The sequence below is a fragment of the Bubalus bubalis genome, chromosome 14 (genome assembly GCF_019923935.1).
Source record: "Bubalus bubalis isolate 160015118507 breed Murrah chromosome 14, NDDB_SH_1, whole genome shotgun sequence".
NCBI lineage: Eukaryota > Metazoa > Chordata > Mammalia > Artiodactyla > Bovidae > Bubalus > Bubalus bubalis.
The window spans coordinates 18,916,988-19,202,749 of NC_059170.1; the positions used below are offsets into that span (position 1 = coordinate 18,916,988).

Genomic DNA, 285,762 nt, shown 5'->3' on the forward strand with positions numbered 1-285,762 from the left:
TTATGACCTGTTGCATGTGACAAGGGAAAGGGACCTCTGGCCTGATGCCCTGCAGCAAGCTGGGGTGCTGCCCCAAAGACCCATACTCTTTCCTCCATGTTTCTCCAGATCGGGTCTCTGAGTTTGGAGCTGATAAGAAGAGCAATTGGCTCCATGACTGGTAGGACTGTCCAAACAGATGACCCTACTGTTGGTTAAACAAAGTGTATTATAGGGTCTTCCCCAGTGTTCCAGTGGTAAAGAAACCACCTTCCGGAGCAGGAGATGCAGATATGATCTTTGGTTGGGGAATCAAGATCCCACATGCCCTTGGGCAACTAAGCCCATAGTCTACAACTACTGAGCTTGAGCTCTGGAGCTGCAACTAGAGAGGAAAATCCCATGTGTTGCAACTAAGACCCAACACAGTCAAATAAATAGATATTAAAAATAAAAATGTGTTCTAGGAAGTTGGAGCAGAAAAGCATACACAAGCTAAGAAGGTGAAAGCAAGATGACAGTTAATAATTGAACAGAGGACTAAGCCTGATGGAATTATCTGCTGGAGAGGGGAGCCCCAGGCCTGACATCCAGAGTGGGGTGAGGGGCTACTGAGGATTGGATGGGGAGGCAGAAACAGGTATAGATTAGCTATTTACTGGATGAAGACTTAGCTTGGCTGCCTCCAAAATGCCTTTAATCTGCTGGAAACTCTCTTCCTGGTCCCAGAAAGTCCCTGGGGCTTAAGGCCTCAGCTTACGACCTACAGATAATGGAACTGAGAAGAAACTCCAAGGCAGACAACAGGGTCCCTCTGTGAGCCTCTAAGCTAGAGAACCAGAGTTGGGGACCAAACAAAGTTAAGGAACCTAGAAAAATCAAGCTTGTCCCTGAGAACTCCTAGAGCAGAAAAGGCCAGGTAAGGATCCTGAGCCACGGGGAATCTGACTAGATGTGGGGATCGGCCGGCATCTTGGGGGCTCCAGATTTAGCTCTGTGGGGGGGAGGGGGTGGTTAAACTGTAACTTTTTACTGAGCATCTGTGCTGAGTCCCATGCATGGGCTTTGAAACCAAGCTCCAGCAGTGGCAAACATCCTCCTTCCCACTCTGTGTGGTGCGATGGGATGTAATAGGGCCTGAGCCTTGGGGTAAATAGGTCTGGGGTACTGTGGTGCCGAACGCAAACCTCCCCGCTCTTAGCTGGCCTTAGCTCCATTCCCAGGCTTAGGTAAGAGGAACCCCAGATTATGGTTGGAGGGCCAGAGGAAGGTCATGCCTGCTTCTTTGAAGAAAACTTCTCTTAGGCTTTGATGAAGCTGCCAATATTAGACCTTAAGCCTACGCACTGCCTCCACCAAGGTCAGGCCACAAGTGATGAGTCCTGCCATTGTCCATTCTCCTTCCTGGTTTGACCCATGGCTGGACTACAGAGGACTGGAGTCGGTTGCATCTGATATGCCCCAAAAGGGACACCCTGAGGACACTCACCCAGCACAGAAGGGGAATGAGGCCAGATAGAACTTCTGAACATGAGACTGACTTTAGCCAAAAGCCCATTCAGTGTTTCTGAAGCCCAGAACAAGTTTTAAGTCAAGAACATATGACAGTTCCTCATTACCCCCGAGTTCAAATCTAGATCCCCAAGGCCCTCCCTCATCTCCCTCGCTGCCCATCCCACAGGGCAGACCAGTCTTCTCACCAGAATGCTTGGCCACCCACCCAAGTCCTCTCCAGCCTTCGAGGGCCAGTTCATACCTTCCTGCCTCAGGCCCAGGCATTTCTACAGCACTTCTAGGCAGCACACAGAACTGACTCTGACTCAGGGATGGGCATCTGCCTGGTCCTGTCAACTGGGCTCAAGCTTCCTGTGGACAGGGGCTCTGTCTTGTGTGCCTTCTGCAGCCCGTCTCTGTCAGAATGCAGGCAGATGACAAATTCATGCCGTCTTGACAGGAATCTTTAGTGAAGCCTTCCTTAACAGATGCTCTTGATGTACTGCTGTTTCCCAGCTATACTGTAAAGACAGCAGCAGAGGACAAATGCCAAGACCCAGGGTTTATTACTGAAAGGGGAGGTGACAGATGGTGAGGGGCTGGATAATGAGTTCTCGCGAGAGGCTGCAGATACCCACTTGGCCAGGGCAAGGCATTCTCGGGGTGACTGCAGGTTGGCAACAAGTGTTGTGTCCTCATTCCCCTGTGAGTCGGGGCCTGCCCCCAGCCTTGTGGGTTTCCTCCCCTCTTCCTGGGAATGTCCGCCGACCTGGGGCTCCCAGGTTGGGTCACAGAGCCAGAACTTGTTCTGGCCAACTGCAACTGCGTGGAGCGGCCACAACCCACTCTACCGCCGTCTTGTCTGTCTGCGTGCTCCCAGGCTGTGGCTGCTACCTGGAGGCGCCTTGAGCAGGGCTGGGGCTGGGACACAGCAGGATGGGCCCGGGCGATGTCAGGCTTTGAGTCAGGGACTCATCCAGCTTGCGGGTCTCGGCCTCCAGGACGGTGGCCTCGGGGGCCTGGGCCACGGCCAGGAGGGAGTGAGAGAGGCTGTGGTGCAGGCCCGCCAGCTCACGGCTCGTCTGCACCGAGCGGGCGATGTAGTCCTGCTTCTGTTTCCGCTCCAAGGCCAGCTGGGCTCGCAGGAGGGCCACCTGGGGGGCAGGAAAACCAAGAGGGCAAGAGCCATGGAGGACCGTGAAGCTGCCCACCCCCTCCTTGCTCGGCTCCTGCGGCTCTTGTCAGACCAGCCTTTGAATCAACTCCACACCCATGAATCTCAGGATTAGGCTTTACAGTATATAGGGGAAGGGCTGTTGGGAATCAGAGAATCCAGTGATTGTCAATCCTGGCTGCATAGGAGGCTCAAAGAGGGAGCTTGTAAAAAAACAAAACTATTCATGTGTTTACATGTAATAAAACGCCCAGATTTTAAGTACATTTTACCATATTTCCTAACATGCATATTCATGTATAACTACTATCTCAATCAAGATACAGAACGGTTTAATTGCTATAGAAAGCTCCATAATGCCCCTTTGGGAGATTTTAAGAAACATTCTGACTTAACTAGACAAGATGAGGCCTGAGCATCAGTAATTTTTTTCAAAGCTCCCCAGATTCTAATGTGTATAAGGGTTGAGAATCACTGACTGATCCATTTCTCAGATGGGTACACTGAGGTGGAGTTATTGGGAGCTCAGGGCACATTCAGGATGAGGGTGGGGCAAGAGAGGCTCCTCATCGAGCGCAAAACTTCAGGAGGTGCTCCAGGTCCAAAGGGAGGCCTGCCCTGCCTCACCCTAGTCTGGGCCTGTCTCAGCGATCACTTTATATGAGTCTAACAGAATTCAAAGTGAGAGTTTGAGGTATAGTCAGGGCCTTCCAGTAGTGACTACTGATTTCTGGCACAGGTTCTGAAATCAGAATTTCATAGTTTTAATTACTCCTGGGCCTTGCAAGACAGGGTGAATCTTCAGGTGAGGCCTCAGAGGCGAGAAGGCACTTGAAACAGGTTGCTGGAGCTTGACCTGAGCTCTGGGGTGTGGATCCTGGCGCCTGTGCCAGGCTGCTCTGCCTGGTGTGCTGATGACAGTCCTGCCTGCAAGCGTGCATGTGAGGGCGGAGGAGGCCCGGGTGCTTCTGCTTGGTTCAGGCTGTCCTCTGAGAATCTTCTGTCTGCTCCTTGGCCTTCTTCCCTTCCCTTTCTCGGTAGGCGGTCTGGGGCCTGGAGCGTACTTTCTTCCCTGCTCCCACCCTAACCATAGGAGAGGTTAAGTGCACTCCATGTAGTAGGTAGAGCTGGGATGGCTCTGCTTGCCTCCCATGGGGTCTGCAGTTCTTTGAGGCACGAACTATCTTCCCTCTCCCTGCTGGACATGCACAAGGGACCAAGCACATAACAGACACCAAAGCCTTGCTGTCCGAGTACCAGGGAGGGAAAAGAGCCTTAGAAGATGGAACCTTCTGGAACGTACCTCTTTCTGCAGCTCAGCCATGTGCGTGGCATCCAAGGAGACCTTCTGTCCTCCTCTTCCATCCTGGGGGAGACAAATATTGTTCCAGGGGAACAGGCCTTTCATCCGGGGTTTGTGCAGGCCTCCCACAATCCTGGGGCACCAGGGCCTGGGGGCAGGAGACGCCTCAGAGGGTCTAAACCAAACCAATGGACAACGCCCATGGAGACCTGATGCCAAATGTCCCAGAGGTTTGGATGGGACTGGCTTCTTTGAGGCACCTCATTTAAAGTACACCACACATCTGCCTCGTGCTGGTCCCGGGCAGCGCGTGAAGGATGCAGAGGGGAAGTGAGACAAGGGCCCTGCCCTTGGGAAGCTCTCCTTAAAGGAAGGGGGATGGAGGGCTGGGACGTGCTCAGCCACCAGAGACAGTCCCTGCCTGCCAGGCTCCAGGACTGTCGACTGATGGGCATAACTCAGTCAAAAGCGTGGTTTGCGGTGTCTTCCCCTAAATCCTTCTGGCCACAGAAAAGATTGAGGGCAGGAGGAGAAGGGGGTAACCGAAGATGAGATGGTTGGATGGCATCACTGACTCAATGGGGAAGCCTGGCGTGCTGCAGTCCTTGGGCTTGCAAAGAGTCAGACACGACTTAGTGACCGAACGACCACCAGGAAACACCTTGGACCCATATCTTGTTAATTCAGTATTGCAAAGGGCAAGGAAGTCTAAGAGGTCCACTAAGCTGCTATTGAGCCCCTAGGTACATCGGGGTGTGGCAAGCACCACACGCTGGGAGAGACCAGAAACCCATGAGCTCTGCTCCTAGGAGTCTGAAGCACTGGTCTCAGGGCAGATGGACTGAACATCAGCAAAGGCTGCTCAGAAGGCAGGGCTTCCAGCCTTGATTCAAGGCCCACTCACTGATGTTGGGCCTCTTTCCTGGATCAGGGACAGTGCTAGGTGGGGCAGAGCCTGGTCAGGAGGGGCCCTCGGGACTGGCTGAATCGGCTTCTTGCCTTGGATACACATTGCAGAAGACTGTTTCTGGTGGCGGGGCTTGGGCTCTCCGGAAGCTGCAGTCAATGAAAATGGACACACCTGGGGGGTGGGGGGCGGTGTTGTGGCTCCACTGCTCTCTAGGACCCCTGTCCTCGACGTGCGCATGGACTCCCTCTTCAGTTTCCGCCGCTCTCGCTCCACCTGCAGAGATTGGGTGTGAGTGAGAGCCTAGGGCTTGGGCTTGGCTCTGGGCTGCAGCTGAGCCGCCTTTTTGGGGAGCAGGCTGGTGTGAGGGGTGTGGTGTGAACACAGGGGTCGTGAGAAGCTGAACTGCGTGGAGGAGAGCCTGTGCTGGGACAGCCCTGAGTGCACAGTGCTGCCGCAACAGAGGACGTGGGGCCAGCCTCCCGGGCTTCCAAGCAGGGCCAGCGAGTCTTCTGTAGAACTTCAGGCACTGTGGGCCATTCAATCTTTGTCACAAATACTGGTGCATCCCTACTTAACTTTATTTTCAGAAATGGAGAGCAGGCCAAATCTGGTCCTGGGCTATCGTTTCCAAACCCCCCGCTCTGGGGGCTGCAGGAGAATGAAGATGTGTGCCTTTCCTCGGACAGGGGGCAGGAGCTGAGGACTGGAGTCACCCACCTGCTCCAGGGTGGTCCGCAGCTGGGCGTTGTGGTGCTGCAGCCGGCTCCGGTCAACCTCCAGCTGCGCCACCGCTCGCTGCAGGTGTTCAAGCCTCTGCTCCCAGCACTGCTTCTCCTCTGCCTCGGGACTTCGCTCCATCTTCACCTCTGAGACCTGAAGGAGAGAGACCTGTCAAGCTCACCAGGGCAGCCCCTGAGACAGGGGAAGGCGGGGGAGCTAGACAGAGGGCAAAGGATGAACCAGGCAGGTGTGCGCTTCAGGGACCCAACTCTCAGGGGAAGGGGACAAGCCCCTGGACAGGCACTCCCTCCCGGGCCATCTGTTCTCCAGGCCCCCAGCTCACCTCTCCCAGCCCGATGCCGGGCTCTCCTCCAGGCCCTCCTCCAGGCCCCTGTTCTGCTTGGCTGGTCAGGCCCAGGCTGTGGAGTCGCTCCTTCTCCAGAGCTTGTCTGGTGAGCTCTAGTTCGTCCTGGGACATCAAGGTGCAGAGCAAGTCACACCATGGTGACCGCACATACACAAAGTAACATCTGCACATCCATTCCACCCTCAACAATCTCATCAGGTTTATAGTCTTGTTTTTCTTGGCACCTCTCAGCTATTCTAGTGTAGAACCTTCATTTTACAGACGGATAAAACAAAGGAACAGAAGAGGATCTTCCCAAGGATACACGGTGGTCTAGGACTAAAATCTGTCTCACTTTATTTATTTTTATTTTTTGGCCATGTTGCATGGCTTGCAGGATCTTAGTTCCCCAACCAGGGGTTGAACCCGGGTCATGGAAGTGAAATCCCAACCACTAAACCACCAGGGAACTCCCTGGACCTGTCTCATTTTAGATCTTGCCTAAGCTAAGTGACAACTGGGAGCACTAGGTGTTGTGAAAAGAGCGTGGCCTCGGGAATCACGTAGAGGAAGGTACTGTGTCATCACTTACCGGCTACGTGACTTGGGTCAAGATAGGAGCTCTCTCCAGACCCCAACCACCTTTATAAAATACAAAGCACAGATCAAGCCTCTGGGGTTAAACCTCTTTGGATATATGGGAAGACTAGTGTTTAGATTATTTTCTAGACGCTTGAGGGTTCATAAATAGTGAAGGTCAAGAGGGGAGACAGAGAAGAGAAGCAGATGGTCTACTTGTGGGTGGTGGCCGTCTGGGAGGGAGGAGAAACTCAGGAGTACGAGGCCACGCTTGAAAGTCAGCCTGCTTAGGTCTAATCCGAGTTCTGCCCTTCATGAGCTGGATGATCACCAACAGGTTACTTAACCTCTTTTATGGGTTATTCCTCAACTATAAAATGAAGATATTAACTGTTCCTGAGTCTCAGGGTTGTTGTAGAAAAAGAAAGTGAGAGTAACAGTGCCTGGCATGTAAAATGCTTAAAATAAAAACTGATACTACTGTATAAATGTCCATGGACAGATGAATGGATGAAGAAGAGATGGTAAATATATACAATGGAATGTTTTTGAATGGATAAAGAAGATGCGGTAAATACATACAATGGAATGTTACTCAGCCATAAAAAGAATGAAACAATGTCATTTGCAGCAACAAGGACAGCCTTAGTAAGTAAAGCAAGTCAGACAGGTAAAAACAAATAACATGATATCACTTATACTTAGAATCTCAAAAAAATGATACAAATGAATTTATTTATAAAACAGAAGCAGACTTGCAGATACAGAAAGCAAATTTATGGTTACCAAAGAGGAAAGGGGGAAGAGGGATAAATTAGGAATTTGGGATTAACAGATATACACTACACTATTATATATAAAATAGATAAACAAGGATTTGCTTGTATTGCACAAGGAACTATATTCACTATCTTATAATTACCTATTAATACAAGGGAAAAGAATATGAAAAAGAATATAGGTATATTCAGTTATATATATATATATATATATACACACTCTGCTATGTACCTGAAACATTGTAAATCAACTATACCTCAATTTTAAATAATAATGCTACTGGGACTTCCCTGGTGGTCCAGTGGCTAAGACTCCTCACTCCCAATGCAGGGGACTCAGGTTCAATCCCACATGCCACAACTTACACCTGGCACAGCCAAATAAATACTGTGATGCTACTATGAAGAGGGCTACTTCTGAAAAATGTCCCTGAGTATTTTGGGAATGGGGGTACCAACCTGAACTCCATTAATGAGTAAATACAGCTCAGTAATTCACAAGTATAGAAAGTGCCTTCCCGCCCACATACGTATCTGACTTTTTTCTGTGCCGGTAAGAATAGGCCTAGAAATAGGAAAGGAGTCCCACTTGCTGAAAGCTTCTTTCTTGTGCACTTTATTTACATTATTGCTTTTTGGACTCAAAATGGCTGTATGGGGCTGATATTATCATTCCATATTTTATCAATGAGAAAAACGAGTCAGAGAAGAAAAAGCACTTACCCCAGGTCACACAGCTACTAAACTGCAGAACTGTATTTCAAGTCCAAGAACTTGACTCGACAGTTCATAAATGAAACCCTTTGAGTGCATATTGTATTTTAACCAGAACAGAGATCTGGGGGCTCCAGGAAGGCTAGTCCCTGCAGGGTTGTGTGTCTGAGGTCGGGGAGGGGGTTCTCCAGTGCTCACATCCAGTCAAGGGACCAGGATATAGAGTCGACTTCTCAGGAAAAATGGGCTGGGCTCCTCTTGGTAAAAGAGATAATACCTCTCTATGTCCAGCAGTAAACCCAGCTCTCCTGACGGCCCACTGTGTGCAGACCTTGTGCTCAGTGCAAACATGATTAAGACATGGCCCTGACCTGAGGATAAAGGTCATACCCTAAGGTCACTTCCTCTGCCGTTCAACATCCTACCTAGAGGAGCCCACTTTTTCTAACTGTTGATACCTCCGAAGTCTCCACCGCTGGCCTCAATCTCATCCTTTACCTTCAGCTTACTTTACAGACCCGCCCACTGGACCTGTCCCCGTGCAGGTCCCACAGGTACGTCACTTGTTTCCAAACTGACCGCACTATTTCCCTCCTGTCCCCCAAACCCACCTCTATCTCAGTGAGCAGAAACCTGGGCCCTGTCTTCACTTTGTCATTTCTTCGTGTCTCCATCCATACTTCCTATCTCAGGTCACCACCTCCCCGCTGACTCCCACTTACAGCCTCCTACTCAGTCTCCCCAGATCTCCAGCTGCTCCACAGGGCAGCCTGAGCCATCTTTATGAACTATTATATATCTGATTCTGTCATTCCCTGGGCCCAAACCCTTCATTCGCTTCCCACTGGTCATCCAGGTCCTCAACATGCTGACAAGCCCTAAACGATGGGCCCCTGCTGTCCTCTCTGCTCTTGCCAGCCCCCTGCTCTACATCCCAGGCAGCCTCAACTCCCTGACTGATATTCTACGTTCTCTCTCCCCTCCTTTTCTCCTCTCCCTCCCCTACCTGTGCTGGGCTACTTCCTTACTGGTCCCTTCAGATCTAATCTCAAACATCACTTTTACCAGGAAGTCTTTAGGGACCCAGGAAAGGCGGGGCATCCCTCTAGTTTGCTCAGAGCACACTAAACTAATCCTAATTAAGCACTAACCCCAAGAGCTGCACGCACTGCACAATAATCGCTCTTCCACTAGACTGTTAACTCTGGGAGGGCAGAGTCTGTGGGTGTCGCCTTGCCCCTCCCACACCACACCAGCACACTAACTGGGATTCCACTGCGTTGAGGTGTCCGTGACCTCACCTTTTCTTACACCCTGAGGTGCAGATGGCCCCGGAGTCTTACCCGCCATGACGTGACTCACCTGTAGCCTCTGCTGCTCCGAGTCCCGCTCCAGCACGGAGGCCTGTAGGAGCAGGGCCGCCTCCTGCAGACTGCTCACGCTGGCCTTGCTCTGGGCCAGGGACAGCGCCAGGTGCTGGGCCTTCTCCCTCCACTCGATCTCCCTGGCCTCCGTCTGCCTCAGGGCCCCCTGCAGTCGCTCCAGCTCCCGCTGCAGCCTGGGCCCTGAGGAGTCAAGTGGGGGAGACGGCTCCTCCCTGGGTGAGGTTTTGTGGCTGTGGGGCGCGTCCTCCAGATCCTTCCTTTGCTGGGCCTCCCGCAGCTCCAGGAGCTCGTCTTCCTTTTGAGCCAGGGTCCGCTGTAGCTCCCTGAGGCTCTCCCGGAGGCCCCTCACCTCTTCCCCTTCTCTCTCGTGCCTGCGCTCCTGCTTCTCTTGGGCCAGAGACTTCTCCAGCAGCTGCCCCTGCCTCCTCAGCTCTCTCAGCTCTCTGTCCCTCTGGGCAAGTGCCTGCTGGAGCTGCCGCACGGCCTCCTGGTGCCGGAGGTCCCCGTCTTGGATCTCACCTTCCCGCTTCCTCAGGGTCTCCTCGAGCTGCCGGGCTTGGGCCTGGCAGGAGTCCAGGGCAGCCTGCAAGGTGGCTGTGCTGGCCTCCAGGTTGCGGCTCAGTTCGGCCTGCCCGTGAAGATGCTGCTCTTTCTCCCGCAGGGCGGCCTGAGCCTGGCCAAGGGCCTTCTGCAGAGCTTCAGCCTGGCCCCGGGCAGCCTCCTCCTGCCGTTGGGAGGCCTGGCCCTCTGCCCGTAGGGCCTCCAGCTCCCTGTCGCGGGCGTCGAGCAGCGCCTCTGCCTGCAGCCAGCTGTCCCGCAGGGCCCGGGCCTCCGCCTCGTGCTCCTGGGCCTGCTCGGCACACTGCTGCTGGAGGGCCCGCAGCGCCTTCTCCTGCTCCTGAGCCTCTGCCCGAAGGTCACCCAGCACCTCCTCCAGGGCCTGGCTCCGCCGCCCCTCCACTGCCAGCTCTTCCTGGAGCCTCCGCGCATGTTCCTTGTGTTCCTCGAGCTCAGCCTGGCGCTCCTCCAGGGCAGCATGCGCCTGCTCCAGGGCGGTCTGCAGTGAGTCCGCCTGCTCCTTCACGTTCTTCTCCTGGCCCTGGGCCTCTTGCTGCTGCAGGGCCTGGAGCTCCTGGGTCCTCTGCACCAGGACCCTCTGGGTCTCTTCCAGCCGCCCCTGAAGCTCCTGCTCTTTCAGCTCCCCCTGGTCCCGGGCTTCCTGCAGGTGCTGCTGCAGAACCGCAATCTCCTGCTCCCGCTGGGTCAAAAGGAGGCTGGTCTCACTCACCTTCCTGTGGAGGCCCTGGAGCTCCTGTTCCAGCTGGTCCCTGTGCTCCCGAAGCTCCTGGATGTGCTCCTGCTGGCACTCCACCTCCTTCTCCTTATCTCTCAGGATCAGCTTCATGTGCTCCAGGCTTCCACGCTGAGCTTTGCTCTGGCCCTTCCCTTCCTCTGCCCACTCCTGCCTCAGCTGCCGCTGCGAGACCAGCTCCCGGCCCCGCTCTCTCAGGGCCAGCTTGATCTGCTCCAGGTCTTCCTCCAGGATCTTGGTCTGCCGGCTCCTCTGATCTTCCAGGGCTTGCGTCCTCTCCTTTAGCAGCACTAGCTCCTGCTCCCTCCTCTCCAGGTCTTGACTCAGACGCTCTTTCTGCCTCTGCAGATCCCGGATCTGGTCTTGCTGGGCCATGGCCTCCTGCTCCTTCTCCTGGAGCTCACTAGCCAGGAGAGTGCTGTGGCCCTCCAGCTCCTGGATCCGGCTGCCCTGTGCCAGCAGTTCCTGGCTCCTTTCCTCCAGGTCCAGCGTTAGGTGGGTCAGAGCCACCCTCTGTGCTTCCCTCTGGCCCTCCAGCTCCTCTATCGCCTTTCGCTGGCTCTCCGTTTTGTGACGCTTCTCCTCGAGCTCCAGGGCCAGGCATTCCGTCGTAACCAGCTGCTTCTTCAGGTCCTGAATTTGGCCTTTCTGGGACTCAATCACTTGGACCTTCTTCTCAAGTTCCAGGAGATGATGCTCTAGGATGCTCGTCTGCGTCTCCCGGTCCTTCTCAAGTTCCCGGATCCGCTCTCTCTGCAGGGCCAGCTGCTGCTCTTGCTCCTGAACAGCCACGGGGAGATGCTCTAGCACAGACCTACACTCCTCCAGCTCCTGGATCTGTCCCTGCTGTAGATCCACCTCTCGGTTCCTCTTCTTCAGGTCCAGAGACAGCACTTCCAACACAGCCTTCTGCATTTCCCGTTGCTTCTCCAGTTCCTCGATTTTCCCCTGCAGAGTCTCCACCTCCCCTTCTCTTTCCGAGAGGGCCTGGGCCAGGCGAGCCAGATTCTCCTGCAGAGCCTTCCCCTGGGCCACTTTCAGCTCACCCTGCTCCTGCAGGGCCTGGGCTCGCTGGCGCTCATTTGCCACCTCCTCATTTTTCAGTTTCAGGGCTGAGCGCGCCATCCGCAGATCTTCCTCCAGGGCCACAGCAGCACTTGCCTGAGCCCTGGCTTCTGTGACAGAGGCTTGGAGATGTTCCACCTGGGCAGTCAGGCTCTCCTTGGCTGCCTGCAGTAACTTGCGCTCATTCTGGAAAACGAGATACAAAACCACCTTAAAGCTGTGCTTCCCTCAAACTGTCACTCCAACAAGGGCCTTTTCTTTCTTTCCTCTGTGGTATCAGCCTTGTCAAGGATGTGAGCAAAAGGAACTGAGCATTCTACTTAGGCTGATGCTGTAAAAGAACATCCCGACCACACTTCTAGGCTCTGCTCTGCTCTGCTCAAAGAAAGTCTGGTGCGAATCAGCCATCCCAGACTCTAGTCCTTCAGGTCAAGGGATAAAGATCTCAACCTCAATTCAGAAAGAGTAATTAAAGGAGGATTCACTGAGGCCTTCACAATGGTCCTCAGGGCTGTGGGGACAGTCAGAGAAATGGAGCCACTGCTGAAGAAAGCTGGGCACTATATATGCATGGGGTTTGACCAGGGGCTAGGATGGGAGCCCGAGCCTTGGCCCCTCTCCAGTTCAGTACCACCTTACCTGGGCTTCCACTCCTTGCAGCTCTGCTTGCTGGAGGCGACTCTGTAAGGATGCCACAGTTTCACGCAGTTCCATCAGCTCAGATTCTAGGGAGTTCTGTTTGCCTTCCCACTTGGATTTCTCTTTGGGAAGAGATGGAGGAAGACCCATGATTGGGGTGGAGGAAAAGAGGGATGTACAGGTAGATGGGAGAAGGGGAGCAGAAACAAAGGAGGAAAAGGCCAAGAAGGAGAGAATTACATCCAGTTTCATAGAGACATGACCCTTCTGCCCACTGCTCTGTTTGTCTAGGCTCCCTGCTGCTTCCAGACCCCTGTCTGCATCTGCTGCCTGACAATTGTGCCAACACTTCTCATCCCAATCACACGGCTTCTCAGCCCTGGATTCCAGACAGGGTTGAGCTTCATGACATGGGATGTCCTTTTCAGCCAGTAATTCTAGGATTTTGCAGAGGTTCCTAGAGACCAGGGCGGCTCTGCTGGGGGCCCTCCATTTCTGCAAAAGGCACCAGAACTCAGCTCTGTGTATGGCTCTCACTGAGCCCTGTGGGACATTTTAAGACCCAGATCCACTCCCCACATTGTCTTCTTCTCTTCTGTAGTTGAGCTTTGGGCCTGAAGACCCTCCTCTTTCTTTTCCTGGTGGTCAACACCCTTCCCAGCCTTGGTTGTAGCACAGATACATTCTCCCCAGGTTCCCCGCTTTTCTATTTCCCAAATAAGCTCAGGATCCTGCTAATCACTTTGAGAATAGTTGAGGATGACAAAATAAGTAACACTGATAAATGATTAATGACAGAATTTTATGGTGTTCTTCGAGACTAGGCCTTAGGTAGCCAGTTTTTTAACCTGCAGACAGAAAAAATGGAAGCCTAGCCAGCAACTTCCCTCAGTTCACCAAATCTGTTCCTCCTAATCTCTTCTGCCAGGATGGCCCTCAAAGGCCAAGCAAAGCATGAAAAGTAATTCACGGGGTTCACCACTCCTTTGGAGATGCCTCTGGGTATCTTCTTGCAGTTGTGGGCAAGCAGTAAAGAGTGGTTCCCAGGCCGATCCCACCCCTCTGGGCCTTTCCTCACACTTTAGTCGTGTCTAACTCTGCAACATAGGGTTGCATAGCCCTGTAGCAACATAGGACCATAGCCCGCCAGGCTCCTCTGTCCATGGGATCCACCAGACAAGAATACCGGAGTGGGTTGCCCTTTCCTCCTCCAGGGGATCTTCCCAACCCAGAGATCAAACCCAGGTCTCCTGCATTGCAGGTGGATTCTTTACCACTAGCGCCACCCGTGAAGTCTGCCATTCCTCTTCCCCTCAAACTCCTCCTGCCTTGAGCTTCTCACCTTCCTTATTCTGGGAGAGCTGTCTCTGCAGAGCCTGCAACTCTGTGTGGACCTGGCTCTTCTCAGCTTCCATATCACTGAGACGCTGTTCCAGCTTCTGGGCTTGATCCCGCAGATCATCCTGGGAAAGGAAGTGTGTGGAACTTAAGCTCCACGTCTTCCATGATGTTGCCCCAGTCCAGGGCCTGAGCCCTCTAGTCTCTCAGGCTCTGTCAGGGTTTGCCATCGAGGACCTACTCTCAGATTGCTGGGTTATTTACCTCTGAACTCATGTGCATCTGGCTCCCAGAAGTGATGACAGGCTCTGCCCCAACTGGCTGGAGCCTGACTTCCCCTTCTGACCCGTCTGTCTTTGAAACAGAACTCCTACTGAAGTCTTAGCCCAGGATCCCTCTCCTCTCCCTGAACCACTTCACATTTTAGCTCAAAGGTCACTGCTTCCTTTCTTTCGACCCTCTCAAGTCAGATTGCACTGTCCCTGCCTCCTATTATCAGAATGTGCGCCTGTTACTGATCTAGTTAATTCTAGCAGCTCAGCTTTATCTCAGGACAAAGCTGGGTTGCTCAGCCCTGTCATGAGCCTTCCTGAGGGCAGAGAGCAGGTGTTTCTCCTTTCTGTATCCCTAGCTCAGAGTGCATGATGCTGCTGCTGCTAAGTCGCTTCAGTCGTGTCCGACTCTGTGCAACCCCATAGACGGCAGCCCATCAGGCTCCCCCATCCCTGGGATTCTCCAGGCAAGAACACTGGAGTGGGTTGCCATTTCCTTCTCCAATGCATTAAAGTGAAAAGTGGAAGTGAAGTCGCTCAGTCATATCCGACTCCCAGCGACCCCATGGACTGCAGCCCACCAGGCTCCTCCGTCCATGGGATTTTCCAGGCAAGTGTACTGGAGTGGGGTGCCATTGCCTTCTCCGTCAGAGTGCATATTGACACTCAATTTTCACTGATGATAGGTTCACCATAAGGTGGGATTTGGAGGACATTTCATATTGTCTTGGGCCTAGAATGTTCCTATAAACGGCAACCTCAAATCTCAGTGATCCCCATTTGTTGGTTTCTTCTTGGAGGTCTTGGCACCAAGAACAATTCGTGGCTGAGAGGAAAATGATGTAAAGCAATATCCCAGATCTACATAGAGTATCACGGTTTACAGGGCTCACCTGAGTCCCTCACTCATTTAATCCTCAAAACCTGGTGAAGCGGGCACAGTGTACCCTAATTTACTAAAGAAACCGAGGTCCAGGAAGCCGAATGCTTTATTCACGGCTGCCAGGTAGTAAGCAATAGAGGCAGAACTCATTCCAACTTGATGTCAGAAATAAAACAGGTCAGGGACTTCCCTGGTGGTCCAAGGAACCACCAGGGGGTTAGCATGGCTAAGTCTCCACGTTCCCAATTCAAGATGCCTAGGTTCAATCCCCAGTTAGGGAACTAGATCCCACATGCGGCAACTAGTAAGACCCAGCACCATCAAATAAATAATTTTTTTTTTTTTTTTTTTAAAGAAGGAATAACACAGGTCAAACAATGCCATGAGCCTTTTTCAGGGGAGGTGAAGAGCCTGAGGAAGGAGAACAGAGACACATACCCGGGCCTGCTGCGTCTTCCACAGGTCTTGGTGAAGCTTGTGGAGGGCGGCTGCCACTGCCTCAACTGAGAGAGCCGTCAGGAGGGGCCCTCTCTTAAAGAGGATCCTAGCGCCATTCTGGTCTGAAAAACGAGGAAATGCCTCCTGACCTGGCTGCACTCTGACATGAAATAGCCACACCACACCACCCAGACATGGCCCTGGCCTTCCTATCCACCCCTCCTCTCTTCAAAGAGTCCCCCTCAGCAGTTTGTTCATCGTGCCCTGGTCTGCATACCTAGGTGCCAGGCTCTTTGATGCGCACTAGAAAATGCCAGCTATCATTTGTTGGGCATTTAATAAGTGCCAGGACAGGGAAGCCTGGCGTGCCGCAGTCCATGGGGTCGCAAAGAGTCGGACACGACTGAGCGTGTGAACAAGTGCCAGGGACTGAGCGGGCGATTTTATTTCTGTCATTTCATTAACTCCTCAGAAAAATCCCGAGAGGTGGGTACTTATAACACCCTCATTTTATAGTTGAGAAGATCAAGCTCAGACAGGAGAGGTCACTTGCCCAAGGACACATGTCTAGCAAATGGCAGAGCTGGGGTTCACACTCTGACTGAATCCGTCCCAGAGGCTGGGCCTTGGTCTTGATGCAGTACTGCCTGGAGAACTGCACCCCTCTCCTCCACCCCGTAAGCTAGGCCTGGCTTTGCCCAAAGGCCTGAGCTCCTGGGTGGATCCCTCACCTGGCTCCGGGCCCCAGAGGGAGGGTGCTGAGTCTCCCCCGCCATTTAGCTCCAGCCTGCTCTCACAGGCAGACCCCAGGGCCTGCTGCAGGACAGAATAGAGGCTGGCCAGCTGGACCTGGGCCTGGTGCCCAGGCTGCTGCTCTGCCGCCAGCGCCTCCAGCCGGCTCTCTGCGCTGCGCAGGCGCAGCTGTAGTTGGGCCACCTTGGTCTCCTGGGCCCACAAGGAAGCTCGGAGCTGTTGTTCGGTGACTCGAGACGCCTCAAGCTCCTCCAGCAGCTGAGTCTCCTGGGCCAGGAAGTCAGCCTCCTTTTCCTTCACCTCCTGCTTCAGTAATTCCACCTGCCAGAGAACATGTATGGTCACTCCGAGCAGGGAGTGGACACTCTCTCCCTGGACCCTCCGGGGACCAATCCCACTCAATCCCCAGGGTTGTGGGGTTGTCTGAGGCTGGGAGGATTTCAGGAGGCTCAGCTCTCCAGCAGGAAGGGAGGGTCTGGAATGAGTGTCACCCCAGATCTGACCTACGCACCTACCTAAGGACTCCTAACATGTGGGCCTGGGCTGTATGCTCATGGGCTCTGGCCCTGGTCCCCTTGGCAACTATGCCAGCTTCCTGCTATGATTAGAAATCTGCCTGAGAGACCTCCCTGGTAGTCTAGTGTCTTAGACTCTGTGCTCCCAATGCAGGGGGCCTGGGTTCAATCCCTGGTCAGGGAACTAGATCCCACATGCTGCAACTAAAAATATTTTGCATGTCACAACAAAGGTGACACCCAACTAAGATCTGGGGTTAGCCGGAAAAAAAAGAGAATTCTTCTTGAAACCCTGACACTGAGCCAAAAGAAGACGAGTCACAATAATAATGGCTACCATTTACTGAATGCTTACTGTGCTCCTGACACTTTCTATATTCCTATAATGATTAAGAATTATCACCCTTGTTTTATGGATGAATAAAGCGTATTCACACAACCAAGAAGCAGTAGAGCAGGGATCACACCCAGGACCGTCTAACAAGCAGACCTGGGTCCTGCTCTACCACAGTCTACGTCTAGCTCTTACTCCCTTCATGCTTTTCCTCCCAGTTCCATCTTTCCTCCGTGCACAGGTCTGGGGTCCTGCGGTGAACAGACCAAGTCCATGGAAGGCCTCTTGCTGCCGCGGACCCGAGGGAAGTAATATTTGTTCCCCTTGCTGTGTCTTGCCGGGCAGACGAGGCACACTTGGCAGTGGCCAGGCTTGAACTGGCCTGCGTGAGCCCTATCCTCTGGGTACCGTGTTCCAGTCATCAGCGGCATGTTCTTGACTCTGGGTCAGGTTCCCATGCTCCACCCCACCCAGTCCTGGCTTCCCTCTCCCACTGGGGCTGCCAAGGCCCCAGCATGACTGAGCAAGCACCCGCCGACTCCAGAGGCTGGCTTCCACCAGGGAAGAGATTTCCTGCTGGGGTGGGAGATACCTGGGCGCTGAGCTCTTTCTGCCCGGCCAGGGCCTCCTGCATGTCCTGGCGCAAGGAGCTCAGCTCTTGCTGTTGAACAGAGTCAGCCTCTTGCAGAACAAGGAGTCTCTGTTCCTTTTCCACCAGCGACAGAGTCAGGCTAAAAAGAGAAGGGTCAAATGCAAGTTCGATGCATGAGGCAGGGCACTCAAAGCGGGTACTCTGGGACAACCCAGAGGAGTGGGGGTGGGGAGGGACATGGGAGGGGGGTTCAGGATGGGGGGATACATGTGCACCCGTGACTGATTCATGTCGATATATGGCAAACACCACCACAATAGTGTAAAGTAATTATCCTCCAATTAAAATTAATAAATTAATTTTTTAAAAAAGAGAGGGGGTCAGAGGGCCAGGCCATTCTCTCAGGCAATGAAGAACTACCTTCTCATCTGACTGTTCTAACATAGCATGGATAATAACAGTAATGATCATGATTACAGGCTAAGAATAAAAGCCTGTGTTTATTGAGTACCTACTGATTGCTCCTAGGTTCTTCAACTTCACAATTTACTCTCTGGCAAATTCCAGAAATACCTACACAGTACCTCAAATTCAACATGTCCAATTCTTCCTGTCTCCTCTGCACCTCCCCTCCCCCCAGTCACCCCTGCTACATTCCTCAGCTCAGTGAATGGCCTCTCCATCCACCCTTAGAAGTCCTGACCACATCACAGCATTGTTCCCTCACCCTGCCTGTGAACACTCCAAGACTACATATAAACTGATCCCAACTCCCCTAATGTCCCTTAAACCCCTTCCCTCCTCCTCTTCCTTACCACCCCACCAGGGTTCCAGCTTTGGTATCTCTTATCTGGACATCTGTACCAGCCTCCTACCTCTAGTTTCATCAACAAAAGGGTTTCTCCCCACTCAGACTCCAGGTGACATAATCTGCCAATACCTTCCCTTGGAGATGATTTGATTAATGTCTTCTCCACAAAACCTTCAATTCTATTGCGACAGAGACCATATTGTCTTATTTAAACTATATCCCCAACCTCTGGCATAGTGTCTGGTACATGAGGCATGTTCTCCACTAAATGAATGAATGAATGAAGTGTGAGCTGCAGAGACAGGGACCATGCCCTTTCAACACAGTTACCTGTAGAGCCCAGAGCTGGAGACATGAGTGGTTAGGGGACCTGAGCAAAGAACCGTCAACCTCACTGTGACCCCTGGATCCAGACAGGCCAAAGTCAACTCCATGGCCTGTCGAGCCTACCTGGCTTTTTCTCTCTCCAGCTCCTTCTGAATTCGGCTACACTCCTGGGCCTCTCTCAGCTTTTCCTGAACCTCCTGGTCCACGAACCTCTGGGAGGCTTCTTTGGAAAGCAGCTGAGACTTCAAGTCCTCCACCTGGAAAGTCAAGAGCATGAGGGCCGGGGATAGGCAGCCAGTGGAAGGATGCTTCTCATCTAGGACTTAGGGTCCTTCAAGGTTTACCACAGTCACCAGCCCATTCCCAATGCCCTGGAGGGCCTGCCACCCCTTAGGTGCTGGTCTTAACTACCTCCCTTCGCCAGCCATTCATAAGCCCCTCCCTACCTTTCAGCCTCATCACCTGTCTCCCCAGCCTCATATACAGTGTATAAAGGAGGCACAAGGAAAAACCTTGGCTGAATATAACTCTGTCCAAAGGCCAAGTGATTATATTTTTTAAAAATAAACAATCCGAATACCATCTGATACAGGATTCTGAGAAGGAAAAGCAACCTGGTATAAAAACACTGGCTCTGTGGGGGAGGTTGGATCAAGCAGGCTGCCAAAAAAATGTGAGGTTTGGGTTTCCCTGGTGGCTGAGACAGTAAAGAATCTGCCTGCCAAGGTAGGAGACGTGGGTTTGATCCCCAGGTTGGGAAGATCCCCTGGAGAAGGAAATGGCAACCCAATCCAGTATTCTTGTCTGGGAAATTCCAAGGACAGAGGAGCCTGGGGGGCTAAAGTTCATAGGATCACAAAGGATCGGACACCACTTAGTGACTAAACAATAATGACCATGGTCCCCACTGAGAGAGGTTACTAACTATCCCAGGGGCCTGGGAGGCACATGCTCAGTTCTGAGCACCCTTCACTTCTCACTTAATAGTGGGGCCTCCCCTCCCCACCCCAAGCTCAGGCAGCAGGGCTAAGGTTTCCCCGTCCTGCCAGGGGGAGTGGGAGGGCCTGGCTGTGCTGGGGAAGGGTTGTGGGGCTGGGAGAGAGGAGCAGGGACCTGCTTCTGCAGGTCTGTCTTATCCTGCAGCAGGACGCGGCCCTCCTCCTGGAGGGTCGCCAGACTGTCTCTGTGCTGCTGGGCTGCCTGCTCCAGCGCCTGCTGAGCCTCCTGGAGCTGGGTCTGCAGCATCCCAGTGGTCTCCTGCAAGGGGAGAAGAGAGCAGGGAGGGGAAGAAAGCTTCCTTGGTCACGAAATCTGTGTTGCAGAGATTGTCATATAAATACTGGTTTTTAGGTTGGGTTGGCAAAAGCCAAGGCGGGGCCCAGCTGAGTTGTGTTGCTTCCATGATACCTTGTCACCTCAAGTCCTCACCTCCTTCTCCTGCTCCTCCTTCACCAAGCGCACTGCTCGCCCAGGCCTTCTCGGCCAGGGCACCTTACTCAGATCACTGCAGCAGCTCCTGCCGGGTGGCCCGACTTCCACTTCATGCTGCCACGCCCACACGCACACGTGTACACACATACATACACACACACACACAATTCTCCCCTCAGCGGCTAAAGTATTTTAAAAATACATATAGTAAATCATGTCCCACTCTGCTTTTTAGATACCATCCAACACATTCCTACTGTCCTTAGAACAAAACTCAACCTCCTTCCATGGCTGACAAAGGGCTCCTGCCCCCAAGCTTATCAAGGGACTTGTCCCAGGTCCTTTCTGCCTGTCCCAGGTTCTTACGACAGCTATTTCTACTGCCTGAACTGTTCTTCAAATGGCTGGCTTCTTTTCTTAATGGTTTTATTGAGATTGAGTTCATATATCCTGCAACTGACCCATTTAAAGCAGACAATTCAGTGGTATTTAGCATATTCACAGGGTCGTGCCACGGTTACTGTGATCATTTTTTACTATTTTTATCAGCTGCAGAAACAAACTGCATACCCTCCCCATCCCCCAGCCCCCCTTCCAACCACTCATCTACTCTCTGTCTTCATAGATTTGCCTGTTTGGGCTACTGCCTACAAGCGGAACGATATCCCATGTGGTCTCTTGTAACTGGCTTCTTTCACTTGGCAAAATGCTTTCAAGGTTCACCCTTATTGTTCTAAGGGCCTGACTCTTTTCAGCCTCCGTGGCTCAGCTCAAATGTCACTTTCTCAGTGAGGGCTCCGCTGACCACCTTTGTTCAAAGAGGCCTCCTCTGAATCCCTCTCAGTTAGCTCGGCCTATTCATTTCCTTTATGGCCCTTATGGCGACCTACAATTATCTCACTTATTCTGTGTCCTCTCTGCCATTGTATAAAACACCACGACTGTCACGTTCACCATTGTGCCACATCTTTCTGTCGGTCGAGTGTCAGCAGCTAGCCTGGGGCCCGGTGCAAAGAAGTGCCAAACAGCAGGTCAAGGTGAAAGAGTGGGGACTTCCCTGGTGGCCCAGTGGCTAGGAATCCGCCTGCTAACGCAGGGGACATGGGTTCGATCCCTGGTCCAGGAAGACTGCTGGACATGCTGCAGGGCAAATAAGCCCCAGAACTACTGAGCCCGTGCTCTAGAGCCTGGGCTCTAGAGAGGCCACCCCAACGAGCAGCCCAAGGACTACAATGAAGAATAGCCCCCACTCACAACTACAGAAAGCCTGCACATAGAAACCAAGACCCAGTGCGGACAAAAATAAATAAATAAATATTAAAAAAAAAAAAAAAGAATCCACCTGCCTATGCAGGGGACAGGGGTTTGATCCCTGGTTGGGGAACTAAGATCCCATATAACAGGGCAGCTAAGCCCACCTGCTGCAACTAAGGAGCCTGCACGCCGCAACTAGAGAGAAGCCTGCACACTGCAACGAAAGATCCCGTGTGCCGCGGCTAAGACCTGACACAGCCCAATAAATAAATATTTAAAAAAGAAAAACAGAACAGTGTGAAGGAGTGAATCGCCACTCCCTTTCCTTCCTGCCCAGGACCACCCTCCATACCTGCTCCTTTAACTGCTGAACCTTCATGTCCTGCCTCAGCCGCTCCAGCTGTTGGCTGGCCTCTGCCAGCTCCTTCTGGGTCTGCAGCAGTGTCTCCAGGAGGGACACCCTCTCCTTCTCTGTCTCGAGCTGCATCTGTGAAGGGGCAGGAGGGCCAGGGTTTGTTGGGTCAGGGGTCACCATGCTCATCCATGAAGCCACAAGCGCACGCCAGCTGCTCTAGGTTCTTCTGGCAAACGGGGTTAGGGGGGCGGCGGTTGCTGAGGGCAGAGGAAGGTTGGGACCACTGACTGAGAACCAGGAAGTGTGAAGGTTGCCACTGGTTTGCAAGCTGACAGGATGTGGTAAACGGCGGCCCTCCCTCAGGAAGTAGGACACACGGCCAGCCCTGCAGCTAACGGTGCCTACCGCCTGCTCACGGGGGCTGAGTGGGAGGCCTGGAAGCCCCTGTAGCCCCACTCCTGGGGAGCTGGAAGGAAGTGGTCCGAGGCAGGGGGTCACAGGGAACACGCAGCCCTCCCAGCTGCCCACCTGGCACAGGGCGCTCTCGGCCTCGGCCCGCTCTTCCTCCCTCTGCGCCCGCATAGCCTCCATTTCTGCCTGTTGTTCCCTCAGCCTCGCTTCCAGCTCCATCTTCTCCCTCTCCAGGCTCTCCAGAACCTTCTCCAGTTCCTGCCGGTGCCGGGAGCGCTCTTCTTCCTGGTCATACAAAGGAAACACCGATCAAGCTGAGAGGGTGAGGCGTGGAGGCAGAGAAGCACCGGATGAGAGTAAGAAGTCTACCGCTCACCAGCTGCGTGACCTCGGTGTCTTCCTTACCAAGTCTGTTTTCTCATCTGTGAGGTGAGGCTAATTATCCTGCTTTGCCTATCTTGCCAAGTTTTATGAGAATCAAGTGAGATTTATTAAAAAAAAAAAAAAAAAAATCAGGGGTGTCCTTGGCAGTTCAGTGGTTAAGACTCTACACTCCCAATGCAGGGGGCATGGGTTCAATCCCTGGTCTGGGAAGATCCCACATGCCATGGGGCGACTAAGGCCATGCACCCCAACCACTGAGCCTGTGAGCCACAGCTACGGAGCCCACGTGCTACAATGACCGAAGCCTGTGCACCTAGAGCCTGTGCTCTGTAACAAGAGAAGCCACCGCAATGCAATGAAGAGTAGCCACTGCTTATTGCAAATAGAGAAGGCCTGCGCACAGCAATGAAGACCCAACACAACCAAAAATAAAATACATAAATTGAGATAAAAAAAACCCACAGACATCCCTGGTGGTCCAGTTGTTAAGACTCTGTGTTCCCAATGCAGGGTTTGACCCTTGGTCAGGGAACTAAGATCCTGCATGCCATACCATACCACCAAAAAAAAAAAAAAGATATAATACATGTAACAGTGTTTTCTAAAGTACAAATGTCCCTCACATAAGCTACAAATATCTTATTTTAAAGCAACCACATCATGCTTGGTGGTTGTAACAGCAAACTGAAGTGGTGGACTCATTCTCTGCTGCCCCTCTCCCCTGCTCAGAGTGACAGGGTCACCCTTCTGAAAAGCCAGACCAAGTCTAGCTATGATGTCTTCTACAGGATCCAAGACTGTCAGGATGGAGCATCCCAGTCCTCCCAGAGTCCACCAGTGACCAACGACTTTTCTGACTTCCTAGATGAATCCAGCCCCTCTGTCAGGATCTCAGGATGGTGGTGAGGGGCTGCCTGGGTTGGAGTCTTTACTCCAGCACAGCTAGTATGACCTCAGTTAATTTCTATCACATCTCTGTGCCTCCATTTCCTCATCTATAAAAATGAGGATAGGGAATTCCCCGGTGGTCCAGTGGTTTGGACTCTGTGTTTTCACTACCGAGGGCGCAGGTTCAATCCTTAGTCTGGGAACTAAGATCTTGCAAGCTGCACAGCATGGCCAAAATATAAATAAATAAATTCTGGGTCAAAAAATAAATGTTAGTCACTCAGTTGTGTCTGGACTCTTTGCGACCTCATGGACTGTAGTCTACCAGGCTCTTCTATCCATGGGATGCTGGAGTTGGTTGCCATTTCCTCCTCCGGGGATCTTCCAGAACTAAGGACTTCCCTGGTGGCTCAGACGGTAAAGAATCTGCCTGCAATGCAGGAGAGCAGGGTTTGATCCCTGGGTGAGGAACATCTCCTGGGAAGGAAATGGCAATCCACTGCAGTATTCTGGCCTGGGAAATCCCATGGACGGAGAAGCCTGGTGGGCTACAGTCCATGGCACTGCAAAAGAGTTGGATACGACTTAGTGACTAAACAACAACAAAAAGAATAAAAGTAAAACAGACATTTTCAGACAATTAAATACCAACATACCCTCACCAAAGGTTATCTTACTTCAAGAAGGAAAATAAATCCAAATAGAAGAAAACCCGACATGCAAGAAGGAATGGTGAACAAAAACAAACCTTGTAAAATTTTCAGGATATCCAAACAATGATTGACTGTATAAAATAATCAAAAGGCATAACATATGGTGTTAACAAACTAGTAATAACTAAACACGCTGACTAATACAATTGATAGGTGAGGAGGAGTGAAAGCAGGTAAAATGTTCTGTGATCCTGTGTCATTCAGGAAAAGAGTAAATATACCAATTGACTTGAGATTCTATTAAGTATGTATTTTAAAATATTAAAGAATAACTAAAAGAATAAAAACCACAGTACATATCATCCAAAGTAGCAGAGAGAGAAAAAAGATAAGAAAAGAATACAGCTTAATCATTCAATATAATCCTCTAAAAGAAGTTAAGGTGATCTCCCTGTCCCAAAAGGTAAAAGACAAGATGAATAGCAAAAGGTGACAGAAATAAATCCAAACATACCTATAATAAAAGCAAATGGACACAATAAAAGCAAATGGACTAAATTATATAATTAAAAAGCAAAGGAAACAGTTCTGAATTAGGCAAGAATTATCCAAGGTATTTCTCTGCTCCCTTTATACCCTGGAGACCAGGTCTGTCTCTCCCATCCCCTGGCCACATCCACCACCTACCCACTTCTCCTGGAGCCGATTCACCTCCTCCTCATGGGCCGACTTCAGCTGCTGCAGGGCAGCCTGCCCTTCTTGCTCAGCCTGAGCCAGCTGCCTGGCTGCTGTGTCCCGTGCCTGCTCAGCCCGGCTCCGTTCAGTGTCCAATTCCAGCTGCAGGCACTTCACTTCCCCTAGGATGCCAGGGACAGGATCTGTCTGGTCTCTGAGCCTCTGCCCTCCCATCTTGCACCCTCCTCTCCAGGCCTCATGAGGAATTCCCATCTCAGAGGCTGGGGGTGTGTGTATGTGTGTATGTTAGTCACTCAGTCATGTCAAACTCTTTGCAACTCCATGGACTGTAGGCCGCCAGACTCCTCTGTCCATGGGATTCTCCAGGCAAGAATACTGGAGTGGGTGGTCATTCCCTTCTCCAGGAGATCTGCCTGACCCAGGGATTGAACCTGGGTCTCATGCATTGCAGGCAGATTCGTTATCATCTGAGCCACCAGGGAAGCCCCCTCAGAGGCCCTGGGTCTGGCTCTAATAGCTTCCCACCGTCTTCCTGGCTTTTAACATCCCCATGGACTGAAGTGTGCCCATCCCAGCTGGGTTCTCACCTTGGATTACTTCCTTGGCTTGAGTGACAGTTTGAATCTGGACCTCCAGCTGCCCTTTGGTGACCTCTGTCAGAGAATTTTGTTGCTGGGCCTCAAACAGACTGCTCTCCAGTACCTCCTTGGCTGACCTGTCAGGGTCAGGAATCAGGAGAGTTCTTACCCATTAAGCCCCTTACCCTTCCTTAAGAAGAGTCGGGTTCTAACTCCTGGCCACCTAGAGAAGCTAGAGGGGCAATTACAAACTCATAACTCATTGAAACCCCCATACACTTTGGGCAAGGAACTCAGCTTGGCTACGCCTTGCTTTGCGAAGCTCTCTGCCCCTGGTAGAACTGGGGGTGGGCCCTACCTGAGCCCCAGCAGTTGTTCTGCAAGCTCCTGCCGGTCTTGCTCCACAGCCTGCAGCCGCACCTCGAGAGCTGCCTTCTCCCGTGCCAGAGCCTCCTTCTCCTGGACTTCTCGGGCGAGCATCTCTTCCTGGCACGTTGTCTCTTGCTTTAGCTGTTCTATCTGAGCTGAAGCCGCCTCCTGCTGGTGATATGTCTGGGGGGACAGAACTGATGAGACCTGCGCAGAGGCAGGACCCCCCACTCCAGGCTGCTATCACCAGATTAGGGTCACTGGACCCACCTCTGTGAGCTGCGCCCTCTCACTCCAAGGGCCATATATCTATTTCCCTGATCTACCCAGAGTGCCCAGACCAGGAAACATGCTCTCGTTTGAGTAAGACCTTGTGCTAGGGTGGCAAGAGATCTACCTCTAAGGAGCTTTTAGTCTTAAGAAGTAAGACACACACACATTACCACGAAGAAGGTGATCAATGCCCTGAGAAAGACTCTGAGAAGGGAAAAGTGAAAGTGAAAGTGTTAGTCACTCAGTTGTGTCAGACTCATTGTGACCCCATGGACTGTAGTCTGCCAGGCTCCTCTGTTCATGGGATTTTCCATCAAGAATACTGGAGTGGGTTGCCATGCCCTTCTCCAGAGGATCTTCCTGACCCAGGGATCGAACCCTGGTCTCCTGCATTGCAGACAGATACTTTACTGTCAGAGCCACCAAGGAAGCCCTCTGAGAGGGGAGATTACATATTAGATCAATGAGATGTTTGGTAGGGAAGAAAGTTCACTTTGAGTTGGGTCATTGGTTCAGAAAAAACTAATGGAGCCCTTTGCCATGTGTTAGACACTGTGCTAAAAGCTGTAGGGATTAAAAGCAAATAAGACATAGCCTTGCTTCAAGGAGCTTTTGGTGGAGATATATACAGATAATTATAATACAGTATGAAGGCTGTGGTGGTTGAATAAACGTGACATATTATCAGAGAACACAGGAGAGGCATCTAACTCAAATTGATGGATGTGAAGCAATGGGGCATAAGCGAAGGATTTCTTTAGGAATTCTTTTAAGAAACTGGAAGATGTACCCCAAACTATTAATAGCAACACTGGTCATTTCTAGGAAATGAGATTTTCCCTTCCTGAATCATTTCTGTAGTGTTTTCGTTTTTTTACAGTGTGGCAGTTTTGTCTTCTCACCTCGCTTAGCTTCTCTTGAATTTCTTCCTTCTCTTCTTGGATGCCCCTGAGGTCCGCTTGCAGCTCCGCCCTGGTCTCTTCTGTTTTCTGCAGCTGGGCCTCCAGGTGGCTGTTCTTTTCCCGCAGGGCTTCCCTGCTCCTCTCGGCCTCTGCCAGGTCCACCTGCAAAGTGCTTCTCGCCTGCTCTGCTGCCTCCATCCTCCTGCACACAGACTGGTTCTCCTGTTCTAACTACTGGCCAAAAAGGGACGGGCATCAGAGACAAAGGGTTATGGTTTAGAGATGAAGAGGTGAAGACAGAAGTCTACATGAAATACATGACTCTCTTCTCCACAGAAGGACACAGGAGTGCTTATGGGAGAGGAGGACTAACCACACATGTGGGGTCTAGAGCCTTGACTCCAGGTACTGATGCTGGGGACAGAGACAAAAAAGGCAAAATCCTGGACTTCCCTGGCGGCTCAGTGAAGAATCCACCTGCCAATGGGTTCGATCCCTGATCCAGGAAGATCCCACACGTCTTGGAGCAACTAAGCTCGTGTGCCACGACTATTGAACTTATGCTCTAGTGCCCATGAACTGCAACTACCGAAACTCACATGTCATGCTGCCACAGAAGCCACAGAAGCCCTGCAGAGCAACCAGAGAAAAGCCTGGGCAGCAACAAAGACCTAGCATAGCCAAAAAAATGAATAAACAAGATTAAAAAAAAAAAGCAAAATCCTGCTCTTGAAGAATTCAGAAAAGGGAACACAGAATATTTCTGGGGCTCAAGGGAACAAGAGTGATTCAACAGACAGTTAAATCTGTTCTGTTTATTTTTCTAGCTCCATGAAGCATGCAGGATCTTAGTACCTCCACCAGGGATCGAACCCATGCCCCCTGCAGTGGAAGCTCAGAGTCTTAACCACTGGACCACCAGGGAAGTCTGAGACATGTTAAATTTTTAACCTCTAGAGAAGATTCTGAGACTTGGGCTCTTCAGCAGATCCTTTTGTGGTGGTTGCTGTTATCTCAAACAACAGGATTAAAGCCTAGTCTTCCTTCTAGAGGGCATGGACTTCCTTCCTGGCCCTGGTGATTTCACTGTAAAGCCCAAAGGTGGTCCTGCTGTAGATGTGGGAGGGGTCTACTTTTAATGGTTGAGCCCAGGCCTTATAATCTTTGCTTTCCTCTGCACTGTAAGTGTTCCTTTTGCTCATTCCAGGACTACATGGGAGCTGATCTGTCTTGGGCTGATCGTTTGAGAACTCTTCCTTGTCACAGGCCATCAGCTGTGTCTGTCTCTTGCCCTCGGTTGGGGCCCAGTCCTACCCCGTGTGTCAGAGATCTTTGCTCACCTGGAGAAGCTGCTGGTTCAGCCCAACTTTATCTAAGGCCAAAGCCTCGTTTAAGGCGCTCAGTTTGACAGCTGCAGCCCGAAGATCAGCGACCTCAGCCTTCAAGCTGTTCTCAGAACTCGACAGTTCCACGATTGACTGTTCTGCCTAAAAACAGACCATTAAAGAGTTTCTTTTCCCAGTTTTCCTGCAGCAGTGAACAGCTCACATCCCCAGCACCTGCTGCTTCCTGTGTACAGACAGGAGTTAACACTTCATCCCCTCCCTCACATTCTAAATTTTCCCCTTCATTCATCCATTCACTCTCCCATGCATTCATTGAAGAGTGAAAGAGGAACTCACACGACAGAGGCACAGACATCAGGATATATAAACAACCACAAGTGTGATGACACCGCAGACAATGGAAACGCAAAGTGCTCTGGGACCTCAAAGGAAGCATTAGTTCAATTTCAAAGAGTCAAAAAATGCTTGGTTGAAGAGTTCACAGTGAAGCTGGACATTGAGAGATGAGGAATGGTTTGCAGTTAAAGGGGAAGGAAAGAAGCAGTTCAGGCAAAGGGAAGAGTTCATAAAGAGTGTTAGGGCACAAGGGAACGGGTACCATGGAGAACACACTTAGTAAAGGCATGGGAGAAGTGAGGACAGGGATCTCGGAGGAAAAGGAGGCTAGAAAAGGTGGCAGGGGGCAGAGGGCTGTGAGCGTGACACCAAGGAGCTGGGGAGCCACTGAATGGTTTTAGGAAACAGACTGCCACGACCAGATTTATACTTTAGAAAACCATTCTAATTCCAAGTCTGTTGGGAGGGACAGAAACTAGAATTGAGGCACAAAATAGGAAGGGCCATGGCTTATAAAGTGAAGAATGACGCAGGTTGCATACCCTTTTCCTAGAGACAATCAACTTTCCAAGCCGCCCGCCCCACCCTGCCAATGAGGGGGAGGCCCACGCACTCTGGCCAGCGCGGCGGTCACTTCTGTTTGCTCCTGCCTCAGCAGCTCCCCTTCCAGGCGACTGGACTCCAGGGCTTCCCGAAGGAAGATCAGTTCACTGAGGGACTCGGACTGTTTGGCTTCCAGGACCGCCAGTGTCTCCTGACTAAGATGAAAAAGAGAAGAGGGCTAGAGGAAATCTTAGGGAGTGGTCGTATCCTGAAAGATGTTGAAGCTGAAACTCCAATACTTTGGCCACCTGATGCGAAGAACTGACTCATTTGAAAAGACACTGATGCTGGGAAAGATTGAAGGCGAGAGGAGAAGGGTTGACAGAGGATGAGATGGTTGGATGGCATCACCGACTCAACAGACATGAGTTTGAGTAAACTCCAGGAGTTGGCGATAGAGAGGGAGGCCTGGCGTGCTGCAGTGCATGGGGTGGCAAAGAGTTGGACATGACTGAGGGACTGAACTGAACTGATTTGCCTTTGTGATACAAAAGAATGAAGGTGGTCTCTAAAAACTGATAAGGAGAGATCTCCAAGACATAATGTGAAAAAAAGCAAGGTGCAGAACAGTATATGTGGCGTGCTCTCTTTTATGCAAGAAACTGGGGGAAATACGAATATACGCACACATTTGCATAAGGCACCACTAGAAATATGAATAAGAAATTAATTTAAGTGATTACACACAAAAGGAAGGGATACGGGATGGATGAAGTAGAAAGGACAAATACTCTCTCTGTGCATATCTTTTTAAAATAGTTTTGACTTTTGAATTATACAAAATTTTCTTTTTAGCCACACTATGTGGCATACATGGTCGTAACCCCCCCAATCAGAGATAGAAGCTGTGCCCCTTGCAGTACAACTCTGGACTCTTAACCACTGGACCCACAGGGAAGCCCATTGAATCATAGAGATATTAATAAACATATTATAGAGTCAAACAATTTAAATTTAAAAACATAAAACTATCTTTGTGGATTGTTGGTTCTTTGCCTTGGTATGGGGAGACCCTTCCTTGCACCATCATGATCCTTAGAGTAGTCCTTCAGGATTCCATCGTTTATGACCATTAGGTGCAAGGAGCTGGGGAACAGGAAAGGAGAGGAGCTACCAAAGATGAAGAAGATCCAACCCGTTACCAGGTACTGAAGACCTACCACAGGCCACGCTCTGTGCTGGCATTTTGTAAAACACAGTGTTAATCCTCCCAATGACGCTTCAAGGGAACTATCACCACTCCTATTTTACAAATAAATTAATCCATCCAAGTGGCCAGAGCAATTATTTAAACCAAGCTTCTGCCCAGCTCTAAAGTCCTTGCTTTTTCTATGGTATAATATTGGGGAATTTACAGATAAGCTGGGTCCCTTTACTCTGGAATGTCCTTTTTTAAAAAAAATATTTATTTATTTGGGTGTACCAGGTCTTAGTTGCAGCATGCTGGATCTTTAGTTGCAGGCTGAGGGATCTAGTTCTCTGACCAGGGATCAAACGCGGCTCTCCTGCATTGGGAGCTTGGAGTCTTAGCCACTGGATCACCAGGAATGTCCTTGGAATCCCCTTTCTTGACCAGCTCATTTCCCATTACTTTCCAGCATCAGTTCTACTCTTTGGCCAGCCCAGCCTCCTCTAAACATTCATTGCACCTTCCCACCTCCTTTTCTTTGCTAATCTATTCCTTTAGGCCTTGTCCTGCTGTCTGCCAATCAAAATACATTAAGGCCCAGCTCAGCAGCGACCTACTTCTCTGAGCAGCTTTCAGTAACAAACTGTTACCCCTATTCTCCCAGAGGATATAGCTTGAAGCTCTTTTTAGCTCAAGCTTCACCTGGCCATGGTTTACTTGTCTGACTTCCCCATTATACTGCAAACTGCTGGAGGTCAGTGTCTTATTTATTTGTTTTCCCCCATGGGGCCTCAGCTCCTCTAGGTGCTCAGCAAAGCCTGGATGAAATCTGTGCATTCATCCTTCTGCCAAGGGTGGAGCGGTAAGCTAAACTGAACCCACCGCACACCAGGCTTCTATTAACTCTGCTTTCTCAGGGTGGGGAGGGACGGGGCCAGGGAGGGAGGGGACTGTCACACGCACAGACGCTCCCTCTCTCGGACAGCCAGGTGCAGCTCCTCCTGCTGTTCCTCCTTTTCGCCCTGAGCAGAGTCACCCTGCAGCTGGAGCTCCATGTTGGTCCTCCGCAGTCGCCACGCCTCCTGCTCCAGCACCTCCAGCTGCTGCTGCAGCTCCTCCCTGGTCTTCTGCAGGAGCTCTCGCTCCCTGGAAGGAGGCCAGACGTGAGCATAAACCCTGGAACCTAAAAACCCTCCTGGAAGCAGACAGCAGAGGGTCAAAGGAGAGGGGTATCTGCTTCCTTTAAATATCTCATCTTCCCTTTAGAGAAGGAAACTGGTTTATTTGTTTTAATATCTATTTATTTGGCTCCTACAGGTCTTAGTTGTGGCACACGGGATCTCTTTAGTGTCATGTGGATCTTTCGTTGCGGCACACGGACTCTCTGGTTGCCGCATGTGGGATGTCTAGTTTCGGCGCTTGGGCTTAGTTGCTCTGCGACATATGGGATATTAGTTCCCCAACCAGGGATCAAACTCTGGTCCCTTACACTGCAAGGTGGATTCTTAACCACTGGACCACCAGGGAGGTCTTGAAACTGTTTTTTTTTTTTCCCCTAAATCATCACAAAGACCCAAAACTGAGTGAGCAGGAGCCAGAAGAATGCAAGGCCAGGCGGTCCTGAATAGCCCTGGGTCTGCCAACCACACGATGGGAGTGGGAAAAGGCCAGGTGAGGATTGAGCCCGGGAGGAAGTAGGGGGACAAACAGCCCCCACTCACCTGCTGAGAGAGTCCACCTCTCCCTGCAGGTCCGCCGTCTGCCCCGCCAGGGTGTCCCGCTCCCCTGTGAGCTGCTGCAGCCGCTGTCTCAGGGCTTCACCCTCTTCCTCCCACTGGTGATGCTGCTGTTGCCAGGAGCTCACAGCTTCCTGGCAGCCTGACAGCTGCTGCCTTAGGTCCTGCGGAAGGAGAGGGACAGAAAGGAGGTGGTGAGCAAGAGGGCAGGGCAGAGAGGGATGTCAGCAGCCTGGAAGCAGGGCTGGGCAAGGGGCGGGGGGACTGGTGCGACGAAGGTAATTTGTGAATAAAGATGAGACCAGTCAAGGAGACAGAGCATCAGAGGTGACCGGGTTCTGTGGGTCTCAGCATCTCAGAGTTCATCATTTTCAAATGTATCATGTGGAAGGTGGGGTTAGTAGTGAGTAGGGCTGGGACCCCTAGAACTGGAGAACACTTACCCACACTCCCCAGGGCTCCACTTTGCAGGGTGCAGTGAAAAGTGCATCAAAGCAGAGCGCGCCAGTGGCGTGGGGAGCGTGCTGGCTCCCCATCAGCACAGCTGGGGAGACCCAGAGATTCCAAAGGGCACTTCGGGGTGTTGACAAAACTCCTCATGTCAGGTCAATGTAGAGAAAGGGACAGTCTGGGCTAGGAGGGTACCCAGGGCCCAGATCAGTTTAGATACCGGTCCCCACGGCTGAGGAAGAGTGTGGGGTTCTTACCTGCACAGCCTGGCGTCTCTGAGTCAGTACCGAACGCACCAGAGAGACAGCCTTGTCTGGCTGCTGGGAATCAAACTGGGAAGAGAAGCCACCAGGGTCCAACTGCAAGGAGCTCTCGTGACTAGAACCTTGGGCCATACTGTCCTCTTCTTCTACCATGGCCTGAAACCCAACACGGCAGCGTCACCATCCCACTGACCAAGGCCTCGAGTCCATGCAGAGGAGTCACACTCCAGCCTGGACAAACCTGATGTTTTCTCTCTCCCAGGTCCTCTCCCTGGAGGGTGGGAGGAGGGCATCTAAGAGCAAAAAAGGGTGGGTTCCTTCAATTCTTCAAATCAACTGTTTACCACTGGTCACCCAAACCCAGGATGAGCATCAGGGCTGGAGCACCCCTTGAACACTCCATGAATAAATGAAAGAAGAGGTTATTGAATCCCGCCACTGTCTGAGAACTGCAGCCGGCAGTAAGAACGAGGGCCTGTTTCAGCAGGCAGGGCCGGCCCACAGAAGCTTAGCTTAGGGTTCCAGTTTTCAAACATACCCAGAGAGCTCATCCGCACAAGACCCTCAGTCCAAACTCCCCTAGGCACACCTCAGAGGACAGGGAGGCCTGGGTAAGGGCAGGCTGGACATGTCACCATGATGGGAGGCTGACTGGTACCTGGGTTATATCCTGGATCACTTGCTGTAAAGACAACTTCTCCTCTTGGGCGTTCCTACTAAGAGATGCCTCGTGTTCCATTAATTCTGCATGATTTGCCTCCTGAACAAGGAACAAAATGGAGCCTCTGAGCCAAACTTTCAGAGGAGGATTTATCATGTCAGGCCCCCAAATCAACCAGGCTCCTTCTGTCTCTTGTCATCCACACTTTTCCCCTGACCATACTGGAATGCTAACGCTGTCCTAGGACTCTGCGGACAATGTGATGGGGTGATTAAGAGTTCAGATTAAGGGATTAAGGGCTCCGAAGTAGGCTGTCCAGATTAGCATTCTTTCTCTGTCACTTTCTAGCTTGGTAACCTTAGGCAACTCCTTCTTTGAGCTTCCTTCTCTTTAAAATGGGAATAATTAACAGCAACTGCTTCATAGATTTGTTCCCAGACTTGAATGAAAAAACTGCATATAAGTTACTCAACACAGCGCCTGTCACAAAACAAATGTTCATTAAATGTGAGCCATCATTGGATGAAGGATGGCTCCTGTCTCTGGACAGCAAATGGACGTGTGAGACCTAAGGCCAGAGGAATCTCTGGCCCCAAGGAAGGCCAGTAGTAAATCTGAACTCTCAAAATTTCGCTCCTTCTTCCTACTGTACTGTGCTAGTGAAGACCTAAAGACAAAGATTTGCAGCTATGGGCTTTTTTGAGTTTTTTTTTGGCCTATGCAAAATCTGAACCAACATTTGTAAATTGAGAGATTTTTATAAGCTGAGAAATTCATAAAAATCTACATTTCTGGTATCTCTCAAAAAGTTAACAAATGGGCCACACCAGCCCCACAGGCAGACGCTTTAACCTCTGAGCCACCAGGGAAGCCCATCACTGTTGTTATTATTGTTCAGTTGCTCAGTCGTGTCCAACTCTGTGACCCCATGGAGTGCAGCAGGCCAGCCTTCCCTGTCCTTCACTATCTCCTGGAGTTTGCTCAAACTCATGTCTATCGAGTCACTGATGACATCCAACCATCTCATCCTCTGTCGCTCTCTTCTCCTCCTGCCTTCAGTATTTCCCAGCATCAGGGTCTTTTCCAATGAGTTGGCTCTTCACATCAGGTGGCCAAAGTATTGGAGATTCAGCTTCAGCATCAATCCTTCCAATAAATATTCAGGACTGATTTCCTTTAGGATGGACTGGTTTGATCTCTTTGCAGTTCAAGGGACTCTCGGGAGTCTTCTCCAACATCACAGTTCAAAAGCATCAATTTTTCAGTGCTCAGCCTTCTTCATGGTCCAACTCTCACATCCATACATTGGAAAGACCATAGCTTTGACTAGACGGACCTAAGGCCTCATTCCTACATGGCAAGTATTTCTTAAAGTTGAACAGGGGATGCCTCCTCCAGACAGGACAAATGTGTCTCAGGGTCCTGCAGTCCCCACTTCTCCTCTTTTTTTCCCTGTGTACTGAGATCAAGTGTTCCCTGCTGTACTAAATATGACAATATCGGAAAAATCAGAAATCTTACAGCTGAACCGGCTTGACTCATTTATAGTATTTGGGCCACGAGGACATCTGAATTTGCAAATTCCTGAACACAATGGAAGCAAAAAGGCATAAGCAAGTTTGCTTCCCAGCTGATCTCAGTTTGGATGAGAAGACTAGGGATATGCATAGCGATGGGGGTTCAGAATTTGCCTAGAGTCAGAGATACAAAAACTAGAGATGGAAGAAAACATGGAACCAAGCCAGAGGTTCTGATGTCCAACCTAAGAGAATCCCTTTGATAACATCCTTGGCAGATGTTATCATGGACTTCACTCCTTCCCAAAGAGGACTGTTAAAGTATCGAGCAGCTCTAGCTGCAGCTGAGGTCTACCTCCTGGTAACTCCTAGTCACTGGCAGGGCTTGTGGCCCCCTGGCATACATTAAAACAAACCAACTCTCTTCCCTGGTATTAGTCCTTCAGTTACATGAAGGCAGTCATCATGTCTTCCTCAAGCCCTTCTCCGCCAGGCTACCCACTGCCATGCTCCTCAAGTGTTTCTTGTATGAGTAGGTTTTGAATCTCTCTACACATTTCCCTCCACCCTCTCCTACTTGGCCACTGTGCCTCTTCACGTGTGTCCCACTCTTTCAGAAGAGGACACACTGCAAAGCTCCCCTAAGAAAGTAAGAGGGATGATGCTGTTGCTGTTAAGTTCCTAGGTCGTGTCTGACTCTTTGTGACTTCATGGACAGTAGCCACCAGTCTCCTCTGTCCATGGAATTTTCCAAGCAAGGATATTGGAGTGGGTTGCCATTTTCTTCTCCAGGGGGCTCTTCCTGACCCAGGGATCAAACCCACATCTCCTGCTTGCATTGCCAGGAAGATTCTTTACCACTGAGCCACTTGGGAAGCCCATAGTAGAAAGAGTAGACAGCTAATGTTTATTAATAGGTAAATGAATGAGTTAATTAATTAATTTTCAGATGGAACCAAAATTAATTTTGTAGCTTCAGGGGATTTCATCAAGGAACATTTAACTGGTATCCTGCACTCTTCGTCCATAAAGGACAGGAACCCACAGGCCCACTCCCAACTCCTTCGCAGAACAAAGGATCACATACCAGGATCTCCATCGTCGCTCTCAGAGCCTTCACCATCTTTTCATAATCTTCATTTTGCTTCTGAGACTGGGTCAGCAGAGCAGAGAGCTCGGTCACCCTGATGAGAAGAGCACAGCACTGTCACCTGGGCACCCATGGATGTGGACAGAGCTATGCAGCACACCCTCAACCCAACACAGATGCCCCGCCTACAGGCTCCCCAGAGTCCCTTGGGTGCCCCCAGCCCCTGTACTCCCTGAACACATGATGCTATAGCCTTGAACTCAGCAGGGGAAGCCAAATGCCACTCAGACACATGCAGGGATTTACCACATCTCAAGGCTGGAACACGTGTTTGGGGGCCTGAGAGCTGAAGGAAAGCCCTGGCACAGGCCCCTCCAGGCCCCATTTGATCTTGAAGTCAAGCACCCTGAAGCCAATGAGAACATCAGAATTGCCATATGGGATAGTTCCAAGGTCCCTCCAGCCCAAGGTTCTAACTCTGATAGAGAAAAAGGAGGGGCAATTTGGGAGAGATTACAGTCAACCTCCCTGATCTTAACCTCAAAGTTCAGGGAAATCACCAGGCCTCTATCACCTTTATCCTGGAGTGCACAGTGCTTGGTATTATATGGGTAGCTTAACAAATATTTCTTGAATGAACTCATCCAGGAGTTTAATTTTTGTTTCAAAGTCTTCATAATTTGATTCTGCATCATCTTTAAGAGCCTGAACTCACTGTACAGTCACTCATTTAGTTATTGTATCACTAAATAAGCATTTACCAAGTCTCTACTATATGGCAGGTGAAGTGCAAAGCACTCGGTCACACAACTTGACTAAGACATTCTCTGTGCTTCCCAGTGCCTTCACAACCCAACAAAACAAACTGCAATTTACATACGCCACCGATAGGTGGCGACACTACCCTAGCCATGGGGTGTAAAGGGACCTCTGTCCTGAGATGACTCAAATAGAGCTCTTTGCTTGTCCCTGCTCTTCTCATTTTTTTTTTATATTTATTTTATTACAATCCAAAAAATAAAAGAGCCTAGCCAAAAAGAGAAAAGAAAAAACTAAATAATCAATGAAATTAAAAAACTATTAATAATAAATAATCAATGTTGTAACAAGCAGTTCTAAAGACCATGGTGGGGTACAGTAATGTAACAGGCTATTGAGGTCATCGAAGAGGTGACATTTGAACTATGCCTTAAAGGATAAGGCAGAGAGAGGAGGGAGGGAAGCATTCCAGGCCAAGGTCAGCATCTACAAAGGCAGGGAATGTGGAGGGACTTGGCTGTTCTGGGAATGGCAAGTAGTTTGGTATAGAGTCACTGCCAGTTCTGTGAGTCAACAGGAGGGAAACTGAGCTGTGAGATAGTCTGAGGGCAGAGGGTAGCGACATGGCCCCAGCTGTGGCCCTGGGTTTCACACTAGACCCTCCTCTGGCACATCTCCTTCCCCTCTTGTGGGAAGAGGGCTCTTCAGGTCTTCCCCACCTGCTTGACTCCCCAAAGGAGTCGACTTTCCCCAGGCGATCCCCTCCTAGGACCCAGCCCATCTCACCGATCCTGAAGCTCTGCCTTCTCCAGACCCCCTTGACTCTTCAGCTGTATTAACTCCTGGCTCCTTTCATGGGCTTCCCTCTCCAGTTCCTGGGTCTTGGCTAGTAGCAGCATCAACTGGGATGGCTCATTTCCATTCAGTCTCCCAGATCCATCAGACTCCCGAGACGGTGGTACTCCCACAGTCAGGCGCAGGCAAGAGGTCAACAGGGACCCCGAAAGCCTCGCGTGCTCAGCCTTGAGCTCCGTCAGGTCTCTGAGTCCAAGGAAGGAAAGAGCAGACTCCGGTAGGGACCAGGGATAGGAACGGGCATGTAGAGGTCAGGCCCCAGGAAGAGCGGGTCTGGGAAAAACCATCTGAATCCAACAATTCCATCCCTCCCCACCAACTCTCCACCCCTGCCCTCCCCCCACAACCTGACCCCTCCCTTCTAAAGCAGCCCACTGTCACAAATCTGGAGTCAGCAGGGGCAAACCTTCTCCCCTCTTATCCCCACACTGACCTGTCAGTGGCTGACTTCATTTCCAGGAAGTGGCGTCGGAAAGTCACCACCTCCCGCCATAGACCCAGAAGGCGACCGTGCTCCCCTTTCAGGTAGCCCTTGAAGAACTGTGTGTTCAGAAACCCAGGTCATATCAAAGGGAAGAGGACATCATTTGTCAACACAGGAGTCCTGGATCCCTCCCAACTATTGCAGGGAAGGGAAGGAGGGACTTACAGGAGACAGCTTACGAATGGGTGTCTATGTTCAGGTGATGCTGAAGTGTTTAATAAAATTAGCAGAGGGACTCAAGAGGTCAGAGGGTCTGGGATGCTATAAGGTCTTCCCTGAGCTAGATTAGAAGAGGATAAACAGTAGCTGCTCAACCAATGAGCTATTACCATCATCAGCACAGACTTACAATGAGGATTAAATGATACAACATATATAAATCACCCAATACAAAGCCTGGCACAGAGCAATGGCTCAAGCAACATTAGTTTCCTTTAACTGGGATCTGAAAATATCTTCCCATTCAATTTCAGTGGCTACCTCCTAGGCATCTAGCTTGCAGACTTCCAGACGAGGGGAGTCTAAACTTTGAGATCCATTTAAAATCTGAGCAAGTCACTAATGCAGGAACGGAGCTGCTCTGAGCATCATGCTACCTGCCAGCAAAACCTCGACTGGGCAGGTAAGGACAGAATGAAGATGACAGCCCTTCATTCAGCCCCTCAGCCCTGACAGCTCAGGGCTGAGCTGCCAGCATGAGTGCTAAGGACGGCCAGAGACTTAAACTAGGCTCAGTTCCCATCCAGGTCCTGAAGGTAGCCCATTCCTTCTGGCACCGACCAGGCAGTGCCCAACCTGCACTCCTCGTGCTGTTCCCGCCCCGTTTCTCTTACCTCCTGCTCCATCTGCCACTGGCTCTCCTTCCTCATTAGCTCATCCCGGGCCCGGCTCCAGTCGACTGTCAATTTTTCCACATCTTCCCGAAGCGCTTTATTCACCACGTCAGCTTTTTCCATGTGCAGCCGAAGCTGGGTGTTCACCTCCGCTAGACTCTCACACCTGCACTGGGGAGGGGTAGGAGCAAGTACTAAACAAAGGTCTGAGCCAACCCCCTGGACTTCTTGGAGTAAGACAACAACCACTGGAACTTTCCACTGCCGGGAGCTGGAGGGCTAAGGCTGAAGTCCTTGGTTCTAAACCATGTCAGCCCTCCAGACAGAGGTTTTCCATCAGCCTGCTCCGCCCGTCGGCCAACCACCCAGGCCAGAAAGTTGGGGCCCATCACCTCTGTTGTTCCTCTTCCAATCGGATTAGCAGCTGTTCCAGGTTTGGCTCTTCCATGCTTTCCCACCTTTGAGGGATCGGTCCCTTAGCCAGATAAAAGCAAGCCTTATTCACCTCCAAAGAGAACATCCTGCAGACCAAGTCTCTGATGCCCCCTTCTACAGCAGCCCACTTTTCTAAATTCACACTTTTATTTTTACTTTTGGCTGCGCCATGCAGCTTGCAAGATCTTAGTTCCCAGATTAGGGATCGAATCTGGGCCCTTAGTAGTGAAAGTGCAGAACTCTAGCCCCTGGACTGCCAGGGAATCCCCCTGCTTGCTTTTTATTCTTTCTCCCCTTTGTTAGCGATATGTCTCTTTTCTCAATCACTGCATCCTGCAAGTAAATCCACTGTATATCTCTCTCCAAATGTGAACCAGTGACTTCTCATGAAAGACAGCATTTGGTAGTGAAAAGAACTTTTGAGTTAAGAAGCATAAGATACAGCTTCCAGGGATTTCCCTGGCAGTCCGGTGATTAAGATTTTGCCTTCCACTGCTGGGGCTGTGGGTTCGATCTCTGGCTGGGGAGTTAAGATCCCATATACTTCACAGCCAAAAAACTAAAAATGGAAGCAATATTGTAACAACATCAATAAAGATTAAAAAAAATTTTTTTAATCTTTAAAAAAAAATAAACAAAACACATCTTTCATTAATGGCCTTGGCTTCTATTACACTAATCTTCAGACTTTGGGAAGTTATAACTTCTCTGATCCACAAGGTTTTCAACTCCAAAGTGAAGGTGATATCATTCCCCTGAGAAAACTGCTTTGCAGGTCAAGTGACATAATTCTATGACAATGCCTAAGGGTGCCTACACAATGCCTACAGATCGGGACATACTAAGTCTCGGTCCTTTCCCTCCTCAGAGAGAACTCTTCTGAGGGTAACATTAAGATGGTGCTGAGGGGAGCTAGAACAAAGGCAGATGGGTTTTTGAAAGGCAATTCAATCCTGCCCACAGCACAAATAAAACCATCTGCCACAAACACATCTTTTTTTTCCCCCCCAAGTCTGTGAGGCACACATCTCTCCACAACGGATAAACACTGACACCTTCTGGAGGAAAAATGCATCACTTCTCTTGGATTCCACACTGCTTCCAATCTGGTTCAGATGGTAAAGAATCCGCCTGCAGTGCAGGAGACCTGGGTTCAATCCCTGGGTCAGGAAGATCCCCTGGGAATGGCTACCTGCCCCAATATTCTTACCTGGAGAATTCAAAGAACAGAGAAGCCTGGCGGGCTACAGTCCATGGGGTCACAAAGAGTCAGAGACGACTGAGTGACTTTCACTTTATTTCACTTCCAATCTGAAACCTTAAGTTTTTTAAAGCTGCGTTTTGCCCTTAGAGAGCCCTGGGCTGGAGTCTGTCGGGGCAGGAATAGCCAGGTCCCATGAAGGTATCCGATAAAGCTCTCAGGGGACTTCCCTGGCGGTCCAGTGGCTAAGCCTCCATGCTCCCAATGCAAGGCGGCCTGAGTTCGATCCCTGGTCAGAGATCTAGATCCCACATGCCTCAACTAACAGTTCGCACACCACAATCGAAAGATCCTGCATGCTGTAACTAAAGATTCCCCATGCTGCAACTAAAAAACAAAAAGAAAAGAAAAAGATCCTGTGTGCCACAACTAAAACCCAGTGCAGCCAAATAAATACTAAAAAATATTTTTATTATTAAAATATTAAATATTTTAAAATTTTCCAAATATTAAAAAAAAGGCAAAAAAAGCTCTCAGGAGCTGAAAGAGCCGCTTCTACGAAACACCGCCTTACCTCTCCCCAGCCTCCCTCAGTCAGCAAACAGGGCCTAACCATACTCCCTGAGGGCCCGTGAGGAGCACAGAACAGCCTCACTCACCCCAGTGGCTTCCAGCCGCTTCTCCAGCTCCTGGCACCAGCTCCGGTACTGTAACACCTGAGGCAAACGGAGCAGGACGGGGCAATGGGCCTGGCTGGTACCCATGGCCCAAAGCAGAGGTCCCCCCAGGGTCGTGGGCAAACCCCTCGGTGAATAAGGGGCTTGGTGACAGGAGTGAGGTAAGGCCGTAACGCCTTACAGCTTCCGTTTGGTCATTTAATAATACATTCTCTGCAGCTCTTGTTATTGGAGAAGCAACAAGTTCGTGGGCTCGGGAACTGGCAAACCTAAGGTCAGGTCCTATTCTAGGAGAGCAAAGCTACATGACTGATGGAAGCCCCATGAAGGGCGTCTTTGAAAGGACGCGGTCGGCAGCCTGTGGAGAAGTTGGGAGCATCACAGGAGAGCTGTTTAGGTGTTGCCACTGTGTGGCTCTGGGGTCCGGCCAACCTCTTCCATCTCAGCCCCCAGCCCCAGGGGTCCTCCTCTTGCCTTTCCTAAGAGAGTGGCCGCCTCACCTTGGCCTGCAGCTTCCTCACGAGAGCTGCTTGCCTCTGCTGGGCCTCCTGGGAGCTCTTCAGCTTCCTCCATGAGGCTGCCTGGTTCTCGGCCATCTGCTGCTGCAGTGCCAGCACTTGCTCTTCCAGCACCAGCTGCAGGGACCGGGGCTTCATATTGTTCAACCCAGGGCCCCCTGTCTCCATGGGGGCCCCGGACAGCAAGCCCACCGGCCCCTAAGTAGCCAGAGGCTGTTCACTCCCAGAGCAGTCTCTGAGCATCACTGGGTCACTTGGACCTCCTCTTGAGCTGGGGACCAAAGCACACACTGGAGTTGAGAGAACTGTCTAGATGACTCACATGTATTCAGCAAATACTCATTAACTCTGGCAGACTTGGATTGGACGAAGTAAATAGGTTCTTTTACTACAGGACTCCTCAGAGCTTTTAAAATACTAAGATGGACCTAATCACTACAGGGGGAGCCATGATGAGTGGCCAATCCCCAAAGTTATTGGACCATGACACAGGGACCCGTGTTTCCTGGCATGCCTTCCGAAACTCTGCACCCGACCAAGAGCTCCTAGTTTATCAGTGCATCCCTCGTGCCTGACACAGTGCCTAATAAACATTTGCTGAATGAATCACCAAAGGTGCTTTTAGGCTGGCTGGGGGATGGGTATAATTCAATACAGTGTGGTCTGTGCAGTAATAATAGATCACAGGATAGTATGGGAAGACAACAGATGGGCATGTGACCCAACCTGGGGGACTGTGAAGGTGTGAATATCATCATCATTGTTTTGTACCTGCTAAGTCGCTTCAATCATGTCTGACTCCTTGCGACCCCATGGACTGTAGCCCGCCAGGCTCCTCTATCCATGGGATTCTCTAGGCAAGAATACTGTAGTGGGTTGCCATGCCCTCCTGCAGGGGATCTTCCTGATCATTGTTAATACTTGTTAAGTGCTTCTATGGGTCAGTCACTTTGTTAAGTGCCTTACACACACTATGTCAATTTGGCATCACAAGAATCTCAAAGCATTCCTATGACAGTTAAACATCGGTACTACTTTAACTCTTCATGCGTGGATGAGGACACTGAGGCTTATGACAGTAAAGTCTTAGTTAAAGAAACTAGAAAGATTAAACAATTTGTCCTATTTCATACAGTTGATGTTTGGTTGACTAGGGATTTGAACAAGAATTTTCACTCTCTGACACAGAATAGCAGGCATTTTGGGCAGGGGATCCAAAATAGAGAGGGAAGAAGGAACCAGCCTCAGGAGGATGGAGGAGGAGCAAACTCACCTCACCCGCCAGGAGCTGGGCCAGAACCAGGCAATGGGGGCCAGCGGGGGAGGCCAGCCTAACCAGTGACTTCAGAGAGAGCCAGGAGAGGGGAAGGCAAGATGGTCAAGAAGAGTTCGGGGTGCTCATCCAAGTTCTGTCTCTAAAGAGCTCTGTGACCTGGAGCAGGCCAGTGCCCTTTAAGGTTCCTCATCAAAAAAATGAGGGCAAAAAAAAATGAGGCACCCAGCTGCATGACCTCTGAGTTTCTTAGTCCTCTAAAACAGCTAGGGCTGGCGGGGAGGTTATAGAGTTCTCTCATTTTATCAGCCCTGAGATACCCATCAGCAGGGCTGAGGAATATCTGTATTTCTAACTACCTATCAAGAAAAAGGTCTACTAGAGCTGCCTTTTTGGCAGCATCAGTCTCCTAATCTGAAGAAAATGGCATATACAGCAAATGCAGATACAACATTTGCACATACAGTGGGAGTTTCAGGGCCCCAAGTCCCTTTAATGCACCAAACTGTTGATTTCCCACCAACGCTACCTTCTATTGGGTCCTTCCAGATTTATTCAGGAATAATTAATCACTTTTATATGTTTTTAAATTTATATTTAATACACAGAGAGAATGTCTATACCTTATTATCTGGCTATCTTTTCCACTAATTTGTGAGTTCCTGATAAGGCAAGAGCTGACTAATTCATTTTGGTCCTTAGCCACCAGGGCTTCCCAGGTGATGTTAGTGGTAAAAAACCTGCCTGCCAATGCAGGAGACAAAAGAGACGTGGGTTCAATCCCTGGGTCAAGGAAGATCCTTTGGAGGAGGGCATGGCAACCCAATCCAGTATTCTTGCCTGGAGAATCCCATGGACAGAGGAGCCTGGCGGGCTAGTCGACAGGGCCACACAGAGGCAGATACAACTGAAGTGACTTAGCACGAACATAGGTTGTCAACAATGCACAATGAAGAAATGCATGTGGGCCTCACTCCCGGCAGATCTAAACCCTTAGCTAGAGGTTACCAAGTGGACTGCTGGTCCTTTTCAATCACTGTGTGGCCTGTACAATGATTTTTAAGAATTCAAATTAGATGCCAACATTTACCCTTGGGAAAATACACACAAAAGTTCATATTTCTGGTTCCTTTGGAAAATCAGAGTATCCAGTGAACCCTGACTCTCATTCCTACAAGGCCACAACCAGCTGCAGTGAAACAGCATCTGTCCCCTTTTGAGAAGGCACACTCTTCAGTTCACCTCAGTCTTGGGCCCCTGCCTGGCTTTGCCTCCCTCTCATGTACTGATAGCAGATTTCAGTTGTCAGGTCATTCTACTTGTGCTATTGTTTTTCTTACAGCAGTGTTAGAGAGGAATACTCAGCTTCCTAATTTACATCACCTCCTGAGCAACTGCAGACAGCTGAGTTTATAGAGATTCTACTAGACAGCAAGGAAACAGCATAACGTAGGAAGAGCAGAGTGGTACCAATAACAGCTGAGGGGCACCAGCGCCCCAGGCTGCCTCTTCCTGGCTGACCAACTCGGTTGCTGTGCTGCGCTTAGTCTCTCAGTTGTGTCCAACTCTTAGCAACCCCCTGGACTGTAGCCTGCCAGGCTACATGGGGATTCTCCAGGCAAGAATACTGCAGTGGGTTGCCAAGCCCTCTTCCAGGGGATCCTCCCAACCCAGGGATTGAACCCAGGTCTCCTGCACTGCGGGCAGATTCTTTACTATCTGAGCCACCAGGGAAGCTGAGCCCTCCCTTTCTGCCCTTCCCTTCTGCCAACCCACCATAGCTGTGAAAATCTGACTCAACCTGTCTCTTCTGGTTGGAGGCATAAAGCTGCTGGGAAGAGCTCTTACTGCCAACATCACCAACAACAAGAGTAGCTCTCAGTTGCTTCAAGGGACCAGAAGAGCCTTTTCTCTCCTAACACTGTGGGGGCTGGGCCAGGCTTCTGCAGAGTCTCAGAGGCCCTCAAGACTCCCTTATCCTCCTCCTTTGAATCCTTTCCCTCAAAGCATTGGCTTTCCCTCATCCCTCAAAGCATAGGCTGATCCATACAAAATTGCCGATATTTGCCCTTTTTTAACCTATAAAAGGTAATTTCATGTAATTCAACCTAATAATATTATGTGTTGTATATATTTATAATCATATATTTATGTATATGCATGCATGCTAAGTCGCTTCAGTCATGTCCGACTCTGTGCGACCCTATGGACAGCAGCCCATCAGGCTCCTCTGTCCACGGGATTCTCTAGGCAAGAATACTGGACTGGGTTGCCATTTTATACAAGCCTAATCTATAAGCAGCCCTCCCACTGTTTCTGGAATTCTCCTATTAAATCTTCTTTTAGAATAAGGCTATTGTTAAAGTACATACACTATTTTAGAAAATGACAGTAACACTTCAATAAAGAAATGAAATTATATTAGAATTATATGATTATTTTACTTTAGCAGATAGTTTAAAAATTTACAGCTATTTAAAAATTTAGTCCCAACCTCTCCTTTTACAGATAAGGAAACTGAGGCTTATGGAGATGAAGTGATTTCATTTTGATCATACTTTATTTATATGCCCCAATTACCTCACAAAATGACTTGACATTGTAGCAAATATACCATACTCGTAACGTATAGACTCTGATGCTGGGAGGGATTGGGGGCAGGAGGAGAAGGGGACGACAGAGGATGAGATGGCTGGATGGCATCACTGACTCAATGGACTTGAGTCTGAGTGAACTCCGGGAGTTGGTGATGGACAGGGAGGCCTGGCATGCTGCGATTCATGGGATGGCGAAGAGTCGGACACGACTGAGCGACTGAACTGAACTGAACTGAACGTAAGATGTTACTAATAAAGGAAATTGGGTGCAAGGTATATAGGAACTTGCTGTACTATGCAATTTTTCTGTAAATCCAAAATTGTTTCCCCAAAATAAAGTTTATTTTAAAAATGATTTCAACAATTTTATGATTAACTCCACCACCACCAATTCCTCCCCCCCGCACCCCCCCCCACCCCACTAAAACAAGAGTAAAAAGATGGAGGCAACAGAGAAAAACTACATCAGGAATTTTTCTGAAGTTGAGATTTAGCTCGGAGCTTCCTCAAGACACAGTCCAGCACCTTTCATTAACACACTGTCAGATCAGCCAGTGAATAAGTAAACTAGCATAGCTCCAAAAGAAAGGTAGGTTTCAATGTCCCTCAGGAAAGGAAAAGGTCAGAAGTTGGCAACAGGGAACAGGCTGACTTGCATTCAATGAGACAATGGATGTTGGTGTGCTTTGTAAACCGTAAACCATTGGACAGATGTTATCATTTCTGCAGGTAAAGGAAAAAGATTCCCTTCTTTCATAAATTAAGTTATCCTATAAACACTCATGAATTCCAGCTTAGTATCAGATAACTGGCCACAGTGATACAGAAATAAATAAGGCTAACTTCCAACTTTTGCTAGGAACCAGACAGGGAAGGGCAGTGACCTCTGAACCTAGGCTGAAGAGTAACATAGGTTATATTTTGTCTTCTCTCATCTAGATTCTTTCAAAAAGTGATTTAAATAAACTTGAAATAGAAGCAATGCCACTTGAACTTGGAATACAGATGTAAATGTTAGGAGGACTAAGCTGAGGACGGGTATTATTAAACAGGATTTGTCACTTAGAGCAAAAAAAGTAAAAACACTCGAGGCATGGACATTTTATTTCCTGAGCAAAGAAACGATATATATTTGTCTGCACAGACAATTTGTTTCTTATCCCAGGAAAAAAAAAAAAAATTAGCATACAGCTCCTTATATAAATCGCATATGTAGGGGCTCTCTCTCTGTCCTCCTCCCACCTCTAAGGCTTTCCCTTTAGTCTCCTCTGCTGGTTCCTCCTCATCTCCCCACCATCTAAACGCTGGAGGCCACATGCCATATGGCATGGCCAAAAAAATAAAACAAAATAAATAAATAAATAAAAACTGAAATAGTGACTGATTAGGCCATTCAGAACCCTCCAGTGGCTAATCAAAGAGTAAAAACCACAATCACTATATTGGCTTACCCCGTCCTAAGTATTTGATCCCTGCCTCCAATTGTTTTAATTCCATTTCTTACTCCTCTCCCCTTTGCTCACATCCCTCCAGCCACACAGCCCTCCTTGATGTACCTGCTTGGAACACACCAGGCCACACACTCATCTAGGGCATCTTCTAGTTATTCTCATGATTGGCTCCCTTGCCACCTTCAGGTCTCTGTTCAAATGTCACCTTCCCAGTAAGGTATACCCTAGCCACCCAATATAAAATATCACCACTCCTACACACACACACAGGTATTTTTCTTTCTTTTTTTTAAATTGCCATACTATGTGCCATGTGGGAATCTCTTAGTACCCGGATCAGGTAAAGGAACCTGTGGCCCCTTCAGTGAAAACTTGGAGTCTTGAACACTGGACTATCAGGAAAGTCCCTGGTATTTTTCTACTTAGCTTACCATGCTTTACGTGTCCCTATCTGAGTATCATGTGTAATATAGCTAACACAATGCAAATTTCTCAAGAGCAAGAATATTATTTTATTGACTGCTATATTCTCAGCTCCTGGTATATAGCAGGTACTCTTGAGGCATTTGACCAAATAAATGAATACAGGAACTCTAGGCAACACGATTCATATCAAACGTCTTGCAAAATGCTGATAGCTCTATAACCTTCTAAAAGGAAAAAATGAACAACAAAAAAGAAAGAGATCATGTAGTCTGCATAGCACTTTACTCCCTCACAACAATTGTTTGCAATCTTCATAAAAAAAGAAACCCTTTGAGAAGAAATTAGTGCCTTCATTTTATGGACAAGAAAACTAGGCTCGAAACACAGAAGGAACATAACTGGTCAGCGGTAGAGGAGACACTGAACCCCAATCTGCTTCCAAGGGCTTCCCAGGTGGAGCAGTAAAGGATCCGCCTGCCAAGACAGGACACGGAAGAGACACAGGTTTGATCCCTGGGTCAGGAAGATCCCTTGGAGGAGGAAATGGCCACCCACTCCAGTATTCTTGCCTGGAGAATTCCATGGACAGAGGAGCCTGGCGGGCTATAGTACATGGGGTGGCAAGGAGTCAGACACAACTGAGCACGCACGCATGCAGGCAATCTGCTTCCACCTCTGTGCCCTTTCCTTACATCATGCTTCCCCTAAGTCATGAAATATGAAATCACAATTCTGTGAGGGGCACTTTCTAAAGGATGTGAAATAATGAGTCCCGGGTCTTCAGCTCTTTGATGGAAAAGGACCAACGAAAGGCAGAATGTCCAGCAGCAGTTTCTGGCATTGGTTTGGTCATGAACTCACTCAATTCTTCTTTCTAAGCCTTCTCATGTGCATGATAACTCTGGCCTCCATAATTCATGGGCCTAAAGTGAACACCAATTTGACAGACATTTACCAAACCCAAACACATTCTAGGAATTATCACATGCTCTGGGGAGGCATAGCCTAGAATTCATGGCCCAGCTTCATTCACTTTATTCTTTGTGGGACTCTAGGCAAATCGATGTAACAGAACCTTAGTTTCGTCATGCACAAGATGTGAAGCTATAGAACCCACCTTATGGAATTGCTCTGACGATTGAATGGGCCTTTACAGGTAATGGATTTAGTAGCACCTTTGTGACTATTCAGTAAATATTAGCTATTATTATGATCACCACGTGCTAGACCCTAGGATACAGCTGAAAAAGGCAAGGCAAAACGCCCCCAACAAGTGCACGGCTGTAAAAGAGGAGCAGGAAAAGCTAACTCGGTGCGATGTGTTCAAGAACACAGCAGTGAGCTTACTGCGACTGCAGAAAGCGGTTAGAAAGATTTCCAGGGAAGTAGTATTTAAGCTGGGTCGCGAAGAGTGAGAGTTCCAGAGTGGACCTGCCAGGTAGGACTGGACTGTCGGACAGATCACATGCAAAGCCCCAAGTGCAGAGGAAGCCGCAAAATTCTGGGATCCGGTGGCGGGACGCGCAGGAGAGCACAGCGCCGCGTCTGATCACTTCGGGCTCGGGAAGATCCCTTTCTGCGCGCACTGGAGCCCAAAGTGGTGGCGGCAACAGGACGCGGACGCACCCGCCTAGGACAGGTCCCAGCCCCTCTGTGGGCCCTCAGGTTCCTCCCGGGGAATCGGAGGCCGCTGGCCAAACGAGATTCCTTAAGGCGCCCTGGGCAGGCCGATCAGTGGGCGTCGGACCGTTAACCCGGTACCTCCCGCCTTCCCTTGGGGCCCCCACCTCACCACGCTCGGCTCCTGCAGATTCCCAAGGTGCTTCTCAGCGCCAGAGCCGCCGAAGCCTCAGCTAAGGCCGGGCCGGGGGCGGGGGCCCACCGAGGGGCTGGGGCGTAGGCCCCGCCCCCCAAACTCCCGCCCTTTCGGAGGGCCCCGCCCCGCCGGGAAGCTGGCCTGCGAGCGGACTGCGCCGCCTGGGGGCCTCCGCCATGTTGAGTACTGGCAGCCGATTTACAAGAGTGGCCCAAAAGGAAACAGGAGAGCCTATTAAGCGATGATGTTAAGATTCCCTCGCCCTAAATGGGGACAGCTAGGGTTTCTGGATTCCAGCAAGGAAAGTTTTGGTAACAGAAATAAACTTGCCCTCAATCATACCCCTTTTGGCTTCGGGGTTACACAGTGCGCATGTGTAAGATCGCCGGTTCTAGGTGCGCCTGCGTACTGCACCGCCCACGAACCCGAGTGCAACTAACAAATGCGTGAAGGATAAGCGAACTCGCTGCTGCGTCGCTATGAAACCTTAAGAACCCGAAGCGCCAAGCAGCTTCAGGCAACACAACATTCGCACCGTAGTTGCTCAATGTGGTTTGAACACGCATGGCATTGCACAGGGTTTCTTTTTGCCTGAATATCCTGCATCCGTTCGGAAAAATGCAGTTTGCTTGATTTTCTGCGTGAGCCTGACTTTGTAGAAGACTAGAAGCGTTATTCCCATAAGTTTTGTGCATAAATAATCAGTGCACTTTTCTAGCATTGTAAAATTCCATTTACCTGTCTCTCTTCTCCATTCAGTGGTTCTAAATTTCTGTGTGTGTGTGTGTTAGTAACTCAGTCGTGTCCTACTCTGAGTCGTGGTAGCCCACCAGGATCCTCTGATCATGGGATTCTCCAGGCAAGAATACTGGAGTGGGTTGCCATTCCCTTCTCCAGGGTATCTTCCCTACCCAGGGATCGAACCCAGTACTCCCGCATTGCAGGCAGATTATTTACCATCTCAGTCACCAGGACTTGGAAATTTTTAGTTGGAGTTAAAAAAAATAACTGGGGAACTTCTTCAAATGCAGACTCTCGGATTCTAACACTAGAGTCAGTGTTGTGAGGGAAGAAGAGATCCCAAACGTTTGACAGAGAAAAAGATGCAAAGACTCAGTTGTGTGGGAATCAACACTGGAGAGATATTCCCTTAACAGGTTGTGTGTAAGTGTTCACTACAATATTTGGAATGTTACACACATTAACTTAAGGGTTTTTGCACATACTTTTGCCATCTCCTGGATCAGTTTACCCCAAACTTTTGAATTAGCTGATAACGTCTCCTCCTTCAGGTCTCAAACGATAATTCTTTAGCTAGATCTTCCCTGATCATGCTATTTAAAGTAATACCCTATCATTTTCTATCGCAGTTCTCTTTTCACAGTACTTTTTACTTGTTTTGGTTTACCTATTATTTTTCTCTCTCGGGTGGCCCTAGTGGTAAAGAACCCGCCCACCAATGCAGGAGATGTTAAGAGACTAGGGTTCCATCCCTGGGTGGGGAAGATCCCCTGGAGGAGGGCATGGCAACCCACTCCAGTATTCTTGCCTGGAGAATCACCTGGACAGAGGAGCCTGTTGGGGTACAGTTCATAGGGTCGCAAAGAGTCCAACACGACTGAAGCGACTTAGCACACACGCTCTTGAAAGCTTAAGCTTCATAAGAGTAGGAGACTGACTTATTCCTAGCATTTAACAAAGAGCCTGACACATGGTAGGTGCTAAACAAGCATCCATGGAATGAATGAAGTCAGCTTCAGTGTTACAAAGGTAAATGACATAAAACCCATTAACGAACCACAGGATACACTTTAAGACCAAGAAGAATATAGGTTTCAGACTATCCAGACGTAACAATAAAGGACAAATGGAGTAGAGGAGTATTAAAACCAGGGCTTCCCAGGTGGCGCTAGTGGTAAAGAACCAGCCTGCCATTGCAGAAGACATAAGAGACGTGGGTTTGATCCCTGGGTTGGGAAAATCCCCTGGAGGAGGACATGGAAACCCACTCTAGTATTCTTGACTGGAGAATCCCATGGGGTGGTCCACATGGTCTCAAAGAGTCAGACACGACTGACACAAATTTAGCACACACACACAAGATTAAAACCAAACAGTAATCTTTGATCTTTGCAAAAGGAAATTCGTTATTCATTTACTCATTCACCCAGTAAACATTCTGAATATCTATTCTGTACTAGCATTGGATAATAATACAGTGTATTAACAGCAAGTTGGAAATTGTATTAAAACATAACAAGATAGTACAAGTGGGTATTTTGTCTGGGCCAGAACAGAAAGAGGAGTTAGCTGATATATGAGAGTGGACAACATGCCTGTTAGAGATTCTGTAGGCTTTGAGAGTACATCAGCCTTCAACTATCCTATGAAGTGCCAGGAACGTTTAGAACAGAAAAACAGGTGTTCAGGGAATTCCCTGGTAGTCCAGTGGTTGGTATTCCACAATTTCACTGCAGGGGGCCTGCGTTCGATCTCTGATCAAGGAACTAGGATCCCACAAGATGCATAGTAAGACTGAAAAAAACCCACAAAAACTGTTCATCTACAACACCTGAATCGCTTGGGATCCAAGAGCCCTGTAGAGGGCCAGCCACAATTAGAGCCTGGACATGTTCAAACCTGTCTGATGAACTACAGTGGGGGGAAGGCCTCAAAGGAGGGTGGATTGGACAGAGAGATAACAAACCAGTTGAAAGAAAAATAACTCTGGTCCCCTCCAAGTGAACTGGGGTTCTTCCTTTGTGCCAAAAATTCCATCTCTGGGGATATGCTTTATAATGTAACCCTTTTCCAGGGCTATAATGTGGATTCTGAACCCCAGACTTGATCATTATTTATTAGATATTCCCCCTACCCCATGCCAAGAGGCTGCCTGGACTGATTGACTTTCTTTCTTTTTAAAATTATATATGTGAACTTTCAAAGTGAGGGGTTAAAAGAACATATACATATATTTTTTTCTAATAGTCTAAAATCTATTTTAAAGTTCTTTAAAAAAAATATTTATTTGGCTGCGCCGGCTCTTGATTGGGGCACATTGGATCTTTGATTTTTGTTGTGGCATGTGGGATCAAGTTCCTTGACAAGGGATCAAACCCAGGACCTCTGCATTGGGAGCACAGAGTCTTAGCCACTGGACTACCAGAAAAATCCTTGTTTCAAAGTTCTTAAATCCTTTACCTAAGGTGTCAAGAGAATGGAGGATAGAGAGTTTGTGTGGAAACATTTCTGGCTGTGAGTCCTCACCCTTCTTGGGAAAGATGTAATGCTCAAAACAAGTGATTGAAAGAGAAGAGTTCTAGGAGGGTTTGAGGTACCACATCCAACCCATTGCAACTGGGGAGCATAATGACTGGATCCACCTCCTGCTCAGGAAATCTATCAACAAGAGACAAGCCTGTTAACTGCTTTGGTGGCAGACTTAGGAGAGTGCTGCTATATTGGGGTTATCCTACTCTCCCAGAATGCCAGATGTGGACTAAGTAAAAGAGAGCCTCCATAGGCCTATCCTGGGTCCTCTTCAGCAGAGACTCCTAGAGGAATAAAGGGACTCCAGACGTAAGAAGACAAATGACCACTGACAGAAAGAGATGCCTTTGCTAAGAGGAGTGCAGGAGATGGGTCCAGCAGGGAACCCCTGGAGGACCCATAAAAGTTCCCCGTGATGCTTTGTTGATGGACAGGAACAGCTATAAACATCTGCCAAATCCAGAAAGCACAAAGTCAGCTACGATACTAATTCAAAGAAGACTTTTCCCACCCCTTTCTCCATTTTCCTCTCCATGTCAACAGCCTGAGTGACTAAGGTGGGCTAAGGATAACAGAGGGGAAAAGTTGAAAAATAAAACAAAAGCTAACAAACTCCCCTCTTTCTCACTGCAACCTAACTGCCTGAAGCAGCGCTGGGGGCACCAAAAGAGTATAATATCTTGTGGGACTTCCCTGATGGTGCAGTGGGTTGGAATCCACCTGCCAATGCAGGGGACACAGGTTCAATCCCTGGTCCAGGAAGATCCCACATGCTGCAGAGCAGCTAAGCCTGTGCACCACAACTACTGAGCCTATGCGCCTAGAACCTGTGCTCTGCAACACGAGAAACCACCACAATGAGAAGCCTGAGCATCAAAACAAAGAGGAGCCCCTGCTCTCCCCAACAGAGAAAGCCTGGGCAAAGCAACGAAGACCCAGCACAACCAAAATAAATAAATAATTTTTAAAAAAGAATACTGCCTCTTGTGTAGATTGTGAACAACTTGCTGCTTTCCATCAGAGTCCATTCATTTATCATTAAACAAAATATTGATTAAGCACCCACAATGTGTCAAATCCTATGCTAGACTCTGGGAGAGACGGAAAGAATAATAACACATGGACTCTGCCTAAAGCCTCAGTCCACAGACTCACATGAAGGCTGGTGGGTAATGTATATTTCACAACCTACTGGGTGGTAAATTCTATAAAAAATGGAGTGGCTAACTTTGTAGAGGTGGTGACATTACAACCTGATTATGAAGGATAAAGTTGCAGAGCAGACAAAGATAGGAAGGGTGTTCCAGGTAATGTGCATGAAACGGTGACATGCAAGAGCATGGATTATTGGGGAATACTGGGGGTTTCCTCCGCGCACGCCTCTGGCTGATTCTGCCTCTAGGTTGGATCTTAAGAGTCTCCTTGGATTCATAATTAGATAATAATACAGTCCTCTTCATCAGGTGGGTCTCTTCCCCTCGATCCTGACCCTGACTCAGTGGGCAAGTCTCATTCCAGTCCTTTCCCTTTTCACTGACCAAGTCAAGCTCTATGTACCCACTCACTCAAGCTTGACATTTCTTTTTTTTTTTTTGGCTGCGCCAGGTCTTAATTGCAGCATGTGGGATCTTCAGTCTTCATTGCAGCATACAGGATTTTTTAGTTGCAGCATGTGGGATCTATTTCCCTGACCAGGGCTCGAACCAGGGCCCCCTGCATTATGAGTGCAGAGTCTTAGCCACTGGACCACCAAGGGAAGTCCCAAGCTTGACATTTCTTGATGTGAGTGCCATCTGCTCACCATCATTCAGAGCCTGAGCAGTAAAAGCATGTACAGGGACAGCTCCCATAGGTCCTTTGCAGGGGACATGGATTCAATCCCTGGTCTGAGAAGGTGCCACAAGTCACAGGGCAACCAAGCCCATGAGCCATATCTACTGAGCCCACATGCCACAACTAGAGAAAGCCTGCACACACCAGTGAAGACCCAGTGCAGCCAAAAATAAATAAATAAAAATTTAAATGAGCCCGTAATTATATTTTAACCTGAGACTCTATCTGCTGCTTCAGGTGATACAGCGATTAAAACTCCAAGGATCTGGACAGGAACCAAGAGGAACATGCCAGGAAGAATACTGGACTTGGAGGCAGACACACTCCCCTGGGTTTGAACTTCTGGGCTCTGCCTTGTGTCTGGAGCAACCCACCTTCCCTCTCTGAGTCTCAAATTCTTTTGCTGGCAATGGGGATAATAACACTTACCTATTAGAGTGAAAAGTGGGAGATATAAGTAGACAAAGGGAAGGAGGAGTGAGAAGAGTCTAGCAAGAATCCGAGGTTTCTGAGCTCAAGAATGGTAATGGGTTTCCAGGTCCCTAACTATTAATAGTGGTTACCTCTAGGGAGAGAGATTGGAGAGCGGACTCTTTTAATTTAACAAACTTTGGTGTTGTCTCAATTTTATTTTTTTACAAAGAGCATGATTCAAGTTTGTAATTAAATATATATTCAGTACAGGTGTTATTCTTCAATAAAAAGGTTTTTTCAAAACTTATTTTGCACAGAAAGTCATCCAGGAGGGACTTCCCTGGTGGTCCAGTGGTTAAGACTTTGCCTTCCAATGCATGGGATATGAATTTGATCTCTGCTAAGCCAATGGCACCCCACTCCAGTACTCTTGCCTGGAAAATCACATGGACGGAGGAGCCTGGGAGGCTGCAGTCCATGGGGCCGCTAAGAGTCGGACACGACTGAGCGACTTCACTTTCACTTTTCGCTTTCATGAACTGGAGAAGGAAATGGCAACCCACTCCAGTGTTCTTTCCTGGAGAATCCCAGGGACGGGGCAACCTGGTGGGCTGCCGTCTATGGGGTGACACAGAGTCGGACACGACTGAGGTGACTTAGCAGCAGCAGCAGCAGGGAGTTAAAATCCCATGTGCCTCACGTCCAAAAAACCAAAACATAAAACAGAAGCAATATTGTAACAAATTCAATAAAGATTTTTTTTTTTAATTTTTAAAAAGAAAGAAACAAAGTTATCCAAGAGACTAACAAAAGTGGTTGTTTCCGAGAAGGAATGAAAAAGTGGGGGTCTGAGGTGGGAGGGGGACTTCCTGTGTACTCCCTCATACTATTTGAATTTTTTTCATCATGAGTTTGTGTTACCTTTCTTTCTATTATGCATTAGTTTTTAAATTTCTAAAAATATTTTTAAATATTACAAAGTTTTAAAATAAAACATTTTAAATAAAGAATAAAATTGAAAATGTATGGTTATTTTGGGCACCACACCCATAACAGGTAAAAATACACATACACCCAGATTAACTACCCTGCAGGGAGTGGGATGAACTGACCTGTTTCCAGATTACAGTATCTGCAGGGAGTGGAATGAATTGATCTGGCTGAAGGGCCCACAATACTCTGACAAGGTGCAGTTCCTGAGCAGCTCAGCGGGGGGAGCCATTGAGAACTCAGTGGAGGAGAGCCCACAGGAGTGGCAGCTCCAGGGAAGTTGAACCAACACAAACCAGAATGATGATTGCAGGGAGGATTAAGTGGCTCTGCACCTGCTGGGGCTCTCTGGGCTCCCTGGATGGGGATGACCAGGTCCCACAGATTATAAGAAGCACAGAGGGACGGCCCGGGGCCCTTCTCTCAGCCAATCCTTTTCATGTAGAGTGATGCCAGGAAAAATCAATCCTTGTTTGCTGTAGGGAAGAGCACTGGATTCAGAGTCATGTGTTTGAGTTGAGTCCTACCCCGATCATTTTGGGCTGTGTGATCTTGTGTCAATTACTTAATTCCTCTGAGACTCAGTTTTCTTTTTTGTGAAGAAGGAAAATACTAACAACTCTTTTTTTTTTTTTTTTTAAACCATGATTTATGGAGCACCTACTATATGCAGGCCACTGAAAGAAAGGTGCTCTACATGCATAAATACATTTGGTTCTTATAAGCTGTCTGTGAAGCAGATTTTCTTTACTTTCTTTTTTTAAAAGTAAGAAGTGGATTTATTTAGAGAGAAATACACTCCACAAAGTGTGGGCCATCTCAGAAAGGCAAGACAGGCTGAAGCAGATATTTTTATACTAATTTTTACAGGCAAAGAAACAGATTTAGAGAAGTGATTTTTTTTAAAAGACTGTAATTATAGGTAACATTTATGTAGTGCTCACTAGGCACGAGACACTGTTCTAAGAACTTATAACAAAAATTTGTAATAACTCTGAGGAAGTACATTATCATTAGCCTCATTTATATATGAGGAAACTGAGGCACAGAAAGATTAAATAACTGGCTTGAGATTACACAGCTGGTAAATTAGGGAGCCAGGATTTGATTGTAGGTAGTCCAGCTCTTAATTGTTATGTTAGACAAATTTCCTGCTGAAAACTGTGCACCCAAATCCCCACTGCACTAAAAATAAAATCCACCCTCTTTTCTCTGGCTCGTGAGGCCATACTTATTGTGGTCCTGGCATGATCTGACCTCACCTCCTATCAGTACCTCTGCACTCTGTTTCAGCAGCACTGGCCTCTCCTGGTTCCTCTGACATGCCAAGCATATTCATGCCTCAGAGCCTTTGAATCTGCTGTTCCTTCCACCAGGAACGATCTTCTCCCAGAAGATCTCCCTTTGTACTGCTCATTTCCTCACTAAATCTCGATCTCTGCTCACATATCACCCCCTCAAAGAGACATTCCTATCTAAAATAGACCTCTCGGACTTCCCTGGTGGTCCAGTGGTTAAGAGTCCACCTGCCAATGCAGGGGACATGGGTTCAATCCCTGGTCCAGGAAGATCCCACCACAACTAAGCCCATGTGCCTGAAGCCTGTGCTCTGCAACAAGAGAAGCCACCTCAATGAGAAGCCCATGCACCAAAACTAGAGAGTAGCCCTCATTCACCACAATTAGAAGCTAGAGAAAGCCCACGCACAGCAACAAAGACCCAGTGCAGTCAAAAAAGTAATAATAATAAATAATACAATAAAATAGACATCTCTTTGACTCTGCCTAATTTTTCTTCACAGCACTAGAGTTTTCTGCAGCTATACATTTGTTTGCTTGTTTTTCTGTCTCTTCCACCAGAATGTGAGCACAGACTTGGTAGTCTTGTCCTTTGTTAGATATCCAGTGCTCAGGCCCAGGAATACATAAATGAATGAAAACCCAAGGTCATCCAATTGGTTCATGACAGAGCCAGGATGTAAACTGAGTTATCTGATCCGGTAACCCAAGATTTTAGCCACTGAGCTGTGCTGAATTGATTGACTCCAAGAAATAAGAGATTCAGATAGTTTAGTATAAAATAGATAACTAATGAGAACTGAGTGTATAGCACTGGGATCTCTACTCAAGGCTCTGCAGTGACCTAAGTGGGAAGGAAATCCAGGAAGAGGGGACATATGTATACATGTAGCTGATTCACTGCTGTACTGCAGAAACTAACAGAATGTTGTAAACCAACTATACTCCCTCCCCTCAAAAGAGACACATGGAGAGAGAGAGAGAGATTGCTTAAAGAATACAAAGCCACTTTGCAAATTGCTAAGTGCATGAAGAAAGGAAAAGATGATGATGGTAATGCTGATGATTCAGTTCACTATTGGCTCATCTGCGAAATGGGTATAAATAATGCTCTGGCTTGCCAACTTTAAGAGGATGTCTTGTGGAGTGCCCATGAGATGGATGGGGAAACAGGTATAAAAGTTAAAGGCTCTAGACAGTAGAAGGTCATTTCTATGCCAATGGCTTCCCAACATTCCTAGCCTCTACCTCGAGTTGGACATTAATATCACTGACAGGCAAGGGGGAGGTAGGGGGACATGGAGGACCGAGGGACTCTGTGTCCCTGTAATTAAACATGTTGGGACTGAAGCGCTGCCAGCAGCAGCATCTGGTTGTAATTACCAGAGGGGACCGAAGTAATTAGTCACCTTTATAGTGAGATCCAGATGGGTCCCCTGGGCTCCTCCTTGGAAAGGGCCTTATAAGCAAGCTCAGAATCCCCTTTCCCTACTCCCACCCCATTTCTGGAGTTCTCTGGTCCTCAAATAATAGGCCTGCTCTAACTCCTCCAATGTCCCCACTTGACTAAAAGCCAAGAAGAACACAATTGCCCCAACCACTCTTTCATTTATGTTTCTAGAATCCAGGTTAAGAGTCTTTGGTATGGGACTTCCCTAGTGGTTCAGTGGTTAAGAATCTGCCTTGTAATGCAGGGAACATGGGTTCCATGCCTGGTTGGGGAACTAAGATCCCACATGCCATGGAGCAGCAAAGCTAAGATTGGTGCAGTCAAATAAATAAATATTAAAAAAAAGATTCTTTGGTATAAAATGTATCAGAACAGGAATTAGATGATCAGTTCAGTTCAGTTCAGTTGCTCAGTCGTGTCCGACTCTTTGCAACCCCATGAACTGCAGCACGCCAGGCCTCCCTGTCCATCACCAACTCCTGGAGTTCACCCAAACCCATGTCCATCGAGTCAGTGATGCCATCCAACCATCTCATCTTCTGTCATGCCCTTCTCCTCTTGCCCTCAATCTTTCCCATCATCAGGGTCTTTTCAAATGAGTCAGCTGTCCACATCAGGTTGCCAAAGTATTGGAGTTTCAGCTTCAACATCAGTCCTTCCAATGAATACCCAAGACTGATCTCCTTTAGGATGGACTGGTTGGATCTCCTTGCAGTCCAAGGGACTCTCAAGAGTCTTCTCCAACACCACAGTTCACAAGCATCAATTCTTCGGTGCTCAGCTTTCTTTATAGTCCAACTCTCACATCCATACATGACCACTGGAAAAACCATAGCCTTGACTAGACGGACCTTTGTGGGCAAAGTAATGTCTCTGCTTTTGAATATGCTCTCTAGGTTGGTCATAACTTTCCTTCCAAGGAGTAAGCGTCTTTTAATTTCATGGCTGCAATCACCATCTGCAGTGATTTTGGAGCCCAAAAAAATAAAGTCTGACACTGTTTCCACTGTTTCCCCATCTATTTCCCATGAAGTGATGGGACCAGATGCCATGATCTTAGTTTTCTGAATGTTGAGCTTTAAGCCAACTTTTTCACTCTCCTCTTTCACTTTCATCAAGAGGCTCTTTAATTCTTCTTCACTTTCTGCCATACGGGTGGTGTCATCTGCATATGTGAGGTTATTGATATTTCTCCTGGCAATCTTGATTCCAACTTGTGCTTCTTCCAGCCCAATGTTTCTCATGATGTACTCTGCATATAAGTTAAATAAGCAGGGTGACAATATACAGCCTCGTCGTACTCCTTTTCCTATTTGGAACCAGTCTGTTGTTCCATGTCCAGTTCTAACTGTTACTTCCTGACCTGCATATAGGTTTCTCAAGAGGCAGGTCAAGTGGTCTGGTATTCCCATCTCTTTCAGAATTTTCCACAGTTTATTGTGATCCACACAGTCAAAGGCTTTGGCATAGCCAATAAAGCAGAAATAGATGTTTTTCTGGAACTCTCTTGCATTTTCGATGATCCAGCAGATGTTGGCAATTAGACATTAAAGGTAATTTAATGTTTCCAAACTTCAATTTCCTCATCTGCAAAATCAGGGTACTGAGAGTGCCTTCATCACAGGTTATTGTGAAGATAAATAAGATAAAAATACAGTGGGATACAAAGGCCAGAGTCTAGTTTACTTTAGTACATGCTCAACAAATAGCAGCTATTATGATTTGCCAGGTACCAGGCTAATCACTTTTTATAATTTATGTAATTGAATCCCCACAAACACCCTGTGAGGTAGGCACTGTCATGATCCCTGATCAGAGTTTCAGAGAGGTTTAGGGGCTTCCAGAGATCACATAGGCACCCCACTCCAGTACTCTTGCCTGGAAAATCCCATGGATGGAGAAGTCTGGCGGGCTGCAGTCCATGGAGTCGCTAGGAGTCGGACACGACTGAGCGACTTCCCTTTCACTTTCATGCATTGGAGAAGGAAATGGCAACCCACTCCAGTGTTCTTGCCTAGAGAATCCCAGGGACGGCGGAGCCTGGTGGGCTGCCGTCTCTGGGGTCACACAGAGTTGGACATAACTAAGCGACTTAGCAGCAGCAGAGATCACATAATGCACTAGACCATAAAGCAGAAGCAGAATTCAAAATCAGGCCTGTTTATCTCCAGAGCCCTGAGTCCTTATCAAGCCATATTTAGAGACATCTTTTTTTCCTGTTTTTTTTTTTTTTTTTTGCTGCACTGCATGGTATGTGGGTTTCCCTGACCAGGGATCAAACCTGCACCCCTTACATGGGAAACATGGAATTTTAACCACTGGACTGCCAAGGAAGTCCCAGGAACAGCTTGATGGTTTGTTTTATTCATCCCTTCATTTATTCACTCACTCAAGCTTACAAAGTACCTAATAAGTGTCAAGACAGAATCTTTCCCTATAGGGAACTCAGGAGTCTGGCAGGGAAAGCACAATATGTCTAAAAGTAACTATACCTGAAAGTAGAAAATTGTGACTTTGGTATATAAGGGCTGGTTAGAAATCCATCCATCCATATGACATGTTGAGAACCTACTATGTGCTGGGCCCTGTACCCAGGCCTGGGAATAATTGAAAGATAAATATGGTGTCATCTAGTCATAATCTAATGGGGTAGGCAGGTATGTAAATAAACTATTACTGCCCTAAGGAATTAGGCTATGATTTTTTAAATATGAGAAAAGGACACCGAGTAGAAGAAATGACCTGTGTCTGAGATGGGAGTGGTTTAGAGGCAGAACTGGATGATTTTGTGTGCCAAAGTGGAATGGGACACAAAATATGTGATGGCAATTCAGAAGTGTGTATTTTCTGGTGGAAGAGGGAAGGCTTCATGGAGGAGAGGGCAGACAAGTTGGCACTTTTTGATGGGCAGTTTTGGGGGAGGGAGGTGGGACAGAGCAGTCTGGAAGCCAGTTCTAAGGGAATTCTCTAAGGACGGGTTGTGAAGAGGACTGAGACTGCAAGGCTGTGGGGGTGGAAAGGAGAAAGGAATGCCAGAGATGATGGCTTAAGTGGGACAAGTCAAAAGGGAAGCCAAGTGTTGTGAACCTGGGTGACTGGAGGGATAGGAAGGGATTTAGCTCTTCTTCAGGTGAAAGTGTTAGTCCCTTAGTTGTGTCCAACTCTTTCCAATCTCCTGGACTGTAGCCTGCCAAGCTCTGTGCATGGAATTCTTCAGGTAAGAATACTGGAGTGGGTTGCCATTTCCTTCTCCAAGGGATCTTCCTGACCCAGGGACCGAACCTGGGTCTCCGGCATGGCAGGCAGATTCTTTACCATCTGAACCACCTGGGAAGCCCTCAGCTTTGCCTTTTTTAAAAAATTTTTTATCACTCAATTTTATCTGAATGGAATCATTACCCTTAATTCTTACTTTGTAAGATTTTAAGAAATACTCAATCATTTCCTATAGTATTTAACTTAGAACTTACGTGTGCATGCTCAGTCTTGTCTGACTCTTTGCAGCCCCATGGACTGTAGCCCACCAGTCTGCTCTGTCCATGGGATTTCCCAGGCAAGAATACTGGAGCGGGTTGCCACTTGCTTGACCACCTCAGCTCTTCCTTAAAGCTCCTGCAAAGGAGTGTCTGGCGGTGCGTTGATTCTTTGAGATGGGGAGGTGGAGCTCCTGGGGTTTCTGACCTAGGAGCACCAGATGAAGCTTCAAGAGGCCAAATTATGCAGCTGTGCTCTGAGGATCAGTGAGGATCTGGACATATCACCATGAAAAGGTTGGCTGGGCACCTGGACACCCCGGCCGTGAGTTTCATCTTCCTTCATTCATCGAATACTTACTGAGCTTCTACTCTGTGCCAGGTATGCTAGGAAACTAATCTGGTGACCTCAGAGTACAAACAGATCTCTATCAGGCAGGCTCAGAGAATCTGGGGTTAAGAAGGAAGCCTAAAAAATAAATAAAATAAAGGGACTTCTCTGGGAGTCCAATGGTTAAGACTCTGTGCCGCCACTGCTGGGGGCACGGGTTTGATTTCTGGTGGGGGAACAGAGATCCCACATGCCGTAAGGCAGGGCTAAAAATTAAAATTAAAGAAAGAAGGAAGCCTACCTGACAACTGCTTCTTCCACTTCTATTTCTCTCACAGTCTGTTGCAGTGAAATGTTCAAAAAAGGGGTAATTGGTTCTGTTTGGGGATCTGGGAAGGCTTCCTGGAGGAGGTGAATTTTCAGCTGAAGCTCTCAGGATGAGAGGAGCTTCCTCCTGTCGTGGGAGTAAAAGGAGGATGTTCTAGGTAAAGGGAACAGTTTCCCCTGCTGAGCCAGCTGGAGTTCAGACTTCTTCCAGAGCTACTAATACCAGAAAAGCACTGTGTGGGAAATCATTTTTTCTGCCTCCTGCAGGGGCCGCTGCTGCCCCAGGCTGGGGCTGCCACCTCTGGGACTCAGCCAGTCTCTCACAACAAAACTGAGCCTGTCTTTGCTGGGGTGGCGGTGAGGTATAGACACTCTGGACGTGTCTCCATCCAAGGATTGGGCTCGGGGGCGCCCCCCAAAGCCTGGAGAAACCATCTGAGCTCAGTCAATGGCATTTGGGGGAGGGGTGTAGTGGGTACCGATATTTTTCTGGCTCTGGGTCACCACAAGTTTATTAAAATAAAAGAAACTGTGGGTGAATTCTGCCATCTGTGCTGCCCTCCCCCACCCCTCACACACCAACAACAGAACAGGTCCCAGACGAGATGCGAAGGTTGCTTTAAAAACACCCCAAGGACTTAACTGAAAACCCACACTCTCATGCCTCTGGGGTTTAAGATCTTTGAATCCGTTCCTTAGCATCTCTCCTTGGGAAGGTGGGGTGGGCCGTGATGTGGAGGTGAAGACCCCAGAGTCTGCTCCATGGGACTGAAAGTCTCCCCCACCCACCCCGCTCCACTCTAGAATCCCCCCACGGGGCTCTGTGCCAAGAGCCCCCGTGAGCCATGGCCTCAGAGGGCAGCGGTGATTTTTTTCACATAAATATATCGCACTTAAATGAGTTTAGACAGCATGACATCAGAGAGTAATTAAATTGGTTTGGGTTGGAATTCCGTTTCCAATTCCTGAGTTCAGGTTTGTAAAAGATTTTTCTGAGCACCTGCAGGCTTGTGTGTGTGTGTGTGTGTGTGTGTATGTGTGTGTGTGTGCGCGCGCGCGAGTGTGTGTAAGTATTTTCACTGGAAAGGATTCAAAAGTTAGCAGCATTACGCCATTCTTCCTTCTTGGAAAAATCCCTGAGCCTTATACAAGCCTCCTTCAGGCCCTCAGTCAGTTGTGCAGGAGAAAGGGGGCGGTCGGCTTTCTCCTTTCAAGAACGAGTTATTTTCAGCTGCTGACTGGAGACGGTGCACGTCTGGATAGGAGAGCATTTCCACTATGGGACTGGATACAAACACACACCCGGCAGACTTCAAGAGTCTCAGACTGAGGAGAAAGCCCTTCCTTCTGCTGCTACTGCTGCTGCCGCTGCTTTTGAGGGTCCACTCCTTTCATGGTTTTTCCTGCCAAACCAGAGGCACCTTCGCTACTGCCGCTGTTCTCTTGGGCATCATTCAGCGGCTGGCCAGAGGATGAGACTCCCCAAACTCCTCACTCTCTTGCTTTGGCACCTGGCTTGGCTGGACCTGGAATTCATCTGCACTGTGTTGGGTGCCCCTGACTTGGGCCAGAGACCCCAGGGGGCCAGGCCAGGACTGGCCAAAGCAGAAGCCAAGGAGAGACCCCCTCTGGCCCAGAACATCTTCAGGCCAGGGGGTCACAGCTACGGTGGGGGGGCCACCAATGCCAGGGCCAAGGGGGGCACCGGGCAGACAGGAGGCCTGACACAGTCCAAGAAGGATGAACCCAAAAAGCTGCCCCCCAGATCGGGTGGCCCTGAACCCAAGCCAGGACACCCTCCCCAGACAAGGCAGGGGGCCACGCGGACGGTGACCCCAAAAGGACAGCTTCCTGGGGGGAAGGCACCCTCAAAGGCAGGCTCTGTCCCCAGTCCCTTCCTGCTGAAGAAGGCCAGGGAGCCTGGGTCCCCGCGTGAGCCCAAGGAGCCATTCCGCCCGCCCCCCATCACGCCCCACGAGTACATGCTCTCGCTGTACAGGACGCTGTCCGATGCTGACAGAAAGGGAGGCAACAGCAGCGTGAAGTTGGAGGCTGGCCTGGCCAACACCATCACCAGCTTTATTGACAAAGGGCAAGGTGAGGGGGCGGGGTGGCCGGGGCACGGCTCAGAGGGAGGGGCATCTGCATGCATGGAGGGGGCATTAGAGCCCAGACACTGCACTGGGGGGAGATGGTGTGTGTTTCTGGCCCGGGGTGGTATCTGGGATTAACCTCACCCACACCAGGTCCCAGGCTGCTGGCATGTCAGAGCCAGAGGGCACCTGGGGATCCCCAAGTGCACTTCCTGCAAGATGTGGAGAGGGTTCCTGAAGCTTGGAAAGGAGACAAGCCCTTCCGGTTGGTGGCAGAATTGAGGACCAGCCTCTTAAACTCTTAATTACCAGGCCACACTCTGTTCTTACTGAGTTGGTCAGACTTTCTAGGCTGCATGGGGTTGTAGGTTTTCTTGGATGACAGAGAGAGAAACGAATCTCAGATGCCCATGGTTTTGCCACTTTCCCTTCAGGCAAGGGGGCAGAGAAGGTAAGATAGGTGAAGGCAGGAAATGAGGCATCTTGGAGTCATGGAATGATCTTCAGATATATGGGGTGGGGTGGACAACAGACCTAGGGTCTAACTCACAGTGTGACCTTGGGAAAGCCCCCTCTCCCTCTGGGGTCTCAGTTTTCCCATCAGTACAACTCTATGGAGGTTGGATGTGGTGACTTCTGAGAGCCCTTCCAATATGAAAACCTTATGTCCTGTCCTAGACACAGATCATTTTTATAATGAACCCAGGAGACAATCTGCTCCCCTCACTTCACATTCTGCCCTCCTAGCATCACTGTCTTGGCTTGTCCCCTCAACTTGCCATGTGATTTCAGCAAGTCCTTTCCCCTCTCAGGGCCTGAGTTTATCCATAAAAGTGAAGAAGGAGGTTGACCTGATGGCTAGGGTTGCTGGAGGCTCATATGCTCTGGTTCTGGGAGTCTTGGGACTTTGGCTGGCAGGGTGGGGGAGGGGTCAGAGAGGGGAAGAGGCTCCTCATTAGAGCTGGCCGGTCGGGGAGTGACAGAGGGCGGGGGAGGCACAGAGGCAGCGGGTCTGCTGAGGTGGGGGAGGTGGTCTGGCTGCCTGCCCAGTCAGAGAAAGCTGTGACCCCTTGGGGAATCATAAAGTAAGTCCTTGTGCCCCCCAGCTCTAAGGGAGCTTGGAGGGGGAGAGATGGGGAGTTTAAAGGCCTAATTAGTCACCTTCTAGAGCAATATTATGAATGCTTCCCAATGGCAAATTGGTATTTAGGAAGGAGGGCGTGCTGATTCGGACATACCACTGAGCTTCTTGTATACACGCAGAGCCTTATGTTTGTAAATACATGGTGAATCACATACACTCACACACATACACAATGTGCACACGCACACCTGACGTATACACACAGAACTTTCTTACATATATACAGACACATATATTGGGTTGGCCAAAAAGTATTTTTAGAGTTTTCTGTACCATTTAAAAGAAGAAATCGAAAGAACTTTTTGGCCAACCCAATACATACATACCCTTCAAATAGTCACACAAGCCCAATCATACATGCATATAACCTGTCACTCAAATATGCGTTACTTTCCATACTCACATGTGGACCCAGTCATACATATACACACACAAACTGTCATTCACACACACACTCACACACCAAGCAGAGTAAGAAGCATACACTACAAATCATTAGACTAGCCAGGAACATTGGATCATAGACCAGTTTGGTCATTAACTCGCTGTGTGGCCTTAGGCAAGTCACTCTCCTTCTCTGTGCTTCATCTGTGAAACAAGAGCACTAAGATCTTCTTTAAGGCATAGTATAGTAGAAGCAGCTCAGGATCAGGCATAACAAGTTCTAGGCTGGAGTTCCAACCGTGCTTTTTGCCAGCTGGGTGACCTTGAGCAAGTTACCTAACTTCTCTGAGCCTCAGGTTCCTCCTCTGGAAAAACAGAGCAGGTCATTATAATGATCACCCTGCCTCTCTTACCAAAGAGATATCATATTGGATAGCAGATGGGAGAGAGACAGGCAGGAGGCAGTTCTAAGGCTGACGGACCTCTGCTATGCATGTCATTGACACAGACACCCAGAATCACTCAAATCCTCCACAGTCACATCTATAGGTGAACAGCCCTATTTGGTTGACTGTGTGGGAAGCTTCCTTATTTTGGAAAAGGCTCTCCATGATTTGGGTCTTGGCCTCTGTTGAAGTGGGGAAGAGGTTAAAGAGAGCTCTCTTGGGGGAGAAGAGCCGTGGCCCTCCCCTAGGCTGTGTGGTGACTGGCTCCCTTGGTGAGGCTGCGGGCAATGACTTCTGGGTGTTCTCTCTAGATGACCGAGGTCCCACGGTCAGGAAGCAGAGGTACGTGTTTGACATTAGTGCCCTGGAGAAGGATGGGCTACTAGGGGCCGAGCTGCGGATCTTGCGGAAGAAGCCCTTGGATGCGGCCAAGCCAGTGGCCCCCGGTAGCGGGCGGGCTGCCCAGCTGAAGCTGTCCAGTTGCCCCAGCGGCCGGCAGCCGGCAGCCTTGCTGGATGTGCGTTCCGTGCCAGGCCTGGACGGCTCTGGCTGGGAGGTGTTCGACATCTGGAAGCTCTTCCGAAACTTTAAGAACTCAGCCCAGCTGTGCTTGGAGCTGGAGGCCTGGGAACGGGGCCGGGCCATGGACCTCCGTGGCCTGGGCTTTGACCGCGCTGCCCGGCAGGTCCACGAGAAAGCCCTGTTCCTGGTGTTTGGCCGCACCAAGAAACGGGACCTGTTCTTCAATGAGATCAAGGCCCGCTCCGGCCAGGATGATAAGACCGTGTATGAGTACCTGTTCAGCCAGCGCCGAAAGCGGCGGGCCCCCCTGGCCACGCGCCAGGGCAAGCGACCTAGCAAGAACCCCAAGGCCCGCTGCAGTCGGAAGGCGCTGCACGTCAACTTCAAGGACATGGGCTGGGATGACTGGATTATCGCGCCCCTGGAGTACGAGGCTTTCCACTGCGAGGGGCTGTGTGAGTTCCCCTTGCGCTCCCACCTGGAGCCCACGAACCACGCGGTCATCCAGACCCTGATGAACTCCATGGACCCCGAGTCCACGCCGCCCACCTGCTGTGTGCCCACGAGGCTGAGTCCCATCAGTATCCTCTTCATTGACTCGGCCAACAACGTGGTCTATAAGCAGTATGAGGACATGGTCGTGGAGTCTTGTGGCTGCAGGTAGCAACACTGTCCTCTGTCTTCCCGGGCGGCACGTCCCCAGGATGCTGGTCACCAGAGCCCCTTCCCACACTCCTGGAATCACAGGGGGATCCAGAAGCTACAGCCAGGAGCATCTATGCAGCCCCCGTGAAAGGGGATGCCAACAGCCTTGCTCAGTTGCTAAAGATCCCTTTCTATCCACAAGTCCCCCTGCCTGGGGATTTTTGCCTTCTGCTTCTCTGATTGGCAGACACAGGCCCAGGGAGACAGACTCGGAATGGGACTGAGACCCAGGGGACCTTGTTTTCCAATGAGACTCAGCCCATGACCTCTCCTTTCCTGGGCCTTCTTGACCTTGGCACTCTCTAGGGAGGCCTCTCCTTGGGAGACCCACAGGTGCCATCTCCCTCTTGTACCTGGTGACTTTCTGCCCCTGGAGGCAGATGGATGCTAATTGGGCAGGGGTGGGAAAGAAGGGGAGTGGGCTTGGGCAGGGTGAGGAGTGGGAGGCTGTTAGACTGTTAGACTTAAATGTACATTGATGAGATAAAAAGCAAAACTGTGCCTAAAACTGTGGCAGATTTCTTGTCTACCCTTGGGGACCCAGCGACCCTTCAAAGAAGACTGACCCAGAGAGGGGACGTGGGCTGCCTGAAGCAGAATGGGACACAGAGCATAGGCTGAGCTGGGCCAGGGTTTCACCTCTCACCCTATTCCCGATTTTCGCCGAGAGCTCTGTCTACTCCGCTGGCAACAGAGGTCGGTTTCTGCCGGGTTTCCTTTTCGACATTCCTTAGTCAAGTTTGTTGTCTCCAAAATGAATCCCTAAGTGGGAGGGAACTTGAGGATTTAATTTCCACTAAAATCATCCCCATTTCATACTCACCCCCCAGCTCATACTCAGAATCCACTGGTCACCAGTTAAAGGGGCCCTCGACCTCCTCTTCACCTACTGGGGCATCTCCTTTGTCACTGATCACTATTCCTCACATGATCTTGCCTGGGCCCTGCTACCCTCCAGCTTGGCAGCCCTTCCACCCCTTTACCCCAGCTCTAGAAAAAACTGGAACCCCTCCCCTTTCCACTATACAGGATATAGATACATAATTATCCATTAGACAAGTAAGCTCCCCATTGACCTTACCGACCTTAGACAGACCAATGCCAGACACAGCCTGACAGTGTTTCCTTCTGGGGCCTGGCCCAGAGTCAAGACCCACTTCCCTCCTCCACTATAACCTTTGGGGAGGAGCAAGGCATGAACTCTTGGGAGGGGAGCAGGGCCCTCTGGTAGGGAAATGTGGGCACCTGAGTCCTCATTCTAAGGGCTTGGGACCAGGTTCTGCCTGGCTGAGGAGGGGGAGGACCAGAAGAGGAGAACCCAGGCTTCTGCTTCCTACCCAGGGGGCCTCAAAATTTTCCCCACCCCTCTCCAGCTGGGGCTTTGATTCCCAGGGCTCCTAGCCAAAGCTGTTTCAACAGTAAGGATGCTTGCCCAGCTCTGGGCAGATCCTGTGTCCCTTCCCTCAAGGCCTGAAACCTGGGTTGACAGATCCTGAAGCAAGAGCCCAGGGCGGGGGATGAGGGGGTGGGTAGTGTACCTTCGAGCTGCCTCCCTGGCTTGGAGGCCATTCCCTGTCCCTGAGAGGCCAGCCTGAGCCTGGAGTCTAGCCCTCCCTGGCTGGGTTTCGTTGTGTTTGGCTGGGGGGCAGGCCTGCAAGCTCTGGAAGTAAACAAAGGAGCTGCCACGGCAGACAGAGTTCTGGTGTATGTGAGAGGAGAGTGAGCCGGGAAAGGAGGTGCCGGGGAGGCCACGCGGTGGGCTGGGGACACAGAGAGAGCAGTGTAGAAGCAAGGTGGCTGGACACTCAAGGGCAGAGAGGCAGGGCCCTGATTTCCAGGACAGTACATCCCTAGTTTCTTGGAAAGTCTAAAAGATCAGAGGTCTTCCTGCCTTACCCCTATCAGAGAGGCTCATGGCATCTCAGCCATGGTGTTCTTCCTGCTGAAGGCCTGAGCATTGATTTGACTGTTGTGGCCCTAGCTTGATACCCTGGGAGCTTCCTCTCCCACCTCCACCTATCCTATAATTCTCTTCCACAAAAGAACCAATCAGCCTGTGTACATTTCCCAACTAGACTGCTGTTCAGTCGCTCAGTCGTGTCTGACTCTGCAACCCCGTGGACAGCAGCACATCAGGTTTCCCTGTCCTATATCATCTCTCAGAGTTTGTGCAAATTCATATCCATTGAGTCGATGATGCCATCCAACCATCTCATCCTCTGTTGCCCCCTTCTCCTCCTGCCTTCAATTTTTCCCAGCATCAGGGTCTTTTCCAATAAGTCAGGTCTTCGCATCAGGTGGCCAAAGTATTGGAGCTTCAGCTTCAGCATCAGTCCTTCCAATGAATATTCAGGATTGATTCCTTTACGATTGACTGATTTGATCTCCTTGCAGCCCAAGGGACTCTCAAGAGTCTTCAACACCAGAGTTCAAAAGCATCAATTCTTCGACGCTCAGCCTTCTTTATGGTCCAGCTCTCACATCCATACATGACTATTGGAAAAACCGTAATTTTGACTGTATGGACCTTTGTTGGCAAAGCAATGTCTCTGCTTTTTAATATGCTGTCTAGGTGTGTCATAGTTTTTCTTTCAAGAAGCAAGTGTCTTTTAATTTCATGGCTGCAGTCACCATCTGCCGTGATTTTGGAGCCTGAGAAAATAAAGTCTGTCACTGTTTCCATTGTTTCCCCATCTATTCGCCATGTAATGATGGGACTGAATGTTATGAGGAGCCAATCAGAGATAACTGTGGGTGGGAACAGCCCTTCCATCCTAATCTGATTTATTGAACTGCCTCCTCGGACGTTTATGGCCACCAGGCACCCACCTCCAGTCCCAATCATAACAGGCTGCATACTTGTATAGGATATTCTCGAGCCAAAGGGTACAAGAATTATATCATTCTTTAGAGTTCACAAATACTCTGAGTCATGCTGTGGCAGCACTGATGGGCTCAAAGGGCAGCCCAGTTTCAAATTTCAAGATTTTGTCACTTCAAGTTACAGGCCTTGGGCAAGTAGCCTAATTCCACCAACCTTGATTTCCTCTTTGGTGAAAAAGAAAAGAGAGGGGAAGGGTAAAACAATATACCTGTTTCATAGGGCTAACTGTTAGGATATGAAAGACACTCAACACAGCTGGCACTGAGGTGGGATGCCACAAATATCAGCTGTTATCATAAGTGTGCCTCAGACAGTCTTGTGAAGCAGGCAGGGCAAAGAATATTACTCCTTTGCTCAGTTGTTCAGTCGTGTCTGGCTCTTCGCAACCCCATAGACTGTAGCCTGCCAGGATCCTCTGTCCATAGGATTTTTCAGGCAAGAACACTGGAACAGGTTGCCATTTTCTACTCCAGAGGATCTTCCTGACCCAAGGATCAAACCTGCATCTCTTATGTCTCCTGCATTGGCAGGCGGATTCTTTACCATTGTGCCACCTGGGAAGCCCACGTACTACACTTGATCTTAGCCACCTCCATTTTTACAGAGAAGAAACTGACAAACCAGAGAAGTAACTGCAGGTCTCTGTATACTTTGCATCATTCTTGCTACTTTTCTGGACATCCAGTTCCACTAACCCTGGTCTTGGAAATTAATCAAATTATCTTCCTGGGATTTGGCTTCCTGGTCTTAAAAGTATCTCCTTAGGGACATAGCTTGCTGTTAGTTCCTAGGGAGAAATAGCTAAGCATATAGCTTAGGACAGGGAAAATGGAAAGCCCATAGGGGAGGAAAGAGATGAGACCCCCAGCCCTCCGATGCCATTTCTTGGCTCTTTCCACATCCCTGTGCCACAGGGCCACAACAAGCTGGAGAATCAGCTTTTCTAAGGCCTGGAACACACGACCTTGGGAAGTCTGAGACTTCACTCAGCCTCACAATTGGTTCTTCTGATCGGAATATGGATGTGAGGAAGCAGAGTAGTCATATACAGTAGGAGTCAGGCTGATCTGGGTTCCAGTTCTGGTTTTACCACTTTCCAGCTGGATGACTTTGAGCAAGCTATTCAACTTCTCTGAGCCTCAGTTTTTCTAACCGTAAAAGAAGGATAATAATATCAAATTTAGGGGGCTTCCCTAGTGGCTCAGTGGTAAAGAATCTGCCTGTCAATGCAGAAGACACTGGTTTGATCCCTGGTCCAGGAGGATCCCACATGCTGTGGAGCAACTAAGCCTGTACACCACAACTATTGAGTCTGCACTCTGGAGCCTGGGAGCTACAACTATTGAAGCCCTCGCTCTCTAAAGTCTGTACTCTGAAATAAGAGACGCCACCACAATGAGAAGCCCGGAGGCATCATAACTAGAGAGTAGCCTCCACTTGCTGCAACTAGAGAAAAGCCCGTGCAGCAATGAAGACCCAGGACAGCCAAAAATAAATAAAATTATTTTTTAAAATATCAAATTTTATGGGCCTTGGATTCAGGAAAGGGGCTATTCATTCATTCCATACATCTTTGATCCATCTATTCATTTATTAACCAATAAATATTTATTGAGGGTCTGCTGTGACCCAAAACTGTGCTCAGTGTTGGGATAATAATAACAACTACAGTGTTTATTGAGGGTTTATTATGTACCAAGTACTGTCCTTAGCAGTTTACATGAAATCTCTTATCTTACAATACTCAAGCCCTCAAGCTCCATGCATGAATGAAAGAGAAAATAAAGATCCCAAAGGATACTAGAATGGTAAGATAATATACTGAATCAAAGGAAATGAAATAGACAGAGGGAAAAGTCAAGTTATGCATCACAATGCATGAAACCAACCTTACATGTACAAGAACTGAAATGTGATCTCACAGTTTCTGATGGGAAAGAGACAGTGCGGTAGGTAGCCATGAATTCAGTAGAATCAGTTGAATACAATGTGGGTGCCTAAGTGCAAATACAAGTGTGGGCTTCATTAATAGACATGCACTGTACAAAACCCAAGGGAACTGTGGTTCTGCTCTGTTAGCAGGACTTGGGGAGTGTTGGGATGGTTAGTGTGAGGGAGAAGCAGAGTCAAGGATGAATCCTGTGGTTTTTAGCTTGGGAAACTGAGGGGACGGTGTGCCACTCAACAGCAATGAAAAGAAAGAATACGGAAGGAGGAACAGATTTTGAGAGGAGGATAGTGGGGTCAGTTTTGAACATGTCAAATTTGAAGAAATTTTACGAGGTTGGCTTTAAAATAGCCATTGGTACAAGAGCAATTCTTCCATGAAACGATACGTAGAAGAAAGGACATATGTATGTGATACACGCAGGTTTGTGAGCTGGGTGGTGGGATGCTGAGTTTCTTTCTGTTGGCTTCTAATTTTTATTTCCTCTGTGAAGCAGGAGGTGAGGCCAATTGTTTACAGACAATAGGAAGGGGTCAGAGTCAAGGAATGTGAAACAAGTTCCTGGTATGGGTTAAATGGTGTCCCTCAAAAAAATATGTTAAGTGGGACTTCCCAGTGGTCCAGTGGTTAAGACTGCACACCTCCAAGGCAGGGAGCTCGGGTCTGATCCCTGGTTGGGGAACTAAGATTCCATGTGTCACGCGTCAAGACTGAAAAAAAATTTAAATATATGTTAAAGTCCAACCTCCCTGCTCCTAATATGTGAATATAACCTTATCTGGAAAAAGGATCTTCACAGATGTAATCAAGTTAAGATCATCAGGGTGGGCTCTAATTGGAGTACTTATAAGATGTGGGGCTTCCCTGGTGGCTCAGTGATAAAAGAATCCTCCTGAAATGCAGGAGATGTGGATTCTATCCCTGGGTCAGGAAGATCCCCTGGAGAAGGAAATGGCAACCCCCTCCAGTATTCTTGCCTGGAAAATCCCGTGGACAATGGAGCCTGGAGGGCTACAGTCCATATGGGTCACAAGAGTTGGACACAACTGAGCAGGCACGCATGCATTTACAAGATGAGAAGAGTCACAGAGACAGGAACAGAAGAAAGCCAAGTGATGACAGAGGCAAAGATTGGAGTTTTGCAAGCTGTAAACCAAGAAACACCAAGGATCGAGAGTTCCCTGATGGCCTGGTGGTTAGGATTTGGTGCTTTCACTGCAGAGGATTAGGTTCATTGGATCCCTGGTTGGAGACCGTCGGGCATGCAGTGCAGTGCAGCCAAAATATAAAAACAAACACCTGCCCCCACCCCCTCCAAAAAAAAAACCCACCAAGGATTTATAGCAATGACCAGCAGCTAGGAATAGGCAAGGTAAGATCCCCTAGAGCTTTCAGATAGAATGTGGTCCTGCCAACACCTTGATTTTGGACTCCTAGGCTCCAGAACTGGGAGACAATTCATTTCCATTGTTTTAAGCCACCTGGTGTGTGTGTTGTTTGCTATGGCAGCCTTAGGAATCTAATACAGTGTTATTAATAAACAGTAGTTTTGGAGAAGAGAGCAGAGTTAAGCATAAAAAAGGTTGATATCCATATTTGGTGGTATCAATAGGCTCTTTGCATGGTTTTCTCCAGTAGAACTTAATAATCTAGATGCAGGCATGGAACAAATGGACAATTACAGGCAGGAAGTCTCTCTAGATGGGGTGGGGAGAAAGACTTTTGAGCAAGGGAGTTACACTGACAAGAGACAATTAGGCAATTAAAGTGACAAGACTGTATGATGTAAGCTAGATAGGAGGAAAGGGGAGAAAGTTGACAGACAACTGTGTAAAGAGGAGAGATAAAAAGCCTGGAGGTCTCAGTGGGGTAGAATGACAAATGTACTAGGAATGAATGGATGCTTTAAGAATAGGATGATGAGAGAATTCCTAGGTGGTACAATGGTTAGAACTCTGTACTTCTACTGCAGGGGGCATAGGTTCAATATCTGGTCAGGGAACTAAGATCCCACAAACCACATGGCACGACCAAAAAAATAGTGGTGAGAATTCCATTCTGATGGAATAAATCAAAAATTTCATAACTAATTTTGGTGGTAAAGTTCAGGAATTGGCCATGGCATTGGGCAGCTGGACATTTCACAGAAATGGATCGTACTCATACAATACCCTTTAGTGACTGACTTCTTTCACTTAGCATAATGTTTTCAAGGGTCATCCATATTGAAGTATATCAGTAGTTAGCTCCTTGTCATTGCTGAGTAATAATCCATTTTCTGGATATACCACATTTTATTTATCCATTTCATCAGTTGAAGGATATTTAGGTTGTTTTTGGCTACTTTGAATAATTTTGTGATGAAAATAAATATGCAAGTTATCATGTGGACATGTTTCCCATCCCGTCTGTCCTAAATCGCTTCAGTTGTGTCTAACTCTTTGCAACCCAATGGACTGTAGCAAGCCAGGTTCCTCTGTCCATGGGATTCTCCAGTCAAGAATACTGGAGTGGGTTGCCATTTCTCTCTCCAGGAGATCTTCCTGCCCAGGTATTAAACCCAAGTCTCTTATGTCTCCTGCACTGGCATGTGGGTTCTTTACCACTAGCATCACCCGTATGTTTTAATTTCTCTTAAATATATGCCCAAGAATCGTTAAGTTTATGTTTCTAATTTACAGGAACTGTTTTCCAAAGCAGCTGTATAGTTTTACAATCCCATGCATGAGTTATCCAGTTTTTCACATTCTTGCCAGTACCTGTATTACATATCTGCTTGATTATAGCCACACTAGGTAAATTGGACTACATTCTCCTGCCTGGAGAATCCCAGGGACGGGGAAGCCTGGTGGGCTGCCGTCTATGGGGTCACGCAGAGTCAGACACGACTGAATCGACTTAGAAGAAGAAGAAGAAGTGCGATGTGAAGTGGTATCTCATTATGTTGTGTATGTGTTTCCCTAATGACGTTGATCATCTTTTCATTAGCTTATTGACCATTTGTGTATCTTCCTTGCAGAAATGTCTGTTCAAATCTTTTACTCATTTTTTTTTGACTGGGTGTTTATTTTTTTTTTTAGTATTGAGTTGTATAGCTCTTTGTATATTCTGGATACAAATCCTTTATCAGATAGGTGATTTGCAAACATTTTCTCCTAATTTGTATCTTTTCACTTTCTTGATGGTATCTTTTGCAATGAATAGTTTAAATTTTCATGTAGTCCAATTTACCTAGTTTTTCTTTTGTGTGCTTTTGACATTGTATTTAAGGAGGTTTTGCCTAAAAAAAAGTCACAAAGACTTACTCTTATGCTTTATAGCTTAGTTTTTACATTTAGATGTATGATTCATTTTGAGTTAATTTCCACATGGTGTGAGATAGGAATAAAATGTCATCCTTTGGCATTGTCTTTAAAAACTGTTGTATGTGTTATACTTTCACAATCATAATATGCTAAGGGCAAGGACCAAGTTTCACTTCTTTGTATTTCCCATAAAACCAACAAGTAAAAAAATTTTTTTTTTGGGCAGAAGATTTTAAGAGTGGTTTGGATGTTTTTCTTTCAATGTTAAAGGGGATTATATAGATACAGTACAAAGTCCAAACAAGACATAAGGATATAGGTGGAAAAAATATGTCTCCCTTCTAGACCTAACATCCTAGTCCCCTAACCCTCTTTCTTAGAATCAGGCACTATAACTACCACTACCAGTTTCTTGTGTATCCTTCCAGTGATTTTTCTGCAGCTATAATAACACACAGAATAGAATCTAAAGTCTTATCATGGTCAAAAAGGTTTCCCAGGATCTGGCTCCTAGGACCATCTTGTCAACCTCATCTCTTATCATACTCTTCCTTATTCATTTGGCTCCAGCCAATGATAAGCTCCTTTTTCTTCCTTGGAAACATCAAGCATTCTCTCATGTTGGGACCTTTGTACTTGCTGTTCTCTCTGCCCAGCATATTCTTTTACATGGGTCACTCTATCATTTCATTCATATTTTTGATCAAATTCAGTATGGCCTTACTGGATCATTCTATCTAAAATAGCACCCTATTATATTTTGTTCTTCCCCTTCTTAGCAGTTACCATACCTGACATTATATTTATTTGCTTATTGCTTGTCTTCTCCACTGAAATATAATCTCCATGAGGGCAGGAAATTTGTTTTATTCTCTTTTGTATCTTCAGAATCTAGATCTGAGCCTGGATCATGGTAAATACTCAGCACATATATATTTGTAATGTATGATTTTAAAAAAAAACATTTTTATTTATTTGGCTGCCCTGGGTCTTTGTTGTGGCACAAGAGATCTTTAGTTGTGGCATTAGGGATCAAGTTCCCTGACCAGGGGTTGAACCTGGGCACCCTGCATTGGGATTTCTTTATTTGAGTTCAAAATCTGTTGTAAAGCAGCAGTCACAATTCTCAACATCAACAACACATTGGCCCAGGAACTGCTAACGAACATACAGTGCAGTGGTGCTTCAAGAAGCTTTGCAAAGGAGACGAGAGACTTGAAGATAAGGAGTGTAGTGGCCAGTCATCGGAAGTTGACAACAACCAGCTAAGAGCATCATTGAAGCTGATCCTCTTATAACTACATGAGAAATTGCCGAAGAACTCAGTGTCAAACATTCTATCATTGTTCAGCATTTGAAGCAAATTGGAAAGGTAAAAAAGCACCCTTGGTAATTGAGTATTTCATGAGCTGACTGCAAATCAAAAAAATCTTTGTTTTGAAGTGTTGTCTTCTATTATTCTTATGCAACAACAAAGAATCATTTCTTGATCAGATTGTGATGATCAATGAAAAGTGGATTTTATATGACAACTGGTGATGACCAGCTCAGTGGATGGACCAAGAAGAAGCTCCAAAGCATTTTCCAAAGCCAAACTTGCACCCCCCCCCAAAAAAAGTCACGGTCACTGTTTGGTGGTCTGCTCCTAGTTTGATCCACTACACCTTGCTGAATCCCAGCAAAACCATTACATTTGAGAAGCATGCTCAGCAAATCGATGTGATGTACCAAAAACTGCAGTGCCTGCAGCCAGCATTGGTCAACAGAATGGGCCCAATTCTTTTCCATGACAACATCAACTGCTCATCATACAACCAACACTTCAAAAGTTGAACCAATTATGCTACGAAGTTTTGCCTCATTCACCGTATTCACCTGACCTCTCACCAACTGACTACCACTTTTTCAACTATCTTGACAACTTTTTGCAGGGAAAATGCTTCCATAACCAGCAGGAGGCAGAAAATGCTTTTCAAGAGTTCACTGAATCCCAAGGCACAGATTTTTACTCTACAGGAATAAATAAACTTATTTCTTGTTGGCAAAAATATATTGATTGTAATGGTTCCCACTTTGATTAATAAAGCTGTGTTTGAGTCTAGTTGTAATGATTTAAAAATCACGGTCAGAAACCGCAATTACGTTTGCCCCAACCTAATATTTTCTAAGGAAACATGTATAAGTACGTGAAAACAAGCATTAAAAAAATCTGAAAGGGAATTCAATTTTAGAGAGGGTGGAAAGTTGGGATTCAAGGTCGTGGTAAAAAGGGACTGTAACTTTATCTGTAACATGCTAATTTTAAGAAAAGAGAGTATAAGTATAAATCTGACTTTTAATTTAAAATTAATAAATTAAAATTTATAAAGCAGAGTTACAAACTTCAACTGCTTCTACTGCTAAGTCGCTTCAGTTGTGTCCGACTCTGTGCGACCCCATAGATGGCAGCCCACCAGGCTCCCCCGTCCCTGGGATTCTCCATGTAAGAACACTGGAGTGGGTTGCCATTTCCTTCTCCAATGCATGAAAGTAAAAAGTCAAAGTGAAGTCGCTCAGTCATGTCCGACTCTTTGCAACCCCATGGACTGCAGCCTACCAGGCTCCTCCATCCATGGGATTTTCTAGGCAAAAGTACTGGAGTGGGGTGCCAAAACTTCAACTAGATCCTCCATATTTCAGTGGCCCCTTTTTCTTTCAGTCTCTGCTAAACTTTTCTTCTTCTGAACTACAATCTCATACCATCTTCCATCCTTTGAGTAGAAAATTCTGCCAAGAGAAAATAGAAGCCTTAAGAAAGGAAATTAAATATCAGCCTTTTCTCTTGTCTTCTACATCTTAGTTCATTAACTCTTATGTGAATTATTTACTTGAACTTAAACCTGGTGGCTCAGACAGTAAAGAATCTGCCAGCTATGTTGGAGATCTGGGTTTGATCCCTGGGTGGCGAAGATCGCTTGGAGAAGGAACAACTACCCACTCCAGTATTCTTGCCTGGAGAATTCCATAGTCAAAGGAGCCTGGTGAGCTACAGTCTGTGTGGTTACAACGAGTCGGACACAACTGAGTGACTAACACTTTCACTTTTCAAACCTGTATAGTTTTTGTATCACACTTAGATACACTTCAATTTTAGAAGTGTGTATCTAAGTGCAAAATTGAAGTGTGTATCACAAGAATATTGCTCTTATCCTTTATAATATGTGGTGCCACTTGCCTAACTTCCCTGTAGGAGCACTTTGTTGTTGTTTAGTCACCAAGTCCTGTCCGACTCTGTGATCCCATGGACTGCAGCCCGCCAGGCTTCTCTGTCCATTGCATTTCCCAAGCAAGAATACTGGAGTGGGCTATAATTTCCTTTTCTAGGGAATGTTTCTGACCCAGGGATTGAACTAGAGGCTCCCGCACTGGCAGATGGATTCTTTACCACTGAGCCACCAGGGAAGCCCGTAGGAGCACTATACCACTGTTTTTAATTCCAAACACATAAACCACTCACTTGAGTGGAGAAAGCATATCAAGGGTAGTTTCCCATGTTATTCTCTAGTTAAGCTCCTTGTTGTTTCCTTCATAGCACTTAACGCAATTTTAAACTATTTTATTTTTCTCATTGGCTTACTTTTGTGTGCCCAGCCCTCCCACCACATCTATGAGCTCCAGGAAGCCGGTATCCACACCTGTCTTAGGTCCAGCACACAATGAACTGGTCATAGGCCTACAGTCAATGGGTCTATATGTTGACTGAATGAAAAGTAAGGAAGTCCTTCAACATTCTGCCCCTCTGCCCCTCATAACCCCAAGAATACCCACACCTTCTCTCCTCTAATGTTACTGGAGTACAATGAACGTAAGAGGTCTTCTGGCTAAAGCCATTCTTTCTCACCTCCGGAGGAAACGTCTTGCATCCTTGCATCTTCTATATCTTCTTCAACTTTATCATAATTTCCTATCAATACTCAAAGATGCTCCCAATTGCAACCAACCAACCAGAAACCCCTAACGTTCCTTTCTCAGGTTTCAAGTCAGCATGTGATCACCCTCTTCCCCTGAATTTCAGGACTCAGCCGTGTCCTATGTCCCTCCTTCTCCTCCGGCTCGTTTCAGGGAGTCTTAGTGTTAGGATTTCCCCAAAGATCCTGTAATTTTCAACCGCTGGTGAAAAGGTGGTAATCCTAGTGGGGACAGAGTCTGGGAAAGAGGAACTCCGACAAGGAAGTTCTGAGAAGTCAGGCGGGTTAAGGAGAAAGCTACGAAAAGCCCGAGGCAGATGTCACAGGAGGACTGGTGTTGCGGAGACGACACGGGCCTCTGTGACGCTTCTGACCGAGACTAGACAGAGTGGGAGGCGCGCGTTCGCGTTCCGACTGTCCAGCCGCGGGCCCTACCTTCTCGTGCACAGCGGGGAAATCGCGCGCTCGTGCGCCCAGCGGCCTCTGTGCGCCTGCGCTGCGGTTGCCGGGCGCCAACAGACGAAAAGACAACCTAGCGGAGGGGTGGCGGCCGCGGAGATTCCGGAAGCCCATCCTTCACCCGGAAATGGTTGTCGAGAAACATGGCGTTGCTGGTGCGAGTCCTTGTGAGTGAAGGAGTAATTATGTGCGGTCGCCCGCCGGACTCCCGGGTTGGAGTTGGAGAGGGCGGGACGGGAACAACTGGACGGAAGTGCAGGAGAGGAGTCTGTGCGGTAGCGGGGCTACTCGGCCGCCTTTCTGCGGGGAAACTGAGGCAGCTTCCCACTCCCCCGACCCTCGATTTTTCCGTGCCTTCCCCATCTTTGGAGAAGGGAGGAGAGTGACTTCAGACCTAAATTTGACGAAACTTGCTTTTCCTCGGTCACCACCTGTAACTCCTTCCCTTCAGGGAGACAGAGAGATCCGCGTTCTAATTCCTGTTCTGTCACTAATGCACAGGGTGACCTTGGCCAAGTCACTTTAGGGCTTCCGAGTGCCTAGGCGCAAGACTTCCCTTGTGGCTCAGACGGTAAAGCGTCTTGTAAGTCTTGCTTACAATGCTGGAGACCTGGGTTCGATTCCTGGGTCAGTAAGATCCTCTGGAGAAGGAAATGGCAACCCACTCCAGTACTCTTGCCTGGAAAATCCCATGGACAGAAGAGCACGGTGGGCTATAGTCCACGGGGTCACAAAGAGTAGGATGTTGAAGGAAGGAATGAAATAAGTTAGGAAGAACTATTATACGCTTGACTAAATAACACCCATATGGGAAGCTGCTGCACCTCTTGTGGTTCAGTCCTGTCTTTCTAGTGGATTCTTACTTCTAGGAATTAAATAGAACAAAAATTAGGAGGATACAGAGCTTGGTTCCTAGTTATGGAAGGATGGGAGAGTTTATACTTTCAGCAAGTCTTTAAAAAACTGGGTCAAGGGCATTATTTTTTTTGTAGCAGATCTCTAGTCTTTCCCATTCTGTTGTTTTCCTCTATTTTTTTGCATTCCTGTCTCTGGCTTTCCCTTGAGTTATGATATTAAGGACACTTGTTTCTAATCTTTTTGTATGTGGCTTGTATGGGCCGCATTTTACGTCTTGTGTTTCTTGTCAGCCTAGCAAAGTACAGTGCCCCCTGTTGTTCTGTAGTAAATGTTTGAAGAGTAGCTCCTTCAAACAGAAAGTCACTCACTGAAGTAATTGTCAATGCTAGGGCAGAAATTGATTTGGATCTGAGGACTGCTGAAGAAATGGCAACTAGGATGTCAGAAGTGTTTTTAAGATGGATATTTGGGGCCGGGGGGAAGATGAGAATTTTGTTGGGCTGTAGATGTGAAATGAATACCTTGACTCCTCTTGGAAGTTGGTGGCTGCCCCAGCTGAGCCTGCCGCTGAGCTTGTGGACAGTTGCAGGTTCATTCCTTCTTAGTTGGTAGCATCCATTGAAACCACCTCTCTAATTGCTTCTATTAGTTGAATCTCCCCTCGCCCCATTTATCTCTTTCTAGTCATCTTTTTAAGTAAAAAACCAAGACTGGATAAGGAATGTCTCTTTCACTTTATACTGTATACTGTAATTCTTTGAAGTCTTATCGTGTGTTAAAGTGCAGTATGTGACAAAGCAACTTGGGACTAGAGAGTGACAGTAAACATGAAAGTAGCAGATATTTATTGATCCCTTATGCTGAAGAGGCATTTAGGTTAGGCGTGGTGAGAAATTCACAAATAAAAGGAAAATGCACCTGTCTAGGAGTCAGAATGGAGAAGGCGATGGCACCCCACTTCAGTACTCTTACCTGGAAAATCCCATGGACGGAGGAGCCTGGTAGGCTGTGGTCCATGGGGTCGCAAAGAGTCAGACACAACTGAGTGACTTCACTTTCACTTTTCACTTTCATGCATTGGAGAAGGAAATGGCAACCCACTCCAGTGTTCTTGCCTGGAGAATCCCAGGGACGGGGGAGCCTGGTGGGCTGCCATCTATGGGGTCACACAGAGTCGGACACGACTGAAGTGACATAGCAGCAGCAGGAGTTAGAAGGGCCTTGTTTGAAAGGTTGGCCCCATTACCAACTATGGGTATGGCCCTGAGCAAGTCAACTAATTTCTCTGAGCATCAGGTTTTCTGAAGGATAAATTTGATAGGGTTGATCAGAAAATCAGTTGATACAAGTGATATTTTAAATGCTTTTCTTCCCTTTTATTCAGCAACTATTTTGAATGTTTACTACATCCTGGGAACTCTCCAGTGGGCCAAAAATCGAAAACATAGACCTTATTCTCATGCTTATAATCTACTAGGGACAAAAAAGAAAACTACTAATACAGTTCTTGAAATGCTGTGATAGAAGTCTGAACTAGGTGCTCTGGTAGCAGAGTAGAAAGGCAGCTAACCCACACTGAAGATGAGCATTTAGATACTTAATGAGAGAGCATTAGATGGGGAATAGAGGAAAGGGCATAGAGCAGAAGCATTAGCTTGTGTTACTTTGCTAGACAGTCAAGGAGCTGTAAGTAAATCTCTTTGGCTGGACTTAGGGGCCCTTGTAGGGAAATGGCAGGAGAGGAGGCATTACCTTGCATGTCAGTGTTAGGAGCTGGAGATTTATCTTAAGGCAGAGGGCAGCCATTGAAATATTTTAAACAAAGGGAGGATTTATTTTTAAAGGTTTTTTTTTTTAATGTATTTACTCTTTTTTCTTATTTAAAATTTTGAAACTGAATAATTGACATACAGTAAACCACATTTATTTAATTGTATAATTTGATAAGTTTTGATACAGGTATACACCTGAAAAGTCATAATCATAATAAAATTAATGAACATATCTGTCACTCCCCCAAATTTCTTTGTGCCTTTTTTCAGTCCTTTTCTTGTGTTTGTCTGCCTGTTTCCAACCACCCTTGATCAGGGGGAACACTTTGTTTCTCCTCTCATTTTTAAATTGAAATTAAAATTTTATTTTGAAAGTACAAAAAAGTAAGAAAAAATTCTACATAGTAAGCACTTATATGTTTACTACTAGATTTTTGTTTTAATAGATCCTTGTAACAGGGATGAATGTAACAGATGGATCAGTCAGAGAGAGCTGAGATTAGATTAGAGTCCCGATGGTCAGTGAGAAACTACTTAAGTAATCCTGGAAGAAGTGATAAAGGCCTGTACTAAGGGGGCAGGGACAATGTGGTTAAAGAAGAAGGGGTGGTTTCAAGAGATACTGAGGAGAGAGAGTCTGCAGGGCTTGGTGAGAGTTAGATGTAAAGGATAAAGAAGAGGGAAGAGTCTTAACAGTGAGTTCCAGGCCAGCCTAGGATGAGTGAGTTCATAGCAGTGTTCTTCACTGAGAAAATCTAGCTGGAGATTTTTTTTTCTTTTTTGCAGCTGGAGATCTGGTGTTCAGGAGAGAGAACTGAAATATAGGTTGTAGTTGAAACAAGAAGTTGTGATTTCTCGAGCAATAATATTGATAGCTAATATTTATAGGGTGTTTACTATGCGGTAATCACTCTTAAATACTTTATATATGTGAACTTAACTAAATCTGTATGACAGCCCTTTGAAAAGGTAGGCACTATTATCTCCTCATTTTGCAGATAAAAAAAATCGAACCACTGAAAGGTAGTTTTCCTGGAACATTCTCATTAGTCTCACCTTACTTTTTCCTCTTTCTGTCTTTTTGACCAGTTTTTACCCTTCTTCACCAGTGGGTTTGGGAAGGAGGAGTAAACTGAAACATTACTGTTGCTGAGTAGCTCTAGCAGAGGAACTGAACATTTAAGTAGTACACTGGGACTTTCTTATGGTTTTATGAGCTGTTCTGGACATTGGTAATAATTTTTAGTTTTCTTTGACAATAGTAGAAATTGCTGAAACTACACTATTTTATATCAGCAAAGCACAAGGGTTTAAATTTCTCCACATCTTTGCTGACATTGTTATTTTCTGTTTTTTTTTTTAATTTTTTTTATTATTTCAGTTCAGTCGCTCAGTCATGTCCAACTCTTTGCAACCCCATGGACTGTGGCATGCCAGGCTTCCCTGTCCATCATCAACTCCCTGAGCTTGCTCAGACTCATGTCCATCAAGTTGGTGATGCCATCCAATCATCTTATCCTCTGTCATCCCCTTCTCCTTCTGCCTTCAATCTTTTCCAGCATCAGGGTCTTTTCCAATGAGTCAGTTCTTTGAATCAGGTGGCTAAAGTATTGGAGCTTCGGCATCAGTCCTTACAATGAATATTCAGGATCGATTCCTTTAGGATTAACTGGTTTGATCTTGCAGTCCAAGGGACTCTCAAGAGTCTTCAACTACAGTTCAAAAGCATCAATTCTTTGACGCTCAGCCTTCTTTGTGGTCCAACTCTCACATCCATACATGACTATTGGGAAAACTATAACTTTGACTATATGGACCTTTGTTGGCAATGTAATGTCTCTGCTTTTTAATATGCTGTCTAGGTTTGTCATAGTTTTTCTTCCAAGGAGCAAGCGTCTTTTAATTTCATGGCTGCAGTCACCATCTGCCGTGATTTTGGAGCCTGAGAAAATAAAGTCACTGTTTCTATTGTTTCTCCATCTATTGCCATGGAGTGATGGGACTGGATGTCATGATTTTAGTTTTTGAACCTTGAGTTTTAAGCCAGCTTTTTCACTCTCCTTTTTTTTTTTTTTTTTAAATCATAGTGGCCATCATAGTGGATATGAGAGGAAACTTCCTTACAGTTTTGGTTATTTTCTAGTGATTACTGCTGTTAAGCATATTTCTTGTATGCTTATTGGCCTTTATGTATATCGTTGGAGAAACGTCTGTTCAAGTTCTGTGCCCATTTAAAAAAATAATTAGTTATTTTTGGCTGTTCAGGGTCTTCACTGCTGCATGTGGACTTAGTCTAGCTGTGGCTGGGGGGGCTACTGTGTTGCAGAGCATGGGCTGCTTATTGCAGTGGTTTCTCTTGTGGAGCGTGGGTATAGGTGCACAGGCTTCAGTAGTTGCGGCACATGGGCTCAGCAGTTGTGGTTCCCAGGTTCTAGAGCACAGGCTTAATATTTGTGGTGCATGGACTTAGTTGCTCCAAGGCATGTGGGGTCTTCTGGATCAGAGATCAAACCTGTGTTCCTGCATTGGCTGGCGGATTCTTTTTTTTCTTAATGTTTTAAAATTTTATTTATTTTTGGCTGGGTCTTCGCTGTGCATGGTCTTTCTCTAGTTGTGGCAAGCGGGGACTACTCTAGTTGCGGTGCGTGGGCTTCTCATTGTGGTGGCTTCTTGTTGCTGAGTATGGGCTCTAGGGTGCAGGGGCTTCGGTAGTTGCCAGGGTCTAGAGCACAGGCTCTGTGGAGAAGGCAGTGGCAACCCACTCCAGTACTCTTGCCTGGAAAATCTCATGGGCGGAGGAGCCTGGTGGGCTGCCGTCTATGGGGTTGCACAGTCTCGGACATGACTGAAGTGACTTAGCAGCAGCAGCAGCAGCAGAGCATAGACTCGGTGGTTGTGGCTCATGGGCTTAGTTACTCCTTGGCATGTGGGATCTTCCCAGATTAGGGATCAAACCTGTGTCTCCTGCATTGGCAGGTGGATTCTTTACCACTGAGCCACTAGGGGAGCCCTGTGCCTGCTTTTTTAAATCAGGTTATTTTTTTGTTTTTGAATTGTCTGAATTCTCTATGTTTTTAGTCAGTCCATTATCAGGTATATGATTTGCAAATATTTTCTCCCAGTCCATGGGTTGCCTTTTCAGTTTACTGATAGTATTCTTTGATGCACAGAAGCTTTTAATTTTAATGCAGTCCAACTTAACTATTTTTTATTGCCTCTGCTTTTGGTAATATATCTATGAAATCATTGCCCAATCTAAGGTCATGAAATGTTTCCCTTATGTTTTACTGTAAGAGTTTCATAGTTTTAGACCTTATGTTTAGGTCTTAGATCCATTTTGAGTTAATTTTTATATAAGGTTTTACTATATTTTTTGTTATTTTCTTAGTGTTTGCTCTGGGAATTACAATTAATATCTTAATTTCTAACAATTTAAATTAAATACCAGTGTGATTTCAATAATATATAAAAATTACGATTTGATATTGCTTCATTACTTCCCTCTGCCTTTGTGCCAGTATTGTCATTCAAATTACCTCTTTATACATTGTGTGCGCTTCAGTACAGATTTATAATTATTGTTTTATGCAGTGTCTTTTGAATTAAAAATGAAAGTAAGAAAATTATGGGCAAAATATTTATACTATTTTTAAATTTATCCAAATATTTACCTTTATTAGTGCAATTTATTTCTTCATGTGGGTTTGAGTTTCTATACTGTCAAAGGTATCATTTCAGCCTGAAGTTCTCTCTTTAGTATTTGTTGTAGGCCAGGTCTGTTGTTGACAGATTCTCTCAGTTTTTGTTTATATAGAAATTCTTAATTTTTCCTTCACAGTTGAATGATAGTTTTGTTGGGTATAGAATTCTTGTTTGGCATTCTCCCCTCTGCTACTTCCAACATTTTGAGTATTTCATCCCACTGCCTTTTGGCCCCCATGTTTTTTGAGAAATATAGCTATTAATATTATTGAGGATCTCATACACAATTAGTGCCTTCTCTTAACTGCTTCCAAGATTTATAGCTTTCCACAACTTGATTGTGATATTTTAATTTGTGACTCTCTCTGCATTTGTCCTATTTGGAGTTAGTTGAGCTTCTTGAATTTATAGATTGTTTTCCATTAAATTTTGCATATTTTCTGCCAGTATTCACATTTTTTTTTTTTCCTGTTCTTTAAATTTCTCTCCTCTCCAGCTGACACTACCATTATACTTAATGTTGGTATGTTTGATGGTATAGGTACATTTGATGGTCGCTCTCTGAGGCGCTGTTAAATTTTCTTAATTTTTTTTCTTTCTGTTTCTTGGGTGGATAATCTCAATATATTTTTAAGGTCACTGATTCTTTCTTTTGCTCCAGTCTGCTGTTAAACTTCTCTAGTGACATGTTCATTTTTTTAATTTTTTTTTCAACTCAGGAATTTTTATTTGGCTTTTTGTAAAAATTTCTCTTTATTGATATTCTTTATTTGGTGAGATACTGTTCTCATACTTCATTTTAGTTCTTTAGACATGATTTCCTTTAGATGTTAAATTTCTTAAATGGCTGATTCAAAGTCTTTGTTTAGTTTGTCTAATGTCTAGGGTTCTTCAGGGGCTGTTTCTGTTGATTTTTCTTTCCCCTTGTATGAATCATACTTTTTGTTTTATTGTATTTCATAACTTTTTGTTGAAAACTGAACATTTTAAATAATATTATGCAGCAGCTCTGGAGATCAGGACTTTCCCCAGAGTTTGCTGTTACTTTTCTGTTTAGTGACTTCTCTGAATTAATTCTGTCAAGTCTGTATTCTTTGTTGTATGCTCTCTGTTCATTTAGCTTAGTGGTCAAGTAATGATTGGATGGAGATTTCCTTAAATGCCTGGAACCAGTAAGTCTCTCAGTATTTGTTGAGGGGCTCTGTGTGCATTTTGGAGCATGCTTTCAATATTCTGCTGGTCATTTGACTGTTCTGCCTTAACCCTCACTTCCTGCTTGTGCGGTACCTCAGGGTCAACCGGAGATGAGAGCTTTAGGGCAGTCTCAGGTCTTTACTTTTCTGGGTGTGTACACAGACCTGAGCATCCACATGGCCTTCAGATTCCCAGGAATGTGTCAGAGCTTTTCAAGGCCCCTATGAATATCTCATTCCCTTGATTCTCCTTTAAACTTTTGGTTAGCCTATTATTTTCCCAAGTATTATCTACTGCCTCAGGAAGTCACAAAGTTAAACAGTTGCCTCTGTTTTGATGGTTGGATGGCATCATCGACTCAATGAACAGGAGTTTGAGCAAACTCCAGGAGATAGTGAAGGACAGGAAAGCCTGGCATGCTGCAGTTCATGAGGTCGCAGAGTTGGACATGACTGAGTGACTGAACAGCAACAACAAACAAATAGCTCCTGGGGAGCTCCTGGGGAAAATGGTTTTCATACTGGGAGAGTTGCTCTTGGACGGATGAAATCTTCCAAGGAACTGCTAGACAGATCAAATAATTCCAGACATTTGCGAATAAGGTTTGAGGAGCTTCAAGCCCATTCAGGATTCAACTTTTCTCCAGAGAAGACTGGCTCCTTTTAATAAATATTGCTGTTTGGAAGCCAAGTTTGGATGTTATATGTAGTCATTGCAACTGGGGTTTCATTGCTTCCAGGCTTTATCAGTACAGGGGTAGGAAATACATGTATGTGTGTACATATACATGTGCTTCCCTGAAGGCTCAGTGGTAGAGAACCCGCTGACCAATGCAGGAGACACGCTGTGATCCCTGGGTTGGGAAGATCCCTTGGAGAAGCAAATGGCAACCCACTCCAGTATTCTTGCCCGGGAAATCCCATGGACAGAGCAGCCTGGTGGGATGTGGTCCATGGGATCACAAAAGAGTCAGACTTGGCTTAGCAGCTAAATAACAACAATATACATATACATAAATACACATATATATTGATTTCTTTATTTATCTCTCTATATTAAAAACTCATAGCAGTTACTCTAAATCCAGCCCAGTAGCACAGGGTTTATTCTGTCCTTTTGCCTTTTCATAGGTTAACTCCTTTCTCCAATAGAAACCCAACCCCTCATCCTTAACATATTTACTGATTTGCTCAAATGCTGCATTTGTGAATTTACATACTTGGTAAAATTTATTTGTAACCCAAATCAATACTTGTGCTTCTGCAGTTATTTGTGGACATGTGCAGAGGGGTGAAAAATTTGGCTGTAACTTTTGTATTACTAGCTGAGGTGATACTTTGACTTTCTGTTTCAGCTCTTATACTGTAAACAGATATCCTTCTCATAGTCTATTTAGTGACTTTTTTTTTTTTTTTTGCATTTTTGTGCTTTTGTTCCTGATTTGCCTGTGTAAAATCTGTCCCACATGTAGTGCTAAAGTGCTGTCTAGTATTGCTAAGTGCAAGAAGGCTGTGATGTTTCTTATGGAGAAAATTCCTGTGTTAGAGAAGTTTTATTCAGGAGTGAGTTATAGTTCTGTTCGCTGTGAGTTCAATGTTAGTGAACCAACGTATTTGACATAATGAATTAACAAGTATTAAATAAGGTGTCTTTAAACAGAAACACATAAAACAAGATCAAATATTGATTGATGAAAACGTTGTGACCAGAGGCTTGCAGGAACCTAATTCTCTATTTCTCCTAGGAGCAGTGTTTCAGTGTTTGCTAACTCTGTGTTCACTTTGTAAAACGTAACTATGGGGAGTAGGAGAATCGACTATCTGTAAAGTCTTTTCACAGCTCATGAGTGAGCAAAGTAAAATACTGTGTGTCTTTAAAACCACATGAAGAAACAGTTTGTGGGTTGATTAAAGTGTAGTCAGAAAAAGAGCTAATGTGTCAGAATATTTTGAAATACAATGTAAAATCACCTGCAAATTGCAAATACACAAGAAATGCAAACATAAAACCTATCTTCAAAATTTTGGTTTTGAAATGTTGATGACACAAAAGGATGATAAAACCAATTCCCACTTATAATGGTATTTATATTATCCTAAGTTAAAATAATAATTTTAAATCACTGGAACTGTTTTCTGAACTTAGGAGAATTGAAGTTTGCTAATTGTTGTAGACCTAATGTATTAGTACCTATAAGAGGATGATCAGTACTCCACAGATTTATATATTTATAAATGAAGTGTTGGGAGAGATGGGAAGGGAAAAGGATTCTACTAGGTCCTTTTCCCAGTAGAACCAGAATTTGGCATCTAGGTTGAAGCAAATGAGCTCATGGTTTGGGTAGAAGTGAAGAAGAGAGTCTCAGAGGAATTGACTGCACAGGGATTAGCTTGTGTGGAGAGGAGCAGTAATTCTCAAAGCAGGGAATATGAGTCAGGTTTTGGAACTGCTGAGTGGAGAATACAGGGCAGGATATGTAAATATATTGATGGGTCTAGAAGAGTCCAGTCGGTAAAGATCAGGTGTTTGACTACAGAGGTACTTGGAGGCACTGCAGGCTTCTGAGAAAGGGAATTCCAGGTTCAAAACAGTATTTTAAGAAGATGGTTCTTGCTGCTGTGATAATTTGCTGGGGAAAGAGGAGTTTCTTACATAATCCAGTAACCGTTATTAATAGCAGTAACGAAGCGTTTGTGTGTGTGTTTTAGTGTTACTTAAGTGCTTTTACAAGTGGTCCTTGGGATACTCCTGTGAGGTAGCTTTTATTATTACCACTTGAAAAGAAAAATTATTTATTTGGCTGTGTCGGATCTTAGCTGTGGCATGCGGGATCTTTCATTCTGCATGTAGGCAGGCTTCTCTAGTTGCAGCTTACAGGCTTGCATGGGCTCAGTATTTGTGGCGCATGGGCTTATTTGCCCCATGGTATTTGGATTCTTAGTTCCCCGACCAGGGATCAAACCCAAGTCCCCTGCATTGCAAGGCAGATTTTTAACTACTGGACCACCAGGGAAGTCCCTATTTTCACTTTTACATAGGGGAAACGGAGGTCCAGAGTGTTGAGTAACAGGTTCATGGTCACATAGCTATTTAATGGTAGGCTTGCAATTCAGACACCTCAGTTTCAATTAAGGATTTGGACAAATAACTACTGTTATAGGATTAGAGAAGGAAAGGACAGAGCTGATTGCTCCTTTCTTCTAATAAGAAGTAGTATTGGCATGAGACCAAATGGAATCAAATATTAGAGAAAATTTTGTTGACGTTGGAAAACATATGATGAAATTCTTCAGAAACTCCGAAAGTTTGCATTGTTTCTACTTGAGATTTCCTCTTAGCCTTTCCGCCCCCTGTGTTTGGGCCTGAATCTGCTGAAGTTTCATCTTACCACATATTTACATTTTTAGGAAAGGAACTGTCTGACACTGAATGATCTGGTAAATGTGTCAGCTATTAGAAAACAAGAAGCCAATAATTGTATCTCATTTGAAAACAATTCCAGCAGGTGAAACCTCTGCTGAAATAAAATCCTGTTTTTAAGCTTTAATTTTCATTTGAAACATAAGTTGCTGTGAGTAGCCTATTAGAAACAGTTACATAGTTTTAGAAATGAGATACTTTGGAAAGCATCTCTAGGTTTAAAATTCTTAACACCTTTTTCCCCGTTACCCCTGGCCCTTCCTGCCTACTCATGAGGAAATGGAGATTCAGCTTCAAGGTAATATTTTATTGAGTTGGACATATTGCAAAGTATATTTTTCCCCTTAAAATCCTGAAAGGTAGGGATTTTCATTTATTTTATAGAAGAGGCAGTGAAGACTCATAGTTCACTGACAGTGGAGCTGTGAGTCAAATCAGTGCTTTCTAAGTACAGGACTCTTCCCATAGTATTATGCTGTATTTTAATTGGTTCAAGACTAGGTCACAGAGTGTTAGAGCTAGGACTTTGGAGATATTTCCTTTACCTTTTCATTCCATAAATGAGCTTGAATCCAGGAATTGGGCTGCTTGGATTCAAATCTTAATCCCATCATTTATTAACCATATGATCTTGGGAAGTTACTTATCCTATCCTTACTTCCATTTCTTTATCCATATACGTGGGATAGTAACAGTAGTAACGTGGATTTGATCCCTAGTCCAGGAAGATCCCTGGAGAAGGAAATGGCAACCCACTCCAATATTGTTGCCTGGAAAATCCCATGGTCAGATGAGCCTGACAGGCTACAGTTCATGGGGTTGCAAAAGAGTCAGACACAACTCAGAGACTAAACAGCAACAATAAATATTACTAATGATTGTTAAGAGGAAAATGAGCATCATAGAGGTTTCAGTCAGTTCAGTTCAGTTGCTCAGTCGTGTCCGACTCTTTGCAACCCCATGAATTGCAGCACACCAGGCCACCCTGTCCATCACCAACTCCCAGAGCTTACCCAAACTCATGTCCATTGAACCGATGATGCCATCCAGCCATCTCATCCTCTGTCGTCCCCTTCTCCTCCTGCCCCCAATCCCTCCCAGCATCAGGGTCTTTTCCAATGAGTTAACTCTTCACATGAGGTGGCCAAAGTATTGGAGTTTCAGCTTCAGCATCAGTCCTTCCAATGAACACCTAGGACTGATCTCCTTTAGAATGGACTGGTTGGATCTCTTTGCAGTCCAAGGGACTTCCAAGAGTCCTCTCCAAAACCACAGTTCAGAAGCATCAATTCTTCGGCGCTCAGCTTTTTTCACAGTCCAGCTCTCACATCCATGTATGGCCACTGGAAGAACCATAGCCTTGACTAGACAGACCTTTGTTGGCAAAGTAATGTCTCTGCTTTTGAATATGCTATCTAGGTTGGTCATAACTTTCCTTCCAAGGAGTAAGTGTCTTTTAATTTCATGGCTGCAATCACCATCTGCAGTGATTTTGGAGCTCCCCAAAATAAAGTCTGACACTGTTTCCACTGTTTCCCCATCTATTTGCCATGAAGTGATGGGACCAGATGCCATGATCTTAGTTTTCTGAATGTTGAGCTTTAAGCCCACTTTTTCACTCTCCTCTTTCACTTTTATTGAGAGGCTTTTTAGTTCCTTTTAACTTTCTGCCATAAGGGTGGTGTCATCTGTATATCTGAGGTTATTGATATTTCTCCTGGTAATCTTGATTCCAGCTTGTGCTTCTTCCAGTCCAGTGTTTCTCATGATGTACTTTGCATATAAGTTAAATAAGCAGGGTGACAATATACAGCCTTGATGTATTCCTTTTCCTATTTGGAACCAGTCTGTTGTTCTATGTCCAGTTCTAACTGTTGCTTCCTGACCTGCTACTTCTAAAGATTATATTAAAGTAGCTGAGTTTAAACTAGAATCTGGATCTTTGACTCCTAGTATTGTAGTTGATGGGGCTTCACAGGTGGCACAGAGGTAAAGAATCTGCCTGCCAATGCAGGGGACGTGGGTTTGATCCCTGGGTTGAGAAGATCCCCTGGAGTAGGAAATGGCAACTCGTTCCAGTTTTCTTGCCTGGAAAATTCCATAGACAGAGGAGCCTGGCTGGCTACAGTCCATGGGATCGCAAAGAGCTGAATGACTGAACAACTGAGCTCACACACACATGCACACACATTGTAATTGATGCTTGGCAAAGTGTTTTCAGTTTGTGTATCCACTCTTCATTATGGCCCTATCAGGTCTACAGGTCATGTGAGAGAAACCCTTGGATTCCCCTGAGTTGGTTCCTAGAATGGAGATTTCCAGTGCTGTGTACAGGGATGCCATTTATACAGTGGATTGCATTTCAGATTCGTAAAATAAAGTATTCTTCTCATTGAGCAAGATAGAGCTCCTCCTTTCTCCAGTCGAACCTTTCACTTTAGTCCAGAGACCTTTTTGAGGTCAGTTAATGCCAGAGGGGAAAATTGGACCTCACTCATAGCTCTAACAGCCATTTAGTATCCCTTTGTCTTGGAAGTCAAGTTGCCCAAGTATATTTTCCCACCCTAAAAATTTAAGCCCTAGTTTCTTCATCCTTTTGGGGATAATGGTAATGCCAGCACTGTTTCGTGTAAAGGGATTTTATGAAGAGCAGATAAATCAGTGTTTATGAAAAGGAATCACAAACTAAATGATAAACTAACTGTAAAATGCCTGAAGTAGGTTTATTTTGTTACTGTTCTAAGAGGAAGCTCATGTCCTACAGTTTGAGTCAGCTCTTACCAGAATCCTTTTAGTCTGTGGTAGGCAGGGGTGCATTTCATCTTTGGAGAGATGAGCATGGGCAGCCTTGGTCCTGGTCCTGTTTTGAAAGTTCTCCTTTCATTTGCCCTGTTCTAGAAGGATTTCTAGACTTAGATACACTCTTTGCCTTCTACACATGGAGTCTGATATAGATTCCTGACTGTTTTTCTTTCTCTAGAGGAACCAGATTAGCATCTCCCAGTGGGTTCCAGGATGCAGCCGATTGCTACTTGCATCTTGTACACAGGGACAGCGGGGCAGGACTCTGTCTGGTACTTTCCAGGTAAGATTTGTTGTTCCTTTGCTTGCTATGAAAAAACCTTAGTGTGAATGTGCAAATGTCATGTATTTATAGATTAGCCAACCAAATTGTGTGATGGAAAAACCTCATGAGACCACTTCTGGGCCTCTGTGGTGCCAACTCAGGACTGATCCTTACTGTATGGTGTCTAGGGCGTGGCTTCTAAATACCCCAGTGGTGGAACTTAGCCTAGGATACCATGGTACAGTCTGATGATTTTTACTGTTGGGAGTGTTTCCAGGTATTCATCTGAGAGTTAACCTTTCTTCAGTTTTCTTCTTGTAGCCACTTTTACCTGGAGTAAGAAAATGTTTCTTTTTTTCCTTTTTATGAACATGAAATTAGAGGAACAGTTATTTGAGGCCTTAGTTTACCACTGATCACCTGATCCATTAAAATGTAGTCTACTTTGGACCCTCGTTGAGGATTTCTTTTCCTGATTTTTGCTAAATATACAAATAATTCAATAATAAAGGTAATAAAAATCGCCCATGACTTCAAACCTGAAAACATCTGCTGGTCCTTTTCCAGTCTTTGAGTATGTGTGTGTGCACTAATTTTTTCCTTAGGTACCTGAACAAATATCTACAGAATTTTATGTTCTGGTGCTTTTTCACATATTAGAGCAGACATTATTCATGTTTTAGACATAGTCCATAATTAATTTTCAGAATGACTACATGTTATTCTATTTATTTAGCCTTTATTTATATTAAAATTATTTCTAATTTTTTTGCCATAGTAGACTTTAATGTGGTTACCATTTTCTTGCTGTATAGTTTTTCTTATTTTAAATTATTTATTAAGGATAAACTAGCAGAGTACACCCTAGGTCAAAGGGTGTGAGGAATTTTCCTTTCCAAAAAGTTGTTTTAATTTATACTGCCACCAGCAATGTTTATATAACTAGTTTTTCATCATTACTTCCCCTAAATTGTTTTCTTTTTTTTTTTTAATTTATTTATCTTCTGTCTCGGGTCTTGGTTGCATCATGCGGGATCTTCGTTGCTGTGCATAGACCCTCCGGTTGTGGCTTGTGGGCTTAGTCGCCCTGAGGCATGTGGGATCTTAGTTTCCCGACCAGGGTTCGAACCCACGTCCCCTGCATTGAAAGGCAGAACCACTGGACCACCAGGGAAGTCCCTACATTGGATGTTTTTTAAAAATTTAAACTAATTGGGTAGACAATATTACCTTGTTTTGCTTAGCATTTCATTATCAGGGTTAAACATTTTTCTGTGTTTATCAGTTGTATTGTGGTTTGTAAACACTGTATGCTTTTATCATTTCTTCATTTATCTACTGGGAATTTATTTTTATTACCAACTTATGTAAATTCCTTTTGTAGCCATTGATCTTTTTTCATATTTAATGCAATGAAAATTTATTTTTGATGTATAAATTATATACTATGCAATTTATTTATATAAATATGTTAAAATATTTAAAATGCAGAGTAATTCCCTTCAATTAGTATATAAGTCTTGCCCTTCTGAGAATGTCTTGTTTGTCCCTGTATTTCCTGGGCTTCTCACTGAGTCTGGCACAGAGGAGGCAATAAATGAATGAATGAAGAATATATTTGTGCAGAAGAGGGGTCTGTTTTAGATAGTCAGGTAGCTATTTCTTTTCAGAAGTTTTTGGGCTGTGTTCTGCTTTTGTCTTTGTATGCATTGAAAAATTATTTATTTTTGGCTGTGCCGGGTCTTCACTGCTGCCTGGGCTTTTATCTAGTTGCAGAGACCAGGGGCTACTCTCTAGTTGGGGTGCCTGGGCTTCTCTTAGTTGCAGAGTGCAGGTCTAGAGCCGACAACATCATTAGTTATGGCACTGGGCTCAGTAGTTGTGGCGCATGGGCTTAGTTGCCCTGAGGCAAGTGGAATCTTCCTAGACCAGGGACTGAACCTGTGTTCCCTGCATTGGCAGGCAGATTTTTAACCACTGGACCACCAGGGAAGTCCTAGAAAATTTTAATAGAATTTATCCTGTAGCTTTAAGTCATTTGTAAATAATGTGTGCATAGAAGGTGGAAGGGGGAGCTCATTCTATCAATCTCTGACTTGGGCCTCATTCTTTGAATCAATAAACATTTCTTGGGTACCTAATACATACCAGGTACTGTACTAGGTTCTCAGACAGCATTACAGCAAGGCATCCATGTAAATAACTTGGAGTTGTTTATCTCATACTGACAAAATGTAATTTCAGCCATTGTAAATAAACTGGACATTTTGTCATGTTGACCGTACCTTGCTGGTACATCTTCCCAGTTTTGAATTCTGGTTGGAAAACTCTGCCTCAGAATGACATCCTCAGGCGCATGTCCGAGAGGGAGGCAGATTTGGCTCAGAATGAGGAAGAACCTTGTGTTAACTAAAATTGTGGTGTAATGGAATGTGTTGGCTATATTTGGCAAAGTAAATTTACTCTTACTGGAAATATTCAAGCAATGATTGGAAGACTGTGTTAGGGGCATGACATAAAAGTATCTTTCATTGGGTGAATGGTAGTATCAGAAGATCTCTAAGGTAATGTCCATTGCTATAATCCTGTTATTGTTTTCAAAAGGCTAGGGATGTTGGATTCTCAACTATCTTTTCTAAATAACCTCTTGAAGTTCTCTCATACTTTGATGGGTCTACTTAAAAATTTTTTTTTAATTTTGAAATAAACTTATAAAAAAGTGATAAAAAGAGTAGTGTTCCCATATATCCTTCATCTAGCTTCCTTTAATGTTAACATCTTATGTGACCATAGTGCAGTTATTGAAACCAGGAAGTCAACACTGATGTAATGCTATTAAATAATCTGTATACCTATTCCAGTTTTTTCCCCCCATTAATTCCTTTTTTGGTTCTTGGTTTGGGTTTCTCTAATATTTTCTTAAAATTAGATTAAGCCTATGCATTTTTGGAAAAAGTGACATTGTTTCCTTCTCAGTGTGTCATATCGGGATACATGATGCCAATATGTCTTATTACTGGTGATGTTAACCTTGGTCACTTGGTTATTAATTAAAGTCACTGTTTTCCCCTTTAATTAGTATCTTGTGAGAAGATACTTTGAGATGGTACATATTTCTTATCATACTTTTTTGCTCATTACTTTTAGCGTCCATTGATGGTTCTTTTTTTTAATGGTATGTAATTTAAAAATTATGATAAAATACACATAACAAAGTTACCACCATTTTTAAGTATGCAATTCAGTAGTGTAAAATATAGTCACATTGTTAAACAGTATATATCTAGAGATTTTTCATCTTCCAAAACTGAAAATGTATATCCCTGCCTGCCATTGGCAACCACCTTTCCAGTTTTCTATGATTTTGACTACTTTAATGCTACCTATGGGGCTTCCCAGGTGTCGTTAGTGCTAAAGAACCTGCCTGCCAATACAAGAGACACAAGAGATGTGGGTTTGATCCCTGGGTTGGCCCTGGAGTAGGAAATGGCAACCCACTCCAGTATTCTTGCCTGGAAAATTCCATGGACAGAAGAGCCTGGCAGGCTACAGTCCATGGGGTCACAAAAGAGTCAAACATGACTGAGCAACTGAGTACAATGCTACATATGAGTGGAATCATAGAGTATTTGTCTTTTTGTTACTTATTTTGCTTGGCATTATGTCTTCAAAGTTCATTTGTGTTATAGCATGTGATAAGATTTTTTTTAAAGCTGTATAATATTCCATTGTATTTATATATTACAGTTTCTTTATCCATTGTTCTGTCAGTGGGCATTTGGGTTATTTCCACATCTTGGCTATTGTGAAAAATGCTTCAGTGAAGATAAGTGTGCAAATATCTCTTCAAGCTCCTGCTTAAAATTTTTTTTCTTATATTTAGCTAGAAGTGGTATTGCTGTGTCATGTGATAATTCTATTTATGGTTCTTGACTGCGGTAGTCATTACTGTGGTGTTTGCTTGATGGTCATTTTCTAATTCCATCAATACCTACTCCATTTGTTGACTGGAATTCTCCTGTAAGGATGAGCTGTCACTTCCTCTCCGTTTATTTGTTTATTCAATTATTTTGTTTGTATCAGTATGAGCTAATGGATATTTATTCTGTGAGTTATAATCTATTCTCATTTATTTTGTCAATCAAATTGTCCCATGTTTGGCCGTTGAGAGCTTCTTCAAGTTCTTTTCTACATTCCTTCAGTTTTTGAACACTTCTGTATTTCTTGGGCACCACAAATGTTTCAGGTTCATGCTGTATTTAATTTGCTCTAGTCCTAGAGTCAACAGTTTCCCTGGGGAGCCCTGGTTCCTTTTATTGGAGAAGAATATTAGGAATATTTAGAAATTAAGATCTGGGTGCTAAGTGTACATTAGCCAATGTTGAACTCTACTTAGGTTTTTGAAATCAGCTAGGGGAGAGAAGAGAATTCTGAATATATGTTTTACCCCTTAATGAACTTTACTTCTTTGAGCCTTAGAGTCCTTATTTCTAAAATGGGAAAAAATAGTATCAACTTTGCAAGATTGCTGTGAGATAACAAAAGTGAAACAGCAAGCATACAGATGCTGGACATATGGGAGATCTTTAGTAAATTGTAACTATGGTTTTTCTTGCTATTTATGTTCATGCTCCTTGGGTAAATTTTCTCCTCATCTTGTAAATGGAAACTTAAAAAAAATTTTTTTTGTCCTAAAACTACCTTAAGTTGCAACCTCTCCCTGGGTCTTAGTTTCCTCATCTGTGAAAGGAAAAGGTTGGACTTAGAAGATCTCTGAGATTCCTTCCAGCTCAAGTGTTGTTATTCTAAGTTACTCCTTAGTTCTTTAATTGCTTTTTCTCCAAGCTAAACAGCCTCAATTCGTTTTAACCTTTCCACTAGGACCTTTTATTCATCTCTTTGATCATTCCTGTGGTTCTTTTCTGGATCTTCTCCAGATTGTCCTTCTATTTAAAAAAAAAAAAAAAAATCCCACCTAGTTTTTATTGAGTGCTGACTCCATGCCCGGAATGGTGTTGAGCAGTGGGACAGAAAATAAAATAAGTGTAAGATATACTGTGCTCTGGTGGAGCTTATAGTTTTGCTAAAAGGACCAGATATTCAAGAATTGCTGAGTCTTTCTCTCCTTTTCCCTTTTCCCCTCCTTCCCTCCATTCATTCCTTCCTTCTTTCCCTCCTCTCTTTCTCTATTTCTTTCAGATCAGGAAGGTCTTTTCATTTTTAGAACCTTTTTGGAAGCAAAAAAGAAGAGTGAAATTTTAGCATTTCACTTAATGAGGGGCTGCTTGCGTAAGAGTTTGCCATTGGATTTGTCTGGAACAGGTTTTCATATTTGTTTTATGCATCGAAGTTTACCCATCTCTTTTACATAGATTATTTTATTTGGTTCTAAAACAAACATATGAGATAGGCAGAGCTGGAGCTTCTAACCCTGTTTTTTTATCTTCCACTACCCCATGCTTCTCAACTTTGTCTTTTCACTCACCTTCTCTATGCTGCTGTCATTTTAAGGCTTATCCATGATCTCTTTTCTGATGACTCCAGATCTTTTTGATCTCTAAATTTCTATTTTTTATTGAAGCATAATAAAAATACAAAAAGGCATAAGTCATAAGTATGTGACTCAATGAATTATCCCCAAGTGAACGTAACCAGCTCCCACATCAAGAAATAGAACCCCAGAAGTTCCTTGATCCCCCTTCTAGTCTCTATCCCTAACCAAAGTTGAGCAGTCTTCTCTTTGAACACCAGAGTAGTTTTGCCTTTCAAACATCGGTATGTACTCTCTTTTGTTTGTCTGCTTTCATTCAGCTTTGTTTTAGAAATTCATCTATGTCACTCTGTGTCGTAGTAGTTTATTCATTCTCATTGTTGTATAGTATTTTGTTGTCTGACTGTACCACAATTAATTTTTCCATTTATTTATTGATGGATATTTAGATTGTTTCTAGTTGGGCTTTTATAAATAGGGCTCTTTTGAGCATTCTTGTATACGTTTTTGTGAGCATATATACCCATTTCTATTGGGGTATATACTTAGAAATGGAATTGTTGAATCTTACAGAATGTGTATACATTCAGCTTCATGCTGCTACTGCTAAGTCACTTCAGTCGTGTCCGACTCTGTGCGACCCCATAGATGGCGGCCCACCAGGCTCCCCCGTCCCTGGGATTCTCCAGGCAAGAACACTGGAGTGGGTTGCCATTTCCTTCTCCAATGCATGAAAGGGAAAAGTGAAAGTGAAGTCGCTCAGTCGTGTCCGACTCTTCGCAACCCCATGGTCTGCAGCCTACCAGGCTCCTCTGTCCATGGGATTTTCCAGGCAAGAGTGCTGGAGTGGGGTGCCATTGCCTTCTCCATCAGCTTCATAGATACTGCTAAATAATTTTTCAAAGTGATTGTATCATTTTATACTCCCATCAGCAGAGTATGAGAGTTCTAGTTGCTCTGTATTCTTTCTGATGCTTTGTGTGTGTGTGTGTGTGTGTGTGTGTGTGTGTGTGTGTGTGTTTGGTGGGTGGTCTTTAAACATTTTAAAATATGAAAGTAAAGTGAGTTTTCTTTCTCTTCTCCACAAGGTTATGAGCTCCATAGGGATTGTTTTATCTTAAAACCTGGCACAAAGGCTGGCATATTATGGGTATTTAATAAAAGTTGGAGGAAACATGTGTGCATGATATGTGTGTAGATAAGAAGAAGAAGGATATATAATAAGGGCTTCCCTGGTGGTTCAGTGGATAAAAATCTGCCTGCCAATGCAGAGGATGCAGGTTCGATCCCTTTCGTCCCTGGTCGGGGAAGATCCCACAATGCCGAGGGGCAGCTAAGCTCGTGTGCCCCAACGACTGAACCCACAGGCTTGGAGCCTGTGCTTCGCAACAAGAGAAGCCACAGCTATGAGAAGCCTGTGTACTGCAACAAAGAGTAGACCCTGTGCAGCAAGGAAGACCCAGTGTAGCTAAAACATAAAATAAATACATTTATGAAGAAGCATATAATAAGAAGTAACTTTACAAGTGGCTAGGTTTGTTCATTCAACAAATATTTAAGTGTTTGCTGTGTATAATGCACTGTACTTGATTCTGGTAATACAGCTAGTTCCTACCGTCATGGATGTTTTTGGTGGTGGTGATAGAAAATAAATATGTGTGTAATAAAAATATACTTGTACATTGTAATGAGTACTGTGAATGAAATGAACCAGCTACTGCTATGATAGAGAATCATGGGATGACAAAAAAACTGTTTTAAATACAACAGTCAGAGAAGGCCTCTTTGAAAAAGTGACAGTGAGTATTTTGGGGTATTTTCTCTCTCTTTTTTTATTTACAAAAAGTTATTTGATATCTTTTTGGTTTAAACAGAGGAAAAATTAATGTTTTTAAAGGTCAAGGGAATCTTTTTTAGGGGGCAAGGGCAAGAATGGGTAGTACAAAAAAGTAAATGTATGTGTTTATAGGTATGTTTAGGTATGGGGAAACTAGATGTTTTCTGGGGAAGAAAAAGATCATGTCATTTAATATAACATGCCCCAAAGCACAGCTTGTTGAGACTGTTGGTTGTGTTGCTTGAACCTGTTTAAGTGTTTCATGTTCCAGTGGGCCATTACATTGATATATGAGATATAATAGGAGTTGTTCTGTGTTTAGTGTTACACAGCCTTCTTGATACCTATGAATTTAAGTGTAAGTCCTTGGCACTGACCAGAAGAATCCTGACTAATCTTTTAATATTCTTGTTTGGAAAGAAAAGTAAATAGTAACTCGCCACATTTAGAAATTCCATTTTTTCCTGCATTAGTTTTAAAGGAAAAATCATTTTCATTTCAGTGTGTCCCTTCTCTTGGAATAAAACAGAAAGGAATCCTCCTGCTACTCCTTCCCCACCACTTTATATTGTAAAGAAAATATAATAGTACTGAGAGTATGGAAACTAGGTTCCTAAACTCTTGCATATTCTACCAGCATAGAGAAATAATTCATTTCTGTGTATTCCATTTTAGACTTGCACATATGCATTTGTGTGTCTACCTATAATTTTATACATAAATGTGTTTTCATGTTGCTAAAAATAATAATCTCTTGTAAACTGTGGATTTTAGGTGATAATGTTGTATCAGTGTAGGTTCATCCATTGTAACAAATGTACCACTCTGTTGAGGGATGTTGATAGTGGCAGATATTGTAAATGTGTGGGAAGGGGTATGTGGGAGCTGTCTGTACTTTGGTGTGAGCCTAAAACTGCCTTTAGAAATAAAGCCTATTAAAAATCTGATAATTTGATTTTCCATTGAGTGACTGAAACTTAATTTAGTTAACCACCTCATTTCTCATTGGACTTATTCCCCAGTTTTCACTCTTGTGAATAATGGTATAAGGAGGATTGCTTGCATATTATTTTTTCCATAGGAATTTATTTTCAAAATTATATTTATTGGTCTTGATTATAACATTACCAATATTGGTAGGATAATAGTGAGGATTCCATAAGGCACTTATATTCAAGGCACATTCATTGTAAGGCACTTACATAGTGCCTGGCACATAATAGTTGTAGATAATGGCTTCCCTGATAGCTCAGTTGGTAAAGGATCCGCCTGCAATGCAGGAGACCCTGGTTCGATTCCTGGGTTGGGAATTCCTGCTAGAGAAGGGATAGGCTACCCACTCGTGTATTCTTGGGCTTCCCTTCTGGCTCAGCTGGTAAAGAATCCACCTCCAATGCAGGAGACCTGGGTTTAATCCCTGGGTTTGGGAAGATCCCCTGGAGAAGGGAAAGGCCTCTCCAGTATTCTGGCCTGGAAAATTCCATGGCCTGTATAGGCTGTGGGGTCGCCAAGAGTCAGACAGGACTGAGCGACTTTCACTTTCAGTGGCTGTTATATTGCCAAAGTGCTTTCAAATACAGTGCAAACGTAGAAGGAAGACAATTCTGATCTGGATAACAGTGATGTTGACAATGATGATGAAAACTTCTACTACTTATTGTGTACATATTTTGTGAAAGGTATTTTATATTCTTTAATTTATTCAGGTATTCACCACATGTTTGTTGAGTATGTACCAGATACCATTAGGAACTGGGTTAAGGAAGGTTGGAAAGACTCTGTATTTTTTACTTTGAAGTACCTCTGCTCACAATAACCTTCTAAGTGTGTGCTCAGTGTTGCTTACATCTGTTTTTTTTTTTCCCTTATATCTCCCGGGACTCCAGATGAGCCAGGCCCTAGCATGTGGTGGATCAGTACAAATTCCTGGAGTAGACATTGAGCTGAGGAGGAAGTATCATACCACAAGTAAGGTGAGACTTAATGAGTTCTTTCTATGTCTGTAGCATGCTTTCACACAAGTATTCTTATTTGAAATTCAGCAAAATTGTTACCTGGATGAGGCAAGAAATTTTATTGAATGCAGACGATGAAGTTTAGGGAAGTAAAGTAACTTGCCCAGGGTCACAAGGATGGGAGGAGACGGACCAACTGAATATTGGAACCTAAGGCTTCTGATCCCATGTCTTGTATTTCTTCCATTATACTCTCTAGCTTAAAAAGCACTTTAGCTGAAAAGTCATAGGTTTTTTTTGTTTTTTGTTTTTTTTAAATAATATTTAACTTCTGGACAATTTCATATTAGTTAGATAGCCTGGCTTCATTTAGAGAGGCTTAGCATTAGAAAGGTTTTCCATGGAGTTTTTTTGTGAACTACAAAATGTATCTATCAGATCAGATCAGTCGCTCAGTCGTGTCCGACTCTTTGCAACCCCATGAATCGCAGCACGCCAGGCCTCCCTGTCCATCACCAACTCCCGGAGTTCACTGAGACTCCCGTCCATCAAGTCAGTGATGCCATCCAGCCATCTCATCCTCTGTCGTCCCCTTCTCCTCCTGCCCCCAATCCCTCCCAGCATCAGAGTCTTTTCCAATGAGTCAACTCTTCGCATGAGGTGGCCAAAGTACTGGAGTTTCAGCTTTAGCATCATTCCTTCCAAAGAAATCCCAGGGCTGATCTTCAGAATGGACTGGTTGGATCTCCTTGCAGTCCAAGAGACTCTCAAGAGTCTTCTCCAACACCACAGTTCAAAAGCATCAATTCTTCAGCACTCAGCTTTCTTCACAGTCCAACTCTCACATCTATACATGACCATTGGAAAAACCATGGCCTTGACTAGACAAATGTATCTATAGTCATTAATAAAATTTGTTATACTAAAAATACAGGAGTTTAAAAACATGTTTTCAGTGCTTGCTTTGGTTGATTATGTCTATGATTTTGTCTGCTTTCAGATGATATTTTTCTTTCCTTTTCCTATAATGTCAATAAACATAGAACATTCCTCTTCTCAGAATTGTTCTTTGGGAGGTGGGGGGGGGGGGTCAAGAATTCTTTTTTAAAATACTCTTTTCTATAGAACTTAAATGGGGTGGGTATGTTTGCTCTGGAATTTGGAGGACATCGATTAGGATTCCAGATATGTTTGTACTGAGTGAAGAAGTACCCAGAAAAATGAGAATTAAAAATTCTGGGTGAAAAAAATCTAACCAATAAAAATTCCCCTTAGACCTAACGAGAAATAAAAGCATTCTTTTAAGAAATTTTTTTTGCAACTGATTTTTGATTCCTTCTTTTTTATTAAATAGCTTTCTTCTACCAAGGATTCACCACAGCCTGTTGAGGAGAAGGTTGGTGCTTTCACAAAGATAATAGAAGCCATGGGATTCACAGGACCTCTGAAATACAGTAAATGGGTAAAGTCTAAGTTTTTCTCATTTTTCTTTTTGAGCTTTATGCTTTCTTCTCCTTGCAGAAGATTTTTTTTTTTTTTAAAGCTTCTGCTTTGCTTTTTGTGAAATGCATGTATTATTTTGAGAGCTTTAAAACATGTTGTATCCCCTTGTCTCCCATTCTAAGTCAGGTCTATACAGCATGTGGGGCTGAAAGACTGCCTCTACTCCCTTAACTTGATTCCTTAGAAGTATCTCAGTAGCAGGCAATCGAATAAGACTGGTCTTTCCAGATCTTTGCCACGTGAATGCCATATAGATAAGTTCTAAGGAGTTAGATGGGCCAAATGTTCTGATGGGCAGTGTTCTTAAGGAAACATTACTTTCTATGATTCATAAGTGATTTTCTGTATGTCATGGTAGTGATTTTCTTTAAAATTTTGTTAATGAGCATTTTAAAAATTAATTCTGTGATTTATTATAATTCATATTATGGAGGGCTGTCTGCTATGTCATTCCTCATGAGATCTTGGCCTCGCACATTATCTGTTATGTAGTACTTGCTGTAAATGAGTGAATGTCCTCTTTGCATCAGGTGCTACTGCCTCTGGACTTTTATAGAAATGCCTCTAACCAATTAAAGTAATAAAATACAAGTCACTGGATTTTTCTCAGCCCAGTTATCTTCTAGTACTACCGTTTCTTTCTACAGTTATGGCAAAAGTACCTTTTAATACTTTTCAAGGTTGCTAGAATGTTGGATAAGCCTGATCAATCATAAGTTATAGTCATAAGTCATAATCAAAGCAAACCAATACAAAGCAGTAGAGAAGACTTTTCTACAAAACACCATAGCTTTGCCCAGAATGACTAAATTATTTCACTTACACCATTTTAACAAGTTGTAGTCAAATTATTATAGAACTTCATTTTTATTGTGGACTCTACTTTTAGTTTTCTCTTAAAATGTCTGGCTGTCTTCCTAACAGTTCTAACTGCAACACATACAGACTTTTTTCTATACCCTCCCTTTTACATAAATTAAACAGTGATTCTACCAGTATTTTGTCTATAACGGGCTTTGAAAAGTATAGAAGATAAGACACATATACTCTGTTATAATAATGTTCTTGAGACCCTAAGGTTATGAAGTGCCTTCTTAATCATTAATGAAATACTATTTATGCTCCTTAAAGTTATCTCTTTTTACATCATAATTCCTTGACAAATGATAGTCATTGGTATATTTGGTAATATTAAGCAGGATCTTTTCTTCTATTAAAAAAAAGATTTGCAAAAAAAAGATTTGCAATCCTAGCATTTGGATTTAAAAGCTTAAGTGTTTTGTTTGAAAGTAAGAAATTAAAAGGGAAATAAGAGCAGAAAGAAAAAAAGAGAAGAGAAAAAAATTGACTGTTTTATTAATTTCTTGATGGTTGAGTTCCACTTGGTTGCTTCCATATGCTTTGTCTCGTCTGTATTTTTATGATTCCAGAGGGAAAGTTGGCTACCATTTGGAGGATTACTAAATCATCAGGAAAATTTCTTCACTGTTTTAGTTTAAGTTAGTCTAATTTTTCTTGGTTCCCTTGTGACCTCAGCTAAGTCTCTAATTGCATTTAAAAAATATTTTGTGATGTGGCAGCATCTGTTGCCATATAACCTTCATTTTTGTGACATCAAAACATCAAAGTATGACATTCTAGTATAATTTGGGTGGGAAAATGTAGGTACAGCTTTCCATTTTGAAAGAGCCTTTTTCAGCAAATGTTGACTCAGAAGTCTATGGCAGACACTTGTATTGGGGTTGCACTGGCAAGAATCTTTGAATTTTGTCTTTTCACATGTCTTTCATTAGGGAATAAAATGTCTGCTTGTCTCTCCACATCAGCATTGTCAGCCATCTTTCCTCCATCTTTTTATGTAATGTTTTCGAGTGTGGTTCCATTTTTCTTCTAGATGCGTATTCAGGAATTTAAATGTGGCTTTTCCTTACCTACTTGACTATGGCGAAATAACCATTTTTTTTTCATTATCTTTATGGAACAGTATCAGGTTAAGATAAGGATAACATTTAACAGATTTAGCCACATGTCATTGAATAGGCAGTTTCCAGATTAGCATTAAGCCAAAAGTTATTCCTGTTCTGAAGGACACTGACAAACTGGAATGCATTCAGAAATGGGCAGTGAGCCTTGTGAAGCCTTCAGAGACTTGAATGAAGAGTGATTGAAGGAAATAGGGATGCTTTCCCTGGAAAGAGGAGACTAATGGTTCTTCTCAGATATTTGAGGAAGAAATGTAAAAAAAAAAAATGGAGAGGGACTTCCCTTGTGGTCCAGTGGTTGGGACTCTCTGCTCCCAGTGCAGGGCGCCCGGGTTCAGTCCCGGGTCAGGGAACTGAATCCCACATGGCATAACTAGGAATTCAAGTGTCACAACTGAAGATCCCGTTTGCCACAGCTAGGATCCGGTGCAGCCAGATACATAAATGCTGCTGCTGCTAAGTCACTTCAGTCGTGTCCGACTCTGTGCAACCCCATAGACGGCAGCCCACCAGGCTCCCCTGTCCCTGGGATTCTCCAGTCAAGAACACTGGAGTGGGTTTCCATTTCCTTCTCCAATGCAAGAAAGTGAAAAGTGAAAGTGAAGTCGCTCAGTCGTGTCTGACTCTTCGCGACCCCATGGACTGCAGCCTACCAGGCTCCTCTGTCCATGGGATTTTCCAGGCAAGAGTACTGGCGTGGGGTGCCATTGCCTTCTCCTAAATACATAAATAAATATACTAAAAAAAAAGGAGAGACTTACTCTGAGGTATTCCAGTGTGCAGATCATGTTTAATGAATGTTACACGAAGCAGATTTATGTTCAGTATAACAAAAATCTAAGAATTGTCCTGCAGTGGACTAGGTAGCCTCACAAGGTCATTGGGCTTGTTTGAACAGGGGCCCAGATAGTTGACCATGAATCAAGAATGCTGGAGAAGGAATTCCAGTACAGAAGAGAAAGTTCAAATGACTTCAAAGCCCCTTCCAACTCACACAGCTGTGAGTGCAAGCCTTTTACTAGATTCGTTTTTCATCTTGTAGGATGGTACAAACGGCATCAGTTATTGGGAAAGCTGATTTTCATTTCCCAAAACTGTCTTAGGTGCTTGTGTTTTAGTCAATTAGACTGATGGAGTCTTCCAAAGTTAGAATGAAATAAACATGAAGTCATCTGAGGATCAGAACAATTTGTATTGACTGGATGGAAATTTAGTCCACCTACTTCCTTAACTTATATTAACACATGAGTCTTGAAGAGGTTCTTTCCCCGAGTTGTTATTTCCAGTCCCTGTGTGATGGTCTTAAGGGACTTGCTTTAGAGATTTGTCCAGGAAAATGGCTCACCCAAGTATAAAGGCTTGGCTTTGCTGCAGGAAAAGTGAGGAACTATAAAATGCTCCTCATTGCCACAGTATGAGCACTGTATAAATACACTGGCCAATCTGGTGAGGTCTTCATTATTTATAATGAATGCTTGTTTCATGAATGTGTGGTGGGGAAAAACCTCTTTCTCAAGGAATGATGTGGGGCCTTGCAGGCAAGTGTGCGTTTCCTTAGGCAAAGTCATTAATTATGAACCAGAAGACTGTATATAAGAATTGAAAGGAAACTGCAGATTTAAAAAAAATTTTGACATAGGCCATTAGGAATTTTACTTGAAATTATAACTGTGTTGGGACTTCCCTGGGCATCCATCCACTGGTTAAGACTCTTTGCTCCCAATGCAAGGGGCACATGCCACAAGGTGAGGCCTAAAATAAAAAAGAAAAATTTTTAATATGTCATGATAGTTAAACTAGGCCTTAAGTTCCATGAAAGGAGTTTTTAACTGCTTTGATTATTGCTGTATTTCCAAGTGTCCAAATTAGTGTTAGGCACTGAATTAGGTGCTCAATAAATTATTTGTTGACTGAAATGAAGAGCTTACAGATGTCCTAAACACTCTGTTTCAAGGATAATAATAGGCCTGTCAAGGCCAAGTCATTTGGATAATGGTATCATTAGGATATCATTAGTTTGGCAATGGTACAGACCAGTGCTTCTCTAAATGTGTTGTATATAAAATACTCCCCCAAACTGTAGGTGTTAAAAAGTGAAACATGCTGCTTTTTTAGGTTGCTGATACGGTGAATTACACTGATTTGTGAATGTCGAATTAACTTGAAATTCCTGGGATAAATTCCAGTTGATCATGATATGCTCTCCTTTAAAATACTGATGAATTTGATTTGTTAGTATTTTGTTAAGGAGTTTTGGATCTGTGTTCATGAAGACTATGGTTTTACTGTTTTGTTTTCTTCTGATGTCTTTGGGTTTTTTTTTTATTGTTTGTTTGTTTTTTGATGTCTTTGGTTTTAATACCAGGGTAATGTTGGATCATAGAATGAGCTGGGATGTGTTCCTTGCTTTTTTTCTGCAAGAGTTTATGTAGATTTGACATCATTTCTTTAGATATTTGATAGAATTCTCTAGTGATGCCCTCAAGCCTAGAGCTTTCTGGGAAGATTTTTAACAACAAATCCAGTTTTTAAAATAGAGGTAGGAAGACTTCCCTGGTGGTCCAGTGGTTAAGACTCCATGCTTCCACTGCAAGGAGCTCGGGGTTCCCTGTTGGGGAAATAAGATCTCACATGCTACATGTAGTGGCCAAAAAACAGAGATAGGACTATTCATGTTATTTATTTATTCTCGTGAGCTTTGGTAGCTTGTATCTTTCAGTGAGTTTGTCCACTTCATCTAAAATAATGACGTTTATTTACTTAAAGTTGTTCATAATATTATCCTATTACTATCTTTAGGATATATAGTGATGTTCCCTCTATTCTCTGATTTCCGATACTGGTAACTCATGTCTTCTCTGTTTTTTCTTTCTTTTATTTTTAGAAAAATATGTATTTATCTATTTATTGGGTCTTAGTTGCAGCACAAGGGATCTCTGATCTTAACTGCAGCATGCAAGATCTTCTAGTCGCAGCTGGCAAACTCTTAGTTGTGGATATGGGATCTAGTGCCCTGTTAGGGATTGAACCCAGGCCCCCTGCATTGGGAGCTCAGAGTCTTAACTACTAGACCATCAGGGAAGTCCCTGTTTTTTCTTTTTATTCCTTGTCAATTTTATTGATGTTTTCAAAGAACCAGCTTGGGCCTGTGATTTTCTGTATTATTTTTGTTTTCAGTTTCATTAATTTCTGCTCTTACCTTTATGTATCATTCTGCTTGCTTTTAAGTTTAAGTTGCTCTTCCCTTGGAGTTTTGTTTAAATGTGGGCTTCTAACACTGATTTATTGCCTATAAAAATGTACCTAATCTCCATTGGTTATATGTTGTTTTGTTTTCCCCCATATGAACTTTAGGCTAAAAACATTGAAAATATAACATTTCAAATTAGCAAATAAAAAATCTTAATTGCAATCAAAGACATAATACTTTATTTTATAACAGGTATTTCTGCCCATGAGAAACTGAGATATGAATATTATGTAGTAGTGGATATAGTATATCCTTGGTGACGTTGAACCTTAATAACAAAACTGCTCTGCTAAAATTCTAGGTTGGTTTTTCCTCAGTTGCTACATCATTTGCATATATATATATTTTTAGTCTGTGCATATTTGAGTAATTTTCTCTGTCATTTTAAAGAGAAGCTTCTACAAGTCTTTTGTTGATACACTAATTGTATCCTTAAGGAAATATTTTGAAAGTCCTTAGAAATTCTTGTTCCTTTAGCACTGAGTTGGTCTTCAGACCTACAGTTCATAAAAATTTACTTTTCATTTTTAGATTTATTTTTTTTTTAATATACAAATCTTCAGTATACAGCTCGTGAATAAATTAAAATCACTCAGATTAAGATTCTATGAGAATTCTTAGTGTTTTGGGGAATAGTAAACAGTTGATCCTTTTACTATATTTTATATTCATTAGAAACTCATTTAAAAAGAGTTGCTGTGTTTATTGTTGTTGTTCAGTTGCTAAGTTTTGTCCAACTCTTTGTGACCCCATGGACTGTAGCACATAGGACTCCTCTGTCCTCCACTGTCTTCTGGAGTTTGCTCAAATTTATGTCCGTTGAGTCAGTAATACTATCTGACTGTCTCATTCTCTGTCGCCCCCTTTTCCTTTTGCCTTCAGTCTTTCCCAGCATCAGGGTCTTTTCCAATGAGTCAGCTCTTTGCATCACGTGGCAAGGGTATTGGAGCTTCAGCTTTAGCTTCAGCAGCAGTCCTTCCAGTGAATATTCAGTGTTGATTTTCTTTAGGATTGACTGGTTTGATCTTCTTGCTGTCCAAGGGACTCTCAAGAGTCTTCTCTAGCACCACAGTTCTTCAGCACTCAGCCTTCTTTATGGTTCAACTCTCACACCCATACTTGACTGCTCTCCATATCTTTGACTCTACGGTCCTTTGTCGGCAAAGTGATGTCTCTGCTTTTTAATATGCTGTCTAGGTTTGTCGTAACTTTCCTTCCAAGGAGCAAGTGTCTTTTAATTTCGCGACTGCAGTCACCATCCACAGTGCTTTTGGAGCCCAAGAAAATAAAATCTGTCGCTGCTTCCACTTTTTCCCCTTCTATTTGTCATGAAGTGATGGAACCAGATGCCATGATCTTAGTTTTTTGAAAGTTGAGTTTCAAGCCGGCTTTTTCACTCTCCTCTTTCACCCTCATCAAGAGGCTGTTTAGTTCCTCTTCACTTTCTACCATTACGGTGGTATCATCTGCATATATGAGGTTGTTGATATTTCTTCCGGCAGTCTTGATTCCAGCTGGTGATTGATCCAGCCCAGCATTTCACATGTACTCTTCATAGAAGTTAAATAAGCAGGGTGACAGTATACAGCCTTGATGTACTCCTTTCCCACTGTTGTTCCATGTCTGGTTATAACTATTGCTTCTTGACCTGCATACAGATTTCTCAGGAGACAGGTAAGATAGTCTGGTACTCCCATCTCTTTAAGAATTTCTCACAATTTGTGTGATCCACACAGTCAGAGGCTTTAGTGCAGTCATTGAAGCAGAAGTAAATGTTTTTCTGGAATTCCCTTGCTTTCTCCATGATCCAACAAATTTATAAACATAGTATTCTGTTAGGATCAGCAAACTATAAAACTGGGGAAAATACAGGAAAAAATGACCCCCCTCTCTTCAGGGGGAAAAAAAAGACTTATGGAATAGATAATAGTGCTTCTGAGGGAAGATCAAATGACTGAGGGTTTTGCTTGATTTTGGTCAGGAGAATGGGTAATTTTCTTTTTAATATAAAGGGTTTCAGATTATAAAGAGTTAATATGGATGGTTCTGAACTATGGTTTAGAGGTTCAAATGTGGTAAAATGGATTTGAATTAAAGGACATATTTCCTCTAAATATTAGAAAAATCTTTTTGACATTTTAATGCTAAAATCATAAAATCTAGAATTTTTTGAAGTCCAAATGTCTTGATTTAATAAAATAAAGCTATCTGTATTGTTTAGCTATTAAATTTGCCTAGAGACAGGTTTGGACCCATCCTTCTAGTTGAAAAAGTATAAAATTCTGTGACCCACATCTGATGGTACCAGAGCATTCACTTGGTCATGTCTTGAGTTTGTTTTATTCTCTTTGTCTAGAAGATTAAGATTGCAGCCCTGCGCATGTATACCAGCTGTGTGGAGAAAACTGACTTCGAGGAATTCTTTCTAAGTAAGTTACTGTTTTTGAAAGTTCTGAAAAGGAAAATGAATCTACTGTTCATTTTTGTGTTTGTGTCTTGGTCAGATAGTGTTCTTTTTTAAGGTACTAGTGAAACAGTTTTTCTTGCACAGGATATATAATAAAAGCTTCCTATTTTTCTCCTAATAGAATAAACAGAGGCCAAAAGAACCTTATAAATAAGATGTTTTATTTGGGAAAAATAAAGCATTTGGGGGGAAAAAAAAAGTAAAAATTTGTCCAGTACTTCAACATTATCATCCCCTTTGTCCACATATGCATGTTTTACATAAGAGTATTCAGAGTAAACATACCGTTTTACATTCTGGATGTTTTACATAGCAATTTTGACATGAACTTTTAGCCAGTGATTCCTCTTTTATTTCTAGTTTATAATTGTTTTAGTTAATCCTGGAATATGCGTCATGATTTTTCTTCTTTCTGTAAAAGGACTGTTGGGTCAAAAGGTACGTATAATTTTATTATTTTTATCCCATTGATAAATTGCTTCCTGTAAGTTTTTCTGGTTTAGATAATCATCACTAGCAGTTGATTGTATCAATACAAAAATCATTTTGATGCTGTAAACTATTGTTGTTCTAAACAAGTCATTTAAAGCAGATACTTATAAAGTCATTGGGAAAGTTTAAACTGTTTCCAGTTCTACAGATTTTGGAAGGAAATGTGTGCTGTGAACCTCTTGTGGTAATAACCATTATCCTCAAAGCAACAAACACTTAACTATATGTTCTTCATATTTTTTATGGACAGCAAATAATTAATATTTAATTATGTTAACAACAATGAAGAAAGAGATGCAGCTTTATTTACTATTTTTTAAAATTAGGTGCAAGTTGTTTTGTTGATTTTACTTTCAGCAGATTGATATTATATTAGAAACTTAAAATACTATGCTGAGTTGTAATCCTAATTTAGTATCTGCCTTCCATTTCCTATTTACTCATAGTGAAGAAAGAAAACCTTCCTGCTGCTTTTTCACCTCTAGCAATTTTTTATTTTAGGAGAAATTAGTCTGAAAGAAAATATTCATTCTCTACATGATGAAGAAACTATTAATTTTAGAAGCTGGATATTTCTTAAGTAGTTTAGGTCTATGTGCTAAAGTATTTTTCTTTAGATCTTTTTAAAACTTCCTCCTAGACATCTATTTAATATTAAATATCTCATAAACTTAAAATTATTTTGAAAGGATGTTTACTAGCTGTCTTTGTTTAACTAATCCTTATTAAATATTCTTGAGTTAATATTATAATATTAAATAATGAGACTATTATTACATACTTAATGTATCATGTTTCAATTTATAATCTGTTGTAGACTACTTATAAAAATAAAAGTTAATTAAAATGAGTATCCATTACATTTTAATAATTCACACTTACATGCTTTTACATTTGTTTCCTTTTGGAGTTATAAAACCTTGGAAGACTGGAGGGCTTATATTCTTATTTTAATTTTTGTTTTATTTTCAGAAACAATTGAAACTTAAAGAGGCTAAGTGATTTACCCAAAGTTGCTTACTACTCAAGCCTTGATCCTATGTCATCTGGCTTAAAATCCAGGAATTTTTCTGCTATAACCTATTGCCTGTGAATGAATATAATTGCAAAATAGAATTATAGTTCATTTTAACATTTTGTTTTATAATTCTTAGTATTTTATAATTTTTAATTGAGAACTACCTCTATGATATGTTCTATTAATTTTGTGAACTGCTGTTTATATATTATTAAAATGTGTACACCTCAGTGAGCTTTGTTCTAACCTTACCCTTTGAAGTAGTTATCTGGGGAGGGAGTACACTTTTCAGTGATAGAACTGTTATTTCAGGTTTTCTGAGACTCACTTTGAGAATTACCTTTTAGACTTATGTTCATTTGTATTATGCTCCATTGTGGTCCATCTTTGTGGTTAGATTAAATTTCAGAATCAAACCAAAGTGGTTCCAGATTGTGGCCAGTGAATACAAAGGGAGAAAATCTGAAAAGTACCACTTAGAGGCAGACAAAGAATATCTATAAAGTAATGAGACTGACTTTCTTGCATTTTGGATTCTAAAGAGTAGGCCAGACAAGTTTGGGGTAAAAGAAGAGAATGTGTGTGTGTGTGTATTGCTTCCCAAGATTACATCTGTAAAGTGGCTATTGCTCCCTTGGATTTTTGGTATTTTAGGGCTTTACTTTTAGAGTCCTGAGAATTCAGTAGCTTTTTAAAAGGATAGAGAGCCTTAGGTAGTGGTAGGTGTCATTCTCACTCTTCCAACAAAAGTGAGGCCAGTTGTATGTCATGAAGGTTGAGTTCTTTACTCAGTAAACGTATGCCTGTCAGCCTTTCAGACAAGTCCTCATAAAATGCCAAAGCTACAAATACTGTGTCATGTCAGAGCCAAAGTGTTCAGAGGTCTTGATCTAGAGACCTAGATGCTGAGGATTCTGACTGCGGAGATACCTTAATAGTCCACTGTTGTTTCCAAGATGTTCTGATGATGTCATTGTGGCATAAATGAGTGTACCCTCTGTGAGCATGCAGTGTTTGCTAACTGGTGTTTTGGAGATCAGTTCCATTATAAAGAGCTCTTTTGGGGCAGAGGTGGTCAGCCAGTCAGTAAAGCTTGTGCTTAAAACCACACTGTTGTCTGCAAACTGCTTTGTTTTTAGCCCTAAGAGCCCTCATACCTTGGAGAGGAGACTTAATGAGTCAATTTTGAGTTAATAAAATTGAGGTTCTACCTTCATCTGTTTCTGCTACTAATACTCAGCTATCAAATATATCAATTTTGTATAAGTTTATGATGTATTTTTTTAACACTTGAAGAAAAAAAGATTGAGGTTCATCATCAATAGATGAAATCTTAATGAGTTTTTTCAAAGATAGTTTAAACACTACTGTTTAAACAGTTCACTAAAAAACAATAGTGAATGTTTGTGTGCTGTGCTTAGTCGCTCAGTTGTGTCTGATTCTTTGTGACCCCATGGATGTAGCCCATCAGGCTCCTCTGTCCGTGGGATTCTCCAGGCAAGAATACTAGAGTGGGCTGCTGTGCCCTCCTCCGGTGATCCTCCCCACCCAGGGATTGAAACTAGGTTTCCCTCAGTGCAGGCGGATTCCTTACCAACTGAGCCAGCAGGGAACTCGGGTGAATTCACAAAATTCAAAAAACGTTCACAAAAGTGAGTGTTTATTGAATACCTATTAAACATTAACCACTTTGTTAAATGCTCTATAGGCCTTATCTCATTTATTCCTCACAAAAACCCTCTTAAGGTAGGTTCTCTTATTCTCCCATTTTTATAGAGAAGAAAACGGGTACTGACAGGTAACTTTGCCCAGAGTCACATAGCAAGAAAGAAGTGGAGTTAAGGTTTTGAATCAGGATGTTTGACCCCAGTGTCTTCATAAAACATGCAACTATGTTAGCACTGCTGCCTCATAGCAGTAATGAATTAATTTAATTTTACTCAACTGATGTTGAGGAAGAAAGTATCTAGCTTCACATAATAGTGCACTGAATGTGTATTGGAGCTAAGTGTGATTATGGGAATACCTTGTGATCATGGGAAGATCTATAGCAGGTTTTAACTTTGAAGTGTTTAAAGACATTTCATAAAGCTAAAGAATCTGCTGTTTGTTGAGTTGTTCACAAACTTTCAGTGGTCTTGTTTTTCAGGGCTTTAGCCCGTGCTTTTCTGTTCTGACCCCAGTGGGTAGAGGGAGTCAGTCATATGCCAGCTCTTTTCCCATCCTCAGCTCTGAGCTGTCCCCCAGAGGGAAAATTGTGACCCAGGTCCAGTTGCTGGCCTGTCTGTCTGTCTGCGCTTTCCAGCTCAAGAACTGATTCCCTCTTTGAGAAAATTGGAAAGGCTCCTGGTGGCTGCTGAGAAGCTTTGATGTAGAGGTAGCAATTGAACAGATTGTCCTTTAGAAGCAGCCAAATTTCATTTTCCAGATTGAAAGACAGACTTCCAAGAAAACTTTTCTTTTTAATGTTTTGTTCTAGCATCCAAAAAAGACCCAACTTCAGATCCGGGCTCGAGAGTTTCTCATGGCTATTCTTGTTCTAGGTGGAGGATGGTTGGCCCACTCTCAGATGGCATGTGTCTTAATAGCTGAATGACTAGCCAGGCCAGCCTTCACCTCCCTCCTGCCGGGCTCCAAGAGGAAGTCCACTTGACAGCTGCTGGGCACCTCCCAGTAAGCTCACCAGAGGATTTTGGTGTCAGTTTGTGACAGACCTGGACTTAAACGCTATCCTAGCCACTAGCTTGTTAATATTGTGGCTGCCCACAAGTTCCTTAGCTCTTTGGAGCCCGTTTCCTCATCTCGAGAATGAGGCTTCTAATGCCTTCCTTCAGGGTTAAAGTGAGGATTAAGTGAGATAATATACTGACATGACTAACAGTGGACTTGGCAGGAAGTTTGAACCTTTAGTGAATGTTAGTTTCTGATCCTAATATTAGGCCGTTAGTGATTAGGCCATAGTATATGGAATCAAGCAGATCTAAATTTGATCCCAGATGTCTGATTTCACAGCTGTGTGACCTTGGGCAGTTGTCATGATCTCTCTGTCAGTTTTCTCACCTGTCAAATGGGGATAATATCAATACCTACCTCATAGGAATGTTGGAAGGGTTCATTGAGCTAATGCATGTACCTTTCATTGAGTCTGGCACATACATAGTAAGCCCAAAATGAATTATAGCTCTTTATTATTCTTGATGTTGTTAGTGTGCCTCACTAACAGAGCAAGGGTCCTGCTCTGTGTTTTCTATCTTAGTGGCCCCTGTTTGTGATCATTTAGTTCATAGTATACTTCATTGTTTGCTGAAGGGCAGAAGATACTACTTTCTTTCTTGAGTCATTAATCCAAGGGACAGAATCAGATTCCCACTGATTCTCTTTTTATCTTCTTGCTCCACCATTTCTCCCTGTCATGTAATAAGGAGGGCATATTCAGCGGGGGACCCTTCACCAAGCCAGAGGCATTTCTTAAGGATCCGAGTATTGAGAGGCTTGGATATCTAAGCACTGACCTGATTTTTGGTATCTTAAGCCAAGGAGAAGTCCTGCCTGGGTTATCATTCTTGGGGGTGATGAACAGCGTTTTGTTAGATATCATCTGCTTTCTATTCAACTGCAGTTCCCTAGAGCTCTCCCTCTTTCTCCCAATCATTTATTTTGGTTGCATCATTTAGCATACTCATGTTTGTAGCACACTGGGTTACCTTAAAGAAATAAAACAGGGAAAGGATACAAGAAGAACTTAATTTCTTGGCAGAGCTCAAGTTAAAAAAAAAAACCTTATACATAGGACTTCCCTAGTGGTCCAGTGGTTAAGAATCCACCTTGCAGTGCAGGGGATGTGTTTGAACCCTGGTTGGGGAATGAAGATCCCACATGCTGAGGTGCTTAACTAAGCCCACGTACTGCAACTATTGAGCCCTCACACAGCTAGAGAGTCTGCGTGCCACAATGAAAGATACTGAATGATGCAAGGGAGATCCCATGTGCTGCACCTATGATGCAAGGAAGCCAAATAAATAAACACGTTTTTTAAAAAAATATGTTAAAAAAAAAAAAAGCCTATACTTAAGTGGGGGTAGGCAAGTGGTGTCTGCCTAGCTTTCCAAAAGAATTGGAGACCAGGAAGGGAAAATAACATCGACTCATATGGAAGTTAGAAGGAATTACAGATTGTCCAGGCCACATGACACAAAGTGAGAAAACTGAGGCCCAGAGAAGTGATTTTCAAAAGGCCACACAGCAGGGTGGTGATGGGGCCTAGTTGTCTGACTGCATTCAATGTTCTTTCAACCCATAGGCTTGCCTTGTGGTTCCATTGGCCTTCTCTCAGAGAGCGCTGTGACTGCCGTATACTTTGATTGAACAAATCCCTACCAATATTTCAAATAGAATCCATATTCCTCTTCTAAACCCTCACATATTTATACTTCATTATTATTTTCTAGGGTGTCAGATGCCTGATACATTCAATTCATGGTTTCTTATAACTCTGCTTCATGTCTGGTAAGTGAGAAATTTAAGTGAAGTCACTATATATATATATATATATTTTTTTTTTTTTTTAAACACTGCTGACTTGTTAAGGTATAGCCTTCAGTAGAGCTGATTATATGAAATGGCAGTTGTTCAGGCATTAAAAACTGTTCCTTTCATTTTAATAACTGGTGTCTTATGGCACATTTTTTATTAAAGGTCAAAGCATAGTCCCAGAAAGAAACTAACATTTGTAGGAGTTTCTCAAAGAACACCTAATCCAGTGAACAATGCTATCAGTATCTCTAAGAGACCCTATGGGCTTGGGTGGAAAGTTCTTTCCCTTGGCTGTTTTAGGAAAGTTCACATTTACGTAAAAGTGGTTTGAATTGTGAGCATCCGTGGTCATTTTCATTGCTGGTCATCAGAAACCTATAACAAATTACAGCACTGACATTTAGCCTGTACCTCTAAAATGTGCATACAGGTTAGATTCATGCCAGGTTTGTTGCATGTAAAAATATTTAACACCTTAAACAGTATATTTTTTCTTCAGCTGCAAATTACGTAGCCAAAAAAAATCAATTTTTCATCTAATGTTACACAGTATTAAAGGTCAGAAGGATATAGGAGAGGCGTTGGAAGTGGGGGCTGGGGAATGTATTTATTGAACTGCCAGATCTTGGGAAAGTAAATTCTGGAGAACTAAGTTTACTACTTTGACCATAGTGAGCATCTGAGGAACGTGGGGAATGGTTGCCTTGTCAAAAGGACCCTTGTTTGAGGCTGAGCTTTGCATCACAGGACTGACTGCTATATAAAGACTTTTTGGTTTTGATCACCTCTGAAATATTTCTTCTGAACTCGCATAGTCAGTGAGATTGGCTCAGGGGTCTAAGGTGGCAGTTTATGTTGTTTTTTCCTAAACCGGTAGTTTATTGAGTGTACACTGTGTCCTGGGCAGTCAATAAGCTATGTCAGGAAGCTCCCAGTCTAGTGAGGGAGATAAGACATGCGTAATAGTTGGTTATAAATCGGAATGGCCAAGTTCTATAATAAATCTGAGTAAGTAGTGCCTGTGGGATCTCAGAGGAGGCAGCAACTCTCAAAACCCTTACCTGGCTTTTGAAATGTGCTGTGTCTTAGTCAGGTAGCTGTGAAGGCAAACGACCTTCGGTCTGAATGGTGAAGGTTAGGAGAAGTTCGGGGGGGAAGCTGGATGTACTGAGAGGAAAACTACTTTTTCAAGAGGAGGGCACTGCAGAGGTGGCCCTGGGGAATTACCCACTGCAAAGGTGGGAGGGTTGAGAGGAGTCTAGGCTGTTCCCAGAGGAGCTCAAAGATAATATTCAAAGCCAGTATGAAAGACTCTTTCTTGCCCAATAGCCAGAGGTATCAGCATGTTAGAGGGAGTGGATGGCAAAATAAAAAATGCAATCCTTGTGACCACATCCCAAGGTCAGTACCTGACTAATAGCCGCTGGGGCAACCTTATAACTACTTGTAGTTCTTTCAAGTTGGCCATGATTTCCAAATGTGCCTGCTGAGTCCCCCTTGCTGAGATTGGTTTAATTTCTCAGAGGCATGGGGAGTACCATCGCCAGGTAAGTAGGGGGAGGGAGGCTTGTCTACACTTGGTCTCTCTTCCATCCTTCGTCCTTGGTTCTCATGGTCTGCAGCATTGGTGAGATGAATCAGTAGCTTTTCAGTTTGAATCAGCAGACTCTGTGTTAAGGACTGGCAGGCACTGGAGAGAAGGATGTGACATGGTGTGTACCTTTAAGAAACTTAGTTGAGTGGAAAGCAGACCCAGTACAATTGCCTGTAATGGATGACAGTGAAAGAAGTGCTGTGCCCAAGGCACACACAGGTACTGCGAAAGGACACGAAGGTGTGACTGAGTCCAACTTTGGTGGATGGGGGGAGTACTGGATAAAGAGTTGCTGTGTGGTAGAGGTGACATATGAGATGTACCATGAAGTGTGAGTAGCATTTCTGTCAGAGAAAGGAAGGCACTCGAAGTTGTGGGAGTATTAGGGGCAAGACATAGAACATGTACAAGAACGTGGAGTATTTGAGGGCAGCCACGTTGTCTGTAGCATCTAGGAATGTGGTGGAAAAGGGTCAGCAGAAAAGTAGTTTAGGATCCAGTGTGCTATGATCCTCCAAGAAGAGTTAGGGAAACTCTCTTCTAGGGGTTAGGGTTCTTAGAGGAGGTCAGGGATTCACCCCAGGACTGGGGGAAAGCTGTGTTCTTCTAGTCCTGTTCTCTTAGCTTGAAACTCTAGGAGATTAACTAAGGGCTCACCAAGTCCAACGTTACCAGGCTCAGTGGACTTGCCGCGAATGGGTGGGATTCAAATGCCTCCTATGAGTGGTACTATGAGGGAGAAAGAAGTGGGGAGGCTTAGAAAGCAGTCATAAAAACAGAAAGAATTCCCGACTTCCGAAAAAGCTCCCCCCCACCCCAAACACAAGAATACTCGCGCTTAAGTTCCCCAGGGTGATGATGCCCTGTTGGCTCTCAGAATAGGGACAGGATTTCTCATAGCCTGTTAGTTCCCCAGAGGAGGTGTTGATGTCCCCCTTATCCATTCTGCTTTCTCTATGCTATGCTATGCTATGCTATGCTAAGTCGCTTCAGTCGTGTCCGACTCTGTGCAACCCCATAGACGGCAGCCCACCAGGCTCCGCCTTCTCTGGGATCCTCCAGGCAAGAATTCTGGAGTGGGTTGCCATTTCCTTCTCCAATGCATGAAAGTGAAAAGCGAAAGTGAAGTTTCTCAGTTGTGTCCGACTCCTAGCAACCCCATGGACTGCAGCCTACCAGGCTCCTCTGTCCATGGGATTTGCCAAGCAAGAGTACTGGAGTGGGGTGCCATTGCCTTCTCCGCTGCTTTCTCTAGGTCCCCAATTTTTGTGTGTATTGGGATTTAGGGCTGGAAACCCTTCAGTTCCCAGACGGCCCTTATCAGTTGTGTTTTCTTGTGAACATGCAGTTGTGGTGACTATGTGTCCTTTGTCTTTGCTGAACAAGGTTAGTATTCACTACAGCTGCTGAAAAAATGCTTATAGAGGTTGCTGTGGGGGCTTTCTAGCATCTCCACATGGACCTGATAAAAACAGGCTTCCTCCTCTGTTCCCTGTCTAGGGCAGTGGTGTTGAGATCCATTCAGGTACCCACACCAGAAACCTGGAAGGCCAGCTTTTCCCTCATTCCCTTTATCTGGTCAGGCACCAGTCACTCATCTCAACCTCTTTTGACCATGACCCATAGTAACAAATGTATTTTACCTTGTAGTCCAGAACAAGCAGATATATGATGCAAAAATTTTATAGAACTTATCCTTACAGCATGAAATAATCTCTGATATTTTCTATTTCATTTGAATTCATTTAAAACAGAAATGTAAGATATCATCCACTAATTGATTTTACTGAATTACAAGCAACAGGTATTTGGACTTCAACTTCCCTCTTCCTGTGCCATAGATCTTCTCAACACAGATTGAATTCTCATACACACACACACACACACACACACACACACACACACCCTCTTTAGTATTTTCTGTTGTTCTCAGGATAGTGTGTTTCCTAGCATGGCATTCATATTCCACCAAATATGCTACCTTTAACCACACTCAACCTGGTGCCATTCTAGGTACCACTACCACCACACTCCTTCCCCTGCAAGAAAAAATAAATAGAAATGTTTATGTATGATAGAAATATCAAGTCTTCTGCACAAACCTCTGCCTAGAAAGCCCTTCTTCCTCTCCACCTGACAAACTCCTGTTTTTCATTCAATAGCCAACTCAGATATCATCTCTTCTTTGAAGCCTTCTCTTCCTTTCAAAGGCAGAGTTAGTTCCTCTTCTGAGTTCCCTTAGTCTTTTGGACACCTCTATTATAGCACTTATCACATGACATTTTTAAATTTTATCATGTATTATCTATCTTCTTTGTGGATGGTGAATTTATTGAGAGCAATAATTATTTTTATTATTCTTCTGGAAAAATGAGATACTTTTTTCCCTCAGTCCCATATCTTACTTGAGTTCACATTGATAAATGTTGATTAAATAATCTATGGCCCGAAATCTCTCTTGGCTCCTATGGCAATTGGAAGGGTCCTGGCCACTGCCTGTTGGTCATATGAGAGAGACAAAGCTCTGCTCCTACTTCAGTTGCCCTGGGTGGTGAGATGTATGTAGATGGAATTCATCTTAGTGTTCAAAGTATTAATAGATTTGTAGAGACCCTGATTTTAACATTTGTCATGTACTACTAGTACTAGTACTCCATAGATACAGAAGTTTCTTTTAGAAAAGGGAATGGGGAATTCTCTGATGGTTCAATGGTTAGGACTCCAACCTTCCACTGCAGGGGGCCCCAGTTCAATCCCTGGTCAGGGAACGAAGATCCTGCAAGCCAAAAACAAAAAAAGAAGTGGAACAAATAAAATTAGAATATGTCTAGGATGGAGGTGGGGTGGAGAGGAAAATACAGATTGTATTTTTTAAAATTATCAAAGTCAGGTATATCATAGATATAGTAACTATTAGGTCCTTTACAGTATTATTTTAAAATTGATTTACATATATTATCTCACCCATTTTTATAACTACTTTATTCCTATTACATATAAGGGCTCAGAGACAGAAAAGTCAGAGAGCTTGCCCATAGAACTAATTAGTACATGGTAGAGAGGAAATTCAGAGAAGGCAATGGCAGCCCACTCCAGTACTCTTGTCTGGAGAATCCCATGGATGGAGGAGCCTGGTGGGCTGCAGTCCATGGGGTCGCTGGGAGTCGGACACGGCTGAGCGACTTCACTTTCACTTTACCCTTTCATGCATTGGAGAAGGAAATGGCAACCCACTCCAGTGTTCTTGCCTGGAGAATCCCAGGGACGGGGGAGCCTGGTGGGCTGCCGTCTATGGGGTCGCACAGAGTCGGACACGACTGCAGCGACTTAGCAGCAGCAGCAGCAGAGAGGAAATTCAAATATGGATCTGACTAACTCAGAGTGTTAAGTTCCTTTCCTCAGTGGTAACTGAAACTATCAAAGTAGCTAATTAAATAATTATTACTAATTAGTACTAGTAATATTTAATATTAATTAATACTATTTATAGGGGTTTCCCCAATAGCTCAGTTGGTAAAGAATCCACCTTCAGTGCAGGAGACCTGGGTTCAATTCCTGGGTTCGGAAAATCCGCTAGAGAAGGGATAGGCTACCCACTCCAGTATTCTTTGGCTTCCTTTGTGGCTCAGCGGGTAAAGAATCTGCCTGCAGTGCAGGAAACCTGGGTGTGATCCCTGGGTTGGGAAGATCCCCTGGAGAAGGGAAAGGCTACCCACTGCAGTATTCTGGCCTAGAGAATTACAGGGTCGCAGAGTTGGACACGACTGAGTGACTTGACTAATACTATTAATAACTGATATAAGTATTTGCTTGTATCAGATAAGTTTTTTTTAAAACTATTCTTTTATTATTTATTTTAATTTTATTTATATTTTTGGCTGCATGACATGTGCGATAGTTCCTTAGCCAAGGCTTGTACCTATTATACTCCCTGCATTGGAAGCGCAGAGTCTTAACCATTGGACCACTAGGGAAGTCCCAGTACCTGCTTGTTCTTAAACATAAATCCGTAAAATTACAGCATTTATTTTCTAATTGAACCTACTATATGCAGCAGATTTGTTCCCTGCCCTCATGGGGCTGAGGGTGCAGGAGAGACATGTTAAACAAATCATTAATAAAATAGAATTGGGATGGATGCTGTGGGAGTCGGCGACAGGGCTCTGTGGAAGAAGCGGGGTCCAGAATTTAGTTGGAGGCAGGTGGGTCACTCAGGGAGGGCTTTGTTGAAGAGATGGCATTTAAACTGACACCTGAATGAGGAGTGGAAGTTAGCAAGTCAGAGTGAATGAAAAGCCATTGCAGGCAGAAGGGCCTCATTGTTTTCAGTCATCTTACCAGGAGAGCCCTTTTCACAGATGAGGTTTTATGCTCATCCACAGTGTATGAATAGATAAAAGGACCGGTCTGCTCACTTCAGGTGTTCGCCTCATGCCCAGTGGTAGGGGACTCTTATGTAGTTCCATAGAAACTCAGAGCACAGTTTAAAAACCACAGATCTAGTCCAGCTTCCTCTTTTTACAAATGGGGAGATGATTCTGGCCGTTTTAAAGGATTTGTCACAGGCTTCTTTATCAGTAATGGAAGATTTGAGACTCAAATCCAAAACTGACTGTGTGAATTGCTCTTTGTGCAACACTATGCTTCCTGTCTGCGTGTCCCCTTTTGGTAGTCATGGGATGGGAGTCTCTTGTCCTGAATTTGAGCTGCACAGCACTGACCACAAACTCTCTGAAACTGTGTTTCTTAGCACTCACTATCTGTGTCCTGGGAGCGGCAACAAGTAAACCTGGGAATCGTATAGGGTGCCAGGCGCTGTGTTTGATAGGATCTGTTTGTTGATAGACACACCGATCTTATGGGAGCTTGGGGCAGTGGGGCAGCCTGGGATAGTCAAGGAGCCTTCTGGGGTCTAGACCTGAAGGACATGGAGTCTTGAGAAATTATTAGGAGAGGAAGAATTAATTGTAAGGTGTTCCGAGTGAGAAAGGAATGAGAGGATCATCACTAGAGGGAGAAAGCAGGATGAAGAGGGGAAGCATTTTGTTATTTGTTTTTTATTTTAAGATGGGGGAATACTGGAAAATTTTTATAAGCCTAAGGGAAGAAGCCTCTGGGAAAGAAGAGAAAGAAGTAAAGTGTGGAGGTGGAATGGGTTGGAAAACAGACTAGTTCGTCTCGGTCCAGCCAGAGAACTGCCCTGGCAGGCACTCCCGGCCTTTGCAAGAGGGTTCTTTAAAACCACCACAGCAGTTTTGATGTAGCTGTAGGGCTTTCGAGCTCATGCTGGATTCCAGCAGCTCCAGACCTGCTATATATGGTGAGCCCTGGCCATGTGCACATCCTCTCTCTGCCTCCCCCAGCCAGAGTCGCTCTGTTCAAACACCCACACATGTAGCTTTTTGCCCAAAGGAAAGGCCTAGGCAGCATCATTTTACCAACATTGCATAACCTCCGCACATTGGTACCTGCTACCCAGGAGCTTGTTCTTTACAGTGGATCTGACAGGCAGGCCGCAGGCCAGGTGTAGCTCTTGGAGGAGGTTCTCTGTCAGGTGAGATGGCTTCAGGAAATGCCTCGCCCCACTTGTCTGTCTGCCCACAGACTGTCGTCTGGCCCCCATGCTCCCCACATAAAGGATAGGCTTGGTGGGGAGGGAGTTTAGGAAACCAGGTGGAGATAGCCATGCATACAGCCCCAGGAAGGGGTCCGTGTGCCAGCTCACTAATAAATAAACTCATTCATTAGCACACTGCGGAGGCTTGAGTGTGGCCACGTAAGCCCTGTTTTCTTGGCCTCGACTGATGGCGGAGTCGGGGAGACAGGCTACGTGAAAGTCCCTTTGGGATTCCTTCCTAGCAGCCAGAGTGACAAACCCGCCCAAGTGCCCACTAATCTTCATTGAATTCAAAATCAGATCCTCTTTGAGCAGCTTATAAACTACCATAAGGGAGAAACAAGGCCAAAACACAACTGGCATTGTCAGGAGGCCCAAAGAGAGCAAGCAAGACAGGATGCCGGAGCCGCCAGGACATGGCAGGAGGTCAGCGTCAGGAATAACAAGAATTCTTCCCTCCCAGATTAGGCAGAGAGGAGGAAAGAGTGGCAAGGAAACCTCCTTCCTTTGCACTCTCCAGGCAGTGCTGTTGTCTTCCTCTGGGTCTCATCTAGCAGGAAGGGGCCCTTGGAGCTGTGCTGTCACAGGCTGGGGGAGCAGTCAGCCCTGACGCTGCCCTGGGAGGCACTGTGGCTGGAGGGAGCGACAGAGAGCTCAGGCCTCACTCCAGCTCCCCTCTCCTCCACTGAGCACCCTTAAGTTTCACCTCCTCAGAGTGTCAGTTTTCTTTCCTCTGAGATGGGGACGGTTATACTAGGTAGATGGCCAGTTATACTAGGTACATTGTAAGACAGTGAATGCAAAGGTATCTTACAAGTCTCAGAGGACTTAATAAATGGTAATAATCATCATTACTATTTGCCATAAGGCAAAATTTACATCTTAGCTCTTTATATTTTGAGACTCACTAGTGAGTGAGGTCCACCCCACCTCCCCATCTTTTTGACTTAGTGAACAAACAACAACAACCTATCTTTTAGAGATATTAGAGAACCATCAGACTAGGGCTTGAACACTCTTTTTTTTCCTTTACTTTGCTAGCTGGGTTATTTGCTTTCCTTATATGTAAAAGAGATCAGTATTATTTATGAGGCACTGGAATCACTGAGAGACAAGGATAGTACTGTGAAGCTTAAAACCTCAATAATAAATTGTGGGTTTAAGAACATCATCAAACTTGGGAGGGGCAACTGGAATTGCTCCTAAACAGAGAGTAGTTTATACATAGATTAAGTCTTTACTCAGAGTTAGGTACTTTGTAAATACTTGTTGAATGAATGATTAAATTATTTAACACAGGAATATAAAGATTACGAGATTGTTTCTTTTTAAAAAGAATTTTTTTTTAAGAATTTTTTTAAAAGACTATTTTTTAGGGCAGTTTTAGGTCTGAACAAAATACTGTCATTTTTTAAAGTGTCTATTGCATTCTTAAGGGCAGTTTTTACTATGCTTAAGCATTGAAGTCTCCCCTCCCCCTCCTCCTCCAGAACGGCTCTGAAATTATGATGTTTAATCAGTAGCAAAATGTAATTTGACCTCTCAACATTTAAGCTTTATTATGAGAAATGCATCCATGATATAAATGGAAGTAAAGCTGTCCTGATCTTTTATTTAAACCTACTGTTCTCAATTGTGGAATAGTTGACTTAATGACTTGAACATTACTGTTGTACAGACGGAGCCTATGACATGTGTTGGCTTTGTTTGGTAGTGGGTACTGTGACCATCACATCTCTTTTTGTTCTTGTTTACCATTTTGAATACCATTTTGAACTTATTTTACTTATTTTCTTCTTACCTTCCAACATACTTTAACCTCTTTAATCATTCAGGAGGTTCTGTAACTGTATTTTGCTAGGCTCTCTTAACTTGCACTGGGTAGCTATACCTTCCTTGTTGAACTGCTGTTGTGTTTGTTCTAAATACATTTTTAGGTTCTTTTAGGCTGCCAGGAGTTCCTGTTTGCTGTTGTAGGTATGTTTGCCTCGGGTTAGCCAGTCTTTCCCCTTCTGGTGTTTTATTTCTAATATGATGCTAGTTGTGAAACTTAAATTATTGCCCTTGTGAGGATTAAATGAAAAACAGAGGAAATGGATTCTGGAAGGTTTGTTCTAATCATTAAAGAGGCAGAAAAACAGTGTAACTCTGGGATTAGATAATCAGGGTTCAGATCTTAGTTTTGACACTTAATTAGTTTTGTAACTCTGGGCAAGTTACTTTTCTCTAAGACTCAGTTTCCTCAGCTATTAAGTGGGGACAGAAGAATACCAGTCTCTTATTACGGTTGTTACAAGGATTAAATGAAATAATGTATCTGAATCACTTAGCACAGTGCATGGCATATGCTTGTGTTAGCTGTTAATTATATAGCATTTGTCCATTTTTGCCGTTAAAGGATTTTTTTTTTTTTTGCTTTCTTCCTATTTCTTAGTCATATTAGAATTGGAAAAAGTTGCCAGATAAACTGAATTCAGCCTAGATCAGATGTTAGCCTGACAATTGCTGAGTAAATGACCACAGCACTATTATCCTAATGAGTTTCATTGGGATAACTGTAGTGTCTATGGATGAAACATAGAGTTGGAGTTGAGATATCTTCACCTCTATCCTTCTGTAACAGATTATTTTTTCAGTATAAGAAAAGTTTGTAGAGAATGCTATCACTATGGAAAATGGAGAGAAAAGGGGGAAGCTACTATTTCTGTAAAAAGAGTACATGTACACATAAGCTTGTGTGTGTATAGATTACAGCTGGAAGGTTTCATAAGAAGGAACTTGGTGGTTAGGAGATGTAGGTTGGGACAGAACTTATGTTTGTTTGTTTTTAACATGTGCATGTATTATCTATTCAAAACAGTTACTAAACAAAGAAAGGAGGAGATTGAATGTGTAAGCTTCAAGGTTAAGTGTCCTAAGAATTGACCTTCATCTTGGTCTGGACATTCCAGGCAGCTGACTTGTCTAAGTTGTGGGCCCCAGCCTTCAACTGTGCTTTTTCCTTGAAGAGGACAAACGCAAAAGTTCTTCATAACAAGACAACTTTTCTGTCCTTAACTATCTAGAGAATTTGATTCACAAATTCAGGGCAAAAATAAGTTGAACCTTTAGTTAGCTGAATTTGGTGATGGTGGATGAATGGACAGCCCTGTGGATTAGCATCTTCTTTTCCCAGTGGAACTCGTGGTTATCTTCAGCACACTTGCTGTTGATGAGAAGACTGCTTGTTTTATTTTTGTAACTATGTGTGCTGAAATTTACTGTAGAAATTTATATTTGATAGTGTTTTCAAATTGTCATCAATTGTCTACTGAACTAATTAGGTTCAGTGTTTCAGGAGTAATTAGAATTTGCCCTTCTTCCATTTATCATGCTTGAATCTATATTTTTTGAAACTCTTAGTTATCAGCAAAATTAGGTGGAGGTTGCAGCAAACTTTGCTGTTCCATTTCTCTCAAAAGGCAGGTATACACTTGGCTGAAATTTCTACATCAGACAGTTGTGAATACCATAGTTCTCCTGAAGTAAACATTCTTGTCATTTTCCAGGCTTGGAAAGGAAGGGTTTCCAACTGGGAAGAAAGAAGGGGTTAACTTCTGAGAGACTCATCTGTTCTTAAAGCCAAGGTGCTAATCTTAACTATGCCCCTTCTTCCTGAAAAACACTCAGTGGCTCTCCTTTGTCTACTTGGTAAAGCCCAGACTGTTTAGCCTGTCATTTCAAAGCCCTTCATGACCTTTCTGGCATATTTTTCTGTTTCCTATACTTGTCTTTCCACAAAATTTAGGTATTGTTTCCTTACAAGTGCTGAGCTTTCCATGGCCCTGTTTTTGCTCATAATGTTCCACCTGCTGGAAATGATCTTATTAATCTTTTACCTGTCCAACTTCAGTTCACCTTTACAAGCCCCAGGTGCAGAGTTTCATTTTCTTTTTTTTTTTTAACTTTTTATTTTGTATTGGGATATAGCTGATTAACAATGTTGTGATAGTTTCAGGTGAACAGCAAAGGGACTCAGCCATAGGTATATCCATTCATATATCCATACATGTATCCATTCTCCCCCAGCCTCCCCTCCCATTCAGGCTGCCACATAACATTGAGCAGAGTTCCATGTGCTGTACAGTAGGTCCTTGTTGGTTATCCATTTTAAATATAGCAGCGTGTACATGTCCATCCCATACTCCCTAACTATCCCTTCTCTCCATGTCTCCCCCCCAGCAACCATAAGTCCCTTCTCTAAGTCTGTGAGTCTCTGTTTTATAAGTTCATTTGTATCATTTTTTTAGATTCCTCATATAAGGAATGCCATACAATGTTTCTCTTCCTCTGTCTAACTGACTTCAGTTAGTATGACAGTCTCTAGGTCCATCCATGTTGCTGAAAATGGCATTATTTCACTTTTTAATGATTGAGTAATATTCCACATCTTCTTTTTTCTGTTTCCTATACTTGTCTTTCCACAAAATTTAGGTATTGTTTCCTTACAAGTGCTGAGCTTTCCATGGCCCTGTTTTTGCTCATAATGTTCCACCTGCTGGAAATGATATATATATACCACATCTTCTTTAACCATTCCTTTGTCAGTGGACATTTAGGTTGCTTCCATGTCTTGGTGATGGTAAACAGTGCTGCAATGAATATGCAGTGTTTCATTTTCCATGAAGTTTTCTCTGACCCCGCTCAGCCAAAAGTAATCCTCTCACAGCCCATGGCACTTTGTGTTCCTTTTGGAACACTTATTAAGTTCTCTCTTAGAACTCTTGGTCCTTGGAAGCTGGGCTCTTGTTAACCATCACTTTAATCTCCACATAGTAGAAACTCAGTTTCTAAATGAGTTTCTAGACTCAATGAGTAGAAACTCATATGTTCACTGAGTGAATTAAATGTCAGCCAGCATCTTGAAAGTGTCTTTAATTTGCTTTACTTTTTCAACCCAGATAACCATTTGACTTGTTATCTGTAAAGGCTATAGAACAAACTGCTCGGGAACAAAAAACACTTCACTCTGTGTTGATATAGTTAGTAAGTTTATGATCTGAGAAAATCTGTGCCTTTTAAACCTCAAAGGGCAGGTGTATTAACAAACTACAGAATTTTCATATAAATGAATTCCATTACCTCACTATTGCTGTTGATGAATTGGGCTCTGACAACACTTAAGCATCAAAATGCACAGTGTCTTTTCAGGTGGAGAGGCTGACATGAGAGATTTGGTTAACTTTAAGAAAAATCTTATGAAAAAAGGACTGTTGAACTTTCCCTGGTTTGTTTCTGCCTTGGAATATACTCTATATCATATAAAGTGGCCACATCTTTTTCCGTGACCTGTTTCTATTGTCACAAAATGTTATTTTTTAGGCACTTAACAGGGTTCTGAGGTTATAAATTTAGAATCACAGCATCAGCAAATCCCAAGGTCACAAGGGACTTTAAAGATCATGTAGTCAGCCTTCTGTCAGATAGATAGCCAAGTTGTGAATTCTCTGCTTTTTGAGGTCATCCATTCTGTTATTTGAATCTTCAGAAACTCTCCTGTTCGAAAGTTTTTACTTCCAGCATTCAATGTTGAGTAATTCTTTCTCCCTCTGTGACCCATCCATGGGTTCTGATTCTACCTTTTGGACAGTCTAATCAGTTTTCTGTAATATTTAAGGCAACTGTCCTGTTTTTCTCCAGGTGAAATATCTTCTGATCTTTCTTTGCTTCCTTTTGTCTCTTAAAATATAATGTTCAAAACTGTAGACATATTCTAAAAGTGGAGTCTGACCTCTGCTGAACAGAACAAAAATCTCACTTTGTACATGAAGATATTATATTTGCATTACTGTATCTAAAAATCACATTAATTGCGGCAGGCAGCCTTATCCTCTTGACTTCCCTTGAATGTATACTGTCATCATAAGCCTGTGAGGCTTTCTCATACCCAGACAGGAGTGGCACACTTATCCTGTACCTCTACAGCTGTTCTTTTAGGCCCAAGTGCAGGATCTTAGATTTATCCCTATTGGAGTCAACCCATTGAAAGAGTCTGTTAAGTATTTTTAGTTCATGGTTAGGTCATCTGACATATTTGTCTTCCTGCCCCACTTCTTGCAATCTACAAATTTGATAAGTTTGTTTTCTCTACTCCATCTTAGTCATTCATGGAGATGTTGAGGCAGGCCAGGATGGAATCATTCCATTGGACCATACTATTGCTAGTAGGTTAAAATGGGCATTAATTATGTATGGAGATAGGATTGTCAGTTTAGATCAAGTACTCCATAATTGTAATAGAAATTGTCTTTTGAGTGAGTAGTCTTATTGTAGCTGCTTAGTAACTGTTTAACAAGAGATAATAGAACTATGTATGGTCATAAGAGTGAGATTAGGAACTAGCTTGGAAAATTAGTGACCCTGCTTATATTCTTATATATGATAAATATAATATTACATTTATTAATTAATAAAACATAATTCTTACATTCTTGGGGCTTCCCTGGTGTCTCAGACAGTAAAGAATCTGCCTGCAATGTGAGAGACCCAGGTTCGATCCCTGGGTCAGGAAGTTCCATTGGAGAGGGGCATAGCAACCCACTTTAGTATTCTTGCCTGGAGAATCCCATGGACAGAGGAGCCTGGTGGGCCACAGTCCATGGGGTCAGAAAGAGTTGGACATGACTGAACGACTGACGCTTTCTTTCTTCTATTCTTATGTAAGGTATTAAGCAGAGACCATTCTGGACTGATTAGAGGCAATATCGTATAGGGGAAAGAGCCCTAAACTTGGCCCTGAGATGTTTTATTCATTTATTTATTCAGCAAGTATATATTGTGTGCATACTATACTTAAGCCTTAGATATACAGTGATTTAAAAAAAAAACAACCAAGACTTTGTGTTTGCCATCAATGGAACGTACATTCAAATGGGGAAACAATTTGATAATTATACAGATGAAATCATAATACTTTCTGTGATCTATCTTCTAAACAGGTACTGTCCAACAGAAATAAAATACAGGCCACACACTCAATTTAAAAGTTTCTAGTAGCTCCATTTTAAAAAGTGAAAAGAAAAAAATGAAACTAATTTTAATAATGGGTTTTCTTTAACTCAGTATACCTGATAATATTTAAATCAACATGTAAGCAATATAAAAAATTTGAGATATTTATATTCTTGAACTAAATCATTGAGATCTTAAACTTATACCATATCTCAGTTTGAACTAGCCTGTTTAAAGTGCTCAATAGCCATGTGTGGCTAGTGGCCTTCATACTGGACAGCAAATACTATCCCCACCTTTATAGACTGCTCTGTGGTATTGGGAAAATCACTTTCCTTATTTAGAACTCGTGTTTTCATCAGTAAAATGAAGGATTAAGACTTATCTTTAAACAGCTAAAAGTGGTCCTTTTCATGTATGAGGGAGTCATCCAAGGTGCTGTAATAATCTGTGTCTTCATGAGTGGTACTTAAATGGGTATATATGTAAAGACTCATCAAGCTGTATACTTAAGATACATGTACTTTTCAGTATCCATTTTTTCACTCAATAAAAGGTTTTTTTATAAAATCACTTCTAATTATTTTGATTCTGTGCCCTTCGATAAAATTTCTCAGATGAACTGACCTTCATTGGAAACATGTGACATGAAAAATGCCAACAGCCAGTGACTCTTTATGTCTTCTTCCCACCCAGGATGTGTCTAGTCCGAATGAAGCAGGAAGGCCGGAGTGGGAAATACATGTGTCGTATCATAGTTCATTTTATGTGGGAGGATGTTGAGCAGCGTGGCAGAATCATGGGGGTAAGTGACTGCTATCAGATTCTGGTCTTGGAAAACTCCATTGAGCGATTGCCTGACTTGAGTTGAAGTTCTAGAATTTGAGTTGAAGTTCTGGTGTCAAGTGGTAATTCAACTCAACTCACTTTTGCCTCCGTTGATTCTGACAAGCTCCGGATACTTTCTGTGTTTGCACACATTATCATGGTTTGTCAGTGTGAGGACATCCTGTGTTCAGAGATGGCATTATTAAAAAGTAAATCATGGTGATAGGAGGGATGGATTTGGTGAATAGATGAAATCAAATAATAATCCAGTTTTAGGATACTGTACCTGATACCAGTTCATTGTTCAGTTCACAATTAGTTTGAATAGAAAGATCCTGACTGGGGGCCTGCAGTGTCCTCAGGAACTTAAAAACAAGCTCCTTGATCGCTGACAACCTGTAATACTTTGGCAAGGTATATACTGAAAAGGTCCATTAGTATATTTAATAACCTGAGAAGGGAGAACCTATCGTGTATGTATAACATAGAATATGATGACAATAGAAAGCCAGAATCAAAATATTAGAATACAATAGATTATATAAATACCAATCTCTTCCTTTGTGTATATTGTATATTTTGTGTATCTACACCATGTTTTAATAGATTGTAATTCTTTGGTTTTTCCCGTATCATTGCCTCACAGCTTGGGAGCATCTAAAGCCAAACCATTAGACAGGGTCATGCAATGGGGTGACTTGATTTCTTTCATTACAGAGGAGAGTTCTGTGGTTTTGTGTGTATGTATTTTATTATATATGGTATCATTCTCTGTGCACTTAATTGCAACTTTCTTTTTTTTTAAATGTGTCTTGGAGGTCTTTGCGTGCTGCATGGGATTTAAGTGGGAGATCTCCCTTTTTTCACTTTTATCTACTGAAATTATTTTCACACACTTCCTATGTTATTGTCTAATGGTATCATGTGCTTACCCTATGTGTAAAATTGTAGTCTTTGAAACTAAATGGTGGAAATGATGGTTTCCTTTGGAGAATTTGGATTGAGGGTATTTTCAGATTCTCTTGTCTTCGAAGGAACCGGGTATACAGAAAGCACAGGAGACATGGGTTCACCTTTAGATAGCTTCATTGATACTTATATGCCTTTCTCTGGGAAAACAGACCATCAGCATTTCCACTCATTCTAAGAAGATGATAGTCTAGTTCAGAGTTTCAGCTGCTGTCATCATCGTCATCATGATCCATCCAGGGGAGTCAGTATTCCCCTGTCTTTGTAATGTACTCTTTGCTTCATGTTTCTCACTGTCATGCCTTACTGCTGTTTAGCTGCCCAGAGTGGGATCAACAGCCTTTAAGCTATTCATCCTGCTGAGTGTTCCACATTCTTTCAGGTACTTACCAGCCAACTCTGTGGCAGTACGCAGTGGATATACCGTAGTGCTGGTGGTCTCAAATCATCCCTTTTAATGACAACCAGTGATACCCCCGTGGCCAGCCAAAGTCTCTGCTGACGGCCATGCAGTTACACAGTAGTTCTCTTAGTCTGTTTTCCTATCACTGTTGTCTAAACTCTTCTGGGAGTTGAACCACTGGAACCATGTGGGCCATAGCTGTCCCCAGCTTGAATAGCCTTATGAACCGTAGGTTGCTGATTCCTAGACCACAGGAACCTTTTACTCTACCCCACTTCCACCCCCAAGTGAATTTCTTTTTGGATCTATATATAAGTGGGGCTTCCCTGATGGCTTAGAGGGCTAAGAATCCACCTGCAATGCCTGAAAAGTGCCATGGACAGAGGAGTCACAAGAGTCAGGCCTGACTGAACAACTAAGCATGCATGCACACACACATATATTTATCTCCATCGCAGTTTTCAGCACTTTGAACCTTCTCCCATGTTACTTTATATATCCCTTCTACTTGACTGTATGCTTTATAAAGGCAGGAAACCTATCTTGTCCACAGTTTTTTGTTCACACAGTGAAAAGTGGTTGAATAAATCCTTGAATGAATGAATAAATTGAAATTTATTCTGAAGTTGTTTTAAAGCCAACTTATTTGTCAGATAGATCATACTTGGTTCGTTAGTCTCTGGTTCAGTTGTCTATCAATGCAGTCCTGCAGGAATTAGCCTTTCCTGCCCCCCCCCCCATTTTATCCAACCATTTTTCTGTCTGAATTGTTCTAGATATTATGCTGTGTTAGAAGTGTGTTAGATCAGCATTTCTCAAACTTTAGTGTACCTGCAGTTCACCTGGGGATCCTGTTAAAATACAGGTTCTGATTCAGTAGGTTGGGGGTGAGGCCAGAGAGTCTCTCTGCATTTCTAAACCTTCAAGGTGATGGCAGCAGCACTGGAAGGGCAGATGGGGAAGGAGCAGCACACTTTGAATAGCAGGGTTTTAGATGATCCATAATGCTCCCCAAGTGTTGACTGTTAAATTTGTCTTCATGAGAGAAATGCCAAGCTCTGGTTTACTTACAAAGAGTATAAAAGACGATTTAAAAATAATAGAGACTTGAAAGAGTTGGGGAATTACTATTCTTATATTTCCATTATAACTGATTTGCTCCTCTCTTTCCAATGTCCTGCTATAAATAGACACCCTTTATACAGGCAAGACAATTATATGTTAGCCAATTCTAAGTTGTGAGTGTGATTGTGTGTGTGTAGAGGGGACCTCAGTCTTTGGTGTGTGTACAGCCTAAAGAAATGGGAAGATTAGGCTGGACAAGAATGGCATGTGGCTGGAGAAAAGTAGTAGGCAGAAGCAGCCAGTCTGGCCTGGTTCTGACCCTGGCTGGCAAATCTTTTCTCCTCCCCTTACTTCAGTTTCTTGGTTTAAAAAAAAAAAAAACTTGGGGGGGCGGGTGGCTACATGGTTTCCAAGTTTCTTTTCCAAGCTTTGAAAATCTATGATGTGAAGGTGGTAATTTGCAAATCTATTTCTGTGTTATTTGGCATCTTTAAGAAAACTCATATAAAAAGTAGAATTTATAAGACTGATCAATGTAGTGGTGATTTTTCTTCTGCCAAAGAATTCTTAGAGCCATTACATTACTTGAGTGGACTGGTGTAAGGAAGATTGAGAATGTGAATTAATGACACATTAGAAATCTGGGTCAAGAAATCCTTTGAATTAGAGTTCTAGTCTCATTTGGTGGGAAAATTTTCACTTTCCAAAAATTTGCTTTTTACCAGCTGTTTAGGAGCCCAACTATTGTGAAAAATAAGGCAGCCTCATATATCATCAGTGAAGCTGGTATATAAAAAGCAAGTGTTAAATTTGAGGTTACAAAAATCACATCAATAATTTAGAGAGGTCTCACTTTTAAAAAAACATTATTTGGGATTTAAACATATAAATTAGCTGTGGAAATAAAGTTCATTATATCACCTCATCTGGTCTTGTTTTATTTCATTAACTGGTTCTTAAAAACCTTTGTGAGCTGAGTTGCAGCTGAAGAGGTTGGAGACCATTTTTCCTTGGGCCCTTGCCTCACTCCTGAGTGTTGGTAAGAGTCGAGAGCTAAGACTTGACACAGCTGTAAAAACAGACAGGCCTTTGGCCTCAGCGCTTTCTCCTGGTGCAGGCAGATTTCAGATGTAAATTTCACTTTCTGCCTCTCCTACTAATGAAGTAAGTTTCTTTTGCTGGGTTTGCAGCCAGGTGTGTCCAGTCTTGTGGCTAACCAGGGGCGCTTTACTTAATTTTTCCATTTGTGACATTTCAACCAAACTTAAAAAACAAACATAAAAATTAGCTCAAGGCAGTGGCTCAAAGTGTTAATGGTAACCTTAGGCTGGCTAAACGACTTCCTCTCAGTTCTGCCCTGCCAGACATCTCCACCTTGTGGCTTACAATGAGCAGGTTTAAGCTTTCCAAACTGTGGAGACAAGGTGGAGGGGGTGGGAATGGGCTTTAGTTAACTAGTTGCACATTTATCTCTATCAGTGGTCCCTGGCATGACAGTTGCCTCAGCAACATTTCTTGCTGAGGACAAGAAAATTTGCTGAGGATAGTTGCCTCAGGTGATTTCTTGCTAGCAGCCCTCTGGGATCAGGATGAACCTCCTGTGACCACACTCTTCTGCTCCTCGCTCTAGCAGAGCCGCTTGATGGGGGATGGTGTAGAGGGCTTAGAAGGAGGTAGAGGAGCTGTGGGCTGAACTGGACTCCTTTGTAAAATTCTACTTTGCTTTTCAGAACCAGCATTTTGCTTTGCAAGGTCCTCTGTGATCATACTCCAGACTACCTTTCCAAACTCATTTCCCCTAGCTCTTCTTGAGCCTTAAATATGAGAAACCTGTAGCACGTGTGCCTGGCACACAGTAAGCACGCAGTGAACATAGCATTCCGTCGTTGCCGCACATTCTTTTCACTGCAGCCAAGCTGAACGTCTTGCCCTTCCTGTGTTTTGTCTTTGCTCACGCGGTATGAGTATACTAGATTGCCCTAACATGCCAGCCTCAATTCCTCCACATCCCTCCCCCTCCACTTCAAATTGGAAGCCAATCATGGTTTCCCCTAGCCGTAAGTACCTTTTTGATTTACCTATACCCTTCATTGGAAAAGACCCTGATGCTGGGAAAGGTTGAGGGCAGGAAGAGAAGGGAGCAACCGAGGACGAGATGGTTGGATGGCATCACCGACTCAATGGACATGGGTTTGAGCAGACTCCGGGAGATGGTGAAGGATAGGGAAGCTTGGAGTGCTGCAGCCCATGGCTTCGCAAAGAGTCGGACACGACTGAACAACAACATACCCTTCTTCTGGCTCTTAACTGCTTCTGTTTTGCATCACTGTCATTCGTGGCCACCTTCTGGGTGAATTCCTGGGGGGTGGGATCACACGTATCCTCCTTTGTACTCTCCAAAGTGCTAGTCATTGCTCCTTGGCTGAATGTATGCCTTCTTCTGATGAAAGAAGACAGTTCTGAAAGCCCATTATAAATGTTGGAAAAAGTGGAGTGGGGAGGTATCCTTTTTATTCTGAGAATATTTATTTACTCATTAGTCTTAAATGTGGGAAGAGAAAGAAATGAGAAATTATCTCCATTCTCAGTTTTCCTTTTTCTTTGTTTATGCTTTCTCAATCTTCTAGTGGAATTATTTGATTGAAAAAAAAAAAACAATTTATATACAAAGTACTTTATGTTTCTAAACCAGCAAAGGTTTTGAGTCTATAAAAGGTAGTAGAATTACTTATACTTTAGTTTTTCTGGAAATTTCCTTTCAGGCTTCTATATTTCCATTGCCATGTCCTCCCTCCCCCCACAAAAATCTTCATTCAAACTCCTCTGTTTTACCACGAGGTAAAAAAGTTTTGCTATACTTTGCATCTCTAGGTCAGAGTTAAAGCTCACTGCCAAAGATATTGTTTAAAAGGCAAGGACCACTTTAAAGATATAGTTTTTTGTGGCCAGTATGAATGGTTGAGTGTAAATACAGAGCAGTCCCCTGGGCTCAAAGCCTTTAAAATAAGAATACATGTTTGTTTCCAGTATCAATCGTTCTTTTGAATGTTTTGTAAATGTCCTGAGCAGTTGGAATGGATACTTAGTTATTAGGGGAGGGAAGACTAAATTCTTAGAATGCAGAGCAATTCTATTTTGGAATTGGCTCATGAGTTTAAGCAGGGACCAACTGAAGATGTACCTCTAGTGGATAAGTTCCTTTCTCAACACAGGTTTCTTATCCTTAGGCTTTAATAGGTAGCAAGAGTGCATAGAGTACCTTCAGTTCAGTTCAGTCGCTCAGTCGTGTCTGACTCTTTGCCACCCCGTGAATTGCAGCACGCCGGGCCTCCCTGTCCATCACCAACTCCTGGAGTTCACTCAAACTCACATCCATCGAGTCGGTGATGCCATCCAGCCATCTCATCCTCTGTCGTCCCCTTCTCCTCTTGCCCCCAATCCCTCCCAGCATCAGAGTCTTTTCCAATGAGTCAACTCTTCGCATGAGGTGGCCAAAGTACTGGAGTTTCAGCTTTAGCATCATTCCTTCCAAAGAACATCCAGGGCTGATCTCCTTTAGAATGGACTGGTTGAATCTCCTTGCAGTCCAAGGGACTCTCAAGAGTCTTCTCCAACACCACAGTTCAAAAGCATCAATTCTTTGGCGCTCAGCTTTCTTCACAGTCCAACTCTCACATCCATACATGACCACTGGAAAAACCATAGCCTTGACTAGATGGACCTTTGTTGGCAAAGTAATATCTCTGCTTTTGAATATGCTATCTAGGTTGGTCATAACTTACCTTCCAAGGAGTAAGCGTCTTTTAATTTCGTGGCTGCAATCACCATCTGCAGTAATTTTGGAGCCCAAAAAAATAAAATCTGACACTGTTTCCCCATCTGTTTGCCATGAAGTGATGGGACCAGATGCCATGATCTTCGTTTTCTGAATGTTGAGCTTTAAGCCAACCTTTTCACTCTCCTCTTTCTAGGTGTGTTTTTTAACATTTATTTGGCCTCATTGGGTCTTGGTTGCAACACGTGGGATCTAGTTCCCTGACCAGGGGTTGAAACTGAGACCCCTGTATTGGGAGTGCAGAGTCTTAGCCGCTGGACCACCAGGGACATCCATTTAGGTAGTTTTCTAACTGATGGGGTGCTTGGGTGTTTACACCCAGGATGCTTGTCTAATGGCTCATGCACCTGACCTTCTGAGTGACATACTGGATTCACTCCACTTCAGGGAGGGTCCTTGAAAGAAGTTATAAACCTTTCTGTATTTGAAATTATAAATGGTGAGTTTCCTGAGGTCTAATTCCTACTTGTTTGTCTTTGTATTTCTACAGTGCCTCAATGGAGCTTTGTCTTTAGTAGGCATTCAGTAAGTGTTTCTTGACTAAATGAGTCAGTGAATTTGATACCTACTCTTTTATCTTCAGTTTACCTCCTGAAATTTCTGTAGAAGAAAAGTGACCATTTTTGAAAATTCCATTTGAATTTTGAATTTTTTGAATTTGAATTTTTCCATTTGAAAATTCCATTTTTCAAAGCCCTGGCTAACTCGGTGCACTGACAGAGTCCCGCCTTTCCCTAATACCTTCTTAAGTACTCCTCATGCTAAGTACTCCCAACTCAGCTTATCATTTCAGAACTATTTACCTCTCCAACCCATAATCTTTTTTTTTTTTTTTTTTGCCTCCAGTGTCTTTTGTACCATAGTTCTAAAACTGCTTAGAGCCATGTTTGTCAAGCACAGCTAAAGCCATTTTCCATACCTCTCTTTTAGGGGTTGCTAATGCTTTGTGTTAGTTGGGTTTCCCTGGTAGCTCGGCTGGTAAAGAATCCGCCTGCAACGCAGGAAATCCTGGTTGGATTCCTGGGTCAGGAAGATCCCCTGGAGAAGGGAATGGCTACCCACTCCAGTATTCCGGCCTGGAGAATTCCATGGAGAGGAACCTGGCAGTCTGCCTGTTCTTGAGTTTCTTGTCTTACTTCTGATGTCATCACCACCAATCCAGTCCCCCAAGCTAGAATTCTTAGAGTTGTCCTCAACTCCTGCCTCATCCTCTGTATTCAGTTGTCTTGTTACTTTTCCACCCCAAATACCTCTGGATTTTATCCTCTCTTCTGTTCTGTTGCTTCATGTCAGTCCTCATCATCTCTTCTTTATTGGGCATGGCCTCCTATCTATTAATAGTTCTGGACTTTTCCTCCTCTCATGAACCCTGCTGTCATATAAGCTGTCAGAGATGTTTCTAAATCCCACATCTGATCATATCCCTCCTCCGTCTAGAAATCTCTGAGGGACAAAATTAGCAGTGACATATAGAACCCTTTGTAGTTATATTGAAGGATGTTCTTGTTCTTAGAAGATACCTGCTGAAGTTTTTAGAGGTGAAATGTTTTTATATCTGCAAATGATTCAGCAAAAGAAGAAGGGGTATGTGTGTATGGATAAAGGTCAAACAAATGTCACAGAATACTAAAAACTGTGAATCTACAGTTCATGCAAGTTTTTGTTGTATTCAGTTCAGTTCAGTTGCTCAGTTGTGTCTGACTTTTTGCGACCCCATGAATCGCAGCACGCCCCGCGTCCCTGTCCATCACCACCTCCTGGAGTTCACTCAGACTCACATCCATCGAGTCGGTGATGCCATCCAGCCATCTCATCCTCTGTTGTCCCCTTTTCCTCCTGCCCCCAATCCCTCCCAGCATCAGGGTCTTTTCCAGTGAGTCAGCTCTTTACATGAGGTGGCCAAAGTATTGGAGTTTCAGCTTCAGCATCAGTCCCTCCGATGAACACCCAGGACTGATCTCCTTTAGAATGGACTGGTTGGATCTCCTTGCAGTCCAAGGGACTCACAAGAGTCTTCTCCAGCACCACAGTTCAAAAGCATCAATTCTTTGGCGCTTAGCTTTCTTCACAGTCCAACTCTCATATATTACTCTACACCTTTAAAAAAAATAAGTTTGAAGCTTTCTGAAGTGAAAAATTGGGGGAGGGGCCTTCACATTCTGTCTCTAGCCCACCTTTCTAGTTTAATTCCCAACAAACTTCTCCTACATGCAAATAGTCATGATTGAGCATGTGCACAAACGCACTGAAACACACGTTCCACTCATGCTGTAGTTTAACTGGTGCTACAATATTCTGTGTTCCTTTATGCCTTCATTCACACACTTCCCTCGATCTGAAATGGTTATAACCCTGTCTCTTCTGCTCATGGCACTCTAAGACACAGCTGGATAGTACCTCTTCCAAGAAGCTTTTCCCACCAACCCCCAGTAATACTAGTATACTTGCCACTCCCTTGTCTGTATTCCTCCAGCACTTTGCACAAACTTCTGAAATAGGGCTTGTCATTGCTATACTATAATTATGGGTTTGTGTAGGTCATACCCATTATATGGAATGAGGATCCCAGGATCCCTAATGCCTAACACAGAGTGCCTAATGTAGTTACCCTTCAGATGCTTGTTGGGTGTATGAGCTTGCTTCTGTTATTAATCCTTGGCCACTACTATCTCCCAAATACTGACTTAAAGATCGCTTATTGTACCTGGATTCAGTTTCTCTGACCCATCCTCCACCCGCCCCCCCCAAAGGTTGATGTTTCACTGTCTGCCCAGCCTCATGGATTCTCTGGCTCTCTCATCATTTATACTTTTAATCCACTTTGTAGGATAGATGAACCTTAGAACATTAGACTTGGAGCCTCAGAGATTCTCTTGGTCTGAAGGTGTTCAGGTGTGGATATTTTGGAAAACTTCCCCAGAAGATTTCTGATGCTCATATCAGGTTAAGGACTATAGATTTGTTCCCACCCTCTCACTTCCGTGGTGAGGAAATGAAGTTCCAGAGAGTTCATTGATTTGCCCAAGGTGACGCAGCTAGCAACATGAGGATCAAAACTAGGGTTTGCTGATTCCCAGTCCAGCGTCTGCCTTACTGTACGATGACACCTCTTGGGGGGTCAGGGGAGGGGGAAGTCAACTTCATGGGAGGGTCCTTCTCCCCTGTCTTTGCACCAGAGACTTCTAAAGACCCAGAGGACAGCTTTCCTTGAATCTAGAAGTGTTCTGTTTCTCCAGTGCAGTCCCACGCCTGAGGCCCCTTTATTCAGAATTTCTAATCCAATACGGCAGAGGTTTCCTACTCCACAGGACTGATAGAGATTAAGGGAGGGGAAAAAAAGATGAGAATGCGAACAATGTTCTGAATTTGTTTCTTTTTCCAGCCTTTAGACCCTGAATGTCTCCACATCGTCTGAATTTGCCTTAGTTGATTTTACAATTATTTTTCAGAGACTCCTTGGTTCTTTTTTTCTTTTTTTTTTTTTTAAGGCTAGAGGAACACCGTGCTTGGAAAGGCTGGGCTGGGAGACTAACAAAGGCAGTATTATACTGTGCACGGCAGAGCCAATAAATGAATTCAGGAGACACCTAGATGTGTTTCTAGAGGAGGGCATGAGGGGGAGGGGTCTGGTGCAGAGGCAGAAAGGTGGGATTAAGATAAATTAAAATGGGGCCAGCATGTTGGATCAGGGGACAGCCTCTTCCTGTTCCCACCATCGCTTAAGATTTTTCATTCTGCTTCATTTGAAAGTTAAAAGTCTTGACTATATAACCTTATACTCTCCCATCCCCCACTGTCCTGTTTAGGAAAAGAACTTAGTCTACGGGCTATTTCAGCGTGATACAGCTATGTTTATTACTGGAGTAGTACATCTATGGGACATTCCTGGGGAATCTTAGACTGTTAAAACTGGAAAAGAACCTTGAAGTAATCTAATCCAGGGATTCTCAAAGTGGCCTCCAAACCAGCGGCCTCAGCACCACTTAGGAACTTGTTATAAATGCATGTTTAGGGCTCCACTCTGGATCTGCTGAGCAAGATACTCTGGAGGCAGGGCCCAGCAATCTGTATTTTAAACTTTTAATTTTATATTGGGGTATAGTGGATTAACAATGTTGTGATAGTTTGGGGTGAACGGTGAAGGGACTCGACCATACATATACATGTATCCGTTCTCCTCTAAACTCCCCTCCAGGCTGCCACATAACATTGAGCAGAGTTCCCTGTGCTATACAGTAGGATCTTGTTGGTTATCCATTTTAAATGTAGCAGTGTGTACATGTCCATCCCAAACTCCCTAATCCCTTTCCTCCATCCTTCTTCCCCCCCACCCCACCCCCCTGCAAGGCAACCATAAGTTCGTTCTCTAAGGGTGTGAATTTCTAAGCAATCAATATTCTAACAAACCCTTCAGTCTGAGGGCTACTGCTCAAGTCTAATCCTGTCATTTAAGTGGTGGAGAAGCTGGCTCTGGGAGAGCTGAGTAAGCTTGAGTTAGAAACCAGCTGAAGAACAGAACTCAGGGCTCCTGACGGCCAGCTCTTACTCCTCTCCCTGTGAAGAAGAGCAGGATCTGGGCATGGACTAGTGACGTGTGAAAGGGGAAGGTTTCAGCTAATGCAGAAAGAGTTCCCCAATAGTAACAGCTAATGTTTACTGAGCACTTTCTCTTGGCTGTGCATTTTTAAGCACCATTTCAATTTAGGTTTACAACAGTCTTAGCTATGAGATCCTATCCTCATTTTACAGATGAAGAAACTAAGGATCAGAGAAGTTAGCATTAATATATTAGTTCCCTATAGCTGCTGTAAGAACTTACCACAGATTGGTGGCTTAAAACAGTAGAGCTTTGTTCTCTCATAGGTCTGGAAGCTAGAAATCATTTTCAGTAGGCTGTGCTCAATCTGTTCTTTGCCCCTTTCAACTTTTTGGTAACTGCTGGCACTCCTTGGCTTGTGGCCACTTCACTCTGATCTCTGCCTCTGTGGTCGCGTTGCAGTCTTCTCTTCTGTCTGGGTTTAAGTACCCTCTTCCTCTCTCTCATAACGGTGCATGCGATTGCAATTAGGCCCACCTGGATAATCCAGACTGATCTTCCCATCTGAAGACCCTTAATCTAATCACAGCTGCCAAGTCCTTTTTTGCCATATAAGGTAACATTCACAGGTTCTAGGAATTAGGATGTAGCTATCTTTTAGGAGACCAGTATTCAGCCTACTGGTTAGGTAACTTAACCAGACTTACACAGTAAATACAAGAGCCTAGATTGAGATAAGATTAGCCTAGATTAATAATAAGATTAAGATGCTCTTAATCTTTACTCTGTACTTTCTGAAAAGGTCACTGCTAAAAACTATGGTTCTAGCATTAGCTTTATTTATTTTTTTTTGGAGGAATTCCATTTATTGTGGATGCATTTTCACAATATATATTTATTGCAGCGATCAATTATCAGTGAAAAATACTGTGTTTATAAAATTTTCAGGAATGGCAGATTCACAGAACATAGCATTAGCTTTAGATTTTTTTTAATGTTTCCTTCTTCCCCAAACTTGTGTAATATTACTTGTCACATAACTCTGAACCTCTGCATCCTTAAGCAGCTCTGGCCCTGACTCCTTCAGTTAAATTACTAGAGGGCAGAGCTTGTATTCCCACCGCCACTGCCCACCCCCCCCCACATTTTAAAAAATGGGGATATAATAATATTATCATATATCATAAAATTCACCATTTTGAATGTGTTTTTTAGTAAATTCACAATGTTATGCAACCATCACCAGTGTCTAATTCCAGGACATTTTCATCACTTCAAAAAGAAACCCTGTGCAGTTACTCTCCTTTTTGTCAGCCCTTGGCAACCACTGCTTTCTGTCTCTATGGACTGACCTATTCTAGGCATTCCATATAAATGGAATCATATAATATGTGGTCTTTTGTGTCTAGTGTCTTTTACTTCGTATAATGTTTCAATGGTTCATCCATGTTGCAGCATGTTTCAGTAGTTCATTAATTTTTATGGATAATCTATTGTATGGATAGACCACATTTTATTATCCATTCATCAGTTGATTGACATTTGGGCTGTTCCCACTTTTGGCTTATTTGAATAATGCTGCTGTGAACATTCATGTAACTGAACATTCATGTAACTGAACATATGTTTTCAGTTCACTTGGGTATATACCTAAGAGTGGAATTGCTGGGTCATACGGTATGCTATGTTTAGCTTTTTGAGCAACTCAGGTATTGTATTTCATATCAAGTTATTTAAGTTCCTGGAGTGACATTGTTCATTTGTTCATAATGAAGTAATATTCTCATAACCTGTAATCTTAATCATATTTCTTATCTAATTGCCAAATAAATGTTTATACCTACAGTTTTTGACAGTAAAGAGAAAGGATGGTGTGGTATAATGGAAGGAGTTCTGGCCTGCCCGGCTATTCTGTGGGTGAGCTTAAGTACGTCAGATCACCTCACCTCTCTGGGGAGGAGGGCTAGATGATTTCTAAATTCTCTTCCAGACTTAACATTTGCAACTCTGTGAAAGTCTGAAAAGCTAGCCTTGTGTTAAATCCCAGAGCTTATGTTCTGTTTTTTTAGCAGTTCATCATTCTCTGTCTGATTTCTGTTCCCAGACACAAACAAAGTTTTATCCATCCATCCATCCATTTTATTGTGGTCTGCTAGCTTCCAGGTACTATGCTAGGCACTGGAGATACAAAGATGACAAAGATATTGTCCCTGAATCCCCAGTCTAGTAGGAGAAGACAAACATATAAACAGGTGATTACAATGTTAAGAGATGATGATATTTTAAAATTGCTCTGCCCAGAGTAGAAAAGTCTGGGTAGATGACATTTGCATTGTATTTTTTCGGATGAGTGTTTGCTAGACAAGAACATTTTGGTTAGAGCAATGGTATAGGTAAAGGTAGAGTGGTGTGAGAGGACAAGAGCGTGTTTGCCTTTGTTAGATGGCTTTTTTCCTTCTTTTCCTGAAGTGGTGAAAACAGACTGTTCAGACTAGCTCCGTTTTGAGATCCTTCTGTGTGTCCAGTATCCACAGACTCACCAACTCAATGGCCTGCAGAAGAACATATTTTGTCTAAGTCCTGACCACCTATAGGTCTTCCCTTTTTTCTAAGAGCACTTCAGACTCAATTTCTGAGTCAGGAGATTCACTGAGTGGGTAAGGAACTTTGATCAAGATTTGGGTTTTCTCCATCATAGCAGCTTAGTTTGCTCTTGAAAATGCCCTTTCATCCCCCTAAGGGTTTTAGCTACATAAAAATGTTAGGAGCATAAAATTTTACAATATGATCAGCATAGCACAAACTAAATTTCTCACCTTTGACTAGAAACATATATATGGAAGGCTTTGTGTTTTAAGCTGCCCCCTTCCCAGCCTCCTAGCCTTCAGGAGAGGTCATTGTACAGCTCTTTCCATGGTCACTGTTCTCTTCCTTTTTACTGGAGGGCAAAACTAGGGCAGAGAAATAATTTTTATTCACTTCTGAAAGGTTACAGTAATAAAGAAACTCTTGTTAACATCAGAGAACGTTGCAGCCAAGAGTTTTCACAGTCTGGCATTGTTTATTTTACATGTAATTTGGAACCTTCTGCACTCTTAAAATATTGGCACAAAAATGTTTTAACTGTTGAAGTGCTTCATTGCATGCAGTGGTGTGGCGTCAGAGCGGCAGCCGGACTCTGGAGAGCCGTTTGCCCCGTTCCTGTTGGAAAGAGAAATGGTGTAATCTGCATACGTGTGCGTGTGCAGATACACATTCACTTGTGTATATATGAGCCTCTCTGCATTGAGAATTAAGAACTTTCTCTGCCTGATGAACTTCTGTGCCTCCCTTTATTTAACAATGAGAAGGGTGTAACAATCCTACTTTCCTGTTGCCGTGGCTGCCAGAAAGTATAAGGCTTCCCTTATTTGGATATTTTGATATAATTGTTCATCATCCCCTTTCTCTCACACACACTTTGTTACTTAACTCTTTTCTTTTACTGTTATCCATCAAAGGATTTTTGTTGTTGTTTTCTTGTTAGGTTGAAATTAAGATTTGAAAATAACTGCAGAAGGATCCCACCTGAGATGGGAAGACTGCTAGGCTGGCGACTGGGCTTCCTGAGGTCCAGGTCCAACTTTGCTCCCAGAGTTTGGAGGACCTTCTTCTTCCCCCATCTGCTTTGTGTCCTGGGGGCTTAAAATAGAGATACATATTAGCTTGGCCCTTGCTGAGACCCAGGGGCTCCCCAGGGCTGGTGATGCTCTTTGTAACCTGTCTGGGCTGGGGACAGTAGCCTGCTGTCCCTAAGCTTTTCTTCCTTGAAATCTGACACCTTGTTCCTTGTCCTCCACATTGGAGCCTTGGCAGAAGAGGCAGAGGTTACCCCCACCAGGTGAGCTCTGCCGAGCTGTCTCCAGGCCAGGCCCTTCTCCAGGGACCTCCAGCAGGGGGCTCCTTCTCCAGGAGTTCCACTGCAGCTCCGAGTAAAGGATGCTTCGCTGGCATGGGTACCACAACCACCATGCCCTGCTCCCACAGGCTGTAGACTTTCTGTCACAGCCAGCCAGAGATCCCGCACCCTCTAGCCCAGATCAGCTTTCAGTGCCCACCAACAGAAGACGAAGTGCTCAGGACCTTGCAGTCCTTGGTTCAGTGAGCTCTTTTCCCTTTTGGAAAACACTGCCTTTGGCTTCTTGACCCACAAGAGCAGTGCCTATGATGGAGAATCCAGAGGAGTACGTGCACATGCAATTTCGGGCAGAGAAAACAGGTCTTTTCCTAACAGCCTCGTGAGGGCCCCTATGTCCTGCTCTCCCCCTGTAAGGTATGGGCACTTTGTGCTTAACTGTCCAGAAACCATTTTCCCAAGCAGTTACCTCCCATCACATGGGCTTTGGAGCCAGACAGCCCTGGGTGCTAATTCCTGCTCAGCCGTAGTGTGGCCTTGAGACCCTGAGAAAGTCTCTTTACCTCGCATTTCTTTCTCTGTTCACCACACAGTGTGTGATTTAAACAGTATAATTTGGTAAAGACTTAGCACAGTACTTGACATATTTTAATCACTTGATAGGATAAAGGCACTGTGTTGGGACCTTTTCTACAGCACCTGGCATGGGCTGCCTTATTTCATGAGGATTTGTGTACATATCTGTCACGCCCCACTGGGTTCTGATTGCTGGAGGATAGAGATCGTATCTTTTGTCTTTGTATCACATGTTTGCCTGGCTTGGGTCACGGGCATAGCAGACACTCAGTCACTGCTAGCTGAATCTATTAGGATGTCTTGAACAGACAGGGCCGGCATGATTGTTTTAGTTTCTCCATCTGAACCTGGGGAAATAGTAACCCCTTATTTTGGAGCCTTTGAGGACAATTTAAAACGATATGTGTGAAGTGTTTGGAGTTCTTTGAAAGGAAGGTAGTGGGGAAATTAATGGTGTTTTTGCTGTTCTTGGGAAAGCCCTTTGTGGTTCCCAGCGAATAAATTACTTGGAGTGAGTTTTCTAACACCTCCTATTCTGCTCTGTTCACTGAAGCTTTTTAAAAATAATAATAATAACTGTCTGCTGTAATGCTCTTTTGCTGTAACTTATATATAATTTTGGTTTTGGACTTTTGACCCCTTTCTACTCCCAGGGGAGAAATTTCTATCAGAATAATAAAAGGTGTAAACTGTGTGTGTTGCCCTTTTTCTGGGCCTGGGGTAGTTCAGCCTCTGGGGTTAAGAATCAGCGGGCTTGTGGTTTGTACCTGGTTACAGGGCAAGTAGGAGACCATTCCCATTAAGAGCTCAGTGGTATTCTAAGTGTCTCCCCCACTCCCATTCCTTTGCGTCCTGTGCCCTTTTGCTAAAATTCTTCAGTTTTCACATGAACTCTGTTTTTTGGGGGATTGTGAGCACATTTGTTTATGGCTGTACCTCTTCTCTTTCAAAGACAGAAGATGTTTATCATCTGCTCTACTTTAGGTCCCCAGCTGAGTTGCCTAGCAGAGAGGATTCTCTCTCTAGAGGAAACGGGATAGGGGAGGGGAAAAACCATTCACTAGTCTTGGAACTAGAAGAGCAGGGAACTAAACTTGGTTCTACCATTAGTTAGCAGATGCAGAACTTGGACCAGGATATTTCTTTTCTTTTGTTTTTAGTACTTATTTTATTTACTTGTTTGGCTGCACCAGGTCTTAGTTGCAATATGTAGGATATTGGTTATGGCATGTGAATGCTTAGTTGTCGTGTGTGGGATCTAGTTCCCTAACCAAGGATCGAACCTGGGCCCATTGCATTGGGAGTGCAGAGTCTTATTAGCCACTGAATCACCAGCAAGAGTCCCTGGACCAAATCATTTCTAAAGATCTTTACAGCTTGGGGGAAAAAAAATCTGTGAGATAAGAATTTTTCAACCCAGGGGAGAATTTACAAGAATGAACGGTAGTTTGCTACAATTCCTGCGTGTTTGCTAAGCCTCTCTTGCCCTGTAGCCCTGGAAGAACTGGCCCTGTTCTTAGTAGCCTCAACTCAAAGGCTCATGAGAGACCAGAGTGGTTTGAGAACAAATGTGGGTTTCAGACATGCTAGAGTTGTCTGGTCTGAAACAGTGGGTAAATGTGGATGTCAGAAGAATCCCACTTGGCAATGACCCCCCGCCCCACCCTGCTCCAGGAACTGTGTAAAGGAAGTCCAGACTGCTCTAGCTGGGGGTAGGAAGCCCCAATCAGGACTACCGCTAGCTGATCAGATTTGCAAAGCAGTCACTGATTATATTTTGTGCAGGTTCAGTGACTGGCAATCTCCTAGATGCTTGTCAACCACAGGGATAATCCCAATTCAGCCTTTTCCAATTGAGGATACTTAGTCCTGGCCAGGAAAATGGCTTGTTCAGTGTCACATATTAGTAGCAGGGCAGAGATTAAAACTCATTGCTGATTCCCTCGGTTGCTCTTTTCATTACATCATCCTGTCACCTTTGCCATCATCCTGCTACCTTTACCATCCCTAGAACTACCATACACTCCCTCCATTTTTGTCTTCCTATCTTACAGACCTCATTGGTTATTCTTTTAAGGTCAGTGTTCCTATGTGCAGGGCAGTGCCTCGCACGTAATAGGCCTTTATCAGATGTTAGTGGATGAGTGAATGAACTTACCCAAGTCTTCCTAACTCATTCAGTTCAGTTCAGTTCAGTCGCTCTGTCGTGTCCGACTCTTTGCGACCCCATGAATCGCAGAACGCCAGGCCTCCCTGTCCATCACCAACTCCCGGAGTTCACTCAAACTCAGGTCCATCGAGTCGGCGATGCCATCCAGCCATCTCATCTTCTGTCATCCCCTTCTCCTCCTGCCCCCAATCCCTCCCAGCATCAGTCTTTTCCAGTGAGTCAACTCTTCGCATGAGGTGTCCAAAGTACTGGAGTTTCAGCTTCAGCATCATTCCTTCCAAAGAACACCCAGGACTGATCTCCTTTAGAATGGACTGGTTGGATCTCCTTGCAGTCCAAGGGATTCTCAGGAGTCTTCTCCAACACCACAGTTCAAAAGCATCAATTCTTCGGTGCTCAGCTTTCTTCACAGTCCAACTCTCACATCCATACATGACCACTGGAAAAACCATAGCCTTGACTAGACGGACCTTTGTTGGCAAAGTCATTAACTGGCCCTAAATTGTTAATGGATGCTAATACAATAGTGTTTTACTGGTCCCCGGGGACTTCCTGTGCTCGTGCCTTCTGGAGGAGTGGTGGCAGTAGCACTGGGGAGGGAGCTCCTGGGTCAGGCAAGTTGATGGTGCCCCTCACTCCATGTCTGTCCACAGAGTAGGTGGCCATCTTCTCTTTTCTCCTATGAGTTTAACCCTTCACTGGGCACTGCCAGAGGGCACTGGCTCTGCTAAGATGGGGCTACCTATGTGAGAATAGTTCTAGAAGCCAAGAGGTCAGACCCAGGATACATGAGAGCTATACATTGATTATAGCTGCCCTGGATGTGCTGTAAATATTTCTGGATCCTTTGGTGAGACAGCTAGTAATATAATACTCCTCTTCTTGATTGCTTCCCTAAAGTGCTGGCTGAATGGTCTGTGGGGTTGGTTAGAGCTGAAGGGGCCCAGCTGGAAAGCAGGGACTTCTTTCTCCATGTCGATTGCAATCTATTGAGCTGATTTTGAATGTTCGCAATATGTGTTACAACCGTGACATCTGCTCAAAGGAGCAGGAAGAACTACAAGGAGTGCTTCTTAAAAACAACCACTAGCCGGACTTCAGTTGCCTTACACTCACCTAAATTCACTGTCAGCAGCTTCACTGGTTCCCCGCCTCTCGACTCTCTTCACCTCAGATCCATCCTGCAAATCAATTAACAGCCTAGTTCATCTTCATAAACACTACTTACGTCAAATACTCACCACACAGCAACACCCAGTGGCTCCGCAGGGCCTGCTAGATGTGCACCGTACCCCTCAACCTGTCTTCAGGCCCCTTGTGATTCACCACCATTTTTCTCTCTTTCCTGCCTGCCCCACTTTTCTTCGAGTCTCTTCCTGTCTTCGCCTGAAATCTTTCCTAATTCATCCAGATTTACATTTGTGTCTTATTCTACCAGTGTGATTATAAATTCCTTTTCCTTTTTTAAGTTTACTTAGTTGTTTGTTTTTGGCTGCACTGGGTCTTCATTGTTGTTTGGGCTCTCATTGCTGTGGCTTCTCTCGTTGTAGAGCATGGTTTCTAGGCTTTGTAGGGCTCCAGTAATTGTGGCCCATGGGCCTAATTGTTCCGGGGCATGTGGGATCTTCCTGGACCAGGGAAGACCTATGTCCCCTGCATTGGCAGGTGGATTCTTAACCACTGGACCACCTGGGAAGCCCTGTAAATTTTTTAAGTACTAGGATCACGGGAGTCCTTGAGTAACCTCCTTAGTGGGCAGTGCAGAGCATGGCACATTATAAGTATGCAGGAAATGCTTCTTGATTTGATTTAATTTAACAAGTAATTTTGTTGCATGGTAAGGGGCTTCAAGGGGAAGAAAAGACTGAAGTAAAGATAATCCTTTTAAAAACTAACATGTGTATTGAGATATCTGTGCTAGGTAAAGTATGTTCTGAATCACGTTTTCTTGATACATTTTCCTCAGCTACTCCCCTGACCCCTTCTCATCTGGCAGGGTTGCAGAGCAGAGTGATGCACATGGAGGCCTGGGGCTTCCCAATCTCCCTTCCTACAGTGCCCAGATCCCCTGCACCATCAGGTGTTCTCTCAGTGCCTGCTCTGTGTTGGGACCACATGGCCTTATCCTCCAGGAATTTACAATGGAGCTTCCATCAAACATCCCTGGTTCTGTCCTTGAGTAGTTCTTCACATCACTGCTGGCCAGCTGTTAGCAACAGTAGGCTCCCAGCCCATCCCCATATCTGTACACCACACACAGGCACTTCTCATCTTAGGGATCTTGAATGACAGGATTGGAGTAATAGCACTAAATTACTATCTAGCATCCTGTGTGTTTTATTGTGCTTATTGTGAGCCCTCCTGCCTTCCTAGAATATCAGCTCCAGGAGTTCAGAAATCATGTCTTACTTATTGTTGTTGCCTCAGCTCCTAGAACAGTGCTTGGTACATGGTTAGCACAAATATACATTTATTGAATGATGAAGGTATTGTTGAATTTTTTTTTTCTTGAGGTCCAGCAACATTGTTAATTTGTATGGCTCTGTTAAGGATTGTTTTCACATAGTATTCATTTATCCACTCATTCATTTATTCACTCATTCATTTATTTGGTCTTTAACCACATGCTAATCCCTAAATGCTGTTGGTAGAGAGTATATTATAGAGAAATGATCGTACAGGGTTTACAATCTAGTCTCTGCCAAGAAGAGAAATGAAGTTGAATCTTTCATAGGTTAATTCCCAAACTCAATAGATGAACAAGTAAGATAGAGTTCACCTGGTTTTTGTTGCCTTATGTTCTGTTTTTGCCACAGACTTTACCTAGAGAAGCTGGCCCAGGGCAGGGTGAGCATGCTGACAGGATGGTGCAGGAAGCTAGGCAGCCCCCAGTGCCGAAGGGAGGGACAGAGACTGTCAGGCCCTGGGCTCGTGGCGGAGTGGGTCGGGCTTGTCACCTCCTTTCCAAGGCAGTGTCATAGACTTGGAGAGCACTTGGGCTCAGGTCCTACCTGCTATGTGTCCCTGGGCACGGTCTTAATCTGTGTGCCTCCATTTTCTCTCTAAAATAGGAGTAGCTGTGTTACCTGCCTCACCTTCCAGCAGTGTGGAGGGTGAACGAGTCACCACACAGGAGACTCTCTGAACAGTGCCTGGGACTGAGATAGGTGTTTGATGCTATAAACTTTATTACTTAACTGTTAAGCATTTTTTTTCTCATGCAATAATCTAAAAAGAAAAAAGGCAATTTTGCATAGTTTGAATGGAAAAACAGAGACTCAGAGATCTGTCTTTCCGAGTCACAAGAAGGGAAATGGAGCTCTTGGGCCCAGAATTTACTTAGACTTCAGAGCGTTTTTTAGGTTTGAGTGGTGCTTGAATACTAGAGAGAGAGCATCTCTTAAACAGATAATAGCATTCCAGCATTTGTTTTTCTTTTATAAAATGCCTAACCTTTTAAGAATGTTGTACGGGAAAAAGAGGAAAAAGAATTACCTTAAGAGATGGTGTTGCAGAGCTTATAAGGCTAAGTGTCCTTCCATTGTCAGGGGGTATTTGGACGTCATTCTTTGCCTCACCCTTGGATTCCTCATTACTTGAGCATGATTAATCATATCACTCCTCTTCAGAATCCAGGCTTAGTCATTCCCAAGATACTCCTGAAATTAATGAAATTATTTGCTCAGTCATGTCTGACTCTTTGCAACCCCATGGACTGTAGCCTACCAGGCTCCTCTGTCCATGGGATTTTCCAGGCAATAGTCCTGGAGTGGATTGCCATTTCCTTCTCCAGGGGATTTTCCCAACCCAGGGATCGAACCCGGGTCTCCTGCATTGTAGACAGATGCTTTACTGTCTGAGCCACCAGGGAAGTCAAGGTTCTATAAGCTACCAGCTGAACAGCACATCTGTTTTGAGCCTTAAAAAAATGTTGGACTAGGAGTCAGAACACCTTGTTTCTGTGAACATCTTGAGCGTTTATGAGCTGAGTGATAATTAGACAAGTCATCTGACCTCTCTGAGCCTTTGTTTCCTCATCTCTACAACAGGGAACAACTTCTTTCTCAGATTACCACAGAGTCAGTATTTTGGAAGTTGTATGGTGCTGAACAGTGAGCAGTAAGGAAAAAACAGTGACAGATATTCTGTGATCCAAACAGAACAATGGAAATGTCCACTTTTCTGTTTGGGGCTGTGGACTTTGGTCTGACTTCCTCTGCCCTGCTTGGGTCACCAGTTAACATGTATGATTCAGTTAATTAGGGTTGCCTGTCTCTTTCATTCCCCATTCCTGCATAGAAGAAGAATTCATGACTGATAAAAGGGATAGGAATCTTGATATCAGGAAGGGACTAGACTTTGGATCTTCTGAAAAACCATTGTGGTCCAGGTAACATAATGTCTGTCTTGGAGTCGCTGAGTGGGAACAGACTCTGCCTGGGGCCTGTGAGCCCAGTGTTGCCTCTAGGTCCTCTATTTGTTTAGATCCTCAGCACCCAGGGCAATGAAGAGTGCCCAGGCTCTGTTAGCAAAGAGCTCTTGAACTTTTTAAGTATCCATTTTCAGCTGTTCGGCTTGTATGTCTATGCACTTGAGATGGCCAGCATTGATGAGGGGAACAAGCATCCTCTGGTTTTCCACTGTCCCCAGTCTGCCTAAATTTAATAGAAGAACATTAAAAAAGCTAAGTTGTGCCTGCAGCTTTTCTGCACTTATAGATGCAGTCATGAGGTCCAAGGGGCAATTGGGAGCCTGCAAGTGTCTCTGGAAACCCCATGTGTCCATATCTTCTTGCTGACTAAAATCAGATCTCATGGCTGCAGGTAGAATGCAGAGAACCCAGAAGAATGACAATCACTGACCCATAGTAAACAGATTAGTGGGAGAAAGGGGCCCGGGCTCCTTGGCCCTGGTGTGCTATACTGCTGCTCCGTTGGAGACGCCTGCAGGCTCAAGCTACATACACATCTTGCTCGTATTACATCTTGTCCAAGTAAGATTTTCCATTACCCCAACATAAGAGACGTTGAGGGCACTGTGACTGCTAAAACCCTGCAAGACTGGTTGTCTGTGCTTAGTGCCACCAGGGTCAGCAGGTCAGCAGCCGAGGATTACATGTAACGGTTGCATTCTTTTTCTCAGCTGGCACTCAATGAGGTCTGATTCTGTGCAAGTCTCACCTTCTGCTCCACATTCACTTGATAATCAAATCCTGTTGATCTTGCTGGACTTTTTCCTCTTTATTCCTTTTGTCACTTACATTAATTCAGTTTCTTACCAACTTTCACCTGAGCCATTGCGGCAGCCTCCTGGTATTCCTGCCTCCAACCCTTCCCCCAGGTATATGGTTTGTACTTGCCAGGTTACTTCTCAAAAACAAATCTATGCATGGGCTTCCCTGGTGGTCCAGTGGTTAAGAATCTGCCTGCCAGGCGCAGGGGACACTGTTTTGATCCCTGGTGCAGGAAGATCTCACATGCCTTGTGTGCCACAAGTACCGAGCCCCCAAGCTGCAACTACTGAAGCCTGACCACCTAGAGCCCATGCTCCGCCACAAGTGAAGCCACTGCAAGGAGAAGCCCGTGCAGCGCAATGAAGAGTAGCCCCCACTCCCCGCAGCTAGAGAAAGCCCCCACTCCCCGCAGCTAGAGAAAGCCCACGCACAACAAAGACGAAGTGCAGCCAGAAATAAAAATAAATTAATTAAAAACACAAAAAGAACAACAGGGAAACCCCAATCTATCCAATAGCACAGGGAACTATATTCAATATCTTGTAATGACATAAAATGGAAAAAGAATCAGAAAAAGAATTAAATATAATTATCCATATCTATATATGTATGAGTCACTTTGCTGTACACCTGAAACTAACACAGCTTTGTAAGTCAACTATACTTCAATAAAACAACAACAGATCTCTCCATGCAGCTTCCCTGTGCTTAGAACTCTTCTTTGTCTTTTCTTCATGTGGCATTCAGGGCCATCTACAGTCAGACATAAACTGCCTTTCCAGCTCTGCCTTCTTCTTCCCATCATGCGCTCTTTGTTATAGATTTTCCTCTGAGGATGCTGTAGTTGTTCAGCTGTCTGTGACTTTACACATGCTATTCTTTCGGTCTGAAAAGTACAGATCCCTCTTCATGCTTTAATACCCAATGTAATAAATATTATTTCATCTCTGAAACCTTTGAGTCCCCAGACTCACCATTGCCATTTTTAACCTATGGTATGCTGTTCCAGTCATTTGTTGTCACATGAGATTACATGTGATTACATATGTAATCTCTTTCACATGAGATTACAAATTTCTTGAGGACAGGGTACTGGGTTTTACCTGGTTTCATCTTATACACCCAGCATGCCTAAAATATGATAGGCACTCAGTATATACTTATCAAACGTGTTGAAGGCAATGAAGAATTCTGGATTCAGACAGCTTATGTTCTAGCAAGGAATATAAATTGCTTCATGACACTACAGCTCAGAATTGAGAAATACCATGAGAGGTTTTAATAAATACATATACATGGTTAAGTCACAGATTGAAATACTTGTGTGGGAAGAACCGCTTGGAATTATCTTTTACTGTGGTCATTTTAACCACTCATAGTATACAATTCATTGGCATTAGATACAGTCACAATGTTGGGTAACCATCACCACTGTCTATCTAGCCCCCAAATTTCTTCATCATTCCTAGTAAAAACTCCATGCCCATTAAGTAAGTCCCCCATTTCCACTCTGCCCAGGTTGTGGTAACCTCTGTTCTACTTTGTGTCTCTATGAATTTCCCTGTCTTGGGTACCTCCTATGGGAGATGATACATTATTTGTCCTTCTGTGTCTGATTTATTTCACTAGGCATAATGTTTTCAAGGTTCGTCCATTGAAACTGGAGCCTATTATACAGAGTGAAGTAAGCCAGACAGAAAAACACCAGTACAGTATACTAACACATACATATGGAATTTAGAAAGATGGTAACGATAACCCTATATGCAAGACAGCAAAAGAAACACAGATGTTTAGAACAGTCTTCTAGACTCTGTGGGAGAAGGCGAGGGTGGGATGATCTGAGAAAAAAGCATTGAAACATGTATATTATCATATATGAAACAGATCTCCAGTCCAGGTTTGATGCCCGAGACAGGGTGCTCAGGGCTGGTGCAGTGGGATGACAAAGAGGGATGGGATTGGGAGGGAGGTGAGAGGGGGGTTCAGGATGGGGAACACATGTAAACCCATGGCTGATTCATATCACTGTATGGCAAAAACCACTACAAAATTATAAAGTAATTAGCCTCCAACTAAAATAAATAAATTAAAAAGAAAAAAAAAAGATTCATCCATATTATAGCATATATCAAAATTTTATTCCTTTTTATGCCTGAGTAATAGTCCATTGTAGGTATATACCCTTTTTGTCTATCCATTCATCTGTTGATAAACACTTTGTTTCCATCTGTTGTAAATAATGTAAATAGTGTAGCTAGTGTAAATAATGTTGATACGAACATTGGTATACAAATATCTGTTGCAGTCTCAAGTCTCAGTTCTTTTGGATATATAGTGAGGAGTGGAATTACTGAGTCATAGGGTAGTCCTATATTTAACCTTTTGAGAAATCACCAAACTATTTTCCATAGCACCTGTACCATTTTACATTCCCACCAGTAATGCATGAAAGTTCAAATTTTCCTGCATCCTCATCAATGCTTGTTATTTTTCTTTTTAAAAAATTATAGCCATCCTAGTAGGTGTAAATGGAATTATCCTTTGTTTATGCTTTAGATAATTGTCTTGATAACTGGTTTTAACTTGCTTATTGGCCATCAGTGACCACTGAAAAATTAAACAGTTTTCACTTTCCAAATCTTGTATTTAATGACAGAAAACCAATGCGTTAGCACTTGTTTGCAGAGCATAAGTCCTTTCTTCAATTTGGGAATATAAGCAGAAAAGCACTTCTTCGAAAGTTTCCGAATTACTCTTCTATAGCACTTGTGATAGAGCAGGTAGGGATCAAAGGCCTGTTAATGTTTAATCTGTTCACATCACAGAGTTAATCAGCTATTATCTTGTTAGCATGAGAAGGAAAAACTTCAGTCGCCCACTTGATGTTTTCTTACCCTGGTAACCACAAAATTCTTTCTCTGAATTTCAATCACAAACTCCTTTTTACTTCAAACTGCTTGTGTATGCATTTTGATTCCAAGCAGATGGTAGTAATAGAACTAGAAGTGGTCTTGAAACTTCTTTCAGTGGAAGAGATTGCTTTGAGAGAGGTATGGAGTTTCAGAGGTGATGTGAAAACAGACTGAAAGAACAGGAGTTGGACGTCCTCAGGCTAGAGTAGAATTGTGTTTGAAAACCACGAAAGCAGCAGCAGCATGTATCAGAGTTGTTCAAGGCCTTCCCAAGTCTTCGTACTCAGGAAATTATCTTAAGATTGGTAAAGTGCCTGGGCATCAATAATATAAGGTAATCATGACAGGAAGTACTATACTGATTCATTTTACAGACATGTGCTGAGGAGTGTGGCCATCTTTGCCCTCAGGGAGTTTGCAGTCTAAGGCAATGAATGGGTGGGGGGACAACTTGTAAACAGATTATTAAAATAATACAGTAAGTCTTCCTGATAAAAATATTAACAGAAAACAGTAATTTTTTTTATAAAGTGGGGACCCCCTTTTTAGGATTATTGTGAAGATTAAAGAAATAACGCATACAAAGTTTTTAATACAGTTGCTGGCACATGGCAAGCATTCAGCAAATGTTAGCTAATGGTATTATTATGGAGAGGTTTCATTGAGTTGATGAATGAGCACACAACAGGGACCACAGCTAATTTAAACAAACAAGGGATTACTGGGGGCCAACTAAGGCTGACAGGATGGAAAGGACGGTTTAAGGACTGGCCTCAGGTAGGAAAGATACAAGGGAGTCAGGGATCCTAGTGTTAGCCATAGGGAGTTAGTATCCTCTGGGATGATCCAGCTTTAGCTGTCTTTTTATCTTTGGATGTTTCTAGTCAGAAACAACAGTCTGATTAGATTAGCTTAGATTCTGGGCCCGTCTCTGTAATGAGGAAACAAAGTTCTGGGATCAGCAGCCTACTAGCTCATGGAGTGGGAGAGGAGTAGGAAGGCCCCAGGGAAGGGATACAGAAAGAATGAGTGATGTCCATTCAGGTAGTATCAGATACTTCCAGGATCCGCTGATCCATTGAGGCTGATGATATAAGCCGTGAGGCCAACCCACGGAATAGCCTCTTGAGTATTTCTGTTGGCCATAGAATCGACTGTCCTGCCTTGTGACTGGTGCCAACGCAGTGTGATCATTCCTATCTGACATTCTTCATTGAAATTTATCTGGTTTCCTCATGTTTATTCTTAAGTACTGTAGCTAAAACAAAAGACTCGACTATTACAATAATAGAGGAAGGAAAACTTTCGGAGCTTTGGAGACTGCATTTCTTTTGATATGTTCAGTTATGATTATCCCTATCACACTTCTCAGCTCATGGTCAGGAATTTGCTCTGGGTCTTAATTATGACTCCATAGTCAGACCCTCCTTCATCCTGTTATTTTGTCCTAGATGTGCTACTGTGCATTTGACCTTGTTGAGTCTCGTCTTGTTTCTAAGATGATTTTTCAACACTTCAGAGTCATTTCCATTTTACTTTTGTTTTCCAAAGTACTGAAATTAGCAGTTGGAGCTTTTTGCTTATGTGATTCTCCATTTCCGATATGACTCATCAGATGCAGAAAGGTGTGATAACTGGAGAGAAGATGCTAGATTTAGGTACCAGCTGTCTGAGATAAAAGTTCCAGCCCTGACTGCTAACACACAAGCAGGGTGTGACTTTGGGGCAAGTTACTTAACATCTTTGAGCTTCTGTTTCCTTGTTTATAGATTCAGGACAACAATCAGGCTATGAGATCTTGGAGGGCAAGGTTATTATGGTTGTGAGGCGCAAATAAGATCACACACATGAAAACATTGTCAAATCGAATGTGATGTATGTTCATCATTGCTGCCTCCACTATCATAATCATGAGCAGTACAGAGAGGGCCCACCTCGCCCCCGAATTGTTCCCTTTAGGATGTCGTGCTATCAGTGCTGTTGTTAAAAGAGCCACTCTTTGAAGCCAGTGTTGATACCTCTATCAATATGCATGAGACGCGTTCAGAAACTTCAGAAATCAGAGATTATGGCTATCTCCCTCTCACCTTGTATGTCTTGACATGGAAGAAAATTAACTTGGCGTGATAGTTTGATCTTCCCAGGACCTTACTGTACCCCATCAGCTTCTTTTCAGGGTGATTACGGGTTTGTGGATGTGTTTGAATACCTTGTCAAGAGAGGAAATGACTGTAACTTCCACAGACAGCCATCTCTTGCTTTGCTGTTTTCCAAGCCTGAGGAAAAGGCTCCTGTACTTTGTAACCATTCAGAATTTAATATTGAGAAATTCACAGCTTTGTTTTTTAGAACATTATCAAGCTATACAGATCTTGAGTATTCAGATCCCAAGCAGTAAAACTGGGACTTTCAAAACATACAAATAAATAATAAGGAAAAATATTTTTAAAGGCATTTCAGTGTAGCAAGCTTCTCTTTGTGCATTAAACGTTTGAAATTATTTATTAAGATGAGATGTAAGGATTATCTCATGCCATGTTCATGTTGGTTTTTCATCACAACTGGCACATGCTATACTCAAATGTTCACATTTTCTTTAAAAAAAAAGGAAAAGAAAATGTCCATCTTTTATGATTTTTCCTTTTCTTCTTGGTCTTAACACAGTTTTCCCTGGACCTACTGAATGCACACACAACACACAGAGTTTTATTTGTTGGGTTTTGTGATCATTGCTAAAAGATCTTAGGTAGAGCTTTCATTTATAATGCAAGCGAGTTACATGCACACGTGTGTTTGGTCTCTCCATGTGCCCTTCTGTTTTCACTGCTGCTGTGTATTTCTCATAATACTGCACAGTGAACTCAGTTCTAACATTAGACTGGCTGGTGTTCAGTGCACATGAGCCTGTTGCCACGCAATGACTGTAGCCCGTGGTGTTGACATTGCAGTGTTGGTGGTGTCATTGCTAATCCCTAGAAAGACAACTGAGACCTGACTCGCCATCTTTTGTGCTGCATTATAGACTTACATTGAATTTGATATTTATGCTTCAGTCAGCAATTCTAGGCACCCTTTATCATTCTTTCATTCTAATAAATTCTTATTAACCTGCTACTGTTAGCAGCTTTGCCTCAGTAGCCTCAACGTTTATTATCACCTTCATGCTCATCAGTTCTTGTGTTGCCCTTGCTGACTTTCTTTCATTCTCTTCTCCTGCACCATAATTATACCTGTCCCCCCAGTTTACCCAGAAATGGGGCTTAGCTTTTACTGGAGATGTCTGATGTATTAATATTAGTAATTGGCCACTGATCACCCATCTGGTAGCCCACTCCTAGCTACCTTTGTAATTGGGAATATCTGAGTTGTTTTTACCCACAACCATAGCGGCACTAGTGGTAAAGAACTTGCTTGACAGTGCAGGAGGCACGAGACATGGAATTTATCCCTGGGGCAAGAAGATCCTCTGGAAGAGGATTTAAAATGGCAAACCCGCTCCAGTATTTTGGTTGAAAAATTCAGTGGACAAGAGGAGCCCAGCAGGCTACACTCCATGGGGTTGCAGAGTCGGACACAACTAAGTGACTGAGCACACACACAACGCGCACACATAGTAGCTTTTAGCCCTGCCTCCACTGATAACCTGAGATGCAGGCCACATGGAAGGGCAGCCACATTGTTTTTGGTGTTTGTTCCAGCATAGGTAAGCATCAAAGTCGAACTGCCCTGTATTCTAATCCTGACCCACTATTTCCTAGCTGTATAACCTTAACCTTCCCACATAACAGCTTCCTCTTCTCTAAAGTGGGGATAGTTAGTAGCACCTATCTCAGTCACTGGGAAAGATTTAGTGAGCTTATGTGTATGAAGCTCTTAGCGTGGTTCTTGGCACGTGGTAAATAGTGAATTATGGGGACTGTTTCTGAGATACTTTTGTGGCATGTGGTAAACAGTGAATTATGGGGACTGTTTCTGAGACACTTTTGTAGCACCTGTAGACTGGGGAGAGAGGAGGCTTTTTAGAAGACATCATTTGTAAGCTAAGTCTTAGAGGATAAGAAGGAGTTAGCATCCCTGTGGATAAAGAAAGGAGGATTCCTGGCAGCAGTATGCTTGAGACCCAGGAGAGAACATGACATGTTTGTGGAAATTGCACATCGTTTACTCTGACAGAGGGTGAGATAGAAGTAGAGAGACGGGAGGAGGTGAGGCAGGAAAGACGACCAAGAACTAGAAACACTAGGAACCTTACAGAGCTCACGGAAGAGTTTCAACTTGATCTTCCATCAGTCCCTCCATCATCAGTTCCTCCGTTAAGCAGCCACATAAATGTCTTTAAGAGCAGCGACAGGGAAAACGGGAAAGAGGGCAGCAAACTGGCCTCAGACGAACTGGCATCTCTTTAAAGCAAATATTCCTCCTTGAGAATACTACATTAATTAAGCATGTGCCTTGCAAGATTCATTATTGCTTTACTTGTGCTCCCTGTTGGTTGTCTCATTCATTAATCTGCTGATTAGTAGCCCTGAACTCTTGTCCCCCGCGCCCCACCATTTTTGCATTGCCTTTTTAATATACTGTGCTGTTCCCCCGGGACGTAAACTCCAGGACCCGTCCCTGGCCCGCTCGTGTTTGTTTTCTTTGCCCCTTGTGCCTGCCTCTGCTGTAACATTTGTAGTATGTGTTAAGTAATCCTTAAGGTAACATTTTTATTATGTCATAAAAAGTGCATGGCAAATATATTATAACTCATGGACTTTGTTTAAAAATGAACGGATAATTTATTGAGTGTGTTACATGAGCTTCGCTCCCCTCCCCATTTCAGCTGAGACTTGCTGCTCATTTAGCCTAGCCTCCTATCGAGTGCTCCCACCCTGTGACATGCTAGGAAAGCAGACCCATGGTTGGCTAGAAGTGACATCATAGTTTATGTACTCAATAAAAATTTAATTAAGTCATTACAGGAATTGCAGTCATCATTTAACCCTCTGATTTCTTCTGTTTCGTTTATTATTAAACATTCAGTAATAGCAGTCACCAAATCCTGATGGCTTATAAAATATCTGCATGAATTTTAATAGCTTAAATAAATGGGAAAATATGAGTAACTGATATAAAAGGAACCTTTTCCTTGTGGTGGTGCTATATGTATGGGTTTTTATAAAAAAGCAAAGCATTATGGAAAGGAGAAGCGTTTAATAAGAGAACAACCCAGCATTAGCTGGGGAGAGTTTCTCTGATTTGTCTATGTATTCATGGGCAGGGTGCTCCATATGGAATTATCTGGCAGTGAGGACCTGCACACCAGCAGACAAAAGCTTAAGTGAGGGAATAAGATCCCAGCAGAGGTTCTGTGTGTTGTCTGTGCTCAGTCGCTCAGTCAGGTCTGACTCTCTGTGACCCCATGGACTGTAGCCCGCCAGGCTCCTCTCTCCATGGAATTCTCCAGGCAAGAATACTGGAGTGGGTTGCTATTGCTTTGTCCAGGGACTCTTCCCGACCCAGGGATTGAACCCACATCTGCGTTGGCAGGTGGAGTCGTCACTGCTGAGCCACCTGGGAAGCCTCAGCGGAGATTCACCAGAGGGAATACTCAGCCCCCTTGGGCTGCTGGGCTGGTTAGAAGGGCCCTGAAGGGCGAGTCCAGTAGTTCAGGAAGCTGCTGCCACTTACCCTCACCTGTTGCCTGCAGATCATGTGTCTGCATTGATGGAGCTTCCACCCTCTTCCAGGAAGGGCCCCTTTCATGATCTAATCCTGCTTCAGTGATGAGATCTAAAAACCATTCCTAGCTATGGCAGCTTGCCACCTCTCAGCTGGAGGTGAGGGGAAAGGCAGCTTATAGGTCACCAGAGTTAGAATAGAGAACCAAGAGGTAGAGGATCCTTGCTTATAAGGAATTGGACTCCTCCTCTCCGTTCCTTCTGGGCAATAGTGGGCCAGAACTCAGGTGCATCCCAAGAGGAGAAAGGATGCTGTATGTAAGTGAGCCTTATTGGAAAGCAGGAATTGAAATTTGCATGTTAATGTGTTGGTGATCTCTGGAAATGCCTGGCACATGGTGAAATCAGTTCTAATCTTGGCTCTGAGACTAAGTTGATGTGGTACTTGGGGGGCGGAGTCCCTTCGCCTTGGGGTCTCAGTTCACCATTTCCTCAAAGGGGTGAGCAAGGTGATGTCTGAGGGCCCTTCCATCTCTAAAGCTGACTGGTTTGATGTAGCACACAAGCCAGCTCTGCTGAGCAGGTTCAGTGAATGTTTACCTCGGACAGTTGCTGCCTTTGTGCTCGACATCTCTAACATCATCCCTTTGTGGCCCTGATTCTTTTTTTTTTTAAGATTTTTTTTGATGTGGACCATTTTTAAAGTCTTTACTTTGTTACAACATTGGCTTCTATTTTATGTTTTGGTTTCTGGCTGCGAGGCTTGTGGGATCTTAGCTCCCTAACCAGGGATCAAACCTGCACCCCCTGCATTGGAAGGCAAAGTCTTAACCACTGGACCCTCAGGGATGTCCCACTCTGGTTCTTGCACAGTTAGAATGACTCATATGGGAGGAGGGAGAGGAGCCCCTCAGCAGGAGGATGGGTTGTAGTCCCACCATCTCCTTGCAGAAGGAAGTAACTCAAGCTCTGGCCTGTTTCTTGATTCTACCTTAGCCCATACTGGAAGATGGCACAGTAAGAAGTTCGGCAGTTCTGAAATTTCTGAAACACGGAAGGTACTCAGGAGCAATAAAGGGAAGCAGACAGAAGGATGTGACTGGATAGAACACACTCTGTGTGGCACTCAGGCCTTGTGAGGATTACAGTCCTTAGCATGCCAGCCCTAAACCCTGCTTTGGGCAGGCAGTAACCTAGGTGTTGGGGGTGTTGAGATTCATCAGACGGAGTTCCTCATGGCCTTTGAGCTGCTCGAAAACTAGTGGGACAGGTTGGTGCCCTAGGGGACAGGTGTTGTGTCTCCAGGAGAAGTGTGGACAGAGAGCTCTGGGAACACAAAAGACGGACGGCTGTTTTGGCCTGGGTGAAGGTGGGGTGGGAAAGGTCATGGGTTGCACCACTGGCTGCGTCCAGTCTCACATTTTCCAGTCTTGAGTCTCACAATTCTCTCTCTTTTTGAAAACTGTCCATGACTATAAAGTATTGGAGCTGGTTTTAGTTTTATATAAACAAACCAGAAGGAATTACTCATAATTCCTTGCATTTGCAGAGCACTTTGCAGCTTACCAAGGCTTTCAGCATACATCGTGGAATAAATGAATGAGTGAACAGATGAATGAAGTACATGCTAATTCATTTGCTCTACAAACCAGTCCTCTGTGTAGGGCATTTCAAAGACAAGGACATAGACTTAGATAGGTTGCTTGACTTGCCCAAGATCGCATCCTAGGTATACAGCAGAATTATGACTTGAACCCAGGTTTTCTGACTAACTCCAGATCCTTTCAGTACTCCTTTCTGCCCTTCTTCAGAGACCAGTGATAAACCACAGGATGAAATCATTCAGTATTTGATTTATGATCCAAAGTAAAATCATCTTCCCGGAGGCAGGAACCTGCTGGAATGTCAGGCACATGGACTTAGGATTCAGACTGACCTGGATACCTCATCACTACTTTGCTGTGGGATCTAGAGCACGTCACCTCACCTATCTGAGTCTCAGTTTTCTGTGTCTATAAAAGCATGATGATAGCATATCTACCTCTCTGAGCTCCAGTGGCAGAAGAAATGATGTCCATAAAGCACATGGCCCATAACAGGTGCTCAGTAAATGGAGATGATGGTGGTGGGCAACGGTCACAGTTGTTAAGCACAAACCTTATTCTCCATATAAAATTCCAAATGACTGGGTTGTTTCTGAAACTTGTCAATTTAAATAGTCAACGAGTCCTTTCTATGTATTACGTTTGACACCAAGTTTTCTGCTGGGATGCCAGAGAGGAATGAAACATGGACCCCTTTCCTTAAGCATATTCCTGGAGGTCAGATTCCCAGAGTCAAAGTTTCATCCTGTTGAAGAGGTTTCGTGAACTGCACTCTGGGTTCCGCAGGCTTACCTGGCTGTTCCTGAGAGGAGTTCTACCTGAGGCTCCACAGTCTCACTGACATTGTGTTTCTGGAACAGTCCGTTCACATGAACAGTCTCACTAGTTCAGCCCATCCTGTTCTCTCCTCCTCTTCACAGCCTCAAGGGCTCGCCTTTCTCCTCAGCATCTCACTCACAGCCCGGCCTCTCTTCCTCCTCTTCCCACCTCTGGCCACTTCGTTTGTGCTTTCGCTGCAGCAGACTCCTTTCTGTTCCTGCCCGTTCACCCTCCCTCATTTTCTTTCCTGCCCCTGCACCTTGTACAGCTTATTCCCTGTGTCTCGAATGTCCTCTTTCCTACCCCCCAGCTCTCTCGTTAGACTCCTCTTCCTCTGAGGTCCAGTTAAACATTGCCTCCTTAGAGAACTTCCCGGCAGCACCACCCCTCCCCCTCCCAAGCAGAGACCATTTGTACTAAAGTTTACTTATTGCTCCCCACTTTGGGGATAGAATTTGAGGTAACATGTTGCAGTGTGGTTATTTTTTTTTATTAATACAGGTCTGTTTTTACTAGACAATGTGCTTCTCCAGTCAAGAAGCCGTTTCTTTTTCTTTGTGTTCATAGGATCCAGCACAGAGCCTGACATGTAGTTGGGGCTTAGTTCATAAAACTGAGTACTGCTTTGTATAATTCGGGACCAAAGTCTAAAAGAAGTTGTCAAATTGGGGAGAATCCTGACGGAGCAGGGAAATAGGAGGATGGGGCGGGAGTTTGACCTGTCAGGGGCCTTCTTTCTCGGTTCTGCTGTCTGTGTCAGTCAGGAGCCAAAAATCATACTTTATGGTTTTTTCCTTTCTTTTATACTTTTGTTTTTGCCATTTTGTTTCTGTAGGTTAATTCCTATATCCTGAAGAAGAACATGATGCTTATGACAAATAATTTCTATGCCGCAATCTTAGGATATGATGAGGTAAGATGGTTTACGAAGCCTCGGACAGAACAGTGACCTCCCCCGACAAAGGCTGTCGATGAGAACTTCTGAAAGAAGCTTCAGGGGCCGTCGTCACTGCCTGCCATTATTTTACTGTTTTACTTAGTATTTTACTATTTCCTCACCTTCATTGACTCAGCAACCAGAATGAGTGTGCCCAGCAGTTTGCCTGGTACTTGAGAAAGCACGCACTACGTAGTATGGCCAGATCATTCAACTAGCCGGCGTTTATTGAGTGCCTGTGGGGTGCTGGACGGAGGGACACAGGCAGGTCAGTCAATATCTCAGCCCCAGATGCTCCAGAGAGAGGGAGGCATGTCCACATCAGCAGCACGGTCTGCCAGACAAGTCACACGCTTTTGGGGGCTTTAGTTATAAAAGCAGTACCCACTCATTTAAAAATTCATGAAACTCTGCCTAAATGGTTGAAATAGAAAATAGAAGGCCCCTTTTCTTGCCTGCCCAGCTCCCTGTCCCAGAGGAAAACCTTGTTAATAGTTTATTGGGTGTCCTTACAGATGTTACCTATACATACACAAGCACCTATGGATTTGTTTTCTTTATACAAATGAAAGTTATACTACGCTCATCATTCTGTAACTTGCTTTTTTTAACTGAGCAATATATCTTGGATGTCCTACCTAATGACATTTAGATCTGTCTCATTTTTTATTGCAAAATTTACATAACATAAAATTTACCATTTTAAAGTGTACATTTTAGTGGCATTGAGTATATTCACGTTGTTGAGCAGCCATGACCACCAGCCATCTCCAGGATTTTCTCTGATCTTCCCAAATGGAAACTCTGTGCCCAGTAAATAGTAAATACTATTCTCTGCTCCTCCCCTGGGCCACAGTCTACTTCCAGGGTCCTCCAGGGCCAGAGTTCGTTGGCTTCCTCTCAGTTCCTCTAGACCTAGGCATCTCAGTTTCTGGAAGGATGCTTTTTTTGTGTCGTGAGGGAAAACAAGTCACTATTCTAGTAGACTGTGGGAAAACTGTTATGCAAACTAATTTTTGCCTTCTGGGCACCCATTTTTTTCCTGCTTCCTCCCTCAGACCAGTCTCCCATTTGTCTTCAGCTTACTAGCATTGTGGTGGGAAGAGGGCTGAAGTGGGGCTCGCTGATCTATTCAGTCGCTTGTATCGTGCTCCTGCTCTGTGCCAGCCACCACATCCTGACTCGAGCTGGTCAGCACCATCCCGTGACCTCACATTAACCACTTTCGCTCGAGAACCTCTGAGCGCACTTATCTTCCCAGCCAGGGTAACAGTTTCTTCCTGGCATACAGTTTCCACCTGGTCATCAGAGCCAGGTGTGGCAAGAAGCTCTTGACAGTCTGAACCAGTCACATTGCTATCATTGTTAACCTGAGTTCTGAGTCATCTTGTTCCTCGTAGTTGATTATAGACTTGCCCCTTCCCAGCCATCTCACCCATCGCCGAGGGTGCCTGTCTGTGGCAGGCCCTGGCTCCCGGGGCTTTTGCTGTCCTGTGCTCTGGGCTCGTTTTCTAAGTCCTCATAATACTCGCTCCCACGCCTGTTCCCTCTCATGTAGCACATATGAGTTGCTGCCAGCAGCACTCCGGCATGTGCCCAGGGCACTGCAGACACAGGCAGGCTGTTGTGTTAGCAAATAGCTTGGAGAACGGTGATGTGCCCGAGCTTGTTCTTGGCTCCTGTCCCCATATGCCGGAAGAAGCTGGTTTTCCCGACTCAGCCATTGTGCCAGGACAGTCTCTTAAGCTGTGGAATTGTGGGGGGTGTTTAGCAAGGGGGCATTTGAGACAGGTGAACAGTTTTTCCTTCAAACTGCCCGTACCCCATACTGGACACAGCCCTTCCTGGCAGCAGCCCTAAAGCCAAACCTCAGGCACCACAGTGCCCCGGGGGCCTGACCACAGCAGGACCTCGAATACATGATCCTGGCCCTTTGTGTAGTGTCCTTACCACTTACAGAGCCTTCCATGACCATTATCTCTTAATTTTCACAACTCTGTGGCACAGGTGTTACTTTGCTCGTTCAGGTTATGAGAAACCAGGGCTCAGGAAGGGCCAGTGGCTTTCCAAAGGGCACACAGCTGCCAAGTGATGGAGCTTCCATTTGAATTCAGGCGGTCCAATCCCCAGATCCCACTGTTGTTTCAGTTCTGTTCACAGCTCCATGTCAAAGCCTAATCTTCATATCACACTTCACAAAATGCCTTTATGTTCTGTCTTATAATTCAAAGATGCTATAAGTAGGGCAGCAATTTTAGTCTCTATTTAACAGACGGGAAAGTTGAGACTTGGGTTTAGTAAATTGCCCACCATCTCTGAGCTGGGGACTGACAGGGCCAGGACATGATCTGGCCTTCTAGCTGACTTCCAAGGCCCAGCCTGCACTTCCTCTGGTTCCACATGCTGCCTTGGCACCTGGACAGAGCAGCTTCTCAGGGCCTGTCCCTCCCCTCTCCTTCCTCAGAGCTCCAAGCTAGAACATGGCCCTAGTCCACGATGCAGGCCTCTGTGATATTTGGGCTTCCCAACAGTGTGCTTTCTGCTGTGCCAGGACAGCCGATGGTAGGCACACACAGGTTCTGAGCACTCCCCTGTGGCCCATGGCAGTCCCGCCGGACAGCCTGTTCCTCTGCTTTGGAGGAGGCCAGGCCACCCCAGAGCTGGGTGACAGTGAGGCCAAGGTGCCATGCTCCCATCCCCAAAGACCTAGTTGCTGTGCAGATGTGTGTCCTTGGACCAGGAGAGGAAAACACGTAACACTCTGTTCTTAAGAGAAAGTATACACTCACAGTATGCTGAGCCCATTCCTTGTGGACGGCACCAGAACTACTGCTGCTCCCATCTCTCCTCTCGGGTGTTGGCTGGGCCTGGCGATGCTGTAGGCAGCTGTGGCCCAGGAGGACCCATCAGACATGACCACATCTCTGCTTCCACCTTTTTATCTAGCCGCTTGGCCCCTCTGGGTCCCACTTTCCTCCTCTGTATTGAATGAAGGGGGCAGGCCACATGCCCTCTCAGACCCCTCCCAGCTCTGCCACACACTTGCCCTGTTTCTGTGTCACGTCCTCTGAGCTGATCCTAGGGTTGCCCGCGTGTTCACGATATCCCCAGCTTCTGTCTCCTGGCTCTGCTGTTCGCCCCAAAAGACCAGTTGTGCTGTGTGTTCCAGGGGATCCTTTCAGATGACCGTGGGCTGGCGGCCGCCCTCTGGAGAACCTTCTTCAACCAGAAATGCGAAGACCCTCGACAACTTGAATTGTTGGTAGAGTATGTGAGGAAACAGGTGAGCAGCCCCTCCCCTCCCCTCCAGGGCCCTTCCTAAGATCTGTGGGTGCTGGAGCTCAGAGGGTCATGAGAGGTTGAGTTCCCAGACTCCAGTGTGAGGGAGTTCTAACCAAATCATGTCAGCAGTGGGCACAGACAAAGAGCACCTTCTGGGAGACAACAGAGGTTTTCGAGGCAGAAGCAATAAAGCTCTCCTTTTCTACTTCACTGACCCCTTCCCCAGAAAAAAAAGAGCCCCAGTCATGAGCTAGGTCGGGGGCGGGGAGTAGGAACAGAAGAACAAGGGTAGAGTGGCCTGCTGCTCTCATAAACCTGCAGTTGTTCGTTCACTGCACACTCAGCTGTCTGCCGTGTGGCCAGTGCTATGCTGGACCCTGGGCGCACACAGTCCACTTGTAAGGCCACAGCACGGGGTGCAGAGCAGCTCCCCTGTGTACCCACTTTGAACCCCTGGCTTCTAGCAGGATTGGGCTCCAGGGAGCATCCCATGATCCTTTGCACACTGGGTGCTGCTACCTGTCATCAAGCAGGGTCCCCCCGCTTCATCCCTCACTCCTCTGGCTGCCCAGGGCTCCCCAAAGCTTCTAAGAGAGAGCTCTCAAGTGAGGACTGCTTAACTACACAGTTTTCCTTGAGCCCAGGGAGAATTCACTCCTGTTCTCTCTGCCCCCCTAATTCTGTAGTGATGAGAAATCCATATGTTAGAGACGAGGGCGCTGAGTGGCAGGCAAGAGGCACATGTAGGCTTTTCCAGGGTCGCCCAGTGAGTCAGGCTGCACAGCTGGGTGATTCATACGGCCACTAGAGGCTCAGCTGCTCCAGACAGCTCATCAGCTCAGCCTGTCCCATGAGTCACACCTTTGCTTTGTAGGCCTGGCTCCTGGACCTGAAGGGGCCTCATCTCACAGTCATTCCCTTATTCACCTGTGTCCATGGCTTTCAAGCCTCCAACAGCAGGAAAGGGAAGGCCAGGTTCTGGCTCTGAGGAGAAGACAGGGACAGCTGGGTGATTACTGGAAAAACTACATACTATGGCTCTTCAGACCCAGAGGGTAGAGAACCCCAGAAGCCAGGACTTCTGTTTGACCGTTCTTCAAATCTGCCAGAGCCGGGAAGAAGGCAGTGTGGCCAGAGGACCCCACCCACAGAGAACTCTGAGGCTCACACTGTTGACTGGACCCGCCCTCAGACAGGAGCAGCAATTGGCAAAGCAAATGCTATGTTTTCTGAGAGACCAGCCCAACTTTTCCATTGGCTGCGGTGGGCTTGTGCCAGGGGCCACAACAAGGGCACAGCTGAGACCTCTCTGAGGGCCCTGAAGGAAGGGACTGCCACACCAGTACCCCTGTAAGAAGTCCCCTGGTGCCTGGATGAGAGGCAGGCAATAGGAAAGCAGTAAGGGAACTCTTGGGCAGGCAGTGAGCTTTGGTGGGGACCCAGTTCTGTCAGCAAAGCTTTTGAGCACCTATTGTGCCAGCCACTCTGTTGAGAGCACAGAAATTACTAAGACCCAGTCCTGCCCTCAAGGATCCAGCTCATGATTTGACAAGCCAGTCAGGCACAAGGCTCCCCTGGAATAAATCAGTCTGTGATGTATGCAGGCAGGAACAGAGTGCTGTGGAAGGCTGAAGAAAGGAGGGACTAAGTCTGAGTGAGTGAATCAGGGAAGACCAGGAGGCTGGTCCTGGCCGTGATGCTAGTTGGTCTGGTAGATCACCCGAGACCCAATCAGAGATTAAATTGAGAGTTTCTACCCAGGAGATGGGCAAAATGGTGGCATTAAGGACAGAATGGAGTAATTGAAGAGTGGGTTTTAGGGAAGGTAACAGTGTCGGTTGATCTCTTGCCCTGGAAGACAGCAGAGCAGATCTGGAGTTTTGGAGATCCAGGCGTGAGGTATATGTGACAGGGTGAGCACAAGGGTCCGAAGGCTAAAAACGAAGCAGCGGGAGTGGAGGGTCTCTTGGGATAGGGAATTGGATCTGAGGCAAAGGTGAGGCTCCTGACTCCTGCCACCTCTCCTTGCCCCCCAGTTGCCTTCTCACTCCCGCAGTGGAACCTCATCTTTTGAATCCAGTGCTGACTCCTGCCCTGATCCAGCTCCTGCCCTGGAGTTTGCCTGTCTCCTGTAAAGCATTTCTCCTCTCCTTACTAGGAGGAGCTTGAGAATCCTCCCAGAGGAGGCGTCTATCACCCAAGGCCTGGCCACTCGTTAGAGCCCCTGCCTCTTGCCAACTGCCCGACCACCCCTCCCTGCAGCTGTACATGTTCTCTGTCAGTGTCCCATCTCCACATTTTTCAGGGGGATAACCCCCCTGAGCCATCCTAGAGGGGTGAAGCTGGCGCCCACTAACCCTGTGGTCAGAGCCTACTAGAGGAGAGTAGAAGCATCCTTTTAAGTTCCAGTAACTAGCAGTTACTGACTTCCCTGGTGGCTCAGCGGTAAAGAATCTGCCTGCCAATGCAGGAGATGTGGGTTCAATCCCTGGGTTGAGAAGATCCTCTGGAGGAAGAAATGGCAGCCCACTCTAGTATTCTTGCCTGGGAAATCCCATGGACAGAGGAACCTGGTGGGCTGCAGTCCATGGGGTCACGAAAGAGTCGGACACAACGTAGCAACTAAAGAACAAACTAGCGGTGTGCTTATTAAGACCTGTGGGGTACACATCACTATTTATGTGTCCCTTTCTCAGACAAGGGAACTTAAATTAACAGACACACACACACATCACTATTTATGGGCCCCTTTCTCAGACAAGAGAACTTAAATTAACAGACACATACACAAACACACCAAGGACATGTCTCCGCCAGCACACACTCCATGGAAAGTCCCTGCAGTTCAGAAAGTCAGTGCTTGTGTGTCAGTCATGTGTCCATTCAGAAGTACAGCGGGGAAGTCCCTAAGGCCTGAGAAAGCTTCCTTAATGACTTGTTTCTTCAAACCCCCTTAAATGAAATAATTTCGGCGATCAGAGACTTCCCCCATCCAGAAGCCCCTCCTGCCCCAACCCTGTCCTCTCCTTTGGGAGGCTCGTTCCTTCCACCACCTCACGCGCCACCTCATGTCTGTCCTGCTCTTGTGACTTTCTCGTCTGGTTGCAGATGCAGTACCTGGACTCCATGAACGGTGAGGATCTGCTTCTGACAGGGGAGGTGAGCTGGCGCCCTCTAGTGGAAAAGAATCCTCAGAGCATCTTGAAGCCTCATTCCCCAACTTATAACGACGAGGGTCTTTGATGGGCTGGTCCCTCCGAACAGCTGGCCAGCTAGCTTTGAGGAACTGCCAGAAGAGAGGTGCCTGTTTGGCCCAGGATCCTGCAGGAAGTGGCCTGAACTGACCTTTGAACAGCATCTGTCAAATACCTGGCCCCATTTGTGTTGATTTTCCTCTTAGTACGCCCAGGAGTCTGATCGGGTGGGGTACAGTGCTGGGAGAACCCTTAGCCCTTCTAAGGTGTCCTCTCCCTCAAGAGAAGCCCTGAGCAGGAGCTCCCTGCACACGCTCCCCAAGTGCCCTCCAGAAACCGTGTGATTGACCACAGAAGGGAAAGGGGGTAGGTTCGATAGGGGACAGCTGCCTCCCTCCAAAGACCCACCGTGGCCTAGAAGCAGTGAGTAATGCTGCTGAATCAGGCTGGGTAACCACACGCTGCCCTCCAGCTTTGAGCTGTGGGCTTGAGTTGGCCATTAAAAGACCCAGAGACGTCTCTCTGCCATGTTCTTCTTTATTCCCGGGTCTTTTAGAAACACACCTGAGGTGGCGGAGGCCATGAGTTTAGACGCAGTGCCAGCTCAGAGACAGGAGCAAGGGAAGTTCGGGTGGGGTGGGGTCTCTGCCGCTGCTTCTGTCTCCAATTCACAGAAATGTCATTGTTCTGTCCTGCTGACCCCGTCCTCGGGGACCCAGGAGGCCTGTCTGGCCAGGGGGCTTGTCACATCCTGAGGCCTCAAGACAGTTCCCTTTGTCACACAATGCCCCCACTGGACTAGGGTAGAGTCATGCTGTCTTTCCTCCCTTGGCTCCCCTTACATGAGATACTGGGGGGAAGAGAACGCTTCCTGGCTTCATCGCACCACCCCAGGACCCCGCTCTGTGCTCAGCCTTCCACTCGCTTCCTAGCTTCCGGAGCACGTGCTGCAGAGCCCTCGTGGTCTGAGCCCCTGAGGACTAGTCTCCTCCCCGTGAGTGTGGGTCATCTTTGGGGGGATTTTCTTTAAATTGAAGAAGGGGGTGGAGAACCATATTGTCCCTCCCTCCCCCCACCCCCATCAAACTTCCTTCATTTAACTTGCTATAAAATGAGTCATATAAAGAAACTCTATATGGATGAGGTATATCCCACTTCTGTGAAAACATTACAAATCAAACGGCCTTCTCTGAGTTTATTTAAGATGCTTTTGTTGCACACGGAGCTCCAGAGTGAAGCCTCCTCTGTGTGTGTGAGATAATAACACCTTGTAACTCATTACAGCTGGGCACTATTTACATAAACCAGAGCCGAGCCAGGCAGGAATTTGCTGATTAATTTATTTTTAATGGAGTGAAGTATACCATGCACCAAAATAAACTTTACTGTGTGTACCTAACTGCTCCTGGAATGGATGGAAAAATTAATGGAACAGATTTTGGCTCCCAACTCTACACATTAATTTATATATAAAAGTTATTTGAGCCTTAACCCATTTGCTGCCCAGGGCAGCTCCCTAACCACAGAGCCCAGCCCACAGCCCCGGTTCAGCTACCGGGCTTGCTTTAGAATCATGGAATCTCTGATTTGGAAGGAACATTAGTGGTCATTTAGTTCAGCCCTGGTCCACAACTGGACTCCCTTTCTCAACATCCCTGTTGGCCTGTGTCCATACGGGCCCTCTGTGAATGCCTCCAGCAGCAGATGGTCTCCACCTGCAGGGCCAAGTCCTGTATCCACAAGATGAGTAATCATTAAACACTGCAACTTGTAATTTGGAGCCATGTTTCAAAAAGCCATGTCGATCTGTCATGTCTGTGATGTTTCCAAAGCCCTCGCTTCCTGGCCATGGGCATCTTGGAGGCTGCCAGGCTCTTCTTATTTTTGTGAGTCTCTAGCCCATTTCACCCCACTCCAGTACTCTCGCCTGGAAAACCCCATGGATGGAAGAGCCTGGTGGGCTGCAGTCCATGGGGTTGCTAAGAGTCGGACACGACTGAGCAACTTCCCTTTCACTTTTCACTTTCATGCATTGGAGAAGGAAATGGCAACCCACTCCAGTGTTCTTGCCTGGAGAATCCCAGGGACAGGGGAGCCTGGTGGGCTGCCGTCTGTGGGGTCACACAGAGTCGGACACAACTGAAGCGACTTAGCAGCAGCAGCTGCAGCAGCCCATTTCTTCTCTGAGCAAACTGAACCACTTGGGGCAACCCTGTATGTTTTCTCTGCCTGGAATCCTCTCCCCTCTTCTGTCTGTAGAAATCCACATATCCCCATGCCACCTCTCCTGTCCACCCCAGGCAGTATCCTCCAGTGGAACTATTTTTTTACATTACCCGCCCTCCACCCTGCACTGTGAGCCCCTTGAGAGTGGGCGCTGGTGTTTGGATCAGTTGGCTTTGTTTCTCCAGCATCCAGCAGCATGCCTGGACCTTAGTAGGCATCAGGGTGATCTTTGATAAATGAAAGAAGGAATCAATGATTAAATCACCAAACAGGAGCCCCTTTCTGGACTGTTCTCAGTCTGTACCACACTTCAGCTCATTGTAACAGTTCAGTATGAAGTGCCTCCCTTGGCCTTCAAATAAGAATGAAAGCCAAACATTGTTTCTATAGCTAAATGCTTTTCTATTGCAGATTGTTATACAGAACAAGTAAGAGATGTGGTTTCTTGCCATCAGGGATATTGCTCTCTAGGAATAATTTTGTCTTTTATTTGTATTCTGTATACTTCCAGACCTGGGTTGGGAAGATTCCTTAAAGAAGGGAATGGCAACCAATTCCAGTATTCTTGCTTGAAGAATTCCATGGATAGAAGAGCCTGGCGGGCTACAGTCTATGGGGTCATAAAGAGTCAGACACGACTGAGTGACTTAACACTTTTGCATATTTCCAGAAAAGATAACAGCAGATTAAGAGATAACAGGTGTAAAAACTGCAAAACAAAGTTTAAAAGATAAGATACAAGTATTGGGAGGGGAAAAAAATCATGTTAGCACATGACTTTTGGGGCAGTGTATCAGTTGTCTCAAGCAGTCCTGTTAAATAGGTATTCTCCTCCTCCTGGTCTTTCTCCTGTTTACGCAAGAGAGGGGACTATGGCTCAGAGAGGTCTGGAAGGCTACCCAGCCCTCATCTTCAGCCCCGGGGCTCTCACTCTCTTCCCACCCAACACTGCCTCCCACAGGTCAGTGAGGAAACCTGCAATTGAGGATAAAACCTTGCTCTGGGACTTGCAGGTTGTCCAGTGGTTAAGAATCCGCCTGCCAATGCAGGAGACACGGGTTCGATTCCTGATCTGTGAGGTTCCCACATGCGGTGGGCAACTTCAGCCTGTGTGTCACAACTACTGAGCCTGTGTTCTAGAGTCCGTGTTCTGCGATAAGAGGAGCCACCTCAGTGAGAAGCCCGGGTACCGCCAACAATGAGAAACCCAAGTCATGCAACCAGGGGAAGTCTGCGTGCAGCAGTGAAGAACAAGCACAACCAAAAATAAATTAATTTAAAAAGAAACAAACCTTGCTCTGGGCTCCCTAGAAGCCAACAGCAGAAATGAGGCCGGCCGAAGATTGTATAGTTCCCACTGTCACATAAAAGGAATTACGCTTATTAATCAGAAAAAACAAATGTTTGCCTTAATCTCAGAGAACAATGTAGGGTTTTTAAATGAGAAACCCTGAACAGTGTAGCAAATAGTACCCCTAAGCTTTCAGTATTGCCTAAAAATTTAAACATTGCAAGTATTGCTTTCTTACATCAAGCTATGATTAAAGCCCAGCCCACCCTTCAGCCAGTATTTTTCGTGTTTCTGTTCTGTGCCAGACGCTGCTTGGTATTTTCACTTACTATCTCATTTAATCCTCTGACAATTCTGTGAGGTAAGTATTACCTATAAGCCCGTCTTAACTGCTGAGGAGGACTGCAGCTTGGAGAGGTCCAAATTCATCCTGCATGTGGACTCAGGCGGTCTGACACTCAAGTGCAATGCTTTGAGTTCTAGAAAAGGAACATGGCATGAGGAAGGCCAGTTGCGCTCTGTTGAAAAGCGAAAGGAAACCTAGAGTGGTATTCCAGCTTCTTGGGTTTCTGTGGGCGTATTAACAGGGAAAGTCAGTACAGGGTTCAGGCTCCAGAGTCAGAAAAGCCTTGAAGGGAGTTGGGATGTAAAGGATGGGCAAGGTTTAGGTAGGTGGAAAGGAAAACAAGAAGCGAGCATCTGTGGCACAGGGCTGGAAACTTTCAGACTGAGTGGGCCAACTGAGTCGGTGGTTAAGGGAAGAAAAGGTTGCAGAGATCCAGGTGGGGCCACGAATCAAAGCCTGGTAACTGCGTCTGGACTGTGACCTGGTGGGAGTGAGGATGCACAGCCCTGTGCAGGGTGCGCGGACATTGTCAGCAAGGATTCTGGCCATCTTGGCTTGAGGGCCTGGGGGCAATGGTAGAAATTTAAAGAAGTTCAAACTCCAAAGGTGCACAGAATAAAATCGTCAGGACTTCATGCCTGACTGAACTGGAGCCTGAAGAGGAGCCGTCCAGAGCTTTCCTAGGAGCAGGGAGATATCTGGCAGAAGAGGGGAACTTGAAGAATCCTCTTTGTTGTGGGTTTGTGTTTTTTTTTTTTTTTTTTTTTTTCAAGTGCTAATTACATTATCCTATGAGACAGGCCAGGGAGGTCTACTGAGGAGAAATCACAGAGTGAAGCTCACAGCCTGTGTGTCTTCCGAGCCCCACCCCGCTGCTTTGGTGCGAATGTTAGCAGGGGAGTTGGGCTGTGCAAGATGCCACAGGAGGGCGAGGGCATAGGGCAGGCTTGGATCTCAGGGTGGGGGTGGTTAAGGCCTCAGGGCCAAGGACTTTGGGACACTTGAAATTATGAAATTGGATGTGTTCCCAGGAATGAGATGAAGGTAGACCAGGGCCTGGGGTGGGTGGGGGAGAAAGCATTCACAGTGATGCGGGTGGGGTGGGGGCTGCGGTAAGAAGAGCAGGAATCAGCGTGGCAGGTGAAGCCTGAAGTGGGGCTGGTGGCAGGGAGTTGGGGGGATTGGGGGTGGGCAGCTTCCCTAAGGAGGAGCCTCTTAATGCAGCAGGTTGCAGAGCCTAGGGGCTGGGAGTAAGTGGGTGAAGCTTAAGTGCTTTATACTGTTCCAGGGCCAAGACTTCCAGGAGCAGGTTATGGCAACAGTTGTGAAATCTTGGGAGGTGCTCTTGATGAGAAGAAACGGAGGGAAATTGGGTAGGAGTTAGGAGAGCAGGTGTTTTCAGGACAAGAAAGGACTGAAGATGTGCGTGGGGCTGGGGAGGAGCCCGATTAAGTGTGAAGCAATGAGTAGGGTAGGAAACTTCTCACAAGTGTGAGGAATTATTGTTAGATCCCCCTAAAAGTAGAAGCCTGATCTTGAGAATAAGGGCCTGGCTTTGGAGGGGAGGAGGGAGCCCTTTCCTGAGACCAGAGATTGGAAGACGCATGGGGGGCAAGTGATGTCTGTGTTGAGGGCCAAGAGGGAAAGGAGCTCCTGATGCCCAGGGAGCGTAGAGTTGATCAGCCCTTGGGGCTGGGGTGGGGAAGGGAGGGGAGCAGGCAGGTCTGTGGACAGTCCCAAAGTGTTTGAGCTCTTCCCTTGGGAGCAGCCCTCTGCTCGCTGCTCTGGTTCCGCCTGCTTCAGCCTTCTCCCACTGCATCCCACCGTGCCTTGCCCACTTGTAATTTCATGGCTGCAGTCACCATCCACGGTGATTTTGGAGCCCAAGTAAATAAAATCTGTCACTGTTTCCACTTTTCCCCCATCTCTTTGCCATGATCTGGATGCCATGATCTTCGTTTTTTGAATGTTGAGTTTTAAGCTAGCTTTTTCAGTGTTCTCTTTTACCCTCACCAAGAGGCTCTTTAGTTCCTCTTTACTTTCTGCCATTTGAGAGGTATCATCTACACATCTGAGGCTGTTGATGTTTCTTCAGGCAGTCTTGTTTCCCACTTGTGAGACATCCAGCCCGGCATTTCGCATGATGTACTCTGCGTAGAAGTTACATGAGCAGGGTGACAATGTACAGCCTGGACATAACTCCTTTCCCAATTTTGAACCAGTCAGTGGTTCCATGTCTGGTTCTAACTGTTACTTCTCCTGAATACAGGTTTCTCAGGAGGCAGGTAAGGTGGTCTGGTATTCCCATCTCTTTAAGTATTTTCCACAGTTGTGATCCACACAGTCAAAGGCTTTAGAGTAGTCAATGAAGCAGAAGTAGATATTTTTTTAACCCCCTGGCTTTTTCTGTGATCAAATGGAGGTCGACAATTTGATTCCTCTGCCTCTTCTAAATCCAGCTTGTACATCTGGAAGTTCTCAGTTCATGTACTATTGAAGCCTAGTTTGAAGGATTTTGAGCATTACCTTGCTAGTGTGTGAAATGAGCCCTAGTCTACTCCCTCACCCCACCCGGGTGTTAACCACCCCTCACAGGTTTTCTGTGGCTTCCAAGGGACTTCCCTTGAGCCACGCTGCTAAGCCCAGGCTCAGAGCCTGCCCAGGTCAAGGGCCTCTGTACCTCTATTGAGGGGAGAAAAGAGATCCTGGCTGGGGAATTACCAGGAAGAGAATCTTCAAGTGCTGACCTGTAATGTCAAAAAGTGATAGAACACAATGTGAGCACTAGAAGGGATTTGGAGACCTCCAGCCCAGCCTCCTCTTGCTCTATAGATGGGAGGCCAGGGCCTGGAGAGGCTCACTCAGGGTTTCACAGTCAAGAACCAGAACCCCAACCTGTGCGGGCTTGCTTCCTCCCTCTTTTTCTCTCGCCCTGCAGCCAGAAACAGCTCCTCCACTTCCCAGTCACCATCTGAGAAAGAACCAGCCACAGGGCTGTACTCTAATTGGGGATGGAGGATAGGACATGGTTTGTCTCAGTTTCCAGAGTGGCTCATGAGCTATAAACCCCAAGCAATGGGTTCATACCTCGGCTTACTCTGTGGCTTATAATTACCTATGAGTCTGCCTTCCTTGCCAAACTGAGTTCCTTCAGGGCACAGACCATGCCTTACTCATCTTTGGGACCACAGTGCTGGCCTAAAGTAGGCATTAAATACATGTTGGGTAGACTGGATGGGCAGAGGGTGAGGGGATGGGCTGGGGAGGGAGAGGTGGCTGGACCAATGATGTTGGGGCAAGGTGGCAGGGAACCCCTGGCCGTCCAGTGGTTAGGACTCTCTGCTTTCAATCTCTGATCTAAGAACTAAGATCCCACAAGACGTGGGGTTTGGCAAAAAAAACAAAAAAACAAAAAACAGTTGAAGACTTGAGAGATCAATAGATAATATTTCTTTTTTGAGAAATAAGAGGTGGAGGTGTCTCTTATTTGGAGGCATTCTGTTTTGGAAAGGTGGTTGTGTCTTGGTCTAGACTGTGGATGCTGTGATGATGGGGTCTCAGCCTTTCCCCACATCCTTTCCTCCACCCCCTCTACCTATCTGTCCACGTACCCCATTCCACCTGTCCTCATTCATGTTTCCTTCAAGGGAGAGAATTCCCAACTCCCCTCTCCTGGAGGCTAAGTGTGGGAGGACCACAGCGGAATCCTCACTGGTTCCACCCTCTGCAGAGAAGGGGAATGATTTGTCTTTCATTCAAAGACAAAATGGTGTCTTTACCAGTATTTCCTTTTTTATATTTATTTATTTTTGGCTGTGCTGGGTCTTCGTTGCTGCACAGGCTTTTCTCTAGTTGCGGCAAGTGGGGTCTACTCTTTGTTGAGGTGTGTGGGCTTCTCCTTGCTGTGGCTTCTCTTGTTGCAGAGCACGGGCTGCAGAGCACAGGCTCAATATTTGTGGCCCATGGGCTTAGTTCCTCTGTGACATGTGGGATCTTCTTCCATCAGGGATCAAATCTACGTCTTCTGCATTGGCAGGTGTATTCTTTACCACTGAGCCACCAGGGAGACCCCTACCAGTACTTCTGATATAGCTGATTGGAGAACATAGCTTTTGCTCTCTGGCCAAATGGACTTTCTAATATCTTCCCCAAACTTAAACATGCACACCCCTGCTCCCCCCACCCCCCGCCCCCTGCCCCCCAAAGAGAGTAGACCTCTCTCCCTTGTGGGGACAGAACCTCCTCTGGAATTTTACCATGTAGATCAGTAGAGAATATGCTACTTTTGTGGAACCGAGAGAGAGAGACAGAGAAACCCAGAAATATCTGAGCCCAGCTCCGTCCCTCAGCCACCACGTGGACAAATCATTCCCCTTCTCTGTGGAGGGTGGAGCCGGCGAGGATTCAGGAGTGGTCCTCTCACACGTCGCCTCCAGGAGAGGGCAGTGGGGAACATTTCCGGAAGGAAACATGAATGGGGACTGGGATGGAATACGTGGGCGGATGGGTAGAGGGGGTGGAGGGAAAGATATGGGGAAAAGGCTGAGACCCCATCATCACAGCATCCACAGTCTAGACCCAGACACAACCACCTTTCCAAAACAGAATACCAGAATCCTTATTCCTTGTGATGGTGCTTGCCTGGCATGTATCCGCGTATGCAGAGTGGAGAGAGGACCTTGCCTCCCGTGAGCTGGGATCAGGCCAAATCTCAGAACCACACTCCACTGACATGGCCCAGGGTCACATTCACCATCAGGACTGGCCTTTGGTCTGGAGAGGCTCACCAGGAGGAGCTCCTCTGATGTTGCTTCGTTTGTTGTCAGGCCTTCCCAGAGCCTCTGTCCCTTCATGGCTGCAAAGATTCTAAACCAGCATGTCCCGAGCTCCTCATCCTCCTCCCAGTCAGGCCCCTGACACAGGGAATCCACGTATTCCTCTCGACAACCTGGTGAAGGAGACGGTGTTGGCCCCATCCTACAGATCAAGCCACTGTGACTCAGTGCTCAGCTCACCCTTTAAGTGCCAGAGCCAGTGTGGCCTCCAGAGACCTTCGTGGTGCTCCAGAGCAGCTAAACCACAGCATCTGGCTTGTTGCTGGGACTCTGGTGCTTTGGGCCACTCTTCCCCCCATCCCCCCACCACTGCACCCAGTTCCTTCAACAAGCCTGTCCCTGCCCCTCTAGTCCTCCAGCCTGGCACGCTCAGCCCACCATTCCACACATCTTGAAATCTTTCTCATCTAATTCCCAGCACAAGCCAGTCCCTGGGAATCCTCACAACTCGTCCCTGTGTCTAGCTCTTAGCTTTGCCTTGATTCAAGAGATTTGGGGGACTTCCCTGATGGTCCAGTAGTAAAGAATCTGCCTTCCAATACAGGGGACATGGGTTTGATCCCTGGTGGGGAAACTAAGATCCCAAATGCCATAGAGCAACTAAGCCCTCGCCCTGCAACTACTGAGTCCACGCACCTCAACTAGAGACTCCGTGTGCTGCGACTAGAGAAGCCTCTGTGCTGCAACAGAGTCCACATGATGCAACTAAGACCCAACACAGCCTAATTAATTATTTTTTTTTTTAAAAAAAGAGAGATTTGGGCATACTCTGGCTCCCCTCCCAGCCCTGGCTGCTCCTTCGAGGAATCTTGTCCTCTCTGACCCAGAGGTGCCCCAGTAAAGGTGTGTGGCCATGTTGGCATCAGAGCTGTTTGCAACGGAAGGGCTGCAGCCCAGCCTCTGCTCCCACCATCCAAACAGGACATTCACCTGCCCAGGCGCCACTCAGCTTGTAAGAGAGAACAGACAAGGCTAAATAGCCCCCAGGATGGTAGAATGATGCCAGGCAGGCGACACACCTCCTGGACAGGAAGATCTTTTTCTTCCTCTTAATAATAGTTATTAAGGAGCCTGTTCCCGACGCACTGCGGCCAGGTCTGGGCTTAGCTATCCACATGGCTCTCATCACCCTGGGTCCCCACCCCAGGCTCAGCCCCAAGGCTAGGATCTACCTGTCTACCCTCCCACTGCCCTTTACCCACTCGAGAGGATGAGTGGTTCTGCAGCCCTGGGGAATCTGGTTTGATTTACATGCTTTTATGGCTTGGCCAATAAGTTCATTAGGGGTTTTCCATAAGATGTAATGGAAAAATCCAAATGAACATTTTGGCCAATCCAATATTATCAGGGTATCAGGGATCTCTTGGAGCCCTTTTCAGCTCATTCTTCCTATCCTGGCCCTTCTCAGCTGAGTTCCCTTGTGCAGACACTTAGGCCCATGGTCTAATGTTAGGGTCAAAGAGCACCCCCACTGCCAGATGCTCATACACCCAGATGTGCACCCACACACACACACGAGAGCACACACAGATGTGCATGTAGGTAAACACACTGATGTGCAGCTAAGGCAGCCAAGCAGACGCACAGACATCACAGATAGATGGCATGTAATGTGTGCACACGCACAGGTACAGCTGTGCGTAGGTCCAGTGTACAGGCACACCTCATTTTATTGCACTTCGCTTTATTGTGCTTTGCAGATATTGCATTTTTTACCAGCTGAATCTCTGTAGCAACCCTGAGTTCTCAGATGATGGTTAGCATTTTTTAGCAATAAAGTATAGTTTTAAACTTTTTTTTTTTGTCCCTGTCATGCAGCAAGTGGGACCTTAGTTCCCAACCCAGGGATGGAAACTTCACCCCCTGCAGTGGGATCCCTGAGTTTTAACCACTGGACCCCCAGGGAAGTCCCAGCAATAAAGTATTTTAAAATTAAGATATGTATTTTTTTAGAGATACTGCTATTGCACACAATAGACTACAATGTAGTATAAACATAAGTTCTGTATGAAGTGGGAAGCCAAAAAATTTGTGTGATTCACTTTATTGAGATATTTGCTTCATTACAGTGGTCTGTAATACATGGTCCGAACTCATAATTTCTCTGAGGCATGTCTGTATATGTTGAGCCATATGAAATGTGAAATTGCCAATATTCGGTGGTTTTTTTACTTACAGAAATGTAATCTAATACAAACGTAGGCATGGAGGGAAATATATATATATAAAAATATAGAGCCAAATTTTTACGCCCATGTTCAAGCAGCATTATTCACAGTAGCCAAAAGGCAGAAACAATTCAAGTGTCTATCAGTGGGTGAGTAGATAAACAATATGGTATGTACATGCAATGGAATATTATTCGGCCTTTAAAAAGAAGGAAGTTCTGTCACACATGGTCTAACATTAGTGAACCTTGAGGATATTATGCTAGGTGAAATATGCCAGTCATAAAAAGACGAAGACTGTATGATTCCACTTACATGAGATACCTGCGGCTGCTGCTAAGTCACTTCAGTCGTGTCCGACTCTGTGCGACCCCATAGAAGGCAGCCCACCAGGCTCTCCCGTCCCTGGGATTCTCCAGGCAAGAACACCAGAGTGGGTTGCCATTTCCTTCTCCAATGCATGAAAGTGAAAAGTGAAAGTGAAGTCGCTCAGTTGTGTCCGACTCTGTGCGACCCCGTAGACTGCAGCCTACCAGGCTCCTCCGTCCATGGGATTTTCCAGGCAAGAGTACTGGAGTGGGGTGCCATTGCCTTCTCCGCATGAGATACCTAGAGTAGTCAAATTCATAGAAAGTAGAGTGGTAGGGGAACTTCCCTGCTGGTCCAGCGGCTAAGATGCTGCATTCCCAATACACGGGGCCTGGGTTCGATCCCTGGTCAGGGAACTAGATCCCACATGCCACAACTAAGATCTGGTGCAGCCTAAAAAATTAAAAACAAGAAAAAAAGAAAGTAGAGTGATGGCTATCAGGGGCTGGGAGAGAGAGAGGAAGGTACTAAGCCTTTTATAGGGACAGAATTTCAGTTGTGGAAGATGGAAAAAGTTCTGGCAATGGATGGTGGTGATAGTTGCATACCTGTGTGGGTGAACCACTGAACTGCACACTTAAAAATAGTTAAGATGAGGGACTTCTCTGGGAGTTCAGTGGCTAAGACTCCAGCTCCCAATGCAGAGGCCCTGGGTTTGATCCCTGGTCAGGGAACTAGATCCCACATGCCACAACTAAAACCCCAGTGCAGTCAAATAAATTTTAAAAAGTACATTTAAAAAAGCATTTAAGATGGTAAACTTTATGTTAATTAAAAATGATTTTTAAAAAGAGCCAAAAATATGTATCATCAGGTCGATATGTACACCACCAAGGGATAAACCACAGAAACTCAACACCACCGAAATATGTCTGCTCCCCTCCCAATTGTGCTTCTCTGACCCAGATAAGGCCCCTGCTCCCCCCTCAACAGATCCAACAGAGATAAGGCCCTAATGAAGGCCCTGCCACCCTGGCTACCCCTACAGCTTATTACCCTCCCGTGGTCTGGCTCTGCTTACTCACCCCCCACCCATCACTCAGCCTCCCACCTCCAGGGGAGGGCCTCCTTTTATTTTTTTGGCTGCACAGCATGGCACACGGGATCTTAGTCCTGCAACTAAGGATCAAACCTGTGTTCTGTGGACACAGAGGAACCTGTGTCTGGTCTGGGCATGACCACAGACCAGTTGAAGCAAGTGCAGCCAGCACTGAACAGGGTCATGAGACACGGCCTGAGTCTCCCGCTGTCGCGGCCATCCTCTCACTGGACCTTGTCCCTCCACAGAAAGGTGGTTGTGCGCCGCTGCAACCACTCCTGCCCGACCTGCCTCCCCAGTGAGCTGCCAGACTCCTTTTCTCCAGCACAAGGCCTCTCACCCTGCTCTGAGGGCTCTGGGACTTCGGCCCTTGATGGTGGCAGAAAACAGAAACTTGCCTCCAGACCTGTGTGCCTCCGAACACGTGCCCTGAGCCTCTCAAACAACTTTCTCATAACGATTAAAATTTTTTCAATTTTATTTATTTTTGGCTGTGCTGGGTCTTCATTGCTTTGCGTGGGCCTTCTCTAGTTGCGGTGAGCAGGGGCTACTCTAATTGCGGTGCTCCGGCTTCTCGTTGTGCTCCTGCTGTGGAGCGATGGCTCTAAGCACACGGGCTTCAGTAGGTGCAACCCACAGGCTCGGTAGTTACTGCTTGCGGGCTCTAGAGTGCAGGCTCAGTAGTTAATGGCTCACAGGCTTAGTTGCTCCATGGCATGTGGAATCTTCCGGAACAGGGATCAAACCCATGTCCCCTACATGGGCAGGCAGATTCTTATTCACTGAGCCACCAGAGAAGCCCATAATCATTTAATATCCAGCCCCTGAGGAGGGTTAGGGTTAGAGTTAGGGTCTGGCCCCACCAGGTCAAGAGCTTTCCCGGAGTTAAGCTTGTTGGAAACAGCCATCTGAACAGAATTTTTCTGGAGTGGGACAGCATTTTTTACCGGGACTCTGGAAGGTCAGGGTTTGGAGGAAACTGCTAGGAGCCTGGCGGGGAAGGAGCAGGTGATGCTGGGGTGGGGCTGAGAGGGGTGGGGAAGGAGAGTGTGCTGAGGGCCTGCCTTTCTCTGGGCAGGCGAGTCCCAACAGCAGGCAGACAGGTGAGGCTGACCCAACAGGTTCCTGAGGCCGGGGGCAAAGGGGTGGAGCATGGCTCTGACATAGGGTGACAACAGGCCTGGGGCCCTGCCACACAGGGCAGGCGGGGCGGCAGGCAGGCCTGCTGGGATCTTCTTCCTGCCGTGGCCAGCCCAGGGTGCAGGCCATGGAGCCTGCTGGAGGGTGAGAGGAGCCGGTGGGCGGGCGCGTGTTCGGAGGCCCGGGGCCTGGAGGCCTGGTGCCCAAAGCATGGCGGGGCCCCTGAGGAGCCGGGTGGACGAGCTGAAGCGACCCTGGTGGCGGGAGAGCTCCCCACTGGTGCTGCAGCACAGCGAGGCAGCCCGGCTGGCAGCCGACGCCCTCCTGGAGCGGGGCGAGGATGCCTACCTGCGGGTCATCTCCGAGGAGCGGGAGCTGCCCTTCCTGAGTGCCCTGGACATGGAGTACATGACCAGCCATGCACGCGGGGGCCCGGAGCTCAGCGAGGCCCAGGGACCCGAGGCCTTGGGGCCTGACCGCCTCAGCTTGCACTCCGAAGTCACCTCGGGCACTTACTTCCCCCTGGCCTCCGACACAGACCCTCCGGACCTGGACTTGGGTTGGCCCGAGGTGCCACATGCCACGGGCTTCAGCCCTACGCAGGCTGTGGTCCACTTCCAGCGGGACAAAGCCAAGAGCATCAAGGACCTTCTGCGTTTCCTCTTCAGCCAGGCCCGCACGGTAAGGGCCCCATCTCTTCAGACACCCATTTCACAGATGTGGAAACTGAGGCCCAGGGAGGGAAAGGGACCAGCACGCAAGGCCACCCAGCAGCTTGGGGCAGCACTGGGACAAGAACCTCTGTGCCCTATCAGATCACAAGCTCCTAGAGGTTTTATTTACCTTGGTAATCCCTTGGCGGGCTTCCCTGGTGGCTCAGATGGTAAAGAATCTGCCTGCAATGTGGGAGACCTGGGTTCAATCCCTGATTTTTGAGGATCCCCTGGAGGAGGGAAAGGCAACCCACTCCAATATTCTTGCCTGGGAAATCCCATGGGCAGAGGGGCCTGATGGGGTACAGTCCATGGGGTCGCAAAAGAGTCAGACATGACTGAGCGACGAAGCACAGCACAGCACAATCCCTTGGCACTCGGGGACATTATGGATAAGCTTAGAACAGGGGATGGGCCTCAGAGATACCACAAACACCCAGAAAACAGGTGCAAAGGGGTGCTCATTGCAGAGAGGAATCCTCTCTCTTCTGGGGGAGAGGGTCCATGGCTTCCATCAGATTTTCAGAAAGATCTATGATCCTAAGACAAAGAGCCCCAACCTCGGTGAGCATCTGAGCCACCCCCTTGACTTACAGAGGAGCAAACTGAGGCCAGGGAGGGGATGGTACTCACTCAGGGAGGTCCAGTCCATTGGTGAAATGGAGCCAGGGCTCAGGTAGAGGAAAGAGGTCTAGACTCAGGCCCCAAGACCGAGGCACAGCCCTGACGTATGGCCCCAACCACTCCTGGCCCCTTGTGTACCGTGTCTCCCCTGGCCTGAATCAGGGGAAGGGGCACTGGAGCCTGGGCTTCCACTTGGCCTTGAGGGTTGGGCTTTTAGCGCTGCACCCAAAGGAAGGAGGAGAGGAGGCTGCTGGGCTCAGGGATGGGGAGCAGGGGCTCAGGAGAAAGGGAAACGGGGGAGGGCAGGCAGGGGTGCTAGTGCTGGGAAGGCTGTAGTCACAGACTTGCACAGCCTCATTCCTGGAGCCCAGACCACTGACTCAGGAGGCAGGGGGATGAATCAGATGACCCCAGGCAGGGTTTGAGGCAGGTTAGCCCCAGTGCCCTGGCCAGGGGAGCAGCCTGCAGGGAACCCACTACAGATGTTAGGAGCCAGGATGCTGAGACCTACCGGGACCTCCAGAGCCTCCCTGACAAGTCTCCCTATGCCCCAGGCAGGGGCGGGCAGGGCCTGATTGGCAGCGGGAATGGGGTTATTAGTGAGTGCCTGCTGTCATCACTTCTGCCCCTTTGATCTTTCTTGCTTGTCCTCCCCCTACCCCCCATCACTATTCCTGGCCAGACCTGTGCCATGGACCAGGGCATCCCTCAATGCTTTGGTTCCTCGCATCTAGACCCTCTGCCTCTGAGCCAGGAGCCAGGCTTCCACTCTGGGCTGTCACTGATTCTCGGTGACCTTAGGAAGTGCTTCCTCTCCCTGTGGCCCAAGGTCCTTGTTTATTAAGGAAGCAGCAGGAAAGGATCATTTATTGAGCTTCAGTTGCGTGTTGAGGCTTTTCACGTTTGATTCTCCATAACTCAGAGAGGTAGCTATCTTTATCTCCATTTAACAGATGAGGAAGTCGAGGCACCCAGAGGTGTAGGACCTCACCCAAGGCTGTGTCACTAGGAAGTGGCAGAGTGCAGGTTTGAACCCAGTTCTGTCTGGCTCCAGAACTGGAGTGCTTAGCTCTGCACCTGCTGCCTTTCAACCTGGAGAACTGGGAGGGGAGGTTCTCACAGCAGACAGTGAGCAGAAAACTTGGTCCCAGTTGGTATGGGTGGAAAAGGTCACAGCAACCTCTGCAGCTTCACAGAGGAACAGATGGGTCTGGCAAAGGGGACCGAAGACCCCAGTCACTGCCTGTAGCTCTGATCCATGACAAGGGAGCCTCAGAGTCACAGAGTGACAGCTGGAGTTAGGGGGCGGGTAGTGTGAGGTGCTGGCCTGGGAACTGGGGGCTGGTTTCTGCTTCTGACTCTTTCCCTCTCTGGGCATCATTCCTCACTTATGTAGAGGAGACCTTCAGACTAGTGCAGCTGATCCACGGACCTCTGAGAATCTGACAACAGATAAACAAATTGTCCTTAGATAAATGCAAACAAAAACTTTCAAACATTCAATAAAAATCATTAAAAAAAAAAACCCACAAACCTTTCAAACAGCCTTCTGGGCTTCAAGACAGTGAAACCTCCCTCTTTCTAAGTCAAAACCCCCCAGGCTGGGTCACCACTAAGAGCCCTCCCAGTTCAGATGGTCTCACAGGCTCTGGTCTCCTGCTTTTCAGTCCAGTGCCTGTTTCCTGGGATCTAGCCCCTGCCCCCGGGCAGGGCTGAGCTCCCCCTCCCTCCCCAGGTGGTGGCTGTCGTGATGGACATATTCACTGACATGGAGCTTCTGTGTGACCTCATGGAGGCCTCGGGCCGGCGCGGTGTCCCGGTCTACCTGCTCCTGGCCCAGCAGCACCTGAGGCACTTCCTGGAGATGTGCTACAAGATGGACCTCAACGGAGGGCACCTGCGGGTCAGCGAGGGATGGAGCAGGAGCTGGGGCATGGGGTGGGCTGGTCCATGAGCACTGGGAGTCAATGGGAGGGGGGCCGGCTTCTCTTAGCTCTTTCCTGTCAGAGACTCCATGGGAGTTAGACAGGGCTTGAGCCCCGATCTCTCAAGGTCACCCGCAACCCCCTTCCCTCCTTGGCTCAGAACATGCGTGTACGGAGCACATGCGGGGACACATATTGCAGCAAGGCAGGCCGCCGCTTCACGGGGCAGGCCCTAGAGAAGTTTGTCATTATCGACTGTGAGCAGGTGGTGGCGGGCAGCTACAGGTGAGTGAGTGGGATGGGGGTGCACCTGGGGCTGGGCCATGGGCTGCTGAGGCTGCCTGGGAGCTGGCAGCTTTGACTTGCCCTTCTTTCATCGTCATTTCCAACATGGACTGAGCGGCCGCCTAATGTCAGGCATGGTGCAGGCCCAGCGGCCAGTGTGGGGAGCAAGAGAGCCCCGGGCTGGGCCCTGGAGAAACTCACTCTGTGGAAGGATCACTTTAATGCTCCAGCACAGAAAATGTTGTTGTTGTTGTTTAGTTGCTAAGTTGTGTCCGATTCTTTGCGACCCCATGGACTGTAGCCCGCCAGGCTGCTCTGTCCACAGGCTTCTCTAGGCAAGAATACTGGAGTGGGTTGCCATTTCCTTCTCTGGGGGAATCTTCCTGACCCAGGGATTGAACCCATGTCTCCTGTCTTGGCAGGCGGATTCTTTACTGCTGAGCCACCAGGGAAGCCTAGAAAATATTGGTGTTGGCCAAAAAGTTTCATTCAGGCTTTCCTGTACCATCCTATGGAAAAAGCTGAATGAACTTTCTGGCCAACCAATAACTCTTGCACCTTGGAACTGGAGGGACTTCAGGAAACCTAGCCCTCGGTCCATTTTACAGATGGGGAAGTTGAGGCCGTGATGGGAAACCATGTGTCCAAGTCCACTAAGCCGAGCAGCACAGACTCTGAGTCAGAGCTCTGCCCTTCACTTGGGCCCTCATGGTGGTGGTGGTGGTGGTGGTTTTGTCTTCCTCCCCTCGTTGTGACTCCCGCCTGGTCCCAAGGGCCTGCACTTTGCCTCCTGACCCTGACTCTCTGCCCCTAGCTTCACCTGGCTTTGCAGCCAGGCCCACACAAGCATGGTGCTGCAGCTGAGGGGCCGCATTGTGGAAGACTTTGACCGGGAGTTTCGCTGTCTTTATGCCGAGTCCCGGCCGGTGGAGGGATTCTGCGGAGGTGAAGATCCCCTGTCCCCCAGGGCACCGTGCCCTCCCCCAGTGGCCTTGGCTTTTGGGCCAGGAGTCCCCAGCACCACATCCTCATCACCCTCCAGCACCAGCCTCAGCAGCATCAAACGCTCACCTCGCATGGGCCACTCGTACCTCGCTCTGCCAGGAGGTGGTGACCGCACTGAAATGGGTGTGGGGTCCTCATCCCCCGGCCCTACCCGCTGTGAGGCTGATGGCCAGCCCTCCCTGCAACGCCAGCTGTCAGACCCTAACCACGGCCCGCTGCTAGGGCCCTACAGGGCCAACCTGAGCAAGCTGGGGGCGTCCCCCTGGTGCCAGTCTTCCCCTGCCCTCAACCACAATAGCACCAGCCCCGTGACCCTGGGAGGGGGGTCACCCCTGCTTGCTTGCTCTCGCCCTCTCCTCCCCTTTCCTTGGAGTGTCTCAGCTCTTCCCCGATTACCAGAGAATGGGGTCTCAGGAAGCCAGGAGCCTAGGCCCTCACGGGGCCGCTGGGTACCCAGCACAGCCCTGGAGACACTGGAGGAGAACAAGGCATCTCTGAGTCAGAGCCATGGCCAGCTGGATCTCCTTGTTCCCTTCTCCAGAGCACGAGAAGCAGGAGGCCTTGATTTGGGGGTGGCCCGCAACTCAGGCTCTCTTTGGCCTGGTGAGCAGGCCCCAGAGGACAGGAGGTTGGCTCCAAATCAGAGATACAACCAACTGGATTTCCTGCCCCAGGCCCAGGGTGCCAGGGGAGCCCCTGAGTCAGGCTCACCCAAGGTTGGCAATTGGACCCCAGAGGACAAGAGGCTGTCCGCAAACCACAGCCATGGCCAACTGGACCTCCTGGTGCAGTCCCCCCAGCCTGGGGGCTCCAGAGTGCCCCCTGAAGCCAACTCTCCTGCCAGGGCTGGCAAGCAGGGTCCAGATGAACGACGGCAGACCCTGGGCCACAGCCAGCTGGACCTCATCACGAAGTTTGGTCCATTCCGGGGTGAGGGGCCTGGGCCCAGTGAACTCCCTAGGTTGAGCCCTGTTCGAAAAGCTGGAGTGGACTTGGGGGAGGAGAAGCGGCGGACGCTGGGCCATAGCCAGCTGGACCTCATCACCAAGTATCATCAGTTGCAGGGCGCCAGGCAGGGACCCGAGCCCAGCCTCTCCGGGGGCCCTGCGGGTGGCCAGCGCAACGGCAACAGCAATGGCCTGTCTGAGGATGAGAAACGGCGGACCCTGGGCCATAGCAAGCTGGACCTCATCACTAAGTACAACAAGTCCAAGTTCAACTTGCTCCGAAGCCGCTTTGAGACCTAGTTGTGCTCCCAGAAAGGGACATGTCTGTCTTCCACCTACTGTGACCAGATTTGTTCAGGTCCCAGACTCTGGGGAGGAAGCTCGGGTAGGAACTGTATGGGGAGAGGGATCTAGAAGCCCAGGTTAGACATTCCCGGGGCTCGGGATTCTTGTTCATATACGCACATGCGCACACATGGGAAAATGGAATTTACAGTTACCGGGCACTTGCCACTTGTCACTGTGCTGGGCCCTCCATACCGGTTACTTCTCATCATTCATCCTCACTCACAATACCCTACAAGATAGATTCTGGCAGGTATACAATTCTAGGACCATAGGTATCATCTTTCCTATAATATAAATATGGAAGCTGAGACCTAGTGAGTTTGATGACTTGCTTGGAATCAGGTTCAAGTAACTAACGGGGCTCAAATCTTTATTTCTTAAGATTGTGTTTTTGCACAGATGGGATACACAATATCAATAGTTCCCATGTCCTCATACACACAAAATCCATATATCATAGAGGTGCCCTGAATACCTGCACAGTGTACACTCCACACTGACAAGGTTCACACCCACAGACACGGTCCATGTGATAAACCAGAACGCTCAGGATTCTAGTTACAGTTACTCAATAAATGTCACTTGGCCAAATGAATCCAGGACACATTCAGTGCACACTGTAGACCCCTCAGGATCCACAGACTATAAATATGCACTTAAGCACACACACACACATACACACTCATGGGCAGGCATGTACCATCCAACAACTTTTTCTACCTAAAGCTGTGTATCCAGTCCTGTGCTGGACATGCAACAGGGTTCCCAGTCCCTGGAAAACAAGGATTCAGTGCATAAATCATTGGTGTTTCTAATAAAAGGCTAACCAGTGACAGAAGGTGGTAGAGAATGAAGGCCAGAGAGCGGCGGTGATGATGGAGTGGTGAGAAAAGTTTCTTAGAGGAGGCAGCCTTTGAGCCAAACCTTGAAGGGTGGGAAGGACTTGGATAGATGGAAGTGAGATTTAGAGGAATTCCTGGGAGAGGGAACCAGGTGAAGAGAGACCAGGGAGAGGGCTGAGGGAGTGGGTCTGAGATGAACTGCAGAGGATGGACAGGACACGGATACTCAGACTCGAACACACACACACACACAATCATCTTGCTTAGCGTCACCAGAAGTATAGGCTGTCAGACGTGGGTCCCTCTCCTGAGTTGCGGCCTGCCTGGGAGTGTATTGGTGATACAAATCAATAAAAGCAGACAAGCTCCGACCCAGAGGCTGCCTGGTGCATTCTGAGAAGGCCGAGTTACGACTATGCAGGTGAGGGGCAGGGGAAATGCACCCTTCGGGCATTTCCCTGGAGGAAAGTGGATTATGGCTGTAGGAGGGTGGGGGTGGCAGGGGCAGGGTAGGAAAGGGGTTCCAAGCTTCTCTCTGCTGTCACTGAGAGGGACATCCTGAGAGACCCTGGGGCTTTTGTTCAAAGTGTGGGCCAAGTTCATCCGTCCATCAGAGCGTGTCTCTTGACTGCCACCATCTGTGGGTGGGGTGGGACGGCGGCAGAAATTGGCCTGCTGAGTGTGATCAAGCCTGTGCAAAGGGCACAAGTGGAAGCCATCAGCCCCCAGACCCTTGCCCACTCTGGACGCCCCCCACCCCCGTCCCCGCCCCCCGACACTCTGCTTCATCCACCGTCCTTTCTCCAATACCTTCTTCAGTACGATGATTTCCTTTACTTCTCTGGCTGTGCCTCGTCCTCCAGCCTCTGGCACGTCTCACTTCTCCCTAATGGACACTTTCTCCATGAATGACCTCATCCACCCCAGGCTTCGGCCCCACATCTCAGCCCTTCAGTCTCCCCTGGGCTCCAGATTCGGCCTGGAAATCTGTCCCGTACCTTACTCTGTCCCTCACCTCCCCCACACCTCTTCCTCCCCAGGCTTAACTTCAATAAATATATCTCCAGCATCAACCCATCTTTTGCAAGACATCCTGGCTCCTCCATTCAGATACCTCACACCCAACCAGCACAAGTCTCTGTCAGTTGTTCCTCCTACAAAGCTCCCGATTGAATGAATGAATAAAGGAGTGAATGAGAAGCTTGCTGGAGGCGGGACCAGGAGCGGGTCTGGACCGGATCACTTACAACCATAGAGTCCGCGCAGGGGTTGGGAGCTAGAGTGGCCGCCTGCGTGAAGGCGTGCGCCTCGTTCTGTCGGAAATCCCCTAGGGTGGAGGCGGAAACGGAAACCTACAGAGGGGAGAGGAGGGTTGTTGCCGCGTGTGGAGGTTGCGTTTACCTGGTGAGCGGTTGTGGCTGGACACCGGAAGGGTCAGCTCGGGGCGCCCTGAGTCCTGAGGGGTCGGGTTCGGAGGATTCGGGACCAGAGAGTCTGGATGGGCGCGGTGGGCGGGACCTGAGGGCTGAGGGCCGAGTGGGGCGGGGTTGCAGTGGGGCTGACGCGCGGAGGCTGGGGGACGGTGACCTGGACCCGGGAGAGGATCCACAGGCCCTGAACTCCAGTCCCACAACCCCTAGGCCTCATGGCGGTCCGTGCGTCGTTCGAGAACAACTGCGAGATCGGCTGCTTTGCCAAACTTACCAACTCCTACTGCCTGGTGGCCATCGGAGGGTCGGAGAACTTCTACAGGTGCCATGGGAGCCCCGGGCCCGCGGGCAGTGTGTGGGTGGGTGGCGGGTAGAGGTCCTTGGAGTCGGACTCCGGCAGAGTGAGGAGGGTTCGGGCCCCTTAGCCCCGTGATCATTGAGTCCGTGTCCCCACAGTGTGTTCGAGGGCGAGCTTGCTGGTACCATCCCCGTAGTGCACGCGTCCATCGCCGGCTGCCGCATCATCGGGCGCATGTGTGTGGGTAAGCCGGCTGAAGGTCGCCGAGGGAGGGAGTGGAGCCTCCCAGCGCCTTTAATCTTCCCCCTAGAAGGGACCCGGAGGACCCAGGGATTTCTAGGCTTTCATCCATCATCTCCAGCGACTACAGAATCTCTCAGTTCTGTGCCGGACCCGGTCTAAGTGTCAACAGATCAGGGACAACCTCTGGCAAAGGTTTCTGGATCATTGTAATCAAAACGTTAAGGGCTTTCACTTTTACAGTTGTTTCAGTCCATCTTCACTGAAGACCCTGGGAGGTAGGAATTACTGGCCTAATTTGACTGATGAGGAAGCTGAAAATCAAAGAACCCAGGTGACTCACCCGGTTCCACACCTAGTGTGAGGCAAGACTGGATTGTCATCTCTCCCTCTCTGGCCACTGACTCTGGTAGATTGCTTGCTCCTTCTGAGGGTCCATTTCTACCTCTAAAAAATGACAAGCTAAGATTCTGGGGCATCCTGTGCAGTTACCTATTTAAAGCTTAAGTTCTATTTACCAGGTACCCCTATATCCATCAGCACTGTTGTCTCTGGCATCTGGTCCATCCTTTGAACTGGCTCCGTTTTCCTTTACTGCCACCCCTTGTTTGTAGTTCTGCTCAAATAGGAGTTTTTCCTTTATTTTTTATTGTAAGCCTGATGATCTTGGACTCTGAGTGTTTCTTATTCAGGCAGAACACTCTTATCTCTGGACTTGGTGATCTTTGGACTTGAAGCTAGTTCTTATGTAATAAGAGAGAATTTAGCCTGATCATCGGTGTGTGTGTGTGTGTGTGTGTGTGTTTAAAGGATGGGAGAAACTCATAGTTCAGAAGTTCGCAGTTGTGTCCTTGCAGAGTTAGGCAGAGGTTTAGTCATTGTTGTCACGATATAATTATAGTTCATTCATGTTGCTGTGTACTCAGTTTTGTGTAAATGTACCACAGTGTATTCATTCATTCTTTTGACAGTGGGTATTTGGGGTAGTTTTCAGTTTGATCTATTATGAGTAGTGCTGTTATGTTTCTTAGTGAACAAATGTATGTATTTCTGTTGAATATATAATATCTGGGAGAGGAATGGCTGGGTATCCAGTGTACTAGATGATGTCACATAAGTATCTGAAGTTGCTGCCCAATTTACACTCCTATTGGTTGCTCCATATATCTTTGCCAACCCTTGGTGTTGATGTTCTTTTTAAGAATTTAGCCATCTGGTACGTATGAAGTGTTACCTCAGTTTTTAAGTAGCGAAATATACAACTGATGCCCAAGAGCCCTTCCTTTTGGTCCTGGTCATTCCTGGTGGATGATGGTGAATTGGGCAGGATGTTTGGGACAGACTCCTAGGCCATCTCTGGCCTGCCCAGTGGGACTCCTGGTTGCCTGGGTGCTGTGTGGCTTAGTGGTTTGGAGGACTGGGGTCTGGATCTAAAGCTTTCCTGGGGAACCTACCTGGACTGGGTTGTATTTTCAGGCCCCAGCGCTCAGCAGGTCTTGTGAATTTACAGTTCATCCTTACACAACCTGCCCTAATTTGGGTCTCTCCAGGGAACAGGCATGGTCTCCTGGTGCCCAACAATACCACTGACCAGGAGCTACAGCACATTCGCAACTGCCTCCCAGACAGCGTGCAGATCCGGCGGGTGGAGGAACGGCTCTCAGCCCTGGGCAATGTCACCACCTGCAACGACTACGTGGCCTTAGTCCACCCAGACCTGGACAGGGTGAGGCAGCCCAGTTTAGCCCAAGAGTCACAGGATATTAGCCTAGTCAGTGGTTAGCCACTGTTCTTGCTTATCAGGCAGGAGTTTGGGGTATCTCTTGTGGTTTCTCTTTACACCTGGGCTCCTGCAGTTCAGGCACTGGTTGGAAGAGTGAACAGAGGCCTTTCGTGATGTGACCAGCTAGGGAAAAGAAGCTAGGGAGTGTATTAATCCTCCCTGTATTAATCAGGGAGATTGACTCATTCAGACTTGCAGCCGGGCTGGAGAGAATATTGACAGTTGAACGCTTGCCTGTGGGTTAGAGGGAAAGAAGGTGATGTGGAGACCAGCCTCTGGCTCTTCAGGGCATGCATGGCTTTGTAGCTGGCCTTGACTCTGCTCCAAGCTGTATTCCCTCCTTTTTCTGGGTGAAGCTTCCATATGCAGCTGCATAGCAGAGGAATGAGCTTAGGGAGTCACGCCCTGGGTGGGTCTGGGTGTGGAGGCCCTGGGTACTTTGATCTGTTTGTTCTGGGTGCTGAGCACAGTACCTTTGGCTGACAGGAAACAGAAGAGATCCTGGCTGATGTGCTAAAGGTGGAAGTCTTCAGACAGACAGTGGCTGACCAGGTGCTGGTAGGAAGCTACTGTGTCTTCAGCAACCAGGGAGGGCTGGTACATCCCAAGACTTCAATTGAAGACCAGGATGAGCTGTCTTCTCTCCTTCAGGTCCCCCTTGTGGTAAGCAGTCATGTTCTCTGACCTCTGTTTTCTGCTGGAGCAGATCCCTTTGCCCAATATTTGGGAATCTGGGTTATTACCTGTCGCAGTTTGGGGTTGAGGCTGCGGGTCAGAGACCAGGGACTGGGGAGAGTCCTCATGACTTGGCTGTTGGTGCCATGATCCACACTGAGCCATCCTTTGGCAGGCGGGCACTGTGAACAGAGGCAGCGAGGTGATTGCTGCTGGGATGGTGGTGAACGACTGGTGTGCCTTCTGTGGCCTGGACACCACCAGCACAGAGCTGTCAGTGGTGGAGAGTGTCTTCAAGCTGAACGAAGCCCAGCCTAGCACCATTGCTACCAGCATGCGGGATTCCCTCATTGACAGGTATCTGGGCCTTTCTTCTGTTGAGGGGAGGGGAGGGAGATGCAGCTATAATGGGAGCCACACTGTTCATACCGGTGGTTTCTCCTCTGTGAGGCTACATCCACATAGTGCTGAGTAGGCACAGGTGCAGTCCACAAGCATTGCCTGAGTATCTGCCCATCCCCATCTTTGAGGACGTTGACTCAGTGTATCCCTTCTCTAGGCTGTCTTGCTTTATCGCTGACCACCTTCTTTTATAGTTTTTAATCTGCCTGTGTGTTGGTGTATCCAGCCAGTAGCCTGAGACAGGAAGGATCTTTTTATTGAGGGAAGAAGGGAAGGCTGCTTTGGAGCCTCAGGGACTTGGGGGTGGATGTGGCGAGTGCATCAGAATCACCGTCATCTGTACTTCGGTGGGTTTAAATCAAAAGTGGGTTCTTGAGCCCTAACTCTGGAGATTTTGGAGTGTTAGGCTGTAGAATCTCCTCCTTTGGAAGAGCATCAGGTGCTGGATGTTTAGTACCCCCTCCCCCGCCTTTTGTGGCTCTGGAGGCTGCCATGAGACACTTAACTGGAGTCCAGGAAGGTTTTGGGGAAGACAAATCCATCAGCCTGGGCTTCAGGGAATGAGTAGGTAATTGAATATACAGACATAGGGTGGGAAAGTGTGGAGGGTATGAAGGGAAAAGGTTTTATCCCCAGGGTTGAGGACTCTGAATGCCCATGTCAAGAAGTTTTGACTATAGTAGGTGTTTTGACCTCTGTGTTGGGATGCTTATTAATGTAGATTCTTGACATCATCCTTCAAATCCTGATTCCCTCAGTTTGGCGGAGGACCCAGCCATGTGTAGTTATTTCAGTAATTTTTCCTGGGTGATTCTGATGAGGGCAATGTGGAGACCACACTGACAAACTGCTCTCAGCACTGGAGAGCAGTTGAAAAGGTCTGAACAGGAAAACGGTACCAGTGGTTTTGTCATTTGTTTAACAACTTTTATTTTTTAATACCTACTATGTATCAGACAATTATGATGTGGTGATGAATAAAATATACCCTCCCTCCCCTTTTGGAACATTGACCCTCATAAAACAGTACTTCCACAATTAACCATTTAATTAAAGAACAAAACAGAGAAACTTCTTAGCAACTGAGAACAGAAAGAAATTTCTGTAACCTGATAATTCAAGTCATTTCAGTTCAGTTGCTTAGTTGTGTCTGACTCTTCGAGACCCCATGGACTGCGGCATGCCAGGCTTCCCTGTCCATCACCAACTCCTGGAGCCTGGTCAAACTCATGTCCATCGAGTCGGTGATGCCATCCAACCATCTCATCCTCTGTTGCCCCCTTCTCCTCCTGCCTTCAATCTTTCCCAGGATCAGGGTCTTTTCCAATGAGTCAGTTCTTCGCATCAGGTGGCCAAAGTTTTGGATTTTCAGCTTCAACCTGATAATTGTTACCTACTAAAAAAAACCAGAGCAATGTTGTATTTAATGGAAAAACTTCAGAAACTGCCAGGCAGAACTGCTTACAGGCAGCAGCACTGGTCAGCATTGTAGTTACTATTTTTAAAAAATGGGTATTGATAAAGAAGAGACAAAACTCATTAGCCTCCTTTGGCTTTGAACCTGTTGAGTTTGAGGTGCCCATGAGACCTCACAAGGACGATGTCAGATAAGGGATTAGAAATGTGTACTTCAGGCAATTCCCTGGAAGCCCAGTGGTTAGGACTCACTGCTTTCACTGCTGAAGGCCTGGGTTCAGTCCCTGGTCAGGGAACCAAGATCCTGTAAGCTGTGAGGGGCAGCCCCCCCCCCCCAAAAAAAGATGTCCTTCACTTTTACAATCATGCAAATGATTATCACCTCCAGGAAGAATGTTCCGGCCCCAGTCCTACCACTAGAGGATTTGTGACCTAGTCGTGTCTCTTTTCCCTCTCTGAGCACCCCCCTTCTCTTGTCTAATTTAGTCTGTTGGACTTGACCTGTGAGGCTCTGATTATGATCAACAATCTGAATAAGTTATTTTGAGTTCACCCGCTTGAATGGAGAAGGAGTTACTTTTCCTTTTTAAGCATTGAGAGTTCTAGACTAGATTGTTACTTGTGGGAGTGGTGGAATCTGGAAGGGGCTCTTCAGGGCAGAGCTGGAACAGAGGTCCTGGGGTGAGGGTGGAGGCAAGCACCTTGAGCATGGAGAGTGAGCTGTGCTCTGACACCTACTGACAATACTCCTTTCTCTCTCTCCAGCCTCACCTGAGTCAGCTTCCATACTGGTCCTGGCTCGACTTTGGCTCCCTCTCAGTGTTCCACCCAGTCCGTCCTGAATGCTGGCAGGGCGGTGGCAGAGAACTCACCTGGACTCGTGGCTGTATGTCCAGCCTTTCTTCATCTGTGCCCATCTCCTGAATCTATAGTTACTGCAAAAATGTGCCACATCATGCTGGCTGGCAGGTCCTATGGCTTCTGGCTGAGAGCTCTGTTGTCTGTGCCACCCCATTAAAGGGCAGCTTCCTCTGGCCATTCTGAATGTGTTGTTTGGGGATTTCAACCTGTACTCAGCCCCTCATCATTGTTCCAGGGGGAAGGTGGAGCAGGATGCACACACCCCTTAGTTTTACATGCCCCCCATCATTAGCTTCATCCCAGGGCAAGAGAAAGAAACACGCCATTATACTACCGTTTTCTACACGACTTCAGCCTTATCGTTTTGGCTTCAAAGAATGAGTCTGTTTCAGCTCTCCCCTACGCCAGTGTGAGGATCCTGAAGGGCTTTGGGGCACCTGGCCACAGGGCAGCCTTGTCCTCCTTGACCCGCAGTGGTGGATGGAGGTTGTTGGCCTGGCTGCTAGGTGCCCTGGACAGTCTCAGACTCATCTCCCGCCCTTTGCCTTAGGGCCTTGGGTGCGTGTGGAGCCAGGCTTGGGGAGGCGTGGGTAGTTGTGGCGGATCCCATCGTCTCCGAGTTGCTCGCGGGGCGGGGCCCCGGGACTTGGGGGCAGGTTTGGCCGGTTGCTGGTGGGTGGGGTCGGGTATGTTGGGCCCCGCCCCTGCGTCCTGAAACCTTCCCAGGCGCTTAGGGGGCGTGGTTCGTGCGCCGTGACGTCAGGACGCCAGTGCCTCCAGACGCATCTGCGCTGGCGAGCGGGGAACGGAGACCCGCGCTGGGACTGTTCCGACCCGGGACTCCGGCGTTGCGAGGTGAGGGGCGGGCCCCAGCGGGGCGGGGCGGGGCAGGGGTGGTGTGCAGTCGGCCCCGCACCTGACGGGCCTGTCCTCCTGCAGAACATGGGCGCGCAGCTGAGCGGTGGCCAGGGCTCCACGGAGCCGCCGCAGCCCCAGCCGCAGCCGCAGCCCCAACCCCAGCCTGAGGCGCCGGAGGGCCCTGCTCGGCCCCGGCCAGAGCCCAGCCCCTGGGGGCCGCTGGACGACGTGCGCTTCCTCATCACCTGCACCTCCTGGTACTGACTCTCCGCCCTCCGCAGTTAGCGCCCGCCGCCTCCTGTCGTCCGGTCCGCTTCTCCTGGTGGGGCCTTGTCTCTCCCCACCTTCGCCCACCCTGGAGGCGCACGGAGAGTCGGGGAGCTCGAGGGGGACTGGAAGGAAGCCTCCTCTGCAGCCTCTCGGGGCGCCGTCTTTCCTCCGGCCCCTCCCGCTACCCTGGATTTGTTTGCTTCTTAGCCTGCACCCAGTCTAGCTCAGACTTTCGTGTTTTGCCCACCCCACAGTTTCTCCGGCCGTCTGGGTCCTGGGGCAGCCTTCTCGTCACAGGCTTCCAGAACCAGGTCAGGACTCTTGGTAAGAAGACCCCAAGGCTACTGACCTCACCTCACCTCACCTCATTTTTCCCTATCACCAAGAACTGGGCTCTTGCTTTTGTCCTGGTCATAACACCTTGTGTCTTGACTTCAGAAAAGACCTTGCCACAGTGAACCTGCCCATCCGTACCTCTCCTGGGAGAGGTGCCATCCTGGGTGGCCACCCTGGCATTATCCGGTTCTATCCCTGGGACCCCAGTCACAGAGGGCCTCCAGGGCCAGCCTTTTGGAGAGAGAGGGCATCTGATTTTGGGGGCTGGCAGATGAGATGCATTGGGCAGCTCTCAGACACCCCAAAGCATCCTGTCTCCCAGAAGCTTCTTTAGGCCACTCAGAACCTGATCCCTGTTCCGACAGCCCAGGGAAATGACACGCTCTGTATTTTTGTTTTATTTAGAAATGATTTAAAAAACATTATACAAAGGCTGATCAGTTTAAAATGTGACTGACACTGAAATGCTGTGATGTTCCCCAGACTGAGGGGAAGCTGGGCTCTGGGGTCCCCAGTGCTTTGCCCCTCTGTCTGTCTGCCCTGTCCTGGGATGATGGACAAACAGATGACACCAAAGCAGGAGAATCCATGACTGGAAGCCTCCAGGCTGAGCCCTCTCTGGGCCTGGCCCTGCGTCCCTCACATCTGCAGCCTGGGCTGCCTGCCTCCATCTCCTGCTCTTTCTCAGCTGACCTCAGTAGTACCAGGAGCCAGTGGGGAGCCTGGGGCACCTAGAGCTTTCGCGAAGTGAGAGCACCAACCTGAGGAGTGGAGAGGGACCAGGGAAGGGGGAAGGGAGGCCGAGGAAAGATGGATAAAAGAGACACTTCTGATCTCATCTTGGACCCTGGAGAGGTCCACAGGTGGGGACCCAATGCCCAGCAAGCCCACTAAATGGCCTGGGCAAGTAACAGCCTCTCTGTGCTTTGTTTGAGGGCACAGTGAGAGTTATCCTTGGCCTCCCAAGGACTACATGAGTTACATGTGAGTGGACGGGTGAGCTAATAAAGTGCTTTGCAAAGTATAAAACACTGTACAAACCTATGAATCACTAATATCTCCGCAGTTGTTCCCCACCCCGCCCCAGGGAGCCCGCCCTTGACCAAAATGAGGAAAAAAAAAAAAAAAAAACCAAGGATGATGATGGAACACAGTGGACCCATATAGGTGTCTCTGGGACAAAAGAGATTTTGCTCAAGATGGCTCCCAGAGGCCCTGTCTGCTACAGGTTAAGCAGACCCAAAGCTCAGAGGCCACAGGGTAGGGGGCAAGGCCCGTGCAGGCTCAGAGGCCCTGCCAGCACCCCCAAAGATTGACATCTCCTCTTGGATTTGGCAGAGAGCCCATGGACATCATTGAGCCCATTGGTCCTGCCTCTGGCTCCTTAGCAACAAGCAGGTCTGCCTCTTCCTGGGTTGATGTGAGGCAAGCCAAGCCCTAAGAATTCCTGCCAGAGACAGTGAAGGGCGGGCCCCTAGGCTTGGGCCTGTTACCAGTTATGGGTACCCTTTTCCAAAGAGCAGTGCAGGGTGGTGGGCCCAGAGAGCTGGGTTAGCAGGGGCCAAGCTCATGGTATAAACACTGCTTCTGGGCTGAGAAATTGAGTTGGTCTCAGGGCACCTAGGGGTGCGGGCTCTGAGCATTTCAGAAGACTGCCCTGGGCCCCTTCCCCCAGGATCATGAGAGTGTTGGCCTGGAGTCATTTCTGTCTCACTGAAGCAGGCTGAGCTCTCATGCCACAGGTGACAGGCTGGAGCAGGGCAGGGACTTGGGGGATGGTGAGAGAGACTGGAGAGTAGAGGACAGCTACAAACTTAAATCAGCCTCCAGAGAGGGGTCAGCTCCTGCTCCCACCCTGTAGCCTCATTATCAGGGCCTGGCTCCTGGGGTGTTGGGGCACTGGAGTGGCCTTAACAGCACCTTGGTCCTTATCGCTGGGGGGAGGGCTGGCCTTGCCAAGACAGTCACCACTAATTCACCTAAAGCCTCAAGCAGCCTTTGCAAAATGGGACTTTAAACAATAGTGACAGGACACTGAAATATTCACGACGTGACAGCTGTGTCCTTGTCAGACCCAGCTGGGCCACAGCCCTGCCTGCAGCATGTGACCCTAAATTCCGGGTCTCAGAGGAGACCCTGATGTGTGGAGCAGGTTTCCTGAGGGGTCTGCTATGGCAGCAGGGGAAACCCAGGCTTGCTGCCCACTGTGTCGGCAGCAGGGGTCCTGTAGCCGTGGAGGACAGTGGGAGTGGGGTGGGGGGACATCTGACCAGCAGGTGTTGGCAAAGGGGGCCAGGACTGGTGGCATCTCCCAGATGGGGCCAAGAGCTGTGCTGGCTTCCCACAGAAGGTGCTGGGTCCAGCCAGGTTCAGCGCCGTGATGCCTCATGGACACCACGGGGCGCAGTGACCACAGGGCCTCCTCCTGGCATGGGCCCTGCCTCCTGACACGGCCTGGCCTGTTCCCTGGAGTAGGGAGCAGTTACCCAGGACAGAAGGCTGGCAGCTGGGCGCCAGGCACCCATCCTGGCACAGCCGCCATCACTCCCTGCCCCATGCTCAGCCCAGGCCAATGCACCACCACTTCAGCTGCATGACCCCTGGCCTAGGGCCCTGCTGGCCCCGGTGGGCAGTGGCCAGAGCTGCCGCTCAGACCCTGGTGAGGAAGGGCCTGGCCAGCCAGACTGAGTGGACAAAGAGGGCTCTGGGCTGCTCACACCCACTCCTGGACCGGCCGCTTATAGTAGGTGACAGGCTGAGGGCCCGCCTTGTTCTTGAACTGGAAGATGGTGTAGACCAGCACCAGGATGCAGAGGGACAGGATGCAGGGTATAACCACAGCCACCGCGTTGACAGAGCCGGGCACGTCGTTGATGGTCACCATGATGTCCACGTCATCCTGGGGCAGCCTCCGCTCCTTGCGCCGCTCCGCCTCCTTCTGGTTGCAGCCCATCCAGTCCCGCAGGATGTTGCGCGGGTAGCCTGGCTCCACGCTCAGCTTCTGGTTGTCAAACTTCCAGTAGTCCCGGCCCTTATAGAAGTACGTGTAATCTGCAGAAACACGGCCCAGCATCACCATCCCAGACACTTCCTGCACCTGCTCTGGGCCAGCAGGAAAAGGCAAGGGGCTGTGGCGGTGTGGAGGAGGGGGCGCCTCCCACCCGAGAGGAGCCCACGAGCAGCTCTGAAGGCGGGGGTGGGCGCATGCGGCGGTGGGGGCAGCATGCTGGAATACTTGGAGTGCCCGGCACACCCCGCAGAGGGTATGGCTGGTCAGGGAGTATGACCTGCCCAGCTGCAGAGGCACCCAGACCCGGACCAGCCCATCCTGTCATCTCAGAGGTGCTGGGAAGCCACTGAGGGGCTTTAGGTAGAACTGGTGAGTTCATTTTGTGTTTCCTAGACAAGGACCCTTCTCAGCCCTGTTGTACTATGCCAGTGGCCCCTCATGCCCCCCACCTCAATATGGGTCAGATGCAACCCCCTACTCAGAGCTCGTACAGCGCTGCCTCCACAGCTAGCTCCAGGGCTGCACCTGCTCCTGCCTGAGCCAAGGGGGACAAGGAGCCAGAATTCTCTTGTCGACAGTGGACACCACCTCTTGGTAATTACCATGCCTTTTTGGGGGCTTGGCACACATGACTTCACAACACAGATTGCAGGGTCGCTGGGACACTGCTGGGGGAGGGGATGGAAGGCAAGGAGGCAGCAGGGCTTGGCAGCCACCACAAGGCTCCCTGCAGCAGCCGTATCGCCCGAGCCAGTCCTGATGGAGAGCAACTCATGTTCTCCCATTGGCCGGCTCCTCACCCTGGCTGGGACTTTCATTGGCTAAGGTTCCTGATGTCACCTGTCTCTGAGGCTCCCCCAAAGAGTAAGGCCACGTGTGTAAAGCATCAGTGACACAGGAGAGCCACCAAATAGCAGCTCCCCTGTTAGCCCCTGGCTTTCTTACCAGAGACGTCTCCTTGGAGAGCCCTTCCTGACAACCCTCTCTCACAGGGCCCTCTGCTCAGATGCTCTCTCCCAAGTGCTTTCCCTTACTGCCTTTGTTGCCACCTTACTTGTTTATTTGCCTCTAGGCTGGGAGCCAGAGATGCGATGCACATCTCATTCCAAGCTCCATCTCCAGCCCTCCCACACAACCTGGCTCTCAGTAATTACTGTGGAGTGAATGAATGCCTGTCATCCCATAAAAACTAAAACACCCTAAACAGGATGACGATAATGATAACAGCTGAAACGTACGTGGCACGGGTCAACTGCTCTACGTAATTGATGTTCATCCTCACAAAGCTCTGTGAAGTAGGGACCATTATTATCCGCATTTTATAGATGAAGAGACTTAAGTGCTATGCCCAAACTCATATTGAGTAGTGGGGGTGGGCTATGAAACCAGCCAGGTTGGCTCCAGAGTCTGCTTTTGACCAGATCGATGGAGATGAATTCAACAAACATTCATGGATACGTGCTCGGCACCTGGCAAGTCCCAGCCCCTCTTCTTCCTTTTGGTTGTGCTGTACAGCTTGTGGGGGTCTGAGTACCCCAACCAGGGATTGAACCCAGGCCCTCAGCATTGAAGTACAGAGCCCTAGCCACTGGACTCCCTCAGTCCTTCTTCTTGACAAGCTTCTAGTCTAGTGGGGAGAGAGGCTCTGAGTCAGCCTGCCACCCAGGAGAAGCTTAGAAAATATCTCATACGTTAAAAAAAAAAAAAAAAGGCTTCTCTCTGTTATCTTCAAGCCCTGTGAAAAAGCCCTTTGGATCGCCACATCCATCATTTCAGATCTGATAACTCAAGGCACTCCTAGAGTACTCCTGAGGACCTCTGCTTGAGAAATGCTGCCTGAGGGAATGAAGTCAGTCTATGAAAGCCTCTCAGTTGTGAATGATGCCCACAGATGAGAAACTGACTTGGCAGCTGTTAGGATTAAGTGACTGTGACTGTGAGTCGATATGAGGCAGTTGTCTTTGCCACCAGGTGGTATTTCTCAAACCTGGATACCATGAGAGTACGCCTCCCATGGGTGGGCCCGGATGAGACCTACACTAAACCAGATCCCCCCAAACCCAGCCGGGCTCTTACGTACATCCTTCCTTGCTGATGAAGGCCCCTTGGGGAGCCTGGGGGATGCCCTTCCACACGGTGATGGGCTTGGGGTAGCCAGGGTCCGTGGCCCGCCGTTCCTCGCTGTAGCGCCAGTACCGCTCGCCTTTGAAAAAGTAGGTCTTGCCCACAGGTTCCCAGCGCAGAGCTGTGTCAATGCCTTCTCGGGGCAGACAGCTGCCCAGCTCTCCCAGGCTGTGGGGGTACCCAGGCTCCACCGTCACCTCCTTAAACACCCAGTATTTGTCCCCTGTGGCCAAGAGGAGCCCAGGATTAGCTTTCCTCAGTCATTCAATGCCGGAGATTGTGGTTAGAGCCACTTGCCCATCATCTACTGGGACCGAAGTCATTCATGAAGCCAGTGTCAAGGGGAAACAGCCCTAGGCCAGCTTGATTCCCGTGGCAGGGGAGGCTGGGGCCCCTCGGCCCAGGCAGAGCTTAGAGGGCAAGAAGCCAGAATCTAGTGTCAGGTCCTGGGCAGCTCGCCCCACGCTGCCCCAGCTCTGTGCCCCACCCTCTTTTCGTTTCATGTGACTCGCTCCTTGCTCCTTTCTGGGTGACCTCAGCCTCTCCTGGCTTTACACACACACAAGTACTTCTACCAGTGACACCCAGCTCTGAGGCTGTGGCCCATGGCCACTCTCCCAGTGGACCTGGCCCCAGGCCCAAGACCCTGATTGTCCACTGACCTTTGGGAATTTCTAGGTCTGCTTCCAGAGTTCCTCCTCTCCACTGCGAGGGCTCCCTCCCTCACCACCTCTCTGCCCTGCAGCGTCCCCAAGAAGGTGGCATCCTTGGTCCTCTTTCCTCCTCCTCTCAGCACTCAGCCTCTTGCAAGGACTTTTCCATCTCCTGACCTCACTGCTCCTCCCGGCACAAGCCTTAGAGACATCGCCCTCCTCAACTCCAGTAACATCCTCAACTCCAGAAATGGCCTCTCACCTCTGCCCTGACTGCCACCTGCCCTCTGGCTCTCTGCTGCTCACAGACGAAGAGTGACTGCCAGCACTGGCCTAATGGATCGAGGCCGCAGTCTGGGTGGGCAACCAGGGCTCTCAGGACTCTCCCCTAAACTACCTTTCCAGGCATGGCTCTCGCGTGGCACTCCATGGCCATCCTGTGGGTTTTCTAAAGGACTTGAACTACTCCTTTGGCTATGCTCTTCCTTCCCCTTGGAATGCTTCCCTCGCTTCTCACTACCTGTATCTTATCCTTCTGAGGCCTGGCCAAGTCAAGATAACCGAAGTGAAACAACCCAGCACAAGCTGGGTGAGCCGGACAACTATCTCCCCTCCCGCATTCCCTTACCTCTCCAGCCTGTGCGCCCCCCTCCCTCCAGGCTGTTATAGAGCTCACGCGGTGGCCTCCCGTGGAGCATGGATGCCCTTCAGTTGTCCACCATCCTCTACCCTGTGTGGGTGAGGCTTGTCACCCCACCAACTCTGGCACATAGAAACCCTCAACGGTCACTCCCTGACAGGGGTCCGTCCTGTCCAATGTCAGTGTTAGGGCTAGAAAGACTCTTGCAGGAGATCCACCCTCACCCGCCGCACCCCCTCAGACCTGTCTTGCCTCTTCAAAGGTAGAGAAAGGGCGTCCCGAAAAGGGAAGGGAACTGTCCCACCCCTCTGCACAGACCATGTTACCTTTGAAGAAGACAAATCTTCCATCCGCCCTTTCATAGGCTGCGTCTATGCGGGCAGGCAGGCCCTTCCAGAACTGCTCGATCTGCATGGGGTAGCCCTCCTGCACCCGGTTATTGCGCAGGCGCCAGAACCAGCGATCCTGGGGGTTACGATGAGGAAAGAAAGAGGCATAGCCTTTGAACCCAGTGATCTCAGCCCTGGGACTCGGGCCCCAACAACCCAGCAACTTCCCCTGGTCGCCCCCCTGGCAAGCCTCCATGAAGTCTGTCCATTTACTGCATCTAAATTCGGAGCCCAATGCTGAAGCCAGGATGCTCATCACCTCTCTTCAATAAGGCATCCAATGGCTCTTGTTGCCCAAGGGGTCGCAAGACAGAGCTGACGGACAGGCCTAGGGGGGAAAAGGAGGCAGCGTGGAGGAGCTGGAAAGGATGGTGCGGTGCCTGGGTTGACCACAGGAGGGCAGAGGAGAGTTACTGACATCAGAGGGGCCCTTCCCGAGGCTGGGCAGCAGGGGGCGCTCATTGATGCCGGGCAGAGTGCCCGCCTCATGGCTGGCTCCAGCTGGCAAGCAGGGCAAGGACCATGGGAAGCAAGCTGTGGAAATTCCCCCAAGCCCTGGCTGTGAATTCAGGCTCATCCTCTTACAGTTGCATGACCTGGGGCTCAGTACTTGAAGAGCCTCACCTGCACTGTGCTGTGCTTAGTCGATCAGTTGTGTCCGACTCTTTGCGACCCCGTGGACTGTAGCCCACCAGGCTCCTCTGTCCATGGGATTCTCTAGGCAAAAATACTGGAGTGGGTTGCCATGCCCTCCTCCAGGGGATCTTCCCAACCCAGGTTAAACTCAGGTCTCCCGCGTTGCAGGCAGATTCTTTGCTATCTGAGCCAGGTAATAATGAAGGGAAAGATGAGAGATTATAGGTGAAGCACCTAGAACAGTACAGGGCACGTAGCTGGTGTTGATTAAATGGTAGCTCAACAGGCCAAGTGTGGAAAAAAGCCCTCCTCCGCACACTGGTGCCTTGTCCCACTGCAGTCCTGGTTGGTAGGCACTCTGGGCGAGGCCTGTAACTTCCCAGGGCCTCAGTTTTCTTATGTGTCAATGGGAATGATAAAACCCAGACTTGCTTAGGAATCATTCAGCTGGAGGATCCAAGGGTACAGAAGAACGAACATGATACATGAAAGATGGTTCGAAAGCTAGAGAAGATTTGCTTTTTTTTAGATGTTTTACAAAGCACTTTCACATCCAGCTTTTTAAACCTTATTTTGACTTTCACAACTCCTGTTAAGTAGATCTGAGATAGAGTCTTAAGGAAGGCCTAGTAACTTCCTTTGAGCCTCACAGTCAGAGCAGGACTGGGGTGGACCTCTGTTGCCTGATTCTTGGTCAGAGCGCAAAGCTTGGTGGGGAGAATCCACAAGGGGCGTGGGGTGGGCAGCCCTCCACAGTCCCCCAGTGTGCTGGAGACGCACTGCCCAGCCCCCCGTCAGTGGAGAGCTTCTCACCTGGGGGCTGGAAGTGTGGTCAGTAGGCAGTTTTCACCTGTTAGCCTCTCTGGGGATGGTCTCAGCTCCAGGCAGCTCCCCCAAAGTCATGGCCTCCTTTGTCCAGGGACTGAATAAAGTTCCAGCCATTTGGGGCCCAAGTGGGATGACTCTGATGGGCCATTCTAGTCCCAGAGCTCTCTGCGGGGGTGGCCAGGTCTGCAGTGGGCCTATTAGTATTGTTTATTTCTCAGTAGTCTCTGCGATCCCATAGACTAAAGCCTACCAGGCTCTTCTGTCCATGGGATTCTCCAGGCAAGAATACTGAAGTGGGTTGCCATTTCCTTCTCCAGGGGGATCGTCCCAACCCAGGGATCAAACTCAAGTGTACTGCATTGCAGGCAGATTCTTTACCATCTGAGCCACCAGGGAAGTCCCTTTAGTGGGCCTAGTTGCTACTCATTAATGTCTTCTCCTCTTGCCCTGCCAGGCCTCCCTCTCTTCCTTCCCACAGATGTGGGTCCCAAAGGTGTGTCCTAGTCAAAATTCTGCATCACAGGACTACCCTAGCAGAAGTGGTTAAGACTTTGCCTTGCAATGTACAGGGCACAGGTTCGATCCCTGGCTGGGGAACTAGGAGCCCATGTGCCTTGGGGCCAAAAGGCCAAAACATAACAGAAGCAATATTGTAACAAATCCAACAAAGACTTTTAAATGGTCCACATCAAAATAATCTTAAAAAAAAAAAAATCCTGCATCCCAAACACTGTCCCAGAGTCGGCTTCCCTGACAACCCAACTGCAACACAGGGAGCAGGCCACCACCCTGTCCGCCCATGGCCAGAGAGACCCGAGCAGGACAAGGGACGTGACCTGGCCAGCTTTCTGTCAGGGGCACCTCAGAACCATCCTCTCGGCCCTGCCAGGACCAGAGACAGACTCAGCCATGGCTGCACCAGCCCCTACCCCAAGCCTCCATCATCACAGGCACAGCTCGTGGGGTCTGCACACACCCTTCGTTAGAGCAAGTGACTCCCCCAGCTCTCGGGGAGAAACCGAGATCCAGACAATGGACATGACTTGCTCAGAGTCACAGACCAGAGGCCAGACTCCAGCACTTTTTCCCCAGCATTGACCCCTGGGAAGGGGCAGACTCACCCATCTTCCCCCTTCCCTCTTGAAAACGGTCCACTGACCCAGCAGCGCCAGAAAGAGACCCGGTGTCCTGGCTGCTGGACTTGCTCCCATCCATCTGGGCCCCCCCAGAAGGCCTAATCCCAGAGCAGCCGCTCTCTCCCACCCATGGAGGGGAGCACCGAGGTCCTACCTTAAACACAAACATCTCGCCCCGGAAGAGGGCCACCGTGTTGAAGTTGCCGTCACAGATGTTGGGTTTGGCGCCGGGTGTGGCTGGTCGGTCCCCGAGGGGTGGCCGCGGGGGCCTGGGCTGGCGCTCGTGTTTCCTCTCGGACGGTGAGTGGATCCTGCGCACCGGCAGCGTGGGGAGGGGCCTGGTGGGCTCCAAGGGCTCGGCCGGGGGTCCTGGAGAGAGGGGCTGCGCCTTAGGGTGGGGCAGCCGTTCCCTGTGCCCCACTGCTGTTGCCTCCGCGTCGCCAGGCAGTGTGAGACAAGCCTGTCACACTTCAGCCTCCTATTCTGTCCCCCCTCCCCACTGTTTACTGCCCCAATCTTTCAGAAAATAGATGAAAACAGCCATTAAATGGGAACGCTCATCTTCCCACCCCCAAAGCTGAGATCTTCTCTTTCTTCTCTCCTCTTACGAGAGAGCAGGTGTCCCTCAGTGTCCCCTTCCCTCCCCGCCTGCTCCCCTCTTTCTTCACCCTGCTCCAGTACGGCCTCTGCCCCGTGACCCGTGGAAACTCCTGTCAAGATCACCCATGACCTCCATGTTGCCAAATCCGACAGTTACTTGACTCAAACTTTGATGTCCATATGAATCATCCAGGGGTCTTGATAAAAATGCAGGTTGAGATTCAAGAGTATCTGGGTGGGGGGGCCTGCCATTCTGCATTTCTTCAAGCTCTCAGGTGAGGCCAAAGTTGCTGGTCTGAGGCCAGACCAGCAAGATCATAGAAACACTTTCCTTAAAACACTCTTCTCTTCCAGAACCCTGCACTCTCTTGGTTTTCCTTCTGCCTCCGTGGACTGTCCCGGCTTTGCCTCCTTTGCTGGCAGCCTTTCCTCGTCCACTGCACTCTACGGGTCAGCACAGCCGTGGGCCCTCTTCTCATCTCTCTGTTTTGGTCCCTAGGTGCTTCTCAACTTGGGCTGCGAGGATTAGGATTACCTGGAAAACTTTGAAAACCCTGATGTTCAGAAGGCACCCCAGACCAGTTAAAATCCAATCTCTGGGGGCGAAGCCTGGGTAACAGTATTTTAAAAAATTCAAGTCCCAAGATGATTCCAATGGAAGGCCAAGTTGAGAATCACTGCCCTCTGTGATCTCTTCTAGGTTCACGGCTGTAAAGACCCTTGATGTTAGAGCCGTCCCATGGGATGTTCTGTGATGACATAAATGTTCTATATCTGCACTGTCTTGTATAGCAGCCTCTAGCCACGTGCGGCTCTTGAGCACTTGAAATGACTATTAGCGTGGCAGAGGAACTGAAATTTTAATTTTATTTAATTCTAATTAATATGAATTTAAATGGCCACATGTGGCTAGTGGCTACCATATTGAACACCAAAGACCCCAAATCAATATCCCAGCCCAGATCTCTGAGTGATAGGAGTCAGTCCCATTGCTCTGTGATTACAAAAGCCAGAAACCTTGGCGTAATCCATCCCCTTACCCCCATGTCTACTCTCAGCAAATATGGTCCATTTTATTTTTAAAACACCTTGCAGTCCCCACCACCTGTCCAGTCCTCCATGGCTTCACCTATGGAGATCCTACCCATCCTCCAGGCTTTGGGTGAGGCCACCTCCTCTGTGAGGTCCTCAGGGCCCCAGACGGAGCCCTCCTCCCACACCTCACATCCTGGGGTCTGTGGGGGTTGTACTATACGGACATGCATCTGCTCTCATAAACGGGTCTTCCTGTCTCAACTGCCTGGACAAGAACAAGAACTTCCGGCACCAGTGTGAACAGAGCATGGAGAGGGTTATGGTAGCAGGCCCCTCAAATCTCATCAAGGTATCAGCCTAGTTTCTTTTTTTCTTGTTTAAGCAAAAAGCTCTGGTGATAATACTCATCCTGTTGCACCACCATTTCTTGAGTGGACGTGTGAATCTCTTGGCTTGAGGTGGGACCCCTTGAAAGGGAACTGCAGGAAGTAAGGGGAGGTGCGTGGAGGGAAGGTAAGTGGAGGAGGGGGAATGGGTGGCCCGCTCGTCACTTTTGTCCCTCCCAGTGGCAGCTCGGACCCTCCCCTAGGTGTCCCAAGTGTTCAGGGAGGGAGGTGGGGAGCAGCCTTGCCCTCTCTGGTTAAGCAAAGATACCACAGGTCTCTAACGGTCAGACAGTGGTCAGAGACTGCAGTGCTCCCCAGCCTCCCCCTCCACCCAGGCAGTGACAGCCCAGCCTCGAGGCGAGAAGGGTGGCCCCTCTCCCCTCCACACACCGTAGATCTTCTGGATGCCCTGGAGATCGTCCTGAGGCAGCTTGAAGTTGTGCGTCTCCATGTACTGGTAGAAGGGCGCCATGATGGCGCTGGGGTCGTTGGAGTGCTCGAGGCCCAGGGCGTGGCCCAGCTCATGCACAGCCACCAGGAAGAGGTCATTCCCTGCAGAGGGCGAGATGGGGAGGTGCCCGGGGTGCCCACTTAGGTGTCAGTGGCAGCCAACCCATTACTTCAGCAATACCCAGCATAAGCTTTGTCTCAGGCCCTGTGCCAGACACTGGGCCATACAGAGAAATCAAGACATGTCCCCGCCTTCCAGAACTTTCCATACAGTGGCAGTGGTAGGGGCAGAGAAAAGAAAATAAGTGAAATTAGTGTTCCAGGTGCTTCAATAGCTGTCTCCAGGGGTCAAGTGAGGATTCTGGGGAGGAGGGAGAAGTTACTGACACTTGGAAGGAAGATGTTCAAGGGAGAGCTTCACAGAGGTGAAGCTTCAGGTAAGCCCATAAAGATAAGAAGTTAGTCAGGAGAATGGATTCAGTGGGAAGGAGAGGAAGAGGGGTGGGGGTGGCCTTCCTGGCAGAGGGAACGCCTGTAAACAAGGTCCAGGGACAAGCAGTTTCATTCCACTTGGCCCTGGAACAAAGCAGGAGGGGAGGGCCAGAGGGAGATGAGGTCAGCCGGCTGGCGGGCAGGGCTTGTGATGCCCGCGCAGGAATTTGGATTGGCTTCTTGGTCCGCGGGGGGTTTGAGCAGGAGTGGGGGTGGCAGCATGATGTAATCACTCCGCAGTCGGAGGAAGGATCAGTGGGTGATTAGACCAGAGGCGGGGAGATCAGAGGGGTCTGTCTGGAAGTAAGAAAGGGCCTGTGCCAGGAGGAGGGAGCGGACGGGCAGAGGGGAGTCCTTGGGGCGGCAGGCTGGCCGTCATCTTCAGAGACCCGGGGGTAGGCGGGGCTTGGGTCACACAGCAGCTCTCAGTCCTGAGGTCAAGATCAACGCGGGGACTCAGATGCCTGTGCAAACAACAAGATCCATGTGCTGAAAGTGGGATGTGGGATCCCCAATGTGAAGCTGAGGCAGCAACACAGCAGAGTGGTCATGAGCTGGGCCCCAGAACAGGACAGGACTTGTTCATTTCCAGCTCTACCTGCCGCCCCACCCCCAGCTTTGTGAACTTGCCCAGAAGGTCTACCTCCTGAATCTCAGTGTCCTCATCTGTACAATGGGGAGATCACATCTACCTGGAAGGGCTGTGAGAGGATTGGATAGGATAAGACACGTGACAACAGTTGTTACCATTCAAAAGGCAGAAGCTTGGTCCCCGGAACAAGCCCATTGACCAGAAATGAAGCATGAAGCCATAGGGGTTCCAGAAACCAGATCCTCTTAAAGTCAACTCCCCTGAGTGTCTTGATCAAGCCTGGGACTGGGCAGGCCCTGACTTTGCGAGGATGAAGTTGCCCTGGCTTTGGGAAAGAAATCCAAGGGGCAGGAAGTTGAGCAGGCTGGCATATCAACAGTCCTGACTCATATATGTCCAGTTACAGACTCCTGCTGGCCTCGACCTCTGGCAGTTGAATGTCCCTTGAGCCCTGCCTCTATTGCCCAGCCCTAACAGATGGTAAAGAATCTGCCTGCAATGTGGGAGACGTGGGTTCGATCCCTGGCTTTGGAAGATTCCCCTGGAGGAGGGAATGGCAACCCACTCCAGTATTCTTGCCTGGGAGATCCCATGGACTGAGGGGCCTGGTGGGCCACAGTGCCTGGGGTCGCAAAGGGGTGGACACTGCTGAGTGACTAACCCTTTCACTTTCAAGGCATGTCACAGCCCATTCCTGCCACCCTGAAGTGCAGGGGAGGCTGCTAGGAGCCCAGGAGGTGCTCAGGACTCCTTGCACCCACTCTGGCCCCAGTGTAAGTGGTCAACTTGCCCTACACCCACCCGGCTGAGGGCCCCCTGAGGGCCAGAGGAGGCAGGGGATTGCAACTGGCCTTCCTGGGTAAGGTCTTGGGGAGAAAGAAGAGCCCTCTGGGGCACACGTGCCTGCCTGCCGCGCTGCTGATGCCACCGGTGCCTTCAGCGAAGGGGGATGGGTGAGATCAGGGCAAGGTTGGCCAAGAACCTGGGGCTGGCCTTCTGCTGGGGCAGGGCAAGCTGGCATGAGGAGGCCAGGCTGCCCCCAGTTGCTTCCTCAGGTCCTGGCCCCTCTAGCAGCAGGGAAGGGTGAGCTCATCTCTGAGCTCCATCCCAAACAAAGGCGGCTGCTAGCGCCAGCGGGAGGCAGCTCTGCTTCCTGGGGTCCAGTCCTGGCTCTGCTCCTGGCCTGTTCCACGACCTGGGACAAGCTGTTCGGGCCTCGGTCTCTTGACCGGGCTCTTCCTCGGTGGGTGGGGGTGGGAGGGTGTCCTCAGCTAGCAACCAGGGAGCAGAGCCTGAGCACCTGGCCAGCCTCTAACTCTTGGTCCTGTGTCTATTACCTTGTGAGCCTCTGTGCCGGGTCTCGGCAGAGAAAAGGAGGAAATCTTGAAGGAAAGGGGCCTGTGGATTTGCTCCAAGGACCAAAATGGCAGAGGAGAGCTGGGGAGCTGGAATACTACTCCACAGAAACCCGAGAGACCTGTTCAGTGTGGGGGGACACTTGGGGAGATGGAAGGAGAGAGAAGAGGGGCAGGAGAACTCCTGGAGCTTGTGAGGCGAAAAGCAGAGGGATGGAGAAGACTCCCGTGCTTAATGAGCAGGAGGTGGCTAGGGGCTTCACCATCCAAGAGGGCAAGGGGCAGAGAAGTGGCGTGGTCAGAAGTGGCGTCCCCGGGGGTCAGACTGCCAGGAATCCTGGCTCTGCCCTGTCCTAGCAGTGTGACATTTAAATCTCTTCATCTGTAGAACAAGGGGACTAATGGTACCTTCATCATAAAAATGGGGTGAAGATTAAAGTGGCAAGGTATACACAAATGCTCACACCACCTCCAGGCACGGAACTATCGCAGTTACTTATCAGGGTCACATTGAGCTGTGACGTCTCTTCAACAGGGAGAGTTCCCTTGAGCTGGGCGCTCAGGTCCTTTGGGCCTCCTAGCAAGCACCCAGCAGTCTACTCGGCCATTCCAGTATACCTGATCTCAGCTTCCTTCCCTTTTCTTAGCACCTCCATCTTTGGTCAGTCCCATCTCACTGACTCCTGCACCCCCCAAAATGGTATGTGCTAAGTCGCTTCAGTCGTGTCCTACTCTTTGGGACCCTATGGACCATAGCCTGCCAGGCTCCTCTGTCCATGGGATTTTCCAGGCAAGAATACTGGAGTGGGTTGCCTGCCATGCCCTCCTCCAGGGGATCTTCCCGACCCATAGATGGAACCCCGCATCTCTCATGTCTCTTGATTTGGCAGATGGGTTCTTTACCACTATCGCCACATGGGAAGGACTCCAGAATGGGATGGCATTTCCTTTTGCCTCTATTCTTTTGCCAGTGCTGTGCCCTCCACCTGGAACAACCATACTCCTTCAGTGTTCAGCCACATCCTCCAGGAAACCTTCCTTGATTTCCCCAACTGGCAGCAAGTGATTCCTTCTCTACACTCTCCCAGCTGTTTACCTGTCCCATCTTGATGGCCCTGACCTCTTTCCACCCTCCATCACAGCCAGGAGTACATTCTCTTCTGCCCCAGGACTGTGAGCTCCTCGAGGGAAAGCTCTGTTCTTGACAAGGTAAGGTGACAGCAGCCAGGACAGAACCATGCTGAATGGGCAGTATTTTTCCAGGGGCAGTCTTTGGATGACCTGCAGCAGAACCATCTGGGGCGACTGTTAAAAATTCAGAGTCCTGGTTGTGAGACAGCTCATGTTTTCTTTGGACAAGAGTCAGAACTTTGCTCTGGAAAACCAAGCATAAACTTTCCAGATGCAGCTCATAACCCCAGAAATAGACTGCTAGAAACGGGAATGCAGCCATTGCCCGAGGACAACCTTTGGAAGGAGACAAAAGGGACCACGATTGATTGAGCACCTGTGTGTTATCTCATTTAATTTCCACAGAAACTCAGTGAGGGCGTGAGTTCAGCCTCCTGGGAATTTTTAAAAAAATATGCTTATTTTGTTTGGCTATGCCAGATCTTAGTTGCTTAGTTGTGGCACGTGGGATCTAGTTCCCCAGCCAGGGATCGAACCTGCATTGGGAGCGTGGAATCTTAGCCACTTGACCACCAGGGAAGTTCCCCTCCTGGGAATTTTTGGTTTGTTGGCTTTCTGCTCTAGTCTTCTGCTACTGCCTGTGTGAACTTAACCACTCAGAACAATCCTTTCCTTACCGCCCTGCCAGTCTAGTTCCCGGGGTGAGGAGTGGTCTCTACAGTAACTGTGAGGGGCTGGCCCTGTGACTCTTCCGGTCTTGTCACCTTCCCCGGGGCTGGGCTCCCTCCCAGTCTCCTCTGCTGACTTCACTGCTTGATCCATTGGAAAGAGATGAAGACATGGGGTGCCTGGGATACTCCCCGAACTTAGCTTAAAGGTGTGGTGGGCCAGATTGCCCTTCACACAGACTCTGAAGAGGCGGGGAATTAGAATCATCTGCACATTTCAGGAGTGGTTCTCCAGGAGCACCTTCTAAACACACAGGTGGAGGAGATTCTGATTAAGAAGTTTGTAGTTAGGGCTTCAGTTCAGTTCAGTTCAGTCTCTCAGTCGTGTATGACTCTTTGCGACCCCATGCACTGCAGCACACCAGGCTTCCCTGTCCATCACCAACTCCTGGAGCTTATTCAAGCTCATGTCCATTGAGTTGGTGATGCCATCCAACCATCCCATCCTCTGTTGTCCCCTTCTCCTCCCTCCTTCAATCATTCCCGGCATAAGGGTCTCTTCCAATGAGTCAGTTCTTTGCATCAGGTGGCCAAAGTATTGGAGTTTCAGCTTCAGCATCAGTCCTTTCAATGAATATTCAGGACTGATTTCCTTTAGGATGGACTGGTTGGATTTGCTTGCTGTTCAAGGGACTCTCAAGAGTCTTTTCTAACACCACAGTTCAAAAGCATCAATTCTTCAATGCTCAGCTTTCTTTATAGTCCAACTCTCACATCCATCCATGACTACTGGAAAAACCATAGCTTTGACTAGACTGACCTTTGTTGGCAAAGTAATGTCTCTGCTTTTAAATATGCTGTCTAGGTTGGTCATAATTTTTCTTCCAAGGAGCAAGCTCAGCTGGTAAAGAATCCGCCTGCAATGCGGGAGACCCTGGTTCAATCCCTGGGTTGGGAAGATCCCCTGGAGAAGGGAAAGGCTACCCACTCCAGTATTCTGGCCTGGAGAATTCCATGGGGTGGCAAAGAGTCAGACACAACTGAGCAGTTAGGGCTTAGGCAACCTTTTTAAAATAAAGTCCTCTGGGTGAATTTTATAATGGTTGGGTCAGGCTGACACACCTGTACCAACCATTCAGCCTTCATGTCACTCAGAGTGGGACAGCCTGCATCACAGGTGCTTCCCAAATGTGATACAACAGGGAGGACCAGTGCCACCTGGGGAGCATTCTCTCCAGAAGAGTCAATCCAGCCAGGCCCGTTGATCTGATTATTGTGTGTACCTGCTAAGTCACTTCTGGCTAAGACACTTCGTGTCTGAATCTGCGTGACCCCAGGGACTGTAGCCCACCAGGCTCCTCTGTCCATGGGATTCTCCAGGCAAGAATACTGGAGGGGGTTGCCCTGCCCTCCTTCAGGGGATCTTCCCAACTCAGGAATCGAAACCACCTCTGTTGTATTGGCAGGCAGGGTTTTTGTTTTGTTTTGTTTTTTAAACATCTAATTATTGATATTCAGGATAGACAGGGAAGAGAGATAAGGTAAGAGTGCACCTAAGTCAGAGAAAGACAAGTATCATGATATTGCTTATATGTAGAATCTTCAAAAAATAGGTACAAATGAATTTATCTGCAAAACAGAAATAGAGTTACAGATGTAGAAAATAAACTTACAGTTACCAAGGGGTAAGAGTGGGGAGATTGGGATTGACATGTACACACTACTATATATAAAATAGATAACTAATAAGGACCATATAGCACAGGGAACTCTACTCAATTCTCTGTAATGGCCTATATGGGACAAGAATCTAAAAAAGAGTGAATATACGTATAACTGGTTCACATTGCTGAAAACTTGAAACTAACACAACAGTGTAAATCAACTATACTCCAATAAAAAAGAAACAATTATATATAAAAAAAGTGAACTCGAATCTAGTTGACTCTAATGCCTATACTCAGGACAAATGACCCAGTTTCTTCAATAGGTACAGGGACGAGAAAAGCGAGGTGACTTGTAATAGAAAGTGTCTTAAGAGACGTGTCAACCATGAATGATGTGTGGATGCTGTTTGGATCCTGATGCAAGTAAACAACTGTAAAAGCCATTTCTAGGTGATTCGAGAAAATGAACAGATTGGGTATTGGATTTTTTAAATTTTATTTTTGGGTATTGGATTTTAAGAAATTATTATTAATGTTGTTGGGTTTGATCATAATTTTGTGGTCGTGTTAAAAATAGTCTGTTAGAACTCAGGGGGTCCCCTGGTGGCTCAGATAGTAAAGAATCCACCTGCAATGCAGGAGACCCAGGTTCTATCCCTGGGTGGGGAAGATCCTCTGGAGAAAGGAATGGCAACCCACTCCAGTATTGTTGCCTGGGAAATGCCATGGACGGAGGAGCCTGGCGGGCTACAGTCCATGAGGTCACAGAGTTGGACACCATGGAGTGATTAACACTTTCACTTTTTTTTTTTTTTACTTTTAGAACCTAGAGAATGAACTTATGGTTGCCAGTGGGGTAGAGTGTGGGAGGAGGGATAGACTGGAAGTTTGGGATTGACATGTACATGGTGTTATATTTAAAACAGGTAATCAATGAGGACCTACTGTAGAAAGAAATGTCTTTTAGCAAGAAGGAAAAAAAAAATCTGTTAGGGGTATGTATTGGGTTGACTAAAAAGTTCAAATGGGTTTTCCCATAACATCTTACAGAAAAACCCAAATGAAATTTTTGGCCACTCCAGTACTACAGTATTTACACATACAATGACACTGTATTTAAAATTTCCTTTAAAATATATATTAAAAAAAAATCAAGGTAGGGGGAAGGTAGATGAATCAGTACTGATGTAATGTTGATAATTGCCGGATTAGGCTGATTGGTGCCTGGGGGCTCCTATTATCATTCTTCCTACTTTGTGAGCGTGAAATTTTTCCTAACAGAAATTTAGAATAGAGAAGAAAGCCACCAAAAAAAAAATTCCCAGGAAGCTGCCATCAGTGCCCTCACTGAGTTTATGCAGAAATTAAACGAGATAACATGCAGGTGCTCAATCAATCCTGGTTCCTTTCGTCTCCTTCCAAAGGCTGTCCTTAGGCAATGGCTGCATTCTGGTTTCTAGCAGTCTATTACTGGGGTTATGAACTGCCTATGTATAATTTGTGCATGGTTTTCCAGAGCAAAGTCTTGACTCCTATCCAAAGAAGACATGAGCTGTCTTGGAATTTCTATCCAAATTGTTGATTGTTGGTGACAATGGGGTGCGACCGACAAGAGGGTATCAGGATGGTGCCCATCCACTCCTCCCCACATGCACCCCCAGAAGTTCTCTGGATTTGGGGACTGGCCCAAGGTCTCCACCAGCAAGGAGCATTGTAGAAGTGTACACCCAGAGCTGGGAAGGGCAGGGCAGAGGAAGAGTATCTTTAATCATTCATTTATCTCTCTCAGGGCTCTGACCGTTATCAGCTAGCAGTGCCTGGCACATAATGGGCGGGCAAAACTGTTAGTTCTCCTCTCTTCACACTTTATCAGTGAGCACAGACCACTGACTAGTTGACACTGATCCAAGAATAAGAACGAGATAAAGAATAGGTGTTTGGAAAGCCAGGAAACACATTGAGGACACAAGGGAAGAAATGCCTGGGCAGAGGGGATGGAGCTGTATGGGAAGAGGACCGAACAAGAGGGGAGGGGCCAGGGAAGAACGAGCGGCTTCATAGCGCTGGCCAGGCCACCCCCTGGATCACCCTCTGACACGCAGGCCGAGTCAGGGTCCCTGATCTATGCAATGATATGAAAAGCTTTCAAGGAGGTGGTCTGCAGCAGACACAGTCTCTGAGGAAATGGGCATTTAAAGGCTGCTCTCAGCCTGAAGCATCACCAAGGACAAAGAAATCACTAAGGATTCCCAAATTTAAGAATCGGAATCTCCAGGGAAAGGGCCTGGGAATCCACATTTATAATAAGAACCCCCAGTTGATTCTTATGATCAGGCAAGTTAGGGAAACTGCAGATTAAGATGGTGTTCCTTGAATGCCTACCTCAGAAGCCCTTGGGGAATTTATGAGACCATATGCAAATTCTCACGTGCAAATTCCTGACCCCAGAACCAGAGAATCAGAATGGCAAGAGGTCAAGGGCCTGCAGCCTGGAATCAGAATTCATAAAAAAAGTTTCTAGGTGATTCTGGTGTGCGCTACAGTGGGAGAGCCATGGAAACAGCAGGGTGGCTAAGAGTATGTTCTCTGGAGTCGACACACCTGTTTTGAAGCCTTATTTCCCCATTCAGCAACTGTGGGCCCTTAGTAGGGACCTTAGTAGGTTACTTACTGTTTCTCTACACCTCAGTTTATCTATCTGTAAAATGGGGATAGTAATAATAACATATACATATTATATAGTATGTGGAAAATATTTTGCATAGACCTTAGAATAGTAACATCCTGATTCTAACCTATTATAATCTAAAATAGAATCAAATCAAATCCTCTGTCCCTCTTCCCTCTAGATTCCTACTGATTTTCTTGGTACTTCTGCTACGTCCTTCAGTATAGTCCGCCTTGTGACAGGGTGACTTCTGTACACATCTGTCTTTCCCACTCCACTCTGGACTTCCAGAGGGCAGAGACTGTGTCTTTTTTATATTTTTATTATTTACATTTAAAAAATTTCTATTTATTTATTTAATTGGCCATGCCATGTAGCATGTGGGATCCTGGTTCCCCGACCAGGGATCGAACCTGTGCCCCTGTTAACCACTAGATTGCCAGGGAAGTCTCCTTGGCAGTGTCTTTTTTAAATGTTCAAACACATGCATCATGTTCTATTAGAGTCAGAAGAGGTCACCTAATCCAGATTCTCATTTGATAAATGAGGAGACTGAGGGTGAACGACTCACCCAGGTCATGTGGCCAGGTGGCTGAGCTTTAGTTGAGCCCCTGCAATGCCGCCTACTAGCTATGCCATATGAGCCTTAAACTCATATTTAAAATGGGCATAATGATGTACACTTGCCTACTTACTAAGCAAGTGACTTACAAGTGAATACTGACAAGGAACTCTTGCAACCTGAGGAGTCTTGTTATTACTCCTACACAGAAGATGCTAGAGTAATTACAGGGCCTGTTATTCACCTGTGAGGTCAACGTAAGGGTGACTCAGTCATGTCTTCCCACAGCGTGGCCTTTGAAGTCTTCATCAGTCAGGCCAGAGCCTACCACTTTCAGCTTTAATCCCCATTTAACCTTTTCCTCCAGTCTCTGATCCATTCCTTTATCTTCTTAGTCATGGCCTACACTTCCTCCCGACTCCACTCAATTAGACCATGAACCAAGTGATCTGACTCATCTCCCTGCTCCAGTGGATCAAGTGTTGACCACAGTTCCCACCCTCTTAGGTTCTCAGCTGTTTGACAAGAATCTCTGGAAACCAGGTAACTCAACTATGGAATCCTCCAAGCTCCTCCTTAGGGCTTCTTTTCCTGACGGCCAAGCAATCCCCTGTCCCCTCATGACCTTACCATCATGGTTGGCATTTCCTAACGTCCACGGCTCGTCTGAGTCAAAGTGAGTGTCTCCACCAATCCCTGGACCAGGGAAATAGGCATGAGCCAGGAATCCCCCTTCTCCATCAAATGGGGAGCTGTCGCCATGGAAACCAGAGGCAAAGAAGATCATGATGTCCGCCTCCTTCCGGTCACTTTTGATCTCGTGGTATGGCACCTCTTCAAAGGTCAGCGGGGTCACCTTCTGCCACACATCGAAAGCCTGGCGAATAGCTTTCCGAGTGTCTAGCTCACCCACCTTTGGGGTGTAGTTGTGAATGCTGGTGAGAGAGGGGAGAAACCACAGGGAGGAACAGACAGGGAATTAGAGACTAGCAGAGCTAAAAGGAACATGAGAAGCTGTGTGGGCCTAGAATTCTGCTGAGGTAGCCCAGGGATTGAGGAAGAGGCTGGGTAGACAAGGCTCTGGGTCCTTGCCCTGCCTTTTACTCGGTGTTTTTGTATTTGATCTCTGAAAAAGATTATGTTGAATTTGTAGAAAAAAATCAAGTTGGTGCATGGCATTTCCTAATTTTTAAGTTTTTCTCCCAATACATAAAATATGTACATTTATAAATGTTATAAAAACTCTTACACTGTAGAGAGTTTAGTGGAACATCCCTTTCTTTGAAAGGGGGTGGGGGAAGGAGAGGGTGGGACAAATTGAGAGAATAGCACTGATGTACTTACACTACCGTAGCTAGTGGGAAGCTGCTATATAGCACAGGCAGCTCAGTCTGGCGCTCTGTGTTGACCTAGAGGGGTGTGATGAGGGAGGCTGAAGAGGGAGGGGATATATGTGTGTGTGCTCAAGTTGTTTCAGCTGTATCCAACTCTTTGTGACCCTATGGTCTGTAGCCTGCCAGGCTCCTCTGTCCATGGGATTCTCCAAGCAAGAATACTGGAGTGGGTTGCCATGCCTTCTTCCAGGGGATCTCCCGACCCAGGGATTGAAACTGTTTCTGTTTATGCCTCCTGCATTGCAGGCGATTCTTTACCCAATGAGCCACCTGGGAAGCCCAGATATGTATACCTATAGCTGATTCACGTTCTTGTACAGCAGAAACTAACACAACATTGTAAAGCAATTATACTGCAATTAAAAACGCTTTTTAAGTCTTTGGCCCCAACTACTACTATTTGTCTACCCAGAAGCTAGTATAGGGTGGCATCTGATTGAATCAGTTATGTAAGGTTACTGTATCCATATTGCATGGTTCTCCCCGATGGAGCATCACCACTTCTGGCTGCTCTGTCCCATGAACACCTGGGGCAAGGACTATTCACTCATTCTACAGATAAGGAAACTGAAGCCCAGAGAGGTTGCAGGATATAAGGTAAGGTCAGAGCTCAGTTAGGAGCCAGTTCTTTCTCTTCATCTACTCTACCTCTTCTGGAGGACTCTAAGAGTCCATCCGGTTTCTAACCCAGATTCTTCTTAAGTTTCCTTCTCTTGTCAGATTTCTGAAAAATTCTGTTCTGGCCTCTACAGCTTGTGAACAGGAGAGCCCTTGTAAGTTAGTAAGTGTTAGTCACTCAGTCCTATCTGACTCTTTGCAATGCTATGGACTGTAGCCCACCAGGCTCCTCTGTCCATGGAATTCTCCAGGAAAGGGTACTGGAGTGGGTAGCCATTCCCTTCTTCAGGGGATCCTTCTGACCCAGGGATCAAACCTGGGTCTCCTGAAGTGCTGGCAGATTCTTTACTGTTTGAGCCACTCGAGAAGCCCCAGGAGAGCCCTTAGCTCAACTCTGAAGATCTCTGTCTTAGATCCTACTCCTGAACCCAGGGGATCCACCTGAGATGGAATTAGAGACTTGAGAGGTGGCAACCAGGGTCCAGCCAAGCCTGTACTATGCCTGGCCCTGGATCCACCCCATCTGAATCCAGATGTCTGCATCTCCTGTGATGCATTCCAGCACCCCTGCCTGTGGTCACTGGTCTGACCTGGAGCCTGCTCCTGCTTTGCCCGTGGTTTCCCCAAAAAGGGATAACACTGTTGCAGTTCAGCCCCCAGCTCTTTAGAGTCCTTAAGAAACAACTGGAACTCTATGCTGGGAATCTCAGCTGAAGTCCATCAATCAGGCCAAGTGGGGAAGGGATCCAGATGAGAGGGAGTGGGGTTTGGCAAGCGGTGGTAGGGAGGATGAGTTCAGCCACGGTTCTTTAGCCCAGGTGAAAGTTATCAGACAAGTCATACCCCACTTTCCGTAACTGAAAATGCTAGGAATCTAAACAGAACATAATTCATCGGCCCCTAAAGGACCAAACAAACCTGAAGTTGGAGACCCAGCAATCACTGGATGCTACAGGAAAGACAAAGTCATAGGCTCTTAGAGCCAGGCCCTGATCACAAACCCTCCGACAGTGTGAACTTCAGAAACTCAGGCCAGGAAATGACTGAGAGAGGGTGGAGCCGATGCCAGGGAGGAGGGGGCGGCGAGGCACCTGTAGGTGATGTGTTTCTGCCTCCATTTCTGTCCCGTCAGGGCGTAGCGCTTGTGTCTCCGCCTTCGGCTCAAGTGCGGGTGATCTGGGACACCACACCGGGGTTTCTTCATCCACCTGGGCAGAGAGAGGACACACATCCACATAGACACTGTGGCCACTGGACACTCTAGGAAGGCACGGCAGCATCCCTGGTCCCAAGCTGAATGGTAACGTGCACACAACCTAAACTCTGGGCCCCTGGCTCTGATGGGGTCCCCAACAGGAACACCATCGATTGTTCGTCTGTTCATTCATTCCTAACTGAATATGAAGAAGCACTGCTGCGTGATAGACTCGGAGTCAGAAGACACGGACTTGCTAGTTCCAACTCTGTTACTAATCACACGAGTCCAGGCCAGTGACTGAATCAATGTGAGCCTCGGTCTCCTCATTGGCAATTCGAGAATTACAGTTCTCCCTGGTCTTAGCTTGTGCGGAGCCTTCAAGGAGGGAGTGCCTGTGGACATGCTCTGTATGTGAAATCAGATCACATCACTCTTTGCTTTAAAACTACCAATCACCTGGAATAAAATCAAAATTCCTCACCTTGGGACTTCCCAGGTGGTCCAGTGGTTAAGACTCCACGCTCCCAGGTTTGGTCCCTGGTCTGGGAACTAGATCGCACATACTACAAAAGTTCACATGTAGCAAGTAAAGGTCCTGCATGCCGCAACAGAGATTAAAGATCCCGAGTGCCGCAACGGAGATTAAAGATCCCGAGTGCCGCAACTAAGACTCAGAGCAGTCAAGTAATTACATATTTAAAAACAATCAAAACAAACTCCTCGCCTTGGCCCACGGCCCCCACATGATCTGCGATCACCCCTCTACCAGGCACCTGTATCCCCTTCCTCACATCCACTCTGCTCCGGCTCCAGTGGCCTCCCTGCTGTGCCTTGACCATCCTAAGGTCATTCCAATTCAGGGTGTTTGCATTTGCTGTACCTCTGCTTGCCATGCTCTTCTTCACACGGTTTGTTCCCTTACTTTATGAAGGTCTCCACTCAAATGTGACCCCTTCCAAGAGGGCTTCCCTGCCACCTTATCTAAAATAATGGCCTCCCCCCACTATCCCACCTCTAACTGTTTACCCAGCTTGATTTTGCTTCATGGCCTTTATCACTGCCTGAAATGACATCTTATATTAGCTTGTTGTTTATCCTCTGTCTCTCTTACCTGATTCTAAGGTCCATGAGGGCGGGAACCTTGCCTGTATTCCCAGTGCCATCACAGTGCCTGACTTAGGAGGTGTTCAAGGGTGATGGTTGAATGAATGAATGGGAACTAGCCCATGGCAAAAAGGCACAGCTTGGAAAACAGTAAATTTTATATCACTCCAGATGTTCAAAAAGTGGCTGAACAACTGTAGAGCTTAGAGTGTAGTTATCCACAGCACTTAACTACGTTGTACTGTGATTTGAAATCTATTAGTTTATTGCCTCGAATAAATAGTAAATTTTCTGAGGACAGGAATGAGTCATATTCATCATCCTGTCCTTAGAAGCTAGCCTTGTGCTAGGAGCTAAGTAAATCCTGATGACCGTTTGTTATCAGTTAAGTTGCCTTAGGGAACAGTGAGCCTGGGATTTCTTTGGAGATGTGAACTAGGGGCCCGGGCAGGAGATTTAAAAGCTCATGGCTGATTGGGAGGGTCACCCTTGCATCTCATATACCTTTGTCGCCCTAATGACCAGCTCTCTGAACTAGAGATTGAGATCGCTGCGGGGAAACTGTCTGACCTCATTTCCTCATTTCCAGTGGTTGAAAGCAGTTGCCTTTGGCAGTAAGAGAGGAAAGGAGACAGAGACTATTTTAACCAAATATTAAAAGCCCCTTGAGGGACTTAACTAGGTCCCACTCATTTTGTATCTACCTCACCTAGAAGGTCCACACTCGGAAATTAATAATAAAAGACTAAATAGTGACAGTAACAGGCATTGATATAAATGTGTATAATTTTCAGTGTTCATTCTCCTTTTTAAAAAAATCAATTTGAGGGACTCCCTGGTGGTCCAGTGGCTAAGTCTCTGGGCTCCCAATGCAGGTGTCCTGGTTTTGTTCCCGGGTTAGGGGACTAGATCCCACATGCTGCAATTAAGAATTTCCCCATACCCCAACTAAAGATCCTTTGTGTTGCAACCAAGACCCTCACAACCAAATAAATAAATATTAAAATAAAATAAAAAAACAAATTTGGTTCTCAAAGCAACTCTGTGAAGTAATCAGAAATGACTGACCCCGATTTTACAGACAAGGGAAAAGATACACAGAGAACACCAGTAACTTGCAAAATTCAAGTTACTGGGTTAGGGTTAGGGTTAGGGTGAGGCAGGACTGGGACTCTGTTGAATGAATAAATGAACTTTCAACTAATGTACCTGAACAAACAAAAGTTGGGGTTTTTCTTTTCTTTTTCCCTCTGCTTAGCACTAGGTTGGGTTAGAGGAGCTATGTTTGTTGAACGAATGAAGGAGTGAATAATGTGTGACATTTCCCAAGGCAGACACTCAAAAATAATCCTCTGAGGGGCTGATCTAGCTTCCTTTCACTGACAGTCCCTGGGAAGAGACCCAGGAGGCACCTTTGCTACAGCAAGGTGGAGCTAGACCTGGAAGGGCCCTGGGGTCGGGCAGGGAGGAGACCAGCTCAGAGAGAGGCAGCGACACCCGAGCTCACAAAGCTGGAGCTGAAACGAAGGTCTCCAAGTTCTCCCCGCAAACACGCTCCCCACTCAGGTCTGGGATTAAGTGTGAGCACCTTCTCCCTTCCCGTGCCTCCAAAACAGCGCCCCCCAACCCCGCCCTCCTTCCTACAAATAGGGGCGCAGAGCAGAGCGGCAATGGGAAACGCCAGCCCCTCCCTCCGCCTCCTCCTCCCGCTGCCACCTGCCACTCCCTGAATGCGGTCCAGCGGGCCTGGGGCTTCTGGGACAGAGTGAACCCAGGGCCAGGTGGGGCCCCAGCAGAGCCACCCTCGCTGCCGCCACAGGAGGCGCCGCCACGAGGCCTGAGCAAAGCCTCAAAATAACCTCGGCTTGGAAAGGGCCGGGCTCCCCAGGCCGCAGGCCCCGGCGTCCACTCGCTCACAGCATCACAGGAGCCGTCAAGCGTATTGTCTCAGGGGTTTACAACCTCACAATCAGAGGATCTGAGGCACAGGAAATGTTCGTACGGGACTATGGGATCATAAAACCCCAGACTCACCAAATTTTATTTGAGAGCTTGAGGCTTAGAATAATGGAATCTAGAATTGGAGAGTCAAAATCCAACATTTCCCCTCCATCCCCTCCCCTCCCTCTCCCAACCCCTTCAGTAAATCAGCAAGCTGAGACCTAGAGAGATGATTACCTCAAGGAGTGACTCACCCAAGGGGTGGGTTGATCCTGGATCCACCACTGGCTGCATTTCCTGTTCTCTGCCAGCCGCCTACTTGTCTGCAACCTCCCCAAGCCCTGCTCTCTCCTTCCACCTGAGTTTGGGTACCCCCAACTGCCCTCCCCCCACCCCCACCCCCACCCCCACCCCCGCGAGGAAACTCTTTTCAAGCTCTTGGCCATGCCTTCCTGGCAGTAATGGCTTTTCTTTTCCTTTTTATGTCTTTTTTAAAAAAATCTTTTTATTTTGTGTTGGGGTACAGCCAATTAGCAATGTTGTGACAGTTTCAGGTGAACAGCGGAGGGCCTCAGCCATACATATACACGTATCCATTCTCCCCCTCAAACTCCCCTCCCATCCAGGCTGCCACACTTACACTGAGCAGATTTCCCTCTGCTATATAGTAGGTCCTCGTTAGTTATCCATTTTAAACCCAGCAATGTAAACATGTCAGTAACGGCTTTTCTTAAATAGCTTTAATAACTTTCATGGCTATTCCTTGGAGACAAAAAAACTCAACTCTCTCCCATCTTAAATAAAAATTCATCCCTCTCTAGCCACCATTATTCCTCCTTTCCTTCACTGTCAGCATTTTTTTTGAGGGGGCAGGCAGGCTTATGGGATCTCAGTTTCCCGACCAGGGATTTTTCACGGCAGTGAAAGCCTGGAGTCCTAACCACGGGATCAACAGGAAACTCCCACTGCTCAGCTTCTTGAAAGTTGCCCCTATGTTTGCCATCACCGCTCCTCACCTCTCCTCCATATCGCAATCTGACTTTGCTGCCATCATTCCACGGAGGTTTCAACGCCCTCTTTGTTACTAAACTCAGCAGACACCTTTCAGCTTCCTGTTTGACCACCGCGGCAGCTGACCCTGCTGACCATCCCCTCCTGCCCCCCACAGTGGCCATGTCATCCTTGCCGGGCTTCCTCCACTTCTCAGGTGGCTCCTTCCCCTGGGGGTTCCACCCTCGTCACTCTTCTCTCCCTCCTCTTTATCTTCTCCCTGAGTATAAAACCATCTGTGTGGTTTGGCCTACTAGTCATTACCTCTTAAGTATCTCCCTGAGATTCAGTGTTTCCTTCTGAGTTCTAGACCAGCAGAGCTAGCTGATGGTGTTTTTCACTAAATGGGGAGCCTCTGGAGCACAGGGATCAAAGGACCAAGCCCACTGCCCAGCACATGCAGACATTCAGCAAATGTTTAATAAATGGGAAAAGTGGAACAAGACTTGCCATCATTATTCTAGAATTTCCTGTATCTAGTGAGATGTGTACATCTCAGGGATGCCAGAAGGGTGACTCACAGACCCACAAGTTATTAGAATCAGAGGAGATTTAAGGCCACCTATAACCAAACCCTTTACTGTGCTGATAAGGAAACTGAGGCCCAGAAGGGTCAAGAGTCTTGTCCAAGGTCACACAGCAAGTTTACAGCAGAACACATCCCCAGCTCACGTAAGAGAGGGCACCTTGGGGTACTCCCTCCCAGCTGACACTCAGGAGTGGGAGATAGGAAGGTAGAATGGGTAGGGTATACAGACGAGGCCATGACAAATGTGAACCCAAACGTAACTCTGAAAAGTTCAAAGGCACGATGTCCTGTGCAAATCTTACTCGATTGTTGTCTGATCCAACACGCCGGTGACGGGGATCCCGTAAAACTGCTGCATCGTGGCGACTGCTGACTGCAAGGCCTTCCCTGAGTGCAACGCCGATGACCGTGAGTCATAGGGCAGCAGATAGCCGTAGGACTTTAACCAGTTCTGAAAGACATGCAAAAAGAAAAGAACGCATCATTCGGGGAAGGCTCATCTGCCCTTGAAACTAGGGACCATTTTACCCAAGGGACTAAAGGAGTCATGTTCTGATTTCTGTCTCCTTTGCTCCCTCCTGCAGACGCTGTCAAATGAAGCTCCAAAAAACACAGCTCTTGTTGGCTTACTCTTCTGCTATCAAGCTTCCGTTGAATTTCTATTGGCTATGGAATAAAGATTAAAATGCCTTCTAGCCTTTCCAGCACCCCGTCTCTTTACCATGTACTCAGTGGTTTCCACTGACTAGACATGCAAGAGGACCAGAACAGTCCATTCTCTGAAGCAGAGTGACTTGATGAACACTGTGCTCCCCAGACACCAGCTGTATCTAGAGACAGAGTCTGCCTTAGGAACCTTTTGTAGAATTATCTGTAGATAATAGATTATCTGTAGATAATGAGATTATCTACAGTCTTTATTGATAATCCCTCCAAAGAAGTAAGCTATTATTAATAAATAGAAACAAAATAAACCAGGGTATTAATTTAAATATAACTACATAAATATGAGCATAGAAAAAAGTCTAGAAGGGCACACATAAAAAATAATATAGCTACATAAGAGAATTCTTTGCTTTTAGGAAATATACACTGAAGTGTTTCAGCTTACATAAGGATGCAATGTATGAAGTCTGCAACATTTTCTTTAACAGATTCAGGGAAAAAATTTGAGAAAGAGAGAGAGAGGAGAGAGAGGGAAAAAAAAATGTGGTAGAATGTTAAGAGATGGGGAATCTGGGTGAAAGGTGTTTAGGAATTCTTTGTCCCATTCTTGAAAACTTTTTTGAAAGCCTGAAATAGTGTCAAAAAATTTTTTTAATAAAAAAGGAATGAATGTGATTAGCCTTTGTTATAATATCATGGGGGACTTCTTTTTTCTGTGCTTATCTAAGTGTTATGCATGGAGTCATTAAAAAAAAAGGAGATAAACTTTAAAAGGGCAAGAGAATCTGAAAGTAGCTTGGATGAAGAAGTTCAGACAATGAATCTGAAGGTCGGAAAAGTAAAGATGAGTATTTTCACTGACCAGCTAGAAATCAGAGGACCGGGAAATATCTGTGGCATTAATTGGAAAATGAAGAAAACATCCATGCATCTATGGAGCCCACAGGCATGTCCTGTAGAGAGTGCACGTACACGCTGGTCTCTAAGTCACATGGAAACTGCCGCCCATCCTCAGAAGATTATCTTGAACACCAAGTGAGCAAATGAAGAAAAAAGACCTTAAGAAGCTGTATTAATGCTCTTCCCATCTACAATTTTGTTTCTTTTTAAAAAATATTATTTATTTATTTGGCTGCACCGGTTCTTAGTTGTGGCACGTGGGATCTTCCATCTTCCTTGTGGCATATGGAATCTTTTTTTTTTTTTAGTTGCAGCATGTGAACTCTAAGTTGCAACATGTGGGTCTATTCTTCCATCAGGAATTGAACCTGGGCCCCCTGCATTCCCCACTGCACTGGGAGCGCTGAGTCTTAGCCACTGGACTACCAAGGAAGTCCTCATAATTTTGTTTCTTTGTTTCTATATGAACATCTTATTGTGGCTGTGTCTGTTATGACAAGTCAAATCAAACCATTTTGGGAAGGAGGCAGACCAGAAACTATAAATAAGTTATTTATTTCACAAAGGAGGCTGTCACATCTTTACTGCCTTGTGATGAAATCCATCTGACTAAGAAAAAAATAGTCAGAATAATAAAGTCTTAAAACATCCCCAAGAGAGCAACAACCTTACTCTTTCATCAGAGATCTACAACCTGTTTTTCATTCTAAATTTTGGCACAGGGTTTCAATACTTCTTGTGCTTCCCCCAGTGCTGAATCTCTGTCATGCCTTTGTATGATTTCCCCCTGTATGCCTGGCATACTTCTTAGTTTGGCAAAAATCTTTCATTATTTTAAGGTTAAGCCTATAAATTACTCCCTCTGGAAGACTTACCTCACTCCCTAGCCCGGTACTTTCCTCCTCTTCTGTATTCCCTAAATCCTCTGTTATAGACAGTGTAGTTCTTGGAATATTGCTGCTGCTAAGTCACTTCAGTTGTGTCTGACTCTGTGAGACCCCATGGACTGTCCATGGAATTCTCCAGGCCAGAATACTGGAGTGGGTAGCCATTCCCTTCTCCAGGGGATCTTCCCAACCCAGGGATCAAACCCAGGTCTCCTACATTGCAGGCAGATTCTTTACCAGCTGAACCACAGGGAAGCCCAAGAATACTGGAGTGGGTAGCCTATCCCTTCTCCAGGGGATCTTCCCAACCCAGGAATTGAACCAGGATCTCCTGCATTGCAGGCGGATTCTTTACCAACTGAGCCAGCAGGGAAGCCCTCTTGTAATATTGGGCTCCAATCATTACTGTATTTATCAGACTCTGAACTCCTCCAGGGAAGGGTCCATGTTTTACTCATCTCTATATCCGGTGCCCAGGGATCCCCTGACACAGTAGTTGATCATTGTGTCCATTTAATGAACATTACTGGGCATGGACTACCTAGTAGGCACTGTGCATGGCTCTGGGAATGCAAAGATGAATGAGCTCACCGACCAACAAATGAATAAGGAGCTCACCAACCAACAAATAAACCCATCATGAAAATACAGCACTAAAAATCAGATGTGTAGAGAGTTCCATAGAAGAACAAAGTAGGGGGCATGTTATCCACATGGAAGGGTGGGGATGGGGAGCAAGGGGAACTCGGGGGAGGCTTCCAGGTGGTGGTGGTATCTCAATCTTTTTAAAATTAATTACTTTTTGGCTGTGCTGGGACTTTGTTGTTGTGCATGGGCTTTCTCTGGCTGCAGCGAGCAGGAGCCACTCTTTAGTTGCGGTGTGAAGGCTTATTGTGGTGGCTTCTCTTGTTGCAGAGCATGGGCTCTAGAGCATGTGGGCTTCAGGAGTTCTGACACATGAACTTAGTCACTCCAAGGCATGTGGAATCTTCCCAGACCAGGGATTGAACCTATGTCCCCTACATTGACAAGTGAATTCTTAACCACTGGACCACCAGGGAAGCCCTAAGCTAGGTCTTGAAGGATATGTGCAATTACCTGGAGGTGCTGGAGAGCATGGCACATTCTGAGCAGTATTTAAAATGGTGGGAACTTGGAGAAGAGGAGTATGGGATGAGTGGAGAGGATTGGAAAGGAGGGAAGTGGAGAGAGATGATACACTATTAATTATCTTTTTACAAAGTGGACAAATCACAGAGAATCACTTGTGACTTGACCGTGGTCTCGGATTAGCAAAAAAAAAAACATCTGGAAATGGACACGACAGGGCAACTGACAAGTTACCTGTTCATTCATCAAGCTCCAACTTCTATTCTCAGGTCAGTTATGTCATCCAAGTATTAAATCCCTGTACCGTGTTACTCAGCCCTTTCCAGCCAGAAGGCCACATTATGTTCTTTACAGAAACTTCATTGAAGAATTGTTGGATTGAATAAACAGGGAGCTATCATGGGAAAGAGGCACAAAGTTCTGAGGTTGAATCCCAGTTCATCACTTGCCAGCTGTGTGCCTTTGGGCAAATTGAGCATCAGTTTCCTTATTTGTGGGCTTCCCTGTTGACTCAGATGGTAAAGAATCTGCCTGCAATGCCGGAGACTTGGGTTTGATCCCTGAGTCAGAAAGATCCCCTGGAGAAGGGCATGGCTACCCAATCCAGTCTTTTTTCCTGGAAAATTCCTGGAGGAGCCTGGCAGGCTACAGTCCATGGGGTCACAAAGAGTTGGACACGACTGAGCAACGAACACTTTCCTTATCTGTAAAATGTAAACAGTGACCCTCCTCTACAAGATTGCTGTTAAGCCGAAGTGGTAGAACGTACCTGACATAATCACTCAAAAGTGACTCGTTTATTATCCCCTTGGATGGTGTCTCTGTTACCTTTCGTAAAATCAAGGTGGAAAACATGGTCTTTGACTCATTCTCTGCCTTTTGAAATCTGGTTATCCTGCCCTCCCCCTGGACCGAGAGCCACCTTGAGGGTGCTATGGGGGGCAGCGTGTCCACTTGCTCTCGGTGAGCTCTGGGGCTGACCACCTCTCACACAGCACTGGGAACACTGCGTGCAGAGAACTGACAGCTGACTGGAATCGTTCTCTTCGCCCTGTCACTCGGCTTTACTGAGACCAAACACAATCCCTCTCCATCAAGCTTTACCTTGAGGAAAACGGCATCTCTACAGGAGATTCTGTGTGCTTTCTGGTTTCAGCAAATGCGTATTGGGTAACCCAGTGGTTCTCCTTTTTGGCCTTTCTGCTGGGAATCTTTTGGTCAAATTTATCGCTTAAGTGTGGAACACGGTGATGCTTGCAAGTTGCTGTTATTTTTTCATTTTTCTGACCACTAAGTTGTGTTTCATCCTTAAAAATCTTACTTAAAAAGATTGTTTCACTCTGTAAACTGCCTCAAACCCTTCCCAAAAGAGGTGTGGTACCAGTCTAAAATCCAATTCCTCCTTATTTGTGGACTCCATTAGTTAATCTCTTAAAAGCCAATTAGGATGAATTACAGTATCTGGGAAATAGCTAGAGAACTATTTAAAAAAAAAAACACTAAGGGGAAGGTTTTTTAAAAAAAAATTATTTATTTTTGGCTGTGTTGGGTCTTAGTTGCGACACTCAAGATCCTCCTTGGAGAACGTGGGCTCTGTGGTTTGCCACACGCAGACTTAGTTGCCTCGCAACATGTGGGATCTTAGTTCTCTGATTGGGATTCAACCTGTGTCCCATGCATTGGAGGGACGATTCTTAATCACTCTGGATCACTGGGGAAGTCCTGGCTGGGGAACTTTGGACAGATGCTTCCAACAAACTGGTCAACAGAGTATTTTTTTAAGCACCTGCCTTCAAGCTAGTATGAAATTTGACAATTTTCTCCTCTCCTGTCCTCATTACTATGATATTGTAGGAGACAGGGAACAGAGAATTTTTGGCATAAATTCTCTTCTCAAATTTGGGGGGATTGAAAGGAGCTCCTAGTTGGTAAAGGGCAACCAGGTTTACCAAGCTCCTTTTTTGGATATTCAAGCAAAGTGTTAGTGTTAGTCTCTCTGTTGTGTCTGACTCTCTGCGAAGCTATGGACTATAGCCCGCCAGGCTTCTCTATCCAAGGGATTCTCTAGGCAAGAATACTGGAATGGGTAGCCATTCCATTCTCCAGGGGATCTTCCAGACTCAGGGATTGAACCTGGGTCTCCCGCATTGCAGGCAGATTCTTTACCATCTGAACCACCAGGGAATTCAAGCAAGGAGCATCTCGAAGCCAAGCAGGAGCTATTATGAAGGTCACAGAGTCTAGCTCAGCAGTGTCAGGAGTTAGGATCTAAGTACTCAGACGTTGGCCAATGTCTAGGTTATGGACAAACACTGGAATGGATCTGCCTTCTCTGGGTTCTGCTTCCTTCCCAGGTTCACTGGGGACAATCTTCAGGCTCAGGGGCAGACCCCTAAGAGCAGAAATGGGAGCAGAAAGGGCTGGCCAAATGACAGCTCTAAGTCAGGGTCATTGAGATTGGACCCGGTTTGTGTGTGTGTGTGTGTGTGTGTGAGCAGGTGGGAGTGTGTGTATTACAAGGTGGGAGGCTAAAGACTATGCATTAGGGACCAGACAACTTCCACTGTTTAACCCTGTCTCTACTATTTACCTGCTCTGTGACCCAGACAATCCTCTGACTTCTCTGAGCAGAAGTTCCTGATGTTCAAGCAAGTCTTCTACACTGCAGTCATCCCTGATCCAGAACACTCTCTGCCCATTCACACTTCCAGGCTATTCCTGTTCCCAACAGAGCCCATTCTCTTTAGGCATGCTAGCAAACTCATCCTTCAAAGTCCAGCTGAAATGTCACCTTCTTTGGAAAACCTTCCTAGGCTCTCCCTGGCAGAGCTAGTGTGCAACCCCCTTCCCTCCTGCAGTGCTTAATTCTCTGCTGCTCTAAACACAACTTCCACAGTGTATCATCGTTGGTTGATGTTTTCCTCACTAGATTGGTTCCCAAGGAGCAGAGACTGTCGTATTTATTTTTATATCTGCTACAATACTTAGCACTGTGCCTGACATAATAAATAATCAGAGTGAGTGAATGAAGGAATGAATTAACAGTTGGTCTAGGAGGTACTGTCTGTGTACCCACGAAGGGATTTTATCTAGGGAGGTTTAATGAGTAATACACATGAAAGCACTAAGCACAATCCATGGCATCGATTCGGCGCTGAAAAAACTATTTGCTGAAATTCCATCTTATGTGGTTTGACTTTGCTTAATGAGGCAACAGGCTCCATGGTCCCAATCAAAACAAGATAAAATTCGCTAAAGGGAAGACGCCCCATTCAATGTTAAACAGAATGACCTAACTTTCATCTTTTTACACCTGGACCCATTAATCCACCACCAGCCACGTCAGAATTCTAAACTTTACAGCTCAGTTAACTAACTCTAAGGCGACGTCTGTCACCCTTTAAGTGCTGAAAGAGGTGTCAACCCACAGGAAAGTGAGAAAGATCTCAGAGTGCGAGCGGAGACCAAAATAGCTGGGCTGAGCCGGAGAGAGATGCAGTGATCACAGGCAACCCCGCGTGATTGGTCCGCTGGCCAGAAGGCGGGATTTTGGTTCGGGCGAAGCCTAAGCTGAGAAGCGGAAGCTGAGACGTCGAGCGGTAGTGGCAGGCAAAGGAGAGAGTGGAGAATAACAAGGAGAAAAAAAAGTGGCCTGGAGTGGGAAGGGAGCGGCAGACAGCAGAGGCGGTGGTGAGATCAGAAGTGTCAAAGGAGGCGGCCAGAAGCAGATCAACTGGCGTGCTGCCGTTTGCTCTTGGCAAACAGAGATGGCCATGGGGGAGGAGAGAGATGGATGGGCCAAGACAGGGTGTCTCCTGGGGGTGTTCAGGAGCTTCACACCTGGTTGGGCAAACCAGACTGTACAGGTCTGGAGCAGGGGAATGATTAAGATCCGGTGTTTGGTCAGGAACACAGAGGGTGAGAAGGTAATACCAAAAAGGTCAGAGACAAAGTCTACAAAGAAGGGACAGGCAGGAAGGTATCAAAATTGGAAGCATGGACTGGAATGAGAAACAATCAAAGATCCTGATCAAAGAGTTGGGGCAGCTGAGGTCATAATCTAGGGTGACGATGTAAGGAACAGGAACGAGGGATTGACCTCAACATGCACCGGAGGTCCAAGTCCAGTTCTAGAGGTTGCAGATGCAGTGAGTGCAGGCTAAGTTGTTTTTGTGTCCGACTCTTTTTAACCCGATGGACTGTAGCCCGCCAGGCTTCTCTGTCCATGGGATTCTCCAGGCAAGAATACTGGAGTGGGTTGCCATGCCCTCCTCTAGGGGATCTTCCCGACCCAGGGATCAAACCGGGGTCTCCTGTGTCTTCTGCATTGGCAGGTGGATTCTTTACTGTTGAGCCACTGGGGAAGCCCTGTAGATGCAGATAGACAGGGACAAGCTAGAGCATGACTGAGGAAGAGTGGTCAGGAAAGTGAGGCAGACATTCATAGGAACTGTAGCCCAAGAGGAAAGATGAGGGATGTTTAGGCTGGAGAAGGGAGGGCTGCAGGGGGTAGGACTGTCTTTAAAAAGCCAAATGGCTATGGATGAAGGAGATTTATTCTCGTTGGCACAGAGGGCCAAGCTAAGATCAGCACAGGAGATCACAGGACATAGATCCAGACTCACAAAAATAAACTACTTTTTAATAGAGATGTTCTATTGCGTTGGCCAAAAAGTTCATTTGGGTTTTTCTGTAACATCTTATGGAATTATAAATTGTACTATAATTATAGTAACCATAATAACGTTGTTTTTTTAGTCGCTAAGTTGTGTCTGACTCTTTTGTGACCCCACCCCCACCCCCCGCCATGGACTGTAGCCCACCAGGCTCCTTTGTCCATGAGATTTCCCAGGCAAGAATACTGGAGTGGGTTGCCATTTCCTTCTCCAGGGGATCTTCCAGAGTCAGGGATGGAACCTGAGTCTCCTACATTGGCAGGCAGATTCTTTACTGCTGAGCCACCAGGGAAGCCCCAAAATGACAACAGTTACTATTATTAGAACATTTATTATATACCTGGCACTGTACCAGGCACTCCAGACTGCAACAACCCCACAAGGTAGGAATTATGATCCCCAATCTGCAGATGAAGAAACTGAGGTTCAGAGAGGTTAAATAACTATCCAGAGCCACAAAGCTAATAAGTGGCAGGATTCAAACTCAAGTTTTACCTGAAACCAGGCATTTCATGCTATCAGGTCACTAGTCAAGCATCCCGTTCCCCTTCCAGGACTTTCTGGACCTCACGCTCCTACAGAGCAATGCCTGATCTCAGATCACAGTATGCTCAATACCCTTTGGCTAGATTCCTATGCCAGGCTATGGCATCAAACCAGAAGCTTCTTGTGACCCAGGTTTCCTCCCTCTCCTTGGCCCACATTGTCTTTTATCAAAGAACTATTGGCTCTGCCTCCTAAACATCAACTTTGTTTCCATCTATCTGTTCATTCAGTCTTTACTGAGGACCTACTTACTAAGGACCTCCATGTCCCAGGCATGTGGTCTGGGCTCTGGGACAGAACATCAAACAAAAACACCACTCTCTTTACTTTCTAGCTACAGTCTCACGGACGAGCCACGTTACAGTCAGTGCTATGAAAAATAAAGTAGGGTGAGGATATGGCGAGTATGGGACAGCTATTTTATAGAGAATAGTCAGGGAACGTCTCTGTGGAAGTTACGTGAGAGCAAGGGACCTGCAGGAAGCGAAGGAATTCCAGGAAGAGGGAACAGAAAGTGCAAATACCCTGAGGCAGCTTCAAAGGCTTCCCATCAAGAGCTTTCACAGGAGGGGGAGACGGGAGGTGTAAGTCAAACGGTGCAAAGTGTCAGTTACACAAGATGACTAGATCCTGGAGACCTACTGTTCAGCATAGTGCCTATAGTTAACAATACAGTATTATACACTTACAACATTTGCTAAAAGGGCAGCTCCTTAAGTTCTTAGAAGAAGACGACGATGATGCTGATGCTGATGATAGAAATAAAGAGGGCAGGAAGAAACTTCCGGAAGTCATGGATTTGTTGATGGCATAGATTGTGGTGATGGTGTCACAGGTATATACGTATCTCTAAACTCATTAAGTTGTATGCATTAAATATGTGCAGCTTTTTGTATGTCAATTTTACCTCAATAAAGTGTTTTTGTGTTTTTTTTTTTTTAATTGAGGCATCATGATATGGCTCCTGACTACCTCTGCAGCCTCTTTACCACTCCCCACCTAGCACTCCGTGTTCTAACGCTTCCAGATTCTAACATACATAGTTCCTTCTATCTAGATCACACTCTTCCTTCTCTGGGGAAGCCTTCCTTGAACTCTCAACTCAGGAGTTCCACCTACATCCCTGGTCAGCGTTCATCCTTCTTATCACAATTCTTTTTTTTTCTTTAATTTTTTCAGTTATTTATTGATTGGCTGCGCTGGGTGTTTGTTGCTGTGCATGGGCTTTCTCTAGTTGCAGCCAGCAGGGGCTACTCTCTAGTTGTGGCGTGCAGACCTCTCATTGTGGTGGCTTCCCCTGTAGTTGAGCACAGGCTCTAGGGTGCGGGCTTAGTAGATACGGTGCATGGGCTTAGCTGCCCTAAGGCATGTGGGGTCTTCCTGGACTGGGGATCAAATTCATGTCTCCTGCATTGGCAGGCAGATTCTTAACCACTGGGCCACTAGAAGTCCACTTGTCGTCATCGTTGTTGTTGTTCAGTCGCTCAGTTGTTTCTGATTCTTTGCAACCCCATGGACTGCAGCATGCCAGGCTTCTCTGTCCTTTACCATCTCCCAGACCTTGCTCAGACTCATGTCCATTGAGTCAGTGATGCCATCCAACCATCTCATCCTCTGTCATCCCCTTCTCCTCTTGCCTTCACTCTTTCCCAGCATCAGGGTCTTTTCCAATAAGTCAGCTCTTTGCATCAGGTGGCCAAAGTATTGAAGCTTCAGCTTCACCATCCATCCTTCCAATGAATATTCAGGGTTGATTTCCTTTTGGATTGACTGGTTGGATCTCCTTGCAGTCCAAGGGACTCTCAAGAGTCTTCTCAAGCACCACAGTTCAAAAGCCTCAGTTCTTTGGTGCTCAGCCTTCTTTATGGTCCAACTCTCATATCCATACATGACTACTGGAAAAACCATACCTTTGACTATATGGACCTTTGTCAGCAAAGTAATGTCTCTGCTTTTTAATACGCTGTCTAGGTTTGTCATAGCTTTTCTTCCAAGGAACAAGTGTCTTCCTCATCACAATTCTTATCACATGGTATTGCAGTGCAATTGCTTGTCTCCTCTCCTAGACTACACAGTGCCCGAGGGCAGGGGCCATAATCTGTCTTCTTCACTATGGTATCCCCACAGCTAGCACAGGGCCAGCAGAGACACCTATGTATTTGATGAAAACAACTTGAAGCGCTCAGGGTGAGGATGAATGATTGCTGGTCAGAATTTTCTATAGAAGAGTTTCTCCACACCAGAAGTATTGATATTTTGGGCCAGATAATTCTGTTGTTGGGGTCTGTCCTGTACATTGTAGGACACTGAGCAGCAGCCCTAGTTTTTACAAGATGCCAGCAGCAGCCCCTACCACCCCCCCAGCTGTGACAACAGAAATGTCCCCATTGACCTAAGAGTTCCCTCAAGGGTGGGCAAAACTGTCCATGTTAAGAACTATTATAAAGGGATTCTTATATAGAATATTCTGGAATATTCTGTACTGCTTCCTTCAACCCTAAATTCATTTTAAGGAAAGCAGTAGGCATTTGGTCAATAGCCTCCTAGAATGGGGCTCAGAAGGAGAGCTGCTTTCCTTGTGTGAGGAGGTGGACATGAACAGGCTCCTGGTGGGGTGTGGTGAGCGGTGAGGATATTGTCACCCTGCTTATTTAACTTATATGCAGAGTACATCATGAGACACACTGGACTGGAAGAAACACAAGCTGGAATCAAGATTGCCGGGAGAAATATCAATAACCTCAGATATGCAGATGACATCACCCTTACGGCAGAAAGTGAAGAGGAACAAAAAAGCCTCTTGATGAAGGTGAAAGAGGAGAGTGAAAAAGTTGGCTTAAAGCTCAACATTCAGAAAACGAAGATCATGGCATCCAGTCCCTTCACTTCATGGGAAATAGATGGGGAAACAGTGGAAACAGTGTCAGACTTTATTTTTTTGGGCTCCAAAATCACAGCAGATGGCGACTGCAGCCATGAAATTAAAAAATGCTTACTCCTTTGAAGGAAAGTTATGACCAACCTAGATAGCATATTCAAAAGCAGAGACATTACTTTGCCAACAAAGGTCCGTCTAGTCAAGGCTATGGTTTTTCCCGTGGTCATGTATGGATGTGAGAGTTGGACTGTGAAGAAGGCTGAGCGCCAAAGAATTGATGCTTTTGAACTGTGGTGTTGGAGAAGACTCTTGAGAGTCCCTTGGACTGCAAGGAGATCCAACCAGTCCATTCTGAAGGAGATCAGCCCTGGGATTTCTTTGGAAGGAATGATGCTAGAGCTGAAACTCCAGTACTTTGGCCACCTCATGCGAAGAGTTGACTCATTGGAAAAGACTCTGATGCTGGGAGGGCTTGGGGGCAGGAGGAGAAGGGGACGACAGAGGATGAGATGGCTGGATGGCATCACTGACTCGATGGATGTGAGTCTCAGTGAACTCCGGGAGTTGGTGATGGACAGGGAAGCCTGGCGTGCTGCGATTCATGGGGTCGCAAAGAGTCGGACACGACTGAGCGACTGCACTGAACTGAACTGGGACTTCGCTGGTAGTCCAATGGTTAAAATCTTCCTGCCAACGCAGAGGACACGGGTTCGATCCCTGGTCTGGGAAGATCCCACATGCCATAGAGAGACTAAGCCTGTGCGCTGCCACTATTGAGCCCGTGCTCTAGAGCTTGTGCTCCACAACAAGAGAAGCTACTGCAATGAGCAGCCTGCTCATGGCAACTAGAGAAAGGCTTCACACAGCAGACTCAGCGCAACCAAAAATAATTTTTTTTTTTTAAAAAGGGAGCACCTAAGGTGACTCTGTTGCCTACTAAAGTTTGAGAACCACTGCAGTAAGGACGGCTGGGAGTGATGACTTTGTGCCGTGAAGAATGAACATGTTATGTTCAGTATCGCCTCTGATCTACTAGGACAGGAAGCATGTTGCCATTTCGGAAAGTCTTCTACTAAAGTTGGCTCAAGAGTCAGCCCTTGCCTTCTGTGCCTCAACTCTGCTCACATCCCTGGGTCCTTTACCTGCCTATCTCCCCAGCCAGCCCTGACATCTGCAAACAGTCCATCAGCAGCTACAACCCCAACACTGAGACTGTACTGTGTCGCTGCAGACTGGCATCAAGCGTGCTCTAAGATCTTCCTTTCCTTTTCATTGCTGTGTTAGCTCAGTCCTTAAGAGTGCGTTTTGGTCTCAGTTTCCCTGCCTGGCATTTGGGTCCTAAACTGAGATTGCCATGACCTGAATCTTTTTCTCAAGATCTTAGCTTTCTTGAAGGACAGGGAAGCCTGTCGTGGTGCAGTTCATGGCGTTGCAATGAGTTGGACATGACTTAGTGACTGAACAACAAAAAAGCATTTGGAAGGTCCCAGCACACAGGAGGCGGTCTCTCAATGTTACTGTCTGTATTTTTGCTCCCACCCTCTCCAGTAATACATGGACCATCACCTTTGGTCTTTGCTGCTGGACCGAATCACTGTGTCTCTTTGGTGACTCCTCAGAGGTTAGCCTTATCACTGCGGCAATTCTCTGCAATTCCTGTCCCACCAAAATCCTGCTTCTTTCTCTGTCCACACTACTGAGGTCCCAGCCTTGCCGCTGAACCCATCTGTTCAGTTCAGCCGCTCAGTTGTGTCCAACTCTTTGTGACCCCATGCACTGCAGCATGCCAGGCTTCCCTGTCCATTACCAACTCCCGAAGCCTGTTCAAACTCATGTCCATCGAGTTGGTGATGCCATCCAACCATCTCATTCTCTGTTGTCCCCTTCTCCCTCCTTCAATCTTTCCCAACATCAGGGTCTTTTCCAATGAGTCAGTTCTTTGCATCAGGTGGCCAAAGTATTGGAGTTTCAGCTTCAGCATCAGTCCTTCCAATGAATATTCAGGACTGATTTCCTTTAGGATGGACTGGTTGGATCTCCTTCCTGTCCAAGGGGACTCTCAAGAGTCTTCTCCAGCACCGCAGTTCAAAAGCATCAATACTTCAGTGCTCAGCCTTCTTTATGGTTCAACTCTCACATCCATCCATGACTACTGGAAAAACCATAGCTTTGACTAGACCAACCTTTGTTGGCAAAGTAATGTCTCTGCTTTTTAATATGCTGTCTAGGTTGGACATAGCTTTTCTTCCAAGGAGCAAGCATCTTTTAATTTCATGGCTGCAGTCACCATCTGCAGTGATTTTGGAGTCCCCCAAAATAAAGTCTCTCACTGTTGAAAAGAACCCATCTGAGTTATAACCGATTTTTTAAAACTTCAGACTTGAGGGCTTAACCATGCAGTTTATCTAGAAAATGCAGTCGTTGATAAATAATTTAAAGATGATCTAATTTAACATGCTTATTTTGCCAGACAGAAAAATTCAGCTGAGGGAGAAATGACTTATCCAAAATCACAGAGCAAGTTGGTGGAGGAGCTGCAAACAGAGCCTAATGGCCCTGCCTCCCAGAAGCATTCCTGCTGCCGTGCTACACCCTCCACACTAGCTCTGGTTTGCCTCCAAACGCTGTGTTGTTTTTTTTCCCCACTTACAGCCAGTCTAAAAAGGGCTCTCAGGATCGCCCACAACACCCAACTTAGCTTCTTGACAAACACCTTAATGGCGCAGCATTGCCTCTTGGCTGCCACCATCTCTTGAGTGGGTGGTAAGTGCACTAGCGGGAATTCCCTGACGCTCTGCAGTGTCCTTGGCCCACTCCCAGGAGGCCACCACAAGCCAGAGAATTGCCCTGCCCAGGGAGGTGGCACATTTGGGGTTTTGGGTCAGCGCTGGGATGTCTGAGTTTCCCGGTTCTGGGCAGGCCTCCTTCCAGGGCCAGGCATGTAGCCATGCACTCATTCACTCTCTGAGAAGCGAGGGCCCTTGTCTTCCTTGTCCTTTCCAGTGCCTTCCTGTAAATCCGCCATGTTTTCTGTCCTCGGGCTTGACTTATTGATGAGTTTAGACAAGGGAAGAGGGTAGACAAAGACTGTGGCCTTAGTTTCTCAACTGAAGCGCAGACGGCTGAAGTAGATAACCTCTAAGTAATTATATAAGGTTCTATTACTTTAGGTTAATTAGATTGAGCATGGAGCAGATCCTCTGGTTCCTCACCGCCAGTCTTAAAGTCCGAGCTCCTCAGCCCAGCACTCACAAGCCTCACAGTCTGATGCCAGTGCACCCTAGCCTCTGACTTGTATGCCCCACCCTTCTACTCCCCACCCCATGGGCCCCCTCCTCAAGCTGCTGACCTACTTGTGTTGCCTGAACACAGCCTGTAAGTTCCTTTCTCTGTGTCTTTTTTCACTCCCTCTCCCTAGAAGGCCTTTCCTACATGGATACTAGTCACTCTCTGATGATCTATTAGGTATCCTTAGAAAGGCAACCTGAATGCCACTTCACCTGGGAGGACTATCCAGGGTTAAATGGACTTCCTCTGTGCTCCAGAGCTTCCTTGGTATCTCAGTTAATAAAGAATCTGCCTGCAATGCAGGAGACCTGGGTTCGATCCCTGCTTGAGGAAGATCCCCTGGAGAAGGAAATGGCAACCTACTCCAGTATTCTTGCCTGGGAAACCCACTGGTCAGAGGAGCCTGGCAGGCTACAGTCCTTGGGGTCCCAAGAATCAGTCATGACTTAGTGACCAAACCACCACCACTACCTCTGTGTCCCCATGTATACCTGTTGCTTACAGTGTCTTTCATAGTCCATCATAAATGGTGGTCTCCATGCCTGTCAGTCCCACTGAACTCTTATTCATGGAGCTTACTGGAGGGGGAGGTAGACATGCAGAGATGAAATGCTTCATTCCAACGGTGATAAGTAGAAGGAGGGAAAAGGAGAAGGTGTTGGGAAAGAAAGCCAGTGACACGAGACTTCCCTGGTGGTCCAATGGCTAAGACTCTGTGCTCCCAATGCAGGGGGTCCAGGTTCAATCCCTGGTCAGGGAACTAGATCCCACATGCCACAACTAAAGATCCCACATACAGCAGCAAAGATCAAAGATCCTTCATTGCCACAATTAAGACCTGGTGTGGTTAAATAAATAAAATTATATATAAAAAAAGTAAGCATGTGACAGGAGATCTTGACCTCCTGGAGGATGTATCATCTCAGCTGAGACCTGTATACGAGTGAAAGAGGTCAAGGTGAAGGTCAAAGAATGAGCACTCCTGGAAAAGAATATCTTATTGAATTCCTGAATGGGAAGAAGCCTGCATATTAGGAAAAGAGAAAGAAGGCCAGGATAGCTGGAGATTACTGAAAACTGAAACTGTTAGTCACTCAGGTGTGTCCAACTCTTTGTGACCCCATGAGCTGTAGCCCGCCAGGCTCCTCTGTCCATGGGATTTCCCACGCAAGAATACTGGAGTGGGTTACCCTTTTCTTCTCCAGGGGATCTTCCAGACCCAGGGATTGAACCCAAGTCTCCTGCACTGCAGGCAGATTCTTTACTGTCTGAGCCACCACAGAAACCTAACCTCTCAGGGAGGTTACTGAGAAGCTGGTATAAAAGAGAGCAGAGAGCTGGGGAGGATTTGGTGATGCAGGGCCTCAGAGGCCTGGTGCTCGGTACAAGGGGCTTCATGATACTGTTTGTTATACTTTCAACATGTGTTTGAAATTTTTACCATAATAAGAATGATGAGAACTGGCTGTAGTATAGCAATATTAGTTTAGCCTTTACCTTAAAAACCATTTATAGCAAAGTGAAAGTGGAAGTCACATATCAGATGTTTTTGTTTAAAAATTTTTTTAATTAAATATTGCAAGCATTCAGAAAGGCATAAAAATAGCTTTTCTTTTTTTAAAGCCTTGGATAGTCACCTATTGGCTTTGTTAAATCTTGGCTTTGCCATATTTGCTTCAGATATAACTGGCCCCTGTGTAGATTTATTTTTAAAAGGTCACTCTGGCTGCCATGGGAAGAAGGATAAGAAGTGGGCAAGAGAGGCTGATCAGGTGGGAAGTTTCTGGAAGCCAGACGAGACAGGATGGAAGTTTAAAGTGGAGGCAGTGGTGGTGGAGAGAGGCAGTTACAGGGATGATTGGTCCAGGAGGTGGATGTGCTAGGCTCGCTGCTGGTTCTCCTGAGGCAGGTGAGGGGAAGATGAAGGGAAGGATACCTCTTTCTGGTCCATTGCTTTTGGAGCACAGAGAATGGTGTGCATGTGAGTGTTTGTGGTACAGAAGTGTTTTAAAATTATTGCTAACAAAGTTGCTAATAACCATGCTTTGTTTTCTCACCTTGTTTCTTATAACAATGTGCCTGATCTTTGAGAAAATATTATCTTTTATATACATGACTTTGCTGTTATCCCATAGGTCTTAAAAGCCTAGTTCCAAATTGCCCTTTAAAACGAATGCATGAGACTTCCCTGGTGGTCCAGTGGTTAAGACTCCTCACTCCAAATGCAGGGCTTGATCCCTGGTCAGGGAACTAGATCCTACCATGTTGCAACTAAAGATTCTGTATGCCCCAAATGAAGATTGAAGATCCCATGTGCCACAACTAAGACCCAGTACAGTCAGATAAATAAATAAACACATTTTTTTTAAAATGAATGTATGAAGTAATGTGGAGAAGGCAATGGCACCCCACTCCAGTACTCTTGCCTGGAAAATTCCATGGACGGAGGAGCCTGGTAAGCTGCATTCCATGGGGTCGCTGAGGGTCAGACACGACTGAGCAACTTCACTTTCACTTTTGACTTTCATGCATTGGAGAAGGAAATGGCAACCCACTCCAGTGTTCTTGCCTGGAGAATCCCAGGGATGGGGGAGCCTGGTGGGCTGCCGTCTATGGCGTCGCATAGAGTCGGACACGACTGAAGTGACTTAGCAGCAGCATGAAGTAATGATGAAGAAACACCAGGAAAGAACTTGAACAAAATCAATCCTGAGGTCCAGTGAAGCCAAAGGATTTGTTCCAGAATCACTCCACTGGGGAAGGCCAGAGCTGGGGTGCACAGTTTTTATCCACACACCAGAACAGGAACACAAACCTGGGTTGTGCTAAGGAAGCTCAAAGAGCCCCAGCAGGGGCCAGCACCCAGCAGCACTTGGCCTTGGTGCCTCCACCCACTCAGCACGGCTCTGAGGCTCTGAGCAGGTCACTTCTCTGCTCAGAAACCTTTTATGACTCCCCTCAGCCTTTGGACAAAAGCCAATTTCACAATCTGCTCTTAGCCTCCCTTTCCAGACTTCTCAAACATTCTTACTGGAAACAGCAATAAGTTAAGGCCTCAAGCACATCCAATTGTCCACCATGTCCTAAATTCTCCCCGCACTTGTGTGGAGCCTTGGTTCATGTTTTCTCTCTCTGTGGACTCCCCCACTCACCATTCTTTGTCCTTGTCCTCCCTCAAAGTTTCATCTTTGATACAACCTTCTTTCTAGAACATTCCCTGACCTCCCCAACCACATCTCCTCCTGTTTTGGTGCTTGCCCAGACCTAGTTTAAACTTCTAGCACACATTCATCCTTCTTCAAAAAAGGTACTGACTTTTGCATGCCAACCACAATTTTTGTTTTTTACTTTTTTTTAAATTTATTTTTTAACTGGAGTATAATTGCTTTACAATGCTGTGTTAGTTGTTCCTGTACAACAAAGTGAATCAGCTATATGTATATATATATTCCCTCCCTCTTGAGCCTCCCACCCTCCCAGGTCATCACAGAGACCCAGCTGAGCTCCTTGTGCTACACAGCTGCTTCCCAGCGGCTATTTATTCTGCACATGGTCATGTATATGTGTCAATGCTACTTATTCCACTTGTCCCACCCTCTCCTTCCCCTGCTATGGACACAAGTCCGTTCTCTATGTTTGCGTTTTTATTCTTACTCTGCAAATAGGTTCATCTGTACCATTCCAACCACTCTTAAAAGAAGTTGGTCCGGGGGACTCCAGCAGTTAAGAATTCACCTTCCAATGCAGGGAACTCAGATTTGATCCCTGGTAAGGGAACTAGGATCTCACGTGCTAAAGCACAACTATGTCTGCACGCAGCAAATACTGAGCCTACCTGCCTCAATTATGACCTGATGCAGCCATGCATATACAAATATTAAAAAAAAAAAAAGAAGTAGGTGGGGGACATAGATAATATAATCAATTTAAAAATATTTATCAAGTATCTAGAATGTGCCAGGCAGACACTGTGCTAGGTGTCATCGGCTGCAGTCTTATTAAGAATTGGTTCCTCTGGTTTTGAGTCTAAACTCTACCATATCATAAAGCTAGATGTTTCCTAAGATTAACCTCTATGGTACTATTATAATTTACTTTTATTTGCTCTAAAACTATCTCCTTCAATGAGTGGAGTGGCTAAAGGCTACTCCAGAATATTCCAGAATAGGACAGTTTAGTATAGAGGGGAAAACACTCAGATCTGGGACAGAAAACCCTGTTTCTGGTCCTTGCTTTATTGTTTATTAGCTCCACGTGGGTCCCTGGACAACGTGTGGATAAGTCACATCTCTCTCTGCGTCTCCATTTGCTCCTCTATAAAATGAGGATGATATCTTCCCTGTCTACCTCATGGTGCTGTTGCCAGGATCAAATGGGGCCACATGCATGAAAGCATCTGGAAAGTGCAAAGCACTGTAAGATACGAGGCTATTAAAGTGACAGGAAAAAACCAGTCATAATAAGAGAAAGTGAGTGAAAGATACAGCAGATTAGACTCAAGTTAGGCAAAAGGAAGAACTTCCTCGTGGTGAAAAATTTTTCTGAATAGCTGCTTTTAGGGAAAGCTTTACACTTTCTATTTATTTGTTTAATTTTTGGCTGCACTGAGTGGCATGCGGGATCTTAATTCCCCAACCAGAGATCGAACCCGTGCCCTCTGCAGTGGGAGAACGGAGTTCTAGCCACTGCACCACCAGGGAAATCCCTGAGAAGTTATTTTTTTCAGACAAGAATGAAGATATATTGGAAGCTATTGATCACATTGAAATAAAGTTTTGGCTTGGGAATTTGTTAGCGCTTCCCATCCCTAGACTTAGGTGGCTAGGTGGTATTCTGAGAATACAGAAGATGCAGGAGACATGAGTTTGATCCCTGGGTCAGGGAGATCCCCTGGAGGAGAAAATGGCAACCCACTGCTGTATTCTTGCCTGGAAAATTCCATGGACAGAGGAGCCTGGTGGACTACCCCCAGGGGGTCACAAAGAATCGGACATGACTGAGCACGCACACATACATATGCACCCTAGACTCACTCAGGGCTCTAACTTTTCTTGACTGCAGGTGCAAATTGAGAACTTTCTCCATCTGCCCAGAGCAGACTCTCAAAACCAGTTGATAGAGCAGGAATCCATTAATCCCTGGGACCTGGAGTCACTTTCTGTGCTCATGTGGCCAGTGGTGATGGGTTTACCCCTTTCTGCCTATAGCGACCTTCCTCAGAATTAAATTGGAAGTTAGGAGGGCCAAAAATCTATTTGTGGGGCACTCAGCTAATAATAAGAGAAAGAGATGTTTTAAATAAACCAAATGCAGGAAGTCAGTTAGAGAATCAGTGGGACCACCCAAAGTGCAAAATATAAGAAAAAGACTCAAGAAAGCAAAGGAGAAAACAGATTGAATGAAACTGGGTGGGGGGGGGGCTTTGTCTTTTGGTGATAAAAGATTGGAAATATGAAATCAAAGCCAAGGATAGTGAAAATGCTTTCAACTAAGAAGTCAGGAGACCAATGAAAAGTTCTTCAGGCTTAGTGACCTTGGGCAACTTACAGCAATTCAGGAAATACCTGTTAAGCACTGCTGTGTGCTTTCTTGGTGATCTCTAAGGTCATGGCCACCTCTTAATTTCTCTCTATTGTATGCCACTACCACTAGATGCCAGCCTACCTGAAGAGTTGTGAAAGAAGGGTATCATCATAGAACCACTGTCAAGAGGAATAACACTGATTTCATTGAAGGAAGGATAGGGAGGCAATGAGTCTTATCCCTAAGAAGATTTTAGAAGGCATCCTGAGACCACAGGCCGGTGAGTGTCCATTTCAGATGCATGTAACTCTTTGGCATACAGGATAAAGAGCAGAATCATGGGTTGCTTACTGAGTAATTAACCATGAGCACCGAGGGACTTCCCTGGTGGTCCAGTGGCTAGGACTTCACTTTCCAGTGCACGGGGTGCAGGTTCCATCCCTGACTGGGGAACTAAGATCCCACATGCCTTGCTGTCAAAAAACCAAAACATAAGACAGAAACAACATTGTAACCAATTCAATACAGACTTTTAAAATGGTCCACGCTAAAAAACAAACAAACAAACAAAACACGAACAATGAGCATCAAGAGTTGGGGACTGTGCTGAGTCTAAAAACATAAAGTGGGGTGGTGGTGGTGAGGGGGTAAAATAAGTAAATAAAAACATAAAATGCTTTGGTTGGGGAAGGTCCTGCCTAAGAACACAACTTTTTTTCCCCCTAAATGATGTTTACATTTTTTTTTTTTTTTAATAACAAACTGTCTGGAGCTGCCTCAAAGTGCTCCTCTGAGAAAAGTGAAGAAAATGCCTAGAGAAGTCAGGGAAAGTTTCCTAGAGAGCAGGGCTTAAGCTGGAACTTTAAGAAAGGAGGCAGACAGATGCGGGGAGATACAGACGTAAACAGCATGTGTAAATGTCCAGGGAAACACAGGTAGCTTGTTTTAGGATAAAGAAGAGATGAACTTGTCTGGAGTAAAGATGTATATGGATGAACAGGGGGAAAGGCAGCTTCTAGTGAGGAGGTAGGGAGAAGTCAGACTCCAGAAACTTTAAAAGATAGAGCAAGGACTAAGCAATGTTATGTGCTGGCTGAAAAGCAACAATAATTCTATAAGGTTTCAATCACGTGATCCACTCGGATTCAGTGAGAGGATAATAGTGTGCAAATCATTCAGAGAAGCAGTGGATATAATTATCTTACAGGAAGTTTTGGATGATATATTAGAAATGGAAAATGGAGTCATTGTGAAATTGAGGGTGATTTTTTTTTTTAAACCAAGGCCTGAGAACTCAGAGAGAGACAGAAAACAGTAGAAGAAAAGAAACAACAGGAAAATAGAAGGCAAGAAATAAACAGGTGGATATAAATAAATAGATGGAGCTGGTCACGTCTCTAAATGAAGGGAGATTAAAAATGCAGGGGGCCCCAAGAGACCATGCCAGGACTTGTCTGATTTAAATTTTTTATAAGTGATCCAGAAGAAGTAGAGCAAAGTGAAAATTTCAGGACTGCAGATCGTATTAAGCCCTTTCAGGTAGGGGCATGCTCTGCCAAAGGACAGAGAGAGAGAGAGAGAGCGTGCACTGAAGGAATATACTGAGTGGGATGCAAAATGGCAGATAAACATCACCCTGGGGAAATGTAAGGTAACAATGTGCTCTGGTAAGAATAATCCACGGATAGGGTGTTGTGTTCCAGGCTATCAGTTTTGGCCCAGGAAAGGGATCAGGGAGCTGCTGAGGATTGTTTCCTAAAGGCAGTGTCCTAATATGTTGGGGTCAGGAAGGCTGACAAAATTATGCACACAAGTGGGAAGGGACCTAAAAACCAAAGAGGAAATCATTCTCTATTGTATAAGACACGAAGGTCCCATATCTGGGGACAATGGTCAGGTTGACATCTATTGAAAGTTAGGGCCCAAGGATAGCTAGAAAAGGGCAACTAAAATGACTCAGAGAATGAATGTGGCTATTCTAGAGGTGGTCTATTGTAAGGGGGAAACTTAAGCATGAAAAAACAAAGGCTAAGAGAGGTGGAATAATCAAAGCCTGTATAAAACTGATAAAAATAAGGAGTAAGTAGCACTACTCTCTCTTCAGATCCTAACATATTCAAACAAAGAGCTTGTTCTTAATGATTGAAATATCACAGGAATAAACAGGTTTCAAAGTTGCAATCATTTAGCCTCATCTCTTTGTTGTTGTTGAGTTGCTAAGTCGTGTCTGACTCTTTGCAGCCCCGTGGACTGTAGCCTGCCAGGCTCTTCTGTCCTTGGGATTTCCCAGGCAAGAATATTGGAGTGGGTTGCCATTTCCTTCTCCAAGGGATCTTCCCAACCCAGGGATCAAACCCTTGGCTCCTGCCATGTCTCCTACATTGCAGGCAGATTCTTTACCGCTGAGCCACTGGGGAAGCCCCTCTCTTTTTGTATTAGAGATGGTAAAGTTCAGGAAGGAAATGGCCCAAGGTCACAGAAACCATGGTAGGATTAGAAGCCCAGGCCTCCTAAATCCCAGACTGGGGTCTTTCCATCTTACCCTGAGCAACCAGGAAGACTAAAGGAATTCTACTTTTTATAGGGTATAAACTCATGAAACGCATCACTTTGAGATCAAATAAAGCTGAAAACACAAACAGGCTAAGGAAAGTTTTCACTCAAAGTCAACAACAATTATAAGGCCTTTGGAAGAAAACTACCAGCAAGACTAAAGACTACACACTTTGATTTGGGGGAATCATATACCTCTTGACAATCTGAAGAAATCTAGGGATTCTCTCCAAGAAAAACACATTTGCACATGCAAACACAATTTTATACAAGATTTCAGACTCTGGTCCCCAGTTAAGAATCCTTGTTCTGGCAGATTCTTCTGAACAGACTGCTTCAACAAACACACTGCATCTCTTATGATAAGTGAGGCAATTACTCTGATATTCTTCATCAAAAAACAAACAGCCCACCCCACCCCACTCCCAAACCTACTGTCTCAACCTCACTTATCAGAATTGCTATAGATTGGGAGAGACCAAAGAAATTACCTAGTCCAATGCCCCTGCCCCGACTTGTGTGACACAGGATAATGTCATAGTTAAATATGTGGGGGGAAAAAAATTGTGGAGACTAAAAAAAATTGTGCAGCCTGTCCAGGTTAGAATTCCAACTCCATCACTCACTAGCTGTGTGACCTTGGGCAAGTTACTTAGTTCTTGGAGTCTATATCCTTATCTGTAAAATGAAAATAATACAATTATCTCGTAGTTAGGAGGCTTAAACGAGATAATTCGTATAAAACTTAACACCAGGCCTGGCACATAGTGAGCGCTCAGTAAACGCTAGCTGGCATGATTGTTATTATTATGCTTGTATCCATGCAGGTATTATGCATGCATCCATCCAATCCCCTCCCAGAGCTCTTGCTTGCACATGTCTGTGATGAGCAGCTCATCGCCTCCCAAGCTGGTTGAGCAGCTCCGATTGTTACAAACTTGTTCCGGTATAGAGCGAAATCTGCCTTCTTGCAACCCTTACCCCTGCCCCTGTGGGCCCTAGTTCTGTCCTGGGGGGCCACGCATAGCAAGTCTATCCTTCCTCCACGTGACAGCCCTTCAGATAGGAAGACAGTGATCGAGTCCTTCCCCGGTCCCCCGCCAACTCACCCCCCCTAATCTTCCAGTCTCCAGCTCGAACATCCTCGGTTTCTCCCAACCCACAACAGACTGGCTGCGCTTACTATTTACTCCCAGGCGTTGTACGGTTTCCCTCACACATAGTCATGCAGGCCACACACCCCACCGCCGCCACAACAATTCCGACCCTCCCGCTCCGCCCCCGCCCGCTGCCCCTGTCCGCGGTGCTGAAGCGGCTCCGGGCCCCGCGGGCCTGCGCGGCCCTCCCCGGCCCCCGCCCTGGGTCTCTAGCCCGGACCCCAGGCGTCGACCCCCGGCGCGCCACCTCCGTGCCCCCGGCCCCGGTGCCGCCCCCCGCCCTGCCCGGAAGCCCCGAGCCCGCAGCCCGGCCCGGCGCGCCAGCCCCACCTGCCCGGCGAAAGGCGCCTCCGCCTCGGCCGCCCGCGCCGCCCGGTCCCCGGGCCCCGCCGCCGCCGCCGCCGCCGCCCGCGCGGCGCCCGGGAGGCAGCAGAGCGCGGGCAGCAGCAGCAGCAGCCGCCCCGGGGCCCGCCAGCGGCTGCAGCGCGGGGCCAGGCCCAGCGGCGGCGGCGGACCCGGCGCGGCGCGGCCGCCCCGGCTCTTCGGCATCCCGGCGGCGGGGCCCGGCCGCCCGGCTGCGATGGCGGCGGCGGCGGCGGCTCAGGCCGGGTCTTCCCGCTGCAGCCGCTGCGGAGCCGCCGAGTCACCGCGCCGCGGACACGCGCCCGGCCCGCCTGTCTCCGCCGCCGCCGCCGCCTCGGCCGCCAGCGCGCCCCCGCCTCCGCGCGCCCCGCCCCGGCGGGGGGCGGCCAGGGGCGCGGGGGCAGCACCCAGGCGGGACCCGAGGGGCCGGCGGCTCCGGACCAGCCTCGGGACGCGAGCCGAGGAGTGGCTCTCGGTGCGGGTCTCAGAGGCCAAAAGAACAGCTCCGGAGGCAGGGTCCAAAGAGATGGAAGTGGAGGAGGGGGCCCGAGGGGCAGCCCTGTGGGAGGGGGAAGAAGCTAAATAAATAATCCTGGAAACAGAACGGCGCCACGGCTCTGGGGGAGGATATCTGGGATTGGGGGTCCGAAGCCAAAGGCTTAGTCTTGGGAGAGAGGGTCTGAGGTGAGCCGAGGGGTGACACCGCAGGCGGGGGTCTGGACCTGGCAGAGGGGAGTGAGGCGCTGCCCTGGGGTAACGGTGAGGTTGGAGGGAATGAGCTGAAGAAATAGCCCTGGAGAAGAGGGTCTGAGAAGGTGGCAGTGGAGAAGGGAGGGCAAGGAGGGTGAGAGACTAAAGAATAAACCTGAGGAGCGTTTCAGGGGGTAGACCTGGAGACATGAGGTGACAATAAGATGAAGCTCATTCTCTCACCCCCAGAGGGAGAGATATCAACCAGACATCTTTCGTACAAAACCACCCGTATTTATCGAACACTTTCTATATATATATATGTAGGGCTCTGGGCTACTTGGGATTAGAAGAGAAAAAAAGAGGCCGGTTCCTTGAAGTGTAGAGGTTTATAGTTTGGTGAGAAAACATAACTGGGCGGCAAACAAAGTGTCAAAAAACATACATGCAGCTGCTCCAGGGATCAAAAGGGACTTGACGGGGTGGTGAAGTCAGGACAGCCATTACTGGGGTCAGGTGGGGCGACTCTGGGTAAGCCTTGAAGGAAAGGCCAAATTTAGACGAGGGAAGGGGAATGGAGAAGGCAGGATATTGGGCAGGAAGGTGAGGGTATACAAGATATGGTTGGGCCAGTAGATCTGTTTCTCTGAAGCACAGGGTTTTCCCATAGGAAAGTGCTGGGAAGTAGGAAAATAGTCCAAGACTGTAAATCCTAGGGGAATGGATTATGTTCTGAAGGGCAATGGGAGTGGTGGTGACTGAAGGCTTTTTTGAGCAGAATGGTGTGTGGAAAATGGTGTTTTATGGTTACCTGTAATTTGGAGGTGTCAGGCTTTGGAGTCAGATCTATGTTCAGATCTTGACTCTGTTCCATTTTTATAGAATGATGCTGATATTACTGCATAAGGTTGCTGTAAGGATGAAGTGCTTGGCACCTAGTAGGTGTTGCATATTAGTTCCCCTCCCAGTGTACAAAATAATGACCAGAGGAGGCAGAGAGATTAGTTGGGAGATTACTGGAAGTGTCTAGATACAAGGAAATGATGGTAACAGACAGAATTAGCACTTATTGAATGTCTACCATGTATCAAGTACTGGTTTAAGCCCTTTAATGTTTTGAATCTCTAACCATGTTTCATAAGTGGCAGAGCCAAAGCAATCTGATTGCATAAGTCTTTTTTTTTTCTTTTAGAATGGGGCCATAAAAAAGAAATTTAAGAGATACTGAACAAAGGAGAGAAGGAAAGGAGCTTGGAGTAATGGCAAACCCAGAAAGATGGGTGATGATATCTTTGCAGACTTGTCAAAAGGAGGAACAGGCTCGAGGGAATCAACAAGGAGTTTGGTTTTAGGCTTGCTGTGGTTGAGGTGACCCCTGAGATGGGTACAGCAATGAGTTCAGAGGAGGGTGGAGAATAGATATTTTGGAAACATCCAGGTTAGTATGATAGTTGAATCTGAAGGATAGGAGTAGAAAAGAGAAAAGACTGAAGAATCAGGGTTGTGCAATACATATGGGTTAGTTGCTCAGTCATGTCCAACTCTTTGCAATCCTGTGGACTGTAGCCTGCCAGCCTCCTCTGTCCATGGAGTTCTCCAGGCAAGAATGCTGGAGTGGGTTGCCATTCCCTTCTCCAGGGGATCTTCCCGATCCAGTGATCAAACCTGGTTCTCCTGCATTGCAGGTGAATTCTTTACCATCTGAGCCACCAAGGAAGGGAGAGAAGGATTTCAAAGCAAGAGAGAGGTGTTGGCAGTGTCAGGGAGATCACAGTTGGAAGACTGCATCCACACCATTTGCTTGAACAGCTCATAGTCTAGGAGGAAGATAGACATAAGCAAGTCATTTTGGTTATGTGATAAATTACAACAGAAATGAGAACAAACTCTTATGGAAACACTGAGAAAAGAGCAACAGACTGCTCAAAGTTAGAAGATTTGGGAGAGGGTGCATTTCAGAAGGAGTAAATAGCACATTCAAGGAGTGAAAGGAAACAGACTGGACTGAGTCTAAGGACAAGATCTGTCTTATTCATCTCCTTATTCCTCAGGCCAAATGCTCATTGAAATGCAAATGAGAATGTAGGGCTCCAGTGGTCCATGCGCCAGCTACCAAGGGTGGTGGACACGAGTGGCAGTAGGTAATTGGTGATAAAGAAGGAAGAGGCTGGATGCTTATAAAATGTAACCCTAAGGTAGGTCCCTAGTAGGAAAGGTCTAAAGAGCTTTGTGAAGCCAGCCCACGAGGAGGTTTACCAGGCTTCAGAGTAACACTCTAAGATGTGGTCACTAGAGGGCTGACTTCTTTTCCCCTCTTCATGGAAAAAGCACTGGGCTTAGTCAGTCAGAAACCTGGATTCAGTATTGGTTGTCACTAATTTGTTGTGTATCTTTGGGCAAGTCATTTCATCTCTTTGAGCCTTGGTTTCCACATTTGTAAAGCAAAACTAATGATCCTGACCTCTCCACTTCATGCAGCTGCTGCTGCTGCTAAGTCGCTTCAGTCGTGTCCGACTCTGTGCAACCCCATAGACAGCAGCCCACCAGGCTCCCACGTCCTTGGGATTCTCCAGGCAAGAACACTGGAGTGGGTTGCCATTTCCTTCTCCAATGCATGAAAGTCAAAAGTGAAAGTGAAGTTGCTCAGTCCTGCCCGACTCTTAGCGACCCCATGGATTGCAGCCCACCAGGCTCCTCCGTCCATGGGATTTTCCAGGCAAGAGTGCTGGAGTGCGGTGCCATTGCCTTCTCCACCACTTCATGCAGAGGACCACATAAATGCTTGGGATTCACTTTGTAAACTAAACAGTTAATTGAGCAGATGTCAGGAAAAAGTTACGTATTGATAACCTTATCAAGAGGCATTATTTTCATCAGTGCTAGAGCTCCCTGTAGGGAAACTGGAACCCTCTCTTTCCTTTACCTCCTTTCTTAATTTTTTGTTCAACAAATATTTCTGAGATATCATTTGGGTGCTAGCTGGGGTGGGTGACATAAAGGAGATTAAGTTATAATTTCTTCCTCTAGAAACATAGTCAGTATGGGAGATAGATACATAAATAGACACCAAGAAGAGAAAATAGTATGTGTATCACCTGATGCAAGGAGCCAGCTCATTGGAAAAGACCCTTCAGTTTAGTTCAGTCGCTCAGTTGTGTCCAACTCCTTGCATGAACTGCAGCACGCTAGGCCTCCCTGTCCATCACCAACTCCCGGAGCCTACCCAAACTCATGTCCACTGAGTCAGTGATGCCATCCAACCATCTCATCCTCTGTCGTTCCCTTCTTCTCCTGCTCTCAATCTTTCCCAGCATCAGGGTCTTTTCAAATGAGTCAGCTCTTCACATCAGGTGGCCAAAGTATTGGAGTTTCAGCTTCAACATCAGTCCTTCCTGATGTTGGGAAATATGAAAGCAAAAGGAGAAGGAGGTGGCAGAGGATGAGATGGTTAGATAGCATTACCAACTCAATGAACATGAATTTGAGCAAACTCCAAGGGATAATGAAGGACAGGGGAGCCTGGTGTGCTGCAGTCCATGGGGTTACAAAGAGCTGGACACAACTTAGTAACTGAACAATAGCAAAATGAAGAGGAATCAACAAAAGACACTGAAAAGGAAGAAGAAGAAGAAGAAACCCAGGAGAGTGAGAAATTCTGGAAGAAAATATTTTAAGAAAGAGAGAATAAACAATTGTGTTACATGTTGTTTACAGATCTAATCATATGCAGATTAAGAAATAGTCATTGGACATGGAAGTAAACTAAATGTCCATTAGTAGGTCAATGGATAAAGAAGATGTGGTACATAATGGAATACTACTCAGCCATAAAAAGAATGAAATAATGGTTTTGGCAGCAACATTGATGGACCTAGAGATTATCATACTAAGTGAAGTTAAGTCTAAAAGAGAAAGACAAATACCATGTGAAATGTAAAGTAGGACACAAATGAACTTATTTACAAAGCAGAAACAGACGCACAGACATAGAGAACAGACTTGTGATTATCAAGGGGGAGGGATGTAGGGGAGAGATGGATTGGGAGTTGGGGATTAGCAGATGCAAACTCATATATAGAATGGATAAACAGCAACCTACTGTATAGCATGAGGAACTATGTCCAATAAGCCATAATGGAACAGAATATGAAAAACAACAGGCATTTAAAAATGGTCATTGTATTAACTGATGTGGAGGAGTCAGTGATCTTGAGAAGAGCAATTTTGGGGCATGTAAGGGATGAAAATCTGATTTGGAGTAAGTTCAAGAGAATAGAAGAGGAATTGAAAATGTTGAGTGTGTATATATACCTTTTTCAAGCTTTGCTACAAAGGGAAGGAGAACATGTGGCAGCTGGAGAAGGAAGTAAAGTCAAAAGAGGGTCAATTGTTTTTGTTTGTTATCAATATGGGAGAAATAATGTTTAGATGCTGACAAAGAATGCTCCAGTAGAGACAGAAAATTTGATGCTGCAGGAGAGGGGGAGCATTGCTGAAGCCATGTCCTTGAACACACAAGTATACAAGTGGAGAGCTGGCTATGAGCCAGGACGCTTCATCCACAGTTAGAGGGGAGAAGAGGATTTGTAGGAATGTAAGCTTGGTGCCAGAGTGGCAGAGAGTAGAGGGGAACTTGCACTTACTGGCTATTTGCTTTTGTCCAGCATTGTGCTAGATGCTCTCCTCATAATAGTCTTTGATGTAAGAGGGAGATGGATTATGAGGCTGTTGGAACAAAGGTACAAAAGTTGAAAACTGCACTAATGTTCCTAAAGTTGTAAGACACTCTGCTCTGTGTGTTCCCTCCCATAGAACTTTTCCTTTTTTTTTTCTAGATCACCTTGGCTTCTCATTGCAGATATCAGAATGCCTTCCATTTGGTGATAAAGATACTTTGCTTGGCCAAACTTGAGTCAGGCTCCTAAATCCTTTCCTGGGACCATCTGTGTACATGTCCTCATAAACCTCTAATTTTGTTTTCAAAATAGTTCTTTTTTTAAAAAAAACTTATTTTATTATTAATATTGTTATTTCGTTTATTTTTATTTTTTGGCCGTGCCATGTGCCATGTGGGATGTTAGTTCCCCTACCAGGGATTGAACCCTTGTCCCCTGGTTTGGAAGCTTCGGAGTTTTAACCACTGGGCCCACCAGGGAAGTCCCATAAATGTCTAATTTTAGCAGGAACCCAGCTAAGTCAGTTTAACCAGAAGCCTCCCCTCCCCTCGATATCTGATCACCCTCAATATCTAATCAGGTCCCTCATCCTCCGCCATCTCTCAGGTGATGTCTGATCACCCTGCCTTATCTTCAGCAGGAATCCTGTTAGGTTGGTTTAGCCAGAATCCCCTTACCCCTGCTGTTTCTTCTCAGCATCTTCTAGTAATTTTCCATTCCCTGCTCTTTGCCTACAAATTCCCACTTGCCCATTCTGCATTCATAGTTGAGCCTAATATCTCTCCCCCAGGACAAAATTCCATTGCAGTGGACCATATATCTATTGCGATAGTCCCCCTCCGAGAATAAAGTCTTCCCTACAGTGCTTTAACAAGTGTCACTGAATATTTTTCCCCTTTAACACTGAGTAGGAAGAAAGTAACTTGTTAGCTCAACTGCAGTATAGAGATGCCTGCTTCTTCTAAAAAAGAAAACCATGGAGTGGTCCCCACAGTCTGCAGCACTGGGCTGCTCTTGGTACTGGAGGGCTCTGGGCCTGAAACTAGGCAAATTTACCCAAAAGATAAAGACAGAAAGAAAATACAGGGATAGAGGAGAATGATGTTCTGATTTTGAGTCTGAAAAGAAGTATAGCTGGGAGGTTGGAGGGCATGATCCATCTCAGGAAGTCCTAATTTTTCTCCTCCCTCTGTATTCCTAGTACAGCAGCTGACATTTAAGGAGGGCTAATTATGTGCAAAGCAATTATCTTCATTACGTCACTTAGTCTTTACAATTATCCTGTGAGGCAGATTCAAAGAAAGGATGAGAGGAGAACTGATCTACCTGATGATGCACCTGGAAAATGGCAAAAGCAAGACTAAAACCCAAGTGTCTGACACTAAAGCTTGTGTCTTTAACTCCTTGTTCCTTTGTACATTCATTAATCACCTCAAAAATTCTATAAACATTACTAAGCAACTATTCCAAAAAGTGCTATGGTGAATGAGACTGTCTGCAGGTAAAAGAGCTAAGACTTGAGCACGCATGTGTGCGTGCAAAGTTGCTCAGTCCTGTCTGACTCTTTGCAGCCCCATGGGCTGTAGCCCATCAGCCTCCACTGTCCATGGGATTCTCCAGGCAAGAATATTGGAGTGGGTTGCCATGCCCTCCTCCAGGAGATCTTTCTGACCCAGGGATGGAACACAGGTCTCTTACATCTCCTGCATTGGCAGGCGGGTTCTTTACCACTAATGTCGCCTGGGAAGCCCTTGAGCACAAGCTGTGTCAAATGACCACAAAAAGTTACAACATCCTCTAAGATTTCAGACGGGGTGAGGTCACTCTGGCTGGGGAAAATCAGAGATCAACAAGGCTTCCAAAAGAAACGGCATTTGAGATGAGCCTATCTAACCAAGTAATATGTTTGAAACTAATTGTTTCATGTGCAATATACACTGAACATTACCACACATGTGTTTAAAAGCTATAAGCAATGACAAGAGTATGTGAAGTTTTAATGGGCAGAAAGCGGGGATTAAGGCATGGAGGAAGGAAAGGATCTAATTTTTCAAGATATAGAGAGGTCCCGGTTCAATCTCTTACCTCTGTCTCAGAATCCAGCCTCAAATGACTCCGGGTCATTTTCTGCTTAGATTTTTTTCCCTTAGGAACATCCTCAAAGTGATGTCCATTCAATAAAACACACTCAGTCATTTAAGAAAACGAGGAAGTACTTAACAAACTGTTAGGAAATTATTTCCAAAATAAGATGTTAAACGAAGGAAAGTGCAAAATACTGGGTATAAGGGGGAGAAAAGAGTGTGTGTGGATATATGTGTGTGTGTATGTGCAATCCCTTGTTTACAATAAAATATGGAAAGATACCCAGGGCACAGATAATAGTGATTGCCTTCCTAGAGAGGAACTATGTGGCTTGAGGATATGGTGAGAGGAAGATTTTCAGTGTATACTTCTATGACTCTTTAACCATGTAATATATATACATATAGTGACTTCCCTAGTGGTCCAGTGGTTAAGATTTCACCTTCCAATGCATAGGATGTGGGTTCAACCCCTGGTTGGGGAGCTATGATCCCACATGCCTCAAGGCCAAAAACCAAAACATAAAACAGAATCAATATCATTACAAATTCAATAAAGACTTTAAAAATGGTCCACATCAAATATAAATAAGTAGATAAATAAATGGGCTTCCCTGGTGGCTCAGATGGTAAAGAATCTGCCTGCAATACAGGAGACCCGGGTTCGATCCCTGGGGCAGGAAGATTCCCTGGAGAAAGGCATGGCAAGCCACTCCAGTATTCTCACCTGGAGAATTCCATGGACAGAGGAGGCTGGCAGGCTACAGTCCATGGGTCCGCAGAGTCGGATATGACTGTGCAACTAACACTAGCACATTCTTTCAAAGGAAAATAGGTACAAAGTGTAGCTCCTGCAGAGGTAGGGGGCAGAAAGCAAACTTAGTTACAGACAAGCAAAGTTAGGCGCACTTCTATGCAGAGGACATTGCGAGAAACGCTGGGCTGGAAGAAGCACAAGCTGGAATCAAGACTGCCGGGAGCAATATCAATAACCTCAGATATGCAGATGACACCACCCTTATGGCAGAAAGTGAAGAGGAACTAAAACGCCTCTTGATGAAAGTGAAAGAGGAGAGTGAAAAAGTTGGCTTAAAGCTCAACATTCAGAAAACGAAGATCATGGCATCCGGTCCCATCACTTCATGGGAAATAGATGGGGAAACAGTAGAAACAGTGTCAGACTTTTGTTTTTTTGGGCTCCAAAATCACTGTAGATGGTGATTACAGCCATGAAATTAAAAGACGCTTACTCCTTGGAAGGAAAGTTATGACCAACCTAGAGAGCATATTCAAAAGCAGAGACATTACTTTGCCAACAAAGGTCCATCTAGTCAAGGCTATGGTTTTTCCAGTGGTCATGTATGGATGTGAGAGTTGAACTATGAAGAAAGCTGAGCGCCAAAGAATTGATGCTTTTGAACTGTGGTGTTGGAGAAGACTCTTGAGAGTCCCTTGAACTGCAAGGAGATCCAACCAGTCCATTCTGAAGGAGATCAGCCCTGGGATTTCTTTGGAAGGAATGATGCTAGAGCTGAAACTCCAGTACTTTGGCCACCTCATGCGAAGAGTTGACTCATTGCAAAAGACTCTGATGCTGGGAGGGCCTGGGGGCAGGAGGAGAAGGGGACTATGGAGGATGAGATGGCTAGATGGCATCACTGACTCGATGGACATGAGTTTGAGTGAACTCCGGGAGTTGATGATGGACAGGGAGGCCTGGCGTGCTGCAATTCATGGAGTCTCAAAGAGTCGGAAACGACTGAGTGACTGAACTGAACTGAAGGTAAAAAAAAAGAAAAAAAAAGCTAGGAATGGTCAGACCTGCTCACTGTTCTATCTAACTTCTATCTAGATAAATAAATAAATTTAAGTTGAACTTCTGAAAAACTAAGTGTATTAGTCTCTAAAGGACATTACCTGAAAGGAGGGCATTTATATTATGATATGGGGACTTCCCTGGAGATCCAGTGGTTAAGACTCCGCCCTTCCAAGGCAGAAGGCGAAGATTTGATCCCTGGGCAGGACCAAAAACTCACAGGCTACCAGTGGTATAGCCAAAATAATGATAATAATAAATAAATATATTATGATATGGTAGAAGCAAAAGCAGTTCACTTAGGTGATCAGTTTAGAAATATCAGTCCTTGATTTTCCTGGCCAAAAAAAATCAGAAATAAAGTAAAAAGAAAAAAAACAATAAATTAAAGGTTAAATATTTGTTATTAATATTCTTAACATAAGACAGCTCTTTAGAAACCAATAAAAAAAAGGATCCATTACATAGTTCAGAAATGGCAAAGGATGAAATGGGCTTCATGTAAACAGAAACATGGACGTATGCTCTTCTTTTTAAAGTCCAACTTCATTTGTAACTAGAGAAAGGCAAATTGGAACAATGAACTGTTGCTTTCTCACCTATAAGACTGCAAATACCAAAAAGCTGGATGTTACAGAGTGTTAAAGAGGGCATGGTGAAAGTACTTGGAGAAAGAATATAAATTGGTAGGTTCTCTTTGGAGCAGAAATTAGTGATGCTTTTCAACCTGGAAAATGAGAGTGTGTCTTTGACTCATCAATTCTTATTTGGAGAATTTATCCTAGATGGATAATCCTAGCATATGTTTTCAGACAAATGTATAAAATTATTCATTGCAGCATTCTTTGTTACCTGAAAGGAGGGCATTTATATTATGATATGGGGACTTCCCTGGAGATCCAGTGGTTAAGATTCCACCCTTCCAAGGCAGAGGGTGAGGATTTGATCCCTGGGCAGGACCAAAAACTCACATGATCAAACTCAACCTAAATATTTTCCAACTGGGGAAACTGCTACATCTAAACAGAGGAGCGCTAGGTAGGTGTTGAAAGGAACAGTGTGCTCCCGTATGACTGTTACAACAAGATTAATTTATCCCCTCTCGTTATCTCCTGTTTGGACTACAGTGTGCTGCCAGGTTTCCCTGCCTTTATCTTGCAGGACCTGCTACATAATGTGCAGGCCCAGGGCAAGAGGAAATTTCAGGGCCCCTTATTTAAAAAACATTATGAATTCCAAGATGACGGCAGCAGAGCATCAAAACAAGTGCGGGGGCCCTTCTAAGTGTGAGGCCCTGTGTGACCGCAGAGATTGCACATCCGGGAAGCTGGCTTTGCTCCAGGAGGGACAGCTTAGACACTGGCTGCCAAAATGGCAAGCAGTTTCCTCTACCCCTACCATCTTTCTGCCACCATCTGATGCCTGTCATGTCTGTCAAGAAGTAACTCAAATTACAGGGGAAATTTTTCCTTGAACTCTCTCACCCAAGACACTCTTTCTTCACTGCTCCTCCAAACTTTCCAGATTGTTTTATTAACTTTTTTTTTTTGGCCGCAGGTGGGATCTTAGCTCCCAGGCCAGTGATTGAACCTGTGCCCCCTGAATTGGAAGCGCTGAGTCTTAACTACTGGACAGCCAGGGAAGTCCCTGTTTTATTAACTTTTTAGCACAGTGTATTATGATTATTTGTTTAAAAATCTCCCCTCTAAGCTTCTCAAAGGTTTGGCTTATGCTTGTTTGCGTAACCCTAGAACTTCATACATTGCCTGGACATGGGAGGTGAGGAATAAATGAACAGGAGTGGATAAGTTGGGCATGTGTGTTAAATGATCAGTCATATGGTTTCACGGTTATATTTTGCCTTTATGTTGCTAAATCAGATTAGGTTCTAATTTCACTGAGGTCAGCAGGCCCTGTTGACTGGCTTTTGATTCTAAGAGCCATGATAGTTTCAGATGGTCCCCTGAAGGGGAAGAAGGAGCTTGAAGCCTTTGGAGGAACTTAAAGCCTTTGGAGGACCCCCAAGTCACCCACCCCTATCTCTGCATCTCCTTTTATACCCTTCAGGCATTTAAAAATAGGGGTTTGATTTCATCAGGTCCAACTGTCCCCATCAGTCAGTTCCAGGAACCAGCAGTAGTTTCAGATTGCCTCTAATCCTTTGGAACACTGGCTTTCAAATGGGGGTATGCGGTACCCCTATGCTATAGGGGCTTAAGCCTCTTGATGAAAGTGAAAGTGGAGAGTGAAAAAGTTGGCTTAAGCTCAACATTCAGAAAATGAGATCATGGCATCCGGTCCCACCACTTCATGGGAAATAGATGGGGAAACAGTGGAAACAGTGTCAGACTTTATTTTTCTGGGCTCCAAAATCACTGCAGATGGTGACTGCAGCCATGAAATTAAAAGACGCTTACTCCTTGGAAGGAAAGTTATGACCAACCTAGATAGCATATTCAAAAGCAGAGACATTACTTTGCCAACAAAGGTCTGTCTAGTCAAGGTTATGGTTTTTCCTGTGGTAGTGTATGGGTGTGAGAGTTGGACTCTGAAGAAGGCTGAGCGCCGAAGAATTGATGCTTTTGAACTGTGGTGTTGGAGAAGACTCTTGAGAGTCCCTTGGACTGCAAGGAGATCCAACCAGTCCATTCTGAAGGAGATCAGCCCTGGGATTTCTTTGGAAGGAATGATGCTAGAGCTGAAACTCCAGTACTTTGGCCACCTCATGCGAAGAGTTGACTCATTGCAAAAGACTCTGATGCTGGGAGGGCTTGGGGCAGGAGGAGAAGGGGACGACAGAGGATGAGATGGCTGGATGGCATCACTGACTCGATGGACGTGAGTCTCAGTGAACTCCGGGAGTTGGTGATGAACAGGGAGGTCTGGCGTGCTGCGATTCATGAGGTCGCAGAGTTGGACACGACTGAGCGACTGATCTGATCTGATGGGGTTCTCACAGAGAAGACAATGGCACCCCACTCCAGTACTCTTGCCTGGAAAGTCCCATGGGCAGAGGAGCCTGGTAGGCTGCAGTCCATGGGGTCGCTATGAGTCAGACACGACTGAGCAACTTCACTTTCACTTTTCACTTTCATGCATTGGAGAAGGAAACGGCAACCCACTCCAGTGTTCTTGCCTGGAGAATCCCAGGGACGGGGGAGCCTGGTGGGCTTCCATCTATGGGGTCGCACAGAGTCAGACACGACTGAAGTGACTTAGCAGTAGCAGTATAGGGTTCTCAAGTACTCATCATTTTTAAGGGAATTTATTTCCAGATCCTCCACTTCTGTATATATTCTACCAGAGAAAGTTCTGGGCTAGAGGCTTCAAGCTGGCTTTTGCTTCGTAATTGTAGTTCTGCTAGCCTTCATAAGAAAGGCGTATCCTGGGCCAATCTGAATCTTACTGTAGTACATCTATTGCCTGGGGCAATTAAAAATACATTTTTTGCCTGGGGCAACACAAAATCCTGGAAGTGACAAAGGGGCAGCACTTCCCTGAGTATCAGTTTCTGGGAAAGATCTTTTAAGTATTAATGTAATGACCTACAACATTCTGAGTTTCAGTACACAATGTAGTGATTTGATATTTCTATATATTACAAAGCAGTCACCACAATAAGTCTAGTACTATCTGTCACCATACAAAGTTATAACACTGTTACTATGTTCCTTATGCTGTGCATTTCATCCCTGTGACTCATTTATTTGGTAACTGGAAGTTTGTACTTAATCTTCCTCACCTATTTCACTCAGCTCCATATTCCCTCCCCTCTAGCAACCACCTGTTTGTATCTATGAAGCTGTTTGTTTTGTTATGTTTCTTCATTTGTTTTGTTTTTTAGATTCCATATATAAATAAACCATATGGTATTTGTCTTTCTCTGTCGGACATCTCACTTAGAATAATACCCTGCAGGTTTATCTATCCATGTTGTCGCAAATGGCAAGATTTCATTCTTTTGATGGCTGAGTAATATTCCATTGTATATATACACCACATCTTCTTCAAACGTTCATTTGTCAATGCATATTTAGGTTGCTTCCATATCTCGGCTATCGTAAATAATGCTGCTATGAACATTGGGATGTATATCTTTTTTAATTTATGGGTTTTTTCCCAGAAAAATACCTAGAAATGAAATTGCCAGGTCACATGGTAGTTCTAGCTTTAATTTTTTGAAGAACCTCCATCCTGTTTTCTGTAGTGGCTGGACCAATCTCATTCCCACCGATAGTTCATAAAGATTCCCTTTTCTCCACTTTCTCATCAACATTAATTTGTTGTCTCATTGATGACAGCCATTCTGATAGGTGGGAGGTAATATCTCGTTGTGGTTTTGATTTGTATTTCCCAATAATCAGTGATGTTGAGCATCTTTTCATGTGTCTGTTGGTCGTCCACGTGTCTTCTTCAGAAAAACATCTGTTCGAGTCCTCTGTTCATTTTTTACTTGGGTTGTTTATTTTTTTGATGTTGAGTTGTATGAGTTCTTGGTACAATTTGGTTATTAACCCCTTATCAGATATATCGTTTGCAACTATCTTCTACCACTCAGTAGGCTGCTTTTTCGTTTTGTTGACAGTTATCAGGGAAATATCTTTTCATTATGGGGGACATCATTTATCAAAATCATTTTGAGTGGTATGTGGAAAAGAAATTGTATGAAGACCACTGGTTCAAAACAACACATTATGGTAGCCTCTGGAGGGTTTCCTAGGAGGTCCTGGCCTGGTCTTCTCAATCTCTGGGCCTCTGCAACTGGACCTCAATTTTACCAGGAGGGTCAGGTAAATAATTTTTACTTGATTTCTTTTAAAAAATACTTAACTAATATATTTATTTTGGCTGCACTGGGTCTTTGTTGCTGCCTGCAGGCTTTTTCTAGTTGCAGCAAGTGAGGACTACTCTTCAGTTGCCTTGAGGCGCGCAGGCTTCTCATTGCAGGGGCTTCTCTTGTTGCAGAGCATGAGCTCTATGGTGCTTGAGCTTCAGTAGTTGTGGTACACAGACTTAGCTGCCCCGTGGCACATGAAATCTTCCTGGACCAGGGATTGAACCTGTGTCCCCTGCATTGGAAGATGGATTCTTAACCACTAGACCACCAGGGAAGTCCTTACACGATTTCCTTCTTTAAAAGCTTATTTATTTAATCTTCACTTGATCCTCATAACTTCCAGTGCAGTTGGCAGTCTCCCTCTTCAAACGCATTCTTTCCGGGGCTTTTGCACTGCCATACTCTGATTTACCTTTCTACGTCTACCCTTCATCTTAAGTTTCCTTTTCTAGTACCATCTCTTCCACTTGACCTTTTCAATTCAGGAGTTTTGCACTTCAGTTATAATCCCTCTTCTCTTTCTGTTTTGTTTCTGTTTCTTGCTGCCTTTGCTTATTTGTATTCCTAGCAATTTATGCTGACAAGTCTTTTTCTATTGCTTTTCCTTGAAAGCAATACTTTAAGGGAATTCCAGTGGGCACTGAGTGATATTCTGTAGACCCATAATCCAGCCCCTAGACCCACTTCCCCTCCTCTTTCTGCTCTTTTCTAAGAGATTTCATCCATTAACCACAATTTTCAATACCATCTGCATCCCAACAAATCCAAGATTTCTTATTCTAGCCTAAGATCTCGTTCCCAAATTCCTAAATCCTGTTGCTTATTACACATCTATACCTGAAGGTCCCACAGAATTCATGCTAAAAAACCCCGAAAGCCAAACTCATGTTTGTCCCATTAAGAATATCATCTTCTGCTAAGCTTCCTCAACTAAGCCACAGTATTTCATCTGCCTAGTTCACGCCAGAGGCCTGGGAGGCATCCTTGATACCTCCTTAACCTTCTCCATAGCCAATAAACATCCTATTCCTATGGATTACACTTCATGCATGATTCCCCTAAGCCTCCAGACTAGGCTACATACCTCCATTCTATATCCTCATATAGCACCTTGTACTTTATAATACTTACTCAGATTGTAACTACATAATTATTTGTGGAAGTCTCTCCCCTCTTACGTCATAATCTCTGTAAGCACAAGGACCATGCCTGCCTTTTTTCTGACACATGGTAGGATCTCAATAAATATTTGTTGAAAGAAAGACAGTGAAAGTGAAAGTCGCCCAGTAGTGTCCGACATTTTGCGACCCCATGGATTATACAGTCCATGGAATTCTCTAGGCCAGAATACTGGAGTGGGTAGCCTTTCCCTTCTCCAAAATGAAAGTGAAATTTGCTCAGTTGTGTCTGACTCTTTGCAACCCTATGTCCATGGAATTCTCCAGGCCAGAATACTGGAGTGGGTAGCCTTTCCCTTCTCCAGGGGATCTTCCCAACCCAGGGATAGAACCCAGGTCTACTGCATTGCAGGTGGATTCTTTACCATCTGAGCCACAGGGAAAGCCCAAATTTAATATTGTTAATTTAACAAATATGAACACAGATTGTAGTAACTATGCCTGTCTTGGCAACTTAGTGCCTAATGCTATGTGCCCAGTAGGGGGAAGCAGAGTACAGCTAATGGAACGCATCTTGTCCTCAGTTGTTGAAAAGGGCGACTGAGGAAATGATTTAACTTTTCTGAAGCTCTATTTTCTTCCTTGGAAATTAAGGCTAATTCTTCTCCCCACAGGTCAAAAGAGATAAGTAGATATAAAAGGGCTTTAGTGCAAACAAAAGAGAGTGTTATTAGAGTCAGTTAGGATAAATATTTATTGAATAAACAGAGACAGAGGAAGAGGATCTGGTTACACTCTGGAACAGATGTGAGCAGAGACTGGACAGTCAGAAGAGATGGAATGAAAGTTCAGGGAAGAGGCTGGCCTGAGTCCAGAGCCAACCGGAGGCAGAGCTGTGAAGTTAACACAGTGTGCTCTTGGCAGGCTCCTATCTCTGCTCTCTGCTCACTGCCTGCGCCTCCTTCCACCTCTGCCCTCTAGTGCCCTATCACTCACCGTGCTGTTGCAGCCCATTCTTCCCCTTTCCTCTCATCAAAGCACGTCTGGCCTGTGTCCCAGCCCCTCAGAGGCCTGCACCTTGCCATCCACAACAAGAGCCAGTTAACCCAATAAGGGGCCCTGGCTAACACTTTTTTTTTTAAAAAGAAATTAATTAACTAATTAATTTTTTAGGAATGTGACAAAGACACTTGCTTCTTGGAAGAAAAACTATGACAAACCTAGACAGTGTATCAAAAAGCAGAGACATTATTTTGCTGACAAAGGTCATATAGTCAAAGCTATGGTTTTTCCAGCAGTCATGTATGGATGTGAGAGTTGGCCCATAAAGAAGGCTGAGCACTGAAGAATTGATGCTTTCAAACTGTGGTGCTGGAGAAGACTCTTGAGAGTCTCTTGGACAGCAAGGAGATCAAACCAGTCAATCCTAAAAGAAATCAACGCTGAATACTCATTGGAGGGATGGATGGCCAATATTTTGGCCACCTGATGTGAAGATCCAAGTTATTGGAAAAGACCCCAATGCTGGGAAAGATTGAGGGCAGGAGGAGAAGCAGGTGACAGAGGATGAGATGGTAGGATGTCATCATCGACGCAATGGACATGAATTTGTGCAAACTCCAGGAGATAGTGGAGGACAGGGAAGCCTGGAGTGCTGCAGTCTATGGGGTTGCAAAGAGTTGAACACAACTGAGCAATTAAACAACAACTCAAAAAGAATACATTCCAGGGACTTCCCTGGCAGTCCAGTGGTTAAGATTCCATGCTTCCAATGCAGGGGGCATAGGTATGATCACTGGTCAAGGAGTTAAGATCTTACATGCTTCTCAGACAAAAATTTAAAAAAAAAAGAATAAATCAAAATGATGAAGCTTTAGGTTCTGTGGAATAAGAAAAAATGGAAAGTTAACAAGGATTAAGGCAGTCCTACAGAGTATGAGGTGGTTGGAAAACATCACTGACTCAATGAACATGAGTGAGCAAGCTCTGGGAGGTGGTGAAGGACAAGGAAGCCTGGTGTTCTGCAGTCCATGGGGTCGCAAAGAGTCGGACACAACTGAGCGACTGAACAACAAATCTTGGTCTCAAGAAAAATAATTATACAAATACAGAATCTGCTAGATGTGCCTTGATAGCAACATGAGGAGAAAATCTTTAAAAATTTGTAAAGATATACATCCATCCATTCTTATAATAAATGTATATGTATCCATATACACAACTTAATTGTGGTTATTATTAGTACAGTTGACTTTTGGTGTATAGTTGTGTGAGTTTTGACAAATGCACCATCATGTAACCAACCACTACAGTAAAAATACAAAATGGTGTGTCATTCCCTAAAAATGTCCATGTATTGCGACTACCCTGGTGGTCCAGTGGTTAAGACACCAAGCTTCCACTGCAGCGGGGCCCGGGTTAGATCCCTGATTGGGGAACTAAGACCTGAATTCCACATTTGTTGCTCCGTTGCTCAGTCGTGTCCAGCTCTTTTTGATCCCATGGATGGCAGCACGCCAGGCTTCCCTGTCCTTCACTGAAGATTGTTGAGATTTCTGAAATATCTGAGGTCGTTGAGATTTCTCCCAGCAATCTTGATTCCAGCTTGTGATGCATCCAATTAATAAATACATAAAATAAAAATATCTTTTTAAAAAAAGGGGGGGGGGTCCATGTATTAACCCTTTGTAGTCCAAACTGTCTCCCACCCTTAAGCCCTGATCACATTGATAGTGTCTCTAGCCCTGTAGTCCAATTTATCAAGTTTTCCTTTAATGAATTTTGTTTTAATTTTGCATTTAAGAATTCTGTCTAGGGTGACAAAGGTTTTTCTCCCTTGCTTTCTTCTAAAAGTCTCCTAGGTTTTCCTTTAGGTCCAAGATTCATTTCAACTAAATTTAAAAAATAGAAAGTGTAAGATACAGGTCGGGTTCACATGTTTACATAAGAATGTCCAGTTACTCTAGCATCATTTGCTGAAAAGGTAATCTTTCCCATCACACTTTTGTAAAAAAATCAATTGACTGGATTTGTGTCAGTCAGTTTCTGGACTCCCTGTTCTGTTCTATCAATCTATGCATCTATCCTTTTGCCAGACTATGCTACGTTTATCAATGTAGTGGTATTTCTCCACCACTGTTCTATTTTCCCAAAGTTGTTTTAGCTTTCTAGTTTATTTGCTTTTCCATATAAATTTTAAAATCAGCTTATTGATATTTACAAAAACTCCTGCTGGGATTTTGATTGGGATTGTGTTGAGTCTGTATGTCAATTGGGGAACTATTGACGCCTTAACAAAATTGAGGCTTCCAATCAATGAACATGTTGTATTGCTTTGATTTCCTTCACTGATGTGTTTTTCAGCATAAAGAGTCACCATATATTTTGTTGTATTTATCCTTAAGACTTTCATTATTTTGGTGCAACTGAAAATTATTATTTACTTAAATTTGTTGGGACTTTCCTGGTGGTCCAGTGGCTAAGACCCCACACTCCCAATCCAGGGGGACTGAGTTCAATCCCTGGTCAGGGAACTAGATCCCACACACCACAACTAGGAAGATCCTACATGCCCCAGCGAAGATTGAAGATCCGGAGGGCTACAACTAAGACAAGGTGCAGCCAAATAAATATTTTAAAAAATAAAATAAATTAGTTTTCCAATTGCCAGTATATAGACATATAATTAATTTTTTAAAATTTTATTTATTTAGGCTGTGCCATGTCTTATTAATAGTTGTGGCATTCAGGATCTTCAGTTTTGGCATATACACTCTTAGTTGTAGCATGTGGGATCTAGTTCCCTTGACCAGGGATCGAACCTAGGGCCCCTGCATCTGGAGCTCATAGTGTTAGCCACTGGACCACCAGGGAAGTCCAACATATAATTGATTTTTATATTATGACTTTGTATCCTGTGACTTTGCCTAATTCATTAATTAGTTTTAGGAACTTCTTTTTTTTTTTTTGTAGATTTAATAGAATTTTCCATATAGACAATTATATTGGCTATTAATAGAGACAATTTCATTTCTTCCTTCCCAATCCATATGTCTTTTTTCCTCCTTGCCTTGTTGCATTAGAATTTCCTGGATAATATTGAATAGGCAAGAGTGAATACTGTGTTCTCAGTCTTAGGGAGAAGTCATTCAGTCTTTAAGGATGATGCACTTTTGCTGAATGTCCTTCTTTTAGGTTAGGGAAGTTTCCTTCTATTCCTAGTTTGTTGTGAGGTTTTATGATAAATAGACGTTGAATTCTGTTACTGCTTCCCATCAGTTGAGATTAATATGTGTTTTTTTCTGTTTTAGTCTGTCACTATGGTAGTGGGTGGAGAAGGCAATGGCACCCCACTCCAGTACTCTTGCCTGGAAAATCCCATGGGTGGAGGAGCCTGGTAGGCTGCAGTCCATGGGGTCGCAAAGAGTTGGAGACGACTGAGCGACTTCACTTTCACTTTTCACTTTCATGCATTGGAGAAGGAAATGGCAACCCACTCCAGTATTGTTGCCTGGAGAATCCCAGGGACAGTGGAGCCCGGTGGGCTGCTGTCTATGGGGTTGCACAGAGTTGGACACGACTGAAGCGACTTAATAGCATGATAGTGGGTAAAGAATCTGCCTGCAGTGCGGGAGACCTGAGTTCAATCCCTGGGTCAGGCAGATCCCCTGGAGAAGGAAATGACAAACCACTCCAGTATTCTTGCCTGGGGAATCCCATGGACAGAGGAGCCTGGCGGGCTACAGTCCATAGGGTCACAAGAGTTGGACACGACTTAGCAACTAAGTCACCATGGTGAATTACATTAATTTATTTTTGGATGGTGTATCAGCATTGAATTACCTTGAGTAAACTCCGATTTTTAGTGAATTATTATCCTTTTTATATGTTTCTGGATATTATTTGCTAATAGTCTGTTGAGAGCTTTTGGTCTATGTTCTTGTGGAACATTGGTCTGCAGTTTCCCTGTAATGTCTTTTTTTGTTTGTTTTATCATTTTGGGGTCAGGATAATGCTGGCCTCATAAAATGAGTTGCACAGTGTTCCTTCTTTTCTATTTTCTGGGAGAGTTTGTGTAGAACTCTACCACTTTGTCTACTAAACACTTCCTCAAATGTTTGGTAGAATTTGCCAGTGAAACCATCTAGATCTGCTATTTTCTTTGTCTGTGAATTCAATTTTCTTAAATATTGTCCCACAGTTCCCCAAACTGTTTTCTCCTCTGTGATGTTTTTTTGTAAAAAAATAAATTAATTAATTAATTTATTTTTGGCTGTGCTGGGTCTTCGTTGCCACGCGCGGGCTTTCTCTAGTTACGGTGCACAGGCTTCTCGTTGCAGTGGCATTTCTTGTTGTGGAACACGGGCTCTAGGGCATGAGGGCTTCAGTAGTCGTGGTGCCCGGGATTAGTTTCCCCACTGCCTGTGAGATCTTCCCGGACCAGGGACTGAACTGGTGTCCCCTGCATTGGCAGGTGGATTCTTAACCACTGGACCACCAGGGAAGCCCCATATTGTGCCTTTAATTTGCATTTCTTAGAGTCACTTTTTTATTCCTCTATTTCTCTCATGTTGCATCCAATCTGTCAGTAAGTTCTGTCACCTCTATCTTCATAGTATGTCCAACATCCAAGTACTTTCACCATCTCTCTTCACACTCTGGTCCACGGCACCATCGTTATTCACCCATATTATTAGCATAGCTTCGTAACAAAGAGTGTATGTGTCCGTGGGGCTCCCTCAGTGTGTCTCTGCTCCCTGAGCTCTATCTTCACCATGGTAGCCACAGTGACACTCTTCAAACAAAGTCAGATCACATTACTCCTCTTCTCAAAAGCCTCCAATGGCATCCCATCTCACTCAGAATTAAAAAAAAAAATCAAAGTAGTTATAATTGGCCTCCAAGGCCCTTCGTGATCCTGCTTCTTCTTTTCTCCTTGGCAATATGCCCTGCTCCCCATATAAACACACTTCCTTATTGCACAAATAAATGAAACTTAGCCCTCAGGACTTTGGCAGTTGTTCTGTCTACTCAGATTAGATTGTTGCTCCCACAGCCATGTGATGGTTCGTTCTCTTCCTTCAGCTCTCAGCTCAATAGTCAGATTTTAGAGGTCTGTCCTGACTGTGCTATACAAAACAGCAGCTTGTCACTGCGGCACTCCTTATCCCTTTTTTTTACTGCCCCTTACCTCCTCTACTGTTTCTTTTGTAAATTAATTTTTATTGGAGTATAGTTGCTTTACAATGGTGTGTTAGTTTCTGCTGCTGCTGCTAAGTTGCTTCAGTCGTGTCCGACTCTGCGACCCCATAGACGGCAGCCCACCAGGCTCCCCCATCCCTGGGATTCTCCAGGCAAGAACACTGGAGTGGGTTGCCATTTCCTTCTCCAATGCATGAAAGTGAAAAGTCAAAGTGAAGTCGCTCAGTCGTGCCTGATTCTTCATGACCCCATGGACTGCAGCCCACCAGGCTCCTCCGTCCATGGGATTTTCCAGGCAAGAGTACTGGAGTGGGGTGCCATTGCCTTCTCTGGTGTTAGTTTCTACTGTACAGCAAAGTGAATTTGCCATACACATATAAAAATCCCTTCCCTTTTGGACTTCCTTCTCATTTAGGTCACCACAGTGCATTAGGTAGAGTTCCCTGTGCTACACAATATGTTCTCATTAGTTATCTATTTTGTATACAATATCAGTAGTGTATATATGTCAATCCCAATCTCCCAATTCCTCCTACCAGCCCCCCTTCCCCACTTAGTATCCATATATTTGTTCTCTACAGCTAGGTTCTTTTACTTTTCTACCTAGCAGTCGACAGTAAGTTCTACAGGACAGGGACTTGGTTTTGTTCTCTATTACAGTCCCAGCTCCTCAAATGGTGTCTAAAACACAGTAGGCACACTACGTCTTTTTGGAATAAATTCACATAAATTGACAAGTTGTGGTAAATTCAGAAAAATAATACCAGTATACTAAAAAGCCACATCACGTAAGAAACCCTTGAGGGAACCAGAGATGTTTAACTTAGAGAAGATTTGGGGGAATAGGATCACTGTCTCTGAAGCTATGCAGGGCTGTCACATGTGATTTTGGAGATCAGAATTTAGACCTGACCCCTTTGAATACTTTTAGTGACAGGGAACTCCCTACTTTGTGAGGCTGCCAGTTCTGTCATTGGAGTGCTCTGCTAGAAAGTTATACTGAAGTAACATTTATTCCTCTTATTCATTAATCTGTTCTCTGTGTTAGTTGCTCAGTCATGTTCAAGTCTTGGTGACCCTATGGACTATAGCCTGCCAGGTTCCTCTGTCCATGGAATTCTCCAGGTAAGAATACTGGAGTGAATTGTCATTTCCTTTTCCAGGGGATTGTCCCAACCCAGGGATCAAACCTCAGTCTCCTGCTTTGTAGGCAGATTCTTTACCTTCTGAGCTACCAGGGAAGTTCTAAAATCTGTTCTCTAGAGCTCCACAGATCAAATATCCTTCCCTCTTTACCTGTTACTGGATGGAATGAGATACCAAGGAAGGGAATTCCTGGAAGTCCAGTGGTTAGGACTCCAAGGTCTCACTGCTAAGAGCCCTGGTTTAATCCCTGATTGGGGAACTAAGAATCCACATGCTTCAAGGTGCAGCAAAACAAAAAAAAAAAAAAAAAAGAAGAAGAAGAAGAAAGAGAGAGAGAGACCAACGGATATGCCTGAGGAAATTTAAAAAACGAAAGAAAAAAAGTGACAGGATTTCTGTTTCGTAGAAAGGAATCCATGCTAAGTCGTTTCAGTTGTGCCTGACTCTGCTAACCCATGGACTGTAACCCACCAGGCTCCTCTGTCCATGGGGTTCTCCAGGCAAGAATAATGGAGTGGGTTGCCATGCACTCCTCCAGGGGATCTTCCCAAACCCAGGGATAGAACCCACATCTCTTATGTCTCTTGCATTGGCAGGCGGGTTCTTTACCACTAGCACTGCCTGGGAAGTACATACACACACAGAATTGTTGCTGGTTTATTTTGGTGGAAAGGGCTTCTGAGAGGAAAGAGAAGGAAGGGAGATGAGTTGATGGTTCGGGAGTGGAATCTAGGGGAAAAGGACAGAAATATCTGCAGGAGAATTTGATTAAGTGTCTGCTGATGGCATGATGATCGTTTTTACCAGGCTCTCCATTAAGTAATCAGTAAAATATCCCTGCACTGTAGAATTGAATCTATTTGAGGAGGGAATATACAGAAATCTTGAGTGTGGTGAGTGTGGAGCGAGGCTGAAGCTGCTCAGAAGAGGGCTGTCACATGTAGGTCCACATACACCAGTCCTTCAGCTGTACGAAGGGATATCAGAGGAAGTAGAGTTTTGGATTCTGAACACTGCAAGTGACAATAATAACATCTGCCAGGAAATGGGAATAGTAACATCCATCAGGAAATGAGAATAATAACATCCACCAGGAAATGAGGATAATACCTGCCCTTCTTTCCTAATAAACTGATTTGGCAGATCAACAAAAATTTTAAAGAGATAACAGAATAAAAATGTTTCTGTAATGATAAAACTATATACAAAAGGGATTAGTATTACTATGAACTAAGCAGAAGACTTGGAGAAGGAAATGGCAACCCACTCCAGTATTCTTGCCTGGAGAATCCCAGGGATGGGGGAGCCTGGTAGGCTGCCGTCTATGGGGTCGCACAGAGTCGGACACGACTGAAGCGTCTTAGCAGCAGCAGCAAGCAGAAGACTGGATGACATAACCTCATTTCTCAAAAAATGTCAATTTATTCATTCATCTAGCCATTTGTTGTCTTTCTTCTAAATTCCTGGCACTGTTCTAGTTACTAAGGCTACAAGGATGAACAAGCGTGTTTGATTTCCCTAGAGGAGGAACTAATTAACTACTGCCTGTAGAATTAAGTGTAACTTCTTAGCATGGCATTCTTTCCTTCTTTCTTTTTTAAATTGGCTTTGCTGCCCAGCATTCGACAAGGGATCGAATCCGAGTCCCCTGTAGTGGAAGCACAGAATTTTAACCAGTGGGCCACCATGGAATGTCCCCAGCATGGAGCTCTTAATCTGGTACTTAAATGACCCATTTTATGTCCCAAGACATTTATATAGACTATATTCAGAGCAGCCAGATCAGACCAGTTATTATTTCCCAAATATATGGTGCTCCTTCACCCTGTTTGCCTTTATGCTATCATATCCATCCAAAATCCACTCATTATTCATTCATCAAACAATCATGTATTGGACTCTGTTGTCTCAGAGGCCTCTTAGGCTTTCTTCATTTTCTTTTTTCATTCTTTTTTCAATGTTTTGTTCTGTGGCACTGATTTCCACCATTCTATCTTCCAGGTTACTTATCTGTTCTTGGAAGTGAAAGTGAAAGTTTCTTAGTCATGTCCGACTCTTTGTGACCCCATGGACTGTTCAAGTCTGCGGAATTCTCCAGGCCAGAATATTGGAGTGGGTAGCTGTTCCCTTCTCCAGGGGATCTTCCCAACCCAGAGATCAAACCCAGGTCTCCCACATTGCAGGTGGATTCTTTACCAGCTGAGCCACAAGGGAAGCCTGAATCTGTTCTTATGCCTCAGTTATCCTGCTATTGATTCCTTCTAGTGTGTTGTTCATCTCTGTTTGTTTGTTCTTTAGTTCTTTTAGGTCTTTGGTAAATGTTTTTTGCATCTTCTCCGTTCTTTTCCTGAAATCCTGGATCATCTTTACTAACATTATTCTGAACTCTTTTTCTGGAAGGTTGCATATCTCCACTTGTTCAAGATGGTGGAATAGAAGGATGTGTGCTCATCTCCTCCTGGGAGAGCACCAAAATTGCAACTAGCTGCTGAACAACCATTGATAGGAGGACACTGGAACCCACCAAAAAAAGATACCGCATGTCCAAAGACAAAGAAGAAGCTGCAATGGGATGGTAGGAGGGGCACAATCATAATAAAATAAAATCCCATACCCTCCAGGTGAGCTACCCACAAACAGGAGAACAATAATATCAAAGACATTTTTCCACTGTTGAGAAGGTTATGAGCCCCATGTCAGCCTTTCCATCCTGGGGATCCAGCAAAGAGACTGAGAATCCCCAGGGAATCTGATTTTGAAGGCCAGCAGGATTTGATTACAGGACTTCCATAGGACTGGGGGAAACAGAGACTCCAGTCTTGGAGGGCACAAATAAAATCTTGCGTGTACCAAGACTCAGGGGAAAGGAGCACTGACCCCACAGGAGACTGAACCAGACCTGCCTGCTAGCTTGATTAGGCCCCATTTGTTTATTTTTACTTTTATTTCTGTTGCCTTGGGAGACTGACCTAAGAAAACATTGCTACAATTTATGTCAGAGAATGTTTTGTCTATGTCTCCTTACAGAAGTTTTATGGTGTCTTTTCTTATATTTAAGTCTTCAAACCATTTAAGTTTATTTTTGTGTATGGCATGAGGAAATATTCTAATTTCATTTATTTACATGCAGCAGTCCAGCTTTGCCAACACCACTTACTGAAGAAATTGCCTTTTCCTCATTGGATAGTCTTGCCTCCTTTGTCAAAGGTTATTGACCACAGGTGAGTGGCTTTATTTCTGGGTTCTCTATTCTGTTCGATTTATCCATAAAACCATACATATTGAATTAAATTAAAAGGAGGGAGAAGACTGTAAGCCAAACTACCCAGAAGGAGGCTTTGAGAATATATGAGGGCATTACTTGTTTAAATTTATTCCAGATTTGTTTACTTACTGTGTAAACTCAAATTGGGCCTTCAGTAGGCTGTCTACTGATGGGTAGGCCTAAGCCAAACATTCTGTGGTTGTTCCAGAAAGAAGAATGGGAATTCTAGAACTCTTACAGTTCCCAAATACCAGCTGTCTGGACTTAGGAACTTAAAATTCTGGTTATCAGACTTGGAAAGTAACTCAGAAATTTAAGTTCCCTTTTGGCAGAGTGTGACTTAGCCAAGAACACATAGCTATGAACAAATATTCACATGTATAAGCATAGGCAACAAAGTGAAGTGAAGTCACTCAGTCGAGTCCGACTCTTTGCGACCCCATGGACACTAGGTTCCTCCATCCATGGGATTTTCTAGGCAAGAGTACTGGAGTGGGTTGCCATTTCCTTCTCCAGGGAACTTCCTGACCCAGGGATCGAACTCAGGTCTCCCACATTGTAGACAGATGCTTTACCATCTGAGCCACCAGGGAAGTCAAACCTTCTATTAACTCTTTACTGTGTAGAACTTTCTAGAAATGAGAATCATATCATGTCCCTAGAAGGTCAGAGTTACTCATCCCACTGTTTTTCTGATGCTTTACCTCTCCTTCTTCAGGATGTGAGCAAGAACTTTCAGAAAAACCCTGCAAGTAATCCTACTACCTCTACAACTTATGACTCCTGCCACCTCTCACAGCATGGTAAAGGAGTATTAACTCAGGATCAAAAGTCAGAAGTCCTAAGTTCTGGTGTCAGTTTTCATACCAGATAACTGTGGAACCTCAGACAAGCTGCTTAGTCTGTCCCAGCTTCAGTGTTTCCATCAGGTCAAGAGTATATGACCTGATGAGAGTATATGGTGTAGGAATGCAAGAGATTTCAGTGCATTAATTTTGTGTCTTGGAACCTTACCAAATTCACTGATTAGCACTGCCATTTCTGGTGGCATCTTTAGGATTTTCTACATATAGTATCATGTCACTTGCAAATAGTGATTGCTTTACTTCTTTTCCAGTTTGGATTTCATTTATTTCTTTATATTCTCTGATTTCTGTGCTAGGACTTCCAAAACTATGTTGAATAATTGTGGCAAGAGTGGACATTCTTGTCTTGCTCCTGATCTTAGAGGAAATACTTTCAGTTTTTCAGCATTGAAAATTATATTTTCTGTGTATTTTCAATATATGGCCTTTATTATGTTGAGGTAGTTTCCCTCTATGCCCACTTTCTGGAGACTTTTTATCATAAATGGTGTTGAATTTTGTCAAAAGCTTTTTCTGCATCTATTGAGATGACTGTATGGTTTTTATTCTTCAGTTTTTTAACATGGTGTATCATATTGATTGATTTGCATATACTGAAGAATCCTTGCATCCTTGGGATAAATCCCACTTAATCATGGTGTATGATCTTTTTAATGTATTGTTAGATTCTGGTTGCTATTATTTTGTTGAGGAGTTTTGCTTCTATGTTCATCAATGATACTGGTGTGTAATTTTCTCTTTTTTTGTGCATGTGATATCATTGTCTGGTTTTGGTATCAGGGTGATGGTGACCTTGTAAAATGAGCTTGGGAGTTTTCTTCTGTAGTTTCTTGGAAGATTTTGAGAAGGATGGGTGTTAGTTCTTCTCTAAATGTTTGATAGAATTTGCCTGTGAAGCCATTTGGTCCTGGACTTTTATTTGTTGGAAGGTTTTTAATCACGGTCTCAATTTCATTATTTGTGATTGGTCTGTCCATATTTTCCATTTCTTCGTGGTTCAGTCCTAGAAGCTTATGCCTTTCTAAGAATTTGTCAATTTCTTCCAGGTTATCCATTTTATTGACATATAGTTGCTTGTAGTAGCCTCTTATGACCCTTTGTGTTTCTGTGGTGTCAGTTGTAATTTCTCCTTTTTCATTTCTAATTTTATTGATTTGGGTCCTCTCTCTTTTTTTTTTTTCTTGATGAATCTGGCTAAAAGTTTATCTAGTTTGTTTATCTTCTCATAGAACCAGTTTTGGTTTCACTGATCTTTGCTACTTTTCTTTGTTTCTATTTCATTTATTTCTGCTCAGATTTTTATGATTTATTTCCTTCTACTAATTTCATTTTGATACACTAGCAATAAAAGACCAGAAAAAGAAATTAAACTGTAAGATACTGATGAAAGAAATAAACAATGACACAGATTAAGAGATGTACTATGTTGGTGGATTGGAAGAATCAATATTGTGAAAATGGCTATGCTACCCAAAACAACCTAGAGATTCAATGCCATCCCTATCAAATTGCCAATGACATTTTTCAGAAAATTAGAACAAAAAAACTTACAATTTGTATGGAAACACAAAAGACCCTGAATAGCCAAAGCAATCTTGAGGAAGAAAAACAGAGCTGGAGGAATTAGGCTCCCTAATTTCAGACAATACTAAAAACCTACAGTACTGGCACAAACCCAAAAATATAGTTCAATGGAACAGGACAGAAAGCTCAGCGATAAACCCACACACCTATCATCACTTAATCTATGACAAAGCAGACAAGAATATATAACGGAGAAAAGACA

The 285,762-nt window shown here is 46.0% G+C and overlaps 7 protein-coding genes, 3 long non-coding RNA genes and 2 other non-coding genes across 18 annotated transcripts; 7 read left to right on the top strand and 5 right to left on the bottom strand.

The window, feature by feature from the left end:
- Positions 1-2,020: 2,020 nt before the first annotated feature.
- Positions 2,021-49,434, bottom strand: CEP250 (centrosomal protein 250). Of its 6 annotated transcripts, none has more exons than XM_006072430.4 (33): positions 49,289-49,434; positions 41,732-42,020; positions 41,214-41,270; positions 39,311-39,393; positions 38,919-39,084; positions 38,035-38,141; positions 37,533-37,787; positions 35,985-36,081; positions 33,378-33,479; positions 32,714-32,875; positions 31,992-32,170; positions 31,234-31,416; positions 29,152-29,296; positions 28,197-28,343; positions 26,857-27,087; positions 25,671-25,864; positions 25,322-25,449; positions 24,726-24,895; positions 22,231-22,398; positions 21,700-21,834; positions 19,776-19,919; positions 18,786-18,919; positions 17,525-17,663; positions 16,062-16,404; positions 15,331-15,452; positions 13,742-13,862; positions 12,400-12,521; positions 9,361-11,946; positions 5,924-6,049; positions 5,578-5,733; positions 5,032-5,133; positions 3,951-4,013; positions 2,021-2,627 (listed from the first exon to the last, which is right to left on the bottom strand). In XM_006072430.4, the coding sequence occupies exons 2-33, from the start codon at positions 41,915-41,917 to the stop codon at positions 2,364-2,366; spliced, it is 7,317 nt and encodes a 2,438-aa protein (XP_006072492.4). In that variant the 5' UTR covers positions 41,918-42,020; positions 49,289-49,434; the 3' UTR covers positions 2,021-2,363. The 6 variants fall into 6 exon arrangements, with proteins under 6 accessions (XP_006072492.4, XP_006072493.4, XP_006072494.4 ...); XM_006072431.4 differs by having other exon boundaries at positions 49,284-49,397; XM_006072432.4 differs by lacking the exon at positions 39,311-39,393 and having other exon boundaries at positions 38,919-39,089; positions 49,289-49,433.
- A 4,831-nt stretch (positions 49,435-54,265) lies between these two features.
- Positions 54,266-54,339, bottom strand: TRNAM-CAU. Its single transcript has one exon. It is a non-coding gene; the product is annotated as a tRNA-Met (tRNA).
- Positions 54,340-64,170: 9,831 nt separating this feature from the next.
- Positions 64,171-68,317, top strand: GDF5 (growth differentiation factor 5). The gene is made up of 2 exons (XM_006072429.4): positions 64,171-64,795; positions 67,077-68,317. The coding sequence occupies exons 1-2, from the start codon at positions 64,171-64,173 to the stop codon at positions 67,949-67,951; spliced, it is 1,500 nt and encodes a 499-aa protein (XP_006072491.1). The 3' UTR covers positions 67,952-68,317.
- A 12,224-nt stretch (positions 68,318-80,541) lies between these two features.
- On the top strand, positions 80,542-176,601 carry LOC102415829 (ubiquinol-cytochrome-c reductase complex assembly factor 1). Its single transcript, XM_025263584.3, has 10 exons — positions 80,542-80,702; positions 94,462-94,566; positions 103,763-103,849; positions 105,186-105,293; positions 112,923-112,995; positions 118,992-119,049; positions 133,974-134,082; positions 168,625-168,702; positions 171,896-172,009; positions 175,117-176,601. The coding sequence occupies exons 1-10, from the start codon at positions 80,679-80,681 to the stop codon at positions 175,249-175,251; spliced, it is 891 nt and encodes a 296-aa protein (XP_025119369.1). The 5' UTR covers positions 80,542-80,678; the 3' UTR covers positions 175,252-176,601.
- On the top strand, positions 113,005-114,770 carry LOC123329176. Its single transcript, XR_006544418.1, has 2 exons — positions 113,005-113,471; positions 114,498-114,770. It is a non-coding gene; the product is annotated as an uncharacterized LOC123329176 (long non-coding RNA).
- Positions 176,602-178,144: 1,543 nt separating the features above from the next.
- Positions 178,145-179,226, bottom strand: LOC123329177. The gene is made up of 3 exons (XR_006544419.2): positions 179,092-179,226; positions 178,721-178,785; positions 178,145-178,277 (listed from the first exon to the last, which is right to left on the bottom strand). It is a non-coding gene; the product is annotated as an uncharacterized LOC123329177 (long non-coding RNA).
- A 9,287-nt stretch (positions 179,227-188,513) lies between these two features.
- Positions 188,514-195,165, top strand: FAM83C (family with sequence similarity 83 member C). The gene is made up of 4 exons (XM_006042566.4): positions 188,514-189,297; positions 191,689-191,856; positions 192,039-192,163; positions 192,978-195,165. The coding sequence occupies exons 1-4, from the start codon at positions 188,827-188,829 to the stop codon at positions 194,413-194,415; spliced, it is 2,202 nt and encodes a 733-aa protein (XP_006042628.4). The 5' UTR covers positions 188,514-188,826; the 3' UTR covers positions 194,416-195,165.
- Positions 195,166-195,346: 181 nt separating this feature from the next.
- Positions 195,347-196,549, bottom strand: LOC123329178. Its single transcript, XR_006544422.2, has 3 exons — positions 196,420-196,549; positions 196,116-196,191; positions 195,347-195,996 (listed from the first exon to the last, which is right to left on the bottom strand). It is a non-coding gene; the product is annotated as an uncharacterized LOC123329178 (long non-coding RNA).
- Positions 196,550-196,567: 18 nt separating this feature from the next.
- On the top strand, positions 196,568-202,587 carry EIF6 (eukaryotic translation initiation factor 6). 2 transcript variants are annotated; one of them, XM_006042568.4, is made up of 7 exons: positions 196,568-196,709; positions 196,946-197,057; positions 197,192-197,277; positions 198,824-198,999; positions 199,543-199,719; positions 199,907-200,088; positions 202,315-202,587. In XM_006042568.4, the coding sequence occupies exons 2-7, from the start codon at positions 196,951-196,953 to the stop codon at positions 202,322-202,324; spliced, it is 738 nt and encodes a 245-aa protein (XP_006042630.1). In that variant the 5' UTR covers positions 196,568-196,709; positions 196,946-196,950; the 3' UTR covers positions 202,325-202,587. The 2 variants fall into 2 exon arrangements, with proteins under 2 accessions (XP_006042630.1, XP_006042631.1); XM_006042569.4 differs by having other exon boundaries at positions 196,641-196,738.
- Positions 202,588-202,860: 273 nt separating this feature from the next.
- MMP24OS (MMP24 opposite strand) lies at positions 202,861-204,903 on the top strand. Its single transcript, XM_025263589.3, has 2 exons — positions 202,861-203,265; positions 203,350-204,903. Exon 2 carries the CDS (start codon positions 203,353-203,355, stop codon positions 203,530-203,532), a length of 180 nt encoding a protein of 59 aa, XP_025119374.1. The 5' UTR covers positions 202,861-203,265; positions 203,350-203,352; the 3' UTR covers positions 203,533-204,903.
- Positions 204,255-257,463, bottom strand: MMP24 (matrix metallopeptidase 24). Its single transcript, XM_025263585.3, has 9 exons — positions 257,245-257,463; positions 233,033-233,181; positions 228,000-228,116; positions 225,527-225,831; positions 215,702-215,863; positions 213,445-213,659; positions 210,628-210,766; positions 208,965-209,231; positions 204,255-206,925 (listed from the first exon to the last, which is right to left on the bottom strand). The coding sequence occupies exons 1-9, from the start codon at positions 257,461-257,463 to the stop codon at positions 206,588-206,590; spliced, it is 1,911 nt and encodes a 636-aa protein (XP_025119370.2). The 3' UTR covers positions 204,255-206,587.
- On the top strand, positions 248,369-248,441 carry TRNAG-CCC. Its single transcript has one exon. It is a non-coding gene; the product is annotated as a tRNA-Gly (tRNA).
- Positions 257,464-285,762: the final 28,299 nt, after the last annotated feature.

Bases quoted from the DNA above. Each gene is read 5' to 3' on its own strand.
- CEP250 (XM_006072430.4), bottom strand. From the start codon at position 41,917: ATGGAGACAGGGGGCCCTGGGTTGAACAATATGAAGCCCCGGTCCCTG. The intron at 41,271-41,731 runs GTGAGGCGGCCA...CGTTTGCCTCAG, and splicing joins TGAGGAAGCTGCAGGCCAAG to GTGTTACAGTACCGGAGCTG. The intron at 32,171-32,713 runs GTAAGAACCCCA...CTCCTTCCGCAG, and splicing joins AGAGACGCCAGGCTGTGCAG to GACCTAAGGCAGCAGCTGTC.
- GDF5 (XM_006072429.4), top strand. From the start codon at position 64,171: ATGAGACTCCCCAAACTCCTCACTCTCTTGCTTTGGCACCTGGCTTGG. The intron at 64,796-67,076 runs GTGAGGGGGCGG...TGTTCTCTCTAG, and splicing joins CTTTATTGACAAAGGGCAAG to ATGACCGAGGTCCCACGGTC.
- LOC102415829 (XM_025263584.3), top strand. From the start codon at position 80,679: ATGGCGTTGCTGGTGCGAGTCCTT. The intron at 103,850-105,185 runs GTGAGACTTAAT...TTTATTAAATAG, and splicing joins AGTATCATACCACAAGTAAG to CTTTCTTCTACCAAGGATTC. The intron at 112,996-118,991 runs GTAAGTTACTGT...ATTATTTTCTAG, and splicing joins CTTCGAGGAATTCTTTCTAA to GGTGTCAGATGCCTGATACA.
- FAM83C (XM_006042566.4), top strand. From the start codon at position 188,827: ATGGCGGGGCCCCTGAGGAGCCGGGTGGACGAGCTGAAGCGACCCTGG. The intron at 189,298-191,688 runs GTAAGGGCCCCA...CTCCCTCCCCAG, and splicing joins TCTTCAGCCAGGCCCGCACG to GTGGTGGCTGTCGTGATGGA. The intron at 191,857-192,038 runs GTCAGCGAGGGA...TCCTTGGCTCAG, and splicing joins TCAACGGAGGGCACCTGCGG to AACATGCGTGTACGGAGCAC.
- EIF6 (XM_006042568.4), top strand. From the start codon at position 196,951: ATGGCGGTCCGTGCGTCGTTCGAGAACAACTGCGAGATCGGCTGCTTT. The intron at 197,058-197,191 runs GTGCCATGGGAG...GTGTCCCCACAG, and splicing joins GGGTCGGAGAACTTCTACAG to TGTGTTCGAGGGCGAGCTTG. The intron at 199,000-199,542 runs GTGAGGCAGCCC...TTTGGCTGACAG, and splicing joins TCCACCCAGACCTGGACAGG to GAAACAGAAGAGATCCTGGC.
- MMP24OS (XM_025263589.3), top strand. From the start codon at position 203,353: ATGGGCGCGCAGCTGAGCGGTGGCCAGGGCTCCACGGAGCCGCCGCAG.
- MMP24 (XM_025263585.3), bottom strand. From the start codon at position 257,463: ATGCCGAAGAGCCGGGGCGGCCGCGCCGCGCCGGGTCCGCCGCCGCCG. The intron at 225,832-227,999 runs GTGCCTCGCCGC...CTCTCTCACCAG, and splicing joins CAGAAACACATCACCTACAG to CATTCACAACTACACCCCAA. The intron at 206,926-208,964 runs GTACGTAAGAGC...GTGTTTCTGCAG, and splicing joins CTTCATCAGCAAGGAAGGAT to ATTACACGTACTTCTATAAG.